This window comes from Drosophila tropicalis, unplaced genomic scaffold, assembly GCF_018151085.1.
Source record: "Drosophila tropicalis isolate 14030-0801.00 unplaced genomic scaffold, ASM1815108v1 contig_761, whole genome shotgun sequence".
In the NCBI taxonomy this organism is placed as follows: domain Eukaryota; kingdom Metazoa; phylum Arthropoda; class Insecta; order Diptera; family Drosophilidae; genus Drosophila; species Drosophila tropicalis.
The window spans coordinates 1-288,358 of record NW_027173249.1 but is presented as its reverse complement, the minus strand read 5'-3'; the positions used below and the strand labels follow the sequence as shown (position 1 = coordinate 288,358).

The window sequence follows — 288,358 nt, the reverse complement described above, 5'->3', positions numbered from 1 at the left end:
AAGAATTCCAAACAAGAGAACCTCGTTAACTGGTGTTATTTATATAAGGAAAAGCTAATTTCATATTAGTATTATTATTTATACTGCTGTGCAAGTTAGTATAAAAAGTCGATAGAATTAGAAAAATTCCATTCCCTGTATCTTTCTGAAGCGATCTCGGATGAAATTCCCAATCCTGCATATATCTGCCATACCTAACTATATATGTGTGCATAAACCAAATACATCCAGCATTATTTTATTAAACAATGACAACTCATAGAAAATGCTAAATAACCCATCATTATATTATCCGATAATCAGCTATTATTACCAAACTTCTCCCATCAGAGTCATTAAAGTTGTGAATATCATTGATCAGGCAAATCACATGTATGATGAGCAGATGTTGTTGTTGTTGCTGCGATCATTATCAGGAAGCGCAAAAGCAAAAGTGTGACATAATAATAATGCTCACGCACACACACACACACACACACACTAGGATTGGCTGGGCTTTTTGATTGATCATATATATATGTGTGTATATAAGTATGTATATGCAGACTATCTGCGGTTGAATGCAACAACTAATGCCACACAATTATGCCAATTACAATACGAATGCGACAGAGTTGAGACTCTGTCTTAGTAGGTCTGTTTGTGGTTCGTTTCGTTGGTGTTTTGTTTTTTATTTTGTTCAATACCTGCTATGCGAAGATCGATTACAGCAAACACTTCCCCATATTCCGTAAGATAGCTCCTCCCGAAACTCGACTCAACCAAGCGCACAATAAAACAAAGGCAAAAAAGTAAAACCAAACCAAACCCTAATTGCAAGCAACAATCGGACTAGGTAGCAAATGAAGTCAAGCAAAACCTCAACCGAGACCCAGTCATCGCTCATTCACTCATCAAAGAGCCCCTGCCTTCTTACATACATACATGTATCCCACTAGTTCCAGTTCCAGTTGCAATTCCATGCCCATGCTATCACATGACTCCATTCAAGCGTCAAGCATTTAGGTGCACAATCAACCAACCCTCCACAAAAAAACAACAACAAAAAATACATATATGTGCATATAAAATGCGCCTAAAAAATAAGGGTGTCGAAGTTTGAATACCCTTGCAAGTTCTTGTGTTCATCTTTCTCCAGAAAGCCGCAGGTTTGTGTTCTCATTTGTTTTCCATATGCCAACATCATCTCATTCAGAGACCTTGCGATTTCCCAAAAGGTTCGAATCTACGGCTTTGCTTGAACAAATTCTCAGCCGTTTTGCTTTAAGAGAGCCTTCACATTGATCCAAAGAAGTGATGAAAGGAAAAGAGTATGAGCTCCTCTTGTCTCCCTGATCAAGAATATATATACTTTTTTAAGTCCAACGGAAAGCCTAATTTTGTACATTCTAAAAATTGGGCATTTCGTGTCTCTTAAGTATATACTTGGTATAAAATATTGAATCTCTAGATTTGAGTTGTTTTTGCGTCGTCTGGATTGAAATGCAAGCAACCGCAATACCTAAAACCTGTCGATGTTGTACGTAGTTTGGAGTTGGTTATTTACTGTGTACCTACCACTACCATGGCACCATCAAGGCGTTGGCCCATTGTCTTTTGTGGGTCTTCGATTTTAATGACTACGATGATGTAATGATTTCACTCCATCTCCCTCTCTCTCTTTTTTTCTACCTTCCTTTTTTGGCTGTTTACCCTCCCTCCACGTAATCAACAAGCAACTTGCTTAATTTGTATTTGTTGATGGCTTTTTGGTCTTCCTTTAAGCATGATTTTATAGTCATCTTGCCTGGTATCGTCCCATCAAATGTCGACAATCATTAAACAACCAGAAACAACCAAATACCAAATATCACTAAAACGACTGAAAACAAACAAAAACTAACATTCACATTATTTGAACATATCCGAGTACTAAAATAATAAGAAGTAAAAGTATGTTTTTTTTCTTGCTAAACAAAAATTTTGCAAACAGATGTAAATGAAAGTCAGACATACTTACAAATGCTGCAAAGTAAAATAACTCGCAGGTTAAATGGGTCAACAGGCTAAATGCCTATAGATCGGCTGACTGATTTATCGTTGAAGAGTTGCCAAAAATGCCACTTTGAAGAAGAGAGGTTTTCTAAAATTAACGTTGACTATTGAAATGGTCAATTGACACAACCTTGAGGGAGCTGAGCCTCTCTTGCTGGCCAGGGTCAAGGCAACAAAGCGCCAATCTCAATTAGGGACGAACAATGAAAAATAAACCAACTCTAGTTAAGCTTTAGTGGTTAGATATTAAACCTGATCTAATTTACTTTTCAAATAGTTAGTTTCTATGCTTTCTCAATAATTATGAAAGACATACTATAGTTTATATAAAAGCAAACAACATAATTTTTGCTGGCAATTCAACTTCATTTTTTGGGTCAATCTTATGTAAGAAAATCAAAAATACAAATTCAAAGACGAGCGAAGAGTTTGCCACCCTTGGCAAACATAAAATGTTGTGGTTTGGGTTGTAAACTTAATTTAATTTACACATGACTTTTAATTAGTGCAAATGTCAAATTGGTTATGTTTCTTTGGATTTACAAATTGTATTTGAAAGAAAGCGTGACTCTGCCACTTTTCGTAGGATAGACAAATAACTTTGAACAGCAAAAGAAAAAAAGAAGAAGAAGAAACCCAGTATTGTATTTGTTTTTCGCCCTTCCTATAAAAAGTTGCATAATCAATGTCATAATCGAATTTTTTGTTAGTTTTTTGTTTTTGTTATTGTTTTTGTTTGCTTAACGAAAATTCTCTGTTGACTGGCACAGTTTGGCCACGAATGGTGGCAAAGGGTGACGGCGGTGTGAGGAGTGGGAGGGGGTGTGACAGAGGTGTAGGGGGCGTAGCCATAGAAATCAGCGCATACTGTTTGAATTTCGGTTTTTGGTTGTTGTTTGTTGTTTTTTTTGTTTTTACCCACGCCAAAGAAAACAAAAGACTTAGGAAACGAACTTGCCCCCAAGACAAGTGATGTAAAAAATGTGGCACAGGCAACAACTAGGCGAATTAGTTGCTCTCGTTGTTGTTGCTGTCTGAAGTAGTAGTAGTTGTTGTTGTTGTTGTTGCAGAACAAACCACTCATTAGGCGCATTAAACTGCAACTGTGAATTTTTGTGGTCGTTGTTGTTTTTGTCGTTGTTGCCGGCAATGTAATTACCCGAACAGGCGCAACTTTAATGTTAACACAAATTCCCCACCAGCACACATACACACAAACACACACACACACACGAGAGTTGACACGAACATTGTTGCCATTTTTTGTTGCATTTAAATAAATACTTATTTTCTTTTAACTTTAAACCAACAACTAGTTAGTTACTTAACCTTTGATTAATTGATTTTCCGTACACTCATCAACGACGGACAAAAATGTTTCTGAAACTCATCACCAAGTTAAAATATTCTTTCCATCATTTTAACACTCTCAATATCAGTGAGTTTCCCAGCTCCGCCCACAAAGGAAAAGCCTCTTTACCACAAATTTGTTGCTTCGAAGAACAAGTTTATTTTACATTACCAAGATTGAAATTAGTTATCCTTGGGACAAATTTTTGTATTACAGTCCTTTCCATTTGAATGCCGTAGATGTAATCACGGGAATGACATTGTAATCACAGTTGATTGTGATCCAAACACTACAATTTGACTAAGTCTAATCTACGGTTTAATATTTGACTAATTTCCCGTAATTTAATACATGTTTTAATTGTGTAAATTTTGATATTTAGCTTACAAATAACATTTCTAACGGAGACTTTCGAAATTAACTGACCTAGTTGAATTTCCTGAAAATGTTTGAAATGGATCTTTCATCAAAAGAAGTTAGTACTTTGAACTATTTAAACATTTTTAATCAAAAGCTTATAAAACTAATGTTCACGGATATTTCTAAATGAAAAACTAGTTAGATTGATGTTTTTGTGAAGGGAAACACTAAAAAATTGCATGAGAACAATTATATTGACTTTTGGTAATTCGTAATGTAATTAGATTATCTTCAGAAACTATGAAACTATCGAGTCTTATGTGGACATACATACATATGTATGTATGTATATAGAGAAAAATCAAAAACATTTCAGTTCAAGTTTGTAATTCTTTGGCTCGCTTTGACTAACCAAAAACGACTAACAAAGTAACTAACTTAAGCAAATCTTCAAACTTTTCCTGTGAGAGTATGTCAACTGTATTGTGGGCGTGGGAATTATGTGTGCAGGTAAAAGTGCAACCAAATGGCTGTGCATCTTCTCTCAACGGCAGATCACGATTCCAGTGAATTGAGATTCAGTTGGCATTGTGTCTAAAGTCGCTTAGTTGCCATGACATGAGAATTAGGCTCAAAAGCGCACACAAAGTCGGAAGAGCTTTGTGCTAGATACTTATGTATCTCTATCGTTCACCCCCTCTTTCGCCCTGCATGTGTCTTTTTTTCTGTATAAGTACATAAGTATATATGTATATGTGTAATGTGTGTGTGTGTGTATGTCTGTATGTATATCCTCTTCACCACACTCAAGTCACTAACTATGCATGTATTGGGGTAACGTTCATCACGTTTCGCCGATGCAATTTCACAGATAACTGTTTTTCCATGTTTCCATTCGAGTTGCAGCTCCTCTGAATTGCATAATCCACCAGCTTGAAAATAAAGACAATGCATAGACCAGGCCAACCAAGCCAGGCGGTTGGCTTCAAAATGCCGCAATTATCCAGCAAACAGAAGAAATAACAACTTTGGGAGAGTGTTTTTTTTTTTTATTTTTTTTTTTTTTTATTTGTGGGTCACAGCAGCCAGCCGGCTACCAGAATATAATTGGTGTTGTTTGTTTGCTCGATTCTACTAAGCCTCTACATATACATATGTAGGGTATATTTAAATGGTCGAAACTCTGTATGTGAAGTTTGCATTGGAGACGCTTTAGATATTAATTATAAATAATCAACAAATTAAATATTTAACTTGTTTCTTTTGTATGGCTGAAACATTTGGATATTGTTGGTTATATGAATCAGGCAAATAGTTTCAGGCAAACCATAGAGAATGCCCTATTTTATGGGAAATGGTTTCGTGTTAGGTAAGGGAAGAATTCAAACAATTGTTCAAAATGATGCACTTACTCGAATCTCGAACTTAAGTAACGTTATATTATCACATATCAAGGCAGAGTATTTCAAAGTCTAATAGTTAAAAAAAAAAAACCTCAAAAAAATGTCTGCCTTCGCACAAAAATTTGGGTTTGGCTTTTATGATGCTATTTGTCGCTTGGCTTTGGCATTTCAATTGCAATTTTTGGTTTATTTGTTTTGCCATTTTTGTTTGTTTTATTTTTTATTATTATTATTAAAAAATGTTTTGTCTGGTTTGTTATTATGACATTTTCATGTGCCATTTGAATAAAGTGTCCAGACTGGTTTTATTATTTTTTTTTTTTTTTTTGGCTTTGTTTTACTTATTTACTAACAAATTATGCTTAATTGCAGCTGCTGTGAGGCGAAGTCAACGACATTAATTTTAACGTAACGTATCCGAACAGTTTTCTTTCAATTCTTTGTTATTTAATACACAAAATAAAAGGCTTTTTAAATAATTTATCTCATGCAACTTTAATCAATTGTCTAGTTAGTTTATAAAACAATTTTACTTCAAGTTTCAACCAAAAATAACCTTATCAATAAGGTCTTCAAATTCAATTAATATAAAATTGTGAGATTAAAAATGTGGACTCAATAGAGTCCGTCCCTCCGGATAAACATCAAAATCGGACTGAAAGTAGCCAAGTTATGCATATAAACGTTTTTTTCCAAATGGTTCTTAAGGTCGAAGTTGGCCGTTGGCTGGTGGCGGCACTAGTGTGCTCCATTGGTTGTGAGAGTGAGCGAGATATTAGAAAATTTTTATAAATTTCATTCCATATATTTACATTTTTTGTTGCATTCTTATCTTCATATTCAGTACTTAAAACAAAAACACATTCCGAATGCTTACGACTTTTAAAAACAATATTAACGTCGATTGATTCTGTCCTAACTATTTTGTCAGTGCTATCATGATTATCTTTTAAATTTTTGACTTATATCTACTGGCAAAGTTTTTTTTACAGAACAATTTTTTGACCTAAGAAGAATGTTTGAGTTCGGCGAGTGGAGGGTTCGCTAGGAGAGGTTCTACTGTAGACAAGTGTCATTTCACTATAATTATTGAGAAAAACGTATTCGGTCTATTGTTTCCCCGTAATAAAATTGATATTGATCCATAATGACGAGGCTAGTACAGTCTAGCAAATAATATTCTTCACATGTTCTCAAAATGATTCAATCCAAAGATTATTGTAAGAAAAAACTAATTGGCAAACCTTAAGACTTCATTTAAAGTAAAATGTTCCAAGGACAAGACTTTTGTAGGTAAATGTAATAATTTTTGCTTCTTTTGTCTTGTCCACAATGAAATCAATAAAAGGGCCCTAATATAGCATTTCATCTAAATAATGTGTCGTCCCTTATATGTTTTTCCACAAACTAGATTCAAATGTGTTTTTCTGTTTTTGCAACTATTTGTTAAACAAAAGTTCATTAAACATTAAAAGGAAAGAGACGACCAATTATTTCAAATGTCATTGCATATGAGCAGAAATATTTGTGTATAGATATTTGAAATGCATTTTGCATAAATTGTGCCATTGTCATGTTGACAATTTATGATTGTTATTTCTTTTCTTTTGCTTTTTGTTAAGTAAAGTGTTTTGTTGCTGTTGTTGTTGGTGTGGTATATTACTTTCCATTTGGTTTGTCTCTTTGTCATTTTCACATGGGCATACAAAATGCATTTGACAACAGCAACAGAAGGCAATCCACACAAAAGGCACATTAAAATGACATACAAATATTTTGGGTGTTAATTTGTTTAAACAACGACAACGACAACAGAAAAGAAAGTTAATGAAGCAACAACAATGAAATATGTGCACTAAATGAGTATAAAACATAAACAAACAAATAACCCCAATGCATTTTGCATTTGAATGGAAATTGACTCCATACCTTCATCGAAGAGGTAAAAAGTTGACCAAGTTGCAGTCCCCAATCAATTATTTACAACATGTATAGGTACATATATGTAGGTGATCGGCGATCGGCGGTGACCTACTGAAAGAGCCGAACTGTAGGTCGATATGTGGTAAATTCCTTCAACAAAGCACTGAATAATGTAAAGAGTATGAAAATGAGGCAGTTGGCCCCTTTGCCTTCACTTGCCTTTGTGGTTCCCTTTATACACATTCACCCACACCCACACCCCAAAGGTAATTTTGATTTACTCTAGAATTTGTATTTCCAACCAATTGGAACAACGTATATAGATTTACTGGATTTCTTACTGAACTGAAAGTACTTAAACTTTATTTACCTAATTAGAAACAAAGATTCCTAAGAATAGAACATATATTTTAGTAATTTCTCAGTTAACTACATGGATGTAGAGCTTAGCCATAATGCAGCGATGTTGTTAACAATCTCAAAGCCAAATTAGTATTAAAACACAATAATAAACTAAAATAAAGTAAGTCGTCTCGCCGACTTAGCTATATATATTAAATTTATAATAACAAATGCATTTATGTATTTATAATATATTCTGTTCACATACTTTTCACAAGCATATCTCAGTATCTCAAGCATATGAGCACTCTAGCGCCCCCCACTAGCCAACGGCCAACTTCGGCCAATTGGGAAAATATTTATATTCATGACTTGACTATTGTTAGTCCGATTCTGATCAAATTTGCTAAATATTAATATTAAATTTAAGTATGCCGAATACAATTGCATATGTTGGAAAGTTACGGGAGCTAATCAAGTTTTTTCAAATTACGTTCACGGAAGGGGGGCGTGGCAAATCTTTTCACAAACAAATTCTAAGCGTTTACTAAGCAAATATTCATACCAAATATGGAATCTAAAATAGTCTTTGTTTAAATTTCGGGGGCGGAAGAAGGCGTGGCATAAATTTGAACTAAACTTGATAAATTTACATACCACACGAGTCCAAATACCAAAATTTATTGGCTCTAGCTTTTATAGTCTCCGAGATCTAAGTGTTCATACGGATGGACAGACGAAGAAGGCTAGGTCGACTCGGCTGTTAGTGCTGATCAAGAACATATACATACAAACATATGTATGTGGGTCGGAAAAGCTTCCTTCTGCATGTTACATAAATTTTATGGGCTTTAACGTACCATTTCACCTTATGGGTGCATGGTATAATGAAAGCAAAGCTCAATCCCCCAGTATAGGAATGGGCAATGCAGTTCACTCTGCACCCCAGCAGTTCATATGCATTTTTCAGCAATCGTTCGTTAGTTCATTCCTGACACAACAATGAAAAGTGAAATTGTCTCGATAAGTATAGTTGCTTTTGCCATTTTTAGTGTTTGTCTTTTTTTGTGCACGTTTTTTGTTGATTTTTCACATATTTTGGGGCCAGACACTAACGACAATCGCATGAGGCATAAAACACCAAAAAAAAAAAGACTGAAAAAAATCAATGAAAGTCGATGTCGAGTAGGCAATTTCGCATGTTCGCATAATCATGCTAAAAACGGCAAACAACGAAACCTATTGAAAAGCGGGAGAAAGGCAAACCAAAAGTCCCCTCCCCCAAACCGATTCTCCAACATCTTCCTCAGCCATCAGCAGCCAGGTGTGGGATGTCTTGGGAGGATTTGTGATATGAAAGACTGTGCTTAACATACTGGCCCAGCCTCAAGCCTAGCCAACTAGCCGACGCGAGTGAAGTTCACTTGTTGTTATTTCTTGTTTTTCGCTTTTTTTGGCACATTTCTGAAGGACGATGCCAAAGCTGTTAAAGGTCAAAGCTGAAGCAAGTGAAAAATACAATTAACAATTAAACATTCAAATGTTTAAACATGACAGGCAAAACAACTTTCACCACCAACTCTCATGTCAGACACAAAAAAAAAAAAAAACGCTGAAGACAGAGATATATGTATGTATGGAGAAAGAGGGAGGGAGAGAGAGAGAGGGTGGATGGAGCCCCAGAGAAGAAGAAGAAGAGGTACATATGTACATACAAATACCTGCCACATGGCGACATTGAAGAGGACTGACTCTGTGAGATACCACAAAAATCGTCCATCAAATAGGCCAGACACAACCATGTGTATGTATCCACACACACACACACACACATTGGCATATCGACTTGCAGGTTGATTACACTTCAAATGAAATTTCATTGAGAAATATTGAAGGTTAACAGGCAATTGACAAGAGGTGCATGAGAGGAAACTTAAAAAGGGTTACTACGGGTTTTGCCTCTTTATCTGTTTCTCTTCGTTCGTTGTAACCTCAGCCTCATTTTGGGTGTGAAATTTTGTATATTGTTGGCTCACTTATCGATTTTGCTTTGGGCAATGATCCTGATTAAATAAGGTCACTTGTGTCGCCACTCGACAACTTATCCATGCTTTTTGAGAGACACGATCAGGTATTCCTATTGATTGCTTAACTTTCTTAATTACCCACAGTCTTCGAAAGCTGAAAATCTATTCGTGCTGATATCGCAGAAATCGTGTCAAAGCAATATCAAATTAACGACATTAAGATTAGCTAGCTTAAATATTTTTCTCCGAAAACTTAATCGTTTTTCGCCTTTACATAGTTACATAGTTTTTTGCGTTTTATTTGATGAATGGATGATTCATACTTTCTCGAATGTATTGAAAATAAACACCAAATTTCTATTTATATAAAAAATTATAAAGTGAAAGTGCAGATCGGTCACTCACTCAACTGAAGTCGAGTCAACTCAAGTCAAGTCAACTCAATTCGATTCAAACAAACATCAAAGTCGAACTCGAATAAAAATCAATTATTTGTTGATAATTTATTTCGCATATTTATTTGTTTATTTGCCTCGTTTCATTACACTCTACATACAATGCCTTCAATATACTATGTACTTCTCTTGGTATTGTATAATAATCATACAAACAATATAAACAAATAACTGGAGTTGCCATAATAATAACTATATGGCAACTAATGCCAAAATAATTGTTGGCAAAAAAAAACTCAAAATAAAACCAAATGAAACTGCAAAAAATATGATGTTTACAGAAAATGCACAGAAATATTTTTGTATTGTAACATTTAATATACAATTACAGTGAAGCTTCATTGGGCACACATTTAAAACAAAAAGCACTGACAATTTGAATCATACTATAAATATTTCAAAAGAAAACCTTGGCCTACTAGTTCCTAGAACATATTGAAACCTCACTCTCTAGTCACTAAAGCAAACTAAATTTTAGGCAAATTACCATGCATCCATAGGGTGAGTTGGTATATTAAAGTCGCCAAACTGTATGTAACAGCAGAAGAAAGGACAAAGACTGTTACGCGCGAGCCATTTCCAACCCGACCAACCGAGGGGCGCAGCTACAGCTATCTATGAACTGAATAAGAGAGAATAAATGTTTTAATTAAAGTAATAGAAGACTCTGAGAAGATTACAAAGAATAGGAGGTTGTAATCAGAACAGAGTACCCTGAAAGGTCCATGCAAGGCATAGTTGGTAAAACAGCGACCACGGGTATAATCGGATGTCTACTTCGTCTACGAGAGGTTTACCTGAGTCAAAACCTCCAGCGAGTCACCATTCAGAGTCTACGGTTGATTAAGGAGGGAAGGTAAAACAAAAGAAGTTTACTAGCTTAAGCCACGAATTCAAGTGCGACTGAAATTGCGTTGAGGTGGCCAAATGCAAGATTCATACTCAAAAATAGGACGGACAAGGGAAGTAAAAAGAACTTAGTTCTATTTGGATGGTCAAATTCTTTTGACCATCTCTTAATGAAAGCGAGAACACCTTTCCTCCTTTTCCATCTTCTCAACAATATTGTCTCATCGATTTTATTTGTAGGCAGGTGGAAGTGATTCTAGTTGTAAGCCATGATATTCGTCTTTTCTCTTTATTTATTTGGCATTACAAGTTTTGGGTGGCCTGTAAAGAGATATCGTTAGACATTCTCAAAATACAACTAAATAAAGATCGTTCTTAATTTAAGGTTTTTACTGTTTGTGTTCATATTGGCTAGAGATATTTCTTTAATTTTAAACACTGCAAATCACCAATTAAACCATCGCAATAGGCTATTGTGCCTACTTTTTTTGACCTCTAGAATATGGGAGATGATCACATCGAAACGATGCTTTAACTCTCGAATTTAAAGAAAACACATCAGCTTGTAACCACTTTCTGACATTCTCTTATCAGCGATGTTACACATAGACTTCGGGCACACGGTGTGGAAGATAATTTAACACTCTTCTATCAATGTGCTCCAATTTAAGAGTAAACATACATGTATATAGATTCTAAGGAACTTTTTGTTAGGAACAGGAATCATATTTGAATCTCATTTTTAATGGCAGCATCCGTGTCTACAGCATCGCACTCTTATCGTATTGTTCAATGGACAAGATGACGATCATTGTTGATCTTAAGAAAGCTTCTTTCACAGCTTCCATTGATTATGCCAAAAATGGGCACGTAGTGGCTCATTTGGTTCTCGTGGCTCTATGCCAGCCAAATCATATGTCTGCTTTCTGTGTGCACTTTCCGTGGCCGTTCTTGGATTGTGGCAGCAGTGGACGAAATTCCGAGTAGATTTATAAGGTTCAGCCGAGAAGCATACAGTTTGGAGGCCACATTAAATGCCAACAATTCAAAGGATCCCCTTGAATTGATATTCTTTTTTGCCTGTCCAAATTGTTTCGCTTAGAAATTGTGCTCCTCAATCGATATTGTTCTCTGAAACCGTTAGGTAGAGCCCGTGATGAGAAACGAGATCTTCCTAACTCACATTACATGATCCACACATGTTCCACAGTTTTAAAGCAAGTACAAGTACATATGTAAATCAATTAGTCGATTCAGAAGAGTCATCCATTCATCCATTATATAGCCACTTTAATTATGAGAAATGGCTACAAAAATTAGACAACGGCGAGTTAATCCCAACTCATGGAGAGTATTTGTTTATAAGTTTACACACATGTTAGATTCGAAATGAATTTTTGATTAAATTAAACAATAAATTGTTGCTCAGTTTGCTTTCGCAAGAAACTCGTTCCCCCTCACCGCCTCGTCACATATGCACACTATAGGGAGGAGAAGGTTACATCATTTTACACTTTACATACATATGTATGTATATCTATACGTAACCTAATCATCGACACAGACACAGACACAGAGCCAGGCAATTGCGACTGTTTTCCTGATTTTTCGTTGAACGCATGTGACAGGAGTTGATTAGCTTGCAACTGACTTGGGGCAAGTTTGCAGATTTTTAATGCCACAAACTTGCGTCCCATAAATAACAGGCAAGAGAGTGTGAGCCCACAAAATATGTTTGTGTGTGTCTGTCTGTTAGGGTAGGAATGTTATGTAACATAAGCGAGAAACAAAAAACCAAAACCAAAATGCAAAATAAAAGACTCAAGACACAAACTCTATCTAAATTTTTTTGCTCCTTTCGTGTTAATGTTTTTCTAACTGTATTAGCTCCAGCTCCAGCTCCAGCTCCAGCTGCTGCTGCTGCTGTTTCTACTCATTTCCTATTAATTTATGTTAATTATTTTTAAAAAAGCACACCATGATGATGATGCCCCACTTGGTTTGCTGTTGTTGGCTCTTTGCTCTTGCTGCTGCTTGGCTTGTTGAGTCCCAAGAAGAGTCTCAACTCTGGAGAGTTTCTGCTGGGCACACACAAGTTCACTGACTTGTTGACAATGAATTGACAAAAGCGGCCCCCAAACAGGCGCACAAGAAGACGAAGAAGAAGCAGCCAGCGACACCGACACAGACACCGACTGCAGACACAAAAGATAGCGGTAGACAAAGACAGAGCCATCAAGCCCAACGATAGCTTAGATAGCTCAGTAAGTAGGAATGAGAGGGCATTGATGGCACCACCAAATGCCAGAAATAGTTAAGTACATTACACACCATGTAGAACTTGTGCAAAGAAACAGAACTCAAACACATATAGGCGAAAAAGATATAGAAATCGAGAGAAAGGTAGCTTCCACACATAGCTGGAGGGTATTGCAATGAGTTTGGAAAATGTGTCAAATTCGCGCCATCAAAGCAAAAGCCAGCAAAAGCCACAATTGAAACAACCCACTATAAACCCGTTGTTCCCATGGTGGGCAACTAATTCAGATTCATCAGAGAATTCCCGTGAATATGTTGAGATAATTTTATCGTATTAAGTACAATTAGATCGGTTATATCTGACTCATCTCCAACCTCTGGCCCAGTTGAGGGAAAATCAACTCACATTTCTGATTTAAAATAATAACGAAATATGAAGAGTATATCCACCATTCCAGGCGATTCTCATAACCAATTCATGGTATCATGTTCTGTGTCGAATTTCATCAAGATAGAACTTTCTTTCATTGGAATAATCGGCCATTATTGGGTGTTCTTTTGCTAAAGACTAAGGACTCTGGTTACCAGTTGATGGGGATAACTTGTTAGGCAACCCTCGAAATTCGGCGTCATGCCTCCATAAGTCGCATCCGCAAAACCCCAAAACAAAACTAACAGCAAAGAATAAAAATAAAAAACATTAAGACGATTTACTGCCAGACTGATTCACTTCTTTTGGATACCCACATTTTTCAGTATTTAATTTTTTATTTTTATTTTTTCTTCTTTTGTTAGCCAAAAAGAAGAATGTGCTCGAGGCGGCCGCAAATTAAAAAACATGTATTTAATTTTTCCACCGAATGTTTTGTTATTTTGTATTCTATGGTTCTTGGCTGGAAATTATTGCCGATAATTATAATGATGATGTTTATGATATTTGTGTTTGGTTTTTTGTGTTTTTTTTTTTTTTAATAGTTAATTTAGAGAGCTGATGTCATAGGCAAGGAAGAAGAAGGCAGGTTGGGAGGAAAGGTTCCCTTTCGGGAACCCGCATTGGACTGCATAGAAACTTTCCCAAAGCGCCATATAAAGGAAAGCTGTTGACTCGAAGTTGAATGTGGGCGACAGAAGTGGGAGGCGATTGTCGGGTGCTCCCGTGGTCGGTGTAGAAGGTGGGATTGTTCGTGACCATTTAAAGACTAGAGATTACAGTTAACCGTCGTTATTCGACTTATGTGTGTCAATTGTGTGGCTCTTTTATGCAAATTGCGTGCATGACAACAAATATTTTGTAGCACTGATTGATTGAGAAAGGTGCGAGAAGTACAGACGGCCAGAGAGCCAGACTATTAACCTTGATTTGCTGGTAAACAAAACCTACAAATACATATATGTATGTATATCTATAGAAAGAGAAACAAAAGTCGTGCAAATGATGTCATTTCAAGTACTGGCCTTTCAATTGAGGGCAAGAGCAAGAGGCAAACATCAGCCACAAAAACTTGACCAGAGATTGCCCAGAGAGCAACTCTCTTGGCCATACCCCGCACTTCCTCCTCCACAGCCTTTTTCTCACCCAGCAGCAGGTGATGATGGCCGTTGCTTTTAGTTCTTGTGCATAGTTCTTGCCGGAAATGGTCTCGCCCAGAGGCCACAGCACTAGCCACAGATTTCCAAACAAGAAAACTTTCAAAACTTATTGCACAACTTAAACAATGAAAAACCCCATACCCAAGAACAAACCGAATACCAAATTACCCAAGACAATTCAACACTAATTCGGCTATTCAAAATGATACACATTAAGCAGTTTTAATGTTAAAATCGCCAACAAATTCTACCAAAACAAACAAATTCGTTCTAATTTTGAAACTCAATTTGGATCTGGACAATAAACTAGAAGCACTCAGTCGACTTATTGTTAGTGGGTCATCAAAAGAAATCTGGTCTTGGATATTATACACATATAATGTATGGTGAGCGGTAGCTTTCCATGGGCCATGTCCTTGTCCAACGGATCATCAAATGCCAGTAAAGAGCAAGAAGTCCATAGAATCCACTTTATCAAATTCCAATACAGAGAGAATACAAATGTATTCAAAAAGAGTTCTTCTTAACCATCACCAAGCATACATTTTTTGTAGAATTCTAGAATAAATAGAGCTATGAAAGTCAAATATGTACTAGGAAATTAATCAATTACTATTACTATTTGATCCAGTGCACTTAATCAATAAAAACAAGATAAACCTGTTCTTTATTGTCAAGGATATTGGCTAGCTCAAAATGGCCCTTTTTTTTTAAATGTAGATCCTCTTTTAATGGTTGCTTTCACTTCCAACACTATTAACGGTTAGCACATGACTAAATTAAAGCAAATCAGCAGTAGAAATGTTAATATATGTAAGTACATTCCATTAAAACGTTACAAACGGTTTCTTTCCAATTGGCTAGATGATGCATTTAAGGTAATAGTGTCTTCGGGTATGGCTTGTTTTCGAATCCGATTTGCTTTTCTGTAAGTTAGATATTCAACTTTTGGCTTTCGAATGGTAATTGCCACGCCTTTCGTATCATTGATAAATTGCCTGATAAGGCAAACATCAATCAAAAGAGAAAAACAATACGTTCATCTTATCCACAGATTGACTATTAATTGGACCAAGTCGGAGATGGATTTCTTTTTTCTAGATGGGCGACAGAGGCGACGAGATTTAATGACGCTTTATATAAGCTCAACCTCTGAATGCTGAAGGTACCTCCAATTTCGAGTCCGATTCCAGTTTGAGTTGCACACACATAATCAAGTTTGGACAATCTTTACGCCGTGTTAACGCTTCGTAACTTTACAATTACAATAAACCGCTGAAGTTCCCCACCTCCATGCCCCTGCCTCATCTTCTCGAGCCTCGAAATTAAATGATATAATTACTGTTCGTACTATTTCTATTTTCCAACATCAACTCTCAACCTCATTAAATTCCTCACCAAATGTTTTCTGTTTTGCTTCAAGAATTTTTCGGGCGCGTGTCTCTGGCAATCAGAGACACCCCATAACCTTCTATCATCCTCCTGCTCTACTCCTCTTCTTTTTTTTTTTTTTTGTTGTGCTCTTGATTAAGCTAACGTTCTGTTCTGTTTCCAAGAAACTTGGTCAGAATTTTATGTCAGCACATGCCAAATGAGCTTTATATAGGTACATACATACATACTTACCTGTGGGGTGAGGTGTTTGTTCTCTTTATTCATGAAAACCATTTCAATGATAGACCCATTACCGAAAGTCGCTCAACTACGCATATTACAGGTGCTTCTGGGTACCCCGCGAAAAAAGATTTTTGATCACTGAAAAGTTGATTCAATGATTGTTCATTCATTAACCAAAATACAGTCTAAGCCAAATAGATAAATGATCATCGTCGCATCGGGCCGATCAAGAATAAATATACTTTACATAGTCGGAGATGCTTCCATCTATGCGTTGCACACTTCTGACCAAAGTTAATACACCTTTTTGCAAAGGTAAGTTTAAATTGGGTAAATAATTCTTTGAATCGCTATACGCCCTAATCCGGCAATGTTTTTAGCATGGCAAGACGCCTGTCTATCCATTTGGATCAGAGGAATCTCCTCCCAGAGCTTTTATGGACTCCTGTACAGCCGAATTGAACGACTGTATCAGAAGTAATGGAATTTTGTCCCAAACCAAATATTTTACTCATAAAACTCAAACTCAAATTTCGAAATACAAGAAGAAGGAGGAGAATCAAAAAGAATCGCAAATTTAGTCAGATAAATAGGTGAGGTGAGGTTATTGGTGGAATTTTTCCTCTTCAATGCCTGCAATTGGCAACTTCATACATTTGGTTAAAAGGCGAAGGGCCGGGGCTAACTTCTGTCACGCCGAAGTTTGTGTACCCTTGCAAGTTTTGTTTGTTACTCTTTCGTTAGCTCCTGTATATAAAAAATTTGAATTCCCGCAAAACATATACCAGCTATACACATATAATATAGATATTCGATATCGGTTAAGTCTGCCAGATTTATATTGTGCGCGCAAGTCGCCAACCTATCTTTTTCTGAGCTTGACCTTCTGACCTTATGATATGGTCATCCGATCAGGATGAACCCTGGCAAACTCATGGTCAGCTATGGTCAGCACATCTCTGAGCAAAATTAATATACCTTTTCGGCAAGGGTATAAAACTGTTTCCAGATGAAAGGCCAACTAATTGTGAGAAATAATAAGAACCTAATTGATCGGCAAGTTGCTGGCTATTTGATTTTAAAATTCATATCCCACGCATTTGAAGTAACTCTTTGGACTTGGAGGAGACACGCCCATACATATATGTATGTATACATACATATGTGGAGTATGTATTTGAATGGATATGTATGTAATCATAAATACTTTTCAGTTTTCACCCAATCTTCAATCAATTTTCGCCGCCGACAAGTCTTTCTTCCAGCTCTTTTTCATTTTCAAAGCAGCTTGAAAGGTAATTTATATAGAGCTAATCACATGAAATAGATCAAATTTCTTTTTTTGTCGGCACAGTTGATATGATGGTGATCATGATGAGAGAGCCAAGATGATGACGACGATGGGGAGAAGTTGGAATTTCACTTGCTTGGCTGACAAATCCGATTGAGTGGGTTGACTTGAACTTAACTACGTATACATGCTATAATAAATACATATATCAACTTGATAAAATGGAAATGCTTAAGTTTTTCCAACCACATCCTACAGTTATGGGGTATATTGGGACTGTAGTAAGGCTGAAACGGATTAGGTTACATCGAGTGATTTACAGGGTAACTCAGAGTCCATGAATTATTTGATCTACTTACTAAATTTGGCTGACTTTTGTATACAGAGTATTCTCTATCTTTCATATTCTTCTTGTATCAAACCGCTCCCTCTCCCTCTCTCTCTCTTTTTCTGTATCTGACAATTTCTTTTTCTCTCTCTCTCTCTCTCTCTCTTTGGAAGTGAGGCTGAGGCCTAATCTTGACTTGATTGGTTTGTGCCTCTACTAATGATGATTACCCACTTTTACCCAAGCACCGGGCACATATAAAAATCAAAAGCGGTTTAACGCGTTTCTCGCAACTTTATTTTTCTGTTTTGTTGTTGGTATTTTCTTTAATATTTCATATAGTTTCTTCTCTTTCCATTGCAATTCAATTAAAAACGCTTAGCAAAAAAAAAAAAAAAAAAAAGTTGTATTCAAAGAGTGTCCAAGTTGAGAGTCGCGTCTGTGTCTGTGTCTGTGGCTGTCGCACCCCAAAAAAAGCAGACCGTAAGAAAGTAAGAAAGCAAGCCACTTGTTCCAGCCTCCTATTGAAATAGGCGTGGTAGATACATGTGTACATTGTAAATTGCACAAGACGAGCTCCTCTTCTTCCTTGGCTTTGGCTTGCCGATTTCGAATTTCTCCCAAAAACCAAAACCAAAACCAAATATTTTTGAGCAACCAGTTCCCAAGTGAATTTAATTGCAAATTATCGTGTCGTATGTATGTAATTTTTGTGATTTTGTTGTTTTTTATTTTTGTGTTGTTGTTTCTTTTAGTTTTTCCATTGAAACGAAAGAAAAGTGAAATTCCATTTATGTCAGCGGGTTAGCAGGGATTTGTCAAAAATAAAAGACGCTAGCAAAAGTTGGTGAAATCTTTCGTGCCGAAATTGCATTCCAAAAACTGAACAAGGTCATTAAATTACAAGTATTTGGCTTGACTTGTCCATGGCTACCAAAGAGATGCCATGTCTATCAATTCCAGATATGTCACGACTTAAACTATGGATTTCTGTATTATAATGCAAATGGTTCATGCACTCGACTTGGAATCAAGTCAATTGAGCTGCCTCCCTCTCGCCCCTCTCTCTCCCTCTCTCTCATCCAAGCCTAAAATATTTTTATGCATTATCATGCTTGGGGTTAAGCAATTTGTTGACTACTTAAAGATTCTCACAAAAGGGCTTTGATGATTGCGGAAGAAGTGGTTAGAGTCCGAAAACCCAAAAATAATAGAGCCAGAATTTTGATTTAGATGGCCAGCATAGTCGAACTTCATGTACCCTTCAGCAAACGATGAAATATCTTAAAAAATTATTACTTTCTTAAACGAAGAACTTGAATGTTGAAATCCTCAACATCTGTTGAGTCGTCAGACTTGTAGCTACAATTAGGATATGAAAGCTGCCAAAAGGAAGTTTCGTATTCCAATTATGTATCTTCCTTTTCATAGTCCCTAAACTTTAAAGTGCATTATGTTATTTGGAAATCTACAAACATTATTTTCGCCTAGTTTTTTTGTTTTTTTGCTTTGTTTTTGTAATTTCCGGAAAAGACTATCAATAATAAAAAATTTTTCCATCGTACATTCAAAAGATTGTAAGATAGAATGACCGGAAACCAATATTACCAACAACGGACTGAAACTGTGCCAAACAACATAGACAAGATATTCTCATAGAGAAATATCGACACCTTGATTAAATTTGAACATTTCCGTTTTGGTAATCAGAATCACTTTGTCGATTTCACTCCGACTTGGGGAAAAAAATGGCAAAACAAAATAAAAATAATGATAAAAAGACAAACCAAACAAAGCTTAAATGCCAAGATTTTCACAAATGTGTGTGTGTTTGCGTGTGTGTGTGTGTGTGTGTGGTAGATGGAAAACCTGTAGAATGCACTTTGAACGGCTTTTCAAAAAGTGCTCAATGCTATATCAATAACACCAACCACATCAAGAGTCGCCACTGTACACCTGTCTAAGCCAAAACAAAAAGAAAAACGGCAAAAACGCATGCGCTGGGCCGCCAGCCTCTTGGCTCAGGGCCGATGTTGACGTTGCTGCCAAAGCCGACGCCGCCGCTGTTGTTGCTGCTGCGCCCAAAAAACCCAACAACTTTTAATTTCAACACATTCCAGCACAAGACACTCCACCACAATCAAGACTTGCTGCACCTTGGGCCAAAGTTTATTGGAAATCTCTGCTTCTCATTTTTCAGCGGGGACGATATAGCCATGACCGTCAGTCTGTGCATCCGCTGTCCCTTATAAGGACCACCATGTTTCATGTGCACTTTATGGAAACATTAGATAATACATTCTTCGCAGAGAGCAACAAACATCAATTATCTGAAACTATTCCATTTATCAGCTTTTACTTATTCCGGAGCACTAAGTATAAATAGTTAGTCACTATTTATTATTTGGACATTTGAAGTCTTTGATCATTGAATCTTTTCACATTCAATTTGTTAACCTTCACTCAAAAGTTTCTCATCCTTATCTCTCCTACTCACAGTACCTACTTTTCTCTCCATTCTGACAAAACCAATCACGCACTTGAAAGGAAGGACACTTTCAGGTCGAATATGGATTCATTTTTTACGTTTAACCGATTTCAATATCCTACAAATTCAAAAAAAGGTTCGGCATAGATCAGAGCCTTAGTTCAATACGAAAATTCGTAGCGTTTCCCTCAAAAGTGGAGACTTGTTTGCGGAGAAACAGACAGAAGGACCATTTTCTTTTAAGTATTGTGTGTATTTCTGAAGGGGGCGGGAATTGAAATTGGTTCGAAAACTAACTATTTAAACGGATCCTCGACCACGGTGGTTAGCTATGGGATACCTGCATTCATATACATATGTATGTACATACATTTCAGTGTGTGTGTGTGTGTGTGTGAGTGTATGTACGCGCGACTTGACTTTCTTTGCTGCGGCTTACAACCCAACAACAATTACAAAAACAAGTTCGGGCTCGGATCGCCGCACAAAATCGAGCTCCAACAAATGGCAACGAAAATTGTGGACGAGCTCTCGGGCCGCTGTTGGTAGGTAACACCACGAGCACCAGTTTTTCGAAGGCAGTCAGCCAAGTCGCAGTCAGTTGATAGTTGACGTTCAAACCGTTAAGACGCGCGTGACGGACGCGTTAACCGATTTCAGTAAACCAACTCCCCGCCCCTTTCCCCGTCGAATAAAAACAAAAACAAAAACAATACTCAACCACAGCTAAAAGCAAAAAAAGAAGAAGAAACCAACAAATACAGTAAAAAGAAGGTCCATAGAAAACAGCTTTGGTTTGGTGTTAAATTTTTATTTTTATTTTTATTTTTTTTTTTGTTGTTAACAAAGGTGTGTATGTGTAGTCGAGACAGAAAAAGAAAGAAAGAGAGAGAGAGAGAAAGAAGTTGGAGAGAGAAAGAGTGATAGCAAGAAAAATGAGAGATAGAGCGACCCATTAATAGCTCTCTTTTTGCAATTACCGTTAATCAAATAAGTTTTGTAGAAATTTAAACGCTCCACTTCGGTGTGTGTGTGTGTGTGGAGAGTTTTAAATGGTTCATTGATCGAGTTCAATCTCAAAATAGAGCAAAACAAATGAAGAATCCGAATAACTAACAGTGCAAGTGTTTCTCTTCTGTGTGTATGTGTGTGCCTCTTACTTCCCTCCCGCGCCATCATCCTCATCATCATCGTCATCGTCTACATCATAATCGGCAATTGTAAGGTGCAAAGAAGCTTAACCCATTTTCCCGTAGACCCTAAAAGAGAATCCACTAAACAAAATTCCAATAGACATTCCACCACATAAACGCCAAGTGGGTCTAAGTATCTTGGCCATGTACTCGCATTGTACCGCAATAAATGCGAATTTGTTACCAAAAAAAAAAAAAAAAAAACAAACACAACAGGTGTTATTACGGCCAAATTAACGTTGTAAACGATTTACATATTCGCAAATTGTATATTTAACGCTTGGCTAAGCACTTAACAGATTGTTTATGCCAAATAGTGCTTTCAGCCAAGACGTGCTTGGCCATCTCTCACATGTATTCCATGATTTGGTCTCTTCACTTGGACGTATTACGGCTGATCAAATTGTTTTGCCCAAAATCGGATTCTCAAAAGAGTTCTAGCCAACTTTCACCATTAAACCTGGTAACCTAACTGAATTTCTATTCGCTTTGGCCAAACATGAAGTTTTACATTCTTATAGATAAAAAGTTTATTTTATTCCAATCACGAGGGCACAAATCACCCTCCAGACCTATTAGTCGAGTGGCTTTAGCTTTTAAAGTCTTAGAAAGAATCAATTTTATTAAAGTTTCTTCAGTAACTCGCATTTCTTTTTGAACTTGAGCGAAAATTCGCTTAGCAGCATAAAATAGTTATAAATTGAAATTGAGTAATTATATTTTAAAAAACTTTAAACACATAAAAACGCCACAAAGTCACAACTTCATGCTTCAAGTTACTTAAAATAATATTAATTTTTAGTCACCAACAATTTCATGTCTTCCCTTCAAATAAACTTAAACATAAACATTTGCTCGTATATGTAACAAAGTCTTTGTTAGTTTTGAGCCATCTCTAATGGAATATAACTATTCTATGTATTGATAGAAACATCATGTTTTTAGTTGTTGATTATGCTATGATCACCAGTCCGCATATTTGCATATTTCGTCCATTAATTTATAAAACGTATTTGCCAGCTAAAAATATAATGAATATTTTAGTGAAAGGAATGTTGATTAAAGCACATTTGATGGTGTCATAAACCTAAGATATTTTCTTTTCAGTAATGCTTATTTATTACTCACGATTCGCAAAGTGCTGATCGCAGTTTTGAATTCAAAGAAATATTCGTATCTTCTGGATGCATGCGAAATGCTTCTGAAAGGTGATAAATGAATTGCGGTCACGTTCCCTAGCCCCTTTTGCCGATTTAACCATTTTGTTTACACATGTACATATGTACATATATATGTATAATTAATTGGACCTTAAATTAGTCTTGAACAAGAACAAATTCCAAAATTTTTGTACTTTAATCTTTGCAAACATTTCACAAAGTGTCATAAAAGGCAAAGAATATTCAGTCGAATTTCAAATGGCAAATAAGAAACTTTTGAAATCATTTAGATAACAAAAAATTTGCATACTAATATTTTGATTGTTTATGTTTTTTAATATGTATAATATGCGTACATATGTATGTGAATGTATGCAAGAAGGAATTTCCAAGAATATATCGCATATTTTTGGTTAATTTTGATTTGACTCGTGTCTTGGCTATATACATACAATACCCTCTACATACATACGTTAAATGGGGTATATTGAGACAGCCAATAATTTAGGTAAATGCATGGAAATTGTTCACCGTTTCCATCAAATTGTTTTAATCATCTACATTTTGATTATTCCTTCTGCATATATCACCTTAGAATTTACCATTTATATCAGATCCTTACTTGAGTTAGATATACTATGTAGTTGGCCTAATGCTCCTTCTGGTTATATCTTCTACATTATAAAGCGTAGCTCGAACCCCGACCCCTGAAAGTGCTATTGGAATCTTTTGATATTCCTGTGCATATCAAGAATATACAAATCTCTATATATACACTTAAATATATGCATGTATTTAAATCCGCTTTTGAGGTTAATAATATTGCTTGTTTAGCAGTTTGGTTGTTATTCTTGTTGCTTGTTGCTGGTTTTGTTGGCTTTTGTGTCATATGTAAATTTTTTAAGCACACAGACACACACAATACGCTACAGCATTGAGTGAGTGGAAATATATACAAAAAACCAACAAAAAAAAAAAAAAAACAAGATTCTTTGTGGCCTACGCCGCACAACAAGTTGTACAAGATCATCGATTATAAGCGTTATTGGAGAGATACAACACACACACATGGCACACACACTCGCTGGGATGAAGACGGACGGGTTAATACCGTTGAAATGTTTTTGTGGTTTTGGCACCAGTTTTGGAATGTAAAGAGATTATGACACATGCATTCAAGTTTCTTGATATTTCTGAGACTTGATTTCGTCTTGATTCGCCGTTAGGATACCATTTTGTTATCTTCTCCTGCAACTTTGAATCCATTTAAACATGAACCCGTCTTGGATACAAGTTAACTGCCATAACTCGATATTTTTCAGGCTTTGAATGAGTCCATGAAGACAACCATGAACATCCCCAATAATATTCAAGTACTGTAGAGAGATAAAGCAACTTCAATTGCACATATAACACCAAACTATTCTGATTCTTCACAATTTTGACAATATCCAGTTGCATTGTATTTTCAGATGCATTTATAATATATTGAATTATCAATTAGCATTCTACACACCATACACGGAAATCTAAAACGACAGAAATGGCGCTACGTCTGCGTCGGGATGTGCAGAAAGCCTCATACTACGTGTGGTTCTTGGGAGCCGAGGAGGCGAAAGGTTTGCGTGGAGCTCGTGTAATTAACTCCGTCTTACCCTATCTCGTAGACAGATCAAGGGGCCAAGAGCCGCTCAAGGTGACGCTTCAAGTTTCGCACAAGGGCATCAAAATTGTGCAGGTAACACGTCAACATATCACAAACGCCATATAAACACACTCCTCTAATCCATGAATGTTTCTTCTCGTCAAATCCTGTGTGTCGTAGGGATCATCGAAGCATTTAATACCACACAGTGCCATAACCAGCTCCGTGCAAACCGACGACATAGTGGCTTGTGTCTTATTGCTATACAATCCGGCCACCAAGTGTCCATTGCATGTGCATGCCTATCGCTGCGATTCAGAAACAACGGCCGAGGCGCTGCATCTGCAATTGCAAATACTCATCAATCGTCCCGACAATCAGAAACGTTTCGAGGAGCTCGAAACAAGGTGAGTTTTAATTAATTGAAATCAAACGGTATATCTTTCGGTTGCATGCATCGATCTTTCGAAATGTCAAGACACTAGGGAACTAGTTCTGCACCCACACAAGCCATCCTAAATGTCAGCGCACCCATATTGAGTTTAATGCTAAATGTTAGGCAGCTCCTGTTATGGCATTGTCACAGACTGCATAGCATTTCCTTAAAGAGTTGATAATAACATTTTGGAGTTCATTTTTGGCAATTGTCACGTAACAGTTTCTAGCCGATGGGTTTAAACATAAAACTATATTTAAGAGAATTTCCGTTTGAGAAATTGTTTTTTAACGAGTGTCTGTCCATCTATTTAACTATCTTTTAGATAATCTCTTTGAAGAGTCAGTATCGAAACCGGTAGCTTATGAGGTCAAAGCTAATATCTAGACAATCGATATAGTTTATTTGCATTAGTAATAATAAACAAATAATTAATAAATTTGAAAGATTTTCAAAAATCAAAGTTTTATTTACCAAAGAGATGGATATTTTCATTTGTGATATTGAAAATGAAACTTTATCTGAAAGATTCAATCCGATTTCAATAAAATATTGAATGTACGGAGAATATATACAAACATGAATTTGAATCATAAGAAGTTGAATTAGCCAGGCCCTTTCCATTAATATATACATACATATCAGATAGATTGGCAATCAACACCTGGTTACTTAATTAGTGTTAAGATACAACTAGTTTTTGGAAGTCACTAAGGATAATATTTAGAATCATAAACTTATAGTATTTGGAAGGGATAATGCGAGAACACATTCCTAGATATTGAATCTATTATCTATCAGTCCTTCAAATACATCTTCTTCCCTGATATAATCAGAACTTTCAAATACCATAATCACTTTTTGTCTAACTTAACTATTTTTATATTCATTTCCACAGATTGGGCATTTTACCACCTATCCCCAGCAATAACAATAACAACAGTGGTGAAAAGCGACATGACTCCCTGCAGAAATCCATGTCATCCTCGTCATCCGCATTGCACCATCAAACACAGTCCTCGTCGGCTGCTGCCGGTGGAAGTTATTCGCAACACCATCAGAGTCGTCGACATGAGACTTCGTCACCGAAACGTTTTAGCAGTTCACTGGGTAGTGATACTGGGAATAGTACACGCGAATCGGAGTGCAGTGAACAGGAGCATGGCTTGGCCAATTCTCCAGTATCCCGCTCGCCCCCACATGGCAAACACCATTCCCAGTCGCAATCGCAGCAGCTGCATCATCCGCCACTGACGCCCCAGCAGAACAGTGAACTCTTTGATTCCCTTGCAGCGGAATTACGGGCCAAGTTAAATGGGAATGGACCACCGCTGCTACTGCCGCCTCGTGATTACGATACAGTTCATCGTTCCAAGGGTAATCTCACGGCCATTGAGTTGAGAAGGTGTCGCAATGCTTTGATAGTCGGTGGATCTCCACCCACTGGTAAAGCAGGAGCGCCGGCTGGAGTTACAACTGGAAATGTGAATGGAAAGCAGGTCTCTTCACGAGGTTCATCGGGGATTGGTTCAGATTTGGCTCCCAGCCCTGAAAGACAAGACCTTAATAGTTCAAGTGGTAAGTGCGACTGAAGCGAATTGTAGACATTGTTGGTATTAATTAGAATTATTATTTTATTGAAACAGATGACGAGCATTGGTCAAATGAGGCGGACAATTCTGTTATAGCCCTAAAACCGTCACAAATTGTTGTTCCCCCAGGCCAATTAAAGAGAAAAAGTGCCGTACAACCGCCGGAGGATAGTTACCTGAGGGATTTACCTGTCAAACCCTATCAACCTAGGTCCACAGACAGAGAAATTGAAAGGGAGAGGGAGAGAGAACGAGAACGGGAGCGCGAACGCGAACGAGAACGTGAGCGCGAACGAGAAAGGGAACGCGAGAGGGAGAGGGAAAGAGACAGAGATAGAGAGCGAGATAGAGAACGCATCAAGACCCCAGCGTCCACATCAAACAAATCGTGGACACGAGAAGATGATATCAAGCCGATTATAATGAGACCAGCTGATTATGATGCTAAATTCAATCGGGTAATGCAATTGGATACACAACCCCAACAGCCGAATAAGCTAAGGGACACAGATAAATATAATGAGATAAATCGTTTACTCAACAAAAAATTGGAGCGCGATCAGCCACATCGGAAAACTGGTGGACGATCGCGTCATGAAGACGACATTGACGATTTCGAGGATTCCGATCAGGGTAGCGAGCAGGCTCTTCAATCGATTCATCATTATCGCAAGGAAAATCTCACAGATAAGCAAAAATTCATGAAGCAGCAGCAACATCAAGACTCACAACGTTATCGCCACCGCTACATTGAGCCCGAGGGGCTCCAGTTGAATCCGTCAGGTAACCAGGCGGCTCATAATAAGTATGCAGCTGTGCATCGTGGCACCACCGAGCGGCGACACGATCGCGAGCGTTCTGATCGAGAGCGGGAACGAGAACGGGATCGTGATCGAGAGAGGGAGCGAGAACGTGATAGAGATCATTCACGTGATCGTAATCCCTACCGCGAAGCTGAGAGCCTTCCCTACATACAGAGCATGGAGAAGATGATGAAATCCACGGGCATGCGCTATGCTGAGCCACCAATCCCCAACGCCTCAAAGCCCCGTTTGGAGCGGGACAGAGTGGGGGATCGCGAAGCCCCAAGGGAGCGTGAGCGTGAACGCGATTATCCCCCACCAAACCAGAACTCTCAACGAGATCGTTTTCACGATGCCAAGGATAAGTTTAGAGCAATGGAGCAGCAACGCTCCAGCAGCCGCTACGAAATGGATGAGCGCGATAACCCTGCCCCAGATCCGTATCGTTCTTCATCACGTCGTCGACGTGGCTCAGTCGAACCAGCAGTCAGCTACGAGCAATGGAGTGAGGAGGAGGAACCACCAGCACCTCCACCACATCTAATAGGGAATCGTTCGCGAGCCAGGTCTCGTAGTGATTGGGAGCGCGAGCAAGAACCACCGCAATCCATTCCCCGGCCGAGGGAGAGAGAGCGTGAGTGCGAATTTAATCGTCGGGTTGATGACCTACCACCACACCGAGAACAAACCCGGGATCCATATAGAGAGCGTGACCGCAACCGCGAACGTGAGAGAGATTCACGGGAACATGGTCGATCCCATCCAGTTCGTGCTCACTCCCGTGAATATATGCACGACACAAAGTCCAATTCTGGATCGGCATCCGCTCGTGGCGGCTCACATCATGTGGTGATCGAGCGTTATCCCTCGCCAGCGCCAACACCAAACAGTAATGGCCGAGCCGGAGGTGTAGGTGGAGGAAAGGCCGGTGGGGAAGGTGGCGGTGGCGGTGGCGGTGGCAGTGGCAGATCGAATGAAAATCATCCAAATGGTAACTCATCACCGTCTGGCAAACCATTAGCCAGCATGCCCAAGGGCTATCGTCACAGCTATGCGGAACCGGTCTTTGCCCGGAATGGTGGGCGTGTGGGCCTAGCCGCAGTCAATCCCTATTAACTAGGAGCTAAAGGACAACAGTAAACAGAAAAAACCGTGCAACGAGTATATCTACTAATTGGAAATAAATACATCTATATTAATATGCATACATACATATACATATACACATTTGTAGATGATACATATAGAAAGTGTACAGCGTATGAACGACTGATCCGATTTTGATCACTAGCTCGATCTGCATACACACTTACATATATAATAATAAATATATAATCAGCTGTACATTAGAACCCAATCCGTCCCCTCACTTACCCCTAGCCACAGGTCCAAATTTTTCCCCCCGTATATGCGCCCTGAATGGGGGCCGGGCACAAAGTGCCTGCCGCCTGCCCCTGTAATTATGTGCCTTCTAAATATTTTACATGCATATACACACACATCTATATCTATATATGTATATACATATATGGCAAGTAAGAATATACATAATCTATCTTTCCATTAATCGTAATGGGATTGTATATGTTAAATAATGGAAATTATTATTACTCTATTGTTTTTTTTTTCGACTAATATTAAGTTGCGCGGTTAATTTGTTTTTTTCTTTTTTTTAACAATACATTTGTATTTGAACTTGTATGAAAATTAATCTAAATATTATAAATATATATTGTTGTCATCTTGATATTTGCATAAATAAAATACTAGTAAACAAAACCAAGAGCATTTAGCATGAGTCTGTCTATGGCCAAATCCAGTATCCTGTCAACCTTTAACTCTGATTTTCTCCCCAAGTAAGTTTTTAAGCCTTTTCGAATCATCTTTTTCTCGGGTGCCTTTGAACACACATTTCTTATATGTAAAATCCTTAAACAAAACTGGACTTTAGTCGGCTTTGGGTTAATAAATCTTTCTAATCTATAAGATTTTTGCCTCCACCAAGTTCTATCATCAGCAGACTTCGCTAAGGAATCCAGAGTTGTAATGGCCATACCTTATCTTCCACGCTAAAAGTAGTTGGGAATTCAAACTACATCAAGCGGAAAAGGAACGGCAAAGCCAGCAACTGCAGATCCCACAATTTTAAGTGCATACACTCGGGGACTATTATAATTAGTGTAAAGGACTTCGCCTTAAACAACTAACATCCTGAATATTAATGATAACCCTTTGTGGTTGTTAAGTAAAGTAAGTCGTCTCGCCGACTTCGGTATACCATGTACCAATTGAACAAAATATTTCGGCACTCTAGCGCCGCAGCTATCGACCGCCCAGAAAAACAGGTTGATAAATATATCTTTTATGTTCCTAGCCCGACCTTAATAAAATTTGGTACAAATTAGTAAGACTAATTAGTGTGCCGAATTTAATTTTGATAGTCAAGGAATTCGGTTTTTGTACCCTTGCAAAAAGAGTATATTAATTTTGCTCAGAAGTGTGCAATGCATTGGAGGAAGCATCTCCGACCATTTAATGAATATATATACTTGATCAGCACGACGAGACGAGTTCATATAGACATGTCCGTCCGTTCCACTCCTCCTAGACCGTTAGAGCTACAGAGCTAAAATGCATGTAGGCTTGTATATACTGCAGGGGTGGTATATCTCGGATTCAGCCGGATCGGACCACTATATCATATAGCTCCCATACAAACCCCAAAGTCACGAACAGTGTCTTTTCTTAATAACTTCGTTATTTTCAGAGCTATTGAAATAACGTGAAATTAAATATTAGTGAGTCTATTACAATTTTAAACGACTGTGCCAAATTTGGTCAAGATCGGGTGACTATATCTTATAGCTCCCATAGGAACAACGCAAACATTAGACTTTAAATAAACCCTTTAAAACGTTTTCCCACTTGAAAGACCATAGGTAAAGAAAGAGTAACAAAAAACTTGCAAGGGTATACCCCCGCCCTCAGGTTTTTTGTTTCTTCTTCTACTCAATAGTTTGGAAAATAGGAGGATATTGGGTTGATGGATATATGAACTCGTCTCGTCATGCTGATCAAGTATATATATATATGTATACTTTATATGGTCGGACATGCTTCCTTCTCTGCATTGCACACTTCAAAATTAAAATGCTCTTTTTGCAAGGGTAAAAAATTTGTCATGTAGATAAATTTATTTTTATAGAGGTTCTATGTTTCTAGATTGTAACTTTATGAATAAAGCAACAAGCTAGCGATCCATCGTCAAGTATTGCCTTCTCTTTAGCCTGTGGATGGTCCTTCGGCTCTTAAGGAGTCTAGCCAGGACTCTTGCATCTGTCTGCAGCCTTTCATGCTTCCTGGTGATGTGGGGTTCTTTAACCGTTTTTAGGTTACATAATGGTGGTGGTGGACACCCTATCATCTGCCGCAAAACATTATTTTGAAAAGTTTGTACCTTCTTTCTGTTTGGATCTGCAGCCATCCATCTTAGTGGAAATTCGCTTTTGCCATTTATCTGTCAGTTTAGCTCAAGCTTTAAAATGAATGTTTGCCAAGAGTGCTAAGTGCCCGTGGTGCTGCAATATTCAAAGTCAAAGTCAGGAAATATTTTCAAAACCGTTTATTTTTTTTAATTTTTTGTTTTTTGCGATTTTGTTTAGGTTAATTTTCAATATTTGCGATTGATGGCTGCTTTTCATGAAATAATCATTAATATTTATATCAATACCTAATAAACTCAACATTTTGGGACTATAGATGCTATTTTCCAAATCCTTTCGTGATCGCACGTGTCTCAGCGATGCAATAAATGGGTCCGAAGAGGCTGCCAGCATGTTAAAAAGGTCTTGATTTCGTCTAACACCAGAAGTTATCTGAACCTTTTTTAGTCCTTGTTTCTTCAGATAGCTCTCCAATTGGTAAAGACTGATATTTTATTAAATCCATTCCGTAAGTAAGTTATCTTTGTGGATACAATTCAATCAAGAGTTGAGCAGTTTTTAAAGTATATTCTGCAAATTGTTCACCATTTATTGTTTCCTTGCAATTTATAACATTCAAGATAACATCCAACCTTTAATGGATCTATGAACTTTCAATCCTAACTTCCGAGGGAATTCTGCTTGTATAATCTCCTTTCCACTCTGAATAGCCTCACGAGGTGTCTTATCCGTTTTTGTTTCTTCTGGTCGAGAAAGTTTGTGAGCTAGCTTCAGAATAAAATCCATACACTTTATTCTGCAATGCAACGAAGAAATTCCATGTTCGTAACAGTTCTCCTCACTCGTTGATTCGTCTAAGTCGTGAAATCCTTTTGGGGTTTTTTCGCAAATTGGACACCTTAACGTTAAGAAAGTGTTTGTAAAATCGTTTAAGACTTTTCCAGAACTTTCACTTCTTAGGCGCGCCGGAGCTACAGAAGCCATGAGCCTATTTTCATCAGAAATAGCTTCGTTTTCTGTGTGGATTATCTGCTTGTAGGCGCATTGTCCAGATGATCCATCACGTCTCCATTTGTTGAGTAAAGTCAAATTTTCCGGAAGAAGCTCCACCTCTCCATAAGGCATATTTTCAACAAGACGCCTCTTTAAAATGTCATACTCCTTCGTCAATCCCAAGTCCTTAAATGAGGAAAACGCCTCTTCCTCAGTGTACTTAACGGCAACTTAGTGGTAGTTTCCTTAATCCTATTTAGTCGAATAGGACTGGCGATCTGCACAGCTTTCGTAATGCTCGCCTTTGCCCTCTCTTGCTTCTTTGTATACTTTGAAGAAAGTGCTCCGTTGTAATGCATTCAGAAGCATCCTCAAGCTTTCGTTTCCTTGTAAAAGTTGAGCAATCTTCTTTATCTTTATGCGGCCTTCCTCTTCCTCGGCTAGTTGATGGTTAAACTTCTTCCTTCTCCGTTTCTATGAATCTCGTATACTCTTTAAACTCCAAATTTAATTTTTTTCACGAAATTTACCAGTTTTCTGCCGCTTGCGGTCCATTTTCACCGTAAGTAAGAGTGTGTATATTTGATTTTTACCTTAAGCTCCGTACTAGCGTTTTCGAGTGAAACGACAATCGCCTTCAGCAATCGCATATCAAACTCATTTGGGTTTTCACAGTCATGGAAAACTTCAAAAACACTTTCATTCTTTAACAACATTTTTGCACTAATAAATAAAACAGTCTTGAATTATATTGACAAATACTATTCTCTCCGGATTTAAGGTGTTTCCGCATTTTTTAGGCGAGGTTGCCTTAGTTTTTTGGCTTATGCATCGGTGTCGCACGTTTCCGCAGATTGGGACCATATACATACATCTCATAGGTAAATATTTCACCTACCTAGTGTATTTAGTCCGGTTGTGATACTTGTTGATCCCTGTTACTCCAATATTTAGTGTATTTTTTAAACGCTTCTAGTTTAATAACGATTTTAGTATTTATTAAAATGAAACATGCTATTAATAAAGAACGTACTTTTCAGATAAAACCAAGATCTATTCTTGAACTCAGTTTTAAAAATGCGACTTTCTGTAAAAATTATCATTTATTCCCATTTACTAAAAATGTCTCAAGTTTGGGCGCCTCTAGCACCCATGAATCTCACATAAACGCGATCATGAAAAAATTGATTTTTGCAACGCTATCCGGGCACGATATCCCCACTGCTCCAAACTAGAACGACTGTCATCCAGTTGAGAAACGGCTCGAAATCTCAATCTCTCGATGAAAAGGAGGCGTGATGTGAAAAACGCATTCAACACTTGTTATCGATGGGCAGCTCAGAGGCCCACACCTAACGCCAGCAGCAAACACAAAACACAAACAGCCCATTTTCTAAATATTCAACAACCAATCAATTCAAATCTCCGATCCGAATATATATATATATAGTTATTCTTGATCAGAATCAACAGCCAAGTCGATCGAGACATGCCCGTCCGTCCGCATGAACACGCCCCCTTAAGACTGTAATAGCTGGAGACATTAAATTTGGTATAAATAACATAGGCCGAAATAATTTTGGTAACGTTAACTTGGGAGGTGTCAGCACCGTTCGACGTGCAGTTAAGAACTGATTGCTTATTATTAATATTTGCAAACAAGAGCTCTATTTTTGTGCTTATTTTTCAGTTTGTGCGAAATTCGGCTGAGAAAAAGCAATTAAAATTTTGATTAATAAGCTTCGATGTTGTCCAATTGATATTGTACAATCGGCAGTTGGGCAAATCAGTTCCAGAATAATGGAAATGTTTTCCGTGTTGAGAAAAACAATATACAACGTTTTCAGTCGCGCGGAAAACGAGGGAAGACTTGGGGCAAAGGGTGTAGGTGGCCGGAAACAAAAGATATCTGATCTGGCATACCGCCTTATGATGCGAAAGATCAAAGCAAATCTCCAAATTTCGACAAGAACTCTTGCCAAGGAGCCTAAAAAGAGTGTGACGTGGATGTGTCCCACGAAACGGTGCGTCAGGCCATTCTACGACATGGGTATTCTTCGAAAGTGGCACGTAAGAAACCCTTGCTGTCGTCGACAAAAGTGGAGAAGCGCATCTCTTTTGCTCTTACTATGCTTAGGCACCCAGAGGAGAATTGGAAGAACGTTATGTTTTGCGAAGAGACCAAAGCAATGTTGTATTACAACGAAGGTCCTCCCAAAGTATGGCGAAAGGTCTCTACAGCTTACGATAAAGCGAATATCATTCCAACAGTCAAATTTGGAAAACTGTCGGTTACGGTTTGGGCCTGCATATCCAGCCAAAGAGTCGGTGAACTGGTATTCATTGAAAACACCATGAATGCCGAACAATATCTTCAAATTTGGATTTATAAACGAAAATCGAAAAAGTGCCCCAATTATTAAAACACTTGGGCAATCAATTACACCTCGGTTTTTAATTGCAGGGCATATTAATAAGTATGGTTTTATATCCAAATGATTAACAATTAAGCACAACTGCTCTCGACAGTTAGCAAAGGGAATATGAGAAACCGGACTAGAACGGCAGGCAACGCGACTCAAGCTTCTTCACTTTTTCTTTTCTTTACCGCTGCTCGAGCGCGTCGGCCTCTCGCAAAAGTAGCGGACATTAGAAAATTCGAGAGATGGGAAGAGCACCAAACGAAGAAGTACACAACATACATACGTTACTTACTAGTGATGAAGCATCGAACAATATTTCTTGATGCTTACCGATGTTTTTGTTGATGTCGATGTTTAACGATGAAACGAAGTATTAATATTTGATTAATTTATTAATTTAAGATGAATTTTAAATACTGCTATGAAAGCTAAAGTTCTAAATGAATGAAGCAAGTAAGTCGACTCGTCGACTTGGGTATACCATACACCAGGTGAAACAAATATTTCAAATTTCGAAAACCAAATGTTTGTCTATTAAATTGTTTTTACATGTCTTATACTATGTGCTATCTCGCTCACTCTACGAACACACGAGCACTCTAGCGCCGCCACTAGCCAACGGACAATTCTGGCCATGTGGACCGCTTTGTAAAATACGTTCATACTCATATTTTGCATGTTTCTAGTCCGATTTCAATAAAATTTGGTAGTTTGATAGAAATACATAAGAATAATTAGTCTGCCGAATTTGAATGCGATAGTCAAAAAAATACAGGAGAAAATTTTCTAAATTTTTTCTAAATTATGGAGGCGGAAGTGGGCGTGGCAAAATGTAAAAATATATGTATAAATTCTCCGCGCATACTATGCCAGTATACATACTAAATTTGGTGACTTTAGCTTTGTTAGTTTTTGATAAAATCAGTTCTGTTTAATTTGCGGGGGCGGAAGTGGGCGTGGCAAAATGTTTAAATAGCCAATATCTGCGCCTCTATTAAGCTAGTCTACATACCAAATTTAATGTCAGTAGCTATCATAGTTCTGGGGGGCGTGGCAAAAAGTTTAAACAATTAGTTTCTGCGCGCTAACTAAACGAGCATATAAACCAAATTTGATGTCTCTAGCTATTATACTTTTTAAGAAAAACAGTTTTGTGTGATTCCAGGGGGCGTAAGGGGGCGTGGCAAAAAGTTTGAACAATTAATTTCTGCGCGCTAACTAATCGGGTATACAAACTAAATTTGATGTCTCTAGCTGTCATACTTTTTAAGAAAAACAGTTTTATGTGATTCCTGGGGGCGTGGCCGAAATTCCAATTAACTCTGTACATGTGCATAATACACGAGTATACATACCAAATTTGGTGGCTCTAGCTCTTATAGTCTCCGAGATCTGCGTGTTCATACAGACGGACGGACGGACGGACAGACGGACATGGCTAGATCGACTCGGCTGTTGATCCTGATCAAGAATATATATACTTTATAGGGTCGGAGAAGCTTCCTTCTGCCTGTTACATACATTTTGTCGACTTTAATATACCATTTCACCCTATGGGTGTATGGTATAAAAATACGATTCATATTTTTTAAAATACCTCAAATATATAACAATCCAAAAATAAAATACCTCAACTCAAAAACTTTAAGCCTTAGCCCCAGCGTGGGCCCAGTTTGTGAAGTAATTTTTTTGCAAAATGAAAAAGTATCATACAAATTCATTTATCAACTTATGATTTATTACAAAACATTATTTATTTTTAACATTTTTTTTTTTTTTTTTGTCACTTATTGATTAAAGTATTCTAAACAAATAAAAGGCATTCAAATTTCCTTTGCCGCGTCAAAGTTTGTATACCCTTGCAACTTTTTATGGTAACTCTTTCCTTACCTATTAGCCATCGATGTGGAAGAACGTTTTATCTAAATAGGTTAAAGTTTGAGAAAGAACGGCCTACAATCTTAGCATAGGAAATAACGAAGATATTGATCAAACTCACTGTTTTTCACCGATCGTTCCTATGGGAGCTATATGATATAGTCTCCCGATCTTTATCAAATTTGGCACAGTCGTTTATGGGCGTAATAAATATTTCTAATATTAAGTTTCAATACACAGCACGGAAATAACGAAGTTATTGAGAAAAGTCACTGTTCGTGACTTTGGCGTTTGTATGGTTTGTGGCTATATGATATAGTGGTCGGGTGCGGCTGAGATATACAACCCCGGCAGTATATACAAGCCTACATGCAAAATTTCAGCTCTGTAGCTCTTACGGTCTAGGAGGTTGCGTTGATCCAGACGGACAAACAGACAGACGGACATGTCTATATAAACTCGTATCGTCGTGGTGATCAAGAATATATATACTTTGTATGGTCAGAGATACTTCGTTCTATGCATTGCACACTTCTGACCAAAATTAATATACACTTTTTGCAAGGGTATAAAAAATGTATGTCTCATATTTTTTGCCGCCATATGTACATGTGTATGTGTAGCATATGCTATCTCAGGCACTCTTACGAACCAATACCCCAATACGTATTTGCAGCCTTCAATTTGTTATATATATAATTGTTGATTTTTTGCGACCTTTTATTGTTTAATGTATGTTTTGCCGGCTCGAGGTCAAATTTTTTCTTTTGTGAATAAAACAAAATAATAATATTTTGTGTTGTTCTTTTCCATATATATATTTTTTGTTATGTAATAAATGTATTAAAAAAAAAAAACTCTTACGAACCAATTCCGCCCTTAGGGACCGCCCAGTAAAACACTTGTAGAAGCATAGTGCACGTATTTCTAGTCCGATTTTTTTCAAATTTGTCAGGTCGGTAAAAATGACGATAAAATAAGACTAACTAGTGTGCCGAATTCGATTTCGTTAGTCAAAAAATTGCGGGAGGCAATCTGTTTTTTCTAAATTATGTTGGTTTATTCATACCAAATATGATGTCTCTAGTTATTATAGTCCTAAGGAAAAGCTAATTTGTTTAAGTTGCGGAGGTGGAAGGGAGCGTCTTCATACAGACGGACAGACGAACCTGGCTAGATCGACTCTGATGTTGATACTGATCAAGAATATATATACTTTATGGGCTCGGAAAAGCTTCCTTCTGCCTCATTTTGGCGACTTTAATGTATCATTTCATCCTATGGGTGCAAGGTATAAAGACACAAATTTGCAATAACTTTTTCCCGTTTTCAAAATACACTCTCCCAACCAAGGATACACCTCCCTCCCTCCCTTCCTTAAATTCTTTTGCATACTTACAACGTCCTGCGGCTGGCCCAACATTTTTTCGCAAACAAGCGAATCTATTGAGGAACATTTTCTCTGAAACACTCCTAAGATAGAAAAATTGAAATTTTTCTGAAAAGAAAAGCGGAAATAATGTGGATACACGGCACTATCGATTTGTGTTTTTTTTTTTTTTTTTGTTGTTGTTTGACATTTTTATTGTTTAATTTAAAAACTCTTTGTTTGGTTTTCACAATAGTTGTTGTTGTTTGTTTTATGCATTTCAAAACAAAAAATTCAAGAAGAAAAATATTTTATATAATATATTTTTTTCTTTCCTTTTTTCAAGTTATTTTAAGAAACAATTAATCAAGTTCTTAGTTTATGATACAAATTTAAAAAAAAAAATAGTAATTATATAATAATAAAAATAATAATTATAACGGGGGGAGAGGGAAAAATGCAAATAATTGTTGGTTTTTCGTTTTGTTTTTGTTTTTCTCTGTTATATTATATATATATATAATCTTTTGTATCTGTGTTAGTTTTATCCATATCCGTAGCTGTAACTGTATCTGTATCTGTACTGTACTTTTCGGCTTTTGTATCTCTCTTTCATTTCGATGCACGCAAAACGACAAAGAAATTGCGAAAGGGGAGTTGAAAGGGTGAGTGTTGGTTGTGGGAAAGCAATTCTGTCATCAGAATCGCTAGAAGCGATGTAGATTGATTTGATTTGATTTGATTTCATTTAAATTGATTGTCGTTTATAAGTATATAAAGGGACGCCCAAGAAAAAAATTAGCCCCCAACCGGGGTAATTGAGTGAGTTTGTGTGTGTGGGTGTGGGTATGTCTTTCATATTCCTTTTTTTTCCGTGTATTCTCTTAGCATCTCTGATTCTCATGCATTGCTCTATACAGGCCCGACAAGTGTATTTTGTCTTAGTTAAGTCAAAAGGAAGAGCGTTTTGTTTTTCCCCGGTGCTGAGGAGCACAGGAGGAGAATTATGTGTGCGTGTGTGTGTGTGTGTGTGTGTGTGTGTGTATGTGTGTGTGTGTAGAGGTATGTGTGTTAGTTGCTGTTTTTGGGGGTTTTTTGTCGGCGTCGACGGGAATAATTGATTTTCTCATATTTTTTATTGTTTCTCTTTCTTTTCTTTTTCTTTCCACTTTATTTTTTACTTTATCTTCTTCTTAATGTTTTGTTTTTCTCTTTTCATGTTTATTTTTTCATTTTTTTTTTTTTTTTTTTTTTTTGGGACGTGGCGGCATTTGCAGCTGGCTGATTTCTTTACATATTTTCAAATTGGTCCACACGACGCTTTGTGTTGCCCTTACGGATCTCACGCAGCGTCTTGTACTTGTCACGACCCTGACGAACATTCTCGCGATGAATCTTATCGTTTGCCGTCTCTTTCGTTTCGTCACGTGATTGCGCCAGATCTTGTTTCAGGGCCTAAAAAGAAAAGAAAAGTTTTAAAATCATTTGAATTAGTTTAACTCATCATGTAATTAGACAGTCAGAAGTAGTAAGATTCTAGAATCTAGTAAGAATCAAGAAGTTACGTTATTATTCATTTATAGACCAGTTCATGGTTCCTGAATCTGAGTCTCACTCTATTGCAGTCATCGAGGACGTCTTTGACATCGTGCCATTCAAATTGTATTAATACCTTAAGCTGATCATGCAAGCGTTCATTACGCTCGGCCAGCGTGCGTCTATCCTCGATGGGATCCTTGATATGTTCATCAGTGTCCAGATCGCGGCTAACATCACCGCCTGCATCGCCATTCGTCAGCTCCTCTTCATTTTCGTTCTCATCCTCGGCAACATGATGATGTTGGGGCGTAGTGGAAGCGGCAAGCAAAGCAGCAGCCGCTTCAGCCTGCATGCAACCAAAAAGAAAAGGGGAAATAAATTACAAAATTCATTTGCATTGCATTGTAAAATGGGTACAGATTGAGGTGAACATACCTGCTTGGTTCTTGCTTCTTCGACCTCGTCTTGCAGACGCTTTGTCTCCTCGTCCTTGGCGTTGACCTCATCCTGAATGCGCTGCACTTCCAACTGCTTAGCCATGATCTCTTCCTCAAGTTTGATCTTTTCAGCAGCCTCCATGTTTTTGGCCTCTTCGAGGCGCTGCAACATGGCCTGCAATTCCTTTTGACGCAACTCAAGCTCATCCTTAGCGGCCTGCAGCTGTTTAAGTTGCTCCTCCAATCGGCGTATCATCTCCTGGGCCTCGAACAGATCGCGCTGCGAGCGTTCCATTTCCTCTTGCATTTGCTTCAAACGATCCTCATACTCCTGCTGCTTCTTTTCGGCACGTTCGCGAGCGGCCAGCGCCAGCTGCAGTTTCTCACTAGAGGACAAAAAAGAGGAAACGTTAAACTTTAAATGAACCAAGATACATACCTAAGTGCATGTATATTTATGTATGTATTTGAATTTGACCTACCGCTCCTGTTGTTTAGCATTCTTCTCTTCGCGCGCCTGTGCCTTCATCTGCTGCACATCGATCGTGTCGGGCTTGCGACGACGCATATACAGCTCATGGTTGCCCATGCAGAGGGCCAAGATGCGCTTATTGATGCGAACACGTGGTGCAAAGAACATAAAATCGGGCGCCTTCTTATCTATGGGCTTGATAATGAACTTCTTCTCGGAGAACGAAATATTGCGAATTTCCGACCAAGGGAAACCAATTTTCGGCGTTAGGCGATCGTCCTGTTCATAGATGTTCAAACCCAATGCGTCGACACCCAGCCAGAGGTCGGTGCCCTTCTTGTTGCGAATTTCAAAATAGTTAACACCATACATTTCCAAATCTTGGGCGATTTTCAGATATTCCATCATGGCATCCTCGCGCAACATGCTGCGATGCTCCTGCCACCAGGTCATTATCGATTGTTCCCATTCATCCTTGGACATCTTGTGCTGATCAATGACACGTTGTGGCAATAGGCGATCGTTGGCCAAAAATCCGGCTGTGTGAGTCATCTTATTGTGATCACCGTGACGAGCCTGGACGGCGTATGAGGCCAACAGTACAGATGTCTCGGGTGGACAATAGATTTCATCCGTTAATATGGCATTCTTTACTTGCAAATAGAATAAACGAAGTGTGATATCCTGTATCAACTCTTCGGCCACATCTTCCGGATAGAACTTGGCACGAAATCTGAATTGCAAGGGATTCTCCTTTTTCACGTCCTGATTCATAACCTGTGCGCGAAACCAAAAATAATGTCAATTAAAATAAGCCAAAATATGAATACAAAATATATTATAAAGAAATAAAATAAAACTAAAACTACATATCAAATAAAACTCAATTGAACACAATACAAAAAAATTATGTGCGAGACTGCAATTAGTTGTTACCCATGTGGAAAACGGCATTGATCCAGTCTGTGTAATTTATGATTGTGCAGCATTTAAATTATATAGAGAAATTTCATGAATTTTATATGTATATATGTATTGAAGTTCTTAAAATCACATTAAATAGAACCTAAAGGAAATGTTAGCCTAAAAGTATGCTACGCTTTATTCTTTTTCCTCCAGCATTTTTTAGCGCGTAAGGTAAGGAGCGGGGGGATCGATATCGATATCTAAAAATGTTATCGAAACGATCGATAAATCTTTTTGCTTGGCACTTTGCATGGGGTTCGGTCATGGGACATGGGTTTTTGGGATTGGTTGGATGGGGGTATTATTATTTTTGATTTGCCCACCATATCATCAGCATCATCATCTTCTGTATCTGTATCTGCCTGACTGTGTCCATTATTATCTGTCTTTTTATCCACATATTTCTTGACACGTTTCAGATATTTGATAGTCTTTATGGCCGGAGATTCGGGCTATATGTGTATACATTTTTATATAATATATTCCATAAACTTGGTTTCATGTAACCCATAAAAGAATTGGCCATTGAGTACGTTTTCGATGACATGCTTACCTTTTTGTATAACTTGATCCATGTGGAATCACCCTTAGAGTCGGTATACTGCAGACCAAAGAACCAAACCTCACGCAAACCAATTGTCTTGACCACCTGATCGAACAATTGTTTGCCCGTTGTTGTCGACTGGATGGCGAACTCCAGTTCGGCGTCCATTGTTGTAACGCGCACATTTAGCTGCAAAGATAAATGATAAGAAACTGAATTATAGTAAAGAACACTTACTTATAGACAATACTGAGAAACAAATACTTGTTGAAAATTAGCTCACTGAGAGTTAATTAAAAGTTATACACATGTAAAATAGAGTCCAAACACTAAGAGCACACCAATTGGTCAGGAAAATAAATTTGTAAGATATAGGGCTACATTCTTTAGATGTCTGATTTAGAGTTTTATTCTTTAATGTTTAGTTACTTTCAAGTGGTCTTTGGTTCCGCATTGATTTGATGTTATACTTAGTGGATATTCAGTTACACGTGATGTGTGCCGTTTGATGTAATTTTACTTCTTGGATTCGTGCGAACCCCAAAAGAATCGACTGATAGGGTCAAATTGACCTACCAACCACCAGTTAACTACCGATATATATGTATGTACATCAAAGTCGCGTGGTATTGGTAATGCGATTTCATAACAACAGAAACCCGACAAATAAAATTGGTCAAGTGACACACACACACGCACACACACATGTATATATGTACATATATGTATGTATAATTGTGCAGCATGTGATGATATTGGGTTAAAACAGAGACTGATACTCATACAACTGTCAATTGTGATAGCCAGAGAGTCAATCAGTACGTTAGAAAAACCGACAGCTATCTATTTACAATACGTTCATTGACGTTGTTTTTGTTGTTGCTTCTTCATTGTTGTTTTTTGACTGTTTTGTCTGTTATGGCTGATTGGCTATTGCGTTTCCCGAGCGTGATTTTCTCTTAAACGCTTTCTTCTTTTGTTTTGGTCAAGACGTGCATTTAAGTGAAAACATGTCGCGCCTTATGTAAATGCCAGGAAAAGCTGAGCTCTTGACACGTGCTTTAATCGCGGTCCAAGTACATCAATGATATTAACCAAATTCAATTAAATCCGCATTCCAAAATCGATTCCCTCCACCAAACCAAACTAATCACAGAAAAGTGTTAGTTTTATCTGCTCATGTAATCAATGAACGTCCCCCCTCCTCACTTGGTACGGTAAGCTCAATGAGATGGATATTTAATCGATAATCTGAAATCCTTTGAACCTTTTTAACAAAGATCACATCAATTTCATCATCAATATAACTTAGGTAGAATACATACATACATGTATGTATGTATGCTTAAATGGATTCGTCGATTTTTGATGACGTCTGGACGAAAAGGAATTCCCCGCGCTGGACGAACCGTAAAATTTCAACTGGTATAATGAACACTAGAGGGCCGGGGCTAACTTCGGCCCCACCGAAATATGTATACCCTTGCAAGAAAGACATATAGCCGTCAAACGTTTATCTAAAAAGTCACAAAGCAATGCGGCGCATGTTGCTTGCGCTATATGTATGCGATATAATATATGTAGTTATACCATCTCGATCAAATTTTTCACAGTCCTAAACACATACTATACTAAACTATTGAGAAGTCACTGTGTTCGACGTATCGTTTCTATGGGAACTGTTTGATATAGTCAACCGATCTTGATCGAATTTGACAAGTCATTAATATATATGTAAAGCTGACAAGAGTATAGAAAAAAAAAACAAAGTTATTGGGAAAAGTCGCTGTTCGTGACATTGCCGTTTGTATGAGAGCTATATCCGAGATCTAAAAGGAGTTCTCGTCGAGTAAAACGGTCAGACGAAAAGAGAAAATGAGGCGGCTAAATCGCTTTTATTGGATCGTAAAAGCTTTCTTCGTGCATTTATTATATACCTACATATGAAGAGTCTCAGCCTCTACTTTAAAAACAAAGGTCCGGACTACCTTTAGCCCTTCCTAACTTTTGAGGGGTCCATGCCATGCAAATTTATAACAATTTCTTAATAAAAATGAGTTATTGAGTCACTTGGAAGTCGAGAAAATCAGAACTAAAGTGGGAAAAACTAAACTTGGGTCATGAAAATAACGATTTTGATAAAATGATGAAATGTTTAATCATATTTTATACTGACACTTAAGAAACTTCATAAGAATTGATTAGGAAATAACAAAGATGTTGGTCCGAAACTTAGTTTTTGACCGACTGTTCCTATGTAAAAAGTTTGTGTTATTTTTTGGTAACAGGTCCTACAGCTACAAATTTATTCAGTTTTGGAAAGGAGAGAACTAAAACACTGCGATGCCTGCCTTTTAAGACACTTTGTAATTGTAAAAGTAACCTATCTTTTTTTTTTTTGCAAGATTCTCAAAATGGCAAAACGAATAAAGACTCAAGAGAGAGAGAGAGCGAGAGAAGCAAAAATCAAACGTGACACATTGCAAGGAAATTGAAAAACGTTTTCATTTCCAATCCAATTAACGTTTTTGGGTTAATGCACATACATACATGCATATGGTACGAATGTATGCATCTGTCTCCTCCCAAACAGCCCCCCTTTCAAAATATGGTGGTTGTAACGGACGGAAGTAAATAGTTTTAACAACTATGCGTAAACCAGTTGTTGCTGCATTTGTGTCTCTTTCGTCATGACTCCGATTTGCTTGCAGTCGCAGCAACATGACAAATTGCACTCTAAACCAGAGTTTTGTTTTCCTTTTTTTTTGCCAAATTTTAAAAATAAAAATAACGGAAACCATAAAACTGCATTCGAAATGAAAGGAGGTGGATGGGTGTAGGAGGGTGAGAGGCTGGCAACAAACCGTTTTACGTTTCACGCTCCCGCCGTATCTGGGCATACGGACCCGACTGTCCGAGACGACGACCATTTTGGGTCGCAGTGAATTTTTCAGTAATTTTTGAATTATTACGAATTTATAATCCAAAAAAAAGATAATGTGTTTTTTCTTCGTTTAAGGCACTACACACTACACGCCTTGACACTATGTGTGAGAGAGTGACAGAAAGAGAGAGGGAGAGTGAGAAGAGACAAAGAATTAAAGACAATGCGCGTCGTTCTGTAGTCTAGCGGCAACTGAGGAAAATGGAAAACTTAGGCCAGGTATTTAAGTTGCTTTTGTGTTTTCCCTCATTGAAGGGGAAAATAGGAAATGAAAGAAAGTGGGGAAACAAAATACATATACATATGTACTCGGTCAGTGGTGTGGGCAAGTGGGGAGTGGGGATTGGTCGGTGGGAGAAACTAAAATTTAAATTGTTAGCAGAGACAATAAGGCAACTACGGGAACGAACAGACTGACTGACTGACCGGCCGACTGACTGACCGACCGACCGTGCGACCGACAGTCAGTTAATAATTGCATGTTAATTATGCAGCTAAAAATAGTATGAAAGAGAATAAAAAGAAGCCCAGATTGGACTGATGGTGCTTAGCTAAAGGTCAGTGGAGGGCTCGGAGGTCTCCCTCTGTTACCCATCCCCAATCCAGATATCAGTTGGTCAAACAAATCACTGTCAATCAAAGGCACACGCCTGCAATTATGACTAGAGAAATTTTGTATTTATAAATGGGAGGCAGAGAAGGAGAGAGAAAAGGCGAAAGCTTTTTGCTAAAGTCAAATAGAAAAAACCTAAACCAAAAAAATCACAACATGCAATAGCTCGATTTTTGTTAAACATATCATTAATATAAATATAAATTCAAGTTAGCCCCGGCCGCACTCTCTTTTCCCTATTTCAGTTAGAAGTGTACATAACACATGCAAGGAAGAGTATATAGAAAATGGAAAAAAGAAAATATTTATCAGGGGCAAGCTAGTCAAAAGTACGCCTCATTAGTTTGCACCTAGACAAGCCGGCGTCAAAGGCTTCCAAAAACTATAAGTTTAATGTTATTTCAATTTTCTAGGTTTTCAAAACATAAAGAGGCAAACTTCAGCAGAAATAACAAACTTTTTATCGGTGTTTAAGTATGTATGTATATATGTACATACATTTGGTTTGGTTTGAATGCTTTCCAAAATTAATGGGTAAATAACCTTTTGATCAGGCAAATTAAACCTTTTTTTTTGTCTTGTTTTTATTTTCAACTTTACTTTTATCTTTATTCAAAATCTAAGAGCCCTTTTTAAGTAGATTTTAACTTTTGGTCTTCACACACACACAGAAACACACGTAAGCCCGTATCAAAATTTATGTAAGTACATTTAAGCAACATGAGCTAGCAGAAAGAATTTAACCACCAGTAGACCCCCTCCCCGCCCCTCGCCCTGCCACAACTTCCATTACCCCCTGCTTGCCTTTCTCACTATCTGAGATAACAATGAGACCTGTCCAAATGGGTTTTGGGACAGCGATTTCCGCATTTGACTGATTTATATATATATACAATAGTTAGATGAGAGTCTGTCTCCTGCCAATCAAGAGTTAGTACATTTATTTTCCGTTTTTTCTTTATTGTTAAAATTTTGTTCAGTTTGTCAGTTGACACTTGAAATGCGTCCCAAGACAGGGGCACGGTCAAGTGTATTTTTTTTCAACAAGTGGGAGTGGGGGCAGAGAGTGGGTGTAGACGACTATGACGTTGTCTCTAATCTCTCTGTCTCTTTCCTTCTCTCTCTGTCTATCTATCGACGTCATGTGCACACTACACACATACCAATACATGACCAAATTGGCACTAAGCCAAAAGAAACTAAGAAACCCAAAAGACTGACGTCAAATACAACATATACGTCGGCTTTCATGCTTCTCTCTGCATCTGATGAGTGAACACAAAAAATGCCCTCATGCAATTTTTGTTGTCATCTACACAAATACATATATAAATATGTATACAATCAGCTGTTTTCTTACACAGACCAAATTCATATTGATTTACGAAATTCTGATTAATACTGAACAAATACATACAAACAGACATTTATAAATAAGAATAGATGAGGTAGTTATCATTTTGATTTAGTAATAACAAAACAAAAATATAGACTAACATGACATTGATTAAAGTAATAAACTATTCTTTGCTCGATAAAATTCTATCTCTAAGATCGATAATATATTTACTTCTTTTACGATCTGGATGGACAATCTTGAAAGGTAACTCTACTTTTGATTCTTAAGATATAACAAACAGATGTCAATAAAATTACAAACAAAATTCACAATTTTAATTTGCCGCAAATTGACTGTTGGAGCAGAATTGAAAACTTTGTGGTATCAAGTTTGTCTTAGTTTTGGAAGATCTGCAACTTTTTCAAAGAGTTCATAGTTGTTAGGAAGGAATTAGGAAGGGTTTGCTCCTGTAGAAAGGAGACATAAGCTAAGATATGAAATAATTTTCTCATTGAGTTACGTGAAACCGAAAAAAAACAGAACTAAACTCCAAAAAACAAAATCTGCATTAAAAATGAATATACTAGACTCAGTGACTAGACTCAGTAAAACAAAAGACGATGATTTGTTCATTTCAAGTGAATTTGCTAACTGATAAGCAAAGATTGCCATACTTATAGACATGACACATTAGAAAAGCTATATATTAATTTTGATGGCGTCAAAAATATATATCTCACTAAATTTTTTTTCTACGTGCTCTTTTATGAATTCGTTTTTATAGCCTTTGAAAATCTATGAATGTGTCAAAATCGTTTAACAAGAAATGTTGGCGAAAATACACGAATGTGGGTCGGGTTTTATTTCTGATCTATAGAAGTTTGGCGGCTAATCCTATTGTGGAAAAGAATATATCATGGGAAAGCTAGATTCAATACGAACTTTCTTGCACACATCGACTTTAGCAGCAAAACTATAGTTATATTGCATTTTGTCCCCCTTGTGGTCTACCTGAAACAATTCGTAATCAATAAGGCTAAAGCTTGTCGTCGTTTTGCAATATACCAAGACGCAAGTCCTTGATAAGAGTTTAAGAGTTAAAACAAAAACACAAGGAAGCACAGACCGCTAATGTGGCCAAAAGTGGCAGAAACTTTCTATCCCAACCCAAGAAGAATCCATGAGGTATGGATCACGATTCCTCCGGCCGTCTGTTCGCACACTTCTGCACTGCACTGTTTGAATTTATCTCTCGCTTAAGTTAAATTACGGCAACTACTTATATTTTTGAAACAACTTCACTTCATTTCTTATAAACAAATAATTTAAGTTAAAGTTTTTTGATCTGCTACGAGTTGATGTTCAAATCATTTCCAAGTAAGACTTTTGATTCTAATAAAATTAAGTTACTCAAAGGTAAGCTAAACTAACGGTAAGTTGAGAAAGTCCTGTCCCTGTATCTTAACTTACCGATTTCGGCGACATTTTGCTGCTTTTCTTGTTCTTTTTCGCCTTAGTTTTTGTTGATGTGGTTGTTGTTAGTTTGAGTTGCTATTAATTGCCCTCCTTTTCTTCGTTGTGTTTATTCCTACTATATGAAGCTCAAAACTGTAAATGAAAAAGCAAAATAAAAGAAGAAATTATAGTTTTTACAAGTACAAAAGAAAAACATATGTATAGTTCAATTTCGAGGTAATGAGAGCCACCAATCACTTAGACTTTGAGTCAACCAATATCTAGACAAGTAGAACTTTGTGGTTCTTATATAGACTTCCTTTCTTATATTCCTTATGGGATATGTAATTTGGGTAAAAAGGTTTTTAAACTAAGACTGAGACTACTTTTTAATTACCAAGCGATTGCCATAACAATTAAAATTATATGTCTGTTGGAAATTTCATCAAGTTTGAAGACATTATCCAATAGTTTTCGTCAGCAAGTAAAACACCGAATACTAGACTCTAATTCTGTTGAATATAATCAGAATCAGATGACTTTAACATAAATCTGGACATTTGATTTCCCACAAATAGTTTTACACCTTTACACACGAAGATAAAGATAGAGTATCACAAAAACTTGCACTTCTATACCCTTCAATATCAATTAACGCGGTCCCGACAACAAATCGATTTCAAGCAATGGTCCTTTTAACGTTTATCTTTTGTGAATCAAAGGCACAAAGATGTTTCTCTATCTTATTATGTCGATATACCACATAATCACACTTTGTAATTAACAATAAATAAATAAAATGGCAGATCAAGGTGGACACACAACAAATGAGGCTAGTAATGAGGGTCAACGTAGATATGTATATGACGAAAACTTTAATGAGTATGATCTCTACCCAGCTCAATCAAAATGGAAAAGTGTTTCCTTATTTGGTGTAGATCTAAAGCATTGTCTTACGTTAAAGTTCCTTTTGCACAAGGTTGACTACCACAAATTATACACTTAAAGTTGACACCACACAATTGACATTTGACCGAACGACGACCGACCAAACGAAGAAAAGTTAACTTTTATGACGTCAATTCGTCAAAACTTCATTTGAAATGTTAAATCAAAATACAAGCGTCTGTGGAGTGTGCGGAGTGATAATACTATAAAATGCTTCTTTCAAGGCGTACAATATTTCATAAAACAAATTATGACATCATGCCGTATTTATTATCGCTTCTGCGTGAACTTCAAGCATATACATATGTATAAATATCTATCTATATATATGTACAGACATGTGTATATGAATGTAAGTAAAAATGTTTTGTCGCTTGTTAAAAGCTAACAAAATGGAAGAAACAAAAAAAAAACTCAAGTAAATGAAAATGAGCTCATTCAATGCCAGTTTCAGTTTTTTTTTTTTGGAGTTGCCAACGAAAATTCCTTTGGACTGAATCAAAGCTAATCGCAGAAATAAGTCATCCACCCATACGTGCCTCTCTACGACTGTATACAACTTTTTAGTATTTGCCAAAATAGATGTGGCTAATGGCTGTTTTAAGCTGAATCGCATGACTCGATCATTGAACGGTTATGGAGTGCATCTCTCCGTTGTTTCATTCCATGACCGAAGATAACAGAAACAAGACAGAGTATGCGTCATTTCCTTCGTAGTCATTTGATTTGATTTTATTAGAATGAAAAAAAAGGGAGGATATAACGAAGAAAGCACAAGCATGAAACCTGAAGGCATTGGGGTTTAATTCTTTTCAAGTTTTGCCGCACCAAACGGAAGTGATTTTTGCAATACAACGCGCGACCATATATGGGAAAAACAAAAACCCGAGGAAAGGGCTAACTTTGGCCGCGCCGAAGTTTGTATACCCTTGCAACGCACTTGGAATAACATTTTATCAAATGATAAGTCACGTTCAGTAGTCTGATCCGCCTAAATCCAAGCCTTACTGAGGCTCAAGCCGTCTAGAAGAAGATTGCTTTAACCCAGACAGACGGACACGAATAAATAAACTCGTTTCGTCCTGATGCTCAAGATTATATATACTTTGCTTGGACGGAGATGCTTCGTTCTATGCGTTGCACCCTTCTTATTTATTTTAATATACCTTTCTTTGCAAGGGTATAAAGAAAAGAACAATTTTTAAACTTATCAAGGACATTGCTGATAAATATTTGGAATTGTTATACATATTTTTGTTTTGGTATACGACGATAAGAGTGGAAATATTTGTTCAAGCATATTTATGCTCACATATTTATGTGTAAGGGAATGGAGTAATTTTTAAGAGGTTCATAAAAGATTAAATATTTTTTGATTGTTTCAAAGCTAAACATATGTATGTATATCTGAAATTTACTAAGTAGTTCAGATTGTGGGGCCTATGGGAAAATCCCTAATTTAAGGGCAAAAGTCTCCTCGTTTATACAACTCCTTCAAGGCGAAAAATTACAATTAGACGTTTAAACTTGGATTCTTATTGGGTCAGTTTTAGTTCTCAAATTCATATCGCCTGTTGGGCGTCCACTTTAATGCCATAAATCGTAAGAATCAAGTGACATACATAACTAAAATTGACAACAACAGACTAACATCATAATCTCGATTCATTTTCAAGATCAATACATTTCGCCTTTATGGTTAATCTTTCGAGCTAATCATCATACGTTTACCTTTAAGACTTCTTACATAATCTTTGATATCAGATCCAAAGAATTCAAGACAAGTCTTTCCTGAAATGATTCCCATTCCTTGTTTAGTCTAAAAGCAACTTCAAGAGCGTTAATATTTTTTAGTTTAGCCACTCACGACACTTGACTAAAAATAATGTTTAATCAAATACAAAGTAAAGTTCAAATTTTACACATAAGTAACTTGTGAGGTCAAAAAGTTGCATTTAAACTACCTACTAATATGATTTTTAAGGTTAAGATTGTAGCCGTTTCTATTGTTTCTTTTGACCCTGTGTAGATTAAAGTATAACATAGAAGTTGTTATGGTTTCTGCGTACTTGATTTCGAATATTTTATTCAATTAAAATAAGCATTTAATTCTTTTAAAACATTTTCCCGCATTTCGCAACAGAAGGACGGGAAAATGAAAACATTTAATGAATGGATTTTTTCATTACTCTCATTTCCCCGTCCTCCTTTTCCGTTCAGTAACGAAGACAACAATATGCTCATCTTTCTTGACCTAACCATCAGTCATTTATTCGGTTCATTCGGTTATATAAACGTTTACATAATGTGTCCGTTTTATTTATTTTTCTTTTTTTTTCCTCTCTTTTTCAGTTTCGCTGTTTGGAGACCCCATTGTGCTATGTGTATGTTTAACTATATCTGTGTATCTTTCGTTTTCGTTTGTTGTTTTGTTTCTGTTTAATATCCATTAACTACATTAATGAGTTCAACTTTTAAAAGCCAAAATCACGTTTATTGTTTGACCACTGGAACCACAAACTACAAAGTGAACTAAACTCAACTGAAAGAGTGATGATAATTGGGGGGAAGAGAGGAGCGAGATGAAGTAGAAATTCAACACACCGAATTACATTGCGTATGCGCAACGTTGTCAAAAGATAAATGAATGAGAGGTACTATTGTCAATGAGGAAGAGAGACGATAGAGGGAGATGGAAAAAAGTGGGAGGAGACCCTCTTTTGGATTTTCATTTTTCAGCTCATCATATTTAATATAATGAACGACAAAGCAATTTTCTTCTTTAAGCCACACACACACACACACACACTTAATTTCAGTAATTATTTTTTTTTTTTTTTTTTCATGGAGCGTTGATTTTTTGTATTCGGTCAATAAATAAAATTTAAAAACAAAAATCACTCTAAGTCTGAAATATTTGTACACTTTTAAGAACTGGAAATTTGTCTCTCTATTATAACTTAGTTGGAAAATAAGACTACCCATGAAATTATACAATATATAGAAGCGTTCATATCCATAGGTACGGCTCCATATAAAGCAGCCTGGTATACGCAATACAGCAGAATCAGGTTATAAAGACTCCGCTTATAATGTCCGTCCGGGTTCGATGAGTGATCGGTTGGTCCCAATACAAACTTATATGAAAGGGCCTCCGGTTAGTACCTCTTCCGGATATAACGACGAAAATCGTCCGTCCTTTGATCGTCGTTATAACCGGATTCTACTGTAGTACATAGTACACATAAGAAGGCAATCAAGCAAGAAGGGGTAAAAAACAAATAAACACAGAAACATGCTTTAAATATTAATTACATCAAAAAGATCTATATTTACACTTATGGCCAAAATAGTAAGTGCAATATTTTAATCAAGCATTTTCCATACGAATGATTTGATTTTTAAGTCGGAGTTTAAGAATATTCAAAGGAGTTGCGTGTTATTTAACTACAACTGTTAAATATTCCACTCCAAATACATTATATATAGATATATAGATATGTTTACTTATTATTTCTCACAGCTGTTAATTAAAAAGACAAATCAACTGGGCAGCCCCCCGCCGCACCAACTTTTCTTCTTTAAAGCAACAAAAAAGAAAACAGGAAAAAAAAAACTAAAAGAACAGCAAGCAATAAAATAACAAATGTGACAATTTAATGAAGCAAATTAGGCTTAAATGTTCTAGATAGCAAGCTAAACAAATTCGTGCACGTAAAGAAAATACATACAAATGACTGACTACAACAACAATAACAGCCAAAAGAGCCACAACAACAACAACAATAAGTTATGTTGGCTGTGACAGCGCGGCCCACACGACACGGCACGACATGACACAGACACGAAAACATTGGACACCTTTAAAAGAAGAGAAAATGAAAACATAAACGCGGCCATAATTAACACATACGCAGGCACGCACGCACACATCGGAAGAAGAAAAGAGAGGGAGGGAGGGAGACAGATATGGCAAAAGTAGATCATTTTAAAATTCGTACAATCATAACATTCTTTTGGCGTTACATCGACTTCGAGATACCCTCTACGATCCAAATGACAGCGATCGAAGAAGAAATGTCCTACAACATTCCTGACACTAATAGCGATCGCGACCTAAAACATCCTCGAAATCCTTTATTCTGGATATTCAGATGCGTCGTTATCCTTTTTGCTTTCAATACTTTGTGCCTCGTTTCGTTTCATTATACCCAGAAATCAGCTCTTAAAAGTGTTTCTCTGTTAGCCCTCAGTTCCAACAAAGATTATTACAGATTGAAAATTTCTTGTTTTAGAAGTAATAAACATTGCCGATCAACTAATTTACGTGTAGAGTATTGTAAGTACAAGGTACAGAAACATCGCCCAAAGGTTAGATATAAACACATTTATATGTGTGTGTGTGTCGCATAGCGAAAATGAATGTTTTTATACCCTTGCAGAGGGTATTATAAAATTGGTCAGATGTTTGTAACGCACAGAAGGAGACGTTTCCGACCCCATAAAGTATATATATTCTTGATCAGCATGAGAAGCTAAGTCGATATAGCCATGTCCGTCTGTCCGTCTGTCCGTCTGTCCGTCTGTCCGTCTGTCCGTCGGTGCGTACGCGTTTTACTCAGCCATCTTAAGAGCTATCGGGATGAAATTTTTTTTGGGAGCTTTTTTTACCCGGGTGAGATAAAGTATGAAAATCTTTGGGATCGGACTACTATATCATATAGCTCTGGAACAAAAATTTTTGCAAAAATTGGAGTATCCCCATGAAATTTACCAATATAATAGAATTTGATATAAAATCTCAGATCCCAAAATTTGACCCTGATCGGATAAATAGAACACAAGTTACAGTCTATATAAATCGGTTCAATCGCTGCCGGCAGCTCTGCTTGCTGCCTACTACGTCACCATCTGTTAACAGAGCACATGCATACACACACAGACGCAACGCTACATAAACTGTATGTGTATGCGTGCGTTGCTTTGCTTAGGGAATGAGGGAAGAAGAAGAACAAATTGTACATAGTATGAAGAGTAAAATTGTTTTGTTTGTATATTAATGAATTGAGTTGCAGAAAAGAAATTTTGAACATGTGAAATTATTATTGTCAAGGACTGCAAGGGTATATAAACTTCGGCATAGCCGAATTTAACTTCTTTGATATTTTTCAATGTACATTTTTCGCTTTTAAAGCGTTTTATTGTGTTTTTATTTATTATAATTCATATTTTAATTAAGTATTTTGTTTTAGCAGTCAAATTCTTAACAGCTTCTCGGATAAAATGTAGTCGCTAGAGCTGTCAATGTTGATTGCACGTTTTAGCCAACATGGGATGCAATAAAGTGCTAAGAAGTCAGGTTTTGACCAAAAGTTTTGTTGTCAACGAAACTATATAGTGTGATCTATCTATTGGAAATACCAGTCGTTTCGAAAAGTCACCGGATTAAAGGGGTTATCAATGTCTAGAAACACGACTTTCGATGATAAAAACATCGTTGGTTAGGTGATGTCAAAATTTTAGTAGGTCATGCGCCATTGAAATGAAGAACGAGGTGAAAAAGGCTAACAATCCTTCTAGTCATTCAAAACAACAAAAAAATATTATATAAAATGGTGGCAAAAAGTTATCTGACTTTTTAAGTCTTGTCTTGATTATACTCGAATATTTACTACTGCGGATTTTTGGATTAATACCTTATTTCAAGGCCAAATATAACTGTAAACAAAAAATTAACTCATTCTCCATATATCCTTTTGAAGGCACAAAATCCATTTTGGCTAGATACATGTGGAGGTCATAATATTTACATTACATGATGGTGAACATAAAAAGGATTTACAAGTCGATCGTCCAATTACAAATTGAGTTTTGAGAAGGACATGTCGCGACACTAAAAACTCAAATGAGAAACCAATTAAACTTTGAGAACTCTTTATACAAACTGTTTTTGCTCCAAGCACATGCCAAATAATTAACCTTCATTTAGAAAACCAATCGGTTTTATCTGTACGAAAGTAAATAAGTCATCAACTTGTTTTTCACATTGAACACACTGCTTTCATTGTGTTATAATCGGTAGGACAGCAACTAACGTCACTTAATTATCCTCTAGAGATTGAAATCTATCAAGAATGCGTCTTTCGGGGGATTTTTAAAGTTTTTCTCGTCGTCGTGCGACTTTTTCGAAAGATTTGTTGACGCGACAAGAAAAACCGAGCGAAACGCATGTGTTTGAGTACATCACAATTGCGCCAATGTAGTATCTTGTCGCGGGTGTTATTATCGATATTTTATACATATGTATTTGTTGATGATGTTGTTGGTGGCTTGGAGTGGTGTATACCATGCGACCCAATTGCTTGTTGTTGTTTGCCAAATTTTATGGAGGATCCAAACGATGCGACGTCGACAACGCCCCGACGCTTAGGTTTTCCTGGTGTCTATTTGCCAATTTGTAATTGGTTTTTGGTTTTTTCTTTTTCGGCGGGATATATAAAATATTTTTAGAGCAATTGCTACACACTCACACGCACACAGAGGGAGAGAGAGACATTATTGGTATGTGTGTTGTCGTTGTCTTAGATAAGATATACACATGATTTCATTTCGTACAGCACTTCGAGCGGAAGTGACGTTTGGACAACACTAACTTTTGATTTTATTACAATATTGTGTGTTACTTCACATGTTTCATAGTGATGATGATGAACAAATCACAAAACAATTCGTGCACTTTAATTTATTTGCTTTTTATCGCATAATAATTAAAGAAATCTAAAAGACCGTTAACTCAACACTACCAGCACACACACTCACACACTCATACACACCAACACTCTTTCAACGCTATGTACGATAAGCGGCGGCGGCTACTACCACGTCACGTTATGTAATTTGACCCAATTAAGATTATCGATAGAAATATATCGTCATTTCAGTATGCACGTCCGTCCGTCCGTCCTTCAATTACCCATACTTTATGTAGAAACTTTTACCTTTTTTTCGTGTAGTTTGTTTTTAAAATTAGCCCGATTTACTGGGAGGTTGGGGGAATTTCCATTCATTGACTGCACTGACTGGAATTTTTCGTCCATTTACTGGAGTGTTGGTTTAGGGCACTTACTAGCTAGCTAAAGCATTTTGGGTTCCTTTTTTTTCGATTTCATTGGTCGTAACTTCAAGAAATTTTTCAAATGGACTCCCACACAGTGCAGGCATTTTATATCTCAGATTCAGTTGGATCAGTCCTCTATATCATATATAGCTTCCCATAAGAACAAACAGACCGGAAAATAACGAAAGAGTATACAAGCTTTGGCTTTGGTCAAAGCTTGCCCTCTGGGCCCTTGTTTACCTTGGTTTACTGTAACAATGTTGACAATTGACAAAAACAGTTAACAACAACTAATGATTGCTTCAATCAACAGAGCGAGGAAGAGACACAGAAAGAGCGAGAGAGAAAGAGAGAGAGAGAGAGAGAGAGAGTGAGAGTGACAGTTGAGGTAGCCAAGTTCGGAAATGAATTAAAACGAAAAACTTATGCAAGAAGCTACCAAAAAAGGATCCTCATACATTTGTACATACAAATACAATCATAAATAACGTTTAAAAAATACTGGAATTTGTTACATCTTTTCCCACTCTCTCTCTTTGAAAGTCAAATCTAGTATTACTCATCATGATGATCATTATTATTGTTAGACCTATCTAATTGTTTTTTATGCATGCCTCGTTTTTTGGGCCAATTGCGGAGTCGCCTGCCTTATTGCTTTCGTTTTCAGATATCATTATGAAACCAACAGAAATAACAACGAATTTGCATGCAAAAATTGTACACACCATTCAAGCGACATGTTTTATGATGCAACACACACACACACACACATACACATTTATACCTCATCTGTCATTTTGTAGTGTTATTGCTATTATCTCTATTATTATTATTTATTTTTGCAACTTGCTTTGAAGCGCCACGACAACAGCCGACTTTGTCAGTTCAGTCTCAAATAGAAACCAGCAAAGGAAAATGAATCGAACTTTATCTACTTCGAATTTCCTACTCATTTTCGAGTTATGCAATTGGGTGAAAACGCTGATTGAGTTAGAACTTTCAACAGGGCCGGATTTACAAAGAACGTTGCCCCGACAACATCAAGATTGACACCCTTTTGTCTGTATTATCTATTCTTTTGCCTCGACTGTGCTACTGACTTATGACCTCTGACACGAAACTTTTTCATTTCAAAAAATATTAAAATACTAAATTACTGGAAATTCGATATACCTTTTTCTTGGGCAAGGGTATAGAAATACACTCGTGCAAATAATATTAAAGACAATAGAAACTAATAGTAGAATAATAACAAAAATAAATAAATAATAATAAAAAAAACAGTACATAATATGCGTGACATTGAGTTTTGAGGTTACGATGATACATTCAGAGAGACAGACACACGCAAATACATACATATTAATATATACTCATTGTATGTACATTTATACATATGTATTCAATTATTCGTGTGTCTTATCATATTACGGTGTGATAATAGAGAAAATAAAAAGCAAAACATATGTATAAGTGAGAAGGAAAATCGCAGTGTTGTAAAAATTAATCAACGGAAGTGTTGATTAATTGCAGCAGCATCCGCTGCAAAAAGCCTTCAACACACAAAAACAACCTAAATTTAATTTCATTTCTATTTTATGATAGATAAGAAACAAAATAGATATTCGTGTTTTTGGGTACTGCCATCAAATCAATCATTGAAATATAATCCCTAGAAATCGAATGGAAATGCCAACCGCGTGACCACAAAATATAAGATGTTGTTCCACATATGTACACATAAATTTGCTATATTTACCTAGATGAAGCATTAACAAAATAAAAACGATCTTTCTTTCCATATTTGCATTTCTATTTCCCACCTGACACCGCCGACACATCAGGTGTGAGTCATGAAGCGCCGTTAAATTCAATTGGATGCGCTTAACTTGCTTGAACAACAACAACGAGAAATGTAAAAAAACCAAAGCAGAAGGCGGTAGTTAGTCAATAGATAAAGACAAAGGAGAAAAAAAATCACAATCACAAAAATCACAATCAATTGCAAAAATTAGTCATTTCTTTAATTAATAATTGACTGACTATTTTTAAACCTGTGTCGATGATGATCACGTGTGTGTGTGTGTGTGAATCTGCGCGCGCACTCAACATTGATGAGCTCAGTTATGAACAATTTTTCATACACACACACACACACCCACATTACACAGTGGTACTCGACATACCACACACACACAACTATACAAAACCCTGTGTGATTCAAGATTTATTGTATTTTTTACACCTTGAACTTTGACGCAACAACATCGAAACCGACGACGAATCGTCAACGTCAACGGCAACGCCAACGTCGAAGGTGAATGTGAAGTGCAGCAAGCAGCAGTAGCAGCAACATCAAGTTGATCTTCAAATGCGAAATGTACAGTTTCTACAGTCTGTCAAAAAATACTTTATACACACCAAAAAAAAAGTCACATTTTAAACTTTATTTGCAAAACTAATAGTTTTCGTTTGAAATTCAATCAAGACATTCTTAAACCTTTCATTAGAAAACTTGTTCTATACAATCCTAAAACATGTATCTTGTATTGTATTTTAATTCAAGACTAATAAAAACAAGGTATGCAAATGGGAGTTTCTCAAATAATTTGTTTTTTTAATTTATTAGTTTTAAGCTGTTTTTTTAAACCAATACATCAAAAAACATTTTTTTTATCTATGTAAAGTCTTTCTCGATAAACTATAGATATAAATGTATATACTCGTGTCCCACATAAGCAAACAATGACGCTAAAACATTTAATTAATTTTTTTTTTTTGGCATTTTGTCCTTGAAAATATGCAGCCACACTTTTACCCCTGTCTTTTACTACATAATTGTCGTCATTGCTGGGTCTGCATGCCTTTTTGACATTTTGAGCTTTGATTTTGTGTGCCGCTAATGACCAAAAACTACACATACATATGAATACATACTCATATGTATAATAAATGTGAAAAAAAAAATGTATATCGATATGTAAATAAGTTATTCAAAATCAATGAAGCGAATAAATAAAACTTTTTCTATTAAGCGCATACGAATTGTTTTTAGCTACAACTGAACTTCTCTATTATTGACCTTCAGAGAGAGAGAGAGAGAGAAAGCGAACTCAACTTGGGTGCGGCAAATTAACAACTTTTGGCTACTCACACACACACACACACACACAACCAAAAAAACAGGTGTAGAAAGGTGAGTGGAGGTGGCCGAGAAAGCTATATACACCACGATCATCATCAGCAACCACATAACAAAAGAAAGCTGCGGAATTTTAGCAATGCGGCCAACATGATGGCCAATGGCATCACTAGCGAAACCACCAGCTAGACAAGTCTTACGTACACACATACATACATCGGTGAAGTCTGAATCTGCACATTTTAGAGTGTATCAGCCGTAGCCAGTACGTCTCTGGCAATGGGAGAGAATTAAAAGAGAGTTAACCCAACTAAAAGAGAGCGAAATGCTTACAATTAAATATCAAATTAATAACAAAATTATAGCAAAATATGTTAAGTTAAAAAGCGAGTTTTAATGCATCGTAACACGCGCATCATTGTGTGCTGCATGCAACGCTAAGCTAAAACAAAAACGCTTCAAACAAAAAAAAAAATCCAACTGTACGATAATATCGAATACAAAACTAACTAATATTTTAACTGATATGGAGCTCCATCTCTTTTCTATACCCTTGCAAAAAGGGTTTATTAATTTTGGTCAGAAATGTCCGTCCGCCTGGATCAACGCAAACTCCTCCTAGACCGTAAGAGCTACAGAGCTGAAATCACTTTGCCCAATGTTTCGGCCGATATGGCAGCAATTGTGTATCTCGGATTCAGCCGGATCGGACCATATAGCTCCCATACAAACGCCAAAGTCACGAACAGTGACTTTTCTCAATAACTTCGTTATTTTCTGAGATCTTGTCGTGAAACTTAATATTAGAAAATTTGTTATGCTTATTAACGAATGTGCCAAATTTGATCAAGATTGGGTGACTATATCATATAGTTCCCATAGAAACGATCGGTCGAAAACAGTGACTTTGACCAATATTTTAGTTATTTCCTATGCTAAGATTGTAGGTCGTTCTTTCGCAAACTTTTGCCTTTTTTAGAAAAAATGTTTTGTCCACTTTAATAGCTATAGGTAAGGAAAGAGTTCCTAAAAAAATTTGCAAGGGTATACAAACTTTGACGCGGTCGAAGTTAGCCCCGACCCTCTGGTTTTTTTTATCTGATCTCTTCTTTCCAATTTCTTAAAGCAGAGTAACAATTTGTAAGTCATAGTTTTTTATCATTGGCCATGTAATATCTCAATTTCTCACTATCCAGATAAAATTCAGTTTATTGTGAAAGGCTCATCGATAGCAGTCGCTGTTTTGTCACACTTTTCACTTCATTTTACTTATTAAATTGAATAATGAGAAAATCCCAAGATTAGCGGAAATAGACTTTAGAACAAGACTTTTGAGTAAATGGCATACTAAACGTTTTAATTCCTTTCTATTTTTATTAATTGTTGATATTTTTGTTTTTAAGCTGCATTTAACTTTGTTTGAATTTTTATTAGACTTGTGTGATATTTTTTTATAACTTCCATTTTAATTTACAGTTATGTTGCACCACTCACTCACACACACACACACGCACACTTTTACACATAATCTCTCTTTATTTTCCTCTTGTTTGTCAGTCTCTCTTTTAGGTTTTCTTAAAGTTTTTCTCCTCCTCTCTAATGGTGGACGGTGTCCGAAAAAGGTTTTTCTTTGAAATGTGCGCGAGTCCACAGTATTTTAACTTGTTCATCAAGAGAAAGAGAGTGACGACAGTGAGGTGGTGATGGTAGTGGGCAATTGCCGTTCGGCAGTGAGTAGTAGTTATGGTGGATACTGGGCAATGGACGGTGGTGGGTAGTGGGAGTTGGGCGGTGGGCAGTCCGCACTGGGAAACCTGCTGCAAGCACGATTGCTGTGCAACTAGTTGGTCGGTCAGATTTGTGCTGCTTTTAGAAAGTATGTCAATTTAGAAATGCCGTTGACTGTCCACGGACTGCAACTACATCTACAACATATGCACATGGGTGTCCCACTAATCATTACACTAGATTGAATTGTAATTTTGTATTTCTCTTTTTTATCATTATTATTTATGGTAATACCAACCGCAGTTTTTAATTTGTGGTTATTGTTGCACTTTTTATTTACTTTTTCCGTTTTGTTCGTTTCTTAGAATTCGACGATGTTTTTTTTTTAATAACAACAAAAATCAACAAGAAAGATGTTAATAATACGACAAAAAAAATGCAAAAAAAAATAACAAATTCGGGAGTCACATGAAAGAAACCATTCGCGTCTGCTTGAAACAAGCGCGCCGTCGCGACTAACTTTAAAGCTGTTGCGCCGCTAACAATGTTGGGGGCACTGATGTCATTTCAGCTTTTTTCCGGCCAAATCCGGCTGTTTTGGAAATGCGATTGCGGGGGAAATTTGAAAACAGTGGGCAGCGGGAACTCTAGCTTTTTTAAGCAAATTTATATATATATATGTATATACATTTTTTTTAATATTACTTTTTCTCAATTTAGTGAGTTCTTTCTATTGCATTTGACGATTAGTACAATAAATAAGCTTAGTACAATAGGAAAATGTAGACGACACTATTAAGTTCTGGAACGATGTATTAAAATACAGGGATTCTGTGGGAAACGATCGGTTTAATGAATTGGCTTCAGTTACTCTGCAAATGCTGCCACTGCTTTGGTCAAATGCCGAAGTCGAGGGTTCTTAGCCAAGTTCGTTCAACGTCCATACGTATATTTAAATTTTTAAATTAGATATTAATTTATCTAAAATTTTATGTATGGATTGCGCCGTCTAAACAAATGCTGTTTTGATTACCAACTAGCTGTCTAACTTCAATAGAGCAAAGAGAATATTAGGCAAGCGATAAAGAATACATTGACAATATAGTATTATTGGATAATACATTTATTCTTGAATGAAAAAAAAATATATGAAAATCAGCCTTATTTCCACTTTTTTCCGGGCATTCAGTTTTCTTTAGCTGTTTTCTTGAATCGATTTAGCTGTTTTGGCCTAACAAAAAATGGCATCCCTGGTTGGGGGGCTCTGCGTTACTGCTACACGCAGAGAGAGAGAGAGAAAGAGAGCAACCAAATTATGGTGTGTATATTCGTGTGTGTGTGCGTATTGTGACCTGTATGGAGAGAGTAGACAGGGGGAGAGATTCAATTTCGTACAGACGCGTAAGCAAGTTTGCTGCTGACTAAATGGCAAAATTTTATGCCCTGAAACCAGCCAAGCAACCAAAGACGAAGCTTAACACATACGCGCGCATACACATACATACATACACACACACATACATATAGAGAGAGAGACAGAAAGAGCGTAAGTAAAAGACAGTTAACAGCAGTGGTGCTGTGCTTTTTGATAAGCAACAATATAAAACTGTATTTTGTTGGAAACACAAAAATTTGCAATTTCAAGAGAGAAAAAAAAGCTGAAATTTAAGCTGATGCTTGATCCTTGGCATGTCTTCTCGCTTTACTTTTCTAATTAATTTAAAATTTATATAAAGTAGGCATTTGGATTGTTGTCAAACCATTCTGTTAGCCGGCTCGTGCTGTGCAAAACAGACGTCACAAACCTATCACTCATCCAATAAGAATTTCGGTGCTAATTTTCCTGTACTTGTATGAAGATCCAATCATTAAATTTGCATTAGACAAGTTCATTCATGGGGTAAGGTAATTTTAGAAGCTTTAGAAGAAAAAAAATCGTAACAAGATAAAAAAACTGTTTCCAAATATATTTGTTCCCAATTGGACTTCGGAAAGAGCCAGATTTAACGGGAAAAAAAGCCAATTTGGCAACACTAGCTAACAGGCGACTCTTACTAAAACAACAGCAGTTTTGTTGCTGCGCAAGGTTTTAAGATAGCACAGGAAATAATATCTCACATCTGTATATACATATGTACATACAAATGTATGTATGTTTATGTGTATATTGTACCCATACTTGTGGGGCTGCGATACCTACATAACCTTAAAAAACCAGCAGCAACTCCCTTAAGTTCAGTCGAAGTAACGGCTCCAGCATACCCTGTAGGGCGACTAAGTCTTTGAATGCTAGTGAATTACAGTTTTTTGAAAGCTTTATTCGTAATTTGTCTAGTAAAAGGATGAATTGTACAAAAATTTTAAATTTTCTCTTTTCTTCTAGCCAAATATCGCATATCGAACCATTCAACCACGCACAGTGCTTCCAATTTATATTGTCCTTAGAAAATTTAATACATTTCTGTAATACAATTAAGATATATTATAATATACATATGTACATCCTTATTTCGAAAACGTTTTCAAAGCTCTAAAACACACTATGGATCTAAAAGTTGTATCTTTTCAGTATGATGAAGTTAGTAGTTTTTCTTTGTGCTAATCGGAAACAGACGAATTACCGACCTAATAATTTTGGTCTTCTATAGTGTCTGTTGGTATTAAGTTATATTGACCAAAAAGATATTAGCCTTCATATAGATAGAATGGAATATAAAACCCGAAGTCTCATAGTTTTTGTGACGCATTCCAATTTAGACTTCAATGTTGATTAGATTTCTGCAGGTCCTTGCATCGTCTCTAACACCGTAGTGTCCACAAAATCAGTCACCAGTTCCCATATCAAAGATGCTTATCTCAAATAAGTTTAAATATTTCATGAATGAGATCACTCGAAAAATAAATAAACAAAAAAGTTTGTCATATAAATTATTTTATGCTAAATGTGTAATTTACTACTGTGAGTGACTCTCTTATTCTGCTTCGCCTTCTATCTCTCTCTCTCTCTCTCAGCCTGGCTGACAATATATCAGTTATACCTAATTTGGGAATAACTTTTGTGTGTGTTTTATGATCGGCAGATGGCGCTGTTTCTTTTACTTTTCGTTAAGCCAATTAAGCTTAATCGATACTTGAGATTAACTAGCTCATACAATAATTGTATTTTAGAGTTTCCCTTTCAGAAACTCTTTACTCAATATTTGCTCAACTGATAAGAGAGAATAGTTTTTATCACCACTGATAAAAAGTAAACGTTCTCTCTTTGGGTTTGCTACTTCTCTTTTCTTTTACGTAATGTTCTAATTTTGGTTGTTTTGCGATCGTAAGGAGGTTCAAAAACGGTTGGGGGGAAAAAGCACAAATAGCCACGTTATCAACATTCTGACATTCTTTAAAATTCACATTTATAGCCTTGCAATTACACCAAAGCGCCATCTGTTGGCGACTGTACATACATAAATGAGTACATATATATGTATTTGGTTGCTGCTTTAAACCTTCAATTGTGTTATTGGTGATATGCATCTGTTAGCTCTCCATATCATACACACAAACACACACATACTCACATACTCGTCGCCCATTCACAGACTTACTCATAATCGAGTATACTAAAACTTCAAGGTTTCTCTCGCGACTAACATTTCTCATCAGGGGCACATCCAACAATAGAACAACGAAAGTTCTAGAAATAAGTTATTAGTTGGGAAGTTTCCTTTTTAACATCTTCTACACTATTGGTTTCAGAGAACCCCAGCCCGGATCGATCAACGTTTTAAACTAGACCACGTCTAGCAAAGAGAGTTAAATGTATTATTACACGAAAACCGCATTAACCATAAGCAACCCCGCTTGAAACTGACATTGAAGCTCTTCATTTATCAGAGATAGACGATAACCTCCTCTAAAATTATAAACACTCAAGTTGGATTCGATATTTTTGCTTTCTTATGAATTACTTCTGACATTCCTATGAGAACGAAGGCATATACAGTGTACGCAGGAATGCGCAAAATTATCCTTCATATGAAAATAACGCCAGAAACAATAATGCAAATTGTTCAATGGAACTACGATATTTACATTCACTTCGGATTAACGTCGATTAACAAGAAATGTATCAAATGATAAGAGAAAGAATAAGCCTCGTCATTTTCCATGCATTCTTATAATCGTATTATCAATAAGAATATATCCATACTGGGTGACTAATGTTGAGAAGGGATACTTAAGGGTCAAACTTGTTTTAAAAAATTGTACAACACATTGATAGATATGCACAAGTACATACACATAGAAAAGTTTGATGTTGAAATTTTATTGAATCCAACAATTTTGAATTAAAATCAATTGAATCTAAATAGTAAATGGATATGTATATGTTGGTATATATTCTGTACATAAATAATGTAGATACATTTTACACACACGCAGACACATGTATTATCTGCTTACTGTATTGTGTCTTGTGTTTTACAAAAACAAAAAAAAACCTTTTTCACTTTCAAAAGTCACAAAATAAAAAGTAAAGGCCCCCACAAATAAAACGAAAGAAAGAGACAGTAATTGTGAGTGGGAGATAGAGTGGGCCGAAGAGAGAAAGAGAAACCCGCAAAACCAAGGATAGACAGAGGGGGGATCACCACTGGGGTTGAGATCGTCGGAGGTCACCAATGACAAGACATGTCTTTGACCCACTAAACCTAAAGATGAAATGAGAGAAGTGCAGACAAGGGTTAAGTGAACGCCATGAATCATTTTTTTTACCCTAACGCATTTTGAATACAATAAATGAATTACATAGCATAACTTACTTGATATAAAACCTAGAAAAAAAAAAAGGAAAAGTTTTGTTTATGATAACAAAAAAAAAAAAGATATATTTTTAAACACAAACACAACACTTTTGCAAGAAAAGGAAAAAAATTAGCTAAGTATATATTGATACAACAAAAGCTCAGGCTCCTATATAAAGCCTGGCCTTCTCTTTTCTCTCACGCTCTCTTCAAAACGCACACACACTCTCTCTTACTGTCACGTTTCAAACCGTGTTTTTTGTTGTACACTGCACTGCACGTACCGAAAGTCAAATGCGGAATGAAGCTATGAAAAATGAATGCAACAGGCGCGAGAGAGAAAGAGAGCCAGAGAAGCCGACCGGCAGCACAATGGAGAGAAACGTAGTAGATAAGTGAGAGAGAGAAAGAGAGGCAGCAGCATCAAAAGATCACTGAGCGTAACCAACAAGTGTCTGCACATCAGGTGGCAACTCTCGCACAGGCAAAGGCTCCAATTCAAATTTCGAACGTTTTTTAACGACTTTTTTGTTTGCCTCTATGTTTCTTTTCATCTTTCTCTCGTTACGTAACAAACGTTAGATGATGATGCCTTTAAAACTCTCTTCTCTACGCCCCGTTGCCTTTAACTCTGCGCCCGCTTAACTAGTCAAGCATAAAAAACAACAACAATTCGTTTTGGGGTTAATTAACATTTTAAAAAAAAACGGTACACACACACACACAAAGACATACACTTGTTGCGTGACAGAGAAAGCCCCATTCCTCCACCCAAACATTTGAAAATGCAAGTCAAATAAGATCCAAATATATAAATAATATTCGATGACGTCAGTTCTCAGTCGCATTTCGTTCGTGCAAATTCTGTTTCTGTGAATTTCAATGCCAAAAAAAGTACACACACACACAGAGAGAGAGAGACAAACACATATATGTACAAATATGCATATACAACAGACTGTAGAGAAACAGAGGCTGTTCCCAGAGACGTAGAGATGAATCAGAATTCGTAAATTGCACGACGATATTTTTTGTAGTTAACTTTAGGACGCTATTGTGGAGAATACTCTTCATATAGGCACACATTTGTACATATGTATATGTACATACTTCAAAGATCAAAATATTTTCTTCAGATGACTGGCTATAAAACAAGTTTCTTTGAATATGATCGACAACTGCACTTATCGGCGGCATCACGCACTCATCTCTAACCGCAAATGGCTAAGTTTGGGTGCTGTTGACGCTTGCTCTTCTACCTGTGTCTGCCTGTTCCATTCGTGTCGCTGCTGTTATGTCTGCTTATTTTTGCTCAGCGCGAACATTGTTCCAATAAATGAAACAAGAAAAAAAAAGAATCCGGGGAACTGCCTCTTCATGGAGTCGACAACAATACGAAAATTTCAAGCTAAATGGCAACACTGGCAGATAAAAACTGGTTTCGTATGCCATAGAGTACCAGAGAACCAGAGACAAAAACAGAGAGAGCGGAAAAGGGGACTCGTGAAATAAATGCAAAAATATGTATGTAAATAAATCTGTCCAGAATTGGAGAAATGTGCTAATTGAGTAGAAATGAGAGAGTGTCTTACAGTCCGTAAAGTACAAACGATAAATCAAATAATGAATGAATACAAACGAATTTCCACACACGACGACAGTGAGAGAAAAAGAGAGCGAGCCATTGGGGAGAGTGGAAAGAGACATACATAAGTAGATAGAGATAGCAAAAACAAAGTGTAAACAAAGCGAAGTCAGCCGCCACAGCATCCGCTGGCAGCAATACCAACCAAACGTAGGCGTCAAATGTCTCTGGTCCAAATAGAATTGGGCCAAGCGCAACTAAGCAATGGACGATCAGGGCATTGAAGAAAGAGATGGAGACTGCAATTAACAAAAATCCAAACTTCAGTAGGATGAGTAAGCCAAGCCTACGTGAAGGTGTTAGCCTAATTATCAAATTCAATTTAAAACGAAAATTACTTAACTTGACATGTTTTGTTTTTTTGGCTTACCTACATATGTACAACTACAACAATTATGTTTATATGTACATGTACATATGTAAATATGTATATTTAATGACCAATGTCTTAAGGTATTTCTAATACCTCACCTCCCATCAAAAAATAATACCGTTGCTCTTGAGAAGATCTAAAGCTATACAGTGCCATCTTAGTGGCAAGATTTAAAAAGTTGACAAATCACACAAAGAAAACCAGAAATCAGAACAAGTCGAAGAGAAACGCTTAATATTAGATACAAAAAAAAAAAAAAAAAAAAAAACCGCCTTACACAGATGCTAAAGCATCGATCTTAATATACCCATTGAATTTAATTTCCTACAGAGAAGGTAAGCTTTGCCTTAGCAAAGATCGTATTTGAAATTAAACTCCTTTGAGTGTTTAAGCATTATCCAGTGTGTACATAAATGCTCAAAAAAATCTAACTTATTACACCCTTTATGACTGCAGTGTTTTACAGGGTATACAAAAGAAGAAATTTGGAATGGAATTGGAAAAGAATTCTAACAGCTTCTCAATAATAATAGCGGACCATCCGCTTCTTCTTTCGCTGCCTTTTACGCTTACGCATTATTCTAACTGCTCCTGAGCAGAGCAGAGAGGCTACTCTTTAATGCTAATGAGATAATGGAAAAGAAGTTAGAAAGAGTGCACGTGTGTGAGTGAATGTGTAAGTTGGTCATGTGTGTGTGTGTGTGAATGTGACAGAAGAGGAGACATCTGATAAAGACGGAAGTTAGAGGCAAAGCAAAGATAAAAAAAACTTGCTTGGAAAAACTGGGAAGAAAAGTTGTGGTGGTTGTTGGTAGGGGTCAGCAAAAGAAAAGAAATGAAAACGACGCGGAAGGCAGTTAGATTTGAAATTGAGGATGAGGTGAGATGACAGCGGCTGCAATAATTTTCGCACGCTCCATGATTTATGAGGCAGCTGCAACAACAGCGTCAAACAAAACCAAGCATGAAAAGTCACCTAAGAGTTATGTATAAACTCTGACATTTTGGCAAGGCAAATCAAATATTTTAATTCATTCATGCATACAAATGCCATATACATACATACATACGTACATATTTGATTTTTATATTTCTAAGAATATTACATTTTATTTTTCGTTTTTTGGTTTTTTTTTTTTTTCAATATTATATTTGTTCTCCCTTTTGTTTTCTTGTGCAAGGCTCAGGCCGGTTAATGACTCACACTCAAAGCCGCTCTCTCTTTCACTCCTTGGCAATGACTGGTCTACCGGCATTTCAAATTGTTCACTCACTCACCTAAACTGTGATCATAAGAACTGACATTCGCACTAACCTATACACTTGATAGTTTCTGTTTGTAAAAAAATACACACCAAAAATGTTGAATTCCATATAATTATTATGAATTTTACACTTTGATATATAGTCCGTTGTTGCTGAGCACACAAAAAAAAAAAACAACACCGTCTTGCATTTGCCGGTGGCCGCTTTTGTATGCTAAAACGAGATGGCTAGATTGAGTTGAAGTCTTTGTGTGGTGGCGGCGGCTTGTTGCGCGTATTTTTGCTCTCTCTCTCTCGTGTAGCGGAATTCAGTTGACAATTTTATTCCTTTCATCTTTTTGTAATGTTTTTTTTTTTTTTTTTGCTATTCTTTAACTTACTTTGAGCTTGGTTTTTCGTAGGTTTTGCTAGCGGCTCGCAATCACTATTTTAACAACTCTTAACGTTTTCTTCCAATGTGCTTTATTTCCCTTGTTTTTGTCGTAAATGCACAGAAATTGTTAAAAAGTAATCAAAAAAAAAAAACGCAAAAAAAAAAAGAAACGAATAGTTAGTAGTGCTGCAAAATATCGCAGCAGTATCGATATTTTCGAATCACTAAATATCGAGAATTTAGATGGTGGGAGCCGAAAAATAGTGGGAGTGAAAAATATCGAAACAAGAAAAAAATACCAGGAAAAAATACCAGAAAGATGTGGTCTCGAATATCAACGCTGTTTATGTTGGCTCCAAATTTAAAATATAATTTTTCCTTTTTCCCTGGTTTTCTTTTTTTAAACTGATTGGATTAAAACAGTGAAAGAGCTCTCAAGTCAGTGCACTCTGTAGTTTCGTGTTGAACTTTCTGTCACCAAAATTTATTAATGAATATATTATACGTAGGCTTCTGGTGAAGGTTTTTTTTGTTGTTAGTTTTAACGAATAACATTAAGATGACCCATATAGTAATTGAAAAACTACTACAAGAGTGCAATTGCAATTAAAGTAATATATATTTGTTTTCTTTTTTTTTTTCTTTAATTTTATAAGTACTATACAACTTGAGAGTTATACACAAACATGCCATAGAATATTTATTTTATAAATAGAAAAGATACAAAGACATTTGATGTCACAACAATTTGATAAATTTTGTTTGTTTTTGGTAGCTAACTTAAGTTTGCAAATGATTTTGTACTAATTTATAGAGAAAATATGAAACCTAAATGTTTTACAAATTGACAGACTAATTGGCATCTGCAGTCGCTGCTGCAGTACGTACCAGACGCTCTCGACTCTCTTGAGGATTGAGCAACACCTTCACCAAATGCTCGACAGTGGGACGTTCGGCAGTGCAAAAGACTTTCATACCCAGGGCCTCCATGGCTCGCCTAGTACTTGGGCCAATGGCCACCAGTTTCCATTTATCCAGCGGTATCTGCCGTGTATTGAAATACTCATAGACACAATTGACGCCCGATGGCGAGAAAAAGGCCAAATATTCAATATTATCGGATGCCTGGACGAGGGCCCGTTCTAGAAGCTCACCCAACTGGGGATTACATTTCGTTTCATACACCTCACAGGCATCCACGCTGAAGCCATTCTCCGCCAGCTTGGAGAGCAAAGTATCCGTGGCCAAGTTCCCGCACGGCAAGAGCATCGGCAAATTCCTTGAACCATCGAATGTGTCCACAATGTAGTCACCCAGATTCCGGGCATTGCCCGTCTGTTTGCCATGTGTGAACAGCTGTTGTAATGTGCTCAATGCCAGATTATGGGTAACCTCGCCGACAGAATAGTTATGCAATAGCTTCCATCCGCCAGGCAATTCACCTAATTGCAATGCCTCCGATACGGCCTCCACACAGCGCGGACTCGTAAATATGATTCCGGCATATTTGTCCGGATTCTGCAACTTTCGTTGCAGCTCATCCAAATTCTTGAAACCAAAACTGAGAGTGGGTATGAAGATCGGTTGGAAATTGTGCGCGTTGAGCGTTTCAGCATAGATTTCGGTACTCTCCGATTCCGATTTGAATATAATCACCGTGCGTAGCGGACGACTTGTCATCTTGATTGAAAATGCGATTTTAATTTAAATGTTCAATCTCAGTCTCTCTCAATTGGCTCGATATCGAAATAAGTTTCCTGCTCTGCTCCACCGCCTCCGCCTCTGCTCCGACCACCGCCTGACACCTTCACTTCGCCTGGGGTCTGGCAGTGACCGAAAATATTTGTTGCATTTACTTTTAGATTCTTGCACTCCTTTCTTTGCTCGTACCCAAAATTGTTGTTGTTATTGTTGCTCTGTGTCGTCTATTGTTCTTGTTGTTTGTTGTTTTTGCCGGCTTGTCCGGCAATCGCTTAGCGCAAATATCGATAAGTTATCGGCCACAGTGGTTCAAATGGTTAATTTTTTCACCAGTTAAACATTAAAATGTCCAACTTAATGCAAAATAAATAAAAATATTTAACTGGTTCTGTATTATCAATGCATTAAAATTATTATTAATAGCACATTGGTAACTTGATTATATAAAAAAATTTGTGTCCATTGAAGGTATACGACACGCTATTCCATTTTCCAATGTTGATACGGTAGAATCCGGTTATAACGCATCCGTCCGGTTATTATATACAAAAGGGCCTCCGTTTAGTACGTATCCGTGACTATATTTTTCAGAATTCAACCGGATATTACGATGTTCCCTAAAAAAATTCATGAAAATAATGCAAAATTAAGTAAGTCGTATTCCATGCACCAGTAAAACAAATATATTTTAAATTTATAATAACAAATGTATTTACTAAAAATTCTGTTCACTTGCTTTTTACAAGCATTTCTCAGTATCTCGCTCACTCAAGCACCCTGGCGCCGCCACCAGACAACGGCCAACTCCAACAGTACGGAAAAATGTTTACATGGATAATATAATATGGATAATATAATAATTTATGTTGCTGGATATAAATGACAAGTTTAAGTATGCCAAATTTGATTGCATAAGGTAGAAAATTACAAGAGTTAATAGTTTTTTCAAATTATATGGGCGGAAAGGGGGTTGACAAAATTTGTACACATACAATATCTGCGCTGGCATGGTCTCTGAGAAAAACACTTATTTAAATTGCGGGGTGGCGAAAGTAGGCGTATCAAAAATATGAAATAAACTTGATCGCTTTATATACTACGCGAATCTGTATACCAAATTTGGTGGCTCTGTCTCTAATAGTCTCCGAGATCTAGGTGTTCATTCAGACGGACATGGCTAGATCGACTCGGCTGTTGATCCTGATCAAGAATATACATATGTACATATATACTTTATGGGGTCGGAAAAGCGTCTTTCTGCCTGTTGCAAATATACAGAAAGTTCATCGGCAATGTAAGACATTTAACTCGCATACTCTTCATCTGTTCCCTAGATTCGCGTATCCGCTTTCTGTAATCTACTCCGAAAAATTGCATTCAATTGCTTAACTATTTCGGTATACACCACAATTTTTTCTAAGCAATTTACATTTAAATTTGCGGTAATGAGAGACGATTTTTTTCAAAATCTTCGACGTCCTTTCCAAGGGTCAGTAATATGACCATGGAGGGCAACAACACAAAAAACCTCTTCGCTTTTGTCTTCTGTTATCAGTCCAACGATCCGGGATGAAATGAGCATTTTAAGGACACGTTGCACCTATTAGTTATTGTCACGAAGACATTTTAGTACGTCCATCATCAAACTTTTTAAAAATATTCTGGCAGTTAACGGAAGATAGTGTTGGGCCAAAGCCAAAGGTCATTAGAGAATCGCTATCCATATTTTCAATAATAAAAAATCAATTTTCCCAATTCACTTTTAATAAGGTCTTGCCGCATCAAAAGCAACTTCCCGAAGTGAATTTGCTCAACAAACATGAGCGTTATCAGCCTTGCTCTGCTGCAGCGCGGCCGTCTCAAATACACTGTAAACGCTAGGTTCCGCAACGACACTTCGTAAACACTCCGACACGTGCTAGTCAGAAAAAAACTAAATATTCATTTCGAAGTATTGAATGTCTTAGCCCTATCTTTGAGTTTTTCTTTACGGCTGCTTCTATTTTGGCAGCAGCCGCGGTGGTTTGTTGTTTTGTTTGTCAAAAACGTAATAGTACTGATACTGGGAAACTTTAAGCTACCACGCGGTTTATGGATTCGCTTAACCCCAACAGGTTCCTAGCCTAAGGAAGTTTAAGGTATGGCGGTGCTTTTGTGCCACCATCGAAACAATATTTTACGATCACCCTTTGTGATTATGCCTGCTCGTTTTCGACTAACTCCTTTCCAGCTGCATTATTAAAAGTGGTAGCAGCAGATCGACACTTTTTTAAGTGCATTTTTACATTTTCCCATGCTACTGCTCCTTGAGTCCAGGTGGGCTTTAGTTCAGAGTTTCATAGGGGGGACTTTGTGCTCCAGAAGTGAGCGTGCAATGATGAACTAATGTAAGCTGCTTATAGTTTTAGCTGTGATTCTTTGCTTTGATATGCTATCGGAAAGCAGGCCTTCTATCAAGGTAAATGACGTCATCGAATTGAAGAACTGGTAAGCTGGGCAGCTTCATTCTGTTTCTGAGTGTTACACGCCATTCTTCTACCGCGTTTGGGTGTTCCTATAGTTGGGCATTTGGATCGGCTAAGAATTGCCTTGTCATCGGCTTTACTTATCCCCTTAAAAAATTGGTCAGATGTTTATAACGCTGAGAAGGAGACGTTGCCGACAGCATAAAGTATTTATATTCCTGAGCACCATAAGAAGCTTAGTCGATATAGCCATGTCCGTCTATCCGTTCGTCGGTCCAATTATAAAGCTGTTAGAATGAAGCTTAGTTTTAAAGCTTTTTATAAGCTGGGTGAGATTATGTATAAAAATTATACGGATCGGACCACAATATCATAGTGTAATAGAAAAAATTGGTTGGAGAGAAATTATGATAAATCATGTCCCCGAATTTCAATAAGTTCAGATAAATTGAACACAAGTTATAGATGTCGTTACAGTTCTTTGCACTGTGCAAAATCAAATGAGATTGTTGGTGTTTAGATTATATGAAATAAGATAACAATAAGACAATCATAATATAGAACAAATGAAAATGTATGTCAAGATAAGTATGTAACCCGATTATAGATATCGATGGCTCATCAGTCATAAGTAGATCTGATAAGGTCAGCAGTTAACAACAAAGAACTAGTTAATTAAGCTATGGTTAGCTATTATCAATAAAGACGTATTTTGCTGACCTAACACTATGTCGAACTTTGCATTGGTGAGCTCATTATATTTACTATAAAAGAAATGCATTATTCTTAGTAAGATCAGATACCAATTGTAGCTAAATCGGGTGTGCATCGCTGTGTCTTTGGCCCCCATCTCTACCTTTGTAATCTCACTCCGAAGTCCACCCAATTTATGTGTTGGTTGCGACAACTTTTAGTCACTGGTTTATGTGCTAGTGCCTATTTCCATATAAATAAATAAACATTATATTAATTTAAGAAATACTAACGTCTTTCAATGAACATTCTAGTGACCCTTTTGGTGACCATTGGCGGTTCCAAGTTGAAAGATTAACAGACTTGGTGAAACCGTCATCAAGTGAGAATATTTCGTCAACTCAGGCGACCAATCTCTCAACAAGGAATCTGGTAAACTAGGCGTCTACTTTCTTTGCACGCTTTGGACACAGTACAATCTTATGCGAGGGCACAAATTGATGAACAGTTCACATCAATCTGGGGTCCCGACTAAAAACATCGCAATTGATTAACTTGGCAATCATTGCGTAGCCAACTTGGCGACAAAAAACAATTTGTTGGAAAACTAGGAGTGGGTTTTCCGCAACTGGGTAGCAGTGCATACCCATTAAATAAAAGTTGATCAGCTAGGCGATCACTTTCTCAAAAACATTTAACAACGATTTGTGTCAACAGGGCGACCAAATCATAAAAAGTTATTTTTATGTCAAATAAAGTTTGTTCAACTCATAAAATCTGCTGCATTCCCTGGCGTCAGCAATCTCTGATCTAGTTAACTCGGTCAGTAACCCAGGTAATACGCACGAGTACTATAGTTTGGCATCAGTCAGCAATTTTGGATGGATTTCTGGAAAATGGATCCACCTGTCGTCACTGTCGCGGCGTTAATCAGTGTACAAAGAATAGGAATATTGGAAATAAAATTATCTAAACAAAAAGGCGACTTCTATTTTTTTCTTATTCTTATTTGTGCTACACTCGACCAATTTAAGGAACGAGTCGGAGTTCCCTGTCTTTGACAAATAAATAAACTCCCATCGGGTCATTACTAGTGTAAGCAAGTACATATGTACATAAGAATATAAAAGAACATGTAGGAGTCTTATAAGATGCAAACAGAACAAGGCAATTCAGGCCTTCATTCGGAATAGCAAAAAGATTCTATCGCCAGCAAATCGAAGCCATCTTATTTCGAGGAGAAACTTGAGCTCGTGGAACACATGAGGGAGAATCTTGAGAAAAGTCATCAGGAGCTGAGGAAAATTACTGCTTTGTTACGGATGAAGGCGGTGAAACTAATAAAGTGGAGGATTGGAAGAACCATTTGACAAAGATAAAACTAGAGAGGCAAGCTCGCCAAAGAGAAGAAGAGCGAGTCATGACCAAACCACTGGTGCGCAAGCAAAGTGCCCTGCTGGATTCATTGTCCGGAACATTAAGTCAAATAGTGCCTGAAGAAAAAATGAATTACAAATCTGTAGTCGACAAATTATGGATGCAAATTGAAGCGATCCATTATGAGACTCATCGGCTAGCAGAAAATTCAACCGAAGCCGGATATAATATAACTACGATTGCGGCCGCAAAAAATAAAATGCAACAATTTGCTTCTGCAGCTTCTGCGTACGGAATTGGCAAACAATACACTCTGTTGGCAACGGCCAAAGTAGTGGTAAAAGGGATCAATGAAAGGAAAGGAGAATTTCGAACACTCCTGGATAGCGGCTCACAAGTAAATCTCGTCTCAGAGAGACTGGTAAAGAAGTTATCGTAGAGTCAATTACAGATGTCTGGTTTTGCAGCAAATTCAATAAGTATTCTTTATTTGACTTAACCTTTCGTATGGTGCCTGACATCTCTGTTGCATACTTTGAGTCCAGCACACCAAATAAGCCGTTCGCAATGTTCCCAATTATATCTACAAATGATCGTCGTTGGCGTTCTATGTGAAGGAGATCATTTCCTGTTCGTAGCTCCGAGTTGACATGCTGTGTATGCCTCCAGAACCTTTAGTAACACGCATATTTCTCCAACCTTTACTACTCCGTCTGAAAATGTCTTCAGGTCGGCCCAATATGGTTCGAGATCGTAAATTGCCACGATAGTCGAGCCAGACGTCGCCATTCTTCCTGTGCCAATACTTTCGTAGTATATGCCTGGTTTGGGGTTGAATGCTATAGGAAGTAACAACAGCATTAGGCAGATCGTCATTTCCAACGGTGGCAGACCGACCGACAAAGGTCTTTTTGTTTTTGGTTCTGCAGTGTCCTCGATACCATTTAAGCCTACAGAGCACAAAATGGATACCGCATGGAAGAAAACCAAGGCATGCATGGTGACTGCTTTTGGATCGCAAAAACACGGGGGCCACATTGCCACTTATACTTGATGAACATTCAATTATACGAGTAGCAACTCGGCTACAACAAGCACCAGTATCTTGCCGTATAATGATCCGGTGGTAAAAATGATACTACGGTACTACAGTACCACATCATTAAGGTGAAACCGATGGTCCGAAATGTGATCCAGGGTTGCGTAGCATGCACCAAGTACCGGAATTAGTTCTTTTAACAAGACATGGGCGACTTACCTGAGCACCGGGTAACTCAGAATCGACCCTTTCTCAACGCCGGAGTAGACTATTGTAGACCATTCTGGATCCACCATAAGGTTCGAGGAAAACGTCCTGACAAAGCTTACATTGCAGTATTTGTATGCTTTGCAACCAAGGCTGTCCACCTGGAGTTGGTCGGAGAGCTGTCCACCTCCTCATTTGTAGGTGAGCTTCAGCGCTTCATTGGTTCCAGAAGAAGATGTCAGCCATTATACTGCGACAATGCAACAAACTTTGTTGGAGCAAACAACCAACTAAAGGAGCTGATACAATACACTCAGAAAAGGCAGCAGGTACTATCTATGAATTTTGCAACCAAAACGGAGTGCAATTTAAGTTCATACCACCACGGTCTCCACATTTTGGAGGATTATGGGAAGCTGCAATAAAGTCCGCTAAACATTTACTGTTAAAAAACGTATCGACAGCAAACTTAACGTTTGATCAACTGTCTACCATCATTGTCAATGTTGAAGCAGTGCTGAACTCTTGTCCGTTAACCCCAAACTCAGACGATCCCAACGACTTGACAGCTTTAACCCCAGGCCATCTATTAATCGGAGATTCATTAGTAGCCGAACCAGATGCAGAGCCAGTAACACAACGATCGATTCCAGAGCAATGGGAATTAGAGCAACGGCTTAAGCATACATTCTGAACACAATGGTCTCAGGAGTACCTACAGGAATTGCAGGGTACATCCAAATGGAAGAAACCATATAACAACGTCAAAGAAGGCATGATGGTAATTCTAAAGGAGGATAATGTGCCAATCTTGCAGTGGCCGATTGTACGAATTGTTAAATTATGTCCAGGCCTGGATGAATACGTCCGTTTGGTGGACGTTAAAACAGCCGGAGGCACCTACTAGCGGTCTATCCATAAAGTGGCTCCCGTGCTTAGAGAGACGGCGATAAAACGTAAAATCGAGACAGATGACACAGAATCGAATTCCCAAGAAGACCCTGGTATCGAGGACACTGCAGAACCAGAGACAAAAAGACGTTTGTCGGTCGGTCTGCCACCATTGGAAATGACGATCTGCTTAATGCTGTTGTTACTTCCTACAGCATTTGCTCAAAGGACCAACATAACTCGATTCAACCCCAAGTATTGGCACAGGAAGAATGGCAACGTCTGACTGGACTATTGTGACATGTTACGATCTCGAATCATATTGGGCCGACCTGAAGACATTTTCAGACGGAGTAGTAAAGGTTGGAGAAATATGCGTGTAAATAAAAGTTCTGGAGGCATGCACAGCAATGCAGAGACACTTCGAGCATGTCAACTCGGAGCTACGAACAGGAAATGATCTCCTTCACATCGAACGCCAACGACGATCACCTTTAGATATAATTGGGAACATTGCGAACGGCTTATTTGGTGTGCTGGACTCAAAGTATGCAACAGAGATGTCTGGCACCATACGAAAGGTTAAGTCAAATGAAGAAGGGGGGGTTTGGAGTTGCCAGTTCCAGATAACGACGTCTTACAATTCTATGTATGTCTTAATGAAGGTACAAATTCCCATTATTGCTGTCAACAAAGAACAGAATCAATACATTGGGCTCTCATCAACAGATTTTGAACAATGCCATCAGCTCAACAACGAGCAATATATTTGTTTTGTTAAACAAACTACGTTTACATCTTATAGCAACTGTGAGTTCCAACTATTCAAAAACTCGAAATCATCAACTTATCAGATACAACACACAAACAGGTCATTCGTGTGGTACGACATGTATCACAAAAATCAGTGGATTTTTGCCACCACCAGACCAATTGTACTCGCAGTGACCTGTGACGATAATATGTATACAAGGTGTCACTATCAAGAAGACCGGATTGTTAACTCTAGACCCAACGTGTACAGTAAGGAGTTCTGCTATCTGAGTAACAGGTCACCGTATAGCTACGTTAGACACAATGAAATTGTCATATGTCCGATTTGGCAACTTCAGCACTGGCCCGATAAAAGCAGCGCCAACAACAACACAATTCACGAAGATGCAGCTAAGCTACGACGAACTAAGCAACATTCAAGAAAGACTGGAAACTAAGCAAAACTGGAAGTTACTAGAAGACCCCAGATAGCCGGCACACCATGTGATCGTCTCCTACTTAGCGCTAACAATACCATTGGTTCTTGTGATGGTATATGGAATAAGGAGATGCTCCCAACCCCGTAGGCACAATGGTCCAGAGCAGACAACCGTGAGGATCGTCAATCCTATACCGACTGCTGCAGCAAACCCAGCCCCAGCAATTTCGCGGTCAACGTTGGATAACGTTGAACAGGTGTTCAACGAACGGGAGTATGTTGGTGTTTAGATTATATAAAATAAGATAACAATAAAACAATCATAATATAGAACACATGAAAATGTATGTCAAGATTAGTATGTAACCCCGTTATACATATAAATAAATAAACATTAAATTAATTCAAGAAATACTAACGTCTTTCAATGAGCAGAGATCAAATTTTGCCTCAAATCACGAAAACGAGCTTAGCCGATAATCTGATGAATTAAAAGATAAAAAAAAAAAACAAGGAATAATCCATTTTTATCCCATGCACAGGGTGTATGGAACAGGCAGAATAAACCTTTCCGACCCCATAAAGTATATTCTTGACCACTATCAACAGTCGCGTCCATCCAGCCATGTCCGTCTGAATGAACACCCAGATCTTGGAAACTATAAGAGCTAAAGGCCCCAAATTTGGTATGTAGACTCTTGTAATGTGTACAGTGATCGTCAACTTCCGTCCGGAAAGTTAATAAAGCTGATTTCCTCGAAAACTAATAAAGCGACCAACTTTGTACAAACATGCATTTGTTTTATGTGCGCACAGCTTACGATTATTTAAACATTTTGCCACGACCACCTTCGCAGTTTTTTGTCTATCGAAATCAAATTAAGCACGCAAAACAACGTTTGTTGACAACTTTTGAGATCGACTCTACTAAAAAAACAGTTTTAGATGTTCTTTTACCACGAAATGCATTTTTATGGATGTGCAAACATTTCGTTCATATTTACATGACCAGGTGAGAATCAACGAGGGAGACAAATTTAGAATCGATTGCTTGAGGTACCGAAATTGGGGTAAAATGGTTTTGTACTGATGCCAACCTAAACGCTCAACAATATACGAATCGGCAGTCTAGGGGTTTGGGATTGTTTTCCATCCCAAGCAAGCTATCTAAACAGGTTATGGTCGGGTCTAAAAGCATCACCTTGGCCGGGTATCCTCTGTGGTTGTTTTTCTCCATTCATCCATAATAACCTCCTTTAGCATTGTTTTTGAGGTAATGGTATGCTGTCAAATCCGGCGCTCAAGTAAGTCCCACAGATGCTCTTTTGGCAATTGTTTTTATATCCCTTGCAAAAAGGGTATATTAATTTTGGTCAGAAGTGTGCAATGCATAGAACGAAGCATCTCCGACCATACAAAGTATATATATTCTTGATCAGCACGACGAGTCGAGTTCAAATAGCCATGTCCGTCCGTCCGTCCGTCCGTCTGGATCAACGCAAACTCCTCCTAGACCGTAAGAGCTACAGAGCTGAAATTTTGCACGTAGGCTTGTATATACTGCAGGCGTTGTATATCTCGAATTCAGCCGGATCGGACCACTATATCATATAGCTCCCATACAAACGGCCTAGTCACAAACAGTGACTTTCTCAATAACTTTGTTATTTTCTGAGCTATTGTCGTGAAACTTAATATTAGAGAGTTTATTACGCCTATAAGCGACTATGCCAAATTTGATCAAGATCGGATGACTATATCATATAGCTCCCATACAAACGGCAAAGTCACGAACAGTGACTTTCTCAATAACTTTGTTATTTTCTGAGCTATTGTCGTAAAACTTAATATTAGAGAGTTTACTACGCCTATAAGCGACTATGCCAAATTTGATCAAGATCGGGTGACTATATCATATAGCTCCCATAGGAACGATTGGTCGAAAACGGTGACTTTTGTAAATAACTTCGTTACTTTTAACGCGATTGCTTTTAAATTAAACATTTCTTAATTTAATATATATGTTAATGACTGTGCCGAATTTGATAAAGATCGGGTGACTATATCATATAGCTCCCATAGGAACGATCGGTGGAAAACAGTGACTTTGATCAATATCTTCGTTATTTCCTATGATTGTAGGCCATTCTTTCGCAAACATAAGCCTTTTTAGATAAAACGTTCTTCCACATTGATGGCTAATAGGTAAGGATAGAGTTACCAAAAAAGTTGCAAGGGTATACAAACTTTGACGCGGTCGAAGTTAGCCCCGGCCTTCTGGTTTAACGTTAAAGAGGAGTCATAGTTTCACGTAATAAAAGTAATAATTACCCAACTTTTCGACACTTTGCTTCAAACTCCAAAATGGTCCAAAATGGTCATGTAGTCCTTATGATCCATGGTGGATTCTATAAATGTCAAGTTCCCAGCACCACCAGCCGGCATACACCCTCAAACCATTCCTCCTTCTCCTCCATGTTTCACCGTTGAAATAAAAATTTCTTTTTCGAAGGCTGCTCCTCTTTTTGTCCAAATCATTTTCTTCTCCTTGATGGCAAATATGCAAATCTTGCATTCATCCGAAAATATGACCTTGTTCCAAAAGCATGTCGGCTTGGAAACGTGCTCATTGGCGAAGTCCATACGCTTTTTATACCATACACCCAAAGGGTGAAATGGTATATTAAAGTCGCCAAAATGTATGTAACAGGCAGAAGGAAGCTTCTCCGACCCTATAAAGTATATACATATATTCTTGATCAGGATGAACAGCCGAGTCGATCTAGCCATGTCCGTCTGAACACGCAGATCTCGGAGACTATAGAAGCTAGAGCCACCAAATTTGGTATGTATACTCGTGTATTATGTAAATATATAGAGTTAATTGGAATTTCGACCACGCCCCCTAACGCCCCCAGGAATCACATAAAACTATTTTTCTTAAGAAGTATAACAGATAGAGACATCAAATTTAGTTTGTATTCCCGTTTAGTTAGCGCGCAGAAATTATTTGCTCAAACTTTTTGCCACGCCCCCTAACGCCCCCAGCATTCACATAAAACTGTTTTTCTTAAAAAGTATAATAGCTAGAGACATCAAATTTGATATGTAGACTAGCTTAATAGACGCGCAGATATTGGTTATTTAAAAATTTTGCCACGCCCACTTCCGCCCCCACAAATTAAACTAAACTGATTTTATCAGAAACTAACAAAGCTAAAGTCACTAAATTTAATATGTACACTGGCTTAGTATGCGCGCAGGGTATATATATTTTCATATTTTGCCACGCCCACTTCCGCCTCCATAATTAAGGAAAAACCGATTTCCTCCTGTAGTTTTTTGACTATCGCATTTAAATTCAGCAGTCTAATTATTCTTATCTATTTCTACCAAGCTTGAAATCCGACTCGAAACATACAAAATATGCGTATGAACCTATTTTACTACGCCGTCCATAAGGCCGGTATAAAAAGTTTGAAATAATCATATTTCTGTTTCTTTTTCGCTTCAAAGCAAAAAAATTTAAATGTTTTTCTTGTGTGTAAAGACTTTCTTGCCAAACTGTAACTATGCTTTAGTTTTTTGTTTTGATAAATGAAATGATATTAAATATTAAGTTTAATAATTAAAAAGACAAATAAAACCAGAGGGCCGGGGCTAACTTCGACCGCGTCAAAGTTTGTCCTACAATGATAGGAAATAACGAATATATTGATCAAAGTCACTGTTTTCCACCGATCGTTCCTATGGGAGCTATATGATATAGTCACCCGATCTTGATAAAATTTGGCACAGTCGTTTATAGGCGTAATAAACTCTTTAACTCTTTCACGATAATAGCACAGAAAATAACGAAGTAATTAAGAAAAGTCACTGTTCGTGACTTTGGGGTTTGTATGGGAGCTATATGATATAGTGGTCCGATCCGGCTGAATCCGAGATATACAACCTCTGCAGTATATACAAGCCTACATGCAAAATCAGCTCTGTAGCTCTTACGGTCTATGAGGAGTTTGCGTTGATCCAGACGGACATGGCTATTTGAACTCGTCTCATCGTGCTGATCAAGAATATATATACTTTGTATGGTCGCAGATGCTTCGTTCTATGCGTTGCACACTTCTGACCAAAATTAATTTACCCCTTTTTGCAAGGGTACAAAAAAGAAGAAATTCGATATCTAGTTTATACTGAGCTCTCTTAATAAACTTGAGTGTACGCAAAGATATCTGAGAAAGTGTATGCATTTCTGCTTGTATCGGAATGCTGGGTGAAACTGAAGTTCATCCATTCGCTTTAGTTTTTCTGTGAGATCGCACAATGGGAACCGAGCGTATTCGTCCCCCGGGCCATGATCTATAGTACGGAGAATTTCGTCTAAATTTTAGAGTAAAATACTTCAAATTTGTATTCTATATTATTAGTTCGTTGTTTGATACTTCTGTAAAATTTAATTTTTCGAAGACGTTTTCCACTCCGTTCGAAATCATGATTTGTGTCGAGTTTAGGGAACGCTTAGAGCTTTTACCAAATATTCCACTCAAAATGGAAGGCCTGCTTGTGTACCTACTCTTTAGACCATGAGTGTACATAGATTAGGTAAATTGTTCTATACTTTATTGCTTTTACATTAAGTACGATTATTTTTCAAAACATATTTGCTTTCCGTTTCTTTGACAGTGTATATTTAATGTTGATGCAAATGGAGACCCTTTCCCACCCAGTGGCGAATAAATGTAGGTTGTGGTTCCATTTTCCTAATATGGACTCGGAAAAATGTATGAGCAGAGATTTGCTGTATTATAAAGTGGCAGTAATCCTTTATTCACAATAATAAATATCAAAATAATCAAAATAATCAAAAAAAGTATATTTACTAATAATATAGTATATGAAGAGGCCTATTACAATAGTAAACAAGTAAATCTTAAGGTTAAAATATAGATGGATAGTTTTGATGAACACAGAGCATTTAATTTATTTTAGAGAGTCGTTTATTAGTTGCGCTGTGGCGTGAGTCGGGAAGTGGACTCTACCCACTTGCGTAAAAGATCCCCAGGCTGGAGATGCGGACGACTGGAACCAAATTGGACATCCATTGGTTCCATGGGGTGTGAGTAGATTGAGGAGGTAGGCAATGTCGCCGGCGGCGGCGGCAATGGGGAGGCTAATGGTGTAGCCACATTAAGGGGAGCAATGAAATGGTCAGAAGCTAAAGTAGCATTCTTTTGCCAGCCGTAGTCATGAGATGACATATAATGCGAGGGGGTGGAGCCGGAGCAGAGGCAAACGCATAAGAGTTAGCCTGGGATTCTGGTCTGGGCTGTGACTCAAAACCCGATGATTGGGATGAGGTGCGGGAAAGTGATGTCTGCAGTAAGCCGGTGGTGCTGGTGGGATCATTCTGGAGCTCCTGATTGCTGGAAGCCGCCAACCAGGCGTTAACATCATGGCCACCACCATGATCAATGTTCTTGGGAATGGTAAGTAGACGTGGCGGCATTAATAACTTCTCTACTGATCTGTATGTTGAAGGGGCAGCAGGATTACGCGGCGAAAGAAGAGGATTAGCACCAAGCATTGGCTGTTGATGTTGGTGGCGTGGTGGCCATTGGTTGTTGATATAGGGATCCGGTGAAGGAGCATAATTTGATCGCCAGCCACCCAACTGATCCACACTGCCAGCCGCATATGAAGCGGTTGGCTGAGGACGTCTCAAGCCTCCGAATCCATTCCTTTGCGATGACAAATGCAGCGAGTTTAGCGACAGCACAGATGGGGCTCTGGAGAATGCATGGTTTAGGCTCCTTTGGCGCACTGTGTCATTGCCACCGGAGGTAGACATCAGCGATGTCATGCCACCCATGCTGCTATTGCTGCCAGCACTGCAGTTCAACTGTTGACTCAACATACTGATCGTTTCCTCATCACTGATGCATTCATCTGCGCACAAGCGATGGAAGCTGTCGCCAGCGGATTCTTCGTTAAGTATCGAGGCCTTTGAAAACAGATTTCTTCGGTTCGTGAACAAAAGTACAAGAGTCAAAGCGCTGCCCAACAAATTGAACACAGTTCCACCGGTCTCAAAGTTCGCAATCGATGATCCATTGGCAAAAACACTCCATAACAGCAGCAACAGAGTGAATCTGGTAAATTTGAGGCCATCACTGACATTATGCAAAAAACTCAAAATCAGTATGGCATAGGGATATAGGTCAGTATAGCAGGACGCAAGTGTGGCATGTTGAACTTGCAACTGACTCAGGCCCACCGAGTAGAGGATTAGTTTACCAAAAGTACGGCCATATAGCAACAATTTGCCAACACTTGGCTGATCCTCCAATATCGTTCCCACGACCCTTACCAATGTCAACACATGTGAGTAGCAAAAGAAAACGGGTGAGGCCAAATGGTGCCCCAAGACAGCATTGAATTGCTCCCGTTGGGCAATCGGCAAGCCACACACAATGGCCACAACATTGCAAATGCTCAGCAGAACCATTAAAAACTGATAACGTTGCAATTTCCGTTGCTGTTGCACACGAGCCAAGCGATTGAAATGCGGCTGCTTTAGCAGGGCGGCTCCCTTGATGATAAAATTCAAGAATTTTGATCCCAAAACCATTTTCTTCTTTTCGTGCAACACTCTGTCCACGTGACGTTCGCAGCTGGAGCATAAACGAAATTGTTCCTCCAATTGATTCCTGGATGGAAAAAAAAACAAGAAAATTAGGATACGCCCAATCAGTAAAACTCAACATATTCCAGGTAAATACAAACATTGAAATCATTGAAAATCTAAAAATAAAAAAAGTGTGAGTAATTTAGAAATATTTTCTTGGACTTTGGGGAGTAAAGTTACCCCATTTCACGGTCCCACTCATTTTCCATACAGAGGCTATCTCCATCTCTCTCGATGTAAACGGTTAACTGCACCGATTTGGTTTACATGTTGAAAACGTATACACATACATACATATATACATACACGTTCAAAATAAGTATTAGAATCCTAAAATTTGATTTTGATAGATTAAGTTTGATTTAAATGGAATCGGAAGTGCCGGGATCTACAAAAATTAGTGTTTATACGGACGGACAGCTGAATTAACTTTAGAAATACATACAGAATCTTTTTGTATACTGGAATTTGCAACTTTTGTCGCGTTCTTTAACTTTTAAAGCATATTGCATACATGTCAACAACATTCCTATTTCCTGTAGGTGTTTATACGGAATTGGCTGTTGACGTTGGTAAAGTGAGTTTATGAGACCGCAAAAGCTTTCGTCTGCCAGTACCATATGCTTTGGCGACTTTATTTCACCAGAAGTTTAGGAAACTATTCAAATTGCTCTAAGGACGAATGTCCCATACGGACTTTACGACATTGATGAGCTCTGAGCTCTAAGTTTACATTTTTGAATTGTGAAACAATGTTAAAATTCTAATTTTTAGATCAGTTGCACGGCACGGCTTACTCCCCGGACTAGGGCCTAGCTCTGTCGTGTAGGTTCGGTACATTGGAAACACTTCGAGCCGTGCTTGTTAGCAAAATATGTAAGCTGGTTGTAAAAAAAAAAATTAGTTTACATGTCAAAAATATAGATAAATACAGCTAAAGAAAAATTTCCTTTGAAAAAACTTTTTTAAATATCACAAATATTTTCACTTTTCTCGACTTTAACTTTTGAGGCCAATTCAATATTTTTCGATTCATATGTTGCTAGACACTACGATTCACGAGATATTTAGGAATATTTGAATTAAGTGTTAACTAAAAACCAGACTCATTCTCACTGTTCACTCAATGACACTAATTCAGTGAGTCAAGGCATTACTTTTTAATAAAAGGAAGGCAAGGCTTCAAAGTAAGAATATGTTTTTGTCAAAATACCACCTTTACTGATTTTATTCCTTAAAAAAGCGAACAGGATGTGTTTTGTTATTTTTGATCTAACTAACCTTGGGTTTTGAAGCACTTTTGTTGGGATACTCTTTAATCAAAATGACGTTATTCTATTTATATAAGATTTTATCGCCTGAGTTACTTGGGAATGGAGAAAATCAGAAACAAATGCTCTAATTTTGTGGCCCTTACTGTGTAAACAAAAGAGCAAGTAGTGAAACAAAAGTTCCGGAGATTTGCTTGTATGCTATTCCGTTTTTAATTTGCAGAGTATTGAGACTTGTGGCAAGCTACTTCTTTATGTCCCTATAGACACGTAGGTCCGAATCCTTATGCAAATATGTAAGTACATAATACATATCAACAGTTAGTTGGTTTCGTATGTCCTCTGGTTACTATACTCCATATTAACACAGGAAGTGCTGTGATAAAGATAGTGTACCTGTAGACCGTAAGCTCCTGTTCAAATCGGGATTCATGTTTGGGCTCGAACTGTGCCAACTTTTCCACCTTCAAGCGTTGAGCCTCATTGCATTGATCGCACAGTCCATTGGTCAAAGGGGGCGCCGCAGACGCTGATGAGACAGCGCCGGCTGCGGCAGCGGCAGTGGAAGTATAATAGACCGATTTACTGGATGACGAATTGTTGCTACATTTAGAGGTGTCGCGCTGCATAAACATATCCCGGTTGTAGTCACCATCCTTGGTAAAACCATTATACTGCTCACATTTCGGACAGGTAAAACTATTTCGTTCCTCGTACGGTACTCTTGAGTTTTCGTTGCAAAACCAGCAATTTACGGTTGCATTATAGCGGCAACTGCAAAATGAAAAAGCAAATTAAAAGTGTTAAAGGGACTTAGCGGAAGATGATGATATTAATGATCATTTACCGTATATATATATACAATTTATATGTGAACAATCCGGCTACGAAAATTAGCGCCAAAATCGGCACAATAGAGGCGGTCAGTGTAAGTAAAATGTTATGTATCATTTTATGCAGAGGACCGTTGGGTTAAGGTTGTTTAACTGTTTTTAAACTTGGCTACTTAAAACTATATACAGAACTTAAAAAAGTATTTGTGCGGTCCTCGCGCACTTAACCACAAACCAAATTGCTAAATATAGAAAAACACCGACGCGATTAGCATGGTTTATTAGGGATGATTGGCGCGTATTAAATATTCCTGACACTCATTGAAACGAATAATTGACCATTTGCACATCGCTATGACATGTGCGTCTATCGATAACATAGCGAATTAATCGATGTTATTTGTTTTCCTAGTTTGCACATCGCTATGACATGTGCGTCTATCGATACCATAACGAACTAATCGATATTATTTGTTTTCCTTTATTTTGAAGCAGCGGCTACCTGCACGTGTTTTTTTTGTTACTTATATTGGTTGATTTAGCTGCAACAACAAAATGCAGAACGACGATGTAAGTGAAGATAGAAAGCAAATCTAAAACATTAAATCATCTAATAAATATGTAATCTATTTTACCGCATTTAGGTAGTTTGGAGTATTATCAACAAATCGTTTTGCTCTCACAAAGTCAAGTAAGTTTTTGTGGATTTCTCTTGGAGCTAACATGGAACTAATTTTGTTCACTGTTCTGCAGAACTGACACGCGGACATTTTGCCGTCATGAATACAATTTGACGGGTCTTTGCACACGCCGCACCTGCCCCTTGGCCAATTCGCAGTATGCCACTGTCCGCGAGGAGAAGGGCATCATCTATTTGTTCATTAAGACGGCAGAAAGATCCCACATGCCCAATAAATTATGGGAACGCATCAAATTGTCGCGTAATTTTGAAAAGGCAATCGAACAGATCAATGAGAACTTGGTCTTTTGGCCAAAGTACATGATATCCAAGAATAAGCAGAGATTCCTAAAAATCACCCAATATCTAATGCGCATGAGAAAATTGAAATTGCGAAGACAGAAACTCATTGTGCCCCTGTCCACTAAGATCGAACGACGTGAGGCGCGTCGCGAACAAAAGGCACTGATAGCGGCCAAAATTGATAATCACATTGAGAAGGCACTGCTGGAGCGTCTCAAACATGGCACATATCGTGATATCTATAATTTCTCACAAACTGCCTTTAATAAGGCATTGGAAGCGGAACGTGTTGACGGGGACGAAGACGAGGAAGACGATGAGGAAGATGCAGAGAGGGAACAGCAATTGGAATTGGAACATGAAATGGAACTGGATCCTGATCAGGATCCAGCCGAAGCGGCTGAATTGCATCGCGCTCTGATGGATGAGGAATTCGTTGAAGCTGATACCGATGAGGAAGAAGACTATGATAGCGATTCTGGACATCGGGAGCAAGTCGAAATGGATAGCGATTTCGAGCAGTCGGACGACGACGATGGCGAAGATATTGAGGTAGCTATTCGGAAACGAGTTTTTTTGCTTTTTGGCTTTAGTTTTCGATCGCCATAAAGATCGAAAGAATTCGTCAATAGTAAAGTTCTTCGGTTCAATTAGTTTAAATTGATGACATCTTAGTCGCAGTTGAGTCATTAAGTTCTTGAACTTATCAATCCAAATTTTGGTACAATTTAAGATACATACCTAAAAATCAAACCATTCCGATTTTCGATGTTTAGAGTATAGAACAGAATTCAGAAGTTTAAATTTTGCATTTCAGCATCAAATCCATGAATATTAAGTAGTTAAGCGGTAATTTATTTCATTATTTTGATTTCAACTACTACCAGGGAAATTTGTGACTTAAGGCCTAACTAAGAATCAAGGGTTTTATATCAGTACAGATCATCAGATTATCCGTAATGGCCAGATATTGAGATATTTAATTTGACTATTGCAAAATCAGTCTCTATAGGTCCTTTGGGAAGAGCCTAATTCGCGTGGGCGATGGCAAAGAAGACTTTGATTACTTTAATCGATCTTGTTTAAGTTGTATGATAATGAATATGTATGATACCTTCTATGAGAGAGGCTCGCCCGGCTAATCATTCGGTAAATTCTACCGCCCCCTCCCGCATTTCAATTTCTATTTAATGTATATTTTGAACTTGTTGATTTTTATTTCGCAATTACCATAATTACAAAACGAACAAGTTCAATAAGACGCAACGTTGTCGCTGCATTTTACCCGGGAGTCCGTCCCCTCCGCCCGACCGGAACCTCGACCCATAAAGCTCTTCAGTCAGCTACGCTTAGAGTTTTTCGAGCGGCGAACGTCATCTTGACATCTCCAGTAGCTGCTCGGACGTAGCCCTATCTAGAGAGAACATTTAATACACCAAAAAAGTGAAAATAAAAACTAGACGATACGCGCGCGCGTTTTTGTTAGAACTGTTTTTGTTTTGTTTGTGCTGATTGAATTCTCGAATCATTTAAATAAACACTAAATTGAAAACCAATTTACAGGAAAGTGCTAAAGTGCCTACAAAGAAAACGAGGACCTCCGCCGCAGCATCAGCATCAGAACGGAAATCAGCAGCCAGTGGAACGACAAAACGACGTCGTGCTAAACCCAAATTGGAGGTGGAATACGAATATGAAGTTGAAACTGAGGCTCCACAGAGGGAAGTGCGTTATTAGTCAGGTACAAAGTGAAATGAATATGGAGAGCTTTCCTACAGATCCATCTATAACTATATATTTGTCTAAATTAAAATTAAATAACGAAAACCATGAAATGTGTGTTTGAGAATGAAATCGAAAGAGATGGACAATAGAGTAAAAATGGGCAAAACAGAGAAAGATATATCGCGGAGCATACTATTCTCTATATGGACAAACTTGAATCTTGGCATTGCGTTGGAGAAAACCAGTTAAACAGTGGAGGAATACGACTCACGTATACCGTCTACAAAATAGACTTGTTGGTTCTTAACCGAAGCAGGTATTATCCTTGATAGACACTTCAATTAGCAAATGTTTAAGTTATTTGTTATGTATATTTCGGACCACCGAAACAGGATTTTCACGTCGGTAGCCTCACAGGTCACTTTTTTATGTTTACTGACTAGAATTTGTGATATCTGCTTCAAGAATCTATTATTTTCTATGGCCTTTTTAGCACCGAATGTACCCATTAACATACTTTTAGCTACATGGTATGCGCAAAAATAGAATCGAGTTACATTACATAAAATAGTTGATATATAATTTCAAGTTGGTCTGGCTTGGGCTAATTAAAAATCACACGCCAAGTTCAATGCAGCTGAAGCTTGACCATTTCAAGGTCACTTACCGTTAAAACCAAGTTAAAGCTGCGCTAAGCTCATTCTCTTTGCTAAAAATCTGATGATCGCACAACTCACATCGTGCCGAGTGGCAAGAACCAAAGGTTCTATTTACTGCTAACATAACAATATGAACATGCATACATATACACACACACACAGATATATGTATCCACTATCCATTATCCCCGACGGAACTACCTTTCAGCATTGCTTCATCACACACATGTATGGATGTACATATGTACATGTATTTGTTTTGAGGTACTTTCGAAAATTTTGTAAATGTTATGTTTTTAATTTCAAAATCTACTGATTCAAAAGAGTTTTGACCTGATTCGAGTAGGATTATATTCCTACTTGATTAGATCAATTCATCTTTGACCACAGTTAAACGATAAATGAAAAGGAATTCAGTGTCATTTCCGAGTAAACTCGAAACTCTTTTTATTACGCCCACTATGGATATTAGCTTTAGGGTTGCCAAGCTTTACATTTATTTAGGTAAACATTAAATTTCAAGTGCAAATCCCGATAAAAATAGTTCAGATTTTATGTGTGAAGACTTTTTAAACTAATTTGATTTTAATCTTGCCAAATTTCAAATACACCGAACTCAAAAGCATTAAGGTTAAAAACGTTTGAAAATGAGAACAGGTCATTTTTGGAATCGAGAACAAGTCTCAAATCCGTTCGAATACGAGCACAGTCCCGTTTATTTTTTGACTATCACGCTCTAAACTCAATTTTAAGCCTAATAAGTAATAATAAGGGTCGAAACAAAATAAAGCAACCAATTGTATTCGGTTCATTTTTCAAATACAAGTTATTCTATACTCGAAACTTTGTTCTTGTATTTGTACTCTATTTGAGATTATTTTTACTCTACTTAGGATCGGAATAATCGGAATTGTAACTTGATGAATGGCTCGTCAGCTAATTCACATGGATTCGTGCAAATTATGATTCATGACATCTTGCAAAAACAATAAATATATGTCCACCATATGGCACAAGTGTTTAAGATTTCTTTAATGGAAATTTCAGTTGCAAATCGCATAAACAAAAGGTTTTTTGTTTATTATTATGTAACAAGTCAGCCAAAAAATCTCAAGTTCTAATCTATGTTTAGAATTGGAATATTCCCTCTTAAGCTTGAGCAGAGATTGAAATGATTGAAACTTGGCTTTAATAATCTGCGTCGTTGCTGATAATACAAATAATTACTTGGGGACTATCTTAGACATCTGGAAATATTTAGAATTATGGTTTTTAGGTTAATCAAATGATTTCCAAAAGCTTCCTTCTCTTTGGCATTTCGTAACATCACAACGAGCTTCTCCAGGTGAAGATGAGTCATAAATCTAAGTGTGCTAATATAAGTGATAAAAATTTAATAAGTGGGTAACATGTACATATGTATGTATATCCTTGAATTAATTCACAAAAAAAATTTCTTCGTTTTACTACATCAAAAACGTGGAAAATCCGAATTGGCTTTGATATTTGCTATGCGGGACAGAGGTAATCACGGTTAACCGAGACAAGAAAACAAACTGAACTTCCTTCCGGGTAATAACGACCTCCGATAAATGGAAGCCCGTACAACTTTGAATGTTGAAAGGGGAAACGAGTGCCCAAACGACACACATTTCGAGTCCTCGGTCTACCTAAGTGGCCCAGTCAACAACGGGAAAGTGAACAACGAGGATCCAAGTTCGAGTCTCATATAACTATGATTAGGATGATAGTTTACAACTAAGTAAATCCTATACTAATAAACAATAAAGGACACACACAGATCGTTACTGACCTTTGGCGATTATATACATTTGGTTTCTTACATACCTCCCAATAAATTGTGTTTCATAATTTTGAAAAACGATAGTTCGTTTAGTTAAGTGTATATACATCATACATTATTATTATTAAATGTAAATTGTTGCTTACATTTACGAATTCATTTGTTTTCATTCTTTTTGCTTTTGCCTTGTTTTTTCTCGCATTTGTCAAGTGTTTTACATTATATTGACTTTCCTCTTAAGAACTTTGAAAACGATCGCACACATGCACAGGGGGAAAAAAATTAAATGTATGTATGTAAAATGTAGAGATTGGTGGCGAATATGACTTAATTGCATAAATATTCATGTAGGTATATATAGAGGGTGAGTGAGTGTGTGTAATGATGATGATCGATTTCTAAACAAGTTTCACTTTTCCTGATATTTTTGACATTGTATTCCATAATTTCGTTTTTTTTTTTTCGTTCTCGTTTTGTGGTTTTGTCAACTATTATCTATAGATATTATAATAATAGTTCGGTGTGTGTGTGTGTGTGTAGTAATAGTCTGTTGATTTTGGTTTCAGTGTTTTCCTTAAGCATTTGGACTAAAAGCCGCCTGACGCAGCAGCACATAGATTTTCTCTTTGATCCAATCTTTGTTGTAGGGCGCATAGGTATTGGTGCTCTTCTGGTATACCATGCAGCTGATGTCTATTAATGTGTCAATGAAATCGAACAATTGGCTAATATCGTAGGTGATCGTTGGAGTGTTTGGATTCCGTCGCTTCAGATGCTCCTCGTAGATTTTGCATACCCCTTCCATACACTCATTGACACTCTCATAGTCGCAATAGGTACGTGTTTCCGGGCGCACTCCGGGCTGGACCAATAGAATGGTGTGGGACATTTTTTTCACTCGTTGCTCTATTATGAAAAATTTGATTTTACCTGTAATAAGGGATTAAAAGGATTTATTGAATTGGAAATGTTTTAAAAATAGCTCAGAAGTAAACTCTTGTTAGTTATTCATTTTAGAAGAATTCGTAACTAAATATATATGTATATATGTATGTATTTATTTCCAATTTTAAGGAATTTATTCAACTAACTGATTAAGAGTTTTCTTGTTTTTTTGGAGTTTCCCCCTTATATTGTAGGTTGGAGGAGATACAGTGTGCATGTGTGTGAGATAGAGAGAGAGGGAGAGACAATAGGTTTGATAATGCTTACCACCAACTACGGCAGTTTCCCAAAATTGTTATTGTTAATATCGATGCAGTTTTTTTTTCTCCGAGACTCCAGCAATGGGAGAGTTAGTATATTGGCTGTGAATCGAAAATGTGTTTATTTATTAGTGTGTGGTCCATTCTCGTCCTCAACATCTCACTCAGCACTGTTTCGTACACAAATACACAAGCCCAAGCACAGATATTTTTACGCTTGTGTCGGCATATTACAATTTGTTGAGTTTTTCTTGCAATCATCAAATAAAACTATTTTATATTACACATCAGATGTGGAATGTAATCAATTTGCTTGTTTGTTTGTTTATGTAAAGGCAAATCTAAAAAAAAATCAACAAAATTCACACATTTTCTTTTTGCCGCTTCGAAACGCACCAAAAAAAAAAACACGCACAGCGTATTCTTGCAAATCCAAGTTGCTGCAGCAAGGGCTCGAAATATTTGTTGCTCTACACTTTTACTATTCCATTTTGCAGTTACTTACCTCTTAGTTGACAATATCAGCGTTCTTATTTATACTTATGTATATACAATAGTTTATAATTTATATTAACAATAATACAATTCACCTCGCCTGCTTGCCGTTTTCATAGAACTCATAACTTATCGATAGTATCGATTGTTACCAACGATAACTAGATGGATATGAAAAGTTTGCATTTTGAAATTTAAAAAATTAAAATAATTTCTGTTTATAAGTTGATTTTTTTTCAATAGACACTTCTTTTATCAAAACCTTAATTTAACAAACAATGCAAATTCGATAGGATATTCAATTTAAATAAGGTAAATTCGATAGTCATTCAGTGTTGGTTATTAAATTGTGCACTAGTGAGGAGACTAGTGTGGTATTCACTGTGACTGTGACAGACAAAACAAATTTATGTATTTATTAATGCACATATGTATGTATGCTTGTTAAGTATTATTTAGTAGATGTCATTAATTATTGCACATATTTTTTATTATATTGGGTATAATCTCTAAAGTAAACATTCAATTGAATTTTATCTTTGTTTAGAACCATCCGTCACTGGTGCACGAAGGGTTCCCTAGTGGTTTAAATATCGATATTTTTGTAGATAACCAGCTCTAATAGAGAGCAAGAGAGAGCGCATAATGTTAGCATGAACATATGAGAGAGGGAGTGAGAGAGTCTTGAATGTTTACGTATGTTAACTTAACATGATCGTTTCAACTAAAATAATCAGAGATTAAGTTATATGTTAAATTTAACATACTTAACGAGTTTGACTGCCGACTAACAATTTAAAACGATGATTTAAAATTGCAAATTAAATACTTGGCAGTCCGGCAACGCCATTGGCCGAAGCAGTCAGATTTTTGAAAATAATTTTAGTTGCTCCTCCCCCGCCTCGCTGTCGTGTATGGTGTGTGTGTCCTCTTCACGCGTGTTGATATCCAAAACAAATAATAAATTGAATTCTCCTCTTGCTAACTTAAATGAAAAATGTTTTGGTTATTAAGCCAAAATTAACGGCGCAGACGCAGCTGCAAAATCTAAATTAATTCAATTGCATTGTGCAAGTGTTTCTAATTGTAAAGAGAGAGGCACAGACACACACAGCCCGTGTAACCGTATTCCCCTCAACCGATCGACCCCTCGCACAGATCCACCAACGCAACGTACGCACGCGTGTCGAAAGTTTTGTTTTTGTTTGTTTTTAAAAATTTATTTTGTTTGTCTTTTTTGTTCTGCTTAATTTGTGTTGTTGTGCTTGTTTGTAGTGCTTTAAAAAAAAGTTCACATATATTGCATTTTGCTCTTATTGCTGGTGTTGTTTGTAAATGCATCCGCCCCCCATTGTGGTATTTTGTGGACGGCTATCTATCAGCTTTGCCTACAGTTTCATCTCAATGTTCTCCGCATCCAATGGCAAAATCAAGGTGAATGAAATGAAAACACACACAACTACACACACACACACCTATGAATGTATATGTAAATGTGCACAGTGGGTAATAATTGATATCGTTTGACGAAAGAACGTAAAAGGATTTAAAGAAGATGCTTTTCGATTTAATTAAAATGTGTTTCAAATTGTGAAAAATTTTAGACATTATTTTAGGAAACACAAATTTCTTAATGGTTTTCAAAGATTGATTTCCTTTTGTTGGAATCTTCTATCTTTTATCGATTTCAATTGATTTCAAATTCTTATTAGAATCACAAACTCCATCTTTGAAAAAAAGTTACTTATTATAAAACAAAATAGTTTATTTTCATTGAATTTTTATTTAGAACTTGTCGACATTGCAACGGAAAGTTATTAAGTTTGGCCGGCTTCTTTTAATTTTCTCGCTCAATAGGGAAAATTACCTCGTCTTATTGTTAGAATCATTTTGCAGCCCTTCAACTTCCCAAGCAGGTGAAATTTTGCATTTAAACATAATCAAGAACAAAATCCACGAAGTCAACGAAATCGACAATCCGCTCCAAAGTGAAAATGAAACCAATGAACTTATCGGAAATCAAAAGATCGCTCAGGAAGATATATACATACATATATATGTATGTATAGAGATGTGTATATAAGTCATGCCGCTTTATTCTAAAGAGAGTTTTTCATTTCAAGGAAATACCAACTTTCTCAGTTTTCTCAAAAAGTTGACAAGCTTAACTAACTATGTTAGTAAATAACACTAAGCTATTATAATTTTTTAGGCATAGTCAGTATATAAAGCATCGGTCACTTTCCCAGATAGATAAAGAATAGACAACTTTGTCAAAAATATGTCTCATTCCGTTCTTCAACTGTTTGACAATGGAAACTGTTTTTACACCATGCCCTCATATGGTGAAATGGTATATTAAAGTCGCCAGAATGTGTGTTACAGACAGAAGGAAGTTTTTCCGACCTTATAAAGTATGTATATATGTACATATATATATTCTTGATCAGCATCAACGTCCGAATCGATCTATGAACACCTAGATCTCGGAGACTATAGAAGCTAGAGCCAATTTGGTATGTAGACTTGTGTAGTATGTACAGTGATCGAGTTTATTTCAAATTTTTACCACGCCCCCTTCCGCCCCTGCAATTCGGACTTATTAATCGTATATGTTTTTACAAACCTACCATATATGATTAAAATCGGACTAGAAAGATGCCAAAAACGTCAAAACGTTTTTCACTTGACGGTTTATAAGGGCGGAGTTGTCTATAGGGGAGAGCCAGATTAATATATTTGTATTGATGCATGTTATACCGAAATTGGCGAGACGACTTACTGTATTTTTTTATTTTTAAATTTTTTAAACGACTGCATAGAAAGCTGTTCATGACATAAACTTAATAGCATTCAATGCATAGATAGCCATATATTTTTATTCCCTTGCAAAGAGTATTTTAAAATTGGTCAGATGTTTGTAACGCACAGAAGGAGATGTTTCCGACCCTTTAAAGTACAAATATATGTACATATATTCTTCATCAGCATGAAAAGCCAAGTTGATATAGCCATGTCCGTCTGTCCGTCCGTGCGTATGCGTTTTACTCAGCCATCTTAAAAGCTATCGGGTTGAATTTTTTATTTCAGATCAAGTATGAAAATCTTGAGGATCGGACCACTATATCATATAGTTCTATACGAAAAGTAGGTGAAGGAGTTGGAGTATCGCTATGAAATTTACATATGTATGTGATAATATTGGATATAAAACCTCAGATCCCAATCTGAACGAAAAAAATTGTTTGTGTATTGATGAATTGAGTTGCAGAAAAAAATTTTTTGAACATGTAGAAATATTAAAGGACTGCAAGGGTATATAAACTTCGGGTATATTAGCCTCTTTGATATTTTAAAATATAAATAGTAGAGAAACTGTCCAAATGTATATTATAATATCGAAAATAAACCCAGCGATTGTCGTAATATTGGTAATTTTATTACTTTTAAGATCGGGTGACTATATCATATAGCTCCCATAGAAACGATCAGTGGAAAACTGTGACTTTTGGCAATAACTTCGTTACTTTTCACGCGATTGCTTTAAAACTTAATATTTCTCAGTTTTACATAACTTTTAATAACGTTTTCCGACTTTGACGGCTATAGGTAAGTTAGAGTAACAAAAAACTCGTAAGGGTATACAAACTGTGACGGTCAAAGTAAGTCCCGGACCTCTGGTCTTAAACTTGCATTTAAAGCAGTGCAAATTGTAGCCTGATGTATCAAAAATACTCTCCAGAAGCCTTTCCACTATATAGATTGTTATGGGGCGCTTTTAATATGACGTAAAAGTGTAGAACTAGACAAAATCAAGAAGGTCATCAGTCTAATTGTAGCGGCCGCTTCTCGAGTTTTGGAGAAATGTGAAATCCTCTGACGAGTGCAAATAATATTAGGATTTAATTGAAAATTGTCCCGTAAAAAGAAAGCCGAGCGAAGCTCTAAACCCAAACAACACAACTAAAAAATTCTATGAGGACAGTGTCCCATATATCCGGATACATATATGTTATATGTCCTATATGTAAGATCAATGAAGCTAAGAAGTATTCATTTATACCCATGCAACCTCTTTAAATTCTTACTCTATATTCGCCCTTTCCCCTTGACAGGCCTTTTGCTCGTTAAAACTATCTTATTAGAATATTTTAAAATAATACTTCAACTCCTTCACCTATTTTCCAGGCACTGAGTGATATAGTAGTTCGATCCGGACGATTTTCATACTGCACATCACCGGGGCAATAAAAAGCTTATATACCAAGTTTCAGCCCAAAAGCTTTAGGTCGAAAATACTTTTTTAAAGTAAGCTGTAAAGACTGTAAATGTACAAAGCCATTTTCAGCCAACTGTATCTAATATAGTCATGCAATTATTATAAAAGTTGGCAGACTTATGTGCATCTGTTAATTACTTTGTTTGGTAATAGCCGCAAATGAGTCCAAAAGGGTTTTCGGACCAAAACAGGCACATTCGCCCAGTTAGATCATGTTCACCAACAGACTTTCACCAAAATATTATAATGTTTGGGGAATTCTTCTTATCAAAAAACTGCCTCAGCTATGCTGAAGGTTCTAAACTCTTTTTCTGCCTAAGAAAAAGGAAGTATTTAAAATATTGAAATCAGTTTTAGTCGCATTCATCCACCATTCCATGGATGATTTAAGTTTTAACTTAATGTGATTTTCAGGGCTTTAATCATTCTAGCAAAATACTTTTTTTTTTACCAGGTTTTGTGCAAATTTATGTTAAAATTCTCAGCTTTCAGCTTAGCTAAAAGATTCATTTGCAAAGTGACGCTTAAGTATAAAACCTTAGAAATAATACCATTCCCCACTTTTTCTATCCCTCTCCTATATGCGGCTACGACATCCATAAACTATTTAGATTTATGGTAATTTCAAAAATACATTATTTCAGATGCTTACGTTGTTTTGAGTTAATGTCATGTTTTGTCATATCTCAAGCAGATCTCGGTCTACAAGCCATAAAAAATTAAAATTTTTCTGGGGGAAAATATATACATAGTAGACTTACTTTCTTACTTTCTTTTTAGATTAGATTACTCTAAATAAAGAGCCCAAAATTATCATTTGTTTTAGTGATTTTTGTTTTTTCAAATTTATGTCTAGGTTGGTTCAAAAGCTACAGATTTTTGCCAACTTTAGTGAATACGTTTAGATAAATACAAGCTCCACTTAGTCTTTAAAGGCTGAAATCCAGCATATATCTCATAGTTGACCAGATCGGACCACTCTATCATATAGCTTCCAAAGAAAGGTGGTTAACATGGACTTTTATGAGTAACTTTGTCATTCTCAATTGTCAAAATAATTTATATTTGTCAGTTAAATATACATACATATTTATGACTATGCCAAATTTCAACAAAATCGGATGACTATATTCTATAGCTGCTATATAAATTTATGATGAAAAGTCATATTACATGCGCCGCATTGCCACACCGTAAGATTGTAGACCGTTCTTTCTCAAACATAAGAGTTTTTATGTGAAAGGTTTTTCCACTTTTCCAAATTTTCTCGGCCCTCTGGGTTCGCTGCATTGAATGTGAATTGACTCTGTACTAATATCAATAAATTGCAAAAATGTCTCATAATCCGTTTATGTGTTTACCTACAATATAATTAATCAATAATTTCGGACGTTTTATATTTTTTGCCATTTATGTATATAAAGTTGCCACCGCCGGATGCTCATGCAGTGACGTCACCCTTGCGTTGCCTCTTCAATGGGCCATTTCGCGATTTACATTTTAATGCAACCGATAATCGTTTGATACCAGTTCATGATGTTGTCTTCTTGGATGATTTCGAGCATAATGTAAAACCGTTGATTTATAGGCCTGTGCCGTCGGAGGCATCATTACCAGTTGTGACTGTTATAACCAACACTAACAACAACAATCACATCACATTGACGACAACAACATTGCCTCCAAATGATCATCATCATGATGCCACCAGGTGAGTTAACCTTGAACTTGTTGCCCACATTCGATGGCATCTGAATCATTCTAAATATTGATAAACTGGTTTCTGAAACGACCCAAAAAGGTGCTAAAATCTTAAAATTTACCGACTACCGTGAGACGATGGTGTACGATGGGGGGTACGGGATGGAAGTGTTATTCTCCGTGGAGAAAACTTTTAAAAATTAATGAATTAATCATAAATTAGTTTGAAACTTTAAACACTAAAATTTTCTATCTGAGTGGAGATACCATGTAGACATGCCTATTTGTGAGTGTCCCAGATGCCGGCCACAGTAGAGAACTAATGTCGGTGAATCCCAGAGGGTGAATTCTACATTAAAGTCATGCCCCTGTCAGTCCGTCCGTACAAACAACTAGATCTAGGAAACTATAAGTCCCAAAGTTACCAAAATTGGTATCAAGCCTCATGTAGTATACGAGTTATTGATGTAAATGGGAATGGAAACATCAAATATGAACAATCGTATTCGTACATATTTACAATCTGTCCTTGGACAATAAGTAAGTGTCCCACCATTGGGACAAACTACTATATATAAACTATAAGTTGTGCAGATGAAGAATAAAATCATTAAGAATATTGCATACTTTTTACGTGAACCCCATTTAATATTATATTTAGTTGTCCATATTTGATTGTCTCGCTTTGCAGCCCATAACTGCAAACAGGCCTCAAAATTGCTTTGTAAGTGCGTAGCTTGTTTTTTATAGTAAGCTGGGATTTATGGCCAGTTGGTTTTAACTGTTTCTGTTTTTCTTTCACATGTGTCTTCCAATTTAGCCTTAAATCAAGACAAACTGCAAGAGCTTTCACTGTTGTTAATGTGAGTTTTGTACAAGTTCCTCTTCTTTGATTGAATGTTGCTTGGACAGACTTTTGTAAATTGTCTATGATTTTTCATTTGTGCAACCATTTTCTATTTAAGTAAATTCCTTCTGGATGCAATAATTGCCTTATTATTAGGGTATGTTGCCACATTGAGATTAGGTGCATTGGGCAAATCATTAGTTAGAAGCAGGAAGCCTTTTCTAGCGTGTCATACCCGGTCAAACGTTTGTTGCACATCATGGAGCAATATTCTTTACTATCAAGAGCATTGTTAATTACATTTATTATTCGATGACATTGCTTTATGCTTTCATTTCAGACTTTTGGGTTTCTAACGTTCAAGTATATACTTATTTAGTAGTATAAGTTCATAAAAACAATTTTTAGATGATGCAAGTAACTCGCCTCGCCGACTTCGGTTTACCATGCACCAACTGAAACAAAAATTTAACTGAATAACAACAAATGTATTAATTTCTATAAATTCCTATTTATATGCTGCTTAGTAAGAATATCTCACTCTCACTCTATCACAGCCAACGGCAAACTCCGCTTTTATGTCACAGCTAGTGAAAAACTTGTAAATGCATAAGTTGGCTACTTTCAGATATGTATATTTACGAACTAATCTAAAGTCTCCGATATCTAGTTGTTTACACGGACAGAAGGACGGACATGTTTAGATCGATTCGACTGTTGATCCTGATCAACAATTTATGTACTTTAAGCTTCCATCTGACTGTTACATACATTTTGGGGACATTAATATACCATTTCAACTTATGGGTGCATGGTATAAAAACATCGAAGGTCGAATGCGTCTACTTCTTCTCCAATATTTCCTACCTATCGCAATCAAATTTGGCACATTAATATTAATTAGTAACATTTATCAGCGCAGCAAATAATGTTAAAATCGGACTAAAAATGGGCCGTAAGGGAAATTTATTGGCATAAATTTGGTCTTATACATTTAAGATAGTTGTAACACTTGCTGAATGGTATACCGAAGTCGGCGTGACGACTTACCTATTTTGTTTTTATTATCATTTAGTATCTGTTTTTAAGTATTTACAAAGTTGGTTAAGTGTTTTTAATTAAGTTTCATAAAGGAATGATCTAATCAACCGCTTGAAGTGAATAAACAATACACATCAAATATAATTTTAAACTTTTCAATTCATTGTTTCCTTTATTTGTAATATGTTTATGAATTCATTAAAGATAATGATAAAGTAAATGGTAATAGAGTTTTAGCCTAAGATTTCCAGCTGTGACTAATAAACAAAATATAACTCGGAGAATATGATTCGGATATAGGTCAGTCTTCTCCATGTATGTAGGACATCAAGAGTATAGTGCCTTCTCAAGTTGAGGGTCTGTTTGCCTATCTGAGTTGTTCAGGTGCGCTCTTGTCAGCCTTAGAATCTCGTCCTCTTTGTTTTGAAAACGGTGCCCAGATGGGCAATCCGTAAAAGTTTTAAATTTAGCTTTAGGATATTTTACGCCTTCCGCGTCCTTCCGCCAACTATTTTCCTCTTATCAGGGATGTTAGGTCTCCAGGTTAGCCTTCGATTCAGGGTTAGGCACAAGTATTTCGCTTCATTGCTCTTTAGAATAAAAATGTTGTCCACTCGAATGTATGGACAGATCCCTCGTCTCAACGTGAATGATACATAGGTGCGTTGACTTTTCGGGACTTACCCCCTAAAACCAGTGGCTAAAAAGTTGTACATAGGTTAATTCGCTCTTAAATATCCAGAGGGTGTTTAAGAGGTGTGATTCTCACATATGTAATTAACGGTTCAATATTTATATTCTAATTGACTGTGTCACAGTTTTGATTTCAATCATTTCAAGACATTATATATAATATGGTAGATCGAGTAGAAGATTGCAATTGTTTAATATGGCTGTCAGCAGAGGAGTCCCGTGTTGAATAACCAAAAATAGCTCAAATTTTCGACTTTTTAACGGGTATACGGGATTATACGTATTGTGAATCCATTTTGCAAATTAAATGTAAGTATTTTAAACAAAAATTATCCCTAAGTAGAAGTCTCATTGGAGCTGGAGATGTTCAAACTACTGTTGAGAAAAAATATAATTTTAAAATGATCGAGTAACTCAATGTACTCATTAGCCCAACATGTTTTAAGTCTATATAAAATACAACTGTGCTCGTGTTTCCTGTTGCACGTGGAACACCCAGTTGCCCTCTGATCTCTCCATCCCCATTCACTGCTGATTCATTCAACGTAGAATGACTTGGCCCACCTAGCACTAATTAGCTTTGTTTTATGATCATTTAAACGGTGTCAGTTTTCAACTGATAAGAATCACAATTTTTTTTTTTGCCGTTGTCGCTGATAAGCAAAGAGTCTATAAAGATTGGCGCCAGTTTCAATACCCTTTGCTAAGCGGGTGCCTAGATGAATGCAAACGTTATAAATAAAACTAATAACTTGCATAACATATTATAGAACTTGTTCATATTTGAATCTTTACTTTTAGCCATATTTGTAATCCGATGAGCTCTTTTCTAATCTTTCAATCGATCAAGAACTATAAAGAAGAAGATACTTATCTCAAACCATATAATGTACCTACATATATTTTAGAAAAGCAAAACAAGACGAATTTTCCTATGCCCTTTCGTCCGGGCAAGGGTATACAAATTTCGATCCGGCTAAAGTTAGCCCCGGTCTTTGCTTTTTGCTTTACTTTTTATTAAGCTCGACAACTTAATCGATGTTCGTTGACTTTGGTACGTGAATTGTTTAATAATTACTTCGTGTGATCGTATCACTTACTAAATATGTAATTGTTTTAATTATACAAATCAACATAGTCAATAGGTCACTGACCCATCGTTTGAAAAACTATTAAACATATGTATGTATTCATATTTTTATACCCTTGCAGAGGGTATTATAAAATTGGTCAGATGTTTGTAACGCACAGAAGGAGACGTTTCCGACCCCATAAAGTATATATATTCTTGATCAGCATGAGAAGCTAAGTCGATATAGCCATGTCCGTCTGTCCGTCTGTCCGTCTGTCCGTCTGTCCGTCTGTCCGTCGGTGCGTACGCGTTTTACTCAGCCATCTTAAGAGCTATCGGGATGAAATTTTTTTTGGGAGCTTTTTTTTACCCGGGTGAGATAAAGTATGAAAATCTTTGGGATCGGACTACTATATCATATAGCTCTGGAACAAAAATTTTTGCAAAAATTGGAGTATCCCCATGAAATTCACCAATATAATAGAATTTGATATAAAATCTCAGATCCCAAAATTTGACCCTGATCGGATAAATAGAACACAAGTTACAGTCTATATAAATCGGTTCAATCGCTGCCGGCAGCTCTGCTTGCTGCCTACTACGTCATCATCAAATCAACAGAGCACATGCATACACACACAGACGCAACGCTACATAAACTGTATGTGTATGCGTGCGTTGCTTTGCTTAGGGAATGAGGGAAGAAGAAGAACAAATTGTACATAGTATGAAGAGTAAAATTGTTTTGTTTGTATATTAATGAATTGAGTTGCAGAAAACAAATTTTGAACATGTGAAATTATTATTGTCAAGGACTGCAAGGGTATATAAACTTCGGCATAGCCGAATTTAACTTCTTTGATATTTTGGATTCTTTCCGCATGCTCTGCCATTTTTTTCCATCAAGAGCAAAGGAAAGTTGTTGTTGATGCTATATATAGCTGATTCATTCCTGATCAGCCTTATCAGCCTACCTTTAATAAATAGCCAAGTCTTCACGTGTCTTGAGACAAATGTTTTTCACTCAACCATTATCTCCGCACGTGGTTGCTTTAGGGTAAACCAATGGATTGCAGAATTATATTTTTAAATCCTAGAGCATTCGTATTATTGCCGTGAAAAAATAATTTTCCGGTATTTCTTGTTTCTTCCGCATTGTTTTGTGTATACTTGTTTGATTTGCCTTTTTTGTCGTTTGAAGGTTTTAATGGTTGACACCTTTTTGGCTTTCTATTTTTGTTGTTTTTCGTTAAGTTTTGGTATTGTCTGAAGCGTTGTCTCTTCATCCGCGGTGTTTCTCTTTATTTCTCAACTCTAGGTACTCTTGCCAAAAGAGTATATTAGTTTGTTTAAAGCGTAGACCGAAGCCTCATATTCTAGTTGAGATCAATGAGGTCACTAATACAACCATGTCCGCCCATACGTCTTGCTGTCCATCTAGATAAACCTGTAGCTCTTCCACAAAGAAAATTGCACGATATGTGGGCCACATTTGGAGGTATCTTTGCCAGCAAGGGCATACAGTCTTCGGCATGGGTCAAAGTTAGTCCGTCCCTCTGGTTTTTTATTGCTTCACTCACCTCGTCGCAACGCAATGTCGTCTGTTTGTTACCGACAAAAATTGTGCGCCCTTGGCATTGACCGACCATCCGCACGGAGCGAGAGCGACGCAATGCACACAGGTTGGTTTTTGAATTCGTATAGTTTAATTGCGAAAAAATGTTGATGGAGTTAGTTTTGGCGTTCGTCAAGGTATAAACTTTACAAACTTTTGATTATATGTACTTGCTGAAACTACAGAAAAAGCTTTGAAAATAGCTTCGCCCTAAGTGTGAGTCACCATAAAAACTACTTAAGATCAGTGATTTTTATGCCGTGCACTTAAAGAAGTGAAATTTTATCTGTTCGTAGCTGCTTTTGAAATAATATTGCACGATAATATGGCAAATCTACCGAGGAACTGTTAGCGTATGAGTTCCTGTGGGTTCTTTCCAACTTTATACTGAAAATTAAAATGCTTAATATATATTATATATTAATATATATTAATATTGTTTTAAAAACACAAAACCACTATTTATGGAGTTTATGCACTTCCAACTTTAAATATGGCCAAACTATTGAACATCTAAGCGCATTTGAGAAAACTACAAATTTACCATTATAACGCGTATTATGTATAATAAATGAGTTAATCTCTTAACTACAAAATGCATTACTAAATATTATTTGGCTTAACACATGAGTTTACAATACTTATCATACTATGTCTGATAAGTACACTTACAGTGCCTGCTATGTTTTGACATTTTCCCATACCATAATGAAACAATAACTTGCATTTTCTTATCATATTATATAAGCTGCATTCACACATAACACATGTAAATTCTGAAAATGTCGAGCATTGAGCTAATATTGCGGACAAAAACATAACATGGGATGAGACGAAACATAGAAGACGATGGCATTAATTGTTTAAAATGCATTTTTCTTTGTTACCCTTTAAATGAACCGTTTATAAGCATGCACATTTACAGGACATCCTTTTTGCAATGATACAAAGATGCAAGTACAAAGATGAATGAATGCTCTGATGGTGTACGAAATTTTTTGGGAAAGCCGTTTTAACAAATGAAAGCCAGACAGTCGATTTGCTCAGGAGTCTCCATTCGATTTAATCCTGGTTGTTCTTCGTCAATTCCACTGCGACCCGAAAAGGTTTTGTTTAAATATAAAATGAATCAGTGCATGTAAGCCTTTTGTAGTCCTTGGTTCATTGCTAGTCCTCCTGTGTACCATTGATGTAAGTTTTTCTGAGGACACTATTTTCATTAATTTTAAAGTTGAGCTGTTTTTGATGCTTATTCGTTAAATGTTGCATCGATTATCATTTCCTTACAAATTATAACATTTAGTATAACAATCAACCTTTTAATTATCTTATGATTAACACCAGTAAATGAAAATCTGAAAGAATTTTAGGAGAATTTAGCTTGTATCCTTTCTAGTCTGTGTCCTTGCACAGATGAAGTGTGTAGGCTAGCTTCAGAATAAATCCTGTACATTTTAGCTCTCCCGAAAAAAATAAAACTTAACTTTGAAGCACCCACAATTGTTAACTGATATAATAAATATAGGAAAAGCTCTATTCGCGGGCACCTCCTTCAGGCGGACAGCTTCCATAGTCGAACTTTCATACAAAATCCGTTCACTTGGGCGGGCGCTCCTTTGGTGGACACTCTTTTTTGTACATTTTTATACAAAACATTTCTCTCAGGCGGACAACATTTTGTCGCGAAGCTGCAAAATAAACAACGCTTTCGACAGCTCCTTGACCGCAGAAGACGACAATATTGAAATTAATATGTATAACTGATCAAAGTGAAGTTGATTTGTGCGATTCAGATAATAAGATTATTGTACAGTTAATTGACTCAATAAAATCGTACGGCGAGGCATTCCAACAAATGGAGAGGTTTAAGGAATTAGCGAGCCTTGATTTTACAAATATCTACAAATTAGATATTTTTTTTTGCCTATCAATATGGGACATTTTATGCAAAACTGCTTTTCTATTCTCCATCTCTTTCTTTCCGAAGGCCGCCGCTTAGATTGGCCATATAGATAGGCGATGAAAACTATCTAATTTTTATCCGATTTTAATGAAAAATATGTCATTCGACGGGAAAATTAATTCACTTTCTTTCGTAGTTCAAGGAAAAAGGTACTTTAGTATGAATTGGTGTCGTAAAATAGACTCGCCCAAAGGACCAAAAATTTTCATACAAAATTCACATTTTCAATTGGCTCCAAATCGAAAGTTGGGGCTAAATTCAAACATTTTTATATGCAGTTTATCTTATTGCTAGATCTACAACTTTTACGAAGATTTCAAACGTCTATCTTTAATATTTAAGATTTTGGAAAAAACGTCTTAAATAAATGCCCCCAAAAAAACGGACTTTTCTTTGTTCAAATGCACCTGTGAAAAAAAAGGATTAAACAATGAAGACCATTCTTACGGTTTATTAACTGAACACAATAACCAACAAACTACAGAAAAAATTATTCCATTAAGTTTGTTAGGAGCCGAGAAAATCAAAAACAAAAAAAAAAATAAATAAAAAACGTCTTAAATTCGTGTCCGCCACTGTATGTATGTATACCTATTCATTTCTTTCACATCTCCTTTGGGCGGACAAAAATACTTGTACCGTCGCTGTTGGGCCAAGGGAGCTTTCACTGTATTTGGTTTTGTAACCTTCGATTATTAGGTATTAGTTTTAGTATTCTTTTTCAATAAATATTATTGTTTTGGCGAACGCGTTAATAAACGCGTTAATTTTTGCAGCGCTTTTCGGTCCCACTGTGCGGTGCACCGTTTGAGCCCGAGGATCGCTCGAAGATTCACTTGTTTTCGCTTGTGTGTTGCCTCTCATAATCACTATATAAAATCGTACTCAAACTGTGCTGCGAGTTTAATTATTTTGTCCACTGAAATAATTTCCCATTATGCCACTTGCATCATGATTTTCCTTAATTCAATAGTGTTGCGTTGTAGAGATATTTAGCAGTTAATGCAATTAAAGCCCACACACACACACATATGTATGCATGTACACCTAAATGAGTTTTCCATGCAAATGCCTTAAAAGGGTAGAGATATAAGGCACGCACAATAATTGTTTTTAATCTGTACAGAATTAATTTGCTGAGAGTAGCGAGTGTTTGGGAAGAGTAACTGTCTTTTCTGGTATGGGTCATCGAGGCACAATGGGGCCGGATTTTGTAATTTAATTAACTCATTCGATGCGTTTAATCTCTACTTTCCTATGAAGTAACAATAAAATGGATCATCAATATGAATGAGAGTTGTAAAACGGCATCAAAGTCAAAAACTATTTAAGAAAATTTTGAAATTCAAAACTTTACAATGCACTACATCGTAAGAAAGGACTTTATTCTAGTTACCTCGCCGACTTCGGTATACCGTGCACCAAGTGAACAAATATTTTCAATTTCATCATAGCATATGCTATCTCGCTCACTCTTACAAACGCATGTGCACGGCCAACACCGGCCTTTTGGACCACCTAGTAAAACACATTCTTACAAGAAACATGAAATATTTCTTGTCCGATTTTAATCAAATTTGGTTGGTTTTTAGAAATGAATCTTATAGTCTCCGAGTTCTGAGACAGTCGAATGGGCGGGCAGGGCTAGATCGTTTCGGCTGCTGATGCTGATCAAAAATATTTGTACTTTATGGGGTAGGAAAAGCTTTCTTCTGCCTGTTACATACATTTTGGCGACTTTAATATACCATTTCATCCTATGGTATAACAAACTGGCTTCATGAATGTTACACTGCAATAAAACTGGGTGCATATTGAAAATCAGCACATTAAATTAGCAGATAACAGCAAAAGGGTTCCATTTAAGTTTGACTTTTTAAAAAAGGTCAAATTTTTGAACGATAGACCTGACAATATAAATACATACACCTAGCAACAAGAAATGCAGTCTTTTATTAAAACTTGTTTTGCCTTCTCTAGCTTGGGTCATTCCCAAATGCTATTTTATTCGGTTAAATCTTAATTTGCGAAGTCCCCACATTTCTTATGTGTTTTTGTATAATTTGTCGGCGTTTTGCTTGACTTTAACTTGGTATCCATTACAAATTATCGAAAAGCAGTTATCGAATAAACCCATATGAATGGGATGGAATGGAGCTTCTCCGACTCGTATATATGTAGGTATATATTCTTGATCAGGATCAACTGTCGAGTCGATCTAGCCATGTCCGTCTGTCCGTCCGTCCGTCTGTATGGACACGCAGATCTCGGAGGCTTTAAGAGCTAGAGCCACCGAATTTGGTATGTATACTCGTGTATCATGTAAATGTATAGAGTTAATTGAAATTTTTGCCACGCCCCTTTGCGCCCCCAGGAATCACATAAAACAGTTTTTCTTAAAAAGTATAACAGCTAGAGACATCAAATTCGGTTTATATACTTGTTTAGTTGGCGCGCAGAAACTAATTGTTCAAACTTTTTTACCACGCCCCCTTCTGCCCCCGGAATTTACATAAAACTGATTTTCTTAAAAACTATCATAGCTACCGACATTAAATTTGGTATACAGACTAGCTTAATAGATGCACAGATATTGGCTATTTAAAAATTTTGCCACGCCCACCTTCGCCCCCGCTAATTAAACAAAACTAATTTTATCAAAAACAAACAAAGCTAAAGTCACCAAATTTAGTATGTATACTGGCTTAGTATGCGCGCAGAGTATATATATTTTCATATTTTGCCACGCCCACTTCCGCCTCCAAAATTTAGAAAAAACCGATTTCCTCCTGTAGTTTTTCGACTATCGCAATCATATTCGGCAGTCTAATTAATATGCGTATGAACGTATTTTACTACGCCGTCCATAAGGCCAGGATTGGCCGTTGGCTAGTGGCGGCGCTAGAGTGCTCGTGTGTTTGTAGAGTGAGCGAGATAGCACATAGTATGAAGCGTCTAAAAACAATTTAATAGACATACAGTTGGTTTTCGAAATTTGAAATATTTGTTTCACGTGGTGTACAAGTCAACGAGTTGACTTACTTACTTCATTATTTTTGTTTTTATAATTAATGAAGCAAGTAAGTCGACTCGTCGACTTGGGTATACCATACTCCTGGTGAAACAAATATTTCAAATTTCGAAGACCAAATGTATGTCTATTAAATTGTTTTTACATGTCTTATACTATGTGCTATCTCGCTCACTCTACAAACTCACGAGCACTCTAGCGCCGCCACTAGCCAACGGCCAATTCTGGCCTTGTGGACCGCTTAGTAAAATACTTTCATACGCATATTTTGCATGTTTCTAGTCCGATTTGGTAGTTTTGTAGAAATAGATAAGATTAATTAGTCTGCCGAATTTGAATGCGATGGTCAAAAAACTACAGGAGGAAATCGGTTTTTTCTTAATTATGGAGGCGGAAGTGGGCGTGGCAAAATATGAAAATATATATACTCTGCGCGCATACTAAGCCAGTATACATACTAAATTTGGTGACTTTAGCTTTGTTTGTTTTTGATAAAATCAGTTTTGTTTGATTTGCGGGAGCGGAAGTGGGCGTGGCAAAATTTTTAAATAGCCAGTTTCTGCGCGTCTATTAAACTAGTCTGCATACCAAATTTGATGTCGGTAGCTGTCATAGTTTTTAAGAAAATCAGTTTTATGTAAATTCCGGGGGGCGGAAGGGGGCGTGGCAAAAAGTTTAAACAATTAGTTTCTGCGCGCCAACTAAACGAGTATATAAACCAAATTTGATGTCTCTATCTGTTATACTTCTTAAGAAAAATAGTTTTATGTGATTCCTGGGGGCGTTAGGGGGCGTGGTCGAAATTCCAATTAACTCTATATATTTACATAATACACGAGTATACATACCAAATTTGGTGGCTCTAGCTCTTATAGTCTCCGAGATCTGAGTGTTCATACAGACGGACGGACGGACGGACGGACAGACGGACATGGCTAGATCGACTCGGCTATTCATCCTGATCAAGAATATATATACTTTATAGGGTCGGAGAAGCTTCCTTCTGCCTGTTACATACATTTTGGCGACTTTAATATACCATTTCACCCTATGGGTGTATGGTATAAAAACGTAAGTAAACAAAAAACCACGTGGGCAACTAGAAATTATTATATGTATGTATTGTTGTTAAATTGACTTTAGGATGCCACGTGGGACACATTTAAGCGCTGAGGAGCGTGGCTTGATTCTAGGCATGAAAGAAAGTGGAAAAACAATTGCAGAAATCGAGTAAATCGTCATAAAAACACAATAGCAAACTTTTGCAAAAATGACACCAATTATGGTAAAATCAAGAGTACCGGCCGATGACCATCGCAGAACGCTGTAAACCGGAAATTTGGCGTCTTGGTACCAAAAAGGAGATGTCCTGCAGCGAAATTTGCAGTCATCTGAATCTCAACGTGTCCAGGAGACGGGTCAACCAAATAATTTCCGAAAACAACATTTCATTTGCTTTGCTAGAGCCTGTCCCGAAGCTACTACCACGCCACCTTAAGGCCCGTTTGGCGTTTGCCGAAAAATACAAATTTTGGACTCACGAGTTCCGAAATGTAATTTTTTCAGACGAGAAAAAATTTAATTTAGACGGTCCAGTTGGTTGTAACAAGTATTGCCGAGATAATCGACTGCCACGGCAAACGCGTTAAAAACGGAAAGCCGGAAAGTCCCGAATATGCTTTATTCCGACAAAAACAAATCCGGAAATGTGTATTAAACTTCTTGATATAGAGCTCATTGATTTTTCGGAAAATTTTAATCCTGACGATATGATTTTTCAACAGGACATGCTCCAACACACACGGCAAAGTCTACAAGAGTTTTTTCCTCACGTAATATTGATGTTTTAGAGTGGCCAGTTTTAGGCCCAGACCTTAATCCAATTGAAGACATTTGGGGCATTTTAACGGCCAAGGTTTACAAAAATGGACGCCAATTTGACTCAATAGTGCACCTTAAGCAAGCTGTGCTCGCTGAGTGGGAAACAATTGGCAAATACATTCTTGCGAAATTGGTAGACTCAATGCACAGTCGCCTAAACAAGGTTATTCAACCAAATGTCCATAATATTAATACTAATTTGGAATTTCACCAAAAAAGAAATATGCACATATAATTTTTTCCTATGAAGATTTTTTTTCTTTCGATATTTTTGAGTTAAAAAAAAAACGAATTTTTGTTATTGTTTTTTGTTCCATTTAATTAGAATTATAAGCTTCAAAAATGTTATTACTTTCCTTTAATTTGAAATACAATTTTTTTTCCAAAAATTGTCTTGCACATATGTATGTATACTTATTTCCATGAGGTATAAGAATAGAAATGAAAACTCCATAGAAATAATGAAACAAATTTTAGAACGATTTATAAAATAAATGAAACATATCGGATTCATAGGATTGACAGATTGCAAGAAACTTATGAGATGACTGAGACCTGAAGACCTATAAAATTGGATAAATCGGAAATTAGATTTTTGAAAGAGTTTCAAACGTGGATCGGACACCAATCTCAAATTGTGATTTTACTTAGCGCTGGAGCTAGTTTATTATAATAATATATGCAGATGTCTGTTGAATCGTTTAAAAGTGCAAATATCAGAAATAGGTAAAATAAAATATCACGCAAAAAGTAAAGAGCAGCAGGTATGTATATACATATGTATATGTACATACATATGTATATTTGCTATTTATATAGCTATATACATGCTGATATTAACATTTCGACCGCTTTGGAGTGGGCAAAGCGTTGCGCCTTGGCATTCAAAATGTCTCATTAAATTCAATCATGCTTTTTTATTTCTCATTGTAATTTTTATGGTTGTTGTTGGTTGGTAATTTTTTTTGGTATGCCGGAAACTTTGCGTCAGCCAAGCTCAAGCCAATAATTGTTTATAATTTTTTTTCTTGGCTTTTTACTCTTGTTTGTTTCTGCTTTTTATACGTTGCTTCTGGCTAATAAGCCAGCCAAGACTAGGCACGCGAGTTTTTCTTTTTAGTGGTCTCAAAAATCAATAAGCAAATGAAGAAACAGGAAGGAAAACGAAAGAGAGAAACGAACAATAAAAATGTAATAGTAGTCTACATGAAGAACTCGACATTGGAAAAGTGCATTACATGTATGTATTTAGATCAGAGCATATATAAACATACATACATATATAAAAAAAGAAACAAAAAACTTGTAAAAATAAACGGGTTAAATGTTCTGGTAAACAATTTCAGTTGCAAATTGATCTCCGTCTAGATTTGATCTAAATTTGATCTACGATTAAAGTCAGTCGGCTCTATGCAGCCATTGGGTGAAAGGGCATATTTACATCGTTTTCCATATTAACCACTAGATCTGTGTGATTATAGAATCTTCCAGCACTTGAAACTTATTCAGTTTCGAAAACTTATTTGACAGTTACGTCATGCAACGGAAATTCGATATATGAATTCGAATTACCCTTTGCACTAAGAGCAGAGAGTCTGTCCAATTCAGTTTGTATTCTAGGTTTAAAACAAAAAGGTGAGAAATCTTTGGAGAAATCGGTAATTCTTGAATGGGTCAGCCAAGGTCAAACATTTCAAAGTAAAAAAATCAGTCAAGTTCTTGTAAGGCAAAGAGGAAGGTAATGAATATATATATATTAATTTTCGTCATGAAAAGACGAATCGATTTAGCCATGTCCGTCTATCCTTTTGCTCATTATCCTTTGGCTCATATCAACTGTACTCCTTCGATTGGTATAAAACTTGAAATTTAATTTTCTTAGTACGTATCTGAGACAAAGTATGAAAAAAAAAACAGTGAAGCAGTTGAAGAATCTTTATGAAATTCCGTTATGAGATAGATTTTAATGCATAATGTAATATCTCTAGATCTCAAAAAGATCGGATAGATAGAACACAAGTTATATGCAATATAAATCGGCACTACTGAAACGCTCGAAATGAGCAAAACAGAGCAAACATAAGTCACACTGACACAGACAGACTCAGTTTCTATTCGGTTTCTCAGTGGAGACCTTCTCAAACTATAATATTATCCGTATAGATGGTTGCAAACACAGTTTAGAGAACGAACCGAAGAAAGGTCATTTATATCTGATTTTGCGCTTCGGAGGACGAACTCTCCTTGCCTTTTCTACAGATGTTACAGATGTTATCTAAAACCACTTTTGTCTAGATTATTCAAAGGACTTTAAAGTTAATCGCTTTAGTTACTAAGTAAAAAGGTGCTTTTACCTGCAGGACTTTTCAGTCGATAATGCCAAGGACTGCACTTTAGCAAAAGGTCATCCAGAATGTTTGCATTGAGAAATCCCACTTTATTTCTTAATGGGCTCTCTAGTGCTGGGGCTTCCTTACCACCTGTTTTCATTTGCCCATCCCTCTGTCTCTATCTTGCTCTCTCTCTCTCTCTAAACCAAAACGAAAATCGCTGACCCATTTCAAAATTTGTAGCCATAGCCATAGTTTTTGTGGCTAATTCAATTAGTGGGCTACAGTCAACTAAAAATGGGCGAGGTCTTTTACATTGAACAAAGAAGAAGCCCTACCTATACAGCGCGATGATTTTCTCAAACGCTTTTCGCATTTGCCATCGAATTTTTCAAGTGACAATTGCAGTTTTGAATGCGTTCGGTGCAAGTCTGTCAGCGTGCGTGAGCGACACTAGCGAGTTAAAAAGGGAACAAAACAAATAATACAAAAAAACAAACCAAACAACAAATTTAAGAAATATTTTTTTGCTGTGCAGTGAAGTTTGATATTGTTGGTGATTATGCCCGAGCGTAGTTTTAGTCAGCGTGATCTAGATGAAATTGAGATCGAGAGCGATGAAGAGGAGGAGGAATTGGAGCAAGGCGTTGGTTTGCCTGTCCAATCGACACGACGTCGCCAACCTGATGGTTCACCTAACTCAACAACTGGACGTGGCCGTAGAGGTGGTGGTGATGGAAAAGGCGGTGAAAGTGGTGCCCGTGGCTACAGTGATGCCAGGAGCAGCAATGGTTTAGTAACAAACCGAGAACGTAGCCGAGAACGTTTTGGCGGCCTAAATGCCGCCCAGGAAGCCAAGTTCTATGAGAACGAACAGGATGATAATGAGGACGATGAAAGCGGCGACGAGGAAGATATCGAAATGTTGGACTAGTGAGTAGAGACATGTATATACTATTCCCTAATACCAATGTCAGTTAATATCGAGTTTTATTTTCAACATAGTGCACTTTCTTATTGGAGATCTTAGCCCTTCTGTTCAGTCTGTGCCATCAACTTTATTCAGTTAAAGCTAGGCAATAGAAGACTGTAGGATTCAAAGTCAAAAGCACTTCAAGATTAGGCAAACACTACGCTTCGGACGAAACAAGATTATGAGAAAAATGCATTCTCTGAACCCAGTAATAATAATATCCAACAAATATTTTTACTGTTTTAAAAATGTAGACTAGACTTATACTAAGTGATAGAAATAATTATCTAAACTTTACGATACTGTTATTTGTTTGGTTGCCTAATTTTGTAGTATAATTCAGCAAATTGTTTAATTATCGTTGCCTTAATGTGGCAGTACAAAAGCCGATAAAATGTATTTGAATTATATATTTTGAATAATTAGTTCCTGTTGACTATAACTTCTTCCCTTCTGTTCCTCTCTCTCTCTCACTCGGTCTGTCTGTTGTTACAAATTGAAATGTTGAAATTTGTTTTTCATGTGGTTAAGTCATCCTTACATCCACACAGAATTAACGGCTTTTGTATAAAAAAGATGAAATGAGAATATCAGAAAGAATGACAACTAAAAACTCGTTTAGCTTCCATTAATGCACAGCTCAGACATACAATGGTGGACAAATTATTCTTGACTGTTACTACCATAAGGAAGGCAATAATGGCCGATTGGAGATCTTTGGACTCAAATCTTTTATTAGCTAAAGATCTTGTAAAACCAAAATTGAAGGTAAACAAGGAATTTGCAAAATGTGTTGGGTAGGTTCATTTAGAAAGAAGCAAAACGTTTTATTAGAAGTATATCCTGATCTATGATCTATTGTAGTACTGAATTCTATTTTACCTATTTGTATTGAATTGTATTTCATTAGAATTGGTGTAAGTATAAAAGTTGTTGTACAAAAGTGCATGTTTATAAATAGGTAATCACGGTATCGGACTTAAACGAGCCACGCAACGGCGCAGTTTTCAATATTAACATATTTTATTAGATTTTTTTGTTAAATGAAAAGTTTTTTTTTTAAATAAAAACTTTTTAAAAAGCAGTGTTCAAGTCCCTACGTTTTTTTTCAAGTCCTTCCACTTTAAGGCGCTTTTGTAACAGTTATCAATTATGAACACTTATTATACCATGTACCCACAGCGTGAAATGGTGTATTAAAGTTGACAAAACATATGTCACAGACAGAAGGAAGTTTTTCCGACCCCGTAAAGTATATATATTCTGATCAGTATCAATAGCCTGATAAGTGTAGCCATGTCAGGGCGTCCGTCCATCAATAGAAAAATTAGCTTTGTAGACTCCTGTAGTGTCGACATACGTAGTTCAAGTTTATTTTGGAAAGTACAAAATCCTTTTTTTTTAATCAAAGTTTAATTCGACATTACTTTGTTCCATTCATTTTTCAAAAGAAACGCAAAATCATCCAAATGTTGAAAAAAAAGCCTCAATTGTAAAAAGTGATTTCTGTAACACCGTACGATTGATTTTTGATTGGTAACAGGGCGAGATCTTTTATAGTTTACTCCATAGAAAACAGAATCGTAAACTACTACCGATACTTATCTATAAAAGGCAAGGCAATGTTTTAAAGTTGAAAATATTTTTGGCTAAATTCTTTTGTCTACCATTGTCGATATCAATGGGGCGGGCAAAAATATTTTATTTAATATTCGTCAGAAGTCTCAAGGTTAACAAACATGTAGTCAACAAATACACACACACACACATACACAGAAATTCACATAAATCCTCATACAAATACAAATACAGCTTGCCTCTTTCATAAAAACAGTGGCATCTATATTTCATCTGCCGATGAGTGTGAAAAATGTTTATCTACTTTTAGGCGCGCGTTATGTGATGAATGCGGGACAACTTTTTTTTATCAAGCCTCTCCAGACATCCGTACATATTTACATACACCTGAACCTCGCTTGACACAGTACTCGCTTCACATGGAATCGGCTTTACAAGGCTTTAGAGATGAAAAAAAATTTTTTTTTTTTTGACTGGCAATATTTTTTGTTTTGCTTAATTGTAAATCATGCAACACTTTAGGCAACTGCCCTATGACAAGACTTATTCTTTAAGCAAAAAAAAAAATATATAAATAGTCTTTAAAAATTTAGCAAATTTGCAAGACTTTGGTCCTCCTTTTAATACATTGATCTTTATAAATGTGCGGTTTAAGTATTTCAGACTGTCATTTAGGTGCATTCATATGTAGGTTACTTACATGCGTCGGCAACTTGAAGGTCCCAAAAATGCCCATCGTTCATACGAGTGTCACGGTCGTCGTTGCTGTTGTCGCTGGTGTATTTTTTTGCGTCTTTTCGTGCTTTCGTTTCGCTACGTTTTTGTCAGGCTATGAGCGCTTAATTAAAATTAATGAAGTACGTTGGCTTTTTATCCTTTTTCTTTTTTGTGGTACTGCGGGCTGGCGGTGATGCCGCGCTGATGCTGGCACTGGCATTGCCGCTTGGTCTAGGGTAGGTGTCGGTGCTGGTGGCAATGTTGACGGCTGACGAAGGTTGAGGCTGTATAACCTACGCCCACTTTCATAGAGCTTGTAAATATTTGCAGGTGTCCTTACTTTTTAAGTCTGTTAATTGAGCGGTAAGCCAACATAAGGCCAGACCAAGTGCTTTTCAGCGTATTCAGGTAGGCGTTATTTTGTTGTCTGTGCTGCTCCTATTCCTGTCTTTTCCGTTACATTTGGAGTTCTCTTTTCATCATCTAATGAAGATTGACCAAATGGCGGTTGGACCTTGAGAGCTAAGTGCATATGTATGTTTGTCCAAGTAAATGCAATACTACTACCAGTATCTTTACGAACTTTAATTATGTTAGATCTTAAATATTGGTTTTGTATTGTTAGATATTGGGTTTAATTGCCATTGATTTGGCTATTCATCAAAAAGTCTATTTACAACCGACCATTTCTATGATATAGTACTTCGATCTGGTATAAACAATGCCTGCAGTTATGAAAGACTATTTGCGATACTTTAGCACTGTAGCTTTAATGGTTTTGGGGTAATGGAAAAGTTTGCGTGGGGAAATGTACTGATCAAGAATATACACACATTTTATATGGTCGGAGATTCAGTCTAAAAAAAGTGCAATGCTTTTTTTATACCCTTGCAGAGGGTATTATAAAATTGGTCAGATGTTTGTAACGCACAGAAGGAGACGTTTCCGACCCCATAAAGTATATATATTCTTGATCAGCATGAGAAGCTAAGTCGATATAGCCATGTCCGTCTGTCCGTCTGTCCGTCGGTGCGTACGCGTTTTACTCAGCCATCTTAAGAGCTATCGGGATGAAATTTTTTTTGGGAGCTTTTTTTTACCCGGGTGAGATAAAGTATGAAAATCTTTGGGATCGGACTACTATATCATATAACTCTGGAACAAAAATTTTTGCAAAAATTGGAGTATCCCCATGAAATTTACCAATATAATAGAATTTGATATAAAATCTCAGATCCCAAAATTTGACCCTGATCGGATAAATAGAACACAAGTTACAGTCTATATAAATCGGTTCAATCGCTGCCGGCAGCTCTGCTTGCTGCCTACTACGTCATCATCAAATCAACAGAGCAAATGCATACACACACAGACGCAACGCTACATAAACTGTATGTGTATGCGTGCGTTGCTTTGCTTAGGGAATGAGGGAAGAAGAAGAACAAATTGTACATAGTATGAAGAGTAAAATTGTTTTGTTTGTATATTAATGAATTGAGTTGCAGAAAACAAATTTTGAACATGTGAAATTATTATTGTCAAGGACTGCAAGGGTATATAAACTTCGGCATAGCCGAATTTAACTTCTTTGATATTTATAAGTATAAAAAACCAGAGGCTCGAGGCTAATTTAAGCATTGCAGAAGTTTAAATACCCTTGCAAGAAAAAAAACTCTAGTTGTGGCAATGTGGCGCATGCCTTTCTATTAAGGGAGAAGTTTGTGTTGATCCAGTGGAACAGAAAGCCGAGCGATCAGATGTACGGACTTGGTATATATACATAGTTACTACGTTGCTTCCTTCTATGAATAAATTAATATCCCCTTTTTTGTAAGGGTAAAAAAATACATAGCGAAATAACTTGGCGGATATATGTATGTATATGTATGTGGAATGCTTAAATTCCCCTGGTTAGAACATCCTTTTCAACCATGCATTTCCTAGATGTCATAAAGTTTTTGCCAAACCAAAAAATAAAGGAAAAAGAATAAAAAATACTGGTAAAAAAAATTCGAATCAGAAAGACCCTAAGTTGTCGCACCGACTTCAGTATACCATGCACCAAGTAAAACAACTATACATATAGGGTTTTAAGACCAAATTGACATGTTTTGAAGCAAACGCAGGCTATCTCGTCTACTCTTGCAGGCACACGAATACTTCAGTGGCGCTACCAGTCCATTTGGTGGCTTCTTTACAACAATTTAACGTGTGGCTGCATGGTATAAAAACTGAGAGAATGTGCAATGGTAAATGCGCATCTGTTGCTGTCAAAGTGGATGGAGTGAAGTAAACTTTAAGCTGGAGCTGTCCTGTTCCGTAAATAACAAACCAGCAAATGCAGCCAACGCGTTACTTCCTCTTAAAAATTGAATCAGAAATATAAAAAATAAAGCAAAAATTGAAAGGGGGAAAAAGCTTCTAACATGTTAAAAAAAAGCCAGCTAAGCGCGGCGGGAATGCTCAAAATGGAATACGGCAGCAGAAAGGAAACACTAAGATCCGCTGCTTCAAAATTGTTCCAAATTGTATTTAACCAATAATGTTCAACGCATTTTCTATGAACACTCCATTTGTACCTATTTATATATTTTGTAATTTTTAACTTTAAAACAATGCAACCCCACTATTTTTGGTTAAAAATTTTAAGTCCTTGAAACAAGGTATTCAATTTCTCTTTGCATTGAAGTTAAATTCCCGGCTTACATTTATTGGCTAGCAACGTCATCGCCTGAGTTGGTGCATATTCCGCTCGTTCGCCTTTGCCTTCCCACACATTTTTACATCCTGCCATTTTCTCGCTTCCCTTCAAAGTACTACGTCCGTAATTTTACTGTGGCTTGCAAAAATGTTTGATGCCTGCAGCGCGCTTTGCGAGGTTGCAAAGCTGTTATGCTTATTATACACTCACACACGCACACGCAACCATCTAGTGAAATTGTGAACGAAATTCACCGTACACTCACGCCGCCAAACAACGTTTTCAATGAAATTGCCCAAAAGCACAGCATCAAAAAAACAAACAGATATTTGATATTTATGCTCGGCAAAAGTGATCGACTACCCGAGTACTGTTTTAGTAAGTTATTAATCAATAGACCAATTGCCCAATTTAAGTATTAAATTTGCAAGGGACTATATAGTATTCTTAGGGTCTGGGAATCAGAGTATCAAAAAAATGTGTGTAAATATTTACTAAAGCTATTTTGGCCCAAAACAGTCTTAAGGTACATAAATTCAGTATCAAACTAAAAGGCAACGCTATAATCCATAAAAATAGCGTTTGTCAACACTAAATCTAGCTTTACCCGATTTTTCCACTTTTCAACACTGAAATTTAGAGTAGCTTAACTAAATATTTACCATGACATATTCTATTCGCCGTATATCTTTTATGGGGTCGAAACAAAACACTACCCAGAACCGAAAACTGCCTTAAATTTACTGCTCAGCGGGTTCAGTTCAGAGCTATTGGAGTCGCCTTGAATATTTTTCATTTACTTGGTATCGATAATACCCTTTGTAAGGCCAATGCGGACACCTTATAAATTTACAGGTCATTGTCATATTTGTCTGCGTGCTTCGTTTTGCTATGCCATATACATATGTACACATATATGCCCATAGGGAACTTGCTGCTATGTTGCTGCTACCGTTGGTAGTGAATTTGCCTTTTTGCAAAGGGTTTTTATTGGGAGCTTCGTGGAAATGCATGCGGTACACCCAGAAGGCAATTTAATGCATACATATGTATTTGAAAGGATTGTAGGTGTGTTGAGATTTTGTGTTGACAACGTTTTGATTTAGTTCACTGGACAAATTGACAAACTGTCTCTGACAAAAAATGCACAGATGAATTTAAGTTTGTCCCGTATGGTTTAGAAATAAACTTTGGTAAATATTATACTTCAGCTACTCGAGATTTCAGTGTTGAAAAGTGAAAAACGACGAAAAAATCGGCTAAAATTAAGTTTAGTGTTGGTATATATAGCTAGACATAGCTATTCTAGCTTTAACTAGTTTTTCCACTTTTCAACACTGACATTTCGAGTGGCTTAAGTAAATATTTCACGAATTTGATTATTTTTGGCGGGACGATAGCTAGAAAGTATCTGTTTCTGGTTTGTTCGCACTATTCTCTAAAAACGTTAAGTTCACAACACTTCCTGATTTCATAGAACAAATATATGTTAGAATACAATATTCGGCTGCCAGAGCTATAATTACACAAATCAAGCAATTAATCGTTATACCTAAGCTCTCTTTTTTCATAATTTTGTATTTATCGAATGTTAAGACGCTAATGTGTCAACATTGAAGTCTAAGTAGCGAAGAGTCTCAGTGTTCCGCCATAATACCTGATGGATAAAAATACTTTCCATTCAAATTGTTATCATGTTTAGTTGAAAAATTTTTAAAATGTGAATCTGAATATCAATATTTAAAAATTTTTCGAGATGGAGAAACAGATTCTCGCTGAGTTATGGAAAAAATGATCATTGTAACTTAAAAGCTTTAAGTTCAAAAGTAAATTCCGGTGAATTCAATTTCATGGCATAGTTTGCAGACAAACTGATTGCATGTGTTTTTAAATCACTTGTTTTACCAGAGAGAAATTTAAAATTGTAATTTAGTTTCCTTGCACTCTCAAGTCTGTGATTAATTTCCATAAAATTCTTTATTGTCAGCCAACTGGTTACCTTTTTTTTCTTGGGTGTACATATATCCACATTAGAACATACACATAATCGCCATAAGAATATATGTATGTATGTATGTACTTGTGACTGACACACGACTGTGAATAATGTGACCAGATCGGTAGATATGTACATGTTAGTTTGTCTGCCGAAGTGACACTGCCGAAACCACACGAGCATTTTTGCTGTACGTGTGACAGCAGCTCGATTTTTCGTCACTGCGGGAGGGAACTAGTAGTTACTGGTAGAGTGAGAGTCTAACGTCCGTGGGCGGCCCTTTAGTCAAGGCAGGGAGTAACCAATTCTAGAGCCACGTGTCCGATGCGTCTCATATCTGGAACTAATCTAATTTCTTGTTAAGCATTTTATTGACATTTATTGGCTATAGCTTTGGAAACAATATTTTGTCGTTTTTCTTTCCTTCTTTTTTGGAACATTTTTTCCATTTTTTCCCCACTCCCGACTCCACACCCCCTCCGTGGTTTTTGTTTGTTTAATATTGATTTTTCCATTTGAATCGTATACTGATTTTCTTCTCTTTTCTTCTCATTGCAGCGATACGTGAGTATAACCAACAGAATTTTTATGCACATGTCGTAAAAATGAAGAAAAAAGTACAACATATATGCATGTACATATACGTATACATACATATGTATGTATGTATGTATTTACATTCATAAAAAAGACAAAAATAAAAAAAAAGGTAAAAATGAACGAAATAACATTACATTCCGGTATTTACCCCTGACAATATTAATGCATTTTAATGCGTATTCTGATATTCATGTTTATTGGATTTACGACTACGCGCAAACACCAGTTAACAGGAGAGTGGATGAAAATGAGTAAAGAGTTTAACCACTAATTACATAATAAAAAACATAATACATCAAATAAAAAGAAAAAAACAAATCTCCGGGACTAATAATTGATTTGACTATCAAAAACAAGTTCGAACGTCATTGAAAACGTCCCAAATTAAAGTTGATAGTTTGTACCTCAAAGTATAAGTAGAACCTGATTATTATTCAGATCCGGACAGGACACCCAGAAAGCCACAATTTTGTGGTTCCTTCTTTTACCATTTGTTATCATAATTCTAAACGTTACGATAAATCGTGATCGTTCTTACATCAGTTGTCGAGTTTACCTTGCATCAAGAAACGCAAAAACAAAACATTATATTTGAAAACTGGAAAAATCTTAAAATTGTTAATTCTTTTTGTCAAGTGAAAACTTCCCAACTTGCCAAAGTTCTTCAGGATCATTGTAATATAAACTTGTTGACACAAAAAAGCGACAAAATTGTGTATATATTTTCGATTAACATGATGCGACGGATTCATATAGCCATATCCTGTCTGGATCAGCGTAACTCTTAATAGACTGTAAGAGCTAAAAAAAATTTAGCATGAAATGTGTATTTCGGATACAGCTGGATCAGACCACTATATTATATAGCTTCCATACAAATAGAAACAAACAGTGTTTCCCCATGACTTTTTATTTTTTATTTCATTTTGATGGAATTAAATATTTGTAAGTTATAGGTACATTACTATAAATCTAATCTCTACCGAATTTGATCGGGTGACTATTTCCATAGCAACGATATTTTATAGTTTGAGATATCTAAGAAAATAGGCAAAGGATCGATCGAAGCTTTCTTTGACTACGCCCTGCAGACTCAAGTTTATGTCAGATATTTTCTACTCCAATATCACAATCATGCCAAAAACAATTTGTCACATCAACGTTTGTTATCAATTTCTATCAATAAAAGCAAATTTCATTTCCTTGCAAAAAAACCTGACTAAGAGATAAGAAGAAAAAGAAGACGAAGAAGAAGTGTAATTACTTCTCGTGGAATATCCTATTGCCTTAACATGCACTTCTGAGACTTCCATTTGCCCTTGACGCCATTTCTTTAAAGAGTATGACAAGGCACCTGCTAGAAAAAAAACAACAAAAACAAAGGAAAAGTGCTAAGGTGAAATTCTATAAAAAATGGCAATAGTAGCTCGGGGTGACGCTTTTTCAATGACCTGCAACAATGTTAAAGAAAGGAAAAAAACAAAAATTTAAAGACCAGAGAGAAATCCATAGAAATTCAACGACGAGCAAAATGTCATTTTTTCTTAATCTCAACAATTGTTTGCGTTTGGCTTTAATGTCACAGAAAGAAAAACGAGAAAAATATTTCTCTAGCATTGCGGATGTTAAAAAAAAGGAAACGTCAAAAAGTGCTTTAACGAAGTTAAAGAGAGGGAGGAGGAATTCCAAGGGAATGAATAAAGACCCGACTTATGTATATATATGTATGTACATAAGCATTGTAAGTGCACATTAAATATAGGCAATGATTGATGTTAATTAAAATGTGCCGTTGAATCCTGTGAAATAGAGACATTAAAATAATCTTTTTATATTTGTTTTAAAATACAATTCAAATGTATTTTATTGTTATACTTTCTTCATTGCTCTTCTCTTTCTCCCTCACTCTTTTTACCAGGATATTTTTCATTGTGTGTTACCCATATGTCGCGTTGCCGCTAGGATTCTTTTTGTATGCATAAGCGTACATATATACATATGCATACATAAATGTATATATAATATATATATACATATATATATATATATATATATATATATATATATGTATATATGTGTATCTACATATGTATATTGCGTGTGCGTGTGTGTGTGTGTGTATGCAATGATTCTTTGCTACCTTGCCGTCAACTGTTTGTTGCTGTATTTCATACAAAGGTGGTTTTACGCGACCCACACACCCACACACACACACACACACATACACATAAAAGGACACCACAGCGAAAAATATGAGAGAAAGTTACCGTCGTTTAAAGCCCGATTGTTGTTATTTTTTTTTTTCCTTCTTCATTGAATAGCAGTCATATCGAAATAAAATATTCACCTTTCTGAAATTGATACTGATATGGTATGCAATAATATATATATAAGTAGACTTTCCCGTGAACACGATACATAAAATTTAATTTAATATATTTACCTTTAACATGACACAGAAATCTAGAAGCTTTAGCATTTGTAGATTTTTATTTATTGCCCAAGTGACATTGATTTAAGTTTGTTTCTCTCTCTCTCTCTCTCTCTTTCTCTTCTGCTGCCGTAATCGGGTTTTGAACGGATTAGGGGCTAGGGCAAAGGTATCAATTACCAAAGTTCTATAATCGGCTCCAAACGTTTTTCGGTTTAATGTAAAATAAGTCTGGGGTGTTATTCTGTAGTTCACCCGCTTTGTAAAGTAATAATATCCACAAAATCTTTTTAGATTATGTGGGTGCCTCAGTTTACATAGAAACTTTTTTCAAAGCTTAACTTATTTGGTGTATTGTGAAGTGCACAATGTGAAAAACATTTCATTGAAATACGTACACTTCAAGAAGAACGAATTAATAAACCTTTATTTGGTTAGTTAAGCAAGTAACGCTTTCAACAAAAAGAATTTTAAGCTTAAAATTAAAATCAAGTAAGTAAGTCGACTCGTCGACTTGAGTATACCATACACCATGTGAAACAAATATTAAAAAAAATTGCCAAAATTTTAACTAGTCAATATCTGCGCGTCTATTAAACTAGTTTACATACCAAATTTAATGTCGGTAGCTGTCTTAGTTTTTAAGAAAATCTGTTTTATTTTATTTTCGGGGGTGGAAGAGGTCGTGGTTTTCCAAGTTTGATCAATTAGTTTCTGCGCGCTTACTAATCAAGTATATAAACCAAATTTGATGTCTCTAGCTGTTATACTTTTTAAGAAAAACAGTTTTATGCAAATTCTGGAGGCGTAAGAGGGCGTGGCCAAAATTCCAATTAACTCAATACATTTACATACTACACGAGTATACAAACCAAATTTGGTGGCTCCAGCTCTTATAGCCTCCGACATCTGCTTGTTCATACAGACCGGCGGACAGACGGACATGGCTAGATCGACTCGGCTGTTGATCCTGATCAAGAATATATATACTTTATAGGGTCGGAGAAGCTTCCTTCTGCCTGTTACATACATTTTGGCGACTTTAATATTCCATTTCACCCTATGGGTGTATGGTATAAAAATGGTACAGACCGACTTTGTGTCGACTACAGAGAGTTAAACTCAAACACAATCGCAGACAGGTACTCTTTGCCGCTCATTAGCGACCAGATCGCTAGGCTACGTGGCGCAAATTACTTCACGTGTCTTGATATGGCGAGTGGTTTCCACCAAATTCCTATCCACCCCGAGTATACAAACCAAATTTGGTGGCTCCAGCTCTTATAGCCTCCGACATCTGCTTGTTCATACAGACCGGCGGACAGACGGACATGGCTAGATCGACTCGGCTGTTGATCCTGATCAAGAATATATATACGTTATATGGTCGGAGAAGCTTTCTTTTGCCTGTTACATACATTTTGGCGACTTTAATATACCATTTCACCTTATGGGTATATGGTATAAAAACACTTGTAATTTTAAAGTTTAAAATTTAAACTAACCCATAAGATCTCTACGGCAGGATGTCAAGTGGCCGACGCCGTACCTAAAATAATCATTTTCAACCCGCGAAAACGTGGGTTTGAGTCTCACTAGAATAAGATATAATAAGAACTGTTAAAAACTATTTATTTAAGCTACTCGGAATTTCAGTGTTGAATAGCGGTCAAACAACGCGCCGATTTTTCCACTTTTCAACACTGAAATCTCGAGTAGCTTAAGTAAAAATTTAACGACAACCCTTACAATATCGATTGTTTTTTTATCGATTGTTAATCGAAGCTTTGCCCACACCTAATAGTACACGTGGGGCCGAATTGTCTGACGCTTAAACAGTTGCTTTTTGGCTCTCGAGATGAGAGCAACAGCAACTTAAATTATTTTTGGTTTTACTTTTCCCTTCTTTTACTTTTCTTAAATTTAACTTTTTTTAAACGCATTAGCCGGTACTAAAAGTTTAAGAGCGAACAAAAACTTCGACTTTTAAATTAAATTACAGTCGTCCCCTTAATCCGAGAGAGCAATAGGGATTATTTTAAGGCTGTAACTGATCTGAAAAAGGACTTTAACGCTTAAACTATGTTCCAAATTGTTCGCAATTACCTTCGGAAGAACAATTCAAAAGATTCCAGCCGAAGAAAGCCTCCACTTTTGAACGCAAGACATAATGCCAATCGTCTTACGTTTGTCAAAGATCATGAGAATCGGCTTATCCAAAAGTAGAGAAACGTGCCTCCGATAAATGGGCGGTCATCAATAGAAACATTTAAAACGCGTGCTCCAAAGAAAATAAAGTTATGAAGTTTATGAAAAAAATAATATTTTTTCAAGTTTTGAAATTCGTCAGAAATTTCTTTTCTTAAGATTGCGGGATGGGCAATTTTCTATAAGCTTCGCAGACTATAGAAACGTAGGCTGTCTAGGCTCTAGAGTGAAGCGGCTTCATCAAATCAGAAACACTTAAGAAAATATAATACAACTGTGCACAAACAACTAACCTAGCAAATGACTAGAATTACATTCAGCCACAGACTTTGTAAAAAAAATGAAGTAAGTAAGTCGACTCGCCTACTTCGGTATACCATGCACCACGTGGACCAAATGTTTGAAATTGCGAGTACCAAATGTACATAGAATGAGAATTGAGAAATTAACAAACAATTTTTGTCATTTTTCGTAGTTTTTTCATGTATCTTTTAATGCTAATGAAAAATTTGTATGAATTTTTTTATCAATATGTTTTTTAATGCTAATGAAATGGCCAATGCATTTTAAAAGTAATTAGGAAGGACTCTTGGGCGTATTAAGCAAGTATACATACAAAATGCCTTAAAAACGGAAAGGGGGGTCGCAAAAACTTGAGATAAACATCATCAGCATAGGTACTGCATAAGTCCACATAACAAATTTCGTGACTCTAGCTTAAATATTCTCCAAAAATTTAGGTGTTCATATGGACGGACGGGCGGGCGGGCGTACGGACATGGCTAGATCGACTCGGCAGTTAATACAGATCAAGAATATATACTTTATGGGGTCGAAAAAGCTAGGGTGAAATATATGTGCATGACACAAAAACATTCATTTCGGGAATTTCAGCAACTAAAATAACAGTTTTAATCTTTTAACATAAGACAAATTATAAAAGTGAGATGCTTGTTGGCTTTAAAAAGGATTTTATAGATTTTCACACAAATAAGAAACCTAATAAAAAAACACAACCAAAGGCTGCAAGAGCACAGGTGAACATATCATAGTTGGGTATAGATCTGGTATACCTATTAATCCTTATCTCCTTAAACTTATAGCCAAAAAACTTTTTGTAGTTGGCTCATGATTTATAAATAGTGAAATTGATTTCAGTATATTTTTGGATTATAGCTTATAATTTATAAACTGAACATTTAAAAAAAATGTTTTTTTTTCGAAGTTTGTGGTTTGTATTCAATATGCGCTATGATATATGCTATGCTAATTTTATTGAATACGAGAGAGACGGAAATGGCTATTGATGCTGATCAAGAATATAAGTATATACTTTATGGGGTCGGAAAGGCATCTCTCTACCTGGTCCATACATTTTGGCGACTTCAGTGTGGTGCATGGTAAAAAAATTAAATGATATAGCGTTTTAATTACTGGTTGGTTAGCATTCACTGAATGGCCCGTTATGCTGCCACATGTGCAAACATGCCAAAGGAAGATAATTGACTCGCAATCCAGTTTGATATACTGGTACATTTTCAGTGTCAAATGTGAATGCATGTTGTCGCACATGTCATTCTAGCCCCACACTCCTGCGAAATCGAAAACCTCTGCTGTTGCATCAATTTCACGCCGAGTTATGTGCACGTTGGATTTAAAGTTGTCGTTCTAATTTATCGTTTGTAGTTTTGTGTACTCTACACACCACAAAGTGAATTCCCCCACACACACACACAAAAAGATAGAGAGAGAGGAAGAAAAATGCAGATTTCAATGCAGTAAGATAGAAAAATTCGGACTGTACAGATTTTGACAATTGTGAATGAAGGGCAATCAGAATATTCGGGTGCAATGTTGACAGGAATTAATTTGTATTTCCCTTGTCTGCAATTGCATTTGGTTTTCTAATTACATCTATCTACACCCACGCATCGAAAACAATTCTCTTCTTTAGAGCCGATAAATTTTGTTGTGGGCCAAAAAAAGTTGTAATTAAATATATATAAATGTAGACAGTACAGTTTCAGCTTTATACCATTGTTGAGGGTATTATAAAATGGGTATGATGTTTGTAACGCAGAGAAGGAGACGCTTCCGAACATATATGTCCTTCTGTGTCTTAATGATTAGCATGAGAAGCCGAGAGTCGGAATAGTCATATTGATCTGTTGCAAGTCAACTTCACGGCCCAATTTGAAAGCTATTGGATAAATCCTGAAATTTAACCCTAGAGAGTCAACGTTTTTTATTCCGATGAAAAAAGGGTATCTTAATTTTAGTAAGAAGTGTATAACGAGCATAAGATGGTCCTCCTACAATCTTTCTATAGGATATAAGGAATGTCACTGTTCATGACTTTGCCATTGGTTTGGGAGATATATAATATAGTGGTCCGATCCAACTGAATCCGAGATATACAACCCGTGCAGTATATACAAGCCCACATTCAAAATTTTAACTCTGTAGCCGTCAGAGGGATGGACGGACATCATGGTACATCATGGCTATATGAACTCGTCTTGTGGTTCTGATCAAGTATATGTATACTTTATATGGCCGGAGATGCTTCCTTCTATGTAATGCACACTTCTGACCAAAATTAATATACCCTTTTTGCAAGCGCATAAAAAGTAAGCTTTAACTTAATACGCAACTCAACAGCTTAAAGCCTAAAAAGGTGTTTTATTTGAACTAGGCGCCAGCTATTTCCCGATTCAAGCAATCCGATGTCTAAAATATTATCAGTGGTTTTGTGGTAGGTTATTGTAAAATGGAGAGGAAGTAAGGTTAATAAGAAGTCTGTCAGAATAAGAAGGTAGGCGAAGATTAGGGTCTCAGCTAACACATGTGATGCGGACTTGAAAAATTACTTTTGGACCGATTCAATACTACGCTGGTGAACATCATATTGAGGATTCCTCACTGAGGAGTAATATCAGTGTAGGGGGAACTAACAAAATGTATAAAATCTACGTTACGTGGCATTCATTAAATTCTTTGGTCCAACGTTTTATAAAGCCAAAAAGACATGATGCTTTGCTGACAACTATAAAAATATATCAAGATTGAAGCAAGGTTTTAGATCAAACTAACGATTAATTGATAACACGCGATCCAATAGATCAGGCTGACTGGTCTACTGAGAGCAGTCTAAGAGAGCATTCTGAGGAATTATTTACATGGCACCAATCACAGAATGCATCGATTTCCGACTGCAACTATGATTGCAAATCAGGATTATTCTATGAGTAACAAATCTTGACATCATTGGCAAACACGAGTATGAACCAAGACCAAGGGTAAACCCAGGACCCAGGTGACTACCTCGGGGGACACAAGAACAAAAAGAAACCTTTTGAGTCTTACCGATAAAAAATGAAAACGATATTGTAAGGAAGTAGGGTTAACCAAATCAAAAAATGAGGTAAAAAACGCATATTGTTAAGTGTTGTAAGGAAAAGAGGATGATTAACTGGATCGAAAGCATCAATTTGAGACCCTTTCTAAAAGCCATGTCAGTTCCATGCGGCCTTTCATAAAGCCATGCTGACAAGCAGAAATAGTGGATCTACATAAGTAAAAAAGGAAAGACGTAATAATTTTCTCAAATAGCTTAGGTATTTTAGAAAGTTTAGCATTTTCATGGTGGTTAGAAATATACATACATATAACAGAAAAACCTACCATAAAATGACTCGCTACATGCCCACTGCTCCAGCATGAGTTTTTAGATCGTTCTTCGAAGCTTTTTATTTTCTATGACCCCGTTAGACAATAAAAGAGCAATAGAAAGTTGCAAGAGTACACAAACTTCGGCACGCCTAATGTCGGCCCATCTTTCTGGCTAAGTTGCTGCTGGCAACTTAATTTTTTGTCTGCAAAACATTTGACTTGCAAAAGATGTTTGTCTTTTCCATGACTTTTATCCCTTTTTCCCACCGCACACACCTATCACAAGCAGATGGCATTAAAAATGTAAGCGTTTTAATATTTAATATTACGCATACGACATGTTGTGCCAATTTGTTCTATGTATGTGTGTGTCTGTCGCTTTGCCTGACATTAAAATGAATTTTCAATAATTTCGTTGCTGGCTATGTGCTGCTTGGCACATATACATATGTATGTATGTGTGTACATCAACACACAACCACACACACTTTGGAACTCAGTCGGCGATAGAGTTGGCCACCAACAAGCACTTAGCGCCTAGACTGAGGCAAGCAGCTAACAGGGACCAAAAAGCACAGGAGAGCAACCCTGACTCTTGAACTCCCAAAAATGCCATTTGTGAAAATCTAATAAACAGGGAACCGCATTAAATTTGACGCTAACGGGATGGGCAGAACAGCAGCCTGAGCCAGAGCAGAACCAGGAGCAGTAAGCAAACGCGTGGCAGTTGACACGGGACATTGGTTGGCTGAATTGATGCCACCAAGAATTTATTAAAATGTACATTACGAAATAAACTTAACTTAAAACTATTTAAGTTGCTTTAAAACGTCTTACAATTTCGAACGCATAACATTTTTGATTGTAGACAAGTAGCAGATATACTGACTAGATACGATGGCTACATCATGTAGCTGTCATTTAAATATTTGATTGAGTGTATTCAATACTGCCTGCTCTTCGGCAGAAACTTATTAGACATAGTGATTTACCGACGAATAAAACAAATTATAATTTGTAAGTAAAATATGAATATTATTTTCATATACCTACAAAATAAAATAAATTTAACAAATTTTTAAATATATTTTAGAAAATATTTTAGAGCAAAATATTAAACAGCAAAACGGCTAGAAAACTTAAAAATATTCTTTCTTTGTAAGTGCCAACTGTATAACACATTTTTGGTGTTATGGGATTTACACAGGATACGAAGGCCATGGTCGTCACCGTTACCATTGCCGTTATTATCGTCGTAATGCTCACCACATCTCTTATATGTATATGTAAGACTGTATGTATGTATGCTTGTAGTTTAGACCGAATTAACATATCACAAAAGCCGCAGCAACCTTGGCTCTTGCGTTACCTCTTACTCATACTCGCACTCGCACTTGTACTCTGCTCTGCTTGACTTGCTACTTTGAGAATGCTGTGGGGAAACGAGAACTGTACCTTGAAGCAAACTCATCACAGAAAAACAGAGGCAAAGACATACATGTTCCATATAGGCCTAGGCGACGGCAATGGCCCATTGACTGGGATCACACTGACTGCAGTCAAGTTATGTGACGCGAATGCTCTGTGTTGGATTTTGGCGCTTGCCACTCCTCGCTGCTCTTGGATGGCATTTTTGTCGTCATGGTTCATATAGCATTTTTGGTGCTTTGGGAATTTGAATGTCATGATGGAGCTCCAAAATGCTTAAATAAGATGGAGGAAATCTTGAAGAAAACTTTAAAATTGAGCCCATACACAAATAGAATGGAAAGTCAATGAAACCAACCAAACAAAGACTACAAAAAATCATTTCCAATCGTTTTTCAACAGTTCTACCACTTTTTAATTTGTAAGATAAGAATCAATTGATTCACCCGCCGAGTCTGTTGATAAGAAAATATGTTTGAAAACAAAAGCTGACAACCTGATAATCCTTTTTTGAACCGATTTGAGCTCTTAGAATGGCATATTGAAGGTAATAGAAATAACTAAAGAAGTCGTTCCCTAGACTACCATAACCATGGCAAATTAAAAAATTGTTGATTTTCTTTTAAAAAGCGTTCTTTTTGTCAACCTTTTGAATAGACCAAAAATTTTTGACACAATGCTGAGTTTTCCTTGTCATGATGGTTCTTATTTATTGTTAGTCTAAAGTAAATGCTGATTAATGAAAATTGGAAACATATTTATTGGTTATAAACGAGGTGTTCCCTACTACATAACGTGCCTTGATGCCTAAGAGTCCTCATTCATTCTTCATGGGTTGGCAGCTCATTCGTTTATTTGTCTTTTTTGTTTTTCATCTGAAACAAAAAGCAAAACATGATTCATTGTTTGCGATGAATGCAGGTAATATATACTGCATATACTACTATATGTGAATGTATATGTCTTTTTCACCTCTCTTTGAGGTAAGGAGAAAGGTGGAAGATTTCAGTCGTCCCTTGCTTCATTTTGATTTGTATTATTGTTGGTTTTCTCCTCTACTTCTCTTTTTCCTTTCTCCTTGTATCCATGTGTCTTGCCTGCAATTTTCTATGTTGTTGTAGTGTGGAGGCAGACAATAAAAAGCATTTCATTTGAATAATGTGAAAACATTTTGTTAGACACTGTCTCGTTTTTTATTTTTCTTTTAAACTGCTTTGTCTATCGTCATTTCTTGCCGTCTCTTTCTCACTCAATCACATTGCCTTTGTCTTCATGTATGTGTATATGTGATTGTAGCTTTTGATTGCCCAATTGATAGCAAAGGACAGACAGGAACACTAGAAGAGAATATCATGGCCATTGCGGGTCATTAGCTCGAACAAAAATTTATCAATTCGAACAAAAAAAAAAGAGAATAAACATTCATTTAATATATGCGCTTCATTAAAAAGTAGGTATATACTTCCAATAAAGTGGAAGTGTACTTTAAGTTTATTGCATATCGCTCAAACGTACGGCACATTACACGGCAGATACCGGTAGCTTCAGCTATCCACCATATACATACATACGTATGTAACTGCATACAGTACATGAATATTAAACTAACTTGAGCCTCTTGAGGTTAAATTGCAAAAGTCAAAGTTTATGGGTTCCAACTGAAATGTGAAACAATAGACTATGGATTAGGGCAATCGAAAAGAGAAATCAACTTAATTGTAAAAGCATACTCTATTAAATTTGCCCCGAATAGAGTTTTAATGGGCTTTGTCATCAGAATAAATGATTGCAATTTTTCATAAATCAATTTTTAATTCACCATTAATTAGATAATTTAGATATTCATAGATCTGGATCTAGATTTTGGTCATTAAAATTACACTACTGCAATTGATGTTAATAACTAATTTGAAGCAGTTCAAGTTAATAATACTTTCTTTTTTAGGTTTTAGGAAAGAAAAACTCATCTCTTATAAGCTTTCCTCAATCGATATAGGTAAGACCAGGCCCAAGTATAAAACTTTTCGACTGCAAAACATTGGCATAGGTCTATTGTTTCACTGTTAGGATGTTTTGACTTCTCCAATCGACAGTTGTTTGCTTAATCACATGACCTTTTTAATATCAGTTCAATGAAAGAAAGTTCGACAGCATAATTTGTAAATCAGTTTTTGTATATATATAAATAGATAGTATCTATATATAGATAAGTATCTAAATTATGAACGATAGTCCCAGCCTTGATGAGCAACGTGAACGTATCGATAATGCCATGATCAATGTGATCGATGATTTAGATCGCGAGCATTTACGTAAGCTCCAATTAAAGATGCACGCCTGTGCCATCAGCTGCTGCTCCAATCCAGATGCCAATGCCGATGCAGTGCAACGTTGTGTGGATCGTTGCCAAATCCCATTAACGCGCGCCCGCTGCTATGTGCAGCAGGAGCTGTCCGAATTTGAGTCACAGCTCGAACGTTGCATGCATACTTGTCGCTTGCATGAGGAAGTGAATAATAAATGCGATGAATATAATCTGGAACGCTGTTCGCTTGAATGTGTGGATAAGCATGTGGCCCTATTGCCCGAAATGTTACGTGCCATGCGAGCTGCATTGGAGAAGGGCCTTTAGAATTGCGATAAGCCGACTTTAACGTTAATACATAATTCTGCGCCACATCCGAGCCGTGTGTGTGTGTGTGTGTGTGTGTGTGTCTAAAACCAATTTTAGTTTACGTGAAACGTAAATCAAATCTGAAATGCAAAAAAAAACCACTTAAAAATAAAGAACCTAGTTTATCACTTCTTAAGCTAACAGCCCATATGTTGGTATGCATGTATATATGTACATCAGTAGATTCTTAACTATGCATTGGCAACTTCAATTAGTCGGACTTTTTTTCCTTTGCGGTAGTAGCTCTTAGCTCAAGCTCTCCTGAGGAGATCCATCGCCAACTCTGTGACATCAAGATAGACACTGTGAGGAGATTATCTCTGAGCCAGTGCAAGCTGATGAAATGCTGGACCCAGAATTCTTAACCAAACGGTAACTCATCTATCAGATAGCTCAACGTCAAGAACCTCCTTCGGATACAACATTTTCGGATATCGTCAATTTTCTAAGTGCCACTCAACGGGCTTTTAACGATTATGTTTCATACAGGCGGGCAAAATCTCATCCAAAAAGGACAACTGCCATTAATACTCGCGATTTTTCTCCCCCTTTAAACATGCAGCTTGGTCCTACAAAATCTCCACGGTCAAAACCCCTTTGCAAACTTAATGAATTTGAGGTTCGTGTTTTAAAATTTCTAAAGCGACTGAGACTCTTAAATCATGTTGCAAAACGTATAGTGGATGTTCTAGATTGCACCCCAAAAAAATTACAAGGCTTGAAAAAATTGTACAGTATAATGGATCTTCGTCCGGGTGAGCAATATGTTGATAATTCAGATGTCTTTAAGTATACAACCTATGATGATAGAGATGAATACCATGATGAGGACGATGATGACATAGTTCCCTATACAGCTGATATTAATGTAGTTGATGAGAAGGCTGGATTCGCAATTTTTCGTTTAATATTGAGTCGCTAGTACATAAAACTCATGTAAGAGCAATTTATATTGAAAACAACAAAGAACAAAAAAAACCAGAGGACCGGGGCTAACTTCGACCGCGTCAAATTTTGTATACCCTTGCAACTTTTTTGGTAACTCTATCCTTACCTATTAGCCATCAATGTGGAAGAACGTTTTATCTAAAAAGGCTTAAGCTTGAGAAAGAAAGGCCTACAATCATAGGAAATAACGAAGATATTGATCAAAGTCACTGTTTTCCACCGATCGTTCCTATGGGAGCTATATGATATAGTCACCCGATCTTTATCAAATTCGGCACAGTCATTAACATATATATTAAATTAAGAAATGTTTAATTTAAAAGCAATCGCGTTAAAAGTAACGAAGTTATTTACAAAAGTCACTGTTTTCGACCAATCGTTCCTATGGGAGCTATATGATATAGTCACCTGATCTTGATCAAATTTGGCATAGTCGCTTATAGGCGTAGTAAACTCTCTAATATTAAGTTTCACGACAATAGCTCATCAAATAACGAAGGTATTGAGAAAGTCACTGTTCGTGACTTGGCCGTTTGTATGGGAGCTATATTATATAGTCACCCGATCTTGATCAAATTTGGCATAGTCGCTTATAGGCGTAGTAAACTCTCTAATATTAAGTTTCACGACAATAGCTCAGAAAATAACGAAGTTATTGAGAAAGTCACTGTTCGTGACTTTGGGATTTGTATGGGAGCTATATGATATAGTGGTCCGATCCGGCTGAATCCGAGATATACAACGCCTGCAGTATATACAAGCCTACGTGCAAAATTTCAGCTCTGTAGCTCTTACGGTCTAGGAGGAGTTTGCGTTGATCCAGACGGACGGACGGACGGACGGACGGACGGACGGACGGACGGACGGACGGACGGACGGACGGACATGGCTAGTTGAATTCGTCTCGTCGTGCTGATCAAGAATATATATACTTTGTATGGTCGGAGATGCTTCGTTCTATGCGTTGCACACTTCTGACCAAAATTAATATACCCTTTTTGCAAGGGTATAAAAAAAAATATATATATATATATATACATATACATATGTATATACAGCTGCGGTGAAAATAATAGCACCATAGGATGTTGCGAAATTCAAAGTTGTAAAATTTAGCAAATAACTGATTTTTTTTAACCTAAAATGATTTTATTTAACTAATCGATCTATTAATATATTTTTAAAACGAAAGGACTCTATATTTCTTGAGTATGTCAAAATATATTCACTTATCATATTGGTTAGGTCAAAATAAGGCGGTAACAAAAATAGCACTATCCAGTCACAATGGCGAAAAAAATGGCGCTATATTGCATTATCCTTTCGATTTTGCTTCTTCTGAGAAAAACCGTTATAATTTTTGTTCTTTTTCTTGCTCTCCCAAATCATAGCGACTGTCAGTAAGGCAAGAGAATAGAAACTGCAAACCAAAATTCTTTTAGTCAAGTTTTACTGTAAAACAAAGTGAGCTGCTTGTTTTGGTGCTATTATTTTCACCGGCACTGTATATATATAGATAACTTGCTGTACGAATAACACAAGACTTACTAAATATCCTTTCATTATATAGCTAACTTTAACGTCGGAAAGTAATCCGATTTCATGAAATATCCGTTGAAAGAATACTTGCGATATTTACCCAGGTACCCCGAAATTGAAGATGTTCTTAGAACATAGTTTGTGACTTTCGTTTATAACGACGCTCAAGGGACCGACGTTTTTTTTTATCTAGTTCCAAACTGAAGGAGGAATGTCATTTTCGTTTTCAAGATCACTTATGAATGAGCTGCTGGCACTGACAGAAACATATACATCAGTTTGTATCGACGGACGCTACAAGCAAAGTCGTTGTAAGCGGACTCTATGTTCTTAGGAAGAAAGAACATTAGTATTTGTAAAGACTATTTTAAGACGTATCAAAAAGACCAATCAAAAACAACAAATCAACAATGAAAAGATTCAAGTAGCGAATACACCAATTAGGGGATAATTCTAACTCAAGCTGGATGTAGTCATCCGATTTTTAGAAAATTTGTCAGGATTTAGAGATTATTATGCGTAGCTAATAATTACATTCAAGAAGTCTGCGCGACGATTTTAAAAAATTTTTTTTTTGTTTATTAATTTTTGAAGAATTAGACATAAAAAATTAGTTTTCAAGTAAACTATCTACATACATCTGGACATTTGAAAATGATAGATTTATTAGTTGCAAACAGATTTCGGTATTTCATATCTCTTAGATGGCATTGGCAAATTTAACAAAAACAAACAAACGTGGGTGGGGGTGAAATGGGGTGAAAAGCAAAAGAAGAAGAGAATAAAAGAGAAGCAACCAGTTGTATGTAGCTGCCTCTAACGGTAACACATCAACATTCAACTGCAGACTCAGGCCCAGACTCAGACCCAGTCCCAGACCCAGTCCCAGACCCAGTCCCAGTCCGTTGCCGAGTAATGTGCCAACTGTTGAGTTTCCTTCCGCTTCCGCGCGCTCCTCACACACCCACGCACGGTGAGAAGCAGAGCGGAGAGAGAGAAAATGAGAGCCAAACAGAAAATGAGAAAGCATATGGGCCATAATCTCTCTCTCGGCAAAATTTAGCCGGCATATACGTATATATCCATATTGCTTACAGGTGTTTATACGTAAAGCTTCGGCAAAAATCCAACAAACGAAGGTCTCTGAAAACATTCGTCGAGAACAATTTCGGCTCCATTCGGGCATAGTTCGGCTACTCTCTGCATTTGGCGAGCATGGCTCTGGGTGTCTGTGTGTGGTGCTTTTTTTTTTTTGTTTTATACTTTATATTCCTGCCGACATAGGGCCTTCGCATCAGTTTCATTTGAACGTTCGACAAGGCGCGTTGTCTACTAAATAAAATTTCAAAATAAAGGAACAACATTTTCTTACACCAAAAAAAAAAAAAAGAAAAAAAATTTGAAAAAAAACACACACACACATAAAACAGCAAAACAACCAAAAACATAAAAACCAAAACAAAACCCTTCAAATTAAAAATCAACAAAAAATGTGAAAATTTCGACTTATTTGTTTTGCTGTATTTAATCTTACAAAAACAGTAAAAGTGCCAATGGTTGATTTTTTTGAAATAAAAATTGAAAATTAAATAATCAAAACCAATCAAAATTTAATTGAAAGCTAAAACAAGTTATTGGTGTATTTTTTTCTGTTTTTTGTTTTTTTTTTGTAATTTTTTTTTTTGTTATTGTTTGTTGTGGTATTTGAGTCACAAAAATGTGCACACAATTTTCATTGGATTCGAACGACTGAAGAGTGCGTTCTATATAATTACAGTAAATGCTAACAGTGAGTACTCGTATTTATGTTTGAAACAAATTACAATTTTTCAAGAAATAATTTTTAAAATTCTTTGTTACATTTTAACGTTTAAATTGCTGACGAATTTCACGCGCGCGTGTATGGTAATATGCGTTTGAAAGTTATTCGGGCTGAGTTTTCTTGTTTGGGAGTTCTTAATTGGCCGAAACCATTTTTGCGGTTCGTTGTTTTAAGTTCTCCACCCCCCTGTTCTCTGTCTCATCATCATGCCAACTTCATTTCGACCTGGCTGAAAAGTTTTGTGTGGGGCTTTTGTGTATGTAACAAAACGGAGTTTTCACAATATTTGCTTTCAACGTTTTATGCTTTGTTCGAGTTACACAGAACAGACCGTAAATGATTTCCATAATACAATTCCGAAAAGAAACAACAACACTAATGATTGAGTAGGAATATTATAATGATAAACAGCACGGTTTCCTTTGCCATTTTAATTAAGAGGGTACAATTTGCTCCTAGGTACCGAAATTTAAGAAAAATGAATCGATTATTAAAACTTGTATAATGCACAGAAATGAGGATTACTGTTAAAGTTAGATTAAGTAGTTTTTATGTCAATTTTGAATAGTTAAAATGTTGAATGAAAGACATTATCCGGGCGTTCTACCAGGTCTTTTGCTAATACTGTAAAGAAATTAGTTTTTGAGGGTGAATGGTTTCAAAGGATAATGCATTAATTAAACAATTTTGTGCTGTTTGCTTTTTTTATATTTATTTACAAATTGAATCAAGATATTGCCATAATAAAACCTTTTAAAGGTTAAGAAAAAACAGTTAAATTTGCTGGTCTGATCAAAACTGCACTTAAATAACTACACTGAGTTGACTTTAAAGATCTAAGCTTACAGTGGTACCAACTTATGACGATAAGCAATAAAGCTGTGGGTAAATATTTAAAATCTGACCATTTAGGAACACAGTTTTTGTTTTAGCATACAATTTAAATAGCTTTATGATCATTAAAGTTCTTGGAAGAGGCCTTCATAATGTCAATTTAGTTGTTTTATAATGTCTGCTAGACAGTCATTCGTAGAATTTCCTTGAAAGCATTGGTTAATTTATTGCGTTTCCTAGAATGTACCAAGCAAGTTTTATCTGAAGTGTTAATTTATTAGCCGACGCTGCAAAATCAATAAAATTCTTGGTTGCTATTTGTAAGACAAACCATAAGTAGGTATATTAAATCTTTAGTATTCAAGTTTTCTCGCAAGTCGACTCTAAATAAAAGGGGATTTGGCATACTTGCATTTAAAGGAGTTTTGACATTGTTTGCCTGTGTAGCATGTCGTATGAGTAATATTGGCTAATGACTAAGGCTTGCACATGTAAACTTGAAATATTGCAGAGATTATCTTTTTAGTATATGCTACATAATCGTGTGGCATTATCATAACACACATAAAGCTCCGCATGCGTTTGGTTCAAAATCAAAGATCCCAAAAAGGGATCTGCTGGTGTGAGTCACGCGCCAAAAGCTGTGCTGCATTTTTGCACCACTTCACATATTTCTACATCCTCCGCCATTGCCATCGTCATCTCTTACACTAAACGCAGCGATTAGCAAAAGGACACGTACAAAGGGAACCATTTACATATGTGTGCAAGCGTGAGTGTACGAGAGTATGCTACTCTCCCTCAGTGTGTGCGTGTGTGTGTGTGTATGTGCCTGTGTGTTTGTGTGTGGGTGTCTTGCTTTGGTTAACGAGGCAAACCAAACAATGGCAAACCTGTTCACTCAGGCTGTGGCTTTTCTTGCTTTTGCTGCTGCCGCTGCTTCATGGCCTTTTTGTTCTTGTTTCATATTTGCCTTTTGAATTCTCATTCAGTAGGTAAAAGCCAATTCGTTAAAAATTTTATTTAAACAAGAAATAAAAACATTTTCTTGGCATATTTTGCATAAAAAGGCTTAGCTTGCTTCAAAATGTCTAAAACTGAAAACAGACTCTGACTTAACTAGTTAATTTCACTAATTTTGATCCGAGGACTCAAACATTTCGAGTGCTTAAAAAACTAAGAATCAGAATTTGAAATGAATATGAAATTTGAAATTACATGCATACATATATCGAATGTTAGTGAATAACCACACATCGCAGAATTAAAAATCAGGACTAATTGGTTTAACTTAAGCAGCTAAGATAAAAGGGCCGGCATAATGATGCCGCATTTTAAGTATAATTACTTAACTTGTTATAACTGTTAGGATATACTCGAGTCGTTCACCTAAAAGTTATATAGAATGGATAGGAAAAGTTAACAACAAAATATTCATTTATTACAAATTCTAGCAAGGTGTTTGTTATTTGGCTAGTTTAGTTTAAGTAGTTACGGAAAGTGCTTAAGGGGACAAGTCTGAATAATAAATTATACAAAAATTATTATTATTATGAACATGTGGTCGTAATGGCTAAAATGCGTGTGTACCCAAATGCACAGCTGGTTAAAGTGTTTGGTGAGATTCAAGGAATTATAAAGTAGTTGTGGCCTTTAATGTTAACATTATTGTCAAAGTTCGAACCCGGAGCTAACTTCTAAGTTTCCAAACCCTTGACAGTTTTTTTGTCGACTGATGATTCCTATGAGATTTATATCATTTTGTCACCTGATTATTGGCATATTAATAAATAGGTAAATTAACTTACAAATTTCATGGCTTATGACAATCGCGTCAAAAATAACAAAGTTATTTATAAAAGTCTCTGCCACTGGAGCTATGTGATATACTGCCTCGATCCGGCCGGGTCCTGCAGCAAATGGAAGCCCATATGCAAAATTTCTGCGCTGTAGCTGTAGCTGCCGGGCGGAATGAACCCGTCTCGTTGTGATGACTAAGAATATATTTTATACCTTATGTGGTCGGAAATGCTTCTTTCTATGCGTTGGACGCAAATGAAATTGGGAAACTGTCTTAAATAATGAAAACTGAGAAAGCGGTGGATTGAAAATAGTTAGAGCTGAATGTAAAGGATAAACAAATCATATTTTTTATCCTGTTGAATTTGTACTTGAACTTAAAAGTCTGATATAAATGAAAACATTTGTTGAAAGTTGTTTACAAGACAATATTATTATTTTTCATTGAAAAAATATAAAAGTTTGAAAACATCCGACATAATAAAATAAAATGCGATGTTTAAACACAATTTCGATTGTTCGTCTTGAAACCATCCATGGAAATCGACATCACCAGCCAAATCGAATGAAGCAATACCATAAAAATCATCACATTTTGGTCTTTCATTCTTTCGCATTGTCTTGCTACCCTAAAGGTAGCAATAAAAACAAGCAATTCGCTGCCCCTGAATCATCAGATAGAGGTCGAGAGAGAAGGGCAGATGTTAAAAATATGTGCAGTTCATTTTGATTGCAGATTGCTAGTACTATGTGTGTGTGTGTGTGTCTACGTGTATGTAAAATTGTTCTCTTGTTATATTTTATGTCCTGTTTTTGTTCTTTACCCCCTTACATACATATACCCTTGCTAAATTCAATTAATAGAAATTGAAAATTAACCAAGAAATTGAAAACATTGTTAACCATATATCAATTGTTTTCATTCCATAAATCACCAAAACAAATTGTTTGATAAAACCTTTTGTTTTTTGATATGGGTTTTGTTTCATGCTTTGTCTGCTTATATCTATGTAACTAGTGAAAGAGAAAGAGAGGCAGACAGAAAAAATATGGAAAAAGGCAGTGAAAATGAGAATAAGCTTTTCATAATGCCTGATGGCAATTTAAGTGCAAAACAATGTTGTTATGATAACATTGCATTGCATTGTTATCATCATTCTCATGCCTCATACCCTCTGGCTTTCTCTTTTTACTCACTATCTGGCACATCAATCAAAATAGCCCTGAAATCTATAATCATCAGAGTTTTAGTTGAGGAGGCCGAGTTTCAATAGAAAACTTTTGCCCTCTTTTTGTGTTCGCATTGTTATTGGGAAATTAGCATGAATTTATCAATCAAGAAATTTCTGTACTCCGATTATTATTATCGTGGAAAAACTATCCATTTAAGTCTTCGTTTTATCATTATATCGGGTGGAAATAGATTTTTATTTATGTAGGAACTCGATCTATATGTGCTTTCAGGGTAAAACTTTATTATTATTGATTTGGTCAGCTTAAAATTAGTTTTGGATTTCAAAAAAATGGTCATTGCAGTTCCAGAAAGCATACAAATGTTTGGATTAAATAGACTTCTAATTAGTTTTCTGATTTGACGCCTTATGTTTTTCATTTTATTTGTTAGATGTGAAATATACAGACATACATACATAGATGTTCTTCTTTTTAAATGATTCTGGGATAAAACTTGGTATTAAGATAAAATGCGAAATTCATATGAAATACCACTGGAATGATCGGTCCAAAACTTTCACCACTTTTGCCAATTAGATAGTAGCCATGCATCATATCCCCAAGTTTGAATCAGATTATAGAAATGAAACTTTGTTCTATTGCTGCCAGCAGGCATACGTAATTGCTTGTATGGCTGCCACAGAACAGAGCAAGAAGACATTTTGTTGTTAGACACATTATGTGGGTATTCCCAAAGTTAGCTTCTTTGATATTTGTTTACTTTGGTTTACTTTCGTATTGTCCTGTTTCTGTTGTCCATTTGGGTCGTGTTTTTTCGTCGTATTGGTAAAGTTAAGTGATTGGCGATACGCGGGACTTCTACCTCTAGTTAGTTTATCAGGAGTCCGGTTCTCTCGCTCTCTATCTAATAATTCTCCCGGTTCATAAACATTTATGAGGCCGCCCCCCACGCACGTGCACACACGCACACATCTGCATAGATACGTCACTGGTTTTTCTTGGTGTACTAGTTGTGCTGTTTATGTTGTAGAAAAAGAATATCAATTCTCTCCATTTTATGCGGCTATTTATGCCAAAAAGACACATATCTACATACAAATGTGTGTATACTGAGATGGATATACGGCCACAATAAAGTGGCAGAAGACAACGACAACAAGCAGGTTGATGGCGAAGAGGCAAAATTAGAATCAGGTGATGGGGATAAGGAATAGAGGGAAATGGAACGTTGGCAACCCAGTTATGGGCCTTTAACAGGTCATAGCAACAAACCGAAACCAAACTGAGAACTGGAGGCCGAAAGTAACTAAAGTCGCTTTACATAGCAACCGTTCTCACATACTTCTAATTCTCCTTCTCGTTCGCTCTACCGCTATTTCTGTCTGTCCTGTAATAGCTAACGTAGTTTGCCGAAGTATTTTGGCACTTGTGGGCTTAGTGTGACAATTACAGTGGGACAAAATCCCATTAACGTGCTGAAAAGTATGCTGCAATATTTTAATATAAAATTGTTTCAAAACGCGCGTATCGATTTGTCCGTTCTTAAACCCGTAATAAGTCCGGCGTTATTTGTCACCGACCACAAATCACCATTGACCATTTTTCACTTTTGAACAAATGCATTTTCAATGTATCAACAACAAGAAGCAAACAAAAACGAGAGGGCCGGGGCTAACTTCGACTGCGTCAAAGTTTGTATACCCTTGCAACTTTTTTGGTAACTCTTTCCTTACCTATTAGCCATCAATGTGGAAGAACGTTATATCTAAAAAGGCGTATGTTTGCGAAAGAATGGCCTACAATCATAGGAAATAACGAAGATTTTCCACCGATCGTTCCTATGCGAGCTATATGGTATAGTCGCCCGATCTTGATCAAATTTGGCACTGTCGTTTATAGGCGTAATAAACTGTCTAATATTAATCACGATAATAGCGCAGAAAATAACGAAGTTATTGAGAAAAGTCACTGTTCGTGACTTTGGGGTTTGTATGGGAGCTATATGATATAGTGGTCCGATACGGCTGAGATCCGAGATATATAACCCCTGCAGTATATACAAGCCTACGTGTAAAATTTCAGCTCTGTAGCTCTTACGGTCTAGGAGGAGTTTGCGTTGATCCAGACGGACGGATTAAGGGTATAATTAATATACCCTTTTTGCAAGGGTATAAATACATATATGTACGTTTGTCGAAAACTTAAAAGATGGCGACATCGCCATGTGAGGATGTCAGAATGTGAGGAAATGGAGCAATGGAGTGACGGAGTGACGGAGAATTCGAGCGGGAGGCCCATGTGCTTAACTGCCAACATGACGGTGACGTCTGATATATTTGTTATCACTCTCCTTGTTGTTGTTGATGTTCTTGCTATTATTATTTCTGTCTGGCAATGATGAATGCAAATAGGCAGAAATAGGCAACACAAACAGAGACAGGCACACACACACACACACATAAATACAGAAAAAGTTAGAGGGATGGGTTATGTGCAACGGCGGATTCGCTTAAATGCTGTTTGACAAAAAAGGAAAAAAAACCTGAACTGCAATTTTCACTATGTGTGCTATCAAATGATTGACCCGAAATGGAGGGAAATAAGTAAACCCTTGTGCCGACTGCGGTATACCATGTATCACTGAATCAACTATTTTCCATTTATAAGACCAAATCGAGATTCGCTTAGTCGCCGACAGTTAGGTTTTTGTAGACAAATGGACAAATCAATAATACATATATACATATGTGTATGTATGTATGCACGTGAGTATACATACATGTATGTGTGTATAAGGGTCAAAAGCACGTCCTTCGGCATGTTGCATATGTTTTGGTAACTTTAGTACACCATTTTATTCTACGGCTGCATGGTATAACAAAAAGATGAGAAACAAAAAATGGAAATTGATTGACTGATTCTCGAAACCCGACAATCGATTTAGGTTTACCTTTCGCCCAACAAAAAAAAAAGAGCAAACAAGCACGGGACAAAAAAAAAGGAAAGTATTTATTTGGTAAACAAAGAGGCAAGTATTAAGGAAACGATAACTAAACAGCCCACTTTAATGTGCTAGTTACTTTTGTTGGTTTTGTTGTCAGCACCCGCAATGCTAACAAAAAATCGGTATAGAAGTCACTCGGGGCAACTGCAAACTAGTCGCGTGGCTTACTTCAATAATGTATTAACAATTAAAAAGGGAAACTTACCCAGAAGCAGCTAGAATATGTGGAAACTAGTCCCCAGTTAAGGCAAATATTTGGGAGTTTTCTTGTCCCGAAGTATTATAATATTTAAATTAAGAAATTCAACATGGATTTGAATTTCAAAGGTTTTCCAGAATCTGAATCAGTAAATTAGATAATACAGTTGGACCTCGATTATCCGGGACGGTCGGGACCAGAAAAATGTCCACAATATCAGTGAGAATGAAACAAATTTAAGTTCATCCCGGATAATGGGGTGCCCGGTTAATAGGTGGCCGCATAATCGAGGTCCAACTGTACTAAAAACGATCCGTCTAATATTTTTGGAATAGTGTTTAGAATAATTTAGCTGTTTAGGTTTTCGACAGTTGTATAAAGATAATAGTTATTGAAGTATTCGTTATTTAAAAACATCTCCGATCCGGACAGATGGATCAACGCAAACCGATATTGCTATAGTGAAGGCGATACGTAAGAATGTGTGTAGACATTTTATGTATTTCAAATGATAATTGCTTGAAAGCCCACATAGAACAAACAGTTTCGTTTTCTTCCGAGCCGTTTGTTTCCTTTTTTGGATTAACAACATTAGTCACTTTAGCATATGTTTTGTATATATACATACATACCCACATAATTAATGTATCTAACGCAAAGCGAATCAATCAAATAACGCATTTCAAAGTGATTAGAAAATGCGGCACGGGGATTTATATTTTTCTTCGACATTTCAGCCTCAGATATTGCATACATGATAATCCAAAATGAATGATGAATGGGCTTAGACATCATATTGTTCACACTGAATTGTGAGGGCGATGTTAGCAGCTGCTTTTTTCCAACATGCATCCGTAGGTGAAATGGTATATCAAAATCGGCAAAGTGGGTGTAAAAGGCAAAACGAAGCATTTCCGACCCCATAACGTATACATATGTATCCTTGATTAGCCATAACAGACGGCTCAATCTAGTCATGCAAACCCTACAAACGTTTTTCTCTAGCTAAACTAAAGGTTTGCTGTAGGCCGATGGTGAGGCTAAGATACTTGTGTAATAGTGAGACATATCTAACCCTCAGTAATAGCTTCACTTACAAGAGTATACAAACTTCGCCATTGACCAAACTTTAGACCAACCTTTTGGTTTGTTTTGGACACTAGGTGAGTCTGCCCGAGAGTTGATGCTCAAAAATATTTTTGCATATTTTCATCAAAGCAATTTATGAGCACATGTGTCGTTGTCATCGTGCAATGGGGTCTTAATTGCATAGCCATACGCATACACACACCACAGGGAGATGGAAAAAGAGAGAGACTTGACCTTTCCTATTATCTAGCCTTTTCTCTTTCTTCTCTTTCGCTCTTTCCTGTCGTGTATGTATGAATAACTTAAGTAAAAGTGTTGAGCACGTCCTGGCCAAGGTACTTGCTATATGTATGTACGTTCTTTGCCTTCTGCTGAAATCTTCTTATTTACCCCTCGTATCTTTCTCTTGCGCCTCGTTCTTCATCGACTCGTTCTTCGTTACCTGCCACGTTGACAGCTCATGGAATTTGCATATAAACTACTTAAAAAGGAATACAAGATAAATACCAAAAGTATAAGCAGAATTTAAATGAAATGTTGTATAGTGAGATGATCAACCGAAATCGGAAATGAAGATGTAAGCTTCGAAAACCTCAGCTATATCAGAAATGGAACGTGAGTGTATCGCGTTCGAAAAGAGTGAGCGAGGGAGGAAAAATACTAAGGGAAAAACCTTACCTGAAAAGTTGACAACAAAATACAATATATTTCTCTTAATATATATGTAATATGATTAGTGTAAAAGAGTACACTTCTTTCATTTATTAAGTTCTTTTTGGTAGCCATTTCATCATTTGGCAACTGAAATACATATGTACATATATCACTTCATTCTCGGGGTATGGCAACCTAATTTTATAATAATTTGAATTTCTTGGTAAAATATCTGAGTCGGCGGAAAATTTTATCTCTCCTAGGTCGAGACAATCGAATCAAATAGCATCAAATTTTCGAAAAAGTCTGCGGGAAAGGCCATAAAATCTGAGACAAATCACAAACAATTTTTAAGTACAAGGACACTAAACGTGATAAATTGCTGGCCAAGTATCCCTATTCCTGGCCATCAAACGAAAGCGTAACAAAGAAGAAAAATCAAAAACCGAAATTTGTGTAACGCAATTCGCCAGTCGAGTTCAATGTCCCGTTAATCTCGTATCCGCCGCACCAACCGCGCACACTCCATTTGTCCTCCATAACATCATTTGGCCAACTAGACCGATAAAAGCAATCACAGCTGTCCCTCTGATAAATTTCCTAAAATGTAGAGCAAAAAAATAAATAAATATTATATTTTTGTATTTTATATTTGGATATTCAAGAACAAAGAAAAGAATCCAAACATATTTGTAACAAATTGGTGATGGATTTTGTCATAAAAGGAGTAAATTAAGACTGGAGTGTGAACGAAATGTAAGAATTTTGTATATATGTATATAACTTAAACCAAATTCCGTTTTACGTATACCCTTTGTAAAAAGAAATATAAATACAGTAATTTAATTGACTGTGAAAAACTTTTACTTTTTGCGATAATTAAATTGTTATACTTTGCACCCAAAGGGTGAAATGGTATATGAAAGTCGTCAAAATGTATGTAACAGGCAGATTCTATCGCTCAAAAGACAATAAAGAATCTGGGTATTAATACATACGGGCATGGCAAGTCGGCTTGGCTGTTGATGCTAATCAAGAGTACATATACTTTATGGGATATTACAGGAAGCTCGCTACTGCCTGGTACATACATTTCGACGACTTTTGTATACCATTTATCTCTATTGGTGCATGGTATAAAATGTAAGCCCTGTCCAGAGATTTATGGTACAAGAGTCTCAGCTCTCAACTGCTAAAAGCAGTAGCCAAAGTTGATTTCAATTTTCCAACTGTCCTTGGCAACTACAAGTTGAAAATTTTATACAAAAAGGAGGACCGACAGACAGGCAGAGCGATTTTGAAGGGTGTATTTGTGTGTGTGTGTGTGTGTGTGTGTGAGCGTATATGAGAGAAAGAGACTTTGAATAAGACAAGTGCAAAGTTTAAGTGGCCTCGTTCGTTTCTCTTAGCTTAGCCAGGCGCATCAGCTTGAAAAGTTTGTCAAAATGTAAAAGAAAGTGAAAAAGCAAACGTACGATAGCCAAGAAGTTTTTGAAAGAATTCTTGTATCATTGATTATGAATAATTAAATAAGTTGATTTATGTTAAAGAAATCAATACGAAAATAAATGAAGTAAGTAAGTTGACTCGTCGACTCCATAATACCATGCAGCAAGTGAAACAAAGTCCAAATGAATGCGTTTACGATTCTTTTTACTTGTTTGCATGGCAGGCAAATCTTGCTCTCTCTTATTTTATTTTTTGTTTTATTTTAATTAACATGACTGCAACCACAATTCCTTTAAGCCCTTTGGTCTCCTTTGTCTTTGAGCTTGAGCTTTAAATCGCTTCTTTTTGCCATATACAGAAAGAGAGAGAGCAGAAAGTTTCTTTTCCCTTGATTGAAATCCATCGAGATTTATAAACATTCTCACATTTGATGGACGTTATTTTTCTTGTTAAAGAAACTCAAATACAAGGAGCAGCAACAGAAGCTTAATTTTTCCCCCAATAAACGAAAAAACCCAATGCAATTTATCAAGGCACTGGAGAAAAGAAAACGAAAATCGAGTAAAAATGCCCCAAAAGGCATTCGACAACCAAAAAAAAAAAAAAAAAAAAAAAAAAAAAAAAAAAAAAAAAACGGGTTCAATAAATGACACCAAGAACTTTGTTGTTTCTTAAATAGTTACTCGACCCGGGGGCCATACATTCTCGACGGCAACAAGGAGAACAGAAATAAAGTTCAACGGAAAATGCGAAAACATAAAAAGTAACGAAAACAAACAAAAAAGTAAAAGAAATCCTCATTGGAAGAACAAAAAAGGAGCCAACAGCAAAAAGAATAATGACAAATGTGCTTTTTATTTTAATGCTTGTAACATTTGGGGACGCCATCATTATCATCATCATCATCATAGTCATCACACAGTATTCACATTAGCTTCATCGTTCAATGACCGCTCAGTCTAATAAATTACTCATACGCAATGTTGCGCCACACACACACTCAGACTCAGACACACAAGCACACAAAAAGTTATGTAAATTGATAAATACAAGAGCCACGCTTTTGACGAACCAATACAAATTTATAGAAATACAGATGGTTATCTAAAAGAGATATTATGAATAGCATTTTACGCAAAAGATCTCTCGACTTTGATTAATGTTGTAGACATTTTTCACCCACTCATATTCGCAAATTCACAAAGTTTCTATTTTGATACCCTAGCAAAAAAAGGTAAGGTAGAAGGAAGCATTTCCGACCACAAAAAGTATATGTATTCTTGATCAGAATGACGATGTTATATAGCCATGTCCGTGTCCGTCTGCCTGTTGTGTCCATCCGTCTGGATCAACGCAAAATCCTCTTTGACCGTATGTATGTACATATATACACACATACATAGCTCCCATACAATTGGTCGAAAAATAAATGTAGTCTAATGCGATTAACACCAAACTAGTCATAATATTCTATTATGTGGAGGTCGTTCTTTCGGAAGAAAAACTTGCAAGGGTATACGAGCTTCGGGTCAGCCGAAGTTACCCCGGCCCTGCTTTTTTATTTTATCTATTTCCGTTTTCGATTTTACCCATTTTTTCCTGTTCATTCCTTTTTTTCTATTTGTTTGCAATTTATTTCAGTCGAATTTTGTGTTTTGCAGCAACAATCATTTAAGTGACTGAAATTCGACACATTGCATTTTACCGACTCTAGGATGCCTCTGTAAAAATTTGATTCCACACATATATAAAGTACAGTTGGACCCCGATTATCCGGGCTCCGATTAACCGGACACCCCTATTACCCGGGATGAAGTTGAGTTTGTTTCACTGTTAACCGTGATTACCTCCAAACGAATTAATAAAAGAAAATTTAAAAGCTAAACAGTTGGAACAAACTTCAATACATAATTATTTTAGCTTTTGGTTGCTTTGCTTTTTTAGAACTAAGAAACATTTGTTTGTGGATTGTTTTAAAGATATGTATGTACTTATAAAATTTCAAGTACCGGGTTTTTCGATTTTCCGTGATGACAATGGTTCCGACCGTCTCGGATAATCGGGATCCAACTGTATATAGTCTTGTCACCCATGAATGTTAAGCACTGAACTGTGGAAAAAGGAACGAGGGAAAACTTTGTGGGAAAAATCACTTTATCAATTCTTTTAAAAGCTTAAATTAGGTTGAGAAATGTTGGAAATTTTGTCCTTAAAAGGTTTAAAATACTTTAGGGGATATTTGTGCGGCAAAAAATAAACTTTACACGCGTTTATCTCGAAACCACGTTATTCTGAAAGAAAAGATCCGTAATTTTGAACTGATTCTGAACTGATCTTTTCAAATTGTTTAGTTTAATTATTGATAAGTTACAATTAATTATGTAATTCAACTACATTAATACATATTTTGTTTTGCACTTTTTTAAAAAATCTTTAGAAAATTTGGCATTTAAATAATCTATGTGCAAAATAAATCAAGTTTCTACCAAAATACAAGGAGTTAAAGTGATTGTGAGAGACTTAGTAAGAGAGTTTGGACGATATTAAAATATGCTATCAAATCAAAGACTGCAAGGATATATAAACATAAACCCCAAACTGCCGAAATGAAATTTCTTTTTTTTTATATTTTTGCAATGCATATTTTCATTTCTGTCATTTTATGTAAATTAAAAATTGGTTTTGATGGCTGGTTGGCTTATGCGAAATGATTGCTTGAAGTTATTTCTTTTTAAATTGTAGTAAAGAATACTTCATTCACATGGCTTAAACCACAGCTTTTTGACAAGATGCCTTTTGATGTCATATAGAGCTTAACAAACAAACTTTATATGGCTATTAGCCTTGAAATTTTCAGAAGCTGCTAATACTTATCTCAAATACATTGCCAAATTGATTTGGTAAGCATTTAGGACACATCTAGAGGATTGATGTGAGTGTTGTGTGTAGCTAAATAGTTTTAATGATGCCTTTAAATCTGTGCGAATTGCCAAAATACCCACACACTAACCCACAAACATGATTTGGCATTCAAATTAGCATTAAATATCATGGGTGTGTGTATCTTTATGTGTTATTTTGGCCAAGATTTGTTGCAAATTCGAGATGCCTTTAATCTTTACAAGCTCAATAAGTTTTGGGCACGAACCAAATGTTTTAATGACAAAAATAGTGCAAAACGACGATTGATTTTGTACAACTTTATGTGTGTGTGTGTGTAGTATACATATACATATATCTTTAAATAAATGGATAAAGGCAAAAATGACTATTAATAGCGATAAAAATGAAATTAATTAGTCAAACACACAAAATGTTAGGTAAAAATAAATAAAAGCAACATGAAATGGTCACACAAAAAAGAGGGCGCCAGGTGTTTAAATTATGACGTGATTGAGGGAATATATGGAAAACCACAATATCTGTGTATACCCTATCTAGTGAATTGCTGTTGAGTATACGCGAATTTCAAGTAGACACATATATTTTACTTTCCTAGAACCTCAAAGGAAAGAAGAAAAATGATTGCCAGTAACAAATGACGAAGTACATACTTACAAGCGATGGGCAAGCGTTTAGTTTTTCTGAAGAGTGTTTTAAAGTTGTTCTTTGCATTTAAAGTGGTTTATTTTTTGTTTTTGTTAATGCTGATGTTGCTATTGTTTCTTAGGATAAACACAAAAAGATCGCACATTGAGCTATATTTTTAGGCAAAACAATGCAGACAGATCGCTTGAATTGCGGCTAGAGATGAATGATGGATGGTTGGATGCTTGAATGCTCGAATGCCAATGACGACGATGATGAAGCAAAGTAGAAGTATAATGATGATGTGAATTGGGTAAAAATTGATATATGGGCACCCACAACACAATGTGTTCTCGATGATTATGTGTGCTTACGTATGTGTGTGTGTGTATTTGTGGGCACACACACGTGACGTCTTATGGGAACATTTAATTGTTATTCGAACAAATCGAAAAGGAAAGGAAATTTAAAAATTTTCAAATTGGTTTTTAAAATGTTTATAAATAAATGCAAGTATAATTAAAAGGCGAAATGAATTTCCACAATTGTATTGTACGTAGTTGTAACAACTTCCTAAAAATCTTTGCGCTTTCGCCACACCAAGGGTGGGCATTGCGACCCATTTTCGTTTCCCTGGCAATCTCGAAAATGTGCGTCCCTTTCCCCACAAACGACATTTGTTGGGACGCCGATCGCTTCCTTGACCCAAAAAGGTCGTTTATAACCCGTCTTGAAACTTTGCTAGGCAGACAGTTTGTGTGCGTCGACTCGCAAAAATTACCTTTTCATCTGTCAGAAAAATACCGGAAAGAGCCAAAGGAGCCACCACGTGCCCCACCCCTCCAAGAGGATTCGAATGGTTGAAACAAATATTTGCATCATCAATTTCATCCGCGTTGGCAATAAATGCAGTGCGTAGAGAGCGAAGAAGAGCTTGATGCATACATATACAAAGCGAGTAGAGGCTGCTAAGGCAAAAGAAAAGTGTAGGAGGACGGCTGAAGGATAAGTCTAAGGATATGGCTAAGGGTTAAGAGGTAAAGGAACGAGGAGAACGAGCAGCGCTAAAAATAACAAAGTGCTGCACTTGAGTCACAAATATGACAAGGATAAGGGTGAGCTGATGGCACCACTGGGTGATAGCGTAGAAAAAGGCGTTAAGTTGACGCTGACGAATGTTGAGCAATGGTGACAACTTGAATGAACTTGGTTGACAACGGCAGCAAGCAACAGCAACAACTGCTACAACTGCGGCAGTTACCGCGGCGACGCCAGAAAGTGCTGAGGAAAGCTCTTGCGGTTGCTACTCTTGTTATGCATATGCATTTTTACCAGGGTTGTCAGGTAGCGTTTATACGGAATGGGATTCCGTTTGATTGACATTTTTATGCCCTGTGTCCTCCTTGTATGATTTAGATTTCAAGTTTTTATGCGATACCGATGTCCATTTTGCGAATAGTTATACTTAGTTTCAAATGGTACTTATTCATGGGGCTTGCACATAAAACTAATCGGAAAACTAGTGAACTCTAATTAGTTACAGATAAACATAATTAATACCTATTTATTATTTGAAACTTACTGAAATTAAGTAGGTAAGTAAGCCTCGCCGACTTCGTCTATGTCTGTTAAATTCTTTTTATTTAGCTCATTGCATTTACTATCTCGCTCACTCTTACACACAGAAGAGGCCTCTAGCGCTGCCACTAGCCTAAGGCCACCTCCGTCGTTATGGACCGCCTAGTAAAACACGTTCACACGTATATTTTGCATTCCGAACACTTGAACACCGTAGGTATTACAGGGGTCAAAGTACCACTTATATAGTCTCCGAGATATAGGGGCTCATACAGACGTACGGATGCACATGACTGGATCGACTCGGCTGTTGCAGCTGACCAAGCTGGGGTCGGAAAAGCATCCTTCTGCCTGTTAGATACATTATGGCGACTTTAATATACCCGTTCATTTTATGGGTGCATGGAAAAAAAAAGAAAGTAATTCACTCGCGTTTTAAAAGAGCCATTAAAATACAATTCAGATGGCCGTGATAGCGTTTGGCGTATACTTGCCTTTCTTTCCTTCTCTACAGATGTCAAAGTAAAACAGTTTTTCGGAACCGCCAATAAACAAAGGGGCACAGAATTTCACCAAAAATTTAATTGTCTTCTCCTTGTTACGGGTCGTAACCAAGTCAGATAAAGGGTGAAATGAAATTATGAGGTTGCCAAAATGTATGCAACAGGCAGAAGGAAGCAATTTGGACCCCATAAAGAATATATGTATATATATATTCCTGACTAGCAACAATTGCTGACTTGTCAAAGAAATAAATAATTGTTTCAATACAAAATACATAGATCCGGTTAATGTAGTTGAGTATTCGAAATCAATATTATAGGTGCTTGGTGCAATTCCTCTCCCCCTAGTGGCATTGAAATTGAGAGAAATGCATTCTAAGCATAATCATTTCAAATTCCATTTGCCTGCTTTATCAATTCACCCTTTGATGTATGAGTAGGAAGGTCTTGAAGGTTTTTGGTCATCAGCATCATAATAATCATCATCTTTATTAAAAAAAATATGCTGACAAAATTGTGGGTAACTAATTAAAAGCGTGCGGCTTGTTGCGCGTTTTTTTGCCTCTCTCCTTCTCTATCTCTCTCGCGTCAGTGGAAAAATCGTTTGTGCAATGTGTGTGTGTGTGTGTGAGTATTAATTATATTAAAAATGTATTAAATGCAAACAGTTACGTTTGTCGCTTGGCACAGGCCACGCCTCCTCCGACTTTTCATAATTCCCCCTAACATCTCCTTCTCCATCCCAATATACTGATCCACCCCACCAGAGGCTGTAAATATGAAATTAAAACGATATTAAACAGAGCGAAAAGTTGGTAGCATTAATTAATTTTTAATGAATATGTATTGAAAATGCATTAAAAGCTTGTGGCTTTGGTATCCTCAGGGAGTCGGATATGGTTTCCACAATAATAACCACAAAGTGCAATCTAGTTAAACAAGATTAATCTGCCATTCTAATTCAAATCCTTTATAAATTCTAATACTCTTAATGAAAGTTATCAGTGACTTATTGGTGACTTTTTCAAAATGCTAGTGGATAAAGTTTTTCACCTTCGAGGTGGATTAAAGACCGACAGAATGAATGAATATATATTTATTTGTCCTGCATCGCAACTTCGTTTGACTTTTACCATCTAATTCTCTGTGGTATGAAACTTTTCAAGACATTTATCTTGATTATGAAGCTATTCAAATTATTTGCCATTGATTTGTTATCACAAGCGAAACGACTCAGATTGAACATATGTATGTACATCAAATTGAATGTGGAAACAGATTGCTTAAATCTAAAAAAAGAGTCAAGAGGAGATACATATGTGAAAATATCCTACTAAGCCATTGCTATAAATGTGGAATTGGACTACAATGTAGGACATTACATGTTCATTCAAAAATCAGAATCGGATTGATTTTTCCTTTTTGTTTTTTTGGACTGTTTAGAATTGATAGCAGATTGAAGAGCATTGAAACGTCGCTGGAAGCAAAAAAAAAAAAAAAGACTGGAGTTTCTGAATTGTTTTATATTTGCTGGTAGGCACTGTGCTTGCGTGTGAGTGCACGCTACCATATTGTTTGCACTGTTGTTTGCTTTGTTTGTCGAACTGTTATGACAACACAAAACGACATTGTAGCCAAGGCTCAGTTGGATGATGATGATGATGATGGTGACAATGATAATGATGTTCATGGTTGTGATGTGAATCGAGAAGGTTAATAGGAGCAAGAACCAAAACCGTTTCTGGAGCCGGAGCCGGAGTCGGAGACTTCTCTGACTTGCACATACAACATTTGCAAGTCAAATGAAATCATTTATTTTATATACATTTATTTATGTACAAATGTATGTATGTACGAATTTAAGTACAAAAGTATGTACGAATGCATATCTTTGCAATATACATACATACATTCGCTTGTGTGTGTTTATGCTGAAACAATTTGCTACAGAGCAGAATGGTAAGAGGTCCTCGAGACCCAAGATATGAGAAAAAAAATTTGGATGGCATATTATACAAAATATATAAATAAGCAATATTCAAGGCAGTTATAAATACACAAACACAAATGTATAAATGTTCCTATGTACAGTATGTATGTATGTAAGGTCTAAGTATACTTAGATATGCAGACAAAGTTAGCTACTTGCCTCTCTTTGTGGCATATGCAAATTCTGGAGCTAATTAGCGAAAGAAACTCTTTTCTCCTTCGTGTATAAGGACAGAGGCAGAAATAAATGGGGTGAAAGATAAATGGGTGTGAAGAAGAGGGAGAATGCACATTTGTTGCCCTGCATTTCGTTTCGTTTCAGTTTATTTGATGGCTTGGGCATTTCCGTTAGATGTTTTCCATTTCCGTTTTGGCATACAAAGCTGTTGGCATTTTTGCATTTAATTACTTTGCAGGCACATAGAAAATCTCTAAGATAGCAGTAAGAGAGTGAGAGAGAAGAGAGGGATAAAGCGTGAGAGTGGGAAATGGCGAAACAGAGAAATTACATTTTAAGCCTATTTCTTATTCATACAAAACCAGTTTGCTTTCACCTTAACTAGACCACTCTGTATAATTACAACCTGAGATAATTTGTGACAACTGTTTCACTTCTATTTAACATCATTCAAAAATATAAATAATTTGACCTTACATTTTCATTTTATTATCCATAACTTGGTCAAATTTTGTTTTTCTCGAAATTGAATACTAATAAATAAATTAATATTTCCAAACATACATACATATGTATGTACATAGAAATGTTCGTTTATCTTTGATCTTTTATTGTTTTTGTGTTAGTGGCGTGGTTATGTTTTTTGGCATTCTTAAAAAGTAATTTTTGGAAATTGTCTTACATTTTGCTGCCAACTTTGCTTATTCATATCCCAAGCATGAGAAATCATTCTACACAAGACATGAGACTGCACATCCTGTGTGAAAATATTACATGAATATGTGAAAATGAATGTGAGTTCACTTGCGCATAAAATGTGCGTACGTGTGCGTGTCTGAATGAATGCCTATGGGTGTGTGTGTGTGTGTGTGCCTGTATGAATGAGTGGTTCAACCAACCAGAAGTTACACCCCGTTCTCAGCTAAGCAGCTGAGTGGGCATATTTTCGGCATGATTTAACACTTAATTAGCAACATTTTTTGACTTGAGTGTCATCTCATCATCATTGTCAACACACATAAAGAGAAGGGGAGAAAGAGGGAAAACCTGTTAATGGCGCGGCGGCTAGGCAGATAGAAGTGTGGAAGGAGCGGGGTATGAGTAATCGCCATAAAAATTATAATCAAACCTAAACACACGGCATATGTGAGTATCTTTCTCTCACAAAGAATGGCAGCATCTGCCGCTTGCCAAGCCGAAATCCAAAGCCAAAGCACTGCAAGTGTGAATTATTAAATAAGCAACATGGCAGCTCGGCGTACAATAACAACAGCAACAGCAACGGCAACATCAACAACAGAAAAAATATAAAAAATGAAAATAATAAATGTATGTATGTATGTATGGATATGTGTATATTGTACATAAAAAAGACATGTGTGAGCCGAAAGGATTTGTTCTCTCTCATTTTGTGTGTGCTGTGTAGGCTTGCTTCCTACTGAAGTTAATCGGTTCAACAAATTTTCCAAGGCTCTTGTGCTAAAATTCTAAACAAAAAACAAAATATGCATTAAAGGCTAAAATATTTAAGACACTTGTAAAAAACTCTTCCTTCAAACTTCATCTTTTCAATCGAACGACACAGATTCTCTAGTCTATTCATGACAGATATTGATACAAACTAAAAGCTTTGGCTTGGAGTTCTTTTTTTTAAGAATCTACCATGCTATTGTTATAAAGTATAACAAATAAAAAACATGATTGTTACATCAGTCAAATGTCGCAACTGTGGCTTATGCATTGTCCGACTCGACCAATGCGTTGATTCGTTCAATTTGCAATTTGTAAAACAGAGAAAAAAGGCTTTTCCAGTATTTAAATCCGATGCATTGTACATAAATTCCTCAGCTAGCAAAAAAAAAAAAAAAAAAACATGATTAGTTTCCAGACAATTAATAACAGTTTTAAATTCAAGCTTTTGTTTATTCGTTTTTGCAGTTGAAAGTTCAGAAGTTTCCTTTTGGAAAAAAGTCAACAAAATGACTACAAACTCAATTGAAAAAGGTTTTTCTACAGGTTATATAGGTTTTTGATTATTGTTGTTATATTCAAATAGGGACTTTGTTGTAATGACTTGGCGGAATTGTTTTTAATCTGTTTCTTACAAACATTTCACTTTGAGCCGAAGCACACGCGCTTTTGGCTTCACTTGTAAAAATGAGTTGCCTACTTTTTTGGGCAAACATCAAATATGCAATAGTCCCAGCTGGCGCAGCAGTTTCTGGTGGATCATTAACGTGTTGGGCCAAACCGGGCTTTAGTTCTTGTATACATATCATCTTATTCGCTGGTCCGCCATACTGTCTGTCTGTCTGTCTGTCTTCCAGCATGTTCCGTCCGTCTACTGCTTAAGTGAAATCTTCTTAATATGTTAACAACTCATATGGGAATTCACTTTCTTATTTATCTTTCTCACTCTCTGTCTATCTCTTTCTCTCTCATAATGCCTTTTTTCATTTTTCGGTTGTTTTTTTCCCCCATTTTGTGCCATATCATTGAGCATTTTGTGGGGCTTAGGAAAAACTAAAAATTCGTTTGCTTGTGTTTCACTTTTTTGTGCTCGCTTTTCCTGAATTATTTATAGACATGTGTGAGATGTAGAAACAGCTTTTTCTCTCTCTCTCTCCCTTGGTCCGTCCTCCTGCATCATTTTCATCGCACTTGGCTCTTGGTTTTGGCCTGTGTCAAGTGGCAAATCTGCGTTGTAATGTGCATATATAATTTTCCCGGAATTCTCTTACTTTTCCCTTCATTTTTTGTTTGGTTCGTTTTATTTTTCGTGCCAGGCTCTTAACGCTCGAATGAATTTCGTGTAAGCACTTTTCTTTTTTTTCCTGTGTTTTATTTTTCCGTTTTGATGGTTAGAAAGCAGACGTCACACGGAGATATTTAATATAAAACGTTTCTTAATACGTAGAACAACTCACGTTTGAAAATTATAACATTAATAGTAAATTTCAAAGTAGATATACCTTTAAGTGCTTTGCCTCTTATAATTAACTACATAATTTAATTAAAAATGAAAAGTAATTAAACTAGATGTTTCAGATGTATGTATATATATATATAATTTAAAGCATTTCATTTATTTAACAAAAAGAAAAAAGAAGCATTGAATTAGCTTTGTCTCCATTTGCTTTAGTGCCAAATTTTATATAATTTATGTTATTTCTCTTACAGTTATAAAATTACTTAAATTTTTTTCGGACTAATGCTTTTTTTAGATTAAAAAGAGTTTTAATAATGACATCAACTAACTTTAATTACTGAAATGCGAAAACTAATTGCTTTGTAATCTTCCTTAAATAACTTCAAAGTATTTAATATTTTCTAAAATTCGTCAGAAAAAGGGAAAAAATTTGGGGAATTGAAATGAATATATGCAAGTATATATGTACAGAAGGAGAGTTGGGAACTCAATTAAATATTTTGCTCTAAAACTGAAGGGTATATAAACTTCGGCATATTCAAAGATAGCTTTTAAGATTTGGGTTTTTTTTTTTTTGCGTTTTAGACTGTGCAGCAAAAGCAGAAGCGCTGCAAATGAAATGAAATCTAATGAAATGGGCGGCACAGACAGTGCCCCAAGGCAGAGACTGAATGAATGAGATGTAGAGACTGCGTCTCAAGCAGGGGCAGCGTTGTAGGCGGAGTGTGTCTTCCTTAGCTTTATTAAAATTTTGTAGCCTTGTTTTTGTTGCTCGTTTTGTTGTTGTTGTTGTTTTTTAGCAAAAGTTTATTAAAAGTCTTACAAAATTCTATTCCCTCTTTCTCGCCGACTTTGTATCTATATCTGTCTATCTCTCTTTTTCACTCCTCTCTTTCTCTCTCTCTCTCTCTCTCTCTCTCTCTTGTGTCGCTCAGTCGTATATTATCATCGTGTTGAGCTTTGATTTGATGTAAATAGCTGCTGCTCTCTTTGCTGCGGCTGCTGTTAATCTTCCACATCTTCGTCTCTCTCCCATTCAATGCTCCCACTCCATTTTCTGTTAATGTTTAATTTTTAATGAAGCAACCAAAACAGATTTACTGCCAAGGCAGCGGAATGAGAATGAAAGTGGCAACGAGCAAAAAGTAGAAGGTGGAATGTAATGAAGATAAAAGGGGAAGGGGGAGAAGGAAGTGGAAATGGCAGTCATACCGGAAGCATCGCTTAGCACAGCTGATGTCTGATAAATCATCAATGATTGAAATGGATTCCATGTTTGCCAAACGGCAATAACAACTAACCAACATTCTTACCCTTCCCCTCTTCCTTCTCCAGCTTCTCCTCCTCATCAGAAACATCATCATTCTAATCATTATCAACAGAAGCAGAATAATGGTAGATGGATGCCGGGAAGCAGCATCAACAGCAGATGCTTCTACTCCGGAAATCTGGGGCACGTTTTCTGATTATTTCTCATACGCCACCGTTCCGCACGTGTCAAGTGCCTAAGCCGCAATCATCTTCTCCCAGAGTTCGCAACCAAGTACCATTCTAGGTCAAAAAGCGCATTCACCCAGCTAAAATCTACACCGCCTTCTCTTTCTTTCCATTTCCCACTCTATCCACACCCACTTTTTCTGAATTCGAAACCAAACAAAAAAGAAAAAGAAATCTAGCAATGCCGAAGTTAATAAACCCCTGCAATCTGTAACCAATAAATCCTATTATTTGCCAACTCGTTTTGTCTCTCATATGCACATATAACCTTAAAATAATGGCTCTTACCATCACACTGTCTGTTTCTATTTTGCATCGATGTTTTTTTGCCAAAGTTTTTTGAAGTTTTCCCATGTTTTTGTTGATTTGACTAAATATCGATGCATCGAGATTGTGGCCTGATGGATATCGACCTCATACCGATTATATGTATGTATTTTAGGGGGAAAAAAAGGTCTTATACTCTGCGTTACAAGCGTCATACCAGTTTTATAATACTCTTTGCAAGGGTATAGCACTTGCTAAAAATACTTGCAATTAAGTGTAAAAACCTTCACATCACTTCACTTTCATTACCCACTACTTGGGTTTTTGTTACATGCGGCAATTAGTATAGTCTTAAATTCTTCCATTTCAATGTGGCAATTAGTAAAGTTTACATTTACGTTCTTTACGTTGACTAAAAATAACAACATATTCTTGACAAATGAAGTGAATAGTTTCTTTTTTTCTAGTTTCTCTTTTGTTTTCTCTTGCCAGTCCTTTTTAGTGCCATATAGTTTTTTGTGTGTTTTCAGTTATCATCATTTATTCAGGAAACAGCACAAGTCACGGCCCAACCATGTTCGTGAGCAGAGCGTGCAGGGGCGGTGGCAAGGCCAAAAAGTCTGAAATGCTGAAAGCCTTTTTAAGTCTTTTGTTTGCCTTGTGCAAATCGTCTCATAAATCAACTAGGCAGCTCCTTTCTTTCTTTCTTTCTTACTTTCTATCCTCTCCTGCCATGAATCCTCATTGCTCTTCTTTCACTCCTCTAAGCTGGAAACATTTAGATGTAAATGACGTTGTCTTCAGGTTAGAAAGTCATGTTCTGATCAAATGTGCTGGCAAAAAAGACAAATTTATGTACACATACATACATACATACACATACATGTAGATGCAATAACTAAGCACAATGCAAATGAATTTAAAATGTTGATTTTCATAATGTGGCATTCTTTCGAAATCAATTTTTGTTAATTGACATTTAATTAAAGTTTGTAAGATTAGAATGTATTTGAAAACAAACGAAATATTTACATTTATATTGCCAAGTTGATTAGTTTAAATTGATAAACAAATTATAAGTTTCAAGAACTAGACATCTGCTTCAAGAGTGGGAATGTAAATCGACCATCTCAAAGTTTTCAGTATGTTTAATCTCTGCAAATAAATTAGCCTGGAATAAACCTTACGCTAAAGTTCAAAACCAATTTGTTGCTATTACATACTGTTCCATTTCGGAATTTGACGTTTCGATTGATGCATAATTTCTCAAACTAATTTTTCATTGCATTTTCGTTTAGAGTTTGATTTTTTTATGTTACTGTTCCCTCGGTGGATTAATTGCATTTAATCTATAGCCCTGAAAATTTCGTCTAGTGTAAGAAGGCAATTGTTTTGTTCCTTTTTATTTGTGAGAAAAATCAAGTAAAATGTTGCTATAAATTTTGCAAGGTTTCCTTTGTAAATGCTAAGAACCCTTTTCTAATGGTGGCAAGGCTAGAATTCCCACAAGCAATTTGATTTTTTTCTTATACATACATTTTTATGTACATATGTGTGCATATATGTATACGCATACAAATGTACAAATGTATGTATAAATAAATCTTTGTGTGTGTGTTTGCACATACATATATGCTGTGAGTGTGTTGTTCTACTTTGTCTTATTTTGCAATTTAGAAGTCATTCACTTTCAGTAAAAATGAGCAACGAACTCAATTCCAACAAGGAACCACAACAGCTACACAAGAGAATGACTGGATAAGTAGCGTGAAATACGGAGAAAGAAAAAGATAGACACAGAGGGAGAGAGAGAGAGTGTGTGAGCGAGACAGTTGCAACAAGTTCGTTGTCTATTTTATTGTATTTTAATTTATGTTATTTACACCAACCGCAGTCGCTGAACTACTTTTTGCTTTCTCTCTCTCTCTCCGTTGCCACTTTTTCTTGTACTAATTCACTCCCATACTACACTTAGTCTCTATCCTTTAACATTTTCTTCTTTGCTCTCTTTATACATATGTCTTGGCGTCGGCGTCGGCGTCACGACTGCCATTAGGTGACACCAAAAAGGATTTGTACTTTAATTTCTTTGCTTATACCAAATGATTCACACAGCTGCTGTAGCTTTTGGTATCCTTGCTCTTCTTTTTCCGTCAGCATTTGTATCCCTGGACTGTCAGCGCCAAGTGCTGCTCCATACATACACATTATTGATAAAAGTTCGGGACATGATGCTAAAATATTGTTATTTTTCTATATTTCAAAGTATTCAAAATGGAAAATATGTAAACACAAGTAAAATTGAGAATTGAGATCAAGTTTCTACTCATCTATTGAGGGATCTACCGACCTATAAAGATCTTTTAGATAAATCGGAAGAAAAAACTTGCAAAACTAGCATAGACCACATAACTACATTCCCAAAATAGTTGATCAGACGAACTAATAAAGCCATAATATAGCATTAGTTAGGACACAAGTTCTTCTTCTTAGCTTAAATACCACTTTTGAAACTGAAATTCTTTGTATTGAATGATTTAAACTAACGTCGGGCACTTAAACAATATTTATTTTTATTTTGACCCATTCAAATAAGAACTCACCTAATATACCTATAGGTAAATATACTAACTATGCGCAACTTTCATGGGGTATGCAAACTTTGGCGAGATCGAAGTTAGCACGGCACAGTGGTTGCGCTTGTATGGGGAGAGCGGCCAAAAATACTTTTAGTGGAGATAAAATTATAAAATTTTTTCCAAAATTCTATAAAAATATAATAAGTAATATAGCATGCCTAAATAAGTCGTATAGCTCACCAGCTCCCTACACCACCCCCTAATACGTAACTTCAAAAAAAAAAAAAAAAAAAAAATGAATAAAATATAACATTAGAACAAACAGAAGATTTATTATATATAAATAAAGCAAACAGTAAGAAAAACTAAAATTATATAATAAAAACAAATATTATCAAGTTCTAAGATTATATTTACATACATTTACTCATCTAATAATAACTGGAATGTACTGTTTAATAATTTTGTTTTTTTTGTGCAAGGTAACTTTCTTTGACCAGTAATGAAAGGGTCTGAGCTAAGTAACAATCTACGAACAGTTGATTTGGCTATTAATTGGGACATCTGGTGGTCACAGCGCAATGAAATTGTTTCCTTTTCTTTAAGCCAAACATTTTGATATTGCAATTTTTGTACGATTGTGCTTTTGCCAAAGAGTTGCGATTCTTTTGCAAATGTACGAAATACGCTTTGACAAATCATCCAGGTCGACAATGTAACCGCTCTTTTTAATTTCAATGTGTACAAATTATATCACTTTCCTTAGTTTTTCTGCATTGGTTCCGTTTGCTGTGCACCAAAGATCAAAAATATATAGGCGCATAAAAACACACCTATAAAAATTGTCTACGAAATTCAATCAACCAAGTCAAATAAAAATGATTAATTAATAAAAGACTAAACTATTTTCAAAATCATACATAACCACAAACGATGAAAACAGAGACAACAACAACAAAACAATACGCCAATCACCTGTTTCGCAGGGCCCAGCTGATGGGAGACGCCGTCAGATTATTCAAGTTTACAAATGCATGGTCAAATTTGGGCACCTAAACTAAACACATTTATTACCTTAAAAGTCAGACAAATACAACAATATACAACATATCTGTGGAATTTTGTGAGATCGTAACTAAAACTCCACCTAAACATAAAAAAGACGCTTAAAAACACACATAAAAATATTAAATCAAATAAATTAATTTCACAATAACAATTTGAGTAGTTGATTAGTTATTTACATTAGAAATTAGAGTAAATGCATTGTACTTTAAAATCCATTCTAAAAAAATTAATCTGGACCACTTAATATGACGTCTGACCACTTTGAAATGCAACGCTAAAGAGAAAAAAGCTTACTGAGCGCATCAGCTGTGCGAAAATGAACATGTGTTCGGGATTTCAATGCTATTTCTAGAAAGTACCGGTGCAAGTATAGAAAAAAACCGTTTGCCATTAAGAAGTTTAGACATTTACGAGACAATTTGTTTGGGTTTTGTCAAAATTGGTTGCGATGGATTTTTTGATTTTTGGCCTATGGGCGCAACCACTGTGCACGGCCCTCTGATTTTTTACGTTTGTTCCTTGTGCACAATCACAGGAAATAGTAAAAACGTTTTCCAGGCTATGTGTGTGTGTGTGTGTACGGTCAATTCTTTTTTTGGTTTTCATCCAGTCCAGTGTGTCCATTCTGGCGGTTACAGAGAGTTCCACTTTTTTTGTACATTTCAATTTCAAAGCAAATGCCGACAGCTTCTAGCTTTCATCCTGGTTTTTTTTATTTTCCATTTCGAACAATTGAGAATGAAGGCTGTGAAAAATCATGAGAAAATAGGGATAGAGCAAGCGATAGCTAACTTTTAATATGAAAATTGTGCACAATGAAATTTAAAATTCTATAAATTTTGGCGAAAGCGTTTGCCGTGCAAAGTTTCTATTCTGATTGCTGTTGATGATGACGGAATTTTTGTATACTGAATTTAAGTTTATTTTTTTGTACGAAAAAGTTGGACCTGCAAAAAAAAGTGGGCCATAATGCTAACGTGATTTAGTTACATATAAAAAATGTTGAACCGAAACCATAAATTGATACTAAGACGACTGTTGGCCAATTGTTCCCATGGCAAAAACCAATCGGATGGTAAAAAGGGTTAAAAAAGCGACTGATGAAAACGGACGGACACTTTATCGTTAAGTTTGACAACAAACTTATGGGATTAATATTATTTGATGTATTAAAATCTGACTTTTAGAGAGTCTGTTTAAATGCCTGGATTACGTTTAGTATGATATTTACACTAAATTATGCAAGAATGTTAGTTCTTTATCACAAAAGCGAAAATCAATCACCAAAATGGCTTCTTTTGTGTGTGTGTAAGCTTCTGAACAGAAATAATTGATTTCATCTTCATTAGAGATCAGAGATTCCTGACCTTTAACAAGCGTTTTTGTGGTTTTTTGACATTTGGCTTTTAGTCTAATGTACATAGAATGTAGAATTTTATCTCTTTTAGTGAAAATGTATGAAATGAGATGTGATAATGTGTATTTTTGCTTCTGTTTCTCACTCGTTTTCGTTTTCTTTTTCTCGCTTTGTGTTTGTTCAAGCGAACTGGAAATGAACATATTCGCATGCCAACTAAAGTTGAAGTTTCTCCTGGCCCCACCTCTATTGCTTACCAACCCCTCAGAGATTCTGTACACTCAGAGCCGTATCCCATCATCCGCCCTTTAACAGGAGCAAGGAATGTAAATATTTCTTGGGTTTACCTTTCAAACTTTTACGCTTTAAACTTGAAACTTAAAGCTGACAAAAACACAAACAAAAAATATCTGTGTGGCAACAACTGTGACAAAAAGTCAACGAAACAAGCAGAGAAGTTTTTCTTAACCCTAGATAGTCAGTCAGTCAGGAAGTCGCCCAAAATGTACGTAAACTGTTGGCAAAAGAAAGCTTTTCTGACTCTTAAACCTGTTATATATTCTTGATCGGATCTAGTAGTCCATATAAACAATTAGATTGCGATGACAGGTATTTCACTCGGTGCATGGCATACTAAAGTCGGCGAGACGACTTAATCACTTTATTCAGTGGATTATGATATTTCATAAGTAAATAAGATTCAGACCTAGAATCCACAATAAAACACCATATTTTCGCCGATTTTAAAAATTACGTTTTCTTTTGTTCCATTCGACGAACGATGACGATCTAGGGTTAAATTGTAAAAGAAAACCTAAGGTCCTTGCTTACTTCGTCCGTGCAGAAATTTTTATACCTGTTTTTCTGTTACTCTCTTCTTAGTTCTACATAGTTAAAATATTTGCCAAACTCCGCCCGGCGGCTTGAAAAGCAAAAAGTTCTCATTTTTAAATTTCAGCCGATTGTAGTCAGCTACAATCCTTATGGATAAGATATGATAGAGTTGTCCGACAATATAACTGTCATATTTTTAACACAATCGCTAAGAAAATATTGAGGAAAGCTTCACTGTTAAGTCACTGTTTTCAAAAAGTCGTTTCCTTGGAAGCTTTTTGATATCGGAGTCAGTGTATTAGAAGTTTGCGTTGATTCAGGCCGGACCGGCTGTCGGATCTACTGATCAAGAATACATATATGCTCTGCAAAGCCGGAGCTGCTTCCTTCTATGCGTTGCGCACTTTTGACCCAAATTAATATGCCCTTTTCGTAAGGTTATAAAAAAATATAGTTAGTATGTCGTCTTGCCGAATTCGGTATACCATGCACCAAGTGAAATAGCTGTTTAAAATTTTTAAGACCAAATGTATGTAATTTGAAATTCTGGTTAGGCGCATACTCCATCTCGCTCCCTTTGACAAGCACTCTAGCGCTTTAGCCATCTAACCAGATGAAAAACATTTATCTATATCTTTCATGGTATACTATTTACATAACCTTGATCTTCGTACGTAACCCGTCGGTCAAAATCCCAAATTTGGTGAATCTGAATTCAGATAGACGGACGAACGGACGGATACGGCAAGAATGGTTTTATGGTTTATAAAGTTTGAAGTTTTCGGAGACCTCAATATACCATTTAATCATTTGGGTGCACGGTATAACAAGCGAAAGAAGGACGAAAAAAGTGTCAACAACAACAAAAGGAGGGTACATAAAATTAACTGTAAATAACAGCAGGGCCAAAACAAAAACGTGAAAGGACAAATTTCATGTATTTTATGCTCTGACATCTCTATGTAGGAAAAGTGTAACACAAAAACTGGCAAGGGTATACAAACTTCAGGACGGCCGAAGTAAGCGCGAAAAACCTTTTAGCAGTTTCATTTTTGGAACCTATCATCCTGGTTCATCTCTCATTTAAAGCCATGGCGGGGACTGGTTTGTTGTTTGCCTGGCGGGTAAATTTTTGGCTGGCCTACGCTCTGTGTATGTGCCACGCCCACTACACAATATGGCTACAGTTCAGCAGCACCGGTGGGCGATGAGTGGAAGAAGGCGAGGCCACTAATTTGTCCATTATGGTGTCTGTTGGTTGACTTTATCTGGGCAGAGTCTTGGGCGTGCACCTGTTGCGGTCGGTTAAACTTTTAACTTGATTTTTAGATGGTTTCTGGTTTCGGTAATAAAGCGGAATTCGCTGTATAAGGGGGCGTGAGAGAGAGAGAGAGACGGGAGAGCTGGATTTATCTCGCTAAAAAGTTTGCTAAAAGTGATAAATTATGCAAGTAACTGCGTATGGAACTGAAATGGTATAAATCGAACGTTTCAATGATGGCTCTGCCCCATAAAACCGGACGGAAAGCAAAGGGTTCAAAATGATTCGCGTTGCGGTGTTTTGTGTGCAACATATGCAATCAAAAACAAAAAAAAAAGGAGCACTTTTGATGACTGAAGTGACTTTTTACTGCATATCAAAAAGGCGAAGAGTTATGTAAACAAGCGAATGTTTTTCGTATGAGTTTATATAAAATGTTTATCGATTAAATAAAATATGTATTATGTAACGAATTTCAATTTGAATGATTGACTTTACGTTGTCTTGCTTGCGAGTAACGTAAAAGTTTGCTTTTCTTTCTCAATATAGATTAATTATTGTCAATAATATTTAAGCGTTTTCGATAAACTCTCAAAAATATAAATAACTCCCATCCCTGATGGTAAATGCAATCAGATTTCTGGATTACCTATAAAATTTCGATCAAACCTTTGTCATATGTTTGTACCTGTATTCAATTAGTTGTTTTCATTTACATAAGCTCATTGTGGATTGATAAATTGCCTTTGGCTATGAAGTTTGAAGAGCAATTCAATTCCAAACTTGACCTTAACCTTTACGAATTTTGTATCCATCACTGTTTGCCCAATTATCATGTACTGACATAAGTAAAAATGTGTTGTGAGTGTCTTTTGTGTATGTGTTACATAAAAAATGCAAAAGGTAATTTAATTGTATTCGGGTTGGGTTTGCTTTATTTTTCTTATTAATTATTGGCTCTTCCGCCCTTGCGCTGCCCCATGTTTGACAGACTGTATTTGTATTTATTGATACAAGGCGTTAAAATTAATTACCTTAGCACTGCTCCGCACGAAAATTCTCACTACTCCCCTGCCCTCAGAAATTGTACAACCCAAATACAGACCACAGTTGCGTTTCCTTCGACCTGCTTAAGGTACATATGTGGGAGAGTAGAAATGTTAGCTTGTATCTAAATTCTGGTTATTATCCCCATCCCCTTCTTGTTCTGTTTGTATTTCGTTAACGTCTTAATATTTTGGATACCCTTAAAAATGACACATACATTACTTTTAGTGACAACTGTGTGGACATCACACATCGTATTGGTTAACCAATACTTGCTAGACTACAAATACAATCTTCAGCCTAATAAAAACCCGTTTCAAGAGTGTTGTTTTTTTATTTTTATGATTAATTTATTTCCGTCTCGAACTCAATGCAATTGATTAAGCACATGTAACGTTTCCCAAGAAACTAAGATGGGGGCCAGGTGGCATTTGAGATAGGTTGCTTATTTGATTGGACTCTTTATTAAACACAATTGTAAGCTTATCCGATTTCAATGAAATGCATCGTGGGCGTCGTTGCATTTCGGCTGCTATTATCGATTTGCTCATCATTATAACCATCAGTATCATCGTCTTTTCAACAAATTGCAACGAAGCGTGCATAATGACAGACAGAAGAGCTGACAAACGGACAGACCGATTGAAAGATAATAACAGTGCAGGGTTACACGATATATTCATATGAAGAACTAATTATAGACACATCTCACAGGAATTCCAATGAGCGCCTCTTTGTGGGTGTGGGTTTAGCTGTGTATAGTTCTTTCTCTCCTTCTCTTTCTCTCACTATATGTACTTGTGTGCACACGTGTGTCTTGTGTGGGTTGCGTTAAGGTAAAGCAAACCTAAAAGTTTCGCTAAAATCTTTCTGCTTGCGGTTCATGTCAAAAGATGAACTAGTCACTTTTTCAATTCGTTGAAAGGAAGTCAAATGTTTTATGGCTTCCAATATTAAAATAATATATTTCACACAATATATTCTAAAGTGTCTCCGACATCAGACAACAAAATAGCCTCTCAATAGGTTACTCAAAACCTATTACCAGAAATTCTAGCATACTTACTTGGGAAAAGAGACAGACGACCTTTATAGCTTGTCGTACTTTGTGTTTTTTTCTTGTATTAAGCATAGTTGTCATTCTTTTAACAGGTTATGTGGTGTTGATTTGAGAAAGTTGAGCATCATCTCTGTTTTCCATTATCCACCATCCATCTTAAAAACCAAACAACAATTGCCAGACATTTTGAAGCTAAATTCACACAGTTGATTTTACCTTTACAAAGCTTTGTTTACTCAAAATTCGTTGATAGTGATAGAGCATTTAAGCCCATTGGACTTAACACAATTTCCCAAGTTATCAGCACAAGTGTCAAATGGTGCTTAAGAAATAGCTTCATAACTGGCACGCAAACGAAAAATACCGCAAATACCTAATGCCCCTCCCCATTTATCCTTTTTGAATGGCGTGTCAATGAACTTTTAGTTAACAACAACTTCCGGGGGGCGAAAAAGGGCCTGCAAAGTTTTGGATCGATTTATAGGAGTGTGGGAGTTTTGTTAAAGAAAATCAATTTATTTATATTTTTTTTTGTGTCCTGTGAAATGAAAAATTAGCTCATGGGGCACAAAAAACAACTTTAAGCCAACACAATATACACACATACACACACACACACACACACACACACAATACATGCACACAAACGTACACAAAGAATATCAGTCAATGGCCGTAGCCTTTTCCCCACTAACCACTCACACACTTACAAGCAAATCGACATCATCAACCCTTTCGCTGGAGGCCTGAGGGTAACGGCGATGGAGGTCCAGGTCTGGCTACATTTTTGTTATTTTATAATTGCCGATGTGGCTGCTCATACTTGCAGCCATTTTCTGTTTTTCGCTTCTTTGTAGTCCTTCTTATACCATGCACACATATGTTGAAATGGTATATTAAAGCAGCCAAAATGTATGCCACAGACTAAAGAAAGCTTTTCCGTAAATCATATACACATTTTTGACATTTTGATTTTCGGACTTTACCTAACTCTATGAAGAAATTTCTTTGGTTATGAAGAAATATCTTTGGTTATGAAGAAATTTCTTTGGTTATGGTACTCAGATTATGAACCACAATAATTATGACGTTTTTTCGCTTTAATATTACAAATATAACTATGAAATCTTTGAAGAAGTTTCAGGTCTAGCAAAACTAAATCAAACTCCAGCCACAACTTTTTAATTCTGCTCCATCAGTCTAGTCGGAGCCAATTGAAATTGTGAATATCGTATGTAGTTTTTTGGTCTTTTGTGTGAGATTAAAATCGGATATAAATTAAAATAATTGTTTCAATTGGTGCATGGCAAACCGAAGTCGGCAAGACGACTTACTTACTTCATTTTTTTCTTGAATTTGCTGTGTTTTGTTTAACCAGACGAGGCCAGACAATGGATGGTTATGGCTTAAGAGCAAACATAAGAAAAAAAAGGGAACAAGATGTCGATGAAGACGAGTAAACGGAAAGGGAAACGGGTAGAGAAAGGCAAAACAGAAATGGCAACTCAAATTCTGTGGCAAGCGCATTTATATTTAATGAAATATAAATAAAATATTAGCCACGAAACTTTCTCAAGTAGAACGATGCTTAAAGTAGGCCAAGAGAGGATGAACTAAAAAAGGCTGTTCAAGGACTGTGTCGGAGTTTTCTGACCACAGGAATAATAGTCAAATACCATGGCACATTTGGACATATTCATTAATATTACTATTGCCCAGGCTTAGGTCCATTAACATTCAACTGGAATACACTTTCTTTAAAATTTAAATATATGCATACATATATAAACTTGCTATCTTTAGCTTTTCGACTATATTACTGTGTGTGCCACAACAATACCCTGTACAGGCACGCATTGTTATCCGGGCAACATGTTGCTACTTTGAACTTTTTTATACCTTCAATTGCTTGGAAATCTTATAAGGGAAGGATGGAATATACATACATATGTATATGCTAAAATCACGTTGCGTTATTCGATTCATTTGCCTCCCATTTCATTTGAAGTATATACAGTTTTTAATCTCAGACATCATACCCGCTAATTTCAGTTAGATTGGATATGTAAAATATCATTGCTTAAAAAATGTATTATCAAACTATGTTGTCATTTTGAGTCCATAATAATCTGAAATTCTGTCAATTTGGATTGAAATATGATAACTATATTATTTAGTTATTTGTATAAACGTATAGACTTATGTGGGCTAGGATTGTAGGCCATTGTGGTTTTGAAGCCTATGTCTATGGAAAGAGAAACTGAAAATTTTGCAACAGTATACACACTTCGGCAGGGCGGAAGTTAGCCCGGCCCTCTGATTTAAATAACTGTGGCTGAAATCTTGATTGCAAATTTATCTTTATTATTTTCCAATGCCATCACAATAAATGTGAATTTTTTTCACTTTTATTGCTAGGATGGCTAATATAAAATAAATAAATAAGTTATGCCCTACCAAGAATTATTATTATGAACATTTATGTATTTCATCTTTGTATTTTTTTATTACATTTTTCGTAATTCAACCAAACAGAGAGTATAAACAAAAAATATTGGAAAAAAGTGAGACATTTCGCCAGAGGCTTGTCTTATTCTGTTTTGATCTCTTTTATCATTTTGTTTTAAATGTATTTGCTTTGATTTGTTTGAATACCCTTGCTAAGGGCATTATAAAATTGCAACGCAAAGAAAAAGACGTTTCCGGCCCCATGATGTACCTATGTTTATTTGATTGATTATCATCCTGTTGGATCTGTAGATCGCAGTAGATATAATGACGATCGGTCTAATATTTCTTCAAGTTCTTATTAGAACAACTGAAAATACTTTTCTTATGCTCCCAGTATAATGTCTGTAATTATTATTATAAGTGTGGCGATCGCATGGGTAAATATTAGGGACAAAGACGCCAAGGGTATGTAAATTTCGGTATAGACAAAGTTAGCTTCTTTGATATTTTTCTGCTTGATTTGGCCGAATAAGAGAAAAACCAAAATAATTTTTGTTTGCACGTAATTGTTCCTGTTTGTGTTTCTGCCCCTCCTCCGACTTCCATAATGTTGACAATGATGACGATGATGATGTTTTTGTTGATGATAAAGGACCCGCGGGTCCTTGTCTCATACTGAAGCACTTCAAATGTCTGAACTTCGCTCGTGCATGAAGTGGGAGCAGCAACAGCAGGACATTAGCTCATACGACAAAAAGTCAAATACGAAAACTAATTCTATTGCAGGTACTACCCGAGCATAGCTTCTCACTTCTCCGCTATCATCTTATTTTGCTCTTTATTGTCCAGCTGCTGTCCCTCGTTCTCGGCCTGAAGCTGTTTTTGATTTATGGTTGCTATTGAACTTGGTTTGCTCATTTTTGTTGTTGTCGTTGTCGTTGTTCTGTGTTCTTCTTGGTTGTTTGTGTTTTTGTTTTGGCCCTGGCCAATTTGTAAGTTTATTTGCTTATACAATGAAAATGTTGGCATCTCCTTCTTGTTGCTGGTTTGCCCTGGTCATTTAACCCAACAGCAGCAACAGCACCAACAACAATATTCATTGAAAACTAATGATGTGGAAAATAGAAAAATTGCCTGCAGTTAGTAAACGAGATGGCAAAGAAGGCAAAATCTCTTGTGGGTCTGCGAGTGTGTATAAGAAAACTTTATACACATACACACATACATACATACATACTATCCTCCTCTGTGTGCCACTGACACTTCTTATCTTGGTGTGCTCAAAGCGACTGTCGTCCCCAAGTTGCAAGTCTGCAGATGGAAGAATGCGTTGCCCTTTTGTTTATTCGGCATGAACGAAAAAATTAGAATAGAATAAAAGAAATTTTGGGCGAATCTAGACGAATTCATTTAAATTTATTCTCAATTTCAGTGGAAAGACAATTTTTCTTTTGTTGTCGCTTTGAATTTAAACATAAAGACTAAATTAAAATTGTAAATTTGTATTTTTTACCAATGAGACTGAAGGAAAACGTGAATCTACATGGTTGGTAGTAACTTGAGACGGTGAAAACCTCTTTAGTTTTCCACCATTTATACCTATTTCTGCTCATACATATTCATTTATACAGAAAGGAAATACGCAAATAGGGAATGGAAGACATACAGATACAGATTGTGGATTGAAGTAGAAAATTTGTGGGCAAAGCAAGCCAAGCCACTTAACGTTGCCGTTTGGCTGCCCGAGTGAACAGCAATAATTCAATAATCGACTATGAATAAAAACCAAGCGAAATATCCGTTCATTCATCTCCACCTACATCACTCCCTTCCCTACTTTCCTATTTATCCTCCCACATCTCTAAGCATAATTCAAATATTTATTTTTCCATTGTTTTTGACTATTACCTGTACGTGGAATTTATTTATTTAAATTTTTTTTTTTTTGTATTAATTTTGTATGAGTGTGCGTTAAGTGTGTTTTTGCCATTCTATAATTCATCCGACGTCATTTTATGTTGCTTTTTTGGTTTTCGTCTTGTTGATTTTTATTGATTACGCACATTTAGAAATCAATCAGTAAGGCAATTGTTGGGCACATTGACTAAAGTTTTGTTTATTTTCCCATTTGCTCAGTTTCCTTTTTATTTTTGATACCATGCAATACACAATAGGGTCAAGTGGTATATTAAGGCTGCCAAAATCGTGTAAAAGGTGAAAGGAAGAGTTTCAAAGTCCATTAACTAGTCACATAAATTTTTCATTAGCAAAACCATTCGAGACGATCTAGCCATGTCTAAAATCTCTTAATATGATCTAGAGCCGAAATTTGAAATAGTTGTTTCAATTGGAGCATGGTATACTGAAGTCTATACGACGACTTATTTCTATTTTTATTTATTTATTAATTTGTTTTGTTTGATTTTGGTGGAACACTTGTGTGTGTCTAATGGGCGAAAATCAAGTAGCAAAAAAAATGTGTAAAATGAAAATATAGTAAGGGAAAGGGGAAATGTATATTTTATTATACATGTAATTACAGTGTGAATTATCATTTTTTACAGTTACTTGTATCGAATATTAATGTACACATACATATAATGTCTGCAATCAGGGTCAAAGTTGAATTTGAATATTTCCCTGAATTCGTTTCTCGGCAACTTCTTCATTTCATTCTCATTTTTTCTGCACTTTGACAATTTTATTAAAAGGAAACGAAGAGAGGGGCGGATTCGTTGAGGCGTTGGGCAAAGAGTGTTCAAAGAACTTAACGTTATTAGAAATTAAGAACTTTTTAACAAGCTCAAGTGCCAAGCCTAATATCTCTCCCTTTCGCCAAAGTCCTTTTATTCAGTTTAAACGATAGGGATGCCGTTTTGCAAGCATCCTGTTTTTACAACTTTATCTTATGTCTGGCGCTTTAATATCCTTAATTTTGGCACAGAACTTTTGCGAAGCTGGAATGGACTGGTCTAAAAATATACTTATACTTCTGTCTGTAAAAACATAATTATTTATTTCACAAAACAAACTTTACATAAACTGTGAACTTTTACAACTAGCGTGAGATTAAGATTAATAATGTGTACCACAGGAACGGATTGTCATCGTTCGGTTCGATACTATTTAGATATTATGCTGATTATGGTTATTCATCCTCTATAAGGTCGGAGATGCGTTGCATACTTTCAACGTAAATCCTGTTTGAAAGCATCAAACTCCCACTTTGTGTATTTGAATAAAAAATCGGTGGAAAAGAAATTGAAAATCTGACAATTTACTATTTATTTGGTGTCTAAAAGCTGTCGCTAAACATTTAAACAGGCTTTAAATGTTGTAGACGGTGAGTTTTTTCAAGAATCCCGCACTTCATTTCATTTTACCCATTGCGAGTTTGCATTATTTCCACTTGATGGCCTACACATACACATATACATATACATATACATACATACGTCTGATTCACTGTCACTGAAGCGAGAGCTGCATCGGAGATATTTAATGAGATATGTTAAGGTTGTCTACTGTAGTAAATGCTTTGACATTGAGGGCAGTTTCCATGCTAACCGTTTAGCATATTACATTAAGTTACTACATGCCAACTCTGGTATATTAAAGTAGCCAAATGTACAAACAGGCAGAAGGAAGCTTTTCCTAACGAACTTAACCGAACTTTGTTAAAATCCAACTAAAAATAGCTATGACTAGGCTTACTTTTCTCATATGTTATGAAAATTGAATAATTATATAATTTAGCTCTGCAATAAACGGAATTATAAAACCGTATTTTGTCTAGATAGGCTACACTACTCCGGCCTTGGCATGTCCGTCTAATTTAACTTAAAGCTTACTTCTTTTTCCATGAAGGTAGAAATAGAATAAGGACATTAACAAAGGATACGCAAACTTCAGCCCGGTCTTTAACTTTCTGCTGCAACCTTTTTCAATATTTGTTGAAATTTAATAGGACTGTTTTTATGTATAATAAACTGTAGTGCAATATCAAAAAGATAAACTTTGTAATCAAGTCAACGACTGAACTTTTCTTGGAAAAGGAAACGACTACGTTTAATTTTAACATTTCTTGTATCAAGTTCAATTTCAATTTCTGAAATTGTCGGTTTTTTTTTTTGTTTTAGATCTTTCCTGTTTAGCAAACTGTTATCTTTGAAGTTTATACTATTTTATTGTAGACTTAACTGATACTGTTTTCCTTCGTTCTGCATATTTTTGGAATTCCATTGAAAATATATGTATGTACATGTATATAAGCCAATTGGGGTATCACTCCCCCAAGCTGGACGACGATGATGGCCAGTGATGACTTTTGTTTGCTTTTAACCAAACTAAGTTGCCGAATCAATTACTATTTAGACCCTTACAAGAGAGAGTATATTGATTTTGCTCACAACGTGCGCATCGCAGATATGAGAATCAAATCCGTGACCACATCCCTCTGGATCAACATAAATTGCTCGTCAAATTAAAAACTTGTTAGTTTAAAATACTTATGAATAATCGACACCTGTAGGTAGCAAATAATTAGCACAAAATCTTGCAAGGGTGTACGAATTTCACCGATGACCAACTTTAGCCAGGCCTTTTGGACTTTAATTGAAGCCATAAAATGTCATTCTTTTGTTTTCATTCTTATTTTAATGAAGCTTTTTTCAAATTCGTTTAGGCTACTAAACTCATTTTTGTGTTGTTCTTTAAGCTCTACCACACTTCCCCGTTCGAACCAATCTTGTATTTTCAATAAATGTGCTTTCCCCCCCCTCCCCCCTCTCACTCTTTGTGTGATGCAAGCAAATTGAATTTCTGCTCCTCCCTTTTATGCTTGTTCCTTTTTGCATTGAATTGGCATCTTTTTGGGGTAGCCTGTCGCAAGCAGAGCACACACGCAGGACATGTGTTAGTCATAAAGCAAAGTGTATGTCGATAACAGGATCAGAAACAGGAGTAGCGCAAAATAACGGTCAGGAACAACAGCAGGTAAGGGCCCCACATTGCATTCACCACACCGTAGCATATATACATACATATTTACCTCCACTACCTGGTGCATTCTAGTACTGCAGTCTTGCTGTGTGACCTTAAAGCAAATTGTTTGAACATACCAAAGCCAAGCACACAGCATACCAACGTTTGCTGCCTGCCTTCGGATTCCTTGCTATCCCTAGCTTTTCCTAAACTTTTTCTCATTCTATTTATTCTTTTTTTGCTTTTTTGTCATCATTTTTGGTGTGAGCAACATTTGACCGAGAAACAGGAGCACCAGTCTGCTGTAAACAAGCTCTATATTGTTGTGGTCAGGCTTAAACATGTTTTCAGCCATGTGGGTGGTTGCACCGACAACTTTGTCTATGCCTTTAGTAGCTTTAAGTTACATCCAGAAGGACCATGCGAATGATTTTAGTAAAAAAGTACAAATAATTTAATTTAAGGATTATTTATTAATTTATGAAAAAAAATACACTTTCTACCCAATAAACAAGGCAACATTGGGTATATCCGCCGATTTTTTGTCTTGAGTTCGAAAAATATTTCAATGGTTCACATTTTTTCCACTTTCTAAACTTTAAATATTTTCGATGACAAATCTCATTCCAGTAGATGTTTTCAGTGGAGATAAGATGGATTGTGTTTCACAGGGAAACCGTCTTATTGACAAGTGGGACATTGTCGCCCAAATGCCTTGCGAAATAAGGGGACAATCAAGCGACATGTCGACTAATTGTCTCGCTAGGCACTAAGTACAAACCCGCTTGATTGACCCTTCGTTTCGTCCGATACGAATAATGGTCCGATCCGAATAAAATGTTAATTGAGGGCATGAAGTTGATTCGCACCGACGGAGTAAAGGATAGTCGAACATGGCTAAGTTGACTCAACTTCTCATTGTTTTCGTTGCTCCATGGGTATAAGAATCAGAAAAATATATCATTAGTTAATGCCATTCTGTGATTCTGGTTTAAAAATAGCGCATCGACAGAAGTTTATTTATAGCTTTAATGTGTTCGTGAAGAATCATTTCATTCCAAACTGGGCAATTAACAGCTTATTACTTGATGCCTTCAAAGGGCGACATCAGCTTAACATCAATAATTCTGTTTGGGATATTTCCAAATTACAATTTTTAACATCATCCAACGAAACTGAGTTTTTAACTTACGGAACACTGGGAAAGTGGAAGGGACTTAAAATGACAATGCCCCTCACACATACAAACACTCGGTGTATATCCCTACAAACATTCTTACATTTGTATGTACATATGTATGTACATACATATATACAATGAAAATTGGCCTGAACATGGTTTCCTACTCAGACCATTGGGGCATGTAATTGCTTACGCTTTGTGCTCAAAGAAAGGGAAACCGAAGTGCTTAATTAACAAATTTTCCAACATTAGCGCGCCACAACATCAACTGAGGCGGTTGATTGCACACACAAATACTTACATATATATGTATACATTCTTTGTGTAAATTTATTCCTGTGTATAGCACCAAGCAAAGTTTCGCTGTTAATGTTGTTCTTATACCCTTTCAATAAGGGTACATTCATTTTGGTCAGTAATGTACAAAACTTCCGTCTTGATCAACGAAAACACTTAAATCGTCTATTTTTACTAAGTATATAGGTACAAATATTTTGGACTTGGCTCGATTTTTTTAGGTCGTTTGTTTGTTAAAGTGGATTTTGTAGATGCCCTTGGCATCTCGTCTCGTTATTCACATATATATAGATAGATTAAGATTGAGGTTAAAGGGCCTCTCCAACGATTTTTACAAAAATAAGCTGAAAATCAACTGAAAAATCCTAAGTTTAGTGAAAAACCAAGGAATGAATCCGAATTGAAATTAGGGTTTCGGATAAGCCTATTTTGGTTTCGCTTTTGGTCATTAAAAATTAAATCGGTTACGATTTCGGTTATGTCCAAATAACTGTGTACATATTAGTTGCATTGGTTAGTTTTTATTTTAAAAAATATATATATTCTTGGGCAGCCGATCGGGCCTTCCGACATGCCAAGTTTAAATTGGTCCAGAAATAGCCAAACTGTAAGTGCGATCGAGGCAGCACATCCTTGGTATTCATCTGGTCTTATATATTTAAAATGGGTTTTTCTTGGTGCATGGTATACCAGAGTCGGCGAGACGACTTACTTACTGCTTGTTCAGTGACAGCTCGTCGCCTTACAGACAAACTTTTGCGATATGTGTGAGAGAGACGTGGCAAAAAACGAAGTTTTCAGTCAGACACAAATATGCTGAAACTCAAAACAACTCAAACTGAAGCTCAAACTCTTGTTCTCTGCACTTCACTCATTTCCGGCATTTCATTTTAATTAAATTTATAACAAATGTCATACATGTACATATGTATGTGTGTATGTATGTACATATGTGCAAGGAGGGGAAAACTTTGTATGAAAAAAAAAAAAAAAAAACATAAAGCAATATCAAAGATGCTGACTTCGGTTATGCTAAAGTTAATATACCCTTGCAACCATTTTTAAATTTTCCAATTTTCTTTTCTGTTTCTTAATGGATAGATGCATTTCCACATATGCATATGCATAAATAGAAACACTCACCCTGTCCCCTAAATACTTACATATCGATATATACCTTATGGGATCCAAAACGTCTTCTGTTCTGCGTTACAAACATTTGACCAATTTCTTAAGACCCCCTGCAAGGGTAGCACAAAATAAAGAGATTCTTAAAATAAGTTTGTATACCCTACAATCAAAAGTATAAGCAATACAAAATTTCTCATTCTGGAAAACTGGAAATTGTAGGATTCTTTATCCGGAAACACAGTACTTTGAGGAATCTGTGAACTTCAATTGGTTGTCAACTTCACAAGAGTAATTTCCTTATTAGATCCATATTTTAGACTCTTAAATAAATAGTTTCGAAATTACTCCAATATTTTTTTTGACTTAAAAGTTGAATTGGCTTAAGATAACAAACAAAAAAAAAAAACTGCTGCTACATTATTTTTGGCTGTTGGGTTTTTATTTGTGTGAAGCAGAAATTATTTATTTATTTTCTGGTTTGTTTAACGCTTACAACAGGAAATAATCATAACAATTACCATAAAACTGAAACGATTGAAACAGCACTAACAACAATTTTTTGTGGCAAAAGCGAAATGCGCTATATGTATCTGTGGTTGTGTGTCTGTGTGTGTGTGTGTGTTTTTACTTGATTGTTATTAAGTGTTGATTACTTGGCTTCACTGTTGTTATTCGTTATTATTATTTTTAGTATTATTATTATTCGCCATTGATTGGTTGGTTTCTCGTTATGTTTTGCTGTCTGTTCATTATTAAAAGTATTCACCCACCGCTCGTAATGTTATCTGCTCCACCTGGGCATGTGGTGGTGTGGACAGGGCATAAAGCACAGCCTGAGCCACATCGTCTGCCTGAAGTATCACTTCGCCCAATTGGGCTTTCGTCTCATCAGGAACTATTTCGGTTGCTACCCAGCCGGGACTGATGCTCTGTAAAGGGAAAAAGGAGAATTTGCATTTGACGTAGATATGAAGATTTCGAATATATGTATAAAGAAATGTATTGATGATCGATAAGGCTATGCAATTTGTTATAGTGGTACATAATATACATATGCAAATGTCAAAAGGAAGTAATATTAATCAGGGCTAACATCCGAGACGCCCTGCGGCTGGAAAATTTCAGTCTTTTGATTGTTTTTTTTTTAAGTTAATGACTTTCTTTGCTCCCAACTTACCGTTGTCTTTATTTTCGATTGTTTTCCAATCAACTCCTGTCTAAGGACCTCATGCACAGCAGTTAACGCAAATTTAGTTGGAGTATATATATTCAGACTTGAATCGGCTGGATTAGGCTTATATCCCGCCACTCCGGCCGTACTATTAATGAATATCAAGTGTCCAGCCATTTGTCGATCGCGCATACTCTTGATTGCCGATTGAGTGCAATAAACACTACCCATGATATTGGTTTGAATCACATCGCTTACATCGTCAATGGGCATATCAATCAAAAGACCATCACGCAAAATTCCAGCATTATTGATAAGTATATCACAGCCGCCTAGTTCCTTTTCAATCCATTCGAAAGCGTTGGCCACCTGCGGTTTTAGTGAAACGTCACACGTCCGGTGATGGAAATATTTCCGCTGATCCTCCGGCAGGGATTGTCTCAACTCCTGCAGTCGTTCAGTGCGACGGGCAAGACCGACCACTTGAACACCAGCTGATACTAAGAGTTTAGCGCATGTCGCTCCAATCCCAGAGCTAGCGCCACTGATCACAGCCACGCGTTTGTGCCAACGTTCCATGGTAAACTGGGTGAATGTATCACTGGAAGGCACACAATATATCAGGTACACTCTTATCAGTTTTCCACAGAGAGAGAGAGAGAGAGAGACAGAGATTAGAAGGGCCAATAAGCTCTCTTCCACTGACGTGGAAGTGCTCTTTGCTCTTAAACAGGCCACCAAACAGCTTGTTTTGCTTGATTTGCTTGTTTGTTTGTTTGTCTGCCCGGTTCTATTATATACATTTCTTATCTTACTTATTCCTAGATGATGGAACCTGTGACATCATAAAATGCATATTTTAACTTGCGATCTTTATTCCCAGTTTGTCATCGTAAATTATCCAAATATATATGTATTTCTTATCTAACCCAATTGAAGAGATTAGATTTGATTGGAAATCATGCCGATTATTTGAGTCTCTTTCTAGTCTTAATTTTGTTATAATGGCAGAGCAGAAATACATATCTCCGCACGGATTTATGTCTTGTTAAAGCGTTGTAATTGGCTTCTTAAAGTAGTTGGAGTGAAATGGATTAAGGTGACTTAAATTAAATTATATTATTAAAAGTTCATACATCTAAAAGATCTAAAGTTTATATTCTAAGTTCATTATACGTTTTGTTCATTAAGTTCATTATAAGGTTTTATTTTCATTTTAAAATACATTGGCTTTTATTAAAGCCGTTAAAGTTCGATGGAAAAGCGATGGAGACGAGACTAGGATCCTAGATCCAAGAATATCGCTATTGATATTTTACCACCTGAACTCGATTCACTGGTGAATCAAGGGTGAATACGCAATCACATTTGATGTACTCCTGACATAAAGAAGTAGTAATGAATGACTGACAGACTGAATGAATGGCTATATATTCAACAGAAATCTCCCATTTTAATAATGTATACTGAAGAACCTGTAATTGTCCGTGTCCACAATTTGAACCCATTAGATTTAATTTCCCAAAGGCATATTTTATATACTCTTTTCTCACTTAGTTCACATCCATTCCCATACACATACATACATATGTATATGTATGTAGTGCTTACCACAGTCGAAACCCTTCAAATTCACACAATCACTGAACACACGTCCATCCCAGACTGGGAGAAGGTATATGTAGTTATACATACACATGTATGTATGCATGTGTGTTTATATATAGAGATACAATTCAACACTGTCATTAGTCCAAAGCAGCAACTGGCAAATTAAATACGCATTAAATATTTACGAGTATTATTATGCATATGGCAAATGTTGGCATAATGGGATCTAGGATTTTGTTCATTCAAACATACATACGTAAAAGTTGATTCCGGAGTCTCTAGAACATTAGGTAAATTACAATGACAAAAACACAGCCAAGGAATTGGCTTGAATTGGTTGGAATTGGTTTCTTAGAGAGAAACCATTTGTCTGAGGTAGAGAAGTTTCTATGCCACATATCATCGTGTCCAGTTGGTTTGTTTATTTTTTTCCTTTCCGTCTAATGAGTATGCCTGTGGCAGCCTCCTATTTTTTTATGTTTCTTTCCATTGTTTTTTCATTTTCTGGTTTTTTTGGTTGTTCCTGGTAATTAGAGTTTCATGTTTCGCAACAAAACAGCAGACGGAAGTTGCTAGCCAACAGCAACGGCAACGACAACGGCAACACTAAAAATGGGACCAAAAGGCGGATGTGCTGCTTAATTACACGTATTACCAAATATTACACATACATACGTCAAGAAAGACGAAAAACATAGTAAATACTTTCTGATCTTCCATATCAGAGGTAAAAAGTTCTTTAGGTGAACTTACATATTAGACCATCTAGCATACGGGTTTTATAATATTGATTATAGTCCCTTGTATTGAATTTTGGATAAGATTAACTGGATCAATTTCAATCAAAATATGGTGCTAAAACTTAAGAAGTCTTTTGTGCTAAGAAAACTAGATATTAGCATTACATTGTATTGAAATTTATTGAGTATTTAATAATACTTAATAACATGGTAAATCTCATTTGATTAAAACTAAGTAATCTATCAAACGCAAATATAGGGCTAATTCTCGTTCGTTTGATTAATCGAAATCCAGTTGTCCAGTTGGGACAATAAAGTAAATGTAATTTAATGGGCAACGAGTTGCTGCAACCGGGTCACGTCAGTATTCAGATTACACACGATAGAAGGGAATTTCTAGTTCTTCCCACTTGGGCTTCTTCTACAATTTTTTGGCGGGTCTTTTGCCCTCTCCTTCTCCTTCTCCTTCAGCCAGCCCTCAGCACGTCTCAGTTTAATGGCATGACCACCAGTGATGGGTCAGAGGGTGGGACTTGGGGGATGCCCAGGGTAAAGTGAGTGAACCAGCACAAAATAATTATTTCCCGTTAAGCAATAATTTTCTATACCTTCCATTCCCTCGAGTATTACAGCAAGGTTGCTGATGGCTTACAAAAAAAAAAAAAAAAAAAAAAAAAATAAGCCAGAGTAGCCACTTCCACTACCAAAACTGGTGTACTAGGCAGGGAGCGTGGTTTATTTGGCACAGTTTGAATTTCCTCAATTGAGTAGAGTGTGAACAGTGGCTAGACCCATTCAAAGTGGAACAAAAGCAGAAACGGCGTATGAAGTGATGAGGGCGTATGTGTAATATTTTTCAAGCCACTAACAGTTAATTAGCTTTGGTTAAAGACGAAATTACTGGAAAATTGTTGCCTTTTGTTTTGTTCGGCTTAATTAAACGTCAATCTAGAATATTTATAATATACAAATTGATAAACACTTTCCAAACGATTAAATCTGCAAATCTCATACTGGCAAAACAATTAAGGCTTTGATATTTGGAAATTTGAATATTTATTTATAACAATAATCTTTGCTTCGTTTGTTTTTTTTGAATGGGTTTTCTTCTATTAAAGCAAGTTCTTGAGTTCTATGATGGAAAAGCAGCAAATTTGAAAAATAATGTTTGATTATTTAGTAAAAAAAAATCGGCTGTTGAGCCCATTATGCAGTTACGCGTTTACCCTAAAGCCCGTGCTTATGATGGCCAAATATAAATGCCTTTAAATTTGTATTACTATCTGGTTTCAATTTCTTTATTCTCAATCCATATACTTTATATTTTTTATACCCTTGCAGAAGGTTTTATAAAAGTTGACATTCGTGGTTGGTTGATGAAGGACCGTGGAAGCTTAATCCGGCACTGAGATAGTATTTAAAATCATTATGTTTCTTTGCTGTTACTTTAAAGTGGCTCTTTTGTAGTACCTTATCAGTGGCAAACCAACTTATTCCACCCACTGACCTGACCTGGCTGACTCACTGTTGGGACCAATAATGAAACTTTTTTGTAAATTAACCCTTAAAATAACAGAAATAATAAAGCAGCCAAGAGAAACATGTATAAAAACTGAAATTGTTATTGTTGTAAGTAGATTTCGTTGTTCTATTGTTTTGGCCTTAAAGCGAACATTACGTTTAAGTGCACGGCCAGAGACTTGAAAAGGTTCAAATGGTTTATACCCCATTCATTCATTCGGTTTATTCATTTATTCTTTCGGTCTGCGTCCATTTGTTCACATTGTTGCATACTCCCTGAAGATGTTGGGCCATTTGTGATAATTTTATAGGACCTGTAAACTAACAGGAGTAGCAAATGATGCTTTTTCCAACAGCTGCCTCTTTCTTATTCTTTTACGTTCATTTCCCTTTTGACGCTTCACCTTGTACAGCACGTTGAATGTTGATAGTATAAAGAAAAGGTTCCTTACCGTCTAGAATACAATGAGGTAATATCGTCGCCACGTTGACTTGGTTATGCTCTGCATCAAGAAGGAAAGCAAGCGATTACTCTCAATTTTTACATCTTTTGGTTTCGCAGTGGTTCATATGATGACAATCGATAGGTAAATAACTAAATTATTGATCTAAAGATCTATTCTCAAAAGATTGTTCCTATCGCAGTTATGGGATAAATAAATTACCTCATGAAACGGTTAAGGAGTAGCCTGCGTTGATCCCTACGGACAGACAAGGCTATTTAATGTGATCCTTCATCCAAAAATAACATTCTTATTTTTTGAGAGTATAAAAAGTGAGAGGAACCAAGTCAAAGAAGTGGAAAAGAAATTGCTGCTGCTACTTTTATGTGTTGAATGTTGTTCTTTCTCTACTCATTCTCTACTATTTCTTGATGTTACCCTGTTCTTTGCTGTCTCGCTCTTCATGCTATTTGGCTATGAAAAGTAAACTACTTGGAGTATTGAGAAATGTAAGAGAAGGCATATGGGCAGTGTTTCCTGAGTTGTGGTGAATGGATTTGCTTGACCAAATGCACAACAAAAACAAACAAATATAAAAAAGTAGAAAGAGAGGATTGATTTTGGTTTTTGGCGTTACAAAAGCTTTTCAGACCTAAACCAAAAGATTATGCAAAGATTTTAAATGGAAAAACAAGGATTTATTTTTTAATGCATACCTCTTAAATCTGTAGTACCAGAAGGCCGGGGCTAGCTTCGACCACGCCGAATACCCTAGCAAGTTTGAAAAATCTAAAATTTCGCGAAAACAAACTTAGGCTGGGGCAAATGCGGGGCATCTCTTATCTCTAACTATTGAAAATCGATGACTTTCTACCAAGTTTATTGAATGTTTGATAAAGAGACATACTTAACTCTTATTTATAAGCCATGCCTCCTTATTGGATAGTTTTTAGGCTGTAGTTTTAAAAATTAAATATAAACTCTGTAATAGGAAATGCGAAAATATAAAATTCTTTGTCCAACATTTAAACCATGAAAATATGTCGCTGAGACAATACATGCTTTTAACTGACACTTTTAGACATTTTTATTGTATCTTTTGTTTGATTTTTTGTCTATTCTTTTGTTTCTAAATGACACAAAAAGTATTTTAATGAAATTTAAGTAAATTGCCATCAATTTGTTTCGTTTAATTTTTATACCATACACCCATAGGGTGAAATGGTATATTAAAGTCGCCAAAATGTATGTAACAGGCAGAAGGAAGCTTCTCCGACCCTATAAAGTATATATATTCTTGATCAGGATCAACAGCCGAGTCGATCTAGCCATGTCCGTCTGTCCGTCCGTCCGTCCGTCCGTCCGTCCGTCCGTCCGTCCGTCCGTCCGTCCGTCCGTCCGTCTGTATGAACACGCAGATCTCGGAGACTATAAGAGCTAGAGCCACCAAATTTGGTATGTATACTCGTGTAGTATGCACATGTTCAGCATTAATTGGAATTTCGGCCACGCCCCCTTACGCCCCCAGGAATCACATAAAACTGTTTTTCTTAAAAAGTATGACAGCTAGAGACATCAAATTTAGTTTGTATACCCGATTAGTTAGTGCGCAGAAATTAACTGTTCAAACTTTTTGCCACGCCCCCCTTACGCCCCCAGGAATCACACAAAACTGTTTTTCTTAAAAAGTATAATAGCTAGAGACATCAAATTCGGTTTATATGCTCGGTTAGTTAGCGCGCAGAAACTAATTGTTTAAACTTTTTGCCACGCCCCCTTCCGCCCCCGGAATTTACATAAAAGTGATTTCCTTAAAAACTATGATAGCTACCGACATCAAATTTAGTATGTAGACTAGCTTAATAGACGCGCAGATATTGGCTATTTAAACATTTCGCCACGCCCACTTCCGCCCCCGTAAATTAAACAAAACTGATTTTATCAAAAACTAACAAAGCTAAAGTCACCAAATTTAGTATGTATACTGGCATAGTATGCGCAGAGAATTTAGATATTTTCACATTTTGCCACGCCCACTTCCGCCTCCATAATTTAGAAAAAAACGATTTCCTCCTTTAGTTTTTTGACTATCGCATTTAAATTTGGCAGACTAATTTATCTTATCTATTTCTACCAAACTATCAAATTTTATTGAAATCGGACTAGAAACATGTAAAATATGCGTATGAACGTATTTTACTACGCGGTCCACAAGGCCAGAATTGGACGTTGGCTAGTAGCGGCGCTAGAGTGCTCGTGTGTTTGTGGAGTGAGCGAGATATAGATAGTATAAGACATGTAAAAACAATTTAATAGACATACATTTGGTCTTCGAAATTTGAAATATTTGTTTCACCAGGTGTATGGTATACCCAAGTCGACGAGTCGACTTACTTGCTTCATTTATTTTTTCCTTTAAAATGTTGTGACAGAAGAAAAATATGTCATTGCAATTTTACCCTGAAAGAATTCAATAAACTCAATTTTGTTCTTAGTTTTATTGTTTTTGGCATGGAAGGCAATTTAATTATTTATTCTTAGCAGGATGCCAACACATGTGTCTGTGGGATGTGGCTGTTAGATAGGTGTACACATACATATGTAAATAAGTATGTATGTGTATGGGACTTTAACATTTCCATTGATAAATTCTTTTATTTTTCATAATTGTTTGCACACATCTATTTTTTTTTCCTTTCAAAGTATGCTATGAACAAATTTTTAATATTTAGGCAGAATATATTTATAAGATTGACATACCTACTAGGACAGACGGACATACATAGCTAGATAGACTGGGCTGTATACTTAATGGAGTCGAAAAAGTTTCCTTCTGCTGGTTATAGACTTTCTAGCGACTTTAATATACCTGCCATTGCAGCCTCTGGTTGCATGGTATAATGAAGACAATAAAATTATTGTATTACATTACTCGGTTAATGTGTCCCTCTTTCTATCCACTTTCATAATTTACATAGCCAAAAACAAATTGTAGAAGAAGAAAAAACGAAATGTCGTGACAAAGGCGTACAGAATAAGATAAAAGAGACAATCGACACGTTTCAGAAGCACCTACCAGCTTTCGTTTAAGAGCTTTTGTCCCACACGTGTGTCCTGGAGGCGTCACGTTCAATAAAAGACGCATTAGATAGTTCAACTGAATCCTTACAAATTGTTGTTCATCAATTTAATGTTGAAATTGTCATCAAAATTATTGATGAGCTTGGTTTTAGTTTGCAAGCAAAAGACCGATGGAAGAAAACCCCTCAACAACGGGATTCTAGAGTAGACAAGTGAATTGGATTTTTACAGGTTTCGATTTAGCTTTTTTTATTGCCTAGTTTCTATTCATACCCTATGCAGAAAAGGAGATATGCACTATGGTAAATTACAAATATCGTTTACTTAGCCCTTATAGTGCAGATTACATTCAAACAGACCAAGTGTTTATGAATGGATTTATCGAAAATTAATCAAACCTGGTAACCCTAATGAAATTACTTGGGCAGTAGTTATCACAATGTTTTTATTTAAAGGGTATTATTTCCTTCTTTGTGGCGTACTTTCATAAAAATGGTAAAAGGATGGTCGAGTGGTAGTTTATATTAAGCCAATGTCAATTCACCACAGCCGCCATTGCCCCTCCCTGAATTTCCCTTTGTCCATGGGTTATGTGGGAGTGTGTGTGTTTTTTAAGCGTGCTATCATCATTTTCATGCGTAATTGCATGATAAAGTGCTTACAAAATGACGGACGGTCATGATTTGATGGACACTTGCAACATATTGCAACAACTACGCATCGTAAAAGAAGTACACTAAATAAGTGGAGAGGGGCAGAAAATAAAAAGGACCAAAAGCAAACAAGGCAACAATATGGGGATTTGGCTCTTTCAAAAGCATCTCTTCAATGTTACGATCCAGGATATTAAAAATGTTAATGTTATGAGAAAAAGCAGGGGAAGGTAAGAGAAGGGAGTCCAAGCACTTGTCTATATGTGTGTTTGTGTGTGTATGTGCTGGTATGTGAGTGTGTATATGTTGTGGGCGTAACTTGAGGCGCCATTTAACTGCACTTCGTGTTGGCTTTGCCAGTTTAATGGTCTCTCTTATTTCATATACGACATGCGAAAATTGTGGTTGAAGGTTAGGGTAAGGGTTAAATGTCGGTCATATTAGCCCATTTGACTGCTGCTGCAGATTAAAATGAAATATCAAAGAAGTTAAATTCGGCTATGCCGAAGTTTATATACCCTTGCAGTCCTTGACAATAATAATTTCACATGTTCAAAATTTCTTTTCTGCAACTCAATTCATTAATATACAAACAAAACAATTTTACTCTTCATACTATGTACAATTTGTTCTTCTTCTTCCCTCATTCCCTAAGCAAAGCAACGCACGCATACACATACAGTTTATGTAGCGTTGCGTCTGTGTGTGTATGCATGTGCTCTGTTAACAGATGGTGACGTAGTAGGCAGCAAGCAGAGCTGCCGGCAGCGATTGAACCGATTTATATAGACTGTAACTTGTGTTCTATTTATCCGATCAGGGTCAAATTTTGGGATCTGAGATTTTATATCAAATTCTATTATATTGGTAAATTTCATGGGGATACTCCAATTTTTGCAAAAATTTTTGTTCCAGAGCTATATGATATAGTAGTCCGATCCCAAAGATTTTCATACTTTATCTCACCCGGGTAAAAAAAAGCTCCCAAAAAAAATTTCATCCCGATAGCTCTTAAGATGGCTGAGTAAAACGCGTACGCACCGACGGACAGACGGACAGACGGACAGACGGACAGACGGACAGACGGACAGACGGACATGGCTATATCGACTTAGCTTCTCATGCTGATCAAGAATATATATACTTTATGGGGTCGGAAACGTCTCCTTCTGTGCGTTACAAACATCTGACCAATTTTATAATACCCTCTGCAAGGGTATAAAAATGAGTTTTTGCTCATGCAAAATTTCCAGTGAATAAGCTTACATCAACTTAAATTAAATGTATTTCAAATTAATTTACATTCGTAGATGCAGAATTATTGCAAAATCCATCATTTCTATCATATCATATCTATTAATATATATTTTCTGGATCAGTCTCAACAGCCGAGTTGAAATAGCCATGTTAGCATATGGATTTCATAATATCAATACAATAATATAGTCAAGTATAATGGTTTTTCACAAGGTGGCCCAGAGGGCCGGAGTTGCTCGTTGGCTGGTGAGACGACTTACTTACTTCATTTAATGTGTATACATATGTACATATATCATTCTTGGATGCAATCTCATAAATCATTTCTTATTTCTAAATACTCCAGGTTGTTTTATTTGTGTGTGTGCGTGTGTTTATGGCCATTTTTTTCCAGCCACAACACAAATTGCAGTGATTTAAATTAGCATTTATTGCGCAGTATATTTTCCTCAGTTTAAACAGTTTCCTTACACCATAGTTTACGGGGCTTTTATATACAAACACACATACATATATGTATATTTATGTATGAACATACGTTCAGTAATGTATGTATTAATATAGTAAATACATATTTGATTTAATATGTGTTTTTCTTCACTTGTATAAAATTCATTCATTCATTTTCGCGGAATGCACCGAATAATTAAAAATTAACGCAGAACAGCGTAAAAAATATGTTGCGAGCTTTTAGGCGGGGTTGTTCATATGCCACATATGTGTATATGTACACATATAAATGTATTTTCATAAACGTGTGGGGGTAGTTGCGTGTGTATGTGTGTACAGTTGGGCACCACTTACTCAGTCACTTGACCACTGCGTGCTTCAGGGGATTAGCGTAGTTCTTCTTGAGTGTAGTTTGGGTGTAAATCGTATAAGAGAATGAGCCCAAGGCAGGCAACAATTGCCACTAAGTTGATGAAGTCATTACCAGGAAGTGAAATCTTAAACCTGTAGGTACTTGAAGGTAAGCTAATGAACTGCAACTGCCATTTGCAACCTAGATTTGTTCCCCATTTAATCCACTTATCGTAGAGAAGCTTCATTTACCAAGCACGTGGAGACTTCTCAATGTGCGTTCTCATTATTCAACAGTGCATTAGATGCCAGATAGTAGATGGATAAAACGTTGAATCGTAGTACGTGATGCAAATTTAAAATTTGTTTATAGGGACAGATATTTCATGTTTAACATATCTAACAATTCTCTATTAATATATCAACCGAGCTAACAAAACTTTATATACTATCGGACAGTTCTGCTTGTTTCGATGCTTGTCTCACATTTACTGATAACTTTAAATCGATTGCGACCGCAACCGGTAGAAGTTGTCCCGCAGAGTTTTACACTTAAATGACTTCACACACATGACCCAATGCTGATATCGTTGGTAACTGTTCTCTAGTAGTCAATGTCAGGGACAGCAATATACATTCCCACCACAAAAGTTGGTGTTGTTAGCTCTGGATCGAGTTGCAGTTACACTTGTGCACATTGCATTCGGAGTGATAGGCTCAAGCCTCACCTGTCTGCACCATGCTGCACTTATCCACCTAGAGAATGCATTTCGCATTCGTTGATTTTGCAAGTTACTATTTTCTTGTGTTTCTGCTCTTGCAGTGTGGCTCCGACATGTTGGCAGTGACATTTGGTTTTCAAAATACAAACCAAAAATGTTTTACCAAAAATCTGCTTAATTACCGGCCCCAAAATTTGTTCATTCTTTGGAAGTATTCTACTCGGCTTTGCAACTTTCTAAATTAAATAAAACCTGAAGGTTAAGCCTTTCAAGGTTTCGTATTTCAGAAACTCTAGGATCTATGCTATAATCTAAAATTAATCTAGCACAGACACAGAAAAAATTATGTATCTAACGGAAAGTAGATGTCAAACTGGTAGAGCTCCAGTCAGATCTTTAGGCGAAAAATGGGATGGCAAAATACAAGTTAACAAATCACCGCTTGGAGACACCTCCCAGGCGGGTTGGCAGCTGCTGCCAGTAAATAACTGGCCAAAATTGTCTAATGCTGCTACCCCAATCGTTTCTTTTTCTTTGGTTTTGGCATTGTTCTCTTATTTGCCTTGCTTTCCATGAGTCGACCTTATTTCTGGGTTCCTTCATGTTTATTTGTGCCATCTTTTTCTTTCGTGCATAATTCACGAGTTAAAATTGCCATCGCCAACATAAACGTAAGTACAAACAAGGCACGTATTTATGTTCTGGGGTGGGGTGGGGTGGCACTAAGGTTGGCTGGTTGGATCTGGGGTGCCACTCCTTATAGGTTCTCGGTCTTATAAGTTGTTGTGAGCCTTTAGGTTTGCGGCTTGCATGCAAATTTTTATGTTTTAATAATAAGTCTGAGGCATGCAGGCAGCGTATATTTTATGCCAATTGCCTGGTAAAGGATCATCATATCCCATTGCAACGTACATCCCTCTCACCCTATTCCCTTAAAGCCAACCACAATACCAAAGCATCCTTTTATCATCTTCATAAAATTATAGTTCTTTGCGAGAAATTTATCACCAACTTTAATACATTTGTTGTTAAATATAATTTATTTGTTTGTTTGTAAGTTATAAGTTGATTATAGATATCTCAAGCTGGCAAACTCTATTACTAGAGCTTGATATCCAAGAAAAACTCAATTGGAAATAGGAAACTTCACTTTAATAGACTTTGTCAACTTTTCATTTTAATCACTTCAACTTGAAAAGTAGTCGAATTCCCTGTGTGATCAGCTAATGGACACAAATTTATTTTAACTACATTCAGTTCTAAGAATATATTTCGTACGAAAAATTCAAAGGACATATGTATGTAATAATTATTCGGTAGTTACAGACTAGGTTTTGCTTTCTGATTTTGTATGCTTCACCGCCTAAACTTCTGATTTGTCATCTCAATTCTTATGCTTCTGTGTGGAATCAAAGGATTCAGAGACTGTTGTGATAAGGAAAAAAAATTGCTAAATTCTGATTATGATTAAATCGAAAGGTTTTATCATTTAAATCGACATTATTCTGGGTTTTGGTCTTAGTTTCGTGCATAGTCTTGAAATTTCATTTATTTTATTTTGCTGTGTGTGTATGTCTGGGTATTTGTGCCGTTTCGTTTTTATTTCGCACTTAATTAAAAATCTTTTTCTGCTGACGTGCCACACGCAAGTTGTCGTTTCCGTCCGGTCTTAGGACGCGGTATCGGGCTCCCCCCCCCACCCCCCACCACCCCCATCGACATCATTCATTGCATTTTGCGCACTTACAGTTTATTTAGCAACATTTACAACTAAAGAGAAAAAAAACCAATGTAATATACCAACTATTTCAAAGAAGACACCAAAACGGGGTTGCACTGTGGATTTTGGGTTAATTTTTGCTTAGCATGCCTTGAAAATTGTTGCATTGACCTCATAATGGCAAAGTCGCTTTCTTGTAACGCCATCGTGCGGGTTTAGTGAAAAGACTGTTCCTTCCAGTGAGTAGAGGGTATTCGGATGATACATGAACTTAAGCAGAGCGGTATCCGGGGGTACTTGTATAACGTTCATTGCATAATTGCCCACCTTGAGGGGGCATGCCAGGCTCATATTGCTGCCGCCTTTGGTTAGCATTATCTTGGCCACATTGTTCCAGGCTGTCACATGTCGTATGTATTTCCAAAACTCGCAAGTTTTTGTTGTTGAATTGTATAGGACACGTGGCAGCTCCGGTCGATCCGAATTGGTCCGCTTCTTACTGGGGTGTTGCAACAGCACCAGATGCCATAATGGTATGGGCACCTCTTGTCGCACATAGGTCATTGATGACATTGAATTGTTATTCGTATGCATTTTGAAATCCAAGCCGTAGTTGGGTGTATCCCAAGAGCGAGTCCCAAGAATTTTCATCGTATAGCAATACTGAAAATTGGAAAAAAAATGAATTTCTTGTAGTATACAATGGATTTTGTATAAAAAAATGATATAGATCAGTCCCGGACTAAACTTTGTTGGTTTGCTGCAATCAATAAACCAAAGTATAAGTTTTCAAAAGTAAAGACATGAATGAAAATCTACCAATAATCATTATTTTTTTAATTACTTCAAACACTAACAAATTAGATCTTCATGAAGTTAACGTTCATAGTTTTTGCCATTTTTGTAATGCTTGTATAATTTGATACAAAAAATTAACAGTATTAAAAAAATATTACTTTCAAAACTCGGTTAAAATTTGGCAAAGTTTCTAAAAGTTTTTAGAAATTAAAAGCGCGGCCAAAGTGCGGGGCGTGTAGCATTTGCTAATCCGGCACTGATACAGATAATATATTGGACAAATTTCAGATAAGCGTCAACAGCGGCATGATGTCATACATATTTTAGAAAAATGTGGACTAGTTTTAGACAGGCATGATTTCTGTGGATCTAACTTAACTTTGATTTTTACTTTTTGTGAATTCTTTGTCCGTAGCTTACTTTTTCACATTCTTTTACTATAGGAGGATAATAAGATTTTGAGGCATAATACTCGAAGTGCTAGAGTATTGAAATTTTACATGCACATTAATAGGAATTAAAAACGAATTTTGATTTGTGTTTGCAATCGGAATTTATACCCTGGAATTTTCTCTTCGACCATAGTGTGTGTGATATTCAATAAGCTTTTTTCTTTAAGTTTTCAAATTTTGCAGTGGTTTTCGTGTGTGAAACATTTTACTCCCTTATTGGGAGACTGTTTCACATTGTATGAAGGATTAACCTACCTGATTGCTAAGATGAAATATTCCAGAAACTATGAAAATCCGCAACAGAGATCGATTTGGTCTCATGATGGCTTCCCATTGACTAAATTGGGCAAAATGAATCAATATGGCAGGTTAAATTTTTGTCATTGTTCATCAATATATCTAAATGATTATTTAAGTGATATTGTTGCCAAGTTAATAACTCAACTTTCACTGAGCTGTTGTTGTTGGTTTTTACTTTGTCAACTAATTGTTAAATAATTACAAATAAAGCCAGCAAATAGCTTAAAATTGTAAAATGTAATTACTGAAACTTGTGACCTTTTACCCAAAGGGAAGTTCAAATAAACAAAGCGCGTGAGAGCGTCAATTGGAAAAAGGGGTGGTATGTGTGTGTGTGTGTAAAAGGGCGAGTTTGAGTTGTTAGCTCTGAAGGGTATATTTGCTTAGGTTTACTGTTAGAAGCAAAAGTTAATTTCACTTAGCCCAGAAGCTGGGCCTTTGTTATGGTTAAAGTTTTATTGTTTATATATCTAATTACATTTCATCCTCTCCCTTTCACATTCATGCTAATGCTGTCTATCTCTGTCTCTCCATTTCTATTGCTATTTTTGTCTCTGTTTTTATGTATTTGGTACTCCTCTTTCTCTTTGTTGTGCTGACAGTTGTCACATTCTAAGGAAGATTTCCGTTACACTTTTTTCCTCCTCCATTTTTTCTATCTATTTTGTTTCCTTTTCTTTTTGTTCGTACACGCATACATACATATATGTATTTCCGTTAACCAGTTCCGTTTCCGGTTGCCGACCAAGACCTCTTTTGTCACTCACAACTGGCCTGTATTTGTATGTATACATACGCTATGCTGCAACTCGTGTCCGCATATCCTTTTCCATCCTTTTCAATTTTTATGTTCATTTTTTAAGTCATTTTCTAGCAATAATATTTACATTCCCCTTTCCTTATACCAACTTTAACCATTTATCAGCTCGAAGGCAATTTGTTTGCCAACAATATTTAAAAATTGACAAAAATCTGAATTAAAGAATCTTATATCTTAAATATTTTGAAGCCACTTTAGAATACTAATATCAATTATTGGGGAAGATTCAAATGTGGCTTTGATGCTTACAGTTAAAAGAAATAAGTTTACTAAATTTGGCTTAATCTTTATTTTTGATTGTTAAATAATATCAAGTCTTGAGTAGTCGATAAACACCAAACAGAGAAATTATTTCTTTAATGTGTTGAAACTTCGTTAATTCCATAGAAAGTTAAATTTTTGGTTTTAAATTAGTTTTATCCGATTCCAAAGACAATTCGTAGAAAATTTAAGCATCGATGTCTCCGACTAAATAGCAGAATGTTAATTTAAACATTTAGGCCACTTGTCGCCATTTCAGTAAAGGAACAAGAAACCAAACTTGATCTATTACAACATTTCATGTTCTTGTTTATTTATTTAATGCTTTTCGTTTAAGTCTGAAATCTATTTCTTTGATTTACACGACGTGTGCTTAGTTTCTCTTGCTAGTTTAATGCAACTCAAATTTGAACACCATGACTAGCAGGATGTTGAGTGAGTGGGGGCCTTGAACGTTTTATGATTGCACTTTTAAGCAATAAAATAAAAAGGCAGCCGAAGCCACAACTCCAGGGGCTTAACGGGCTATGGGGCCAGTGGCACAGGGACACCATTGCACAGTGGGTATATGGTCTCGATTTAGTCTTAAATTTAAGGTAAATTTCCCAGTTAAATTTTAAATAATATAAATATTAAACATGTGTTGAGTCCAGAATTTCATTCAATGTAGTCACAAAGTATTGAATACTAAAGATGCAATATTTGTTTTTATTGTTATTATATATTTAATTACATTTTTAAATGTAAAGTATTAAAATGTATGAGTGGGTTAGTGCTAAGTGTCCCATTCGGATTCTGGATAAGTTAATAGAATAGTAGAATAGTGAAAAGATTGGACCCATTCCATATTTCAAGGAGAAGAAATCTGATTCTATATGCATCTACATACATATACATGTTTGCATGAATGTGAAATAAAAAGAAGGTAGAATCCTTCAATGTTATGATATGTTTTCTGAAGATTTTATTGATTTATTGACCTGAAAAGAACTAAAAATTACAAAAAGGCGGGGCTGGATGCTAAAATGTTTCTTTCTTAAAGCCTGAATTGGGGCGTGTCCAAACATATTTGACCATCCTTCATATACACACATACAAATAAGCGCAACCACTGTGCATCGTTGTCATTCTAGCCGCCGTCAACTCCATAGTGTCGTCAGTGTTTGCAATGAGACTTCACACCATGAAACTGAAGCTGAAACTTTAATAACCTCAAAATGGGCAAACGAATGACGGCTTGGTGATGGGGGACAACAACACTTGCAATAAAATGGCTGCTTGTCGTAAAAAATGGCCGTCAGGCGGGGCGCGGGTACAAAATAAAATGAAGAAAGTAAGTCGTCGCCCCGACTTGGGTTCACCATGCACTTTTCTGGGACGGTAGGGAAGATGTCAAATATTTCGCATTTTAACTATATGCATACCTCACCAGCTTAAATGTACTTACTCATATGCTTTGTTGCTTCATCTTGTAAGGTGTTTGTATGAATAGACAGACGAACATGACTAGATCATCTCAGCTGATGATCCTGATTAGGCATTAGGTATCGGATAAGCTTCCGTCTGCACTTTAATATACTGTTTACTCTATAATAATAAACATGAGAGCCAAGCCCCAGCTAAGTTGATGGCTGTCAACGCGTCGCCATTGCATTGTCGCCCACAATATCTGAAAACTTCACTGGAACACCCATTGCTGTCATTTCTTGTTTGGACTATCTCATCACATGATTGTTACCCATTGCTAAGATAGAAAGCCATCAATATAGTTTGAGTTAACTAATAATATACTTAATTAGCAGCAAGAATGCATCAATAGTAATCGATGGTTGAAAACCAGGAATCTCAAAATGATTAAAACATTGCCACCAGAAGTATTTAAAAAACCAGAGGGCCGGGGCTAACTTCGACCGCGTCAAAGTTTGTATACCCTTGCAACTTTTTTGGTAACTCTTTCCTTACCTATTAGCCATCAATGTGGAAAAACGTTTTATCTAAAAAGGATTATGCTTGCGAAAGAAAGGCCTACAATCAAAGGAAATAACGAAGATATTGATCAAAGTCACTGTTTTCCACCGATCGTTCCTATGGGAGCTATATGATATAGTCACCCGATCTTTATCAAATTCGGCACAGTCATTAACATATATATTAAATTAAGAAATGTTTAATTTAAAAGCAATCGCGTTAAAAGTAAGGAAGTTATTTACAAAAGTCACTGTTTTCGACCAATCGTTCCTATGGGAGCTATATGATATAGTCACCCGATCTTGATCAAATTTGGCATAGTCGCTTATAGGCGTAGTAAACTCTCTAATATTAAGTTTCACGACAATAGCTCAGAAAATAACGAAGGTATTGAGAAAGTCACTGTTCGTGACTTGGCCGTTTGTATGGGAGCTATATGATATAGTCACCCGATCTTGATCAAATTTGGCATAGTCGCTTATAGGCGTAGTAAACTCTTTAATATTAAGTTTCACGATAATAGCATAGAAAATAACGAAGTTATTGAGAAAAGTCACTGTTCGTGACTTTGGGGTTTGTATGGGAGCTATATGATATAGTGGTCCGATCCGGCTGAATCCGAGATATACAACGCCTGCAGTATATACAAGCCTACGTGCAAAATTTCAGCTCTGTAGCTCTTACGGTCTAGGAGGAGTTTGCGTTGATCCAGACGGACGGACGGACGGACGGACGGACGGACGGACGGACGGACGGACGGACGGACGGACGGACATGGCTAGTTGAACTCGTCTCGTCGTGCTGATCAAGAATATATATACTTTGTATGGTCGGAGATGCTTCGTTCTATGCGTTGCACACTTCTGACCAAAATTAATATACCCTTTTTGCAAGGGTATAATAATGATTTGGAATCCAATATCCACTTAAATTTATGTATATATATAAACACATATAGTTAGTTAAATTTACATGCACTTTATTAAGTTTATTAAGTTCTTACTTTGGAATGTATAAATGAAATTAGGTGGAATAATTAATGTCAACTGCATTCAGGATTTCGTAAATCCAGTTCAGAAGTCAGCGCTTGCTCAAACGCATTCTTATATATAATCTCGTGTAATTGCATATTTGCTTTTAAAATTAATATTATTCTCATACCCACACGTATATTCTTATATACGAGAAAGAAAGTGAGATAGGCACTTACCCATAATTATCTTCATTATCATCTTTCGTTGGCCTCGAATATTTTTCTTCTTTTGCCTCTTGCTCTCGTTATTCTCAAATATGATTACTTATACGCCATGTATGAGTCGGCCACTTCATTACAGCGAGACTCCTGTTATTGTTTAAATCCCATAGCTTATGCCGAGTGAATCCCGCTGCGTCCCTTCGTTTCAACACAGACAAAACACTACCCATCAATCTCTGACTAAATACATGGGTCCTATGCAAAACTCGTACACGTACTCGATCCAAGGGACAGCACAATGTGAAATACTCGTAAATTTCATTTAATCACTCGGACCTCCGACTTTGATGTAGTACACAAAAAAAGAACAGTGAATATAAAACTTAGTTAGGCCCAGAAGTGTGTATACCCATGTACGTGGCCATTATACTGCTAAGTATTTTTTGCTTTTCTTTTCCCTCCACGAAAATTTATTGGCACTAGGAGCGATGAGGCAAGGTGGCAAATTAGGTCAACAACACAGTCTGAATACACGCAACATGTGGAAGGCCAACGAAATTCGGGACTGGAACCAAAGTAAACGATTCGAAATGAAACCAAAACGAATACGGAAACAGACGAAAAAAGCTAACCAAGGTTAACTTGAGATAAAAGCATAAGAGCCTGTTGCTGGTACTAAAAATTTATGTTAAAATTAATTGCTTCAAGTCCCCCCAGGCCTTACGGACAAGTTAGCGACTTCCATCATCATCATTATCAATTCGAAGCCCCAAATAGCTCGTGGGACATTAAGTCAATTGGTCTCTCCTCTCGCTCTCTTTCTCGCTCTTGCCTCAGAACATAAAAACTAGCTTAACTATCTACAGACAATGCAAAAATAAAGAAATTAAATAATTGTTATTATCAGAATGGAACATAGTTGTGTAAACTTTCTTATAACCTTCGGCTTGGACGAAAACTTTTTGAATTCTAACCTGGGATCCTTGGACTTGAGCCCGGGTCCTGGTTGTTTAGTTGCCCACTTGGATGGGCCACTTAGACAACTCATCTGAAATTTTTAGGCAACTTTGATTCTGTATTTTAATGTGACAAAAAGAAGTTTCCAGATGAATAAAAATTAATTATGGCTGACAAACCTTTAAAATATTTCTACATATTTTTTTTGTGAGAGATTTTCAATATATATAATTGAATTATTTTAGTCCATTCAGTTGGCAGATTTAATGAGGAATCTTTTTTGTTTGTAAATTTTTGCTCTCGCATTCGTAATATTTGTGTAATTAAAATTGAATTAAATTTAATATTAAATTCGTTGTAAAGTAACGCTTATATGACACTAATTGGTAATTGTAAACAGAACGGACAACGCAATAACACTATTTTGATTCCGATTTAGAGCACATTATACAGTGCATATATGTACAAACATACATATGTATATAATATGCTCTAAATCGAAATACAGCAAAATAATTTTAAATGATGTGCTAATATGGTATGTGTGTGTGTGTTCGTGTGTTTGTGTGTGTATGTACAGAGCCATGAATAAATAAATTAAATTAAAAATGCAACTGTCCTTTCGTCTCCGTTCTGCGTTATGACCTATTCCCCATCCGACTTCCCAACCTTCGCATTTCTTCCCCCATTCACTTTTCAGCATTGCGTTGCCTGGTTGATGTTTTGTTTATTACTTATTCATTATAATTATTACGCACTTATATCGGCATATAACCTCAGTGACCAGAGTGAAGCGATCTCTCGGCTCAACTCTTGACCCGGAAATTTTGTTTGTCTTTCTCTGGTTCCCCCGCTCCGCACCACTCCACGTGGCAGGCTTTTAATGCGTCAAATTAATATTGCATACTTTCGTGCGTTGCCCATTAACATAGAGTCCGGATATGGGCTGTATAACCATGGGCTAACCAAGCGAGGGCGACCGACCATGAATTAAAATAAACAATATAACCAAATCAACTGGCAACTTTATTTGTTGATTAAAAAAAGCCGTATTAATATCTGCATTGCTTTTAAATCGAATGTTTGCTAATTAATTGTAATTTGTGTAATTTAATTATGCACACAATCCAAAACACAATGTATGCTAGTTGTTTCCTAAATGTAAATATTTTTTTATTTAATTGGTTTTTTCTAAAAATATGTACATAAATCCAACTTGGGAATCTATTGTCGATTTTACTACATCTTTTATGTGTGGAGTTGACGTTTTCCAAACTGTTCTGATCTCAACCCACATGCATCCTTTATTTTGTCGGTTTTTTTGTCCTTCTCTCTAGTACTTGCTCCCATTCGTCCTGCCTGCGCCTCTGTTGAAGTTTTGTCTTCAAAATGAATTACAACTCAATTTGCGGCAGGGCACACACACTCAACTGTCAACTTCAATGATTCATTTGCCTGTTGCTTACCTCTAACCCTGTTGGCAAGGCAATAAAATACTGCAACTCACACAGTTAACACACACACACACACACACACACACACACACTACCAAAAAAGCGGTATATTTATTAAGCAAAACAAAACGCAAAAAAAGGAAAAATAAGCAGAAAAGTTGTCTTGCAAGTTTGTTTGCTGTTTTGTTTTTCTTCTTTCTTTTTTTTTGTCGTATACTTTTCTTTTTTCAATTTATTGTTGATATCAATTTTTGTCTTTATACTCTCGCAAATGGGTGTATTACTTTTGTCAGAAGTGTGCAACGCTTCTCAGACCATATAAAGTATATATATTCTTGATCAGCACAACGAGACGAGCTCATTTAGCCTTGTCCGTCCGTCTGGGTAAACGCAAACCCCCTCCTAGACCATTAAAGCTAGAGCTAGAGAGCTAATTTTGGATTTAGCTTGTATATACTGCACAGTTTGTACATATATCTCGGACGAAGCCGGATCGGACCACTATATCATATAGCTCCCTAAAAAACGGCAAAAGTTAAAGTCATGTGACTTTTCACAATTACTTTAATGTTTTCTAAGCTATTGTCATAAAATTTGGGAGTCTAATATAACTCTAAACGAATGCGCCAAATTTGATGGAGATCGGATATATGTACATATACCTAGTATGTAGTATCATATGGCACCCATAGCAAGGACCCAAAACAGTGACTTTTATCAATATTTTTGGGATTATTGTCGCCATTTTGTCAGTTCAATGTACTTGTTAATAACTGTGCTAAATTTGATCAAAATAGGATAACTATATGTTATAGCTGTCATATAGGTACACATTCGATAAAGCGCCGTATAGGCCGTTCTTTTGCGAACTTTAGAGTTTTTATAGAAAACGTTTTCCCACTTTGACGGGTTAGTGAAGAGTAACACTAACATTTGAAAGAGTATACACACTTCGGCGTGGCCGAAATGAGACCCGGCTGTTTTGTTATGTCAGCCGGAATAAAGTTTTTTAGTCAGTGTGTTGCCATTTCTCTAATTTTGGTGCTGCATACTTTTGGGCAACACCAAATCAAATAATGAAACTTGTTGCCAAACAAATTGTAAATAAATAAAAGTTTCTTCTTATTGTTGCAAAATTCATTAAAGAATTTTTATACGATGCCTTTTTACCTACTATCCGTTTGTTGTTGCTCTGTTTACTGTTCGTTGGCAATGCCATAAATCCCTTTATAATGCATATAAATCGGTAGGCAAGTAAAAGTTTGCCAACGTTTCGTTTCGTTTGGTTCCGTTTAGTTTAGTTTAGTTACGTTACTTCAGCAAAACGACAAACTTCTTCCTACACTGGCCAACATAATTTGCAATTAGATTGTGCCAGTTGTTTTTGGGCTGCTGTGCGGGGAACAATTTTTCCACTTGATTATGCACTCAAACTGTTGTTTATGTTTATGGAAATTACCTCCCTCTTTCAATTTCTCCTGTTTATATATGTGTGTGTGTGTGTGTGTATCTCGGCGTGTCTCTCTAATACCATTTTGTTTGCTCGACCGGATTATCCTTATTTTATGCGCTTAATTGTTGTTTGGCTTTGCGTTTGTCTCAGTGTTTTTGTTTTCCGTATTTTGTCCTCGTGATGCTTCTGTCTCTGTCTCTGTATTTCTCAGCCCCATCTCTTTTTCTCTCCACTGTGCTTCCGCTTTAACGTGGCTTCCGTTTCTCATGTTATTGAAAGTGAAAGAAAAACAAACAATTTATGTAGAGAAGATGGTGACAACCACGGCCAAGTGTTGATGGCTTTTCTAAAGTTCTTTCTCTCCATTGTTATATCAAAAATTTGCATTTCAGTTCTTGAAAGAAAAGTGAAGAAAAGTGTTATTATTAAAGTATTATGGCACACGTTACAGATCTCTTATAAAGCTTTTATTTAAAACGGTTAAGTTTGTAAATTAAATCATATGGCATGCAATCAATACCTGATTATAATGAAAGATTCTAAATTTAAATATTACCTTGGTTATACCAATTCGTAAGAGCCTTTGATTGCCAAAAAGAAGAAGAGAAAGTGGACGAATTCCTTTGATTTACAACGTATGAAGAACATTTGGTAGAAATATTACGATTATACCCATCCTATATCTTTGTATGCAACGAAAAGAAGAAAGCATCTCTGACTATATAGTACAATATATGTTTGTATATACATATATATTTATTCTTGAACCGTCCCTTCTGCTGGATCAACAAAAACTCGTCCTAGACTTCTATTCTATTGCATTGGATTGGGATACAAGAGGATATATAGACCTCTATAGGACTTCATAGGAACAATCGGTCAAACACAGTGACATTTCATAATAACTTCTTCTTCTAAGCGATTGTCATAGATTCAATTAGATCTAAGTAGAATAACTATGTAATATTTTGCATATGTTCTATTCTGATGCTTGTTGGCAAGGAAAGAGTAACAGAAGCACTTTCAAGGGTATACAAAAGGCCAAGCCCTCTGGTTTTTATATGCTTTTGCATGCTTTATAGGACGGCAATCTTTTGTCATTAAAATTCTTTGAAATCGGTTGATTGATATTATGTATAATAGCATGGAAGACTATAATAAAACTCTAACAAATTCAACATATATTAGATTTAGCTCAAACTTTATGAAAAAATTATGTTAACCTTTGGAAAGTTTCCTTAATTTTTGCTGTTTATTTTCTTTTTTCCCCTTTTTGTATACATATGTGGTTGAGCCCCAACTCAATGCAACCAAGACTCATGTTGAGTTGCTCATTATCTTGGTCTCTATAGATTTCGCCCAAGGAGGAAAAGTGATGGGGAAGGGTGCAGGAAGCGAAGAGCATTGATGGTTGGGGGTGGTGCCGCTGTGTGTATTGTTGGCTTACATTTCTATGTCTATTAATGGAAAAAGTTTGTCTTGCTTTTCACGTCTCCGCCGCAGCAAAAGCCTTTTGCTACTGCTGATTGCATTGCCCGTTTGGTCTTTCAATAGATATTACAATAAACTGCGGCTCATTGTTATTTATGATACATGCAGCTCATTGTTATTTATGCAGCCATCTTTTTTAAGCCCTAGCATTTGCAATAAGTGCATTTGGCAGTATTCAATACACTGAGTTTAACCCAACGATGGTTACGGATAAAAACGATTTTCGTTTTGGCACACAGTTGACTTGATCAAACTAATGCAATTGACTAGATGAGGCATAGCCGTAATTTTTGAAATCAATAAAATTCACAACAATAACAAAACGGCAAACATTTTATGATTTTGTGTGACTTTCAGCTATTCCGACATCTTGCCAAATCCATTAGTAGTTTTTATAAAATTTGTGATCCTTACACACACACGCACACAAAAAAAAAATATATATATACACATATATATGAATATTATCAGACAACAACCGTTCGATTTAAAAATTGTAAGCCAACTGAACTCAAAGTATATGGAAAATTTCAATTTAGTTCACAGAGACGAAGAGTAGTGTAGAGTGAAGCGGAGTGGAGTGGAGCGGAGCGAGAAACTGCTTAAAAATCTGATTAACACTTTTCGTATAACAAGTTTCAAATTACCAATAGCCCGAGATTTCGGTTTGCTCGTTGTTATGTATACTAGTAGTTAGCACATTTTTTCCCTCTTGTCTTCTTCTATACTTATTTTGGTTGTTTTTGTTAAACTTCCAATAACACTCGAAGAATTCAGTTCTCTGCGCTTGTCAAAAGAAAATCCATTGAGCCATTGCCTTTGGTCAAGGGTCTCTTATATGTATTGGAATGTGTGTGTGTGTGTGTGTACATATGGTATTTATCTAACATATCTACATAGATAAGTATATGTATTGTATTTAAGCAGTTTTTAACGTTACCATGTTAAATGCCCTAATTTAACTTGACATCGTCTTAGCAATATAATGTGATGTGATCTAACCAAAAAGCAATAATAAGCCTAAAAAAATTAGTTATAGGTTATGTTTGCATCGGTATTAAAATGTCATATATCACTCCATATGGATTATGGCCACAGCCCACAGCAGTTATTATCTGCTGCTACTCATCCTAAATTAATCAGAAAATGCCTACAATTAGCAGCAGCGTTGGAAAACCCATTGAAAGCTGCCATTGTCTTACCGACCTTATCCGGCCAACTTTCTATAATCGAAACTATCAATCACAAAGGAAAAAAATTAGAAGGCCGGGGTTAACTTCGGCCATGCCGAACTTTTTTAAATCCTTGTAAGTTCTCTTACCCTCTCCTTTTCAAGAACCGTCTTCTCGTAAAAATCATATATTAAATTTTCTAACGATTGTCTAGAAAAAGCAAAGGTGTTTAGAAACTGTTTCGAACCGACTGTTTGAGCCATATGAAAGTCGTTTGATATGCAAACAATCTCTGTAGGATGAGGTTTAGACCAGACGGACGAACGGAGCTATATGAACCCGTTTTGCCTTGCTGATTAAGAATATTAGAATGTATATATATTTTGTTAGGTCGGATAAGCGTCCATATTAGCGTCGCACACTTCTGGTCAAAATTAATATACCCTTCTTACAATGGTATAACAATAGTTTCATAGGTTTTGGTATAATACGCAAAGACGGACAACTGTAAATTAGTTGTGACTGATTCGAATTCAATTTGAGTAGAGCACCAACTCATTCTACTTGCAACCCGATTAATGAAATGTCAAATTAATGAAATGTCAAATGTCAGATCAATTCGATTCATCAGGTCTGTCATAAAACACAAAACGAACAAAAAATATTGTATAATTTGTTCTGTGTTTTGTCAGTTTTGATAATTGTGTCGAAGCGTTTTACACGCGACTGGTGCCAAAATCAAATAACAAATCAAAAAATAAGAAATACAAATGCCATTACTATTTTTAGATTTACAAATAAAAGTATATACATATGTATAATGTACATACATATATTGATTCATATTAAAATCGATGGCTTAAAGGATATAGCACTTAACCTACTTCAGTTTTCAATGGACCCTCTTAAAAATAGTGAACTCAATTCCTTCTCTCTGAGTGTGTGCGTTTTTGTGGTCTGACCTACTTGCCAGAGTCAAAAGTTTTTACCTTTTTCCTTTTTTGCCTCTTCTTTCTTGTTCTTTTGTTGTTGTTTTTAATACCCTTGCAGAGGGTTTTATAAAACTGGACAGATGTTTGTTACTCAGAGGAGAAAAGCCTTCCCCACCCCAAAAAGTCTGCCCGACTGTCCGTCCGTGGGAATCAACCTGACGTCCCCAATTTGAAGGCGTTGGAGAAAAAATTATGATGAATGGTCGAATCGAACTTCTATATTATCTAATGCCATATAAAAAGTATCTAGTATCTTTATGAAATGAAATATTATATACCCAAATTCTAAAAAAGATCGGCTATAAAAAGGGTATTTAAAATTCGGCATGGCCGAACTTAGCTTTTTTATATTTTTTTTTGAATCTATCAAAGAGCAAAATGTTCTTATTTATTCTTCTTGCCACGTCCTTCGACACGTGTACACGAAGTAGGAAAAAAAAACTAAAAAAAAAAATAACTTAAAAAAGTTAGCAGTGAAAAAAAGAAATGAAAGAATCTATTTGAATATTCAACCAGTTTGTTGGGAAACTCTTTTTCGTCGACCACCTTTTTCTCAAACCTCTTATGGTCTGGTCTTCTTTATTTCTCCTTCTTGGTCCATGTGATTCGTAAAACGTTTTCGTGTTAAATAATTTCCTAACAGCCATTAAATGGAAACAAACATCCTTGGCATTGACAACTGGCGGCAAATTATGGCGGCCGGCTCCCATTCTTCAGCCACCACAGCTGCTTTAGTCAAACCAACCCAGGCCAAGCCAACGGCCACCCATCCTTAACATCTTTTCCTCCAGTCTCCTTGGGCTGTGTCTTATTTCCTCCAACTCTTTTGCTGGAAACTTTCTTTTCGATTCTCTTTCGTCTGCCAACAATTAATTGAAATTAACATAACATTTCTCTTGCTCCTTTCTTTTATTTAAGACAACTTCCCAGCCTCTTCTTGGCCACTTCCCTTTATCGTAATGGTTGGGTTTTTTTTCCGCCCTTTCTCTTCTCATTCCACTTCCATGCGCCCCATAACTCAGCTGTCAAGTTGATTTCCTTGCGCTGATTTCACTTTACCCTTCAGTTTTCCTTCATTCAGCAGAAACAAAAAATTTACCCCAAACCAATTAAACCCTTCCAAAAGTTTCCAAATTGACTTTTTCTCCCCTTCGTTCAGTTTTTTCCTTTTTCTTTCACCGCGGTTGTTGCGCAAATGAATGAGCAGCTAAGCCTAATGGCGGTCGCTGGTCCCAGTCGCAGGATTTCGAAAAATCCAGAATAGTTTTTATAACTAACTATCTAGTATTTATTTATTTGCATTTATAACTTGAGAAGTAAAGGTATTTTGTTTCCCGAATCGTAGGCCAAAATCTACTGCGTTTTGACTAAAGAGATAATTACAGAAGGTAAAATATGAATACTAGTTAGTTGTAGTTTCTGCTACAGAACTGTTGTATAAGTATATAAAGGACTGTATATTGGGGCAAGGTAGTTTTTATATTATGCACCCAGAACTAGAGTATTAAAATTTGAAAACCATTTTAATAACACTAGGATAGAATTCCGATTGTTTCTTTTCGCAGTTGGAACGCTTTTTCATCGCAATAAACTTTAAACTAATAAAATATACCCCGGTTGTATACTAAAATGCATTTGGATTTAGTTCTCCGAATGTCTTTGCTATGATCCTGAAGTCATTATATGGTGTGAATTCGAATTAATAAATTATCAAAAATTATAAGTTTCCCATAGCAAAACTCAAGTTTGTCTGAGCAAAGTAAATTTTCAGCAAAAGGGGCAATAAAGATGAAAACTATCGCATCATAAACCTTTAAGGTATATATACATATATATATATATATGTATGTATGTAAGTATATTCTTGATCAGCTCTTACAGCCGAGTCGAGTAGACATGTAAAGACTTCCGGATGAGACTTTTTTGGGAAAAACATTTCATAAGTTATTTATTATTAAAATAATATTTGTAGATGGGTCAATATCAATACAAAAGCCTATCTTAATCTATAAGAATACAAAATGTTCATACATATTTTTAATCAGAATGTTTAAATAAACAAAAAACCGTTTCTTTCGATTTTGTCAGAAATAATATACATATGTCCATTTGTATGTATGCATGTATGTACATCTAAAAAACGGGAGCTAAACTTTTTGTTACTGTCGAAGGCTAAGGGCAAAGGGAACTCTCAATTCCCCGGCTCAGTCACATAATAAGGCCATTGCTCATACGCCACCGATTCCCATAGGATCGTGCGGGTGAGATATGGAGGAGCTCAATGCTGGGATCTGGGGAAACTGTTTCTGTCTCCTTCTTCTGCCTTCATGAAAAATTATACAAAACTTTTTACTTAGTGGCAAAGGGGCTCGTAACAATTTCGAGGGAGCCAGACGGGCGCAAACGGGAAGCGTGAGCGGAGGCTTTGAAGGAGGAACAGTGCAAATAAATAATATGTTTGTAATAAGTTGCTTGTTGTTCATGTACAAATGTATGTACCTATACATGCATGTGCGCTGGCTGCTACTTACAAACGTATGTATTAATGATTTGACTCTTGCTTTTAAGCAAGGCGGATTTGACTTGCTGAATGCGAGAGGGAAAAACAATGACCAAGGATATGAATGAGGGTCAAATGTGAGGATTTATTTCTCTGCATTCGTGTGCCACTTTATATGTGTGTGATTTTTGTTCAAAGCATTGCAATTCAATTGCGAGCATCCCAAATTACATCACACTCAATTGATCGTAATTTTCCTCCAATGAGCTGCCTAAAAGTAGGCTGTAAAATATTTAAATCCAATTTTACATTTCCATCATCGTCTCTCACTAATAATGTGCTTTTTAAAATTCCTTCACTACCTAGGGAAAGACGTCCTTTTCCGAAATTCCTTCACTATCTAGCGTTCTCCATTTTAACCTTTTTCTCTCTCTCTCTCTGTCTCTCTCTTTCTCTCCCTCTCTATCGCTTCTGAGGCTCTCTGTCATTCATCCATTTACGATGCCTCTTGCTGTCTTGTTGACTGAACTTTTGGCATTTCTATGGAATTCAATTTCAAAGCTATATCATTTTCATTTAATTTCACGCTTTCGATTTGCCATCCCACACACACACACACACACACATACACACATAAACATACATACCCAGCACTGTTTGATGTGGCACGGCATTGTCCAAAGCCGTATCCTTTCTATCCTACCCTAAACGGCAGCTCGCCCTTTTCTCTTTGCTTTCTCTGTTCAGTGTATAGTTTGACCTCATCACCGACTCGCGCTTTGCGGCACATGCCAAAGGCACATACCATAATAGATTTTTTCACCTATTGTATGTAAAATAAAACCGAAGCTGAGGTGTGTGTCTGTTTGTATGTGTATACCTTTTCCAAGGGAATAAAAAATAAACAACTCTGTTAACAAATATAAATAAAAATTCAAAAAGAAGAAAAGCACAAAATGCTGAAAAACTAGTTTAAAATTGATTTCTTGTTCTTGTCTCTGGCTCTGGAATATTAATTGTAGTAACTGGAAAATCTCTATAAGATTTCTGTCAGGATATTATCAAATGTCATGACAAATCCCAAGGCCACGGTCGATTAAAAGTTTAATTTTACCAGAATAACTTTTCTCAACATGAGATATTTTCAACTTTTCAGTGTTTTCGCCCAGTATCTATCTATGTGTGTATATCTGCGTGAAATTGGTCAGCAAATTGTTGTTTGTAAATTGAGAACTTTATTTTTTTGTTTTACTTTACCTATCGTTGTCTGTTGTGTCTATGTGTGTGTTTGCTTTTCTTTTTTTTTTTTTTTTTTTTTTGGTTTTTCAAATGGTGCAAAATGCTTTTCAGCCATTCAAACTAACTTAATCAATTTTCTACCTTTCTTTTTTGTCTTCCCCTTTTCATTGGTAAATTGCAATTTACAGCAAAAACTTTTGATTAATTAAAAGTAAAAGGCAAAGAGACAAAAAAGACCATGCTGGTACTTTGAACAACCAACAGCGGCAGCAACAACAACAGCAGCAACAGCAACAACAACAAAAACAACAACACCAGACAGACGGCAAAACTCGCGTATGAAACTCGTGGAAAAGGCAGCGTTTTTCAGCAGATTATCGTGTTGTGTCTGTGTTGAGTTTGTATGGGGGAACTAAATAAAAATAAACATTAATTGTGTGAAAAATAATCATCATCGAAATGGAATTGACCATCGGAATAATCAATCAGCATTTAACCAGCTACAGCAGCAACTACAACAACCACTACAAGAGCAGAAGCAAAAACAATAATAATAATAATAACAACAACCGTGAAACAAGAAATAGCCAAAACAACGACGACGATCAGCAAAATAAAACCAGCAACAGCAACAACAACAACTGCAACTGCAGCAGTAATTGCCATAGCAGCAACAGCAGCAAACATAGCGACAGCAAAATAAGATATAGACACATAAACAAAACAACAATAGACAACAATCAACAATCTATAATTAAAAAACCAACAATAGTAACAAATACAACTTTATCTGCAGCAGCAACACCAACAATAACGACAACAGCAGCAGCATTAATAGCCGCAGCTATAGGTCAAAGCAATTGCAACAAAAGCAGCAGCAGCAGCAGCAACATCAAAGCCAACAACTGTAGCAACATCATTTACTCAAACTAAACACTGGAACACAACAATGCAGCGCCTACGCACCACTTTCACGCGTTCGCGCACTCCAACAGGAGCCGAAATGAAAATGCAGAATAGCCTTGAAGTTCCTAAACAGGTACAGTTAATCTGTCGAAACTAGTCAATCAGTCAATTCGTACTCTATTTCATTTGACGCATGACAGTATTTTGTTTGTGTTACGTTTCGTTTTGATATCATTGTTTGTTACTGTTATCGATAAACAGTTATCGGGTAATCGAGATCTCTTAAAGCCACCTTGACTGTTTGGCATAGGTCTAGCTCAGTGTATAAGTTCGCTTTATTTCAATTACGTGTGCATGCCTTTTGATTTGTGTGTGTTTTTTTTAGTTTTTATGCAGAACCGACTGAAATCTTAAACCGTCGCTTGTTTGTTTTTTGTTAATCGGAAAGATCTTTATCTCTCGCTCTCTGTCTACTAAACTGTATTATTCATTCGTTTTCCCTTCCAAACGCAACGTTTTGTTAAACATCTTTTCGTTTGTAGGTGCGTTCCGCCTCCTTTGATGAAATGCAATTGGAGGCCCAACGTGTCTCGGCCCATCTGCTAAAGCAGCAGTCTTCCTCTTCGGCGGATGAGCGGTCATCGGAAGGCGGGTATCTGCAAGTACCCCAGGCAGCTCATGCACAGCGGTCCCATTCCTTTGATTCGGCCGCAGCTTCAGTTGGTAGCGATGATTCGGGCACATTTTTGGAAGTGCCGCGTCGTCTCAAAGTGCGACGAAGCTCGTCTAGTAAGACACCACCGCCATGCATCCATTGTTACTATCTGGACTTGTATGAAAAGCAAATGAGTGCCGAGCAGAGATATTTTATCGATCATCGGGAATTAACAACTTTAAGCTACAGCAATACTAGTTCGGATGTGAGCGACGATGAGGATATGAGCGGAGCTTTGGGAGGCAATGATGGCGAAGATGAAGAAGTTGAGGAGGATGAGGAAGAGGAAGAGGAGGAAGAGGATGACGGTGCAGGAATCGCTGGGGGCGTTGACGCTGATAGAGAGAAAAAAGATGGTAGCATCGATCAAAGCTGCACCGGCGAGGTATCGCTGGAGCATGATCAAGATGCGGATCAAGATCATGATGATGACGCCGCTGTGGAAATGGATATACGTATGGGAAATCTAAGCATGGGCATTGAAGAGTCACGGACTCGTCTGCCTCGTCCAATGCGTCGACATACCATTGGCAGTTCGGTGACCACCTCCGAGGATGAAGGTCTCGAGGGTTCCGATCATGGTTCACCCCATTTTGGGAACACCCTGTTACCACCACAGCCAACAACACCGTGCAGCATTACCTTTACATTATCGCCAACAAATGGCGATTATCCGCCATTCCCGAGCCATGAATTTCCCATTGATCCAGCCAGCTCTCCGCCTCTCTCTCCATTGTCATCCACGCTAATACGTGGTAGTCCCGTTTTGGAGTTGCCTCCCCATAATCAGTCTCATTTGGGCGCTACAGCGGCAGCGGCTGCGGCTGCTCTTACCCTGCCAGCCATAGCAAACACATCCTCATCGTTATCGTCATCATCCTGCGCCATACAAAATCAAAATCAAGTAGGTCAAGCCGATGCCGAAGACGCTACAGCTTCAGCTATGGGATTACCAGTTAGAGCACGTCGACGTTCCATTTCCAGACAAGAAGCCATCTTTGTCGAACCCACAGGCAATTCGTTGGAGAATGTATCCCACGAGGAGGTAGATACCACAGCCAACAAATCATCGGTAGATACTGCCGATTCCTTGGATGAGGCCTCTACAATAGCCACCTGTGGCTCACCGACTGGCACTGTAAGTGGAGCTACTGCTGCCGCAAGCACCACCTCGCACCACAGTTCTTTTGTGGTGCGTGATATTTATCTTACAGTCCCAGATCTAAAACGAGATCGAGCTGCCTCTGTGGATTCATGCTTCTCGAAGCTATCTTCCGGTCCAAAGACCGAGGAGCTGCAACCCTCCGATGATGGGTGCTTTCTCACCGTACCAAACATCAATGCCACCCGATCGAGATCTGTGGATATTGTCCTGCCTACGGATGAACAGGCCCGCTATAAGGCATTGGCCATGACAGGGGCTGGCGGTGTGGGTGGAGCAGGACTCTTTGCCGATGGGTAAGGTCTTTTGCAATTTAACTAACCGAAGTAAAATAATTTTGCACTTTAAAGAGGTGAAATCTGAGTCCTTAAAGCCAATTAGTTTTTATTTGTTTATTAAGTCATTTTTAATCATTTCATCAATTATAATTATTCACAACAACTCAACGAACTCATTTTAAGATCGTGCTGTCTCAGTTTTAGCCATAAAGGACATGATAACAGACACAGCTAAACTATAAAAAAAACAAATGAAAGCCCAAAAGACATTTAACCTAGTGGCGAAGTTGAACTTGAGCCTGTGTCCGATGCTCTGAAAAGAGAAACAGACTACCAAGTGGATAGTCTTTACTACACTACACTTTTTGAGTTTTAGAAAATGTCTTTGCTGATTGCTGTTGCTTTCGAATGTCCTTTGCATTTATCTCTGAAGATAAAACTAAAGAAAACCTTTAATTTGGTTTTTAAGCAATAACCATATTCTGAACGTGCCAAGTTTATACAGCCGTCCGTCCGTCCGTCTAGTTCAACACAACCTCTTCCTAGACCGCACGAAGTTACAGATCAAGTAAGCTTAAATATCCTGCAGGTATTGGATATCTCGAATTCTGCTTTATCGGTCCACTGTATCATATAACTTCAACACGTGCGATCTGTTGAAAACAGTGACTTTTATTAATAACTTTCTAAGCAAGTGGCGTAAAAAATATATTGGACAGTTAACACAGATATGTATAAATTTCATGCAAATCGGATGACTATATTATATTGCTCTCATAAGAATGGGAATAGATACATGCACTTAAAAATATTTGTGGTAAGAGAAACTGTTTTGCTCTCTATCTAAAATGCTGAAAAATTTGATGAAATCAGTTAACTTTATAAAATAGTTATGGCAACAAATGTACGTTAAAATGGCATGCTAAATGCGGCACACTTGGATAAAATGTTGCTCTGCTTTGACGCCTGTGGGTAAGGAAAGAGTAACAGAAAAACTTGCCAGGGTATAGAAACTTCGGCACGGCTAAAGTTATCCCCGGGTTTCTGGCTTGTTAGCAAAAGTTAACTTTTTCAAATTAACTCAAACGAGCTTAGCACGTGGCCCAAAACCTGGTAAGTGGAAAAACGAAGGGACAGGACAAAAAAATTAAAAAAAAAAAAACTGGAAAGAAAACACCTTTAGGATCATTTTAATTGTGTTAGCTTAGGCTATGTTTTGGGTTAAGGTCCTTTCTCAGCTCAGGCGCCAATTTTATAATTTGCCATATTCTACTTTCCCACTTCTCGGTATCTGCAATTGTATTATTGGGAATAATAAAGCCAACTACGAACCCTTACTAGCAAGTCAGCTTACTATGCTCTCTAAATTGGGAACACTCTTCTTAAAGGACATGATATTCGCCACTGGTAAAATGTATGCATGTATTCGAAACAGACGCAGCATGTACCCGGTCATGTGATGGGCAACCTAATTAGAAAGCCGCTCCCATAAGTAGGATAGAAATGGTTGGTGGGAGGGACGGGCGATGGACATTCATAATTTACACTCAGTTCGGTCGGTCGTTGACTGGATTTCACATCCTTGTGTATCTCATCATGAGTTTTATGCATTAATTATGGCCGACAGACGGAACAAATGGCTCGACTTGCGTACCGATTTCCTTGAATTTTAACAAAAGCAGCTCATAAATAATACTCAAACAAAGTGTCCCGTTGCTTGGCTTCAACCTGATCCGCTTGACGCTGCAACACCCTTTCGTGGTATTGAACGACTTCTGGCGGGTATCCAAGATGCCCATGTCCTTTACCCAAGATTTAAGAATGATAAGCAGGCGGACGACTCAATTTGTTGGTAAGCGGCCAATTTTCTTATTATTTTTATACCCTTGCAGAGAGTATTTAAAATTAGTCAGATGATTGTGACGCCGAAAAGTAGATTTCTTTAACCCAACCAAGTATGCATATTTATTCCTAATCAGCTTGGAAGGCTGAGTCGATATACATACGTGTCATTCGTTAAGTTTCAAACCCAGATCGTGTCTAATCACTATAAGGTCTACAATTTTAGGTTTTGTTATCATATTGCCAGATTTCAATCAGGGTCCTTGCCGATCATTGTCATTGCACACACATTTTTGCATATGTATGTACATACTTATATCCTAGGACACAAAAGAATAGTTTGAAACATGTTAAAATAATACATTCAACAACTACAAGGGCATATAAACTTCGACATGGCCCAACATTAGCTTCTTTATTACTTTTTTCTCTTTTTCGGTTATGGCTCTTTGGTTTTTTTTCTAGACCATGACATGCATTTTCCTTTGGATAGTGGAGAGTGTGTGACAGAGGGAGAAAGGAAAAATCATTAAGTTGCTTGTTGAAAACTCACTTATATCAAACATATGTATACAATGTACATAATACATGTACATACATACATCGATGAGATGGGATTACTGCTTACTGAATAAATAAGTAGAGCAGATGATTTGTTTCACTAAGCTTATTAGCAAATTAGAAATCAAATTAGAATGAAGAGCAAAATTTATTTGCTAATCAAAAAATAATGCTTAATCCCTATTGTTCATTTGCGCGTGCGTGCCTGGAGGCCAGAATCAGGAGTATATATATTAAAAGGTTTTTTTTTTTTACATTTTTCCAAATCTATTGACCAATGTTCAATAAGTCACATCAATTAAATTATGAAATTATTAAAACTTATTACACATTATTTACAATTATTCCCATAATTTATTTTCTTTGTCTACGTGCCTCACCTCAGCTAATGTATAAAATTAGTTGTATACCAATATCTTTTGTTTTCTTATTTACAGGTATGTTCTGCAACAAAACTACAAATATTTATTGAATTTAACAAGCTTCTGCAGGATAAGTACTGAAAATTGTTATACCATTTACCATTGTCTATACATAACCATAAGTGAATGTTTTATACTATATCCTGATATAGTGTTTTTATAGTTTATTTCGTTGCCATGGAGAATATGCTAATTTTTAAAGCAATTCGGCCCTCTCGCCCATCTTTCCCATAGGAAAAGTCAATATGATTAAATTGGATTAAAAGAATCCAATAGAAATATATACAGATATATATGTATGTATAGTGTTAATACAACTTTGAAAGGTTTGGGGCTCCATCCTTTATCCATGTATAATTAAACCTAAATAGCCACCCATTTAACCGTTTATACATTCATTCGTGTTAATCTGTTATCTATCAAGACATTCTCCTTCTCAGCCTTGTAAAATCAATCATGCGAGGCAAGCCAGACATCGGACCGACATTGGACCGATAGACTGACCAAACTGACGGACCTCTGATTGGACAGTTTGCCTATGCATTGTTTCATTCATCAGTTTGTTGTCATCGTCATCATCATCGCCAAATCCATCTCCATTTCCATCGCAATCGCCATCAGCTTTTAAGCTCGATACATATACACATACAAATATACGACTCATTCACGCGGCCTGGGATTTTCTTTTGGTTTGTGCGCTCATTGTTGTGGTTTTCCCCTTGAGAAAACAACAACAACAACTAAACTAAACTGAAATGAACTAAACTGAACCGAACAGAATAAAATAAAAAGTTAACTAAACTTTTATGACAATGGCTTATATAGTTTTACGAAAATACTTCTCGAGGGATAACCGGAGGAGTCGAATTGTGGAACAAGCAACAAACTTAACCACAAAAATTAGCATTACATTAGGGACCAACTAAGTTTTGTGTTTCTTACCTAAAACGCAAAAATCATAAATCAAACAAGTTGTACATTTAAAAAAAATACATTCATATTGAGAATGCAGGGTAATATGGGGTATACGGAAAATAATCGTATACTTTGCACCTCGGCATATGTACATCTACAGTTGTGTTCAAAAATATAGTAGCGCAGCACCTTACAACAATTATATTCATTTTTTAGATGACTGAAAAACGAAATCTTATCACTATTCTCATCTTTGGATCATATTCTTTGAAATATAATAAATAAAAGATTAATTTCTAGGGTGCTACCTATAATACCAAATGTGAAACTCATAGAAGAAGCATCTCCGACCATATAAAGTATACTTACGTATATATTCTTGATCAGCACGAGGAGAAGAGTTCATATATAGCCATGTCCGTCCGTCCATCTGTTCAAGGCGAACTCCTCCTATACCGTAAGAGCTACATACATACATAGTTTGCATTTTGCATGTACAAAGCAAAGAGCTACAGATTTGAAATTTCGAATGTATGCATAAATATACTGCACAGTTTGTATATCTCGGAATAAGCTGGATCAAACCACTAGATCGTATAGCTCCTACACAAAATGCAAAATCACGAACAGTGACTTTTCTCAATAACTTTGTTATTTTTTGAGGTATTGTCGTGAAATATTGGTGAGTTTATTATGCCTATAAACGACTGTGCCGAATTTAACTAAGATCGGGTGACTATATCATATAGCTCCCGTGGCAACAATCAGTGGTAAACAGTGACTTTGATCAATAACATCGTTATTTGATTGTGGGCCGTCGCAACATTCTACTTTTTAGATAAAAACCAGAGGGACAGGGATAACTTCGACCGCGTCAAAGTTTGTATACCCTTGCAACTTGTTTGGTAACTCTTTTCTTACCTATCAAAGCTATCAAAGTGGAAAACTGTTTTTTCTAAAAAGGCTAAAGTTTGCAAAAGAACGGCCTACAATCATAGCATAGCAAATAACTAATTTATTGATCAAAGTCACTGTTTTCCACCGATCGTTCCTATGGGAGCTAAATGATATAGTCACCCGATCTTGATCAAATTCGGCACAGTCGTTTATAGGCGTAATAAACTCTCTAATATTAAGTTTCTCTCTAATATTAAGCTTTACGGCAATAGCTCAGAAAATAACGAAGTTATTGAGAAAAGTCACTGTTCGTGACTTTGGCGTTTGTATGGGAGCTATATGATATAGTGGTCCGATCCGGTTGAATCCGAAATATACAACCCCTGCAGTATAAACAAGCCCACATGCAAAATTTCAACTCTGTAGCTGTAGAAGAAATATGCGTTGATCCAGACGGACGGACGGACATGGCTATATGAACTCGTCCCGTCATGCTGATCAGGAATATATATACTTTATATGGTAGGAGATACTTCCTTCTAAGCGTTGCACACTTCTGACCTAAATTAATATACCCTTATTTGCAAGGGAATAAAGAGCAACAAAAGTGTTGCAATTGTATACAACTTTGACGCCGTCGAGGTTAGTCCCGGCACTCTGGTTCTTTATTTCACATCGGTAGAGTAGAATATTATAAAATAATAGATAAAAATTCCCTGAGCACTACCTCAGGTGCGCTTTGGCGATTCATATTTTAGAGTAAAATATTTGGCTACCAGGGCGGTCAAACAACGCGTCACATAAAAGATAGCGTTTGCCATCACTGAAATCTAGCTTTGGCCTATTTTTCCACTTTTTAACACTGAAATCTCGAGTAGCTTAAGTAAATATTTACCCAATGTCGATTGTTTTTTTTTTATCGATTGTTAGTCGAAGCTTTGCCCATACCTAATAGTACACGGGGTGCCGAACTGTGTGACGCTTTAACAGTTGCTTTTTGGCTCTCGAGATGAGAGCAACAGCAACTTAAAATATTTTTGGTATTACTTTTCCCTTCTTTAACTTTTTTAAAACGCATTACCCGGTACTAAAAGTTTAAGAGCGAAAAAAAACTTCCACTTTTAAATTAAATTACAGTCGTCCCCTTAATCCGAGAGAGCAATAGAGATTCTTTTTAAGGCTGTAACTGATCTGAAAAAGGACTTTAACGCTTAAACTATGTTCCAAATTGTTCGCAACTACCTTCGGAAGAACAATTCTCAAAGATTCCAGCCGAAGAAAGCCTCCACTTTTGAACGCAAGACATAATGCCAATTGTCTTACGTTTGTCAAAGATCATGAGAATCGGCTTATCCAAAAGTAGATTCTAGAGTGAAGCGTCTTCACCATATCAGAAACACTAAAGAAAATATAATACAACTGTGCTTTTGTCACAAACAACTAACCTAGCATATGACTAGAATTACATTTAGCCACAGACTTTGTAAAAAAATGAAGTAAGTAAGTCGACTCGCCGACTTCGGTATACCATACACCAGGTAAAACAAATATTTCAAATTTCGAAAAAAAAATGTATGTATGTCTATTAAACTATTTTAAAATGCCTAACATATGCTATCTCGCTCACTCTACAAACACACAAGCACTCTAGCGCCGCCACTAGGCAACGGTCAAGATTGTAATAAAATTTGTTTGTGTGGTAGAAATATATAAGATTAATAGGTCTGCTCTGGCAGCCGAATATTGTATTCTGAACTATATTTTTTCTATAAAATCAAGAAATATTGTAAACTCAACAATATTTTCGTTTGTTGAAAATAGTGCGAACAAAATATTCAAAAAGCCCGCCTATTCGAGTATCCGAAATTCGGCATTTGCCAACACTATCTCAACAATTTGGCAATTTTTTTAGCCGGAAACAGCTACTTTCAGCTATAGTCCCGCTAAAAACATACTTTCTCCTTTGTTAACTACACAAAAGCTACGAAATAAATCGAGGTAGTGCTCGGGGAATTTTTATCTTTCGTTTGATATCAAATTTATGTAGTTTAAGCGCGTTTTGGGCCCGAGTAACTGTAAACATTTACCCCCAGTAATTAGGCAACGTTTGTAATTATTATTTCCATTTTCTTTTTTAAAACAACGTAAACAGTGTTAATAATGTACTACCATAAAATTTCATCACATGCCATCTCACTCACTCTTGTGGTATTTGGATGTACCAAAAACTTTAGATACTTTTACTTTTTTTTTAACTCTTGCCCAACAATGAGAAAGACCTACGTTTTTGTACACAAAGGATATTCCCTGAGAGTTGCACCTCCTCAGCATTGCTCATTTGAGCGACTGGAAAAGGAGCGAGCTTCCTCTAATATGAATCCGTGCAATTTTTTGACACACTGTGATTGCATATACATCATACAAACATACATACATACATATGTATTCATATGTATCTTATTACTGAATAGGCGGATATCAATTCGATACAGAGAATCTTCCGAATCTGTCTTTAGTTACAGTTTACCTACATACATACATACATAGTTCCAGTTCCGCATTTTGCTGACGCACGAGAGACAGCGGCATGCAACAAGAGTTGCCTTCGCTGCTTCGGTGAACCTCAACAACAATTAAGTTTTATGAATGTATTTGTTTTTTTGTGCTTTTTTTCTGCGCTTGATTCTTCTCGTTTTTTTTTTTAGCTGCGCGGCATCGCCACAACAACGTCAGCATGTGCGGGCGGACGGGGTGGTTAAGAGCAGGCAGTTTAGCAATGGGGTAAACGGAGGTAAAATTGAAATGCAAATGGAAAGGCACGAAGCGAATAAACAACAACAAGACATACATATACCTATGTATGTATGTATGTGTGTGCATTGTACATACCAGGGCCGTTGCGATGATGGGGCTAACGCTTCAGGCGCCGCAGAGGAGAGGGCGCCCGAATTGGTAAATCTTTATTCCGTCGTCTTAAAATTCAAAACCTAAAATATTCAAATCGAAGGAAGCATTGATAGAATAACTTTCCAAGTTTTTTTGAGTTAAATTAGGAGTTAAACCAATTCTCAAAAGAATGAAAAGTATTCGTGACCATCCGGCAACGCTGTTATTCTTAAACCTGTTTCGTATGTCCTTTTAAACAAGGAGAAATGCCTTATTAAGTTTTGATGGAGAATATTTAGGCGCTAAAACACCTCACAACGGCTTCTGTACATACATATGTATGTATGTACATACACATACATCTATATGCAGATGGATATACAATGTTCCTATGTACCGTCTGTAAGGCCTGGCCAAACAATCAAAGCGGGAGACAAAACCAGCAAGCGAACCACAGCGCAGAGCAGCGAACTGCGAGGAATGGCAGCGAACGTCAACGGCGACGCTAGAAAATGTCACTATAAATATCAAAGAAACTAACTTCAGCTATGCCGAAGTCTATATACTCTTTCAGTCTTTCTATGTATTTTAAAATGTTCCAAATTCGTTTTCATTTCGCTAGGCCCGTAAATTCTTTGTCTTCCCTATACCTATTTGTAGTATAGCAATCACTAACTGATATGGTGATCCGATGCGAACAATTTATGTACCTATGTATGTATGTATGTACATATAAAAACTAAAGTCCAGATTTTGCCTTACTTTTTAATAAATATCCAGGGGGGAAACTACTAATCGCACATAGCTTTTAAAAAACTTCACCCTGCACCGTAATCGTTCGTAGATTCGACGTCGAAAAACCATTTCAAAAATTGGAGAAAATATAGTCAAATTTTTGGTTTTTACATATTGATAAATTTAAACATCTTCAGCCGTACCGAAGCTTCGACTTTTGACAAACGGCTTACCTGGCGCAGTGCAGCGCATTTGGCATGCCATTTTATAATATCTATATTTTAATGGCAGATACATATATGAAATATTTATCCGATTTCGAACAAAATTGCCAGAATTATAGAACATTGTATGGGTAATTAAATAACCTTCACATTGGTTATTTTTCGAACGCTTGTTTCTATGAAATCTATATAATATAGTTATCCAATCTTTATCAAATTTGGCATAGTCATTACAAAAATAATTTTTATGACGATCCGATTAAAAATAAAGAAGTTCTCGGTAAAAGTCACTGTTTTCACACAATTAGATGCTAAATGATATAGTCACCCGATCTCGAAGTTACTTTCTTCCATGTATTGCGCACTTTTGAATAAAATTAGAGTACTCTTTTGCAAAAGTTAATTTCCATGTTTTTTCGCGATAGCTTTCGAATTGGGACCGGAAGTTGGTTTGCATTGACAGACTGACTAATTTCAAAGGGTAAAAACCCAAAACCCGATCTCTGTGATCATCAATCGTGATCGTCACCGATTACTCAAAATGATTTAATAATTTTTAAAAGTTGAGATCATTATTAAAATCCGGACCCCTAAGAAAACAAATTTGTATATGTATAAATATTTTATCGAACCACCCGATTAAAAAAAAAAAAAATTTTAAATAATATGTTGTATCAATATTTAAAGCGGAATTAAATTTACAAGAATGTACTTACATATTAGTAAATAAAATAAAATGTACATTCTTGTAACTGTAATAACAATCTAGCTATTATCTCAAGATATGTACTCATGTGTGCTCATACATACATAAATGTATAACGGTTGCCTACCTCCTGCATTCGTAGTGAGCATTGATCGGGACTGTGCGGCACTTATTGTTAGACACCTCAGACCAAAACTCACCACGATGGCGAAACGCTGGCGCTGACGTCGACGGCCGCAACAGTCATCCAGATCGAGGTGACAAAGCGCTAGCAGCTGGCTGCTGCTGTTCTACGCTGGCTAGCGAGCGTCACCCTCTCGACATCTCGCCATCGACGCGGTGCGCCGCGACGTTGACTTTGACTTCTCCGCCGCTTTTAGTTGCCTTGTGTGGTTGGACGCCTCCGCGAGCTAACTAAAAGCAGATACAAAAAAACCGAAGACCGAAAAGAAACACAACAACAAAGAAGAAATAAAATGCGGAAAACGCGCGTGCGGACCCTTAAAAAAGAAAAAGTATATCCAATGAGCGAATAAAAAATCTGAAAAATGTGTGCGAATATTGAAGAAGCAGTCCCTAAAACCCTATAAAACAAATGAAACAACAAAAAACCACTATAAAATTAAAAAAAAAAAGTCACCCTTTCGGGTCAATTAAACACAAAAACAAAAAAAGAATAAAACCAAAACTAAATTCATTGTATCTTAATTGAGCGACAAATTGTTTAATTTCAATTAACTTAATCAATGAACTTGAGAAAAAACACCGAAAACATGCTCGATAGAAACTGAATAGGTGGAAGGGGAGTCTCTTGATACCAATTACCATGTGACACGAGTCTTTTGATTAATGTGGCTGCATTTTGTATACGCAGAAGAAAGAAAGCACAAAAACAAATGAGCTCTAATTTTAATGCAAGTCAAATGAAATTAAAAATCAAGTCAAATTATTCAACTGTCGTTAGATATTCGATTCAGTGCCAAGAATGTATACTGTCACATGTCAAATTAAAACTTACATACATATATGTAATATAAACTGTTATCAAATTGTTTTAGATTAGTGTGGCAGCATATTACACAAAAGTGAAATGCGAAAAACATTCGAAGCAAATTAAAATGTTTTTGTTTTTCATGCAAATCGATGTAAGACGCTTGATAGTTGACTACTAAAACCGATTTTGCCGGTACATAGAATGGAATAAATGATGAAATGTTTTCATTTTCATTGTTTCCTCGGCTTTTTGTCATGCTGCCAGTGACAGCATCTGAACCTAAAGGCTAACTGCCAGCCATGACATTTAAAGAATTTCGCATTCGTTTATCGGCCGCAAACACAAGAAAACTAGAAACTAAAATAACGCAACTTATCGGGGCTATTTCTATCTTTTCCTTGTTCTTTTGATTTATTTTCGATATTTGTTTTTCTTTTTATACCTTTGCCGAAAAGGTTAAAAAATTAATTTTGATCAGATCTATACCTATGTAGTCTTGATCCGTTAGCAAATGTCATATACATATCTATCATAAAAATACTTGTTATAAATCATTTTTGGTTATGTAGGAAAGTAGGTAAAATCTAACACAAAAACTTGCAAGGGTATACAAGGCAGGGCTAACGAAAACGCGGCTCTCTATTTTTGCTGGCAGCTGGGCCAAAATAAGAAAAACACACACATCACAAGACAAATCTGAAAAAGGAGCCACGCCCATCACATTTCGCCACCAACTCAAAGAAGCCGGAACGCTGTGGTAACGTGACAGTATTTTGTGATTTTTCACACAAATTAATTGAAGTTTTATCTAATTACAATTAATTAGTCACTCTATCCTAGTAGAACAACAGTTTAAAGCTATTACAGCCAGCTAGCTGGGATTACATGTCTCATGGCTATAAAAAAGGTTGTTATCAAATTAATTTGTGGTGTTCGTTCAAAATTCACTGATCGAAACTGCAATTTCGACAAGTTTTCAAAACCTTTTCTCTTTAAATCAATAGACTAATATGTTAGTTAAAACCTATTCAGAGGAAAATACCTGGTATTGCTAGTTCCAAACAAATAGGTTTCAGTTTAGAATAGAACAGGAAAACGAAAGAAAGAGGTGAACAAAAAATACATGAGAAGGGAGAAGAGAAAGCGAAATTCGAATCGTTTGTTTCTTCCACCTGTGCGTTCGTACATCCGTCAATTCTTCCCTTTTCCTCTTTCTCTATACTTTTGGGTTTTTTGTTTCATTTTTTGTATCGAGAAATTTTAAAAATAAATACCAAGTCACACACATGTTTTAAATTTTTTCAAATGTTTGCCATTTTCTTATAATTAACTTAAGTATTTTTAGCAAAAACAAAAAACAACAAAATAAATTAACAACATTGACCACAACAGCAAAAACCACAATGTAGAATAACGTCTTGGCCAAAAACCAAAAGAATATAATAATTTAATATATGTACATATTCATGTAAGTATGTATGTATATGTATGTACATATGTATGTACATACATACATACAGTAGTGGCCAACAATTTGTGACGTTTAGCTTGTTGGACTTTAGTTCCGTTTTTGTCGGCTCCCAAATAACGCAATTAAGGCATTTGTTTGGTAATTTATTGGTTATTGTGTTCAAAAAAAAAAACATAAGTGTGGCCTTTATTTCTACAGGTGCATTTTAAAAGAAAATCCCTCCGCAAATATGTATGACACTTTTTCTTAAACATGAACTCTTTGGAGAACTTGTTGACTTTGCAAAAGTCAGTTAAATTGTACTTATACCTCAAATTTTTGAACTTATCTCCAGCATTCGTTGCCCCCAATGTTTACCAAAGTTTCATTTTCTTTTACTACAAAAGAAAGTGAATCGAGCTCCCTGTCGAATGATAAACATACACCACCAGCCACTTAAATAAGAACAAACTGAATATTTTTTGTTGCCCTGGTTTAATTCCTTAATAGAATCAATTAAAAGTAAAGTGAGTAAGTCGTCTTGGCGACTTGAGTATACCATGCACCAGTAAAACAAATACATATATCTTTAACTTATAATAACAAATGCATTTATGAATTTATAAAAAATTCTTTTCACATGCTTTTTACAAGGATATCCCAGCATTTGAGCACTCTAGCGCCCCCCACGGGCTATTGGGAAAATGTTTACATACATAACTTGGCTATTTTTTGTCCGATTTGGCATGTTTCTAGATATTAATATCAAATTAAACAATTCCAAATTTAATTGCATAAGGTAGAAAGTTACAGGAGATAATCGAGTTTTTTTCAAATTACGCGGGCGAAAAGGGGCGTGGTAAAATCTTAACATTTCCCTGAATTCCCGTGCACGAGTCCACATACCAAATTTTGTGGCTCTAGCTTTTCTAGTCTCCGAGATCTAGGTGTTTATACGGACGGACAGGCGGTCATGTTCGACTCGGCTGATGATGCTGATCAAGAATATACATCATACTTTTTTAGGGTCGCAAAAGCTTCCTTCTGTCTGCTACATACATTTTGGCGACTTTAATATACCATTTCATCCTATGGGTGCATGACATATGCCTAAAGGTTAAGCTTGAAATCAGTTCTTTAGTTTTTGTTATTTTCTTATATTTTTGCTTAAATGTATAGAAAATTGTGTTTTTTATAAGCAGTGGAAATTTTTATTTGACGGTGGGTCAAATAAGCTGTGAGCCACTGTAGACACGTTCGCGTCGAATTGCCACAAAAAACTAATTTAGTTTCTACGTTCGCAGCTCGTTGTTCGTGTTCATTTTGGCGTGCACACGAATGACGACACGATTAATGGCCAAACAAAAATGCCTGCCGGGCCCTGATTTCCAGCCTTAGCGTTGACATTTTCAAGATACTTCCGGAAAGAAAGTCTAGTATCCAGTATTACTTCTAAACACGGTCTCTTTCACGTTGTGGAAGCGGTTTCCACCTGCTTCCGGATGCTGGGCCTTCGGAAAGCCATTGACCGATATCTGCTATGCACTCGTTGTGTGTGCGTGTGTGTGGAGAAAGATAATGAGCCACATAAGACTAACTAGCGTATTAACCATGTGACCATTTTTTGGCTCACGAAGTTAAAAATTTAGTTTGTCTGTTTGCAGTTCCCTTGTTTGTTTGTTTGCCCGCACCACTCGCTGTTTGTCTAAATTCATTCATAAATTTTGTTCTCAACCCACAGACTGAGACAGTGACAAAAAAAGATTTTGAGAGAGGGGAAGACGAAGAATTGTGGAGAGATAAATGTTTATTGTGTTTAATAGATTAGGAAACATTTTGCATTTACTTTTGTTTATACTCTAACAAAGCTATTATTGATAGGACAGGATAAATCATTGTTCAAATATCAGTTTGAACTTTTTTATATTATTGAGTCGCAGGACAAGCTGACTAACTAACATTTACAGTGTGGCTTTCATTTTAACTTTTTTGGTCTAAATGCAACTGTTAGGGTAAATAAACTTCGTCATAACATTTTTTGCTTCCGGGAACTTAGTTTTGTTCAGTTTGTTTTCGAAAACGAGGCCAAACAAGGGCCACAGCAAATGTAGAAACAACAATAACAGGAAAGATATTAGATAAATTTTTGGAATTGAGGGATGTATGTACATATGTATATATACATTTATATATATATACATATATGTAAATAGGTCTGTATCCATGTATAAAAATAAATATTTTTTGGGCTTCTTAAAAAGCATTCAACTTGAGAGGTAAAAAACAAAACAGTTGCACATTTATCAGACTTTTTATTAAATCAAATAATTTTAGATTGCCTTGGACTTAAATTTTCTTGATATATTTATTTGTATTTGTAGGTAGTTATCCGATTTTGATAATCATAAAAAAACAAGAAAGTTTTTCGACCAAAATTACATTGTGTATCATCGTTTTGAATTATTTATAATAATCTATTAATTTGTGCATTATACACGATTTCCTCATAAAACATTTAGTAACTTTGGTTTTTATAGTCTCCGAGATCTAGGTGCTTAATTAGACAATTCCTAATCTCGTCTTGGTTTTGATTTGATTTTGTCCTTGTCCTTGATGTTTGTAACCAAGAAAAGGAGACGTTTCCGATCTCATAATGTAGAAATATTCTTTATATTCAATACTAGCCGAGTCATTCTAGCCATGCCCGTCTGTCCATTACGCTTCATATTTGAAGGCAGTTGGGATCAAAGTTCATATTTAAGCTACCTAATATTTGGTTGAGATAAAGTATGAAAATCGTCAGGATCCAACTACAGACTCATATCATTTAGTGAAAAATGGGTAAAGGAGTTTAAGTATCTTTATGAACTTTACTCTATTGATAGACTTTTATGATATGATATCCCATTCAATAAGATCGAAACACAAGTTACAGTCATTATAAATCGGCTGCCAACAGCGCTAGTAGCATCATACGAGACAAATAATTTACGTTTATAAGAAGAATGGACAAAGGCGAAGAAAGAAAAGTGCACTTCCAGCGAAATAGAAAGAAATAGAGGTTATATACATATATACCTATGTATGTATGTATGCACATTTGTGTGCACACTTCTATACATTGAGACGCAAACTCAAAAATGTGATAGTACATCACAAAATATTGTGGCCAAAAACTGCAAGGGTATATTAATTCGACGTAGCCAAAGTTGGCTTGTTGAACTTATGTCCGTTGTTTCACATACTCATTGCTCTGTGTGTGTTTTGTTTACTGCATTTCGTTGGAACTTTCTGTTGTTCAATTACATTGATTTTGTTTCTTGTTCATTTGACTACCTTAAACAAGGTAATCTTTAAGTTTTTACTTTCAATTGAATAATAAGCATCTCTGTCAGTCTTTTTGTTTCCACTGTAGCTAGTGTTAAAGTTTATTTCATTTATTATAATTTTGTTTTCTGTGTGTATTATTTTTGTCGCTTCTTATCATCATCTTAAATTTTATTTTAATTTTGCTAATTGTTGCCAAACTTTTTTGGGACCCAAGAAAAGTGCGAGCTAGGGAAAGGAGCCCAATCAGCATCAGTCCAAAAAATTAAAATGGAAAAGACGACATCAAGAATTTCTGCTTCCATCTCACCTACTCTCAATGGCAATGGCAAGCCATGTCGGTTGTCTGGAAAGTTTCTACAATATATCTTCCTTTGTCCATTGGAAATGCCGTGCTCTGACTATTACCCAGCCTGTCCAATCCACTAAATCCGCTCGCTCACTTCTTCTGCGTCAACTAGATTGTGTTTTATTGAAATGTTTTGTGCTTACTCCCCGCCTCACCCCTTAGCCTAGCCACGCCTCACTTTTGGAAACTCTTCTGTCGCTGTCCTTGTCCCTGGGCTAGTGGTATACGAACGTCTTGGTCTTATTTTCAAATGCTCAGCCCTCAATGTTTAATGCCAATTAAGAATATTAATGTCGTTTGCAGCTTTGTCTCGTTTACCACCCAAGGTCTGCCTGCCACTGCAGGATGGATTTCAACCTCCACATTAATTTCCAATTGTTAATATTCATTACCTTCAAAATCCTTTTCTCAAGTTCAGTTTTCATTCCCTATCCTGGCAGCTTTACCAGCCATTAATCGCAATCACAAACGAGACACGCGTCTTGAGATGCGAGTTCAGTTGAGTTGAGTTGAGTCAATGGACTGATGGAAGAGTAGATAATTTTTCATTTTGACTCATCTTCAAATGGATTTTTCAGTGGCTTAAATGTGCAAAACTATCAAATAAATGAATGTTTGAGTGATTTTTTTTTGTCAATCGATTTACATTTGTACTTTGTTTATGGAAATTTCCAAGTTTGATTGGTCCACATTGCGTATAAGTAACTTACCATTAACTTCTTTAATGCTAAGTAATAATGCATTTTCGTGGTTTTCTATGTATATATTGCGGAGGTTTTATATCTCGGATTCAGCCTAATCGGGCTAAGATGTCATATAGCTTCCAAAAACTTCGTTATTTTTGAAGCGATTGTCTTAAAAGTTAATAACTGTCCATTTAATATGCCAAATTTCATGAAAATTGGATAACTTTATTATACAAATATTGTTTAAACATACGGAAAATGGCTTGCTTAGTTTTGTTTACTTAATCAAATGACATTACAAATTAAGCATTTGGCAAATAATCTTAAACTAATCTCAAAAGAAAAGGGTTAAACCAACATCGGTCAATATTCGATTGTGGTTTGAAGCCAATCATTTACCGTACTTGGGCCTCCCTTTTATGTGGGTTCACACATTTCGGTCTGCCATAATAAACGACAAAAGCAGCAAATTGATTTGCAATCCAATTTTGCAACATCGAAAGAGGCTTTCACTTTGGTTGGATACTTTTGCAAGGCGTTTGCCATGTGTCAACTTCTCTAACCAAAACCACTGACTGGCCTTTGGAAATAATTGCAGATTCTAAAAATAGACCGAAGTAGGAGAAGCAAAAGCATTGCACACTGCATCATGGAATATGTACATATGTATGTATCTAAGAAAAGAAAGTTAAAATTATAAAATTCTATGGAAAATTGTGAAACGCTTGAGGTTTTCGGGAGATGAAAGATGCTTCCCTTTTTTTTTTTCGCTGAAGTGGAGGCGTCATTATGGGGGTGCATGGAAATGGATATGGGGACACAGTTGGGTCACGGGCAAAGGCGACGTCAATCAAAAGCATATACACATGCACGCTACATTTAACAGTAAATCAAGCGTGGCTGCCAAAAATGTGGCACAAAAATGTTGGCGCGTCAAAAACAGCCATCAGAACGCACTCTAAAAACGACAAAAAATAACAAAATGGAGGGAAACAAAAACGAGAACCCAAAAATAAAACAAACCCAACCAAACAAAGGACACTGGCCTAAGCTTTTGGCTAAAAGAATCGTGCTACACGCCCTAAACGTTGTCAATTGACATGCGAAAATCTGCAATAAAAACCTGCAATTTGCCAGGGCCAATAACACCAACGAGAAACACACACACACACATATACACACACACTAGTAGGTTTGTGTGTATACACAAGAACACGTAGACCCCAAAAACCCCGACTTCCAGTCCCCCCCTGCCCACGCGCCACCCACCTTCATCATCGCTGCTTTTCCTTTTGTGGCTCTCTGCCTCCCTACAAAGCGAGTCACATTTTTCTGTTTTCCATCTGATAAGAATTTAATTACAATGCATATAAACAAAAATTGTATACAAATGTATTAAAGCATGGATAAAGTGCAAACAGGGGGCGGTGGAGAAAGAGGCCGACAAAGGGGCGGCAGTGTATGGAAGCGGAGATTAAAATGAAACCGAGTGGAAAAAAGTGTGATGCCATATGAATATAGAATACTCTATTCAAGAACTTGTACTAGATGTCAGATCAAAGAGATAGAGATCAGAGAGCGGAATACCGCATGTATTTAAAGGAACCACTAATTAATTGTCTCATTAAATGAAAATAATATGACTGGCAATTATTGGAAATGCCAAAACATAGACACAACGAATTCTTAAGTTGGCCTAATTGTATTTTAAGGAAAAGGAATTGGACATATTATTTTGCTATGTTTTTAAGGATTGGCAGTCACTCTAACTTTTTTTTTAGGTTAGATAAGAGGCACTCCCTCATATTATTATAATTTTTTTTTTTTTTTGGTTATAAATGAAAGCCACACTTTTTCAACTTACTGACAATCAGTTGAAAAATTTGAGATTTCCAGCCATTGAAGCGTACAAAGAGATTGTATCACACCACCGCAGCAATCGTTTTGTATTCCGAGCATTCATAATGATAGACACGATAGACAAAGCTATAGCTTTTAGTCGTATAGAAGCAGAAACCAAATTAGAATTACACTTAAAATTGCTTTTGAAACGCATTGACTAAAGGAAAAATAATAACAAAAACGAAAGAAAGAAGAAAGAAAAGGCGCACAGAAAAAAACTAGCGCACGTGTGTGCTCGTCTCTAATCAAGTGAAGTGAAGAATAACAACAAGTGGAAAGAATGAAAAATTAAGAAAATTCGTAGAAGTTGTTGCCATGTTCATATCTTATTTGAACTGTGACAGCGACAGCAGCAGCAACACCACCACCAGCAGCAGCAGCAACATCGTGACAGAAGCAACAACATTTCTAAACATGGAGCGTCTGCTTCATGCAGTGCGCGAGGAATTCCAAACGGAAGACGAATATGACGGGGAGGGCAGCAGTAGCCATTCATCCATTTCATCCACGTCGACGTCATCAACATCAAGTCAACATCAACATCAGCAGCTGCCGCCGCCGCCGACGCGCCCTCATCTACCTCTAACCCAATCTCAATCTCAGCGTGGAACAGGCGTGGCCGTAGGCAATGGTGTTGGCGGATCATGGGTTGACACAGGTTTGCTTCAGCCGGTTAACGTTGCCGGTGGTGGCAGCACCTCATCGGGGGGCATACGTCGCTTTCGACGCTCATCCATAGGCATGCAAAGAAAGTCGGCATTTCGTCAAAGGAAACTTGATTCATTGGGCGCCTGGCGACGCAAAAGGTGAGTGGCCGCTAAGGGATTTCGGCCATACCAAAAAATTGTCACAAACTATTTCTATTGTATTTTAGAACCCATGTTGTTAAAATCAATTATCCAAGGTTTTTATTGATGTATTTGATTGGGTTTTCCTGCCTATCACAAAGCCTTACCAAAGAGACATCAAGAAAATAGGAAACCAAAGGGCCAAGCCGATGTTTGTATACCCTAGCATCTTTTTATGTTCCTTTTTCGACAAATTCGAACTTATTTTAAAGCCCGGCCTACAACATTCAGGTGTTGTAATGCGACTCCTGAGAAATGCTATTTTCTCGTGTATTTGTATGGGTGATAAATGATAAAGTTGTCCAGAAACAAAACAATTTTTCTGATTAACGTTAACACTCGTTCTTATGCCAGTTGAATTTCGTAATTGCACGATGAATGCCATCACAATATCTCTTTAACTGATAAGGAACGATGAATTTAATTAGACAAACTGACAGACAAGGAAATATCGATTTTCATGAACAAGAATGAATTTGATTTTGAAAAACGTCATTTTGTTCCATTAAAAACAGATTCTTATACCATGCACACAAAAGTTGAAATAGTATATTAAAGACGCCACACTTTCCGACCTCTTAAAGTATATCTAATCTTGATTTGGATCAACAGCTGAGTCAATCTAGCCATGTCCGTCCGACTGTATGAACACCTAAATCTCGGAGACTATAATAGCTAGAGCCATTTAATTCGGCATGTAGACTCGTGCAGTATGTACACTGATTGACACCATCCGCCTTCATAATCTAGAAAAAAACGAATTTCGAATTTCAGCACTCTTGTTAGCCATATTAATATCTACCAACCTATTAAATTTAATTAAAATCGGACTAGAAACATTGAAAATATACGGATATATGTAATAGAAACGAGTTTTAATAGGCGGTCAATAGGGGGAGTTGGAATAAGCTCTGTAGGTATACAAAGAATACCTACTCGTTCCCGCTGAGCCTAAATAAAACGGATAAAATGTCTAGATAAATGCTTTAAGGGATTTTAATATTAAATGCAATATTAGTTGGCTTTAATTCCATATAACATAGTCCCAGGACGAATCCTGGATTTTCCGCTTAATTTTATACCCTTATAGGGGTTATTATAAGGATGGGCATATGAATGTTCATATGTTCTTGATGATCATCACACGTCCATCTGTCCGTCCATCCGACTGACTGTACCTGTGTGAGGTATGAAAGTCATCCGGATCATGGTATACGAAAAAATGGTTAAGGAGTTGGAATATCTTTATAAAGTTTGTCAAAGATATAGTTTAAAACTACACCAGATGGAACTGCTAACATTATAAAGCAAACGTTTTCAGTACTTATCAATGATGCCGCTTTTCATTACATTTTCGTTTAGAAGAGTTTTACTAACTGGTGCATTATTTTATTAACTTTTTCTAGGCGGACTGCCTCTTCGAGCAATGCCCGTCGACCCATACGCATTGTACCAGACTGGACGGAGAATGCAGTACAGGGTGAGCACTATTGGAAACCCACATCAGCTTCGGGTGACCTCTGCTGCCTCAACGAGGAGTGCATTGTAAGTTCATATTTATATCCATATGTATGTACAGGTTTGCAAATTTTTCCTCAATTCAATTAAACAAAGGAGAGAGTAAGGGAGGGGGAACACCCAAAAAGTAGCAAGTACAAATGAAAGCTTACATGTGTAATTTATTTATTGCGTGCTTATTCAACATTTCTTTTCCCTTCTTACGTTTTTTCTTATTATTATTATTTTTGTGAGACGCACACGCAATCTAATGTCTAAGTTGGGCGTGGCACAATCCAGAGTGGGTGGAAGGGCGAGTGTTTGGATTGTGGGTGGCATATAACTGCCAAAAGTTGCAAGTGCTATGTCATGGTCATTGCCTACTTGGGCGTATGAGTTGATGAGGACCAGCAAAAGAGATGGAGAACCGAAAGCGAAAATGCTGTTTATCTTCATCTGCATGTGGGTGAGAAAATTAGAAAAAGAAGAAAAAAGCAGAAAGGAAAAGGGAACGTTTTGTGTGTGTGTGTATGACTATTGGAATGAGTATAGTTTTAGGTGCACAGCAGAGGAGAAGCAGCAATGTGAGTTGGGTATGTCATACCAAACTTGGACAAAGGCAAATATTCTAATCAGAAAATGTTCAACAAAGGAGACAAGGAAAAAGAGAAAGGCCAGGAATTCGAGAAACAGCAAGTATAATAGGATGTTCGTGAGTACGGGATGAGATGCAGAGATGAAGTTGTGTTTGGTGAAGGTTTTGTCATGAAGCTGACTTAATTAGGTCTCGTCTCGTCCAACACATCCGGAACGAGAAAAATGTCTCATTTCATACAGTTAATGCGCCTATTAACCAATAACCGGTGTACGGATAAGATTTTACTCAACGATTTAAGGCTGTTCGAGAAGACTTATGTACATACATATATCAAAAATCATTATACAAAATTCCCATTAATCTATTAGTAGTTTACTTGGTCTAAATGTGTCTCTTTTTTTATATAATTCAGGTTAATGAAAACTGAAAGGCTTCTGAATGTGTTGGAATCCATTCCTCACAAAACTTTAGTTTTTTAAGTTGACTAAGGTAGTTGTTGGATTGCGACTTTTTTGACGGTTTCAATATGTTTTGTGGTTGTCATCTGTCTGGTGATAATTTGGTAATTTAATTTGGAAAACAGAAGAGTTGTATTTTTACAACTGAAAATCGTAAAAACACTGGCAATTGAAAATTGATTGATGTGTGTGTGTGTCTTTTATTCTTTTCTTGCAGAAGAGCGGACAGCGCATGAAGTGTTCGGCCTGTCAGCTGATTGCACATCAGAATTGCATTCCAATTGTGAATGAAAAGACTCAACTAGCGTGTAAGCCAACATATCGAGATGTGGGAATACGACAATATCGAGAGCAGACGACCACCCATCACCATTGGGTGCATCGCAAAATGGAGAAGGGCAAGTGCAAGCAGTGCGGCAAGGTGAGATTATCAGTATTAATTATGTCATACATATTCTTATGCAAATGTCATTAATTTATTTTCTGCAGGCTGTTCAGAGTAAACTCTTTGGGTCGAAGGAAATTGTTGCGCTATCCTGTGCCTGGTGCCATGAGATCTACCACAACAAGGAGTCCTGCTTCAATCAGGCCAAAATTGGAGAGGAATGTCGTTTGGGTAAGTTGTCATACTTGTTTCATTTCGTTCTATACATTCATCCGTCCAGCCATTCGTTTTTCTATCTCTATTGGCGCTCTAACTTTCTCTTTTTATGTCTCTCATTCACTTGTCTCTCTCCTGCCCATTGTCCTTTGATTAATTACGTGACGCGAATGCAAATATGAATTGCGGCCCGTTAACTTAATTAAAATTTGTGCGAAAAACCAAACTCAAACCATAATCTTTATTTTAACCCTTTCTCTGTCCATTCTCTATCGCTCACTCTTTCCTCTTGTGTTCCGCTTTGCATTTTTCTTTTCGTTATGTGGTTTTTTACCGCCTTTAAAAGGAGGCATGTAAGTCGTCGCAACGACTTCGGTATACCATGCACCAAATATAACAGACCAAATGCTATATAGATCACCGATATCCAGCTGCTCAGGCGGACATATCTAGATGGACTTGGATGTTAATGCCTATCAACCAAATATATAGTTAATGGGGTCAAAAAAAGCTTTTATCTGCCTGCTGTGGACTGTTTGGTACTTCAGGATTCTATTTTGGCCTTAAGGTGCATCGTATAATGAGACAAAATGTAGCATAGTTTCAGGCGTTTGTGTTTTACATCCAAAATAAAATGTAGGATATCACAGAAATCTGGTTTGTCATTTTGAAAACTTATCGACTTTTCCCCCAACATTTGGATAATATTGAAGTTCTTGCCAAATATATACATATATATAAAAGGAAATTCTGTTGAAATAAACGTTGATTACACAGGCCGACATGATTTTTGCTGACGTTAACTTGAGACGTGTTCTTAACTAATTCGGGTACGCTGATTCTAACTGCATACTTGGTTTTTGTCCATCACGTCTAGATTTTGTGAAATCTAGAGATCTGGGGTTGGAAAATAGGCACCCAAAAGTATACTATAGAAAGTTTAAACAAAAATTTTCAACTTTTTTTACGGATTTTAGAATATTTTGTGTAAGGAAATTAGTTCTTGTTTGCACATACAACTAATATACAATTTGTAAGACGCAGCAAATTCCCACAATTCTTTAAAATTTAAAAGCAGACAATTCTTGAAATCCCTATAGCATACTTTTTGGTTGAAATGTTACTCATTATAGAACTATATCCGGAGTGTAAGATATTATCCATTATAACAAAGAAATAAATAGGATAAAATAATAATGTTTTTAGTACAATATTATGCTTATATCATGGAAAAATATATTGCAAATTTGGTCATTTTGAATAATTTGAACGCATTTTTTTCGAAATCCTGGCATGATGGAGAAAAACTAAGTACAGGGCCGTGATTAGCTGCCCCCAATTACTATAGGAGACCTATTGAACTTCAAACACTTTTTCATGACCTCAAAAATGTCGGCCTGTGTTATTTGTAGATCATTGTTCTTATTAATATTCATTTATGGTTTTATGATAATGTCTTTGAAGCAACCCGTTATAGCTAACTTGTGTTTAACATAATCATAAAAAAAAAGATGCATAAACAAATGCAGATAAGTTCACTTGATGCCGCCCTTTAAAAATACGATTTAAATTAATTACGTTTTGTATAGAAATGTATATTTTCAATTGAAAATTCAATTAGATTGAAATTTAATTGAGAGAACAGGGCAAAACTCTCTAATTAAGAAATATAATTGAAAATTGTTCTCGGTGCCGATACCGGGCGGTAATACAACGTAAGTAGGCATTTCCCAACAATTAAATTAATTTGTTTTAATCCATTTTAAATTTGAATTCAATTTCAAATGTTAATAGGGTTGTCGACTCAATGATTGCATTGAACAGGACTACTATTTTATAACTACTTCGTCCATCGAGTGCGCAAATATCGTGTTGTTTTTCCGCATATGCCTAATATTTTTCTACTTTCTTACGGTTAAGAAAGTTAAAGCCACACAACCCTCAACTAATACTGAAACAGGTGCCATCGGCAATCGACTCTGCAGCTTTGCCTATCGGGACCATTGAGTAAGGAAATACAGGAAAATAAGGAAATGTAGTTTCATAAATGGAATGTCCGTCACCAACATTATGGTTGGATGGTTTTAGAAACAAGCTGCCTAAAAAGTTGCAAAAATTTATTTAACACTTTCTTTGTTCTGGCAAAAAAGGTTTCGCAATCATTAATAGCATTGAGGTCAGAACTGTTTGCTGGATATTTCATATTGTGTTATAGAGTTATAGCCCCGCCCCTTGAGTGATTCAGCTGCTTACTTTGAAATCTTATGATCTAGTATGCCTGTTTTATATTATTTCGAACTGAGACTTTAGGTTGTTAGTTGTTAGTTTCTAAATTTCAACAAGAAAACATTGAACGCAAATATTTATTCAAAGTTTTTAATTCCAATTTTTATTCGTAATTTACTTGATTTTCACCATATAAAATTTTCAAATATTTCTGTTTCGATAGCGAATAATTTGCTAAAATTCTCGAACCTTCATTATAAACTGTCCGTTGTTTTCGATTTATAGAGGTGGCGACTCTTTCTGGCAACGCGAATCAAAAAATCGTCTGAAAATCCAAAAAAAAAAAAAAAAAAAATTGGTAAACATTTAATTATTGAAGACGACTTAGTGATCTGAGAATGCTGCCAGCTATTCTCTTCCGTCAAGTGCAACGACCTCTAAGCGCAGGGGCCTTGCACCTGGGCAGATCCACAGCCCTGGTCCATGTATTTGGAGTGGGAGGCAGCAGTTTTGTGAATTGCCTGAATCGTTATGCGGCCGCCTCGGGATTTATACGCATCTCCTTTTTGGATATCAATCAGAGACGAAACTGGGATGTGGCTGGCCTGCGCCTGTATACCGATGACAAGAAATATTCGCTGCATAACCGTACCATCCAGGGCCGAGATCTGCTGCAAGGCGTCATCGATAAGCAGAAGGTCGAATTCATTGAGCGGCGCAATATACTGGTCGATGATATACGCGAAGCGCGTCATTTGGTTCAAGAACGCATCCGCAAAAGGGTTGGAGAGATCACGGAAGAGCGAGAGAATATAATGACAATACCCAACATGCTGACCATAGGCCGAGCCATACTCTCACCCTATATTGGCTATGTGATAGTACAGGGTGATTTCAACATGGCCATGAGTCTGCTAGCTGTGGCAGGCATCAGTGATCTATTGGATGGCCAAATAGCCCGACGATGGCCCTCGCAGGCCACAAAGGCGGGTTCTTTTCTCGATCCCATGGCTGACAAATTCCTAATAGCCATTCTGGTCGTGTCCCTTAACTATGGCGCATTGCTTCCCATGTGGCTAACTGGAATTGTGCTCTCCCGAGACATCTTCTTGCTGGCTGCCGGCTCGGTCATACGCTATATTAGTCTACCGCCTCCGAAAACCATTTCACGCTATTTGGACATCACCCATGTGACTGCCCAATTGGAGCCAACTATGATAAGTAAAGTGAATACAGGAGTTCAGCTGGCCACCATTGGCATCAGCCTGGGTGCTCCAATTTGGAACTATGTGGATCATCCGGCGCTCCATTGCCTTTGGTACATGACGGCAGCCACAACACTTGCCGCTGCTCTTAGCTACATCGTAAACCGACAGAAAACTTACAAGATTATTCAGAAGAAACCCTAAGTATGGAAACTATTGACTGTTTTGCTCCCTGACCATGTTAGTTTAGTTAGTTTCGAAAAAGGATAGGGACATATGTATTTGTTTTTTTACGTAACCATACTGTCAATTAAAAATTATATTTCTGTTTGAACAAAAAATAATACAAGAAAATGATATACCTACATAAAACCTTTTCTTATTCTTTTGATGCCAAAATGCCTTCATTTAATTCGTCTTAGCGGATTCTGTGCCACACCCGCCCTCCACGTAGGTGGAGTGGCCCGCACATTTTTGTTAAGTGTCTCAATGAGCGTCTTGTTAAAACACCCTCGGAGCAATGCATTACGCACACACACAGTGGCAGACAATGCCGGACGAGACAAGACAACGAAATAAAGCGCAAAACACAATTACTAGCACACGTCGCATCTCTCGGCATCCATCGAGAACCTTTTGTTTTGCCAGCTTTTAACCGACCACATCTCCGGGTCTAATACGATTTTCCTCTCAGAGATGGCCGCGTGATAGAAACGCGATACTGAAACCAAACAGATTGGCCTCAATCTAGATCGAAAACTAAAATGAACTTCGGTAGTTCCACTTTATAAAGATAAACTACTAAAGAGAGCCCAAACAAGTGAACCAAGTTATAATTAATAATGTTTATCCAATTCCAAGATGTTTTCGTTTTTAAATCGTTTGAATGTGGATAATTGTACTCTTCGAATCCAAGTTTGAAACGTTTGCCTATTTAGTTTCAACAAAACTATCGAGAGAACATTAAAGGAGCTCACGCTGTCATCTCCCACGGGCTAAGTTCTTGTACCCATTCTCTTTCAGTCTGTCTTTCGGTGCCCTTATGCCCTTTTGTGGCATTCATAATTGCTCTCTGGTATGTCCTCTGGTATGTCCTGGTAATTCCGTTAAGAAAAGTAGAATAGCGACGATGCAGACTGAATTGTGGCATATTTGTCTTTATCCAGTGTTCTGTACATCTTCACTTCACTTTTGTTGTTGCAATTTAACTGTATTTAAAGGTGGCAAATTTAATTTGGCTCCGAACCAACACGCACACTCAATTAGCTGGTTGTTTGCCGTGTTCCTGTTGTGACCATTGTGTCCTTGTGCTCATTTTTATTCTTGTCTTACTTTCTTCTAGGCAACTATGCACCGATTATTGTGCCACCATCGTGGATTGTCAAGCTGCCTAATAAGGGCAATTTTAAGTCCTCAATACGTGTTAGCAATAAGAACAATGCTGGCGGCGGTGGAGCAGGTGGCCCAACTGGTGGATCAAGTGGTGGTGGTGGCGGCAAAAGTAAAAAGCAAATTCAAAAACAACGTCAAAAAGGAAAAGAGGAAAAGAAGGAGCCGCGTGCGTTTATTGTTAAGCCAATACCATCACCGGAGGTAATACCGGTCATTGTTTTCATCAATCCCAAATCCGGAGGCAATCAGGGCGTCAAGCTGTTAGGTAAATTTCAGCACTTGCTTAATCCTCGTCAAGTCTTTGATCTAACTCAAGGCGGCCCAAAGATGGGGTGAGTACCATTGACACATAACAAACAGCAAATTGACAACTAATTATAATAATTAATAATTCTGTTTCCAACTTAAGCCTCGATATGTTTCGCAAGGCTCCGAATTTGCGTGTCCTGGCTTGTGGAGGAGATGGCACTGTGGGTTGGGTGTTATCAGTCCTGGATCAGATACATCCACCGCTTCAACCGGTGCCAGCTGTGGGCGTTTTGCCCTTGGGCACTGGCAACGATCTCGCTCGCTCCCTAGGTTGGGGCGGGGTAAGTAATTCGAGGATAAAGATTTCTAGCCTGTCCGCTTTAAGTCTGACCCTAACAGTCAAAAATGGGTAGACCTTTTTTTCAACATTATTCTATTCCCTTGCTGTAGGGCTACACGGATGAACCAATCGGGAAAATTTTACGGGAAATTGGCATGTCGCAGTGCGTGCTAATGGATCGCTGGCGGGTCAAAGTCACACCCAACGATGATGTAACCGATGATCATGTGGATCGAAGCAAGCCTAATGTGCCGTTGAATGTGATTAATAACTATTTCTCATTCGGTGTGGATGCTCATATTGCATTGGAATTCCATGAGGCCCGTGAAGCTCATCCAGAGCGATTCAATTCACGGTTGCGTAACAAAATGTACTATGGCCAGATGGGTGGCAAGGATTTAATTCTACGTCAATATCGCAATCTTTCCCAATGGGTAACACTCGAATGCGATGGCCAGGACTTTACCGGCAAACTGCGCGATGCCGGCTGTCATGCCGTGCTCTTTCTCAACATACCCAGGTGAGAGAAATATCGATTAAATTGAAATGAAGATTAAGTGGTAGTAGGAAGTAATTGCATCGACTAATCAACTATCTAAATCCCATAGCTATAGCGGCGGCACTCATCCCTGGAATGACTCCTTCAGCCAATCAAAGCCATCCATTGATGACGGCCTGATGGAGGTGGTGGGCCTAACCACCTACCAGTTGCCTATGCTACAAGCGGGCATGCATGGCACCTGTATCTGTCAGTGCCGCAAGGCCAGGATTATCACCAAGCGTACCATTCCCATGCAAGTCGATGGCGAGGCCTGTCGCGTCAAGCCCTCAATCATTGAGATTGAATTGCTTAACAAGGCGCTCATGCTGGCCAAGCGTAAGCACGGACGTGGCGATGTTCAGTGAGTATCTGTATCCATCCATCTAATTGCCTTTACCATAGACATGCACCTACTTCTCTGTCAAAGGCAGACAATGAATCCCTAACAGTAATCGAAACAGCTTTTCGTTCGTTTCGTTACTTTAATTTGGTTTATTACTATGAGTTACTACGCATGACGAGTTTCTTTGGTTTTTATAACCTTGCACAGCATATATTTAAATAAGTCATCTTTAGGTAAGGCAGAGAAGAAGACTGTCCCAAGAATATATGTTCTTGATCAGCTTTATAAGCTTAGTCAATATCCGTCGGTGTGAATTAACTTCACGCTCTCTTCAGCTACTGAATAATGGTATTTAAGCTTTTATTTCCTAATTAAAATAAAGTTTCACAATTCGTCAGATCCGACTACTATAACATATAGCTGTCATAAAAACCTGTGATAGAAAAGCCTTCAATATTGAGAAATATCTCAGTTAATCAACAATTTGATTAAAGTAAGCTTAGTGCAAAATATTTCTTTGTTCCATTATTATTAAAATAATATCAAAATTAGGAACTTGCAATCAAATCAGAAGGCCTGACTAACTTCGGCCTTGCCTTTGGCTAATTTATTCTGTTACTGGCACAAAAGAATCAATCAAGTTTTCCATCGGAACTGTATGTAACTATACATATATACGATAGTTCCGAGTTACCTAAAGTTTGTACTGGCTAAAAGGGACGAATATTATGAACTCGTCCTGTTGATTAAGAATATAGAATCCCCTTGAATACCCTTGATATGGTACTAAGTTCTTTGGCCTTAAACGAGTTCAGCCAAATTATCAAGCCTGCTCTCGCTTTAGTTAAAGTTAACCACTCGGTGCATTTCAATTGATTATTCAATTTCATTCGATCTGCGTTTGAAAATGACATCCACTTATTAATCTGTTGAATATATATTGCAGTGTAAATCCACTAGAGAAACTCCAATTGAATATTCTACGTGTGACAATGCAACAGTATGAGCAATACCATTACGATAAGGAGATGCTACGTAAATTGGCCAATAAATTGGGCCAAATTGAAATCGAATCTCAATGCGATCTCGAGCATGTGCGAAACATGTTAAATACTAAATTTGAAGAGTCCATTTCCTATCCGAAGGTCTCGCAGGATTGGTGCTTCATTGATGGTAAGTACAATATAATGTATACAACTTCATTGAAACAATTTGAAAAACAATTTTATCAATATACTTATTATTATTTGTTTTATTTTTTTTAGCCTGCACCGCGGAGCACTATTTCCGCATTGATAGGGCCCAAGAGCATTTGCATTACATATGCGACATTGCCATAGACGAGCTCTATATACTTGATCATGAGGCGGCCACAATGCCACAGACACCGGACCAGGAGCGCTCGTTCGCGGCCTTCTCACAGCGGCAGGCACAAAACGAACGACGTCAAATGGACCAGGCACAAGGACGCGGTGCAGCCGGCAGTACGGGTAGGCTTCTATTAGCTGGCTGCTGGCCACCCATGCAGACGACCAATGCGTCCCTCGAACAGCAAATGACGCTGCAAGAACGCTTGGATGTTATTCAGCAGCAGGTGGCCGAGCAGCAGCCATATCTAGATAGACGCATGTTCTGTCATCTACACTATCGCAAGAAGCGCATCGAGCTTTAATCGAGAAAAACACAAAAAAAAAAAAAAAAAAAGCAAAACAATATAACAAAATTTAATAACCAAATGAAGAAAAGAGTTTAGGTGTTACCGTTACCTACAATTATATGTTTTGTTGCTCACCCTTCTACTACATATAAATTATCTTGCATGCTTTTGATACCCACCTTGAACCTTAGCCTTAACACATAATATACACCTACCTATCAGATAGGGCTGGAATACAGATTAGTCTTTGCAAAGTAAGTAGAGAGAGTATCCACATTTGATTCGAGCCAACGCCTTTAACTAACCCACGATTACCTAATCAACAGTTAAACGCGCAAGGACTAACCGTATTCCGTTCTACCTACACAACCAAAAACCACATAAACCAAACAAAACACCAGAGGGCCGGGTCTTACTTCGACAGTGCCGAAGTCTGTATACCTTTGCAAGTATTTTTGTAGCCCTTCCCTTACCCACAGCCGTCAAAGCGAAAAACAAAACGCCCTTTCCCAAGATTCGAGTTTCCGGGAAAGGGCTGACGAGGTCAAGCGTATAGCATGACATTTTCTCGTACGTTTATATATAATATGGTCATCCGATTTTCAACAAATTTTCATAAATGTATCCATAGTAGTCTGGTTCCTTTTGGGCATATACAATGACCCCAGGATATAGAAGCCCTCATGGAAGGTTTCTGTACTGTAACTTTAGAGATTTCGCGTTGATCCAGCCATGGCCTTATTGGCTCGTCTGATCGTGCTAATCAAGCATATACTACTTACCCAAGGATATAAAAAAAAAACTATAACTCAGAAAAAAATATGATATATATAACACGACATTATCAACCTTCATATACAGTCCCTTGAATAACTTCATAACTGGGATCTTCCGTAGTTGGAAAGTTCCTGTTAAAACGATTTAAACCCAATTCCAATAGTATACAGTAGAACTCCGCTTATAGCGTCCGCCCAGTTATAGCGACGAAAATACGACGACTTGGTTGGTCCTCATCCAAACTTATATGAAAGGACCTACTCTTAGTACGTCTCCGTTTAAACGACGAACAGCTTACAGGGACTAAATTGTTCACAATTCAACCGTATTCTACTGAATTTGAAACTTTCACTGGTTCCATTGCCATTTAATCTAACAAAAGAATGGTTTCGATTAACGCCGTTGTAAGTAGAATACACTTGCAAAAGAGATACATATATACATATATTGGGTTTGTTCAAGGCTCGTTCAAAGGTTGTCTTCAAGGACCACCAAGTTCTAGTTTCAGTAGACTGGAATCCAGTTGGGAATTTCAACTAATTTTGTTATATCACTCGAAACGGAGTCATTTTTGGAATGGGCATTTCTAGGGACGGTCGGTTGCGATCAAGATCTGGTCACTTTAACATACATTCACCTCACTTCGGCCTAGGCTTGCAGTCCGTTCTTTGGTTAGGATATTTGACATGAAAGGATTTCTTGTTGGTAGAGAAAGTGTAAAACGAAAACTTGCAAAGGCTTAAACACGTTAGCGCTGCCAAAGGTAGTCCGTGCTTCTGTTCTTTTGGCTCAATTCAACTTTAAGCGGGCCCACTAGTTGGCAAAATAATGCTTTCCCAGTAAAAGGTAATCCTTGTGGATTATACAAACCAAATTCGAACCTTGCCTTCCTTTGTCCACTAAACGGCGCCGATTCGGCCAAAAAACACACTGATTCGGCTGCTGCTTGGTCTATTGACTTACACTCAGCCACGTAAATCCTTTGATCTCGCATATCGTAAGTGCAGGTTATATGTAACTTGGTTCATCTAAAAACAAAGTTGTACCCGTTCCCAATATTCCCCACACTGAATAAAGAAAATAACATGGCTGCTCCTTTTCCTTATTATAATTTGATTTTTGTGAATAATATTTATATATGATCTATGTACTAATAATTTTGTACAACTCTTCTTTTTTTACACACTGACACGTACACTTACACACACACACACACACACACTTGAAAATAAATTTTATTTAAAGATGAGGATTTGCAAATTGGCTCCAAGCCCATTAAAGTGATGAAGTGGAAGAGGTAATAGCAAAGACTTAATTTAAATCATTTTTAACAATCAAAACAAAAGGATAAATTCCACATTATATCTAACTTATGTGTGTATAATATGGTGCTGTCCTTCTCATTAGGTTGTCTGTCTCTGTCTCTACGAAAATTGATGATTTTCTTCAAACATATTTATATATCATGCGATATATGCAACTCCATCTTTAACTTCATTTAACTCGCGACACGAAATCTTCAATTTTTGTTTTATTTAGTTTTCTAACAAGTTTATTGCTTAAAAACTGAAAATTTGTGTTTTTACAATTTGTTTTTCTTATGATTTCGATTATTTTTTTATTTTGATCTGTGCATGCAGCAACAAAGATCGTTTGTTCAGTTTCAACGAAGATGTTTTCGGTTACGGATTCAGGTATTCTGTATATTACTTCTCACCTGTGTCCCCTCATCTATATATTTAAATGTCGTTAAAAACTTAATTTTACATAAATTCTGAAATCGCTTCATGTGGATGCATCCATATTATAGTCTATATTAAATATATAAAACTGATGCTTGAATTTTGTTCTTTTCATTTTCGACACTCTTCCATGCACACACACGTACACCCTGGCGTATGTGCAACAGCCCTATTCTGGAGCAAACCTCCGACGCCATACTACTAGCAGCCCAGAGCGGCGATCTCAATATGGTAATTAGTCGCACTGCCTAGTTTAGTTAGCTGATTCATTTTCCTTGTTGTCTTTCAGTTACGAGCACTACATGAACAAGGATACTCATTACAATCAGTGAACAAAAATGGACAGACAGCTTTGCACTTTGCTTGCAAATACAATCACAAGGACATTGTCAAATATATCATTTCCTGTGCCTCACGACGTGTCATCAACATGGCCGATAAGGATCGGTATGCCCATATAATTGATATCAATATGCTTGACTTAATATTCATGTTATTACTCATTTGCCTCAATAGCGGTCAATCAGCCTTGCATATTGCCGCTGAACAGAATCGACGCGACATTTGTGTAATGCTGGTGGCAGCTGGAGCCAATTTACAGGCACGCGACTCTAATGGCAATACGGCAATGATGGTGGCCTTTAATAAGAACGCCAACGAGATAGCCACTTATTTGGAAAGTAAGCAGCAAGAACAAGAACAACAACAACAGCAGCAGCAACAGGAACACTCACAACAGCCACCGCAATCGCATAATCCGATCGAATTCGATCACGGAACCGGTGCTGTCATCGGCGGCTGGGCCGCCAATGCCAATGCCAATGCGTCCGACTCGAATAAATCGTCATTAGATCCCACCATGTAGACGCTATGGCTAGGAACACACACACACTCATTCGAATTATCCTAAAGCTTCTCGCCCCCTTCTCAATGCACTCCACAAACTCAAACACAAACACAAACACAAAAAACCCATCCATATAAAAAACTGAAACTGATTTTTTCTAATCTTGATAACTTTCTCCTTTTTCTGCCAACCAAAAAATCAAACAAAAAACAAACACTGGGAAAAAATACACTCTTTGTAAATAATTGTAAAATTAAATATATATATGCATTAATTAATTAATTAATTACATATATATTATGAAAACCAAACATTCCACACTAATTTAAAGGTCAAGAGCGTTTCATGCATTTGGAAGTTCAGACTAGAATTTAGATAATAATAAAAAACAAAAACAAGTAATAAAATCCAAAATACAAAAAAAAAAAAAAAAAAAGGAATAAGAAAGTGGTAATGAAAAATTAAAGTTATTGAATTTTTGTGTGTCTTAGCAAGTAGAAATGAAAATGCATAATAAATTATTACCTATTAAAATACTTTAATTAATTTGTAAATTAAGCAAAAAGCACTTAGCATACATATTATGTATAAATATACATAAATAAGCACATAGCAAGACGAAACTATATGGAAATGAATTAAAATTATGCAATGTCCTTCAATTGAAACCTAAAACATGAACTTTAATAGACCAATCGCCAAAATGCCTTCGAATCCTTAGAGACTACCCCACCCTGGGCAAAAATGAAAGTGCATAATGCAATTCCAAAAAGATCTCTGAGATCTCTGTCCTTATCGAAATTGGTTATGCTCTTTTCATCAAAAACTAATTGGGTTCAAATTGATTTCATGAGAATTGTTGAATTCACGTGAAAATTGTTGAATCCGACGTTTTGCATCTATTTCATTTTTCCCCAAAATGGGGTAGCAGATACAGGCGCTATTCATGTTTTGGCATTGGTCTTTATGATTAGATTTGAGTTCCAATTTGTTTGTTTTACTTTAATTTCGTGTTTCATCTTTTGGCATCAAATATTAAAATGTTTAAATTGTGATATCTAAATTTTAATTAACAATTTTTAAATGGAATTGTGAGCAAAAGGCAATGGCAAAACAAAAATTGATATTAATAAAACGGAAAACCCGGAAAAAAAAATTAAAACACTTTTCATACCATGCACCCATGAGGTTCGAACAAGTATGTAAAAAAAAAGGAAGCTTTTCCACCCCTTGTATAGCAACTATATGAACTACATATATGTACATACATATATAGACTGTAGTATACAAACATTTTGGCGCGCCCACTTCCGCCCCCGTAATTAAACAATATCAAAACTCTTACAAATGAATTCGAGACACCAGTCTTTGTAATTTATATCTATCAAAACTGTTTGAAATTTAAAATTGTTTTCCACTTGGTGCATGGTATAACAAGGTCGACGCGACGACTTTCTTACTTTATTAAATATGAAATTAATATAACGAATGCTTGAATACTCTTTGTAAATTTTACTGTATTCAAGTTAAAAGAAATAAGAAGGCAGATTACAGCAGCAGCAACAGAAACAGCAACAGCTTATGTATATATACATATATACACATATAAGTATAAATAAAACATATATATTTATGAGTAAATCTCTCAAACACACTCACTGACACACACACACACAAACACACGCTTAGATGAGTCCCAAGCACACACTCAAATGCACAACCCGACTTAAATGAGTCAAAGCCCGTCCTAATGATCCAAAATTATCTATCTATATTGAAAACTTGTAGCCGAACAAAACTAAAGACTTTATAACAATAAAGAAAAATAAGAAGAAGAACTTACTAAATATACATAAACAATGAAACATACACACACACAAGATGTCAAATATTTGAACATTTAGATATATAGACATTAAATAACAACTACAAAGAAATAATAATAATATTACTAATTTTAATAATAATGTTACACATTTCTCCTTCATTTTCCAAGTTATTTGCATTCACGAGTCAATTAAATAACGTTTGACCAAATCGAATAGTAAAACTAAGCAAAGGCAGTATATTTTTTTTTTGCCTTACTCCAAACTGGCCTTAAGCCATTCGGCTAATGGCTCTAGCATTTGGCAATACTCTGAGACCAGTTTGGATTCAAAGCAAAAAAAAAAAATAAAGGTATACGGAGCGTAAGAGCGTAATTATGTTTTGGATTTAAAAAACGAAACAATAACAAAGCTTAAATTTGGTTTTTCAAATTTCATTTCTTGCAGCAAACTGCCCCGTTAGACATGGAAATGAAATTTATTACCAAATTGCTAAACAATTGAATTTAGACATAGAAACTTTTTAGGGAACGAACGAACAAACATAAACCGCAAAATGAATGACAAAACTAACGAAATGATATCTAAACTATAGAAACCCGAAAACAAATACAAAATGCAAATACTAATATTTACATATACGTATATTTTTAGCAAATGACAATCTAGAGAATTTTATCAAGATGAAAGCATAAAACCATAAATACGTTTGCTAATCAAATTGAGATACATATATCCCATTATAATTCTCCTGTTTTTTTATTTTATTCTTTGTTAAGTAAAGTTGAAATTGTAGTTTGAGGACAAAGGAGAAAAGTTTACTTTACTTTAATACACATTCACACCCACACCCACACCCACACACACACAAACACCTGTTCGGAGAACAACCGGGTCCAAAAGCCAAACTATAAATTATATATATATATATGTGTATATATTATTCATGCATTTTCAAACTAACTTGAATGCACATAACTAAATGTATATAACAAAATAAACTCAAAAGAACCCATGAAACGCAAGTCTTATGAAACATTTTTAGCTCCTAAGGCAAAAGAAATTGTAAAAGTTTCAAACAAAAAACAGAGATTTCGTGTATGGTATTTGGTGTATTAAATCCAAGATCTATAAAAAAAAATTAATAAATTAAAAACAAACCAAATATTCATATACATATATATATATTTATGTATATACATATATGTATGTATGTATGTATGTAATTAAATCAATGTAATTATGCCGAGACGAGAATAAAAATCAAAGTTTATTTTCCAAACCAAACAGACAAAACAAATTAAGAAATAACAAAAACAACAAATGAAATTCCTTTAAGTGTGTATATAAACATTCGATTTATCATATATCATCTATCCCATACATCGAGATCGATTTACCGATATATTTTCCATTATACATATACAAGTAGATATACATACATATATATAATTTTTCAATTCAAACTCTGCAAGTCTGAAAGTATTGCTATCGAAAAGTTCTAAACTAAACTAAACGAAACTAAACTATGAATTAAATCTAACTTTAAATCAACTAAATTTCTGTATATAATCAGTTTTAATTACATACATCTTCATTTTCAACTTTAAGATTGTAAAATATACATATATCTATATATACATATGCGATGAAGACGTAGACGACAAAATTAGTATCTATTTTTTTTTCTTAGCACTAAGCTTAATATTAATATCGAAATTTAAAGAAAGCAAAGAAAAAACAGACAAAAATTAAGTATGCACTGCAAGCACTGAGGAATTTGATTCAATTTTACTTAAGCATTAAACAAGACGAGAAAAATTGAAAGAAAAAAAAAAACATAAGAGAATTAACATTCAAATAGTATTTAGAAAATGAGAATCGAAAAATTTACGGCATTAACAAAATTTAAGAGTTTTTGAAGCAAACAAAACTACAAATTGAAGATAACATTTTCGTTTTTTCTTTCGCTTCGTCTTTCATTTGTTCTGTTTCATTTTCCATTTCAAATTTTCTAATGGGCAAGTGAAGAAGCTAGAAGAATTCTTCAAGTGGCGAATGATTTTCGACAAGTTCAGCAAGTTGGGGTCGGGTTTTCTCCCACTATAAGTAATATACATACATATATATTTGTATATACAATCCATACATAAATATACAAACATACATACATACCTTGGCATATGTATGTGTGTATATTATAGATTCATACGTACTAACAGATGCAAACAATGCAATTCGCCACACACATACAGTATACAGACAAACCGCATCACACGCAGCCATGCAAACATATACAGTATGTACAGTCCTGACAGTCCTGACTCTTCATGTTCAAAATCTTTATGTAAAGACTTCAATCAACACTCAATGTAAGAGATCCTTTGCCATTGAACTTGCTATCCAACAAAAATGTAACGCAAAGCTAAGCAAAAGAAAAACAAAATAAACACAATTCAATTACAAATAAATTAAGAAGAAAAACAGAATTCACACACATACACAATATTTGAAGGAGCGAAAAATATCATCTGCAATCAAGCATACAAAAACACTAAAACAAAAAATTGCTAAATTATATACATACCTACATTTTCTGAATAGCTCTATAAATGGAGTAAATAAACCTATATTTTTTCGGTATTTCAACTTAAGAATGGTTTTTTATTTGCGAAACGAATGGGACACGGTTTGTGATTTCTGGGTACCTACTCACAAGATGAAGCTTCAAGATGACAGTCTATGTTCTCTATGGAAAACCATCCTTTGCGGTTTTAACTAATCATGGATCTTAAAAAAAAATCGACGCTCATTCATGTAATAAATACAAAATTATGTTCTTCTACAAACACTGAATTAAAATTGGAGCTTGTTATAATCGGTAAATCAATACTTGATTGGACTCATCTAAGGATGGGAACATTTGCGAAAGTTTTTGGGTCGCTTTTTTAGTGTAACAGTAAACATTAATTATTCCAACAAACTCACTAGCAAGAAACTGTTTTGGCAAATTTCCTCCGGATTGCTTTTCCCATGTCTAATCCAACCGACTTAGAACTGCGAGATGATCAGAACCAAGATCGCTTATGACAGTTGGGGTGGCAATACTTGCGGGGCGATTTGTAAGAAAACCAGAGGCCGGGGCTAACTTCGACCGCGTCAAAGTTTGTATACCCATGCAACTTTTTGGTAACTCTTTCCTTACCTATTAGCCATCAATGTGGAAGAACGTTTTATCTAAAAAGGCTTATGTTTGCGAAAGAATGGCCTACAATCATAGGAAATAACGAAGATATTGATCAAAGTCACTTTTTTCCACCGATCGTTCCTATGGGAGCTATATGATATAGTCACCCGATCTTTATCAAATTCGACACAGTCATTAACAGATATGTATATTAAACTAACAAATGTTTAATTTGAAAGAAATCGCGGTAAAAGTAACGAAGTTATTTACAAAAGTCACTGTTTTCGACCGATCGTTCTTATGGGAGCTATATGATAGAGTCATCCGATCTTGATCACATTTGGCACAGTCGTTTATAAGCGTAATAAACTCTCTAATATTAAGTTTCACGATAATAACATAGAAAATAACGAAGTTATTGAGAAAAGTCACTGTTTGTTCTATTTTTTATTATTACGGGAAAAAATATTAAGGAAATCTTGGCGAGCGCGAATAAGATGGGTTTTTATAACAGCTTTCCGTGTATCAACCGCAGTAGGCGGGGGCAGTTACATGTCAACGTTTGTGGAAATTCATTCAAAAGTTACTAACGAAATAAAGCCTCAGAAGCAATGTTTCGAATAGGACTGAAGAAGAGCGGGGATTGGTGCTGGAAGCGGAGCGGCTAAGGCAAAGCAGAGGATTCTTATTGGAACCAGGCGAAAGGCGTGCAGCCAGGCTAGAGGATGAGCGTTTTGTGAGCCCGATAGTCGCGGTCTGCACCAATTCAATTGCTTCGCTAGCAAAGAAGTAAACTGCATAGGGGAATGGTAGCTGAATCCTGCGCACAGATAAGACTAGATCGATATGACCATCGTATTGCATTTCCATATGACCCAGCTGTTGATTATGGCTCCAGCCGCTATGTCGTCATTGGCCAGAAGTGTCATGTCTGCACTTACTGTCAGGCTCTGAAGTTCAATAATGAAACGAAAGGTATGTGTTGTGCTGGCGGCAAAATCAAATTACCTCAACTTAAAGCACCACCAGAGCCACTGTGAACTCTACTTTCCGGATCCACTACTGAATCGAATCATTTCCTATCAAACATTAGGAAATATGGTTCCTGCTTCCAAATGACGGAAATTGTGGCTGCCCAATTCATGCCAACTTTCAAAGTCAAAGGGCAAATCTATCAGAAAGCTGTCGCCCTGCTCCCCTTCCCAGAAAGTGAACATAAGAGAACATGTATGTACTTCATCCATTGCACGATCTAGAATATATACCTCCGTAAGCAGGTCCATCATTTCGCAGCTACAGGAGCTTCTCCACAATCGAAGCAATTTAATGCGTTTGGTCAAAATAGAAATAGTGGAGAAAAGATTCCTAATAAGGCGGGGGCACAGCGAAGCGTGGCATGGTTTCTAACATATGTATGTATGTACATATTTTTGGTCTACATAAATTAATTGCTATGTACATAAATTAATACATATTTTTAGTGTTTTTATACCATACACCCATAGGGTGAACATACTCGGTATCTACTCTAAGAAGCTATGCCCATCTCCAAAACAAAGTCACTTCTCCAGCCGTCAATGCTTTTCAATTATTCTTTTATTTAGTTAAGTCAATGACATTTGAGTTGGATTTCGAACGCAATCTGCAGACCCTGTGACTTCTCCGTCCAGCCTTGTGTGTAAAGCGATAGAGGGGATCCGGTACCGTCCAAATAATCGGTGACAATTTAATCCAACTTCCCACTAGCAAGTGAAGAGTATTGCATCCCAATGTTTGTCTAATATTTGGAAAGAAACGTTCAATCCATAACAGCAACTGAAACAATTGTCGCGACTTACTGTTTTTTTTGTTTTACAATTGTTAATGTTTGCCTTAAAATTTATGTTCGTATCGCTTTTTTAAGTTTTTAAGTTTTTAAGTTTACAAAGTTACATATTTTAACTTTTTTTCTTTACTTAGACTTCGTTTTTTTATGTTTGCAAATTTGTTTTAGTCCTTTTACTTGTTAACTTTGTTGAATTCTGTGAATTTTGTTTGAATTTTGTTTTCTAGACTTTTTCAAGAAAAAGGATAAGCCAAACGTTGGTTTATTTATTTTTCAACTGATAAATTTAGACTTTTGTTTTATTTTTTTAGTTCCAAAGGTGTTATCCGAAAGAGAGCTGGTTACAGAATGATTTGTGTGGGGCCTGAAGTCATTACAATGCCTAAAATAATGACAGTTTCAATGTCATGTCCTACTTTGATTTAAAAATTAAGCAAATTCAGAGTTTTGAAAGAAAATCGAAGAAATTTCTTATCCATTTTGTGGTAGTTACACAAAAATGGCCCAAATAATAGAAAAGCGCCACAAAAGGCATTAGGAAAGCATTTTCTCTTGCCCAGTTTTGCACTCGAAATGCGTTTTGCGGTTGCCCACCACTGAGCAATGGAGCCAAAGAACGGATTCTCTGGATTCTGAGTTAATTATCTCTAGTGGGGGAAACTTGTTTCGAGTCTACATACTCTGTATCTTCTCTAAGAAGCTATGCCCATCTCCAAAACAAAGTCACTTCTCCAGTCGTCTATGCTTTTCAATATATTTTCTTTTTATACTATACACCCATAGGGTGAAATGGTATATTAAAGTCGCTAAAATGTATGTAACAGGCAGAAGGAAGGAAGCCCCATAAAGTATTTATGTATATTCTTGATCAGTATCAACAGCCAAGTCCATCTAGCCATGCCCATCCGTCGATGTGTCCGTCCGTATGAACACCTAGATCTCGGAGACTATAGAGATAGAGCCATTAAATTTGGTATGTAGACTCGAGTAGTATGTACAGTGATAGAGTTTATTTCATATGTTTGCCACGCCCCTTTCCGCCCCCGTTATTAAAAAAAAGCCTTTATCTCAAAGACTATTCTAGCTAGGTTTAACCTAGCTTTAACCTATTTAAAGCTAATCCAGAAAAACTGATCGCAGAATCCGGATTATCTGGATTATACATCAATGAAATTATGCGATGTCCTGTGTTTTAACATGATTTTCAAAAAAAAAATGTATCTATGGTCGGGGAAAGTAGTGCCAGAAGAGGGCTATGCTCTCAAACCAACGCAGTTTTTCACTCTGATTGAGACACCTAGGAAAGATGGTTTTTTAACGCTTCAACAGCATCTTCTGGAACGAAAATCGTTCTTGATGAGCGGGAGCAAAAAAAGTCATTGGATGCGAAACCATCGCTGTACGATAGATGACCCATTAATTCGACTGGCTGGTCAAAATAACTCTGGTTCATTTTTTCTTAGAATACTTCTGGCAAACATATTTTGGTGTACCTTACTTAATTAGTGTTGCCTAGGCCAGATATATTTACATTTAGCAGCCCTCGTAACGATTGAACATTTTCAAAACAGAGCAAACACAATGAATTGTGTCAAGAGAAACTTATTCTAGTTTTATAAGTTATAATAAACAATTCTCAAATGAAAGGTGTTTCCGTTCACGTTCACATTAAATCTTTCCATAGTTTACACATTTATACATAAATTCAAATAAATATTTATCCACAAAATTATACACAATTTCACAAGTACAAAGAAGTATGGATAGACACTAAAAAGAAAAACTGCACACTAAACTGAAATTACACTCACCGCGCGTGGTCCTTAACTTTTAATCCGCCACGCCTTTCTACACGCCATGCATCGATGCACTGCTTAGCTCAATATTTGGTATCAACATCTCTTCGTTGAGGGCCTGACGATAAAAGGATCTTTGCAGCTATTAAGCAAAGGTCATGTGATAATAGCACGATCCTAACAGTGCCGGAGGGTAAGACCGACCATTGGATCGAGCAGCAAAGTATCCATCAAGGGATACTTAAACTCATCAGGTGCATCGGTACACTCATCTTTAGTCTGTTGAATGGTAACATAGATCTCATGGGCTCGTAGCGTTAACGCCTTACAGTGCTCCACCTCAAATCTGAGCTTAGCGCTTGACATTTGACTCTTATGAAGGCCGCCTCATTGCAGATACGCACATCAAAGGAACGCTCATCGGCAGCCAAGGCCTAAGCGAATCTATCACAGTCCAAGCGGAGATATTTATCAAAGATCTAAGTAAACTACGCGGCTCCCAACCCTATTTCGATGAATTCCTTACTTTCAGATCTTAGCATTTGCGGCCAGTTAATTGTATTAGATTAAAAATTAAGCATACAGCTAAGTTGATCGACCAACTTAGCGCGCCAAATTGTTCTTTGATGTCACTAGTTAGATAGTGTAACAGATCAACGCTAATCTGCAGCCAATTGGGTGAGACGACTCTGTTGCTGATCAGCGCTCATTTTACTTAAATACTGTCTGTCCGGCAATAACTGTTGCGTCAGATGTATACGCTTCAAGTTCTCCAAGGATTCATCAGGCAAGAATGTAGTATCATTCATCAGCATATTGGCGAATTTTACAAGCTGATTGCCCACACGCGATTCACAGATGACTGCCTGACGACAAATAGGACCTTTCCACAAAGATTTCAACAAATGGCTAATATGGTATTTTAGTTTAAACTTATCACAGAATTCTGAGCTTTGACTTGATGTCGTTTCTTTCTAGAATCTCAGAGCTTACCAAGGGGACCGAGTTAGTTTAAATAATCAGATGCGAGGCACACTCATGAGTCAATAGCCATGTGATAGTTGAATGATCAACACCCTGGCGTAAATCCACAATGGCATTCTGCATCGTAAACAATATAAATTCAGCTATATCATCGTTATACCATTCGGGCAGTGAGCCCTTCAATGGGCCGACCCTTAAGTTGGTACAACATAAATTCGCAAACAGTGGAATAGAATTCAAGGCATCGTTGCAATAATCCAGAATCCAAAAATGTATTCTTACTGCAAGTTGGATCAATTGCTTCTCCCAACGCACTGGGAAATAATTATGTAGTATAACGATTGGGGTAACGTGAATTAGCCCAATGTACTTTGGGACGATCCAATTCATCGATGAGGTTCTGCAATTCACACTTTCTGGCGATACCGTTGAATAGATAGCCCTAGAGACATCAAATTTGGTATGCAGACTAGCTTAATAGACGCGCAGATATTGGCTATTTAAACATTTAGCCACGCCCACTTTTCCACTTAAATATATATATTTTTTGCCACGCCCACTTCCGCCTCCATAATTTAGAAAAAACCAATTTTTTGACTATCGCATTCAAATTCGGCAGATTAATTAATCTTATCTATGTATTTCTAAAAGAAACTAGAAACATGCAAAAATATGCGTATGAACGTATGTTAGTAAGCGGTCCACAAGGCCAGAATTGGCCGTTGGCTAGTGGCGGCGCTAGAGTGCTCGTGTGTTCGTAGAGTGAGCGAGATAGCACATAGTATAAGACATGTAAAAACAATTTAATAGACAAACATTTGGTTTTCGAAATTTGAAATATTTGTTTCACCTGGTGTATGGTATACCCAAGTCGACTCGTCGACTTACTTACTTCATTATAAATGATCTTCCATTGGTAGTGACACATTCTCGTGTACAAGACAAGTCTTTAAAGTCTTCTTGCCTGCTTCAATCCGATCTTAATGACCTTGGTGTGAAACCAATCCATTAAACCTCAACGGCTGTAAATGGAAAGTTATGTCTTTTTATAGATGCACTCCATACTTAGCAACTTATTATCTAAATGACACTCCCTTAGAGCGGTTAGATATTATCAATGACTTGGGTGTTCTTATGGACCATAAGTTAACTTTTAATCCTCATATTTCTGCTACAGTTAGTAAAGCTATTAATGTTCTTGGGTTTGTGAAACGATGGTCAAAAGAGTTTGACAATCCGTACACAACCAAAATTCTGTATACTTCATAAATCCGTCCTATCTTAGAGTACGGATCCTGCATATGGTCACCTCAATATGAGATGCACCAAAGTAAAATTGAATCTGTGCAAAAGCAATTTCTGCTTTTTGCTCTTCGCGGTCTAAATTGGGATCGCAATGTCAATTTGCCATCATACTCCAGTAGGCTTCTTTTAATCATCAATCTTCCTTCTTTAATTAATCGTAGAATAATGCTTGGTACTATTTTTATTCACAAACTTTTAATTAAAGAAACAGACTCTCCTGAGCTATTGAACTACTTAAACCTATCTGTACCTACTAGAAAATTTTATTCCTCTATCCTTGAAACACTGTACTTCTAACTATTCCCTGCGTGAACCTTTTCATGTTCTATGTTCTGATTACAATCTTCTGTATCCCGTAATCAGATCAGAAGCCTCTCTTCCCCTCGTAAAAACCTCTATCTTAGCACACTTAGCTCGTAATTAGCTGTTTTATTTGTATTTGTCCACGCGATCGTGCCGTCCGATATTCGCCCCACGGTCGGTCTGGTGGGAGGTGGATAGCTCTCTGCTTGGGCTCGCGCGAAACAGGATATGTCCTGGTGTCATATGGGCCACTTGTACGTTATTCGCATTTTAAGCGTCAACATCGAGACAATACATTTGGTCTTCAAAATTTAAAATACTTGTTTCACCTGGTGCATGGTATACCGAAGTCGGCGAGACGACTTACTTACAGTACAGTCCGTTAACAGTGTTACATTTGGATGTAGACCCCTAGTTACCCCAAAGGGTATATGAACTAAAGGCATTACAGGCTTTCCATATTCTTACTTCAATGTGTTTTATCAAATAGAGTGAACTGCACCGTATATTTTGGGTTGGAGAATTTTACTGCAAATCTTCCATTGACGAGGATGACTACTACGTCATCGGCATGGGCGATGGTCTTCACTGGGCCCATATTTCACGTTCGTAGGGCAAGACTCCTCCTTGGGTTGTGTCTCTGCTTACGTTTCGAGTGAATGTAGGGCCTAAATTGTAGAGTAAAGTGAGATGTTATCTTCCTGTGTTTGAACAGCTGTTAACATTATGTGAGCCGAGTGCAGATAGAACTTTCGATGTCCAGAAAGGTCGCATTGATGTGTCCTTTATACTGCAGTGAAGATGAGTACGACATCATGCGCAAAGGGTATCCTCTCCGAACGCTCTTTGGCAAGCACCTTCCACAATCTCGCTCCTTTACCACGATGACTTTATTTTCATCGCTGTGCAAATCTCTAATTTAAGCTTCCTCCGAGACGTTTGTATGCTTCCCGAACCTTCATCCTAAACGATTCAAGGATATAATTGAAAATTGAGTTATTTCCTCTCAATTCATTTCAATTACCCCATAAGATAGCGGGAGTAGTAGGTAGGCTTAGTTCTAAACAAAGATTAAATTATTATACATGCTATCGGTAATCAATTTTGCTAATCTGCCAGTCGGTACCAGTGACTCCGAAAATAATTCCAACATTAAGTGCTTAAATGCAATTCAATCCAAAAATAATTAAAATTAAGTTTAACAATACTTTGTTCCATTCGTGTTTTGATAGAAGTGCAATATTATCCACAATTTGGTTGAAAATCGCCTACAATTGCTTTTGACATGGATTTCTATCGATTGTATATATTCAAAGGGTATTCTTAGGGGGAAAAAAAATAGATTTTCGGCTTTAGAAATGCAGTAACTTTAAGAATTTATCAAATCAGCTTGCAAAGAAGGACGAAAAAGTAACAAACTACTGGAAATATAGATTTTGAGGGTGTCCAAGCATCCAAACCATATCCCCAGAACCGTCCCTGCGTTAATTAGTTTATGAAATAAGAATATGCCAGAAATAAGTCAGAATGCTAAGGATGATGATTATTTGGATCACAATGGATTTGAAAGGATTGAGGATATTATTTTAACTAGAATGACCATCCAGGCATCGAAATAAGGTAGCCAGGTACGGCCAGGGGAGGGCAGCTGCTCCCCAAAACTAGGGGGCGTTAAATTTCTTAAGAATTCAAATCAAAATGTATTAGGTACGACCAGAGGGCCGGGTCTGTTCGATTTGTCAAAGAATAAGTTCTTGAACCAACTATATTAACGGCATGTGCTATATCTCATAATAAACAAACTGCGCCGATTCAAGAGCCGAGTAGCAAATTCCCATCAGGCATCTTTCTCTGTTAACATTTTCGTTTATCGTATTCATATATCGTATTTTGTTGAAAATGAATCGAAACTTGGATAGCTCCTGGTGGCGGCAGTGTGCACTCTCTGTGGGCAATATTCGCTAGGGGGCGGTTGGGGAAAAGTAGTTGAAATCATTTGCGTACTTTTAGGCTGACTTTTTAATTGGTTACGAAACTATTTAAACCCATTTACTTAAGTTACTCGGGCCCAAAACGCGCTTTAACTACACTCCTCGAATACTCCTCGATTTTATAATTCAATATTTTAGGTACGGCGTCGGCCACTTGATATCCTGCCGTAGAGATCTTTTGGGTTAGTTTAAAATTACAAGTTTTTTTTTTACAAACTCTGTCGCTGAATGTGATTCTAGTCATTAATAGGTAAGTTGTTTGGTGAAACCGCTTCACTCTAGAGCCTAGACAGCCTACGTTTCTATAGTCTGCGAAGCTTATAGAAAATCGCCCATCCCGCAATCTTAAAAAAGAATTATAACTTGTGTTTTATTTCTTTATACATATAATTCTTTCTGGTCAAAAACACAAATTTCTGACGAATTTCAAAAGTTGAAAGAATATATTTTTTTTTTTTCATAAACTTCATAAAATTGTCAGAGTAATGTAAAGCTGGACCGCTTTATTTTCTTTGGGGCACGCGTTTAAAATGTTTATATTGATGATCGCCCATTTATCGGTTTTCAGACCTGCATTTTGTCGTTCGAGTAAGTCGAAAATATTACTCAAGCAGTTTTGTGCCTATGGCAATAGGATCTGAAATTAAAACAGCCTCGTATCCTTCAATTGCGCAGATTCCAATGACTTCCAATATAATCCAGATTCTAGAACGGGAGTTTCCATATTACTCTCTAGACTCTAGACAGCCTACGATTCTATAGTCTGCGAAGCTTATAGAAAATTGCTTCAGCAGACGGCAGAACTTTTTGTTGTTACAGGCGGATATACCCTTGCAGAGGGTGTTTTGAAATTGGTCAGATGTTTGTAACGCCCAGAAGGATACGTTTCCGACCTCATAAAGTGTATATACAATTGCGAACTTAAAAATAGCACCACTTGCTGAGGTCACGTGTTCAAAGGATTCCTAAGCATAGTTTAAGGTTCAAGGAACGTTTGAATACGTTTTTGAACGCTTAACATTTCCTACTGATGGAAGCAAAAAATAATTATATTATTATCCAACGTTTTGAAAGTTTTTTATAAAACTTCTTAAAAAACTCAACAAATATCCGAAACTAAAAATAGCACCACTTGCAGTATTTTGCAAAAAACCGTCATATTTAGCAGGATTGCAATATAAAATATCAAAGAAGTTAAATTCGGCTATGCCGAAGCTTATATACCCTTGCAGTCCTTGACAATAATAATTTTACATGTTCAAAATTTGTTTTCTGCAACTCAATTCATCAATATATGTACAAACAAAACAATTTTACCATTCATACCACAATTTGTTCTTCTTCTTCCCTCATTCCCCAAGCAAAGCAACGCACTCATACTCTTTTATCTTAAACTACCCTACTTACGCATATTTTTTTCCTTACTTTTTGTTGCGATCGATTTTGGTTTCATTACACTAATTTAGCTTTTAAGTATATATACAAAAACAAATTTATTTTTGAAAAGAAAGTCTAAATTACAAACATCTATTTCTACCGAGAGCTCGAGCTATTGACTGTAACTTGTGTTCTATTTATCCGATCGGATTGAAATTTGGGATGGGATCTCATGTTTTATATCCAATACTATCACATTAGCAAATTTCATGGGGAAACTCCAATTTTTATGAAAATGTTTCTTCAACGCATACACACGGACGGACAGACGGACATGGCTATATCGATACTTTATGGGGTCGGAAACGTCTCCTTCTGCAAACATCTGACCAATTTTGTAATACCCTCTGCAAGGGGATAAAAATAAAATTAATGTTGAAATAAAATGAAATATATTTACACTTAAAACACATTTTTATTCTTTACAATTTGGATAGCAGTTTCCAATCTTCCTCTTGGGTAATTGACATTATTGTTGAACTTAAAGTAGACTTCAAATTCGATGATGAATCTGCACTTTCTGGAGCAGAACTATAAGCTGATGGGATGAAATTCTTAGTCTGTTCCTTTTATGCAGCACGTAAGCCTAACTCTGTTACTAACATTTGCGAATTCTCGAATTGTACAGGCCCATGTTGCTACCTGTTCAAGCCGAAAAGGTGAAGATATGTCCATTAGCTTCGATCAACTGCCATCCGTACCGGATCAACAGCAAGTAGAAACAAGTGAAAATTCAGGTCTGAATTCACGGTGAGAGACTTCAGAGTAAGCGGGAACCGGATGCAATACGATAAATACAAGTTGTGACTAAAAAAAATATTTAAGAAATAAAATTTTAGAATTAATTAGACATTGTTATATAATGTAGAGATAGTTGATTGTTGGCCATAACTGTCATCGTTTGCAACCGTAATTTAATTTAAAAGTCGAAGTTATTGTTCGCTCGTAAACCGTACCGGGTAAAAAAGTTAAATTTAAGAAAAATAAAGGAAGGGAAAAGTAATACCGAAAATAGTTTAAGTTGCTGTTGCTCTCATCTCGAGAGCCAAAAAGCAACTGTTTAAGCGTCACACAATTCGGCACCACGTGTACTATTAGGTGTGGGCAAAGCTTCGATTAACAATCGATAAAAAAACAATCGAGGGGTTGTCGGTAAATATTGACTTACTCGAGATTTTAGTGTTGAAAAATGGAAAAATCGGCTAAAGCTGGATTTCAGTGTTTGCAAACGCCAAATATTAGGCGAATATTTTACTCAAATTATAAATTTTGTAAACTCAACAATATTTTCGTTTTTTGAGAATAGTACGAACAGCGTTTTGCCAATTTTAATTTTTTTTTTTTAGTTTGGTTATCTAATTTAATTATTCTTCATCCGAATCAATTAAAAGCGTGATGGCTGCAAATTATCTTTTACATCTTCTTTGTGTTTCGTGGGGTAAAAGTTTGGAAGTTAGTGGCGGATTGTCATAACTGTACATGCAAATCTTTTTATCAAAGTGTTTCTTATCCTATGGATGTGGATTAATGGATTATGGTGCCATATTGTAGGAGCTAAAATATTCCAATTTAATATTCGGTAATTATTGATTGTTTTCTCAGTTTTCCGTAGATGGTCTTATGTTTGCCAATGCCAATACTCTAGCATTTTAATTACAAATAGTTGCCATTAAAAAATGTATTGTTGCTCTTTTAAGCAAAACACCTTCCGATACAACTTTCTGCCAAAACTTTGCGCGAACTCCTAAGGCCTCAAAGGATATTCATAAGAAAGGACAAACATTCATTCGTTTCTTAGAGTCACACACATTTGAGTCAAAAAGGCTTCACACACACACACACAAGAGGCCAAAAAGGCTTTCATGCCATTACATTTCCACCGAAATTCAAGATCGTACCTGAATCTCAAGAACTAAAGCTGATACAAAAAAACTGATCGCAGATTCCGGATTAGCTGGATTATAAATCAATGACAATATGCGATTTGTCCTGTGTTTTAACATGATTTTCAAAAAAGTTTTATGTCTTCTCTTGTTCGTTTTTTCATATTATGGTGTACCACATGGAATTAACCAGTTTTGCCGAAGAATCAGGAGACCATTTTTCCTCGAACACCCACCCACACGGTCGATTGTTGCTTTGTTTATACCTATAAAGATGCATTGGAAAATTTGACCTTTTTCTTTTGCCAAGTTTCCATTTGCCAAAAACATAACCTCGTCTGGACCACAGTGCAATGGAAAATACAGATTGCACCTTGCAACACTTTCAATTAGTGTTGCCTAGGCCAGATATATACACATTTAGCAGCCCTCGTAACGATTGAACATTTTCAAAACAAAGCAAACACAATGAATTGTGTCAAGAGAAACTTATTCTAGTTTTATAAGTTATAATAAACAATTCTCAAATGAAAGGTGTTTCCGTTCACGTTCACATTAAATCTTTCCATAGTTTACACATTTATACATAAATTCAAATAAATATTTATCCACAAAATTATACACAATTTCACAAGTACAAAGAAGTATGGATAGACACTAAAAAGAAAAACTGCACACTAAACTGAAATTACACTCACCGCGCGTGGTCCTTTTATTCGTGGTCCTTTTATTCCGCCGCGCCTTTCAGCACGCCATGCATCGATGCACTGCTTAGCTCAATATTTGGTATCAACATCTCTTCGTTGAGAGCCTGACGATAAAAGGATCTGTGCAGCTATTAAGCAAAGGTCATGTGGTAATAGCACGATCCTAACAGTGCTGGAGGGTAAGACCGACCATTGGATCGGACAGCCAAGTATCTATCAAGAGATCCTTAAACTCATCAGGTGCATCGGTACACTCATCTTCAGTCTGTTGAATGGTAACATAGATCTCATGGGCTCGTAGCGTTAACGCCTTACTGTGCTCCACCTCAAGGGCTGAGCTTACACCTAGACGTTTGATTCTTATAAAGGCCGCCTCATTGCAGATACGTACATCAAATGATGAGCGTTCCCATCGGCAGCCTGAGCGAATCTATCACAGTCCAAGTGGAGATATTTATCAAAGATCTAAGTAACTAAACTACGCGGCTCCCAATCCTATTTCGCTGAATTCCTTACTTTCAGATCATAGCATTTACGGCCAGCTAATTGTTATACCATACACCCATAGGGTGAAATGGTATATTAAAGTCGCCAAAATGTATGTAACAGGCAGAAGGAAGCTTCTCCGACCCTATAAAGTATATGTATATATTCTTGATCAGGATCAACAGCCGAGTCGATCTAGCCATGTCCGTCTGTCCGTCCGTCCGTCCGTCCGTCTGTATGAACACGCAGATCTCGGAGACTATAAGAGCTAGAGCCACCAAATTTGGTATGTATACTCGTGTATTATGCACATGTACAGAGTTAATTGGAATTTCGGCCACGCCCCCAGGAATCACATAAAACTGTTTTTCTTAAAAAGTATGACAGCTACAGACATCAAATTTAGTTTGTACACACGATTAGTTAGCGCGCAGAAATTCATTGTTCAAACTTTTTACCACGCCCCCTTACGCCCCCCTGGAATCACATAAAACTGTTTTTCTTAAAAAAGCATAATAGCTAGAGACATCAAATTTGGTTTATATGCTCGTTTAGTTAGCGCGCAGAAACTAATTGTTTAAACTTTTTGCCACGCCCCCTTCCGCCCCCAGAATTTACATAAAACTGATTTCCTTAAAAACTATGATAGCTACCGACATTAAATTTGGTATGTAGACTAGCTTAATAGGCGCGCAGATATTGGCTATTTAAACATTTTTCCACGCCCACTTCCGCCTCCATAATTTAGAAAAAACCGATTTCCTCCTGTATTTTTTTGACTATCGCTATTAAATTCGGCAGACTAATTATTTCTATCTATTTCTATCAAACCACCAAATTTCATTGAAATCGGACTAGAAACATGCAAAATATGAGTATGAACGTATTTTACTAAGCGGTCCACAAGGCCAGAATTGGCCGTTGGCTAGTGGCGGCGCTAGAGTGCTCGTGTGTTCGTAGAGTGAGCGAGATAGCACATAGTATAAGACATGTAAAAACAATTTAATAGACAAACATTTGGTTTTCCAAATTTGAAATATTTGTTTCACCTGGTGTATGGTATACCCAAGTCGACGAGTCGACTTACTTGCTTCATTTTAGATTACAATTAAGCATGCATAAATTGATCGACCAACTTAGCGCGCTAAATTGTTCTTTGATGTCACTAGTTAGATAGTGAAACAGATCAACTGCCTCACGTGCCACCGTTGAATAGGAGACGCTCATCTGTAGCCAATTGGGTGAGACGACTCTGTTGCTGCTGCTGATTCTACTTAAATTCTGTCTGTCCGGCAATAACTGTTGCGTTAGATGTATACGCTTCAAATTCTCCAAGGATTCATCGGGCAAGAATGTAGTATCATTCATCAGCATATTGGCGAATTTAACAACCTGATTGCCTACACGCGATTCACAGATGACTGCCAGACGACAAATACGACCTTCCCACAAAGATTTCAACAAATGGTTTTTATGGTATTTTATTGTAAATTTATCACAGAATTCTGAGCTTTGACTTGATGTCTTTTCTTTCTTCTAGAATCTCATTAGAGCTTACCAAGGAGTTTTGGGCCAGCTCATATTGACCGAGTTAGTTTAAATAAGAACACAACATTACCTTAACCAGCTCGGCGGACACAAACGGATTTTCAATCAGATGCGAGGCACATTCATGAGTCAATAGCCATGTGATAATTGAATGATCAACACACTGACGTAAATCCACAATGGCATTCTGCATTGAAAACAATATAAATTCAGCTATATCATCGTTATACCGGGCAGTGCGGAAAGCGCATCACTCGGTGTGGGTTGCTGCAGAGGCAACTGGGATATAAATGGGCCGACCCTTAAGTTGGTACAACATAAATTCAGTGGAATACAATTCAAGGCATCGTTGCAATAATCCAGAATCCAATAATGTATTCTTACTGCAAGTTTTTATGATCCATTGCTTCTCCCAACGCTCTGGGAACTAATTATGTAGTATAACGATTGGGATAACGTGAATTAGCCCAATGTACTTTGGGACGATCCAATTCATCGATGAGCTTCTGCAATTCACACTTTCTGGCGATACCGTTGAATAGATAGCCCAAATGATGAGCCTGAAGGAGGACCGTCTTGGTGATAAATCGTTAAGACTGAAAGTATGCTATCTGTATTTCAAAGTATGTGATCCATCCGGCTCGAAGGACCAAAATGAATAGGGATCCCGCTGGAGAGAAGGAAAATAACCCAATCTTCATTCGTTGAATTCAAAATATGAACTGATTTTATTAACAAAAGTATGGAGTTTATATAGGGAATCTTAGGCTCTAGGAGGTAACAATTGTTCTTAAAATATCTTATTCTAATGAGACTCAAACCCAAGATTTCGGGGGTTAAAAATTATTATTATCTTGGGCACGGCTTCGGCCACATGACCTCCTGCCGTTGTGATATTTTGGGTTAGTTTAGAATTACAAGTGTTTTTCTACAATGTGTGTGGCTGATTGTAATTCTAGTCACATGCTAGATTGCTTGTTTGTGACAAAAGTACAGTTGTATTATGTTTTCTTTAGTGCATCTGATTTGCTGAAGCCGCTTCAGATGAACACGATGTTTATTCTTAAACAGTATGAATTACACGGGTTTGAAAAAAACCCAAGGTGTCAAACAAATATCTTCTGACAATTCTTGATGCCCGCAGATAGTCTTGAGTTGTCATTCCTAAGTACCATAGCCCTTTTGCTGTTTTGTATTTATAGCATGCACCCATTGGGTTAAATGGTATATTAAAGTCGCCAAAATGTATGTAACAGGCAGAAGGAAGCTTTTCCGACCCCATAAAGTATTTATGTATATTCTTGATCAGTGTCAACAGCCAAGTCGCCCTCCCTCCGTCTTTCCGTCCGTCCGTCCGTCCGATGTGTCCGTCCGTATGAACACCCACATCTCGGAGACTATAAGAGTTAGAGCCATTAAATTTGGTATGTAGACTCGTGTAGTATGTACAGTGATAGAGTTTACTTCAAATTTTTGCCACGCCCCTTTCCGGCCGCGGAATAATTTGGTATGTAACGGAATCAAATTAGTCTTATAAATTTTTATTAACCTACCAAATTTGATTAAAATCGGACTAAAAACGTGTGAAATATGCATATAAAAGTGTGTACTAGGCGGTTCAAGAGGCCGGAGTAGGCCGTAGGCTAGTGGCGGCGCTAGAGTGCACGTGTGTCTATTATTGTGAGTGAGCAAGATAGATTAAGCTATAATGAAACATGTAAAATAACAAATATTTGGCCTTCAAAATTTAAAATACTTGTTTCACCTGGTGCATGGTATACCGAAGTCGGCGAGACGACTCACTTATAGTACCGTCAGTTAACAGTGTTAATTTTGGATGCAGACCCCTAGTTACCCCAAAGGGTATATTAACTAAAGGCATCACAGGCTTTCCATATTCTTACTTCAATGTTGTATATACTTAGTTTTATCTGGGTTGGAGAATTTTACTGCTGATCACATCCGGAAACCTTCCATTGATGAGGATGACTACTACGTCATCGGCATGGCCGATGGTCTTCACTGGGCCCATATTTCACGTTCGTAGGGCAAGACACCTCCTTGGGTTGTGTCTCTGCTTACGTTTCGAGTGAATGAAGGGCCTAAATTGTAGAGTAAAGTGAGACGTTATCTTCCTGTGTTTGAGCACCACGGATATCCAAGAACTAACACAGCTCTTAACATTATGTGAGCCGAGTGCAGATAGAACTTTCGATGTCCAGAAAGGTCGCATTGATGTGTCCTTTATACTGCAGTGAAGATGAGTACGACATCATGCGCAAAGGAGTATCCTCTCCGAACGCTCTTTGGCAAGCACCTTCCACAATCTCGCTCCTTTACCACGATGACTTTATTTTCATCGCTGTGCAAATCTCTAATTTAAGCTTCCTCCGAGACGTTTGTATGCTTCCCGAACCTTCATCCTAAACGATTCAAGGATATAATTGAAAATTGAGTTATTTCCTCTCAATTCATTTCAATTACCCCATAAGATAGCGGGAGTAGTAGGTAGGCTTAGTTCTAAACAAAGATTAAATTATTATACATGCTATCGGTAATCAATTTTGCTAATCTGCCAGTCGGTACCAGTGACTCCGAAAATAATTCCAACATTAAGTGCTTAAATGCAATTCAATCCAAAAATAATTAAAATTAAGTTTAACAATACTTTGTTCCATTCGTGTTTTGATAGAAGTGCAATATTATCCACAATTTGGTTGAAAATTGCCTACAATTGCTTTTGACATGGATTTCTATCGATTGTATATATTCGAAGGGACAAAAAATACATTTTCGGCTTAAGAAATGCAGTAACTTTAAGGATTTATCAAATCAGTTTGCAAAGAAGGACGAAAAAGTAACAAACTACTCGAAATATAGATTTTGAGGGTGTCTAAGCACCCAAACCCATACCCCAGATCCGTCCCTGCGTTAATTAGTTTATGAAATAAGAATATGCCAGAAATAAGCCAGAATACAAAGGATGATGATTATTTGGATCACAATGGATTTGAAAGGATTGAGGATATTATTATAACTATATAGAATTTCCATCAGGCATCTTTCTCTGTTAACATTTTCGTTTATCGTATTCATATATCGTATTTTGTAGAAAATGAATCGAAACTTGGATAGCTCCTGGTGGCGGCAGTGTGCACTCTCTGTGGGCAATATTCGCTAGGGGGCGGTTGGGGAAAAGTAGTTGAAATCATTTGGGTACTTTTAGGCTGACTTTTTAATTGGTTACGAAACTATTTAAACCTATTTACTTAAGTTACTCGGGCCCAAAACGCGCTTTAACTACAGAAATTTGGTATCAAACGAAAGAGAAAAAATTTCACGAGCACTGTTCAAATTTATAATTCAATATTTTAGGTACGGCGTCGGCCACTTGAAATCCTGCCGTAGAGATCTTTTGGGTTAGTTTAAAATTACAAGTTTTTTTTACAAAATCTGTGGCTGAATGTAATTCTAGTCATTACTAGGTAAGTAAAGTCTGCGAAGCCTTTAGAAAATTGTCCATCCCGCAATATAATTCTTTCTAGTAAAAAAAAAAAACAAGTTTCTGACAAATTTCAAAGTTGAAAAAATATTCTTTTCTTCATAAAACTGTCAGAGTAAGTCGAAAATATTACTCAAGCAGTTTTGCACCTTTGGCAATACGACTTGGAAGAAAAACAGACTCGTATCCTTCAATTGCGCAGATTCCAATGACTTCCAATATATTCCAGATTCTAGAACGGGAGTTTCCATATTACTCTCTAGAGTCTAGAAGTTATAGAAAATTGCTTCAGCAGACGGCAGAAGTTTTTGTTGTTACAAGCGGATTCCTAAACACTTTAAACTACTTGCTCTATTATTCGGGCATTAATTCTAAAAGTTTAGTCAAATTGAATTAAGTGATACGCTTTACCATTTCTATTTGTTTTTATACCCTTACGAAATTGGTCAGATGTTTGTAACGCCCAGAAGGAGACGTTTCCCACCGCATAAAGTGTACATATATACAATTGCGAACTTAAAAATAGCACCACTTGCTGAGGTCGCGTGTTCAAAGGATTCCTAATCATAATTTAAGGTTCAAGGGACGTTTGAATACGTTTTTGAACGCTTAACATTTCCTACTGATGGAAGCAAAAAATAATTATATTATTATCCAACGTTTTGAAAGTTTTTTATAAAACTTCTTAAAAAACTCAACAAATATCCGAAACTAAAAATAGCACCAATTGCAGTCATATTTAGCAGGATTGCAATACAAAATACCAAAGAAGTTAAATTCGGCTATGCCGAAGTTTTTATGCCCTTGCAGTCCTTGACAATAATAATTTTACATGTTCAAAATTTGTTTTCTGCAACTCAATTCGTCAATATACAAACAAAACAATTTAACTCTTCATACTATAATTTGTTCTTCTTCTTCCCTCATTGTATTGACTGTAACTTGTGTTGTATTTGAAATTTGGGATGGGATCTCATGTTTTATATCCAATACTGTCACATTAGCAAATTTCATGGGGAAACTCCAATTTTTATGAAAATTTGTTGTAAATGTTTCTTCTAGCGCTATATGATATGTATAGTAGTCCGATCAATTCTCATACTTGATCAGCTCCAGATAATAAAAAGCACACAAAAAAAATTCAGCCCGATAGCTCTTAAGATGGCAGAGTAAAACGCATACGCACGGACAGACGGACATAACTATATCGACTCAGCTTCTCATGCTGATCAAGAATATATATATATTATGGGGTCGGAAACGTCTCCTTCTGTGCGTTACAAACATCTGACCAATTTTATAATACCCTGCAAGGGTATAAAAATTACATTAAAATAAAATAGGATTGGATAATTGTGTTCTTCTTTCTCTCAAGTGTGGCTATTTAGATATTTTTGTTTTTGTCAAATTTATTATAATGTCAAAAATTTTGAGTCAATGAAGCAAAAGTCCTGCAATTCCTCCACAAGAAGGTGCATCCGCAACTATTGTGGGATATTCTTGCTCACTTTACAAATCGGACCACGGATGCGATCAAAAGTAAAACGGTAGAGGAGCAGCTGCCCGATGTCTTAAAGACCTCCGATTCAGTCTGTTGTCATTCAGGAGGTGAATGAATTTTACTTCGTCAACGCCCATGAGGAGGATGTGAAATTGATGAGGGGGGAAGATCTTTTCTTCTTTACTTTGCACATTTCTAACCATAATTGATATACTCTTTTCGGAAGGGTATACAATAGCTTTTTTATACCCTTGCAAAAAGGGTATATTAATTTTGGTCAGAAGTGTGCAACGCATAGAACGAAGCATCTCCGACCATACAAAGTATATATATTCTTGATCAGCACGACGACTCCTCCTAGACCGTAAGAGCTACAGAGCTGAAATCGCATGTAGACTTGTATATACTGCAGGGGTTGTATAACCCGGATTCTGTCGGATCGGACCACTATGTCGTATAGCTCCCCTACAAAACCCCAAAATCACGAACAGTGACTTTTCTCAATAACTTCGTTATTTTCTGTGCTATTATCGTGAAACTTAATATTATACAGTTTATTACGCCTATAAACGACTGTGCCAACTTTCATCAAGATCGGGTGACTGGTCGAAAACAGTGACTGTGATCAATATATTCGTTATTTCCTATGATTGTAGGCCAGGGCCCGGCACAAAGAGAGCGCTAGAAAAATGTAGTTGTATGTGTGCACTTGCTTGTCTGCGTGTGTTGCTTTACACTGCGCAAAATGAAAGTTGACAAAATTTTGCCTCAAATCAAAAAAAACGAGTACAGCAGCTAAACTGATGCAAGAGAAAGATAGAACCAGAGGGCCGGGGCTAACTTCGACCGCGTCAAAGTTTGTATACCCTTGCAACTTTTTTGGTAACTCTTTCCTTACCTATTAGCCATCAATGTGGAAGAACGTTTTATCTAAAAAGGCTTAAGCTTGAGAAAGAAAGGCCTACAATCATAGGAAATAACGAAGATATTGATCAAAGTCACTGTTTTCCACCGATCGTTCCTATGGGAGCTATATGATACAGTCACCCGATCTTTATCAAATTCGGCACAGTCATTAACAGATATACTAAACTAACAAATGTTTAATTTGAAAGCAATCGCGGTAAAAGTAACGAAGTTATTTACAAAAGTCACTGTTTTCCCCCGATCGTTCCTATAGGAGCTATATGATAGAGTCATCCGATCTTGATCAAACTTGGCACAGTCATTAACGGATATACTAAACTAACAAATGTTTAATTTGAAAGAAATCGCGGTAAAAGTAACGAAGTTATTTACAAAAGTCACTGTTTTCGACCGATCGTTCTTATGGGAGCTATATGATATAGTCATCCGATCTTGATCACATTTGGCACAGTCGTTTATAAGCGTAATAAACTCTCTAATATTAAGTTTCACGATAATAACATAGAAAATAACGAAGTTATTGAGAAAAGTCACTGTTCGTGACTTTGGGGTTTGTATGGGAGCTATATGATATAGTGGTCCGATCCGGCTGAATCCGAGATATACAACGCAGTATATACAAGCCTAGGTGCAAAATTTCAGCTCTGTAGCTCTTACGGTCTAGGAGGAGTTTGCGTTGATCCAGACGGACGGACGGACGGACGGACGGACATGGCTATTTGAACTCGTCTCGTCGTGCTGATCAAGAATATATATACTTTGTATGGTCGGAGATGCTTCGTTCTATGCGTTGCACACTTCTGACCAAAATTAATATACCCTTTTTGCAAGGGTATAAAAACAAAGTAACGATCAATTTTTTCATGTGTCATCTCTCAACAAAGCGACATAGATCTGCTTGCGTCGAAATGCTGAGAAAAACTAAATCCAACCTCATGCTCTTGATTTTTTTGTGTGAGGACTTCGGCAGCCGTTCGGTTACACGCATACGACGAGCCGAACGTGTTCGTCCCCCGGGGGATATGAGTGCCTGGCTCTGTTGTAGGCCATTCTTTCGAAAGTATAAGCCTTTTTAGAAAACACGTTTTTCCACTTTGATGGCTAATAGGTAAGGAAAGAGTTACCAAAAAAGTTGCAAGGGTATACAAACTTCGGCGCTGTCGAAGTTAGCCCCGGCCCTCTGGTTTTTGCATAAAGTAGGAAAATTTTGTAATGCCAAATAAAAAATTTGACTTGATATTTAAAAAGGGCATACATTGGGTACATCAAAACAAAATTTAAAAACAGATGTTTGATCAGCTGTTTGTTTTGTCAAAATTGACGAAAATGATCACTTAATTTTGAGCTTTTGCTGCTTCTATGCAAATTTTTGGCGACAAAATGGAAAATAAAGGTCAGGCAGAGTCGAGAAACGCAGTATCGTCTGTATATGTGGCGATTAGAAGCTGATCGTCTTGTAGCACTGGCATATCTGCGGTGTACAGAGTGTACAAGATAGGACCCAGCACACTGCCCTGTGGAACGCCCGCATTGACGCGCCTGATTTCGGACATGGAGCTTTCATATCTGACGTAGAAGCGTCTGTCTTCGAGGTACCACTTCAGAACCATGAAATGGGGAGCAGGTAGCAACATCTTCAGCTTGTGCAGAAGCCCGTCGTGCCAGACACGGTCGAATGCTTGCTTGATATCCAAGAAGGCAGCGGATGTGTAGAGCTTGTCTTCGAAGGAGCCGAGAATCTTCCCAACAATACGGTGGCATTGTTCTGGGGTGCCGTGATGTCTTCGGAAGCCAAATTGGTGTTCAGGAACCAAAGTATTCTTTCGAATACCTTAGAGAGCATTGCAGAGGCGTTTGACTGAAAAGATTTCTTTATTGTTCGAGGCCGGCTCAAGGTCAATAAAGAAGATTGGCATCGGGTTTTTGGAGTACCGGTGCTTGGCGTTTGTGAGGTGGCGCACGTTGTGTCCCAGCTTTGCCAGTTCTTTCCGGATGTAGTTCGTAGGAGTGCTGTGGTGTAGGCTACGAATAACAGCCTTGTATGCCCTCTCCTGCTTGAGCTGGTAAGTATGGAAAGGAGTCTTTTTAGCCTCAAGCGCAGCTACCAGGCTCCTATAGTCCTGAACACAGGTTGTCATGATCCGGACCTGGTCATCTCTGCCCGCCTTGTAGGTGAAATCATCTCCACCAATATTTTCCTTCACGAGGGAACCATGCCAGTGATGTTGCTCACGTTGTAAATAAAGATGGGGGGTATTTTCGGTGGCTTTGGTGTAGCTGGTGATGGAGCCACGGCTGGCTCTGCCTCGAAACTCGGGTCAGTTATAGGGTTATCAGTTGGGGCAAGCAGGGAAAATCTGTTGCTATAGGCAACTGGTGGAAGCTGCTGGACCAGCAGCAGACGATCGTCTGATTTCACCAGGCTCCATTTGGCCTAAGGAGTCAGAGTCCGTGGACATGGAGTCCGTTGATGGGCGTCTTGTTCTTGCATTGGCTGGGACCTTAGCACTCTTCTTGCGATCTGCTTCAGGCGATGACGTGGCCTTCCTTTTGGTTACGTAGAACCATTGTGCAGAGCTGGAGGCAACGCCGCTGGGGACATCGTCTATGCCCATCTTGGTCTAAGTGAGACCCGGTGAAATTACTTTTAAACTCCCGGAGGAGTGCAATAAATAAATTGTCTCCGCCTAAAAGAACACCACAAGTTCCAGTGGGCTCTTTGGGGTTATGCAATGGAAATTTTTTTTATCGATGCCTGAAAGTATGCAACGATTTTTTCAGCTTCTCCGATTGGCTGGCCAATCACAGCACAGTAACGGGGCTTGCAGAGCAAGAACCGAATTTGAGCACTAAAGCACCGTTTATTATTGGTCTTTTTGTTTTGCTATCCAATTCACAATACAAAACTTTTAACAATTTCAGGCAAATTACTGTTGTTTGTAGTCGACTTGAGACACTAGATGCGAGATTCATCCGCGATAGACGTCCGTTCACTTCGACAGTCACAACGAGACTAACAAATGAAATGAAAGCTGAAATATCAAGGAAAATAAGGAGTTTTCACCTATGTAGATGTAACGAAAAATTTACAAAAATTCCATCGTACAATTGATACTTTTAAAAATAAGCATTCAAGTTGGCTTGCCAAAATTATGAGTGTCGACCAAGACCAAGAGTTATCCAACCGAATGGGACGACCACGACTGCCGATTAATGATGCAGGATCACGGCTGAAAAGAAAAAGGGCGGTAGAACTTGCCGATAAGGAAGGAAATAATACAAACCTTCTTGTGCATGCAGCTTTAAAGTCAGCTAAAAAAGCCAAAGAGTGCAATACTGCTTCTTTATTAAAAAATATTGTCTCTTCTTCAAATGGATTAAGTGAGATTAAGCACGGAAACCAGAGCCCAAGTACCTCTCCAAAATTTGCTAAATCACACGGCTAGTCGAATTATCCTTATGCAAGAGGAGGTATTTCAGAAATATAGAAATATAAAAGTTATAAAACTCATTGCGAGTTATGGATTTGAGGGCTCTACGGGGCAAAGAACGATGCCAACGACGATTGTTTATTTGTTACGAGTGTTGTTCCACTAAAGTTAACGGATGATTTTGGGACGCCTCTATGGATCTAACTAATCTAACTCCGTAATCAGTAAGATTTTGCAGACCCCTAAAGCTTGAGTTTGCTAAGGAGAGCAGAGCTCTTATTCTTGCAGAGCAGGCTGATTTGGAATCACAAATACAAAACCTAACAGCTTTCAGTCAATTTCTCAATTGATCGGAAACTTTCAATCACTTTTGATCTCCATTTGACACTGATAGACTGTAAGGTGTTAAATGTGCTAACGGGAACCAAATCTAATCAAGTATGTCCTATTTGTGGAGCAAGTCCAAAGAATTTCATGGCAACCAGTGAATTCTCAAGCTATGCGTCTAAATCTGAAAATCTTCAACACGGCATCAGTCCCTTACATGCATGGATAAGATTTTTTGAATTCGTACTTCACATCTCATATAAATTATACCTTCAAAAGTGGCAAGTAAGGGATAAAAAAGAAAAAGATGAAATGATGTCCCGTAAAAAAGAAATACAAGAACTATTTTGGAGAGAATTGGGCTTACACGTGGATCAATCAAGAGCAAATGGAAGTGGAAATACAAATGTTAAACACAAGGCAACTTTCATTAATATTGGGATTAGACTATAATATTCTACACCGATTTTACATCATTTTGATAACTATTTCGTGTGAATTCTGCATAAATATTTCCAAATTTAGCCACTTCTTTATTCTTGGTACCCAATGTCAGCAACTGTCCATAAAGTTTTGGTTCACGGTTCGCAGATAATGGCGTCATCAGTATTACCTATTGGTTGCTTTGGGGAAAATGCATCTGAAGCGCGCAACAAACTTTATAAACGTGATAGACGATCATATGCAAGACGGAATTCTCGTATCAATAAGATAACGGATGTGTTCAATAGATCAATGGATTCATCTGACCCTTTTCTTTCAAGCATTAATATTAACAAGAGATTAGCTCAAAATAAGAAAAACCCACTACCAAAGGAAGTTATTGAACTTTTAGAAGCACCAAATGTTAATAACAATAATGATAGCGACTTGGATACGGATCACGAAAACAGTGACATTTCCCTGGATATGCAGGTCGAATACTCAAATTAATGTTCATGTTTTTCATCTAACTTAATGGTATATTATACTATTTTGTGTGCTACTTAAATATAATAAGAAATTTTCCATTCTAAAACGCGCAGTTATTGGTTATTGGGGCATTTTCAGCTTTACGTCTGAAGATTTGAAGCGCTGATTGAAAAAAAATAAATTGTGTAGACATCGTTTAATTATTTTATACATGCTGTTTACTAAAAAAGGCTTAAAAATTAAAAAAAAAAAAATAAAGCCTAAAAGTATGCAAATGGGGTAATTTTTACAATTTTGGGCGGATAGCGGTAAAAAACGTGGTATATTACAAAAAAAACCAGAGGGCCGGGGCTAACTTTGACCGCGTCAAAGTTTGTATACCCTTGCATCTTTTTTGGTAACTCTTTCCTTACCTATTAGCCATCAATGTGGAAGAACGTTTTATCTAAAAAGGCTTATGTTTGCGAAAGAATGGCCTACAATCATAGGAAATAACGAAGATATTGACCAAAGTCACAGTTTTCCACCGATCGTTCCTATGGGAGCTATATGATATAGTCACCCGATCTTTATCAAATTCGACACAGTCATTAACAGATATACTAAACTAACAAATGTTTAATTTGAAAGCAATCGCGGTAAAAGTAACGAATTTATTTACAAAAGTCACTGTTTTCGACCGATCGTTCTTATGGGAGCTATATGATATAGTCATCCGATCTTGATCACATTTGGCACAGTCGTTTATAAGCGTAATAAACTCTCTAATATTACGTTTCACGATAATAACATAGAAAATAACGAAGTTATTGAGAAAAGTCACTGTTCGTGACTTTGGGGTTTGTATGGGAGCTATATGATATAGTGGTCCGATCCGGCTGAATCCGAGATATACAACGCCTGCAGTATATACAAGCCTATGTGCAAAATTTCAGCTCTGTAGCTCTTACGGTCTAGGAGGAGTTTGCGTTGATCCAGACGGACGGACGGACGGACATGGCTATTTGAACTCGTCTCGTCGTGCTGATCAAGAATATATATACTTTGTATGGTCGGAGATGCTTCGTTCTATGCGTTGCACACTTCTGACCAAAATTAATATACCCTTTTTGCAAGGGTATAAAAATGTATATATGGTTGCCAAATTTTAGCTCTCTAGCATTTGAAATGTAGTTTATGCCAAAAAAAAAGTGAATCTGGCCCAATGTGCATTGGCTGGAATCTGTTACTTTTGAACCAGATATCGAAGAATATATGTATATAATATAATTTATATTACTTGCTCGAAATGCTACCTCATATAAAATTGACATCGTCAGATTGTTGAAATGAAATATATGTATGTATATTTAAAACATTTTTATTCGTTACAATTTGGATAGCAGTTTCTAATCTTCCTCTTGGGTGATTGACATCATTGTTGAACTTAAAGTAGACTTCAAATTCGTTGATGAATCTGTACTTCCTTCCGTTCCTGTAGGCATCTGGGTGGGATTGGACAATGTGTCGCCCAAAGAAATCTTACTGGAGCATGGTCCATGTTTATTTTTTACCTTGTTCCTTTTATGCAGCACGTAAGCCTAACTCTGTTACTAACCTTTGCGAATTCTCGAATTGTACAGGGCCATGTTGCTACCTGTTCAAGCCGAAAAAGTGAAGATATGTCCATTAGATTCGATCAACTGCCATCCGTACCGGTTCAACAGCAAGTGGAAACAAGTGAAAATTCATGGGATGACGAGTCTGAGGTTCCAACATATAATCCGCAGCTTTATTGCGCAACAAATCCCGTGGTACGTACGCTTTATGGTGCCACAGCTTCGGAACGTCGTCGCTTTCGGGAACAGGAACGCGCTCGTTTTCGTGCTTTCCGCGAGGCTTCTGAGGCGGCACCCAGTAACAAGGATAAGGAAAATGATATAAAATAGGCCACACTTTTAAGTAGCGTTAATAAAACGGTTTGCGTTGACTACCGTGAATTAAATGCGAATACAGTCTCAGACAGATATCCCCTACCCCTTATAGCAGATTAGATAGTTGGACTTCATGGTGCTAAATACATGTTTAGATATGGCAAGTGGATGTATCAAATTCCCTTTAAGACTATTTATTGGATTGGCATCATATCTTCGGCAATTTATGCAAGGATTTTCTTGTTTCATGAAGCCTTTGTATCTGTTAACATCGGAAATGATTGATTTTATTTGGAAGTCAGAACATGAACAAATAAGACAAAGAGTTATTTCTATCCTTACACAGAAGCCAGTTTCAGTTATTTTTGACCCACAATATCCAATCGAATCGCATACTGATGCAAGTTCTCTGGGATGCGATTGATACTTGTAAAATTTCGGAGAAACGAGTCAATCTGGCAGAGATATCTACTGAATGGCTTATGGCTGAACAGCCCAAAGATTCCGAAATTAGTAATATTGTGAATGAATTAAAATATAATTCTCTAGCCGAGGATATTGCGAAAACTTATGAGCTAAGAGCAGGAATGATTTATCGGAAAATTCAGAGAAATGGTAGAACTCGATCTTTGCCCATTTTCCACTGCCCAGTGAAAAAACCAAAACGTCATCTAAAACCAGGTTTTGAGGGAAAATCGTATCGTTAAGATGAAAAATTGATTGGCACTTCCAACAAAATGATTCGAAATGCGATCAATTTCAAACAGAGGCCTGAAACTCGCAGACGAAAGGCCAAGTGGAAGCTGCAAAAAGACGTCCCCTTAATGCGAGAAAGCAATAGGCTGTAACTGATCTGTGAAAGGACTTTAACGCATAAACTAGGGTCCAAATTGTTTGCAACTACCTTCGGAAGAACAATTCATAAGATTCCAGCCGAAGAAAGCCTCCACTTTTGAACGCAAGACATAATGCCAATCGACTTACGACAGCTTAATTGAGTTGATAAAAATAAAAGATTTTTAATAAAATATAAATATAAGTTAACGAACGGCCAACAGCGTCGTTTTTTTTCGGAGACGGAGTTTCCAAAGGTCTGAATTCACGGTGAGAGACTTCAGAGTAAGCGGGAACCGGATGCAATAGTATAAATACAAGTTGTGACTAAAAAAAAATTTTAGAAACAAATTTTTTGAATTAATTAGACATTGTTATACAATGTAGAGATAGTTGATTGTTGGCCATAACTGTCATCGTTTGCAACCGTAATTTAATTTAAAAGTCGAAGTTATTGTTCGCTCGTAAACCGTACCGGGTAATGCTTTTAAAAAAAGTTAAATTTAAGAAAAATAAAGGAAGGGAAAAGTAATACCGAAAATAGTTTAAGTTGCTGTTGCTCTCATCTCGAGAGCCAAAAAGCAACTGTTTAATCGTCACACAATTCGGCACGACGTGTACTATTAGGTGTGGGCAAAGCTTCGATTAACAATCGATAAAAAACAATCCATATTGTAAGGGTTATCAGTAAATATTTACCTAAGCTACTCGAGCTTTCAGTGTTGAAAAGTAGAAAAATAGGCTAAAGCTAGATTTCAGTGATGGCAAACGCTATTTTTTATTTGGCGCGTTGTTTGGCCGCCCTGGTAGCCAAATATTTCGTAAATATTTACTTAAGTTACGCGGGCCCAAAACGAAAGAGACAAATTCCACGAGCACTACCTCAGGTGCGCCTTGGCGATTTATTTCGTAGTTTTTGTGTAATTAACAAAACAAAATTTGGTAAATGTTTACTACTACTACTCGGGCACAAAACGCGCTTAAACTACATAATTTTGGTATCAAACGAAAGAGAAAAATACCACGAGCACGACCTCAGGTAATTAACAAAAGAAAATTAATATTTTTAGCGGGACTAAAGCTAAAAGTAGCTGTTTCCGGCTAAAAAAAGCTGTTCAATTTTGAGATGGTGTTGCAAAATGCCGAATTTTGGATACTCCAATACGCGGGCTTTTTGAATCTTTTGTTCGCACTATTCTCAACAAACGAAAATATTGTTGAGTTTATAATATTTCTTGAATTTATGAGCAAATATAGTTTATAATATACTATTCGGCTGCCAGCGTTTGACAACACTGAAATCTAGCTTTACCCGATTTTTCCACTTTTCGACACTGAAATCTCGAGTAGTAGTAGTAAACATTTACCAAAAAAACTTTCAAGTTGTTGAGATAGTGTTGCCAGATGCCAAATTTCGGATATTCGAATACGCGGGCTTTTTGAATCTTTTGTTCGCACTATTTTCAACAAACAAAAATATTGTTGAGTTTATAATATTTCTTGAATTGATAGAACAAATATATAGCTGCTCTGGCAGCCGAATATTCCTCGAATTTATAATTTAGAGTAAAATATTTGGCTACCAAGGCGAAAAGTGACTTTTGTGTATAAAGGTTTGGACCACGCGTGGGAACACTTTTTAATTACCGCTTCAAAAAAGATGATTTTCAGAACCCGTCCGTATAGGATCGAAGAGCGTGTTTAAAGCCAATGGCTTCTTAACTATCGAGTCGAATCGACATTGTGTATGAAACATGGTTGGTAATTCAAGGAAAATCGACTCAAAGTTGCTTACACTCGAACATCTTCACTGAAGGCGGGTCATTTCATCATTTTTTTCCGATTTACTTAAAAAATGGGTAAACACAAAATTCTCTTTCAACTAATGGAAACTTAGAACTATTCGATGCAAGACTTTCTGACATATGTAAATGTACCTACATTGTACAAACCCTTCAGTACCAAATGTCGCCGGGGACAAAATCGCCACATATTCCGAACCACTGACGTCGACAGAAAAAAATTCTGCCAGCGTATTTCATGCTGAGGTTAGCCGAAGGCACCCGAACGAGCTAATGTCGTCATTGTACAAACATACTATTAAAGTTCATGTTGTAGGTTTCAATTGAAGGACATTGCATAATTTTAATTCATTTCCATATAGTTTCGTCTTGCTATGTGCTTAAATATACACAATATGTATGCTAAGTGATTTTTGCTTAATTTACAAATTAATTAAAGTATTATAGTTAATAGTTAATAATTTATTATGCATTTTCATTTCTACTTGCTAATGACACACAAAAAATTCAATAACTTTTTTTCGTTACTAATTTCTTATTCTTTTTTTTTTTTTTGATTTTATTACTTGTTTTTGTTTTTTATTATTATCTAAATTCTAGTCTGAACTTCCCAATGCATGACCTTTAAATTAGTGTGGAATGTTTGGTTTTCATAATTTATATATAATTAATTAATTAATACATATACATATGTATATTTGTGTGAAAATCTCCCAAGTGAGCCACCTAAAAAAAACCTTTGTGTATTTTTTATTCAAAAGTACAGCTATGTTCACATAATTGGCACAAAAATATTTATATTTTTAAGGGGAATTTTTATTATATAATAAAATATAAGGAACACATATTGGATAGCATTTCCTAGCCCAAGGTTTGGCTAATCTATCAAAACAAAAAAGTCATAAAGACTCAAAAAGTTAATAAAAAACTCAAAAATTGCCTGGACACATAATTGGCACAAAATCTTAAAGAATCTATCCATTACTTTCGATGACTGCCTGACATTTTCTGTTCATACTCTCCACTAGCTTTGTCCTTAGGTATGGAATACCACGCTTCCTTGACTCCAGACCACAAATCTTCCAAATTTTTAAACTTTTTCTTTGCAATTTCCACTTTGACATCGTTCCACAGATTTTCAATAGGATTAAGGTCTGGACTTTGAGGTGGCCATTCCATAACTTCCAGCTTTTCTCCCTTGAAGCAGCGTGCCAATTATTTATTTATTTATTTATTTATAATAAAGTTAATAATAATTAAAATTATTGCTAACTTATGAACAAAAGCGATGTCAGCTAAGGCCTTCGGCTTGGTATTTACATATTTATGAATTTACATATTTACATACTTATAATTACAATAAGTGGTATATTTGTGTAAGGTTAAGGAATTGGATTATTTGGGATGCATTTTCTGGAGTGGGATTTGAAAAAATGGAAATGGGGCAGGTATTTTTGAAAATTTGGTTCCTAAGGTGCTGGGTTACTGGGCATTCTTTAAGGATGTGGGTAATGTTGAGGTTACTTACACATAAACAGTTTGGGCATGGGGTGATGTTGTTGGGGTCGATATATACTTGTTGGGTGAGACGTGTGTGTCCTAGTCTATGCCTTACTAATTTTATTTGGTCTCTACGTGTTATTATGTTTTGGCTAAATGATTTTAGATAGAGTCTTGGGTCCGTTAGGCTAGTGTTGACTTGTTGGTACCATCTATTGCAGTGTTCAATGTTAGTCCTAAGTTGTTGAATATTTTTGCTTCTAAGAAATTTGTTGATGTCTTTAGTGTTGAAGTTAGGGGTGCAGTGTAACGGACTAAAGATTGTAGACCAGGCTACCGAATCGGCAAGTGCGTTCCCTTCAATGCCACAATGGCTGGGGATCCAAAGAAGTTTTATTTTGGGTGCAGATTTGGTAAGCAGATTCCTAATTAATGTTGGATAAAAGTTGTTGTTGTCAATGTTCCCGATAGATTTTATAGATGAGAGAGAATCCGAACAAATTACAAAGTTACCTTTTCTACTTTGAATTGCTACTACTAAGAATGGCTATTCTTTCGGCTGATAGTATTGATGTGAAGTGCGGTAATATACCTCTTTGTAAGGTTTCTTTTTCGGTGGTGATGGCAAAGGTAGCAGTGTTGTGTTGCAACGAGCCGTCTGTATATATAAATGTGTGATTCTTGTATTTAGCCTTGAGATCAAGGAAGTGCCGCCTATAAATACTCGTCGGTGTATTGGGTTTGCTGTATTTTTGTAGTGTAGTGTTAATAACAGTATGGAAAATCCATGGGGGGTTATTGCTCTGTTTGGGAGCGGGAGGTAGGGGATATGGTTTTCTTTGCATAACAGTATGATTTTTTCTAATGTCGATGATATTTTATATATTTTAGTTTTGTTACTTTGCTTAATATGTTTGTAGAGTGGTGAATTTAAACTGTCAAGTAATGTTTTGTATGTTTTGGCTGTAATAAGGTCTCTCTGTTGTTCTATTGTGGGTGTATTCGATTCGAAAAGTAAGTTTGATATAGGTGTTGATCGTAGGGCGCCAAGTGATGTGCGTATTGCTGCGTTTAACAAACATTTAAGCTTGTTGAGCGTTGATTTTGGTGCGTACCCGTGGATAAATATGGCGTAGTCTATTTTAGATATCAATATAGATTTTGTTATGTTGATCAGTGTGTGTGTGTTGCAGTTGAATTTGGGACTTGCTAGGCATTTTATGATAATGAGTTTATTATGTAGTGTTGGTAGGATATGCTTTATGTGTAAGTCGCATCTGTATTTGTTGTTAATTGTTAGTCCTAAGATTTTAAGTTCGAAGACTAGGGGGATTTGGATGCCGTCGCATGATATGCTGCAGACACAGTTTTGTTTTCGGCAAATATGAAGATGTTGGCATTTTTCTAGTGATAATACTGCTCCTGAGCAAAAGCACCATTCCTGAATATTTAAGAAGAGGTTGTCCAGATTGAGCGTTAGGTTTTTTTGTTTATTGAGGGGGATAATTAGGAAGAAATCATCTATATAGGCACTGAATTCTATTTCTTTTTGCAGACTGATGGTGTTTGCTAATTTATTATAAGCAATAAGGAAAAGGATGACCGAAATCGGTGATCCTGGGGAATGCCGTTAAAGAGTGGATAAGGACAACTAATTACGTTTTTAATTTTGGTTTGAATTTTCCTCTTGGACATGAAGTTACGGACGAAGTTTATGATTTTTGGGCCTACTTTCCAGTTAATTAGCTGGTCGACAATAGTGTGCACTCCTACTCTATCGAAAGCCTTTGAAAAGTCAAGGGCGATGATAGAGGTGTGCTTTTTGGTTCTCAAGGATTTGGTTATCAAATGATCAGACCGTCTGAAACCGATTTGCCTTGTTTAAACCCTGATTGGTTGTGGTGAATGAGATTGTTTTTTGCTACAAACCACCAATGCCGTTTGGCTATGATTTTTTCCAATGTTTTTGATAAACAACAGTTCAGTGAGATTGGTCTATAACTGGTTATTACCGTTTTGTTTGAGTTAGGTTTAAGGATAGGAATCACTAGGCTAGTTTTGTAAGATTGAGGAATAAAGTTGTTGAAAATATTTTTGAAATGGTCTGTGATTCTAGTTTTTACTGAGTAAGAGGTGTTTTTAATCATAGGGTAAAATATACGGTTTAGGCCTGGCGTTGTTTCTTTAAGGGAGTGTAGTGCAGATAGAAGTTCTATCTGTGTAATATCCAAGTAAAGTAATAAATCCCAAAGTTTTAAAATAATTTGACCAAATTTCCGCAAAAAACAAGTTTTCAAAGTAAAATTTTTTTTGTGCCAATTATGTGACCATAAAGCAATAAAAAACGTAAGAAAAATGTAAATGTACAGTGGCTCACAGCTTATTTCGTGCAGGGGTGCAATAAAACTTTAACAGCGTGTACCGCTTAAACTATTGAAGATATCAAAACAATTTAAATGCAGTTTTATTTAGTAGTCATTAATAATATATTTCGGCACTTCATTGTTTTTCTTACTTTTAAAATAATAATTAAAACTAAAAAAAATGAACATCAGTGGCTTTTCCTATGTCACAGCTTATTTCGTGCACTGCACTCAACCCTAAAAATTATTCTAAAAAAATTAACCTAGTATTTATTGTGGCCTCCCCTTTTGTTTAATGACCTCTTTAATGCGTGTTTCCATTGAAGAAGCCAATTTTTTGGTGACTTCAGCAGATATTTTTGCCCATTCTTCCAGGAGGGCATTTTTAAGATCATTTTTATTGGAAATTGACCTTTTCCGGATGGCCATGTCCAATATTGCCCATAAGTTTTCTATCACATTAAGGGCAGGAGGATTGACCACATGTGGGCATTTCCAGATCAAGTTTTGGGCGATGTACATATATTTGAAGAACGAAATTGTGATTGGTCGAGAAAGGTTTTTCATGTCATTATGTCTACTGGAAAATTCGAAATTGTCAGATTAAAAATAAGTAACGATACATTTTTGAGGTACATACTGACCTTAATGGTGAAGATAAAGAAAAATGAATAAATTTATTAGAAAATTACTCAAAGTATTTTACAAAGGGAATTGCTTCTTTTTACAGTCACTACAGGTGAAATGAAAATTGAATTAGCAGACCCTAGAAAAATTTTTCAAAAAAGACCATACAGACTTGGACCAAATGAAAGAGCGTTAGTGAGCGACAAGATTAAAGAGCTGTTAGAATGCAAGGTCATAAGGCCAAGTTGTTCACCCTGTGCAAGCCCAGTGATGTAAGTGATAAAAAGGATGGTTCTCAGCGAACCAGATATCGAAGAATATATATAATATAATTTATATTACTTGCTCGAAATGCTACCTCATATATAATTGACATTTTTTTTTTCAATAGACGTAGTCGTACAACGCTCAAGTGGCCCATATGAAACCAGGCCCAGGCCTGTTACGAATGACCCTAAGTAAAGTTAATGTTACAACCTCTACCCACTCCGACCTAAGGGTATAAGCGTATTACATATATAAGCATAAATTAAACT

General features: G+C 36.6%; 12 protein-coding genes, 2 long non-coding RNA genes and 2 pseudogenes across 32 annotated transcripts; 6 read left to right on the top strand and 10 right to left on the bottom strand.

Moving 5' to 3' along the window:
- Positions 1-20,925: 20,925 nt before the first annotated feature.
- Positions 20,926-28,929, top strand: LOC137579687 (uncharacterized). 2 transcript variants are annotated; one of them, XM_068293455.1, is made up of 5 exons: positions 20,926-21,091; positions 24,143-24,408; positions 24,496-24,722; positions 25,650-26,329; positions 26,398-28,929. In XM_068293455.1, the coding sequence occupies exons 2-5, from the start codon at positions 24,214-24,216 to the stop codon at positions 28,260-28,262; spliced, it is 2,967 nt and encodes a 988-aa protein (XP_068149556.1). In that variant the 5' UTR covers positions 20,926-21,091; positions 24,143-24,213; the 3' UTR covers positions 28,263-28,929. The 2 variants fall into 2 exon arrangements, with proteins under 2 accessions (XP_068149556.1, XP_068149554.1); XM_068293453.1 differs by having other exon boundaries at positions 20,926-21,166.
- Positions 28,930-37,777: 8,848 nt separating this feature from the next.
- On the bottom strand, positions 37,778-69,132 carry Moe (Moesin). Of its 9 annotated transcripts, none has more exons than XM_068293437.1 (9): positions 68,956-69,132; positions 47,577-47,714; positions 41,220-41,399; positions 40,990-41,118; positions 40,637-40,663; positions 39,711-40,477; positions 39,227-39,614; positions 38,925-39,137; positions 37,778-38,707 (listed from the first exon to the last, which is right to left on the bottom strand). In XM_068293437.1, exons 2-9 carry the CDS (start codon positions 47,589-47,591, stop codon positions 38,543-38,545), a joined length of 1,884 nt encoding a protein of 627 aa, XP_068149538.1. In that variant the 5' UTR covers positions 47,592-47,714; positions 68,956-69,132; the 3' UTR covers positions 37,778-38,542. The 9 variants fall into 9 exon arrangements, with proteins under 9 accessions (XP_068149538.1, XP_068149541.1, XP_068149540.1 ...); XM_068293440.1 differs by lacking the exon at positions 68,956-69,132 and adding an exon at positions 68,666-68,684; XM_068293439.1 differs by lacking the exon at positions 68,956-69,132 and adding an exon at positions 65,311-65,440.
- A 490-nt stretch (positions 69,133-69,622) lies between these two features.
- Uros1 (Uroporphyrinogen III synthase 1) lies at positions 69,623-70,927 on the bottom strand. The gene has a single exon (XM_068293449.1). The coding sequence runs from the start codon at positions 70,626-70,628 to the stop codon at positions 69,801-69,803; it is 828 nt and encodes a 275-aa protein (XP_068149550.1). The 5' UTR covers positions 70,629-70,927; the 3' UTR covers positions 69,623-69,800.
- A 12,380-nt stretch (positions 70,928-83,307) lies between these two features.
- LOC137579685 (uncharacterized) lies at positions 83,308-87,612 on the bottom strand. Its single transcript, XM_068293452.1, has 3 exons — positions 87,317-87,612; positions 86,866-87,243; positions 83,308-85,220 (listed from the first exon to the last, which is right to left on the bottom strand). The coding sequence occupies exons 1-3, from the start codon at positions 87,418-87,420 to the stop codon at positions 83,729-83,731; spliced, it is 1,974 nt and encodes a 657-aa protein (XP_068149553.1). The 5' UTR covers positions 87,421-87,612; the 3' UTR covers positions 83,308-83,728.
- A 139-nt stretch (positions 87,613-87,751) lies between these two features.
- On the top strand, positions 87,752-90,119 carry Rbm13 (RNA-binding motif protein 13). Its single transcript, XM_068293448.1, has 4 exons — positions 87,752-87,872; positions 87,947-87,993; positions 88,056-88,836; positions 89,848-90,119. The coding sequence occupies exons 1-4, from the start codon at positions 87,858-87,860 to the stop codon at positions 90,019-90,021; spliced, it is 1,017 nt and encodes a 338-aa protein (XP_068149549.1). The 5' UTR covers positions 87,752-87,857; the 3' UTR covers positions 90,022-90,119.
- Positions 90,120-92,556: 2,437 nt separating this feature from the next.
- Positions 92,557-94,330, bottom strand: e(r) (enhancer of rudimentary). 2 transcript variants are annotated; one of them, XM_068293446.1, is made up of 3 exons: positions 94,183-94,330; positions 93,685-93,779; positions 92,557-93,402 (listed from the first exon to the last, which is right to left on the bottom strand). In XM_068293446.1, exon 3 carries the CDS (start codon positions 93,359-93,361, stop codon positions 93,047-93,049), a length of 315 nt encoding a protein of 104 aa, XP_068149547.1. In that variant the 5' UTR covers positions 93,362-93,402; positions 93,685-93,779; positions 94,183-94,330; the 3' UTR covers positions 92,557-93,046. The 2 variants fall into 2 exon arrangements, with proteins under 2 accessions (XP_068149547.1, XP_068149548.1); XM_068293447.1 differs by lacking the exon at positions 93,685-93,779 and having other exon boundaries at positions 94,183-94,325.
- Positions 94,331-114,998: 20,668 nt separating this feature from the next.
- Positions 114,999-115,906, top strand: LOC137579692 (uncharacterized). The gene is made up of 2 exons (XM_068293464.1): positions 114,999-115,558; positions 115,631-115,906. The coding sequence occupies exons 1-2, from the start codon at positions 115,188-115,190 to the stop codon at positions 115,653-115,655; spliced, it is 396 nt and encodes a 131-aa protein (XP_068149565.1). The 5' UTR covers positions 114,999-115,187; the 3' UTR covers positions 115,656-115,906.
- Positions 115,907-135,005: 19,099 nt separating this feature from the next.
- Positions 135,006-135,572, top strand: LOC137579688 (protein FAM136A). The gene has a single exon (XM_068293456.1). It carries the CDS (start codon positions 135,151-135,153, stop codon positions 135,559-135,561), a length of 411 nt encoding a protein of 136 aa, XP_068149557.1. The 5' UTR covers positions 135,006-135,150; the 3' UTR covers positions 135,562-135,572.
- A 4,157-nt stretch (positions 135,573-139,729) lies between these two features.
- rdgA (retinal degeneration A) lies at positions 139,730-252,018 on the top strand. Of its 8 annotated transcripts, XM_068293459.1 has the most exons (18): positions 139,735-139,879; positions 212,816-213,666; positions 214,076-215,706; positions 235,839-235,977; positions 237,203-237,406; positions 237,475-237,601; positions 242,360-242,741; positions 242,819-242,999; positions 243,109-243,518; positions 243,607-243,900; positions 244,829-245,055; positions 245,148-245,372; positions 247,562-247,613; positions 247,957-248,010; positions 248,226-248,289; positions 248,348-248,505; positions 248,575-248,738; positions 249,237-252,018. In XM_068293459.1, the coding sequence occupies exons 2-18, from the start codon at positions 213,577-213,579 to the stop codon at positions 249,278-249,280; spliced, it is 4,446 nt and encodes a 1,481-aa protein (XP_068149560.1). In that variant the 5' UTR covers positions 139,735-139,879; positions 212,816-213,576; the 3' UTR covers positions 249,281-252,018. The 8 variants fall into 8 exon arrangements, 6 of the variants coding, with proteins under 6 accessions (XP_068149561.1, XP_068149559.1, XP_068149560.1 ...); XM_068293457.1 differs by lacking the exon at positions 249,237-252,018 and having other exon boundaries at positions 248,575-249,230; XM_068293458.1 differs by lacking the exons at positions 247,957-248,010; positions 249,237-252,018 and having other exon boundaries at positions 139,734-139,879; positions 248,575-249,230.
- LOC137579682 (farnesol dehydrogenase) lies at positions 182,273-183,621 on the bottom strand. The gene is made up of 2 exons (XM_068293450.1): positions 183,033-183,621; positions 182,273-182,784 (listed from the first exon to the last, which is right to left on the bottom strand). Exons 1-2 carry the CDS (start codon positions 183,603-183,605, stop codon positions 182,608-182,610), a joined length of 750 nt encoding a protein of 249 aa, XP_068149551.1. The 5' UTR covers positions 183,606-183,621; the 3' UTR covers positions 182,273-182,607.
- LOC137579691 (uncharacterized) lies at positions 195,599-225,292 on the bottom strand. The gene is made up of 2 exons (XM_068293463.1): positions 225,004-225,292; positions 195,599-196,238 (listed from the first exon to the last, which is right to left on the bottom strand). Exons 1-2 carry the CDS (start codon positions 225,010-225,012, stop codon positions 195,717-195,719), a joined length of 531 nt encoding a protein of 176 aa, XP_068149564.1. The 5' UTR covers positions 225,013-225,292; the 3' UTR covers positions 195,599-195,716.
- On the bottom strand, positions 230,724-231,966 carry LOC137579693 (uncharacterized). Its single transcript, XR_011032885.1, has 3 exons — positions 231,707-231,966; positions 231,389-231,592; positions 230,724-231,334 (listed from the first exon to the last, which is right to left on the bottom strand). It is a non-coding gene; the product is annotated as an uncharacterized lncRNA (long non-coding RNA).
- LOC137579683 (probable cardiolipin synthase (CMP-forming)) lies at positions 239,917-241,389 on the top strand. Its single transcript, XM_068293451.1, has one exon. The coding sequence runs from the start codon at positions 240,211-240,213 to the stop codon at positions 241,219-241,221; it is 1,011 nt and encodes a 336-aa protein (XP_068149552.1). The 5' UTR covers positions 239,917-240,210; the 3' UTR covers positions 241,222-241,389.
- A 2,334-nt stretch (positions 252,019-254,352) lies between the features above and the next one.
- Positions 254,353-256,077, bottom strand: LOC137579686 (uncharacterized). 2 transcript variants are annotated; one of them, XR_011032882.1, is made up of 3 exons: positions 255,757-256,077; positions 255,411-255,695; positions 254,353-255,353 (listed from the first exon to the last, which is right to left on the bottom strand). It is a non-coding gene; the product is annotated as an uncharacterized lncRNA (long non-coding RNA). The 2 variants fall into 2 exon arrangements; XR_011032881.1 differs by having other exon boundaries at positions 254,353-255,369; positions 255,435-255,695.
- An 887-nt stretch (positions 256,078-256,964) lies between these two features.
- On the bottom strand, positions 256,965-258,975 carry LOC137579676 (ubiquitin conjugation factor E4 B-like; annotated as a pseudogene).
- A 528-nt stretch (positions 258,976-259,503) lies between these two features.
- On the bottom strand, positions 259,504-270,215 carry LOC137579675 (ubiquitin conjugation factor E4 B-like; annotated as a pseudogene).
- Positions 270,216-288,358: the final 18,143 nt, after the last annotated feature.

Bases quoted from the DNA above. Each gene is read 5' to 3' on its own strand.
- Uros1 (XM_068293449.1), bottom strand. From the start codon at position 70,628: ATGACAAGTCGTCCGCTACGCACGGTGATTATATTCAAATCGGAATCG.
- rdgA (XM_068293457.1), top strand. From the start codon at position 213,577: ATGCAGCGCCTACGCACCACTTTCACGCGTTCGCGCACTCCAACAGGA. The intron at 213,667-214,075 runs GTACAGTTAATC...TTTCGTTTGTAG, and splicing joins GCCTTGAAGTTCCTAAACAG to GTGCGTTCCGCCTCCTTTGA. The intron at 237,602-242,359 runs GTAAGTTGTCAT...ACTTTCTTCTAG, and splicing joins TGGAGAGGAATGTCGTTTGG to GCAACTATGCACCGATTATT.
- Moe (XM_068293436.1), bottom strand. From the start codon at position 44,140: ATGGTCGTCGTCTCGGACAGTCGGGTCCGTATGCCCAGATACGGCGGG. The intron at 40,664-40,989 runs GTGGGCAAATCA...TAAATTACACAG, and splicing joins ATGATGATGCTGATGATATG to ACTGGATCAATGCCGTTTTC. The intron at 40,478-40,636 runs GTAACAACTAAT...TTTCGCGCACAG, and splicing joins CAATGCCGTTTTCCACATGG to GTTATGAATCAGGACGTGAA.
- LOC137579688 (XM_068293456.1), top strand. From the start codon at position 135,151: ATGAACGATAGTCCCAGCCTTGATGAGCAACGTGAACGTATCGATAAT.
- LOC137579682 (XM_068293450.1), bottom strand. From the start codon at position 183,605: ATGGAACGTTGGCACAAACGCGTGGCTGTGATCAGTGGCGCTAGCTCT. The intron at 182,785-183,032 runs GTAAGTTGGGAG...TTCCCTTTACAG, and splicing joins AATCGAAAATAAAGACAACG to AGCATCAGTCCCGGCTGGGT.
- LOC137579683 (XM_068293451.1), top strand. From the start codon at position 240,211: ATGCTGCCAGCTATTCTCTTCCGTCAAGTGCAACGACCTCTAAGCGCA.
- LOC137579692 (XM_068293464.1), top strand. From the start codon at position 115,188: ATGCCCGAGCGTAGTTTTAGTCAGCGTGATCTAGATGAAATTGAGATC. The intron at 115,559-115,630 runs GTGAGTAGAGAC...TTTTCAACATAG, and splicing joins GATATCGAAATGTTGGACTA to TGCACTTTCTTATTGGAGAT.
- LOC137579685 (XM_068293452.1), bottom strand. From the start codon at position 87,420: ATGATACATAACATTTTACTTACACTGACCGCCTCTATTGTGCCGATT. The intron at 87,244-87,316 runs GTAAATGATCAT...TTCATTTTGCAG, and splicing joins AAATTGTATATATATATACG to TTGCCGCTATAATGCAACCG. The intron at 85,221-86,865 runs GTACACTATCTT...TTTTCCATCCAG, and splicing joins CAGGAGCTTACGGTCTACAG to GAATCAATTGGAGGAACAAT.
- LOC137579687 (XM_068293455.1), top strand. From the start codon at position 24,214: ATGGCGCTACGTCTGCGTCGGGATGTGCAGAAAGCCTCATACTACGTG. The intron at 24,409-24,495 runs GTAACACGTCAA...TGTGTGTCGTAG, and splicing joins AGGGCATCAAAATTGTGCAG to GGATCATCGAAGCATTTAAT. The intron at 26,330-26,397 runs GTAAGTGCGACT...TTATTGAAACAG, and splicing joins AGACCTTAATAGTTCAAGTG to ATGACGAGCATTGGTCAAAT.
- Rbm13 (XM_068293448.1), top strand. The intron at 87,994-88,055 runs GTAAGTTTTTGT...ACTGTTCTGCAG, and splicing joins TTTTGCTCTCACAAAGTCAA to AACTGACACGCGGACATTTT. The intron at 88,837-89,847 runs GTAGCTATTCGG...ACCAATTTACAG, and splicing joins ACGATGGCGAAGATATTGAG to GAAAGTGCTAAAGTGCCTAC.